General features: G+C 31.5%; 27 protein-coding genes and 2 pseudogenes across 44 annotated transcripts in view; 15 read left to right on the top strand and 14 right to left on the bottom strand.

The window, feature by feature from the left end:
* The window catches only part of LOC113860022 (putative receptor-like protein kinase At3g47110), a 3322-nt gene extending 945 nt beyond the window's left edge, over positions 1-2377 (top strand). The window contains exons 1-2 of the mRNA XM_027492653.1: positions 1-1750; positions 1956-2377. The exon at positions 1-1750 is cut by the window's left edge and continues 945 nt beyond it. Of these exons, the coding sequence (XP_027348454.1) occupies positions 1-1750; positions 1956-2377 (2172 nt within the window). The remainder of the gene's footprint in view (positions 1751-1955) is intronic.
* A 5305-nt stretch (positions 2378-7682) lies between these two features.
* LOC113858981 (subtilisin-like protease SBT2.3) lies at positions 7683-13481 on the bottom strand. The gene is made up of 10 exons (XM_027491795.1): positions 13226-13481; positions 12735-12897; positions 12175-12572; positions 11571-11666; positions 10848-10920; positions 10356-10638; positions 9201-9532; positions 8741-9011; positions 8278-8559; positions 7683-8092 (listed from the first exon to the last, which is right to left on the bottom strand). Exons 1-10 carry the CDS (start codon positions 13459-13461, stop codon positions 7683-7685), a joined length of 2544 nt encoding a protein of 847 aa, XP_027347596.1. The 5' UTR covers positions 13462-13481.
* Positions 13482-15896: 2415 nt separating this feature from the next.
* LOC113860024 (gamma-soluble NSF attachment protein-like) lies at positions 15897-24899 on the top strand (the record flags this gene model as incomplete). The annotated part of the gene is made up of 9 exons (XM_027492654.1): positions 15897-15952; positions 16469-16536; positions 16678-16762; positions 16905-17063; positions 17510-17647; positions 23021-23099; positions 23795-23874; positions 24201-24330; positions 24795-24899. Coding segments are annotated over 9 exons (900 nt in total), but the record flags the coding sequence as incomplete, so codon positions are not given.
* Positions 24900-26756: 1857 nt separating this feature from the next.
* LOC113858870 (lysine-specific demethylase JMJ18-like) lies at positions 26757-35103 on the bottom strand. Its single transcript, XM_027491655.1, has 11 exons — positions 34868-35103; positions 33220-33291; positions 32973-33050; positions 32382-32876; positions 32064-32285; positions 31429-31590; positions 29844-30212; positions 28664-29714; positions 28462-28565; positions 27532-27729; positions 26757-27360 (listed from the first exon to the last, which is right to left on the bottom strand). Exons 2-11 carry the CDS (start codon positions 33262-33264, stop codon positions 26998-27000), a joined length of 3087 nt encoding a protein of 1028 aa, XP_027347456.1. The 5' UTR covers positions 33265-33291; positions 34868-35103; the 3' UTR covers positions 26757-26997.
* Positions 35104-46866: 11763 nt separating this feature from the next.
* Positions 46867-47749, bottom strand: LOC113860140 (CASP-like protein 1B1). Its single transcript, XM_027492804.1, has 3 exons — positions 47514-47749; positions 47306-47429; positions 46867-47091 (listed from the first exon to the last, which is right to left on the bottom strand). Exons 1-3 carry the CDS (start codon positions 47747-47749, stop codon positions 46867-46869), a joined length of 585 nt encoding a protein of 194 aa, XP_027348605.1.
* Positions 47750-49722: 1973 nt separating this feature from the next.
* LOC113857551 (protein LSD1) lies at positions 49723-56253 on the top strand. Its single transcript, XM_027489562.1, has 7 exons — positions 49723-50078; positions 50441-50554; positions 50795-50905; positions 53853-53965; positions 55344-55424; positions 55542-55613; positions 55725-56253. Exons 2-7 carry the CDS (start codon positions 50443-50445, stop codon positions 55764-55766), a joined length of 531 nt encoding a protein of 176 aa, XP_027345363.1. The 5' UTR covers positions 49723-50078; positions 50441-50442; the 3' UTR covers positions 55767-56253.
* A 1410-nt stretch (positions 56254-57663) lies between these two features.
* LOC113860025 (cationic amino acid transporter 1-like) lies at positions 57664-62193 on the bottom strand. The gene is made up of 2 exons (XM_027492655.1): positions 61791-62193; positions 57664-59060 (listed from the first exon to the last, which is right to left on the bottom strand). Exons 1-2 carry the CDS (start codon positions 62083-62085, stop codon positions 57664-57666), a joined length of 1692 nt encoding a protein of 563 aa, XP_027348456.1. The 5' UTR covers positions 62086-62193.
* Positions 62194-64616: 2423 nt separating this feature from the next.
* On the bottom strand, positions 64617-69795 carry LOC113860026 (cationic amino acid transporter 1-like). The gene is made up of 2 exons (XM_027492656.1): positions 69405-69795; positions 64617-66013 (listed from the first exon to the last, which is right to left on the bottom strand). Exons 1-2 carry the CDS (start codon positions 69697-69699, stop codon positions 64617-64619), a joined length of 1692 nt encoding a protein of 563 aa, XP_027348457.1. The 5' UTR covers positions 69700-69795.
* A 2878-nt stretch (positions 69796-72673) lies between these two features.
* On the top strand, positions 72674-82481 carry LOC113858614 (protein WHAT'S THIS FACTOR 9, mitochondrial). Of its 3 annotated transcripts, none has more exons than XM_027491324.1 (3): positions 72674-72684; positions 72817-72820; positions 80430-81787. In XM_027491324.1, the coding sequence occupies exon 3, from the start codon at positions 80501-80503 to the stop codon at positions 81779-81781; it is 1281 nt and encodes a 426-aa protein (XP_027347125.1). In that variant the 5' UTR covers positions 72674-72684; positions 72817-72820; positions 80430-80500; the 3' UTR covers positions 81782-81787. The 3 variants fall into 3 exon arrangements, with proteins under 3 accessions (XP_027347125.1, XP_027347127.1, XP_027347126.1); XM_027491326.1 differs by lacking the exons at positions 72674-72684; positions 72817-72820 and adding exons at positions 79927-80018; positions 80131-80183 and having other exon boundaries at positions 80410-82481; XM_027491325.1 differs by lacking the exons at positions 72674-72684; positions 72817-72820 and adding an exon at positions 80068-80183 and having other exon boundaries at positions 80533-81787.
* Positions 76003-78408, top strand: LOC113860027 (annotated as a pseudogene).
* Positions 82482-83584: 1103 nt separating the features above from the next.
* On the bottom strand, positions 83585-95667 carry LOC113857476 (DNA damage-binding protein 1a). 2 transcript variants are annotated; one of them, XM_027489416.1, is made up of 19 exons: positions 95271-95667; positions 95136-95184; positions 94945-95004; positions 94754-94845; positions 93255-93306; positions 93032-93094; positions 92864-92913; positions 91891-91966; positions 90653-90862; positions 90443-90549; positions 90162-90270; positions 88790-88990; positions 88437-88652; positions 87402-87512; positions 86169-86444; positions 85530-85804; positions 85047-85398; positions 84673-84957; positions 83585-84430 (listed from the first exon to the last, which is right to left on the bottom strand). In XM_027489416.1, the coding sequence occupies exons 1-19, from the start codon at positions 95372-95374 to the stop codon at positions 83849-83851; spliced, it is 3270 nt and encodes a 1089-aa protein (XP_027345217.1). In that variant the 5' UTR covers positions 95375-95667; the 3' UTR covers positions 83585-83848. The 2 variants fall into 2 exon arrangements, with proteins under 2 accessions (XP_027345217.1, XP_027345218.1); XM_027489417.1 differs by lacking the exon at positions 93032-93094 and having other exon boundaries at positions 83609-84430; positions 95271-95575.
* A 2288-nt stretch (positions 95668-97955) lies between these two features.
* Positions 97956-100842, bottom strand: LOC113860052 (glucan endo-1,3-beta-glucosidase 13). The gene is made up of 4 exons (XM_027492681.1): positions 100788-100842; positions 99140-99478; positions 98164-98194; positions 97956-98058 (listed from the first exon to the last, which is right to left on the bottom strand). Exons 1-4 carry the CDS (start codon positions 100840-100842, stop codon positions 97956-97958), a joined length of 528 nt encoding a protein of 175 aa, XP_027348482.1.
* Positions 100843-109065: 8223 nt separating this feature from the next.
* Positions 109066-110530, top strand: LOC113859188 (protein kinase PINOID-like). Its single transcript, XM_027492003.1, has 2 exons — positions 109066-109649; positions 109729-110530. The coding sequence occupies exons 1-2, from the start codon at positions 109066-109068 to the stop codon at positions 110528-110530; spliced, it is 1386 nt and encodes a 461-aa protein (XP_027347804.1).
* Positions 110531-113921: 3391 nt separating this feature from the next.
* Positions 113922-115879, bottom strand: LOC113860028. Its single transcript, XM_027492657.1, has 2 exons — positions 115811-115879; positions 113922-115043 (listed from the first exon to the last, which is right to left on the bottom strand). The coding sequence occupies exons 1-2, from the start codon at positions 115877-115879 to the stop codon at positions 113922-113924; spliced, it is 1191 nt and encodes a 396-aa protein (XP_027348458.1).
* Positions 115880-119190: 3311 nt separating this feature from the next.
* On the top strand, positions 119191-123891 carry LOC113858562 (SUN domain-containing protein 4-like). 2 transcript variants are annotated; one of them, XM_027491254.1, is made up of 5 exons: positions 119191-119398; positions 120089-120269; positions 121815-123127; positions 123238-123323; positions 123638-123881. In XM_027491254.1, exons 2-5 carry the CDS (start codon positions 120119-120121, stop codon positions 123879-123881), a joined length of 1794 nt encoding a protein of 597 aa, XP_027347055.1. In that variant the 5' UTR covers positions 119191-119398; positions 120089-120118. The 2 variants fall into 2 exon arrangements, with proteins under 2 accessions (XP_027347055.1, XP_027347054.1); XM_027491253.1 differs by lacking the exon at positions 119191-119398 and having other exon boundaries at positions 119965-120278; positions 123638-123891.
* Positions 123892-128166: 4275 nt separating this feature from the next.
* On the bottom strand, positions 128167-138273 carry LOC113858068 (hydroxypyruvate reductase). 8 transcript variants are annotated; one of them, XM_027490507.1, is made up of 13 exons: positions 138148-138261; positions 137969-138005; positions 137196-137249; positions 136271-136451; positions 135871-135995; positions 135647-135791; positions 135393-135520; positions 133978-134049; positions 133127-133229; positions 132907-133013; positions 132416-132457; positions 128614-128826; positions 128169-128438 (listed from the first exon to the last, which is right to left on the bottom strand). In XM_027490507.1, the coding sequence occupies exons 4-13, from the start codon at positions 136374-136376 to the stop codon at positions 128370-128372; spliced, it is 1110 nt and encodes a 369-aa protein (XP_027346308.1). In that variant the 5' UTR covers positions 136377-136451; positions 137196-137249; positions 137969-138005; positions 138148-138261; the 3' UTR covers positions 128169-128369. The 8 variants fall into 8 exon arrangements, with proteins under 8 accessions (XP_027346314.1, XP_027346308.1, XP_027346309.1 ...); XM_027490508.1 differs by having other exon boundaries at positions 128181-128438; positions 136271-136393; positions 137959-138005; positions 138148-138273; XM_027490510.1 differs by lacking the exon at positions 136271-136451 and having other exon boundaries at positions 128181-128438; positions 135871-135992; positions 138148-138273.
* A 2791-nt stretch (positions 138274-141064) lies between these two features.
* On the bottom strand, positions 141065-146637 carry LOC113858070 (polynucleotide 5'-hydroxyl-kinase NOL9-like). Of its 4 annotated transcripts, none has more exons than XM_027490515.1 (10): positions 146560-146637; positions 146356-146480; positions 144380-144647; positions 144257-144290; positions 143568-143737; positions 143238-143421; positions 142955-143135; positions 142517-142616; positions 141832-141959; positions 141065-141266 (listed from the first exon to the last, which is right to left on the bottom strand). In XM_027490515.1, the coding sequence occupies exons 3-10, from the start codon at positions 144639-144641 to the stop codon at positions 141213-141215; spliced, it is 1113 nt and encodes a 370-aa protein (XP_027346316.1). In that variant the 5' UTR covers positions 144642-144647; positions 146356-146480; positions 146560-146637; the 3' UTR covers positions 141065-141212. The 4 variants fall into 4 exon arrangements, 3 of the variants coding, with proteins under 3 accessions (XP_027346316.1, XP_027346315.1, XP_027346317.1); XM_027490514.1 differs by having other exon boundaries at positions 144380-144710; XM_027490516.1 differs by having other exon boundaries at positions 142955-143075; positions 144380-146480.
* Positions 146638-152559: 5922 nt separating this feature from the next.
* LOC113860029 lies at positions 152560-157453 on the top strand. Its single transcript, XM_027492658.1, has 6 exons — positions 152560-152630; positions 153165-153235; positions 154194-154299; positions 154945-155077; positions 155664-155777; positions 157397-157453. Exons 1-6 carry the CDS (start codon positions 152569-152571, stop codon positions 157451-157453), a joined length of 543 nt encoding a protein of 180 aa, XP_027348459.1. The 5' UTR covers positions 152560-152568.
* A 9416-nt stretch (positions 157454-166869) lies between these two features.
* Positions 166870-169267, top strand: LOC113858539 (cytochrome P450 71A1-like). Its single transcript, XM_027491232.1, has 2 exons — positions 166870-167840; positions 168587-169267. Exons 1-2 carry the CDS (start codon positions 166893-166895, stop codon positions 169211-169213), a joined length of 1575 nt encoding a protein of 524 aa, XP_027347033.1. The 5' UTR covers positions 166870-166892; the 3' UTR covers positions 169214-169267.
* An 11014-nt stretch (positions 169268-180281) lies between these two features.
* LOC113860031 (protein ACCELERATED CELL DEATH 6-like) lies at positions 180282-182089 on the top strand. The gene is made up of 3 exons (XM_027492659.1): positions 180282-180402; positions 180902-181281; positions 181451-182089. The coding sequence occupies exons 1-3, from the start codon at positions 180282-180284 to the stop codon at positions 182087-182089; spliced, it is 1140 nt and encodes a 379-aa protein (XP_027348460.1).
* Positions 182090-194687: 12598 nt separating this feature from the next.
* On the top strand, positions 194688-201050 carry LOC113857870. The gene is made up of 5 exons (XM_027490117.1): positions 194688-195018; positions 195567-195637; positions 197998-198103; positions 198894-199026; positions 200618-201050. Exons 1-5 carry the CDS (start codon positions 194942-194944, stop codon positions 200780-200782), a joined length of 552 nt encoding a protein of 183 aa, XP_027345918.1. The 5' UTR covers positions 194688-194941; the 3' UTR covers positions 200783-201050.
* Positions 201051-202038: 988 nt separating this feature from the next.
* Positions 202039-209488, bottom strand: LOC113857726 (mitochondrial import inner membrane translocase subunit TIM44-2). Its single transcript, XM_027489884.1, has 14 exons — positions 209342-209488; positions 209148-209248; positions 207570-207653; positions 207355-207430; positions 206611-206655; positions 206127-206531; positions 205978-206046; positions 205724-205788; positions 205492-205560; positions 205314-205386; positions 204826-204930; positions 202774-202845; positions 202604-202666; positions 202039-202451 (listed from the first exon to the last, which is right to left on the bottom strand). Exons 1-14 carry the CDS (start codon positions 209411-209413, stop codon positions 202320-202322), a joined length of 1431 nt encoding a protein of 476 aa, XP_027345685.1. The 5' UTR covers positions 209414-209488; the 3' UTR covers positions 202039-202319.
* Positions 209489-210979: 1491 nt separating this feature from the next.
* On the top strand, positions 210980-231458 carry LOC113860032 (DNA mismatch repair protein MLH1). Its single transcript, XM_027492660.1, has 17 exons — positions 210980-211316; positions 211400-211645; positions 211899-212033; positions 212143-212353; positions 212692-212840; positions 213559-213657; positions 213896-213925; positions 214975-215148; positions 215658-215727; positions 215827-215962; positions 216408-216502; positions 216589-216697; positions 218228-218393; positions 227540-227701; positions 228028-228193; positions 230419-230579; positions 231258-231458. The coding sequence occupies exons 1-17, from the start codon at positions 211077-211079 to the stop codon at positions 231300-231302; spliced, it is 2394 nt and encodes a 797-aa protein (XP_027348461.1). The 5' UTR covers positions 210980-211076; the 3' UTR covers positions 231303-231458.
* A 1484-nt stretch (positions 231459-232942) lies between these two features.
* Positions 232943-235078, bottom strand: LOC113858761 (E3 ubiquitin-protein ligase RNF170-like). Its single transcript, XM_027491508.1, has 4 exons — positions 234914-235078; positions 234538-234839; positions 233332-233383; positions 232943-233243 (listed from the first exon to the last, which is right to left on the bottom strand). The coding sequence occupies exons 1-4, from the start codon at positions 235005-235007 to the stop codon at positions 233131-233133; spliced, it is 561 nt and encodes a 186-aa protein (XP_027347309.1). The 5' UTR covers positions 235008-235078; the 3' UTR covers positions 232943-233130.
* An 11663-nt stretch (positions 235079-246741) lies between these two features.
* On the top strand, positions 246742-247799 carry LOC113860033. Its single transcript, XM_027492661.1, has 3 exons — positions 246742-246940; positions 247015-247126; positions 247211-247799. The coding sequence occupies exons 1-3, from the start codon at positions 246742-246744 to the stop codon at positions 247797-247799; spliced, it is 900 nt and encodes a 299-aa protein (XP_027348462.1).
* A 4502-nt stretch (positions 247800-252301) lies between these two features.
* Positions 252302-254881, bottom strand: LOC113860034 (annotated as a pseudogene).
* Positions 254882-264017: 9136 nt separating this feature from the next.
* Positions 264018-266704, top strand: LOC113860036 (lysine histidine transporter-like 5). Its single transcript, XM_027492662.1, has 8 exons — positions 264018-264065; positions 264430-264611; positions 264847-265230; positions 265545-265941; positions 266046-266151; positions 266260-266351; positions 266448-266516; positions 266606-266704. Exons 1-8 carry the CDS (start codon positions 264018-264020, stop codon positions 266702-266704), a joined length of 1377 nt encoding a protein of 458 aa, XP_027348463.1.
* Positions 266705-269161: 2457 nt separating this feature from the next.
* Positions 269162-274210, bottom strand: LOC113858197 (putative methyltransferase At1g22800, mitochondrial). Of its 4 annotated transcripts, XR_003503339.1 has the most exons (11): positions 273894-274149; positions 273750-273828; positions 273541-273673; positions 273382-273451; positions 272157-272221; positions 271996-272074; positions 271542-271629; positions 270946-271010; positions 270732-270821; positions 269919-270000; positions 269555-269600 (listed from the first exon to the last, which is right to left on the bottom strand). XR_003503339.1 is itself a non-coding variant. In XM_027490711.1 (10 exons), exons 1-10 carry the CDS (start codon positions 274104-274106, stop codon positions 269488-269490), a joined length of 996 nt encoding a protein of 331 aa, XP_027346512.1. In that variant the 5' UTR covers positions 274107-274210; the 3' UTR covers positions 269162-269487. The 4 variants fall into 4 exon arrangements, 3 of the variants coding, with proteins under 3 accessions (XP_027346512.1, XP_027346513.1, XP_027346514.1); XM_027490711.1 differs by lacking the exon at positions 269919-270000 and having other exon boundaries at positions 269162-269601; positions 273894-274210; XM_027490712.1 differs by lacking the exon at positions 269919-270000 and having other exon boundaries at positions 269162-269601; positions 273382-273430.
* A 3941-nt stretch (positions 274211-278151) lies between these two features.
* On the top strand, positions 278152-283502 carry LOC113860037. Its single transcript, XM_027492663.1, has 10 exons — positions 278152-278364; positions 278451-278489; positions 279057-279180; positions 279529-279590; positions 280288-280355; positions 280684-280733; positions 281102-281171; positions 281586-281709; positions 282679-282795; positions 283315-283502. Exons 1-10 carry the CDS (start codon positions 278152-278154, stop codon positions 283411-283413), a joined length of 966 nt encoding a protein of 321 aa, XP_027348464.1. The 3' UTR covers positions 283414-283502.
* Positions 283503-287575: the final 4073 nt, after the last annotated feature.

The following is a 287575-nucleotide window of genomic DNA, read 5'->3' on the forward strand; positions in this document are numbered from 1 at the left end:
ATGGCTTCCAACCTTTTGGAAGGAACAGTGCCACCTGGTTTGGGAAATCTACCATTTCTTCACATGTATAATATTGGTTATAATAGGATAGTGAGTTCAGGTGTGAGAGGCCTAGACTTCATTACTTCATTGACGAATAGCACCCACCTGAACTTCCTAGCAATTGATGGCAATATGCTGGAAGGTGTGATTCCTGAAACCATTGGCAATCTCTCCAAGGAACTCTCAAAATTATACATGGGAGAGAATCGTTTCAATGGAAGCATACCCTCCTCCATTGGTCGTCTTAATGGTTTGAGGTTGTTAAACTTAAGCTACAATTCAATCTCTGGAAAAATCCCACATGAGCTAGGCCAGTTAGAGCAATTGCAAGAGCTATGTCTGGCAGGAAATAAGATATCCGGAAGTATTCCAAATTCCCTTGGTAATCTTCTAAAGTTAAACCAAATTGATTTGTCAAGAAACCAACTTGTGGGGAGAATACCTATTAGTTTTGGAAATTTTCAAAACCTGCTCTACATGGACTTATCCAGCAACAAACTCAATGGAAGCATTCCAATTGAAATCCTCAATCTCCCAACTTTGAGCAGTGCTTTGAACTTGTCTATGAACTTTTTGAGTGGACAAATTCCCCAAGTTGGGAAATTGATTAGCGTTGCCTCCGTTGACCTTTCTAGCAACCAATTGTTTGGTGACATCCCTGGCTCATTCAGCAATTGTCTCAGCTTGGAAAAGTTGATTTTGGCCAGGAATCTGCTTTCGGGTCCCATTCCAAAGACTCTTGGAGATGTGAGAGGCTTGGAAACTTTGGACCTGTCCTCCAACCGACTCAGTGGATCCATTCCTGATGCACTTCAGAATCTACATATCCTTATGCTGTTAAACCTCTCTTACAATGATCTAGAAGGAATAATTCCAAGTGGTGGAGTTTTTAAAAATCTCTCAGCTGTCCATTTTGAAGGCAATAGGAAACTCTGCTTGCATTTTGCATGCGTGCCTCATGGCCAAGGAAGAACAAATGTAAAACTTTACATCATCATAGCCATAGTGGTAGCATTGATACTATGTCTCACAATTGGCTTCCTACTATATATAAAGAAGAGAAAAGTGAAGGTAACAACAGCTGCAGCATCTGAACAGCTAAAACCTCAAGTTCAAATGATCTCGTATGATGAGCTTCGGCTGGCAACGGAAGAGTTCGGCCAGGAAAATTTAATAGGAGTTGGGAGCTTTGGCTCAGTTTATAAAGGCCATCTAAGTCATGGAAATACTGTAGCAGTGAAAGTCCTTGACCCTCTGAGAACCGGTTCTTTGAACAGTTTCTTTGCAGAGTGTGAAGCTATGAGGAACGCAAGGCATCGAAATCTGGTTAAGCTGATCACATCATGCTCTAGTATTGACTTCAAAAACAATGATTTTCTGGCTCTGGTGTATGAGTACTTGTGTAATGGTAGCTTGGAAGACTGGATTAAGGGGAGGAGAAAGCACGAAAATGGAAATGGGTTGAGCCTTATGGAAAGACTGAATATAGCTATAGATGCTGCTTGTGCATTGGATTACCTGCACAATGACAGTGAAATTCCAATTGTGCACTGTGATTTGAAGCCTAGCAACATTCTACTGGATAAAGACATGACAGCAAAGGTTGGTGACTTTGGATTGGCTAGGTTGCTGATTCAAAGACCAAGTAATCAAGTTTCCATTAGCTCTACTCGTGTCCTTAGGGGTTCAATTGGTTACATACCTCCAGGTTAGCAAACAACTTGCAACTCATTTCTCCCTGCAATAATTTTTCTTATCATTAAAATATAAAATCCTTAATGCATACGTGATATATCTATATGTTTCTCTTTATGAACCTTTTAAATTTTATTATAAATTCTCAAACATTTGATAATTAGTATTGTTACTTCTCTTATGCTTTGGTTAACAATAAAAGTACTGGTACAATGTAGAGTATGGATGGGGAGAGAAACCATCAACATCTGGAGATGTATATAGTTTTGGCATAGTGTTACTAGAGCTCTTCACTGGGAAAAGCCCAACAGATGAGTACTTCACCGGAGGCCTAAGCATAAGAAGATGGGTGCAATCAGCATTCAAAGAGAAGAGTGTGCAAGTCATTGACCCTCAATTGCTATCCCTCATTTATAATGGTGACACAGCTATGGGACCAAATCTACAACTCCATTGGGTGGATGCAATTGTAGGAGTTGCCATATCCTGCACTGCAGAAAATCCAGATGACCGCATGGGCATTAGAGATGCTTTTCGCCAACTAAAAGCTGCTAAAGACTCCCTTTTGAAACTGTCTGATATCAAGAGTCCTACTGCTGCTGCCGCTACCAAGCGTTACTTCCTCGTTTCAGTAAAGTGAATTGTATGGAGAGTGATGCTTGGCACCGTGGATGATCCTTTCCAGCTATGTCTCACAAATGGAAAATGTTTCACGTACATCTATAATGGGATATATCTCTCCTTGAATTTTGAACAATAATTTTGAGATGCATGTAAAAGATATAAAAATAGAAATAATTATAGGAGAATGCTTAAGTATAATAAATACTTTTTGTATTGTTGTATAACTAAAATTAAAATTTGAAATTAATAATACATATCAACCTTTAATGTTAATTTTTATTATGCAAATTATTAAGGTAAACTTTCAATTTTAATTCGAGAACACCAAAAGTACTTATAATACTACATGTTGTTGCGTATGTATTAATCTTAAATGTTTAAATAATAAAACTATTTTCAAATAACGTAGAAGTGAAGTTGGGGATTGAAATATGACTAAAAATATATAATATAATAATACTTTTATTGTCCATAAAATGATCAAATATTTTACTTTTTTAGGCCAAAGAATCTCTAGTCATGTATAGAAGAAATCCTAACAAGTCGCAAATATGAAGCGTCACTCCCTTTAAAATCTTTAAAATTATATTTTAAAATACTAACAATTTTTGGAAAAACAAATTTTCTTATGAGTTTAATCTTAAAGACAATCAGAATCATTCAATCCTAACAATTTTTGCAATAAAACAATCAAAATCATTAAAATACTAACAATTTTTTGCAATAACGACAATCAGAATCATTCAATCTCATCTTGATGAATTTAATTCTATTATTATGGATCTGCAAAATATCGATATTAAAATCGATGATGAAGATAAAGTTGTTTTGTTGATTGTCTCTTTACCTTCTACTTACAAACACTTCAAAGAAATTATGTTGTATGGTAATAATGACACCTTATCCTTTGAAGATATTAAATCTAATTTATTGTCCAAAGAAAAATTTGATCTTGAAATTCATTCTGAGGACAAGGGTGAGGGTCTAAGTGTTAGAGGTAGAACTCTGATAAAAGGGAGTACTAGTCACAAAAAGAGTAGATCCAAATCTAGGGGATGAAAATCCAACGCTACTTGTCGTTATTGCAAAAAATATGGGCATGACATTTCTGATTGTTTTATCTTAAAGAAAAAAGAAGAAAATAAACAGAAGAAAGAAAAAGGTAAACAACCTGTTGAAGCTGCTAATATTGAGACTGATTCTGATGGAGATGTTATGGCATCTGTTGTCTCTTCTGACAAGAGAAGCAAAAATAAGTGGCTTCTTGACTCTGCATGCACATACCGCATGTGTGCTTATAGATATTTATTTATCACTTTTAAACCAGTTAATGATGGTATTGTCTTGATGACTAATGATACCCAATGCAAAGTTGAAGGAATAGGTACTATTCAGATTAAGGCTCATGATGGTGTTATTAAGACTCTTACTAATGTTTGCTTTATTCTTAAATTAAAGTGGAATCTCATCTCTCTTGGCACCCTTGAATCTCTTGGGTGCAAGTATTCATCTGAAGGTGGAGTCCTAAAGGTATCAAAAGGTGCCCTTGTTTTGTTGAAAGGTAACTGAGTTGGTACTTTATATTTCTTGCAAGGTTCTATTGTGACAGGTTCAGCAGCTGTATCTTCTTCTATACTTGATAATGATGTCACCAAATTATGGCACATGCGCCTGGGCCATATGAGTGAGAAAGGCATGCATCTTTTGAACAAGCAAGGTTTGCTTGGTAATCAAGGTATCGGTAAGTTGGAGTTTTGTGAATATTGTGTCTTTGGGAAATAGAAAAAAGTATGTTTCTCTACTGCAACTCATCGTACAAAGGATATTTTTGATTATATTCATTTTGACCTCTGGAGGCCTTCTAAAGTTCCTTCTTATGGAGGACGCCGTTATATGATGACTATTATTGATGATTTTTCTCTCAAAGTTTGGGTTTATTTTCTTAGGTATAAAAATGAGACCTTCCCCACTTTTAAGAAGTGGAAAGCTTTTGTTGAAACCTAGACAGGGAGAAAAGTCAAGAAGCTCAGAACGGATAATGGATTGGAGTTCTATGACGGTGACTTTATTGAGTTCTGCGCAAATCATGGAATTGTTAGACATAAAACCATTCTAAGAACACCCCAGCAAAATGGTGTTGCAGAACGAATGAACAAGACTCTACTTGAGAGAGCTCGTTGTATGCTCTCAAATGCTGGGTTATGGTATCGACGTGAATTTTGGGCCAAAGCAGTATCAATTGCTTGTTACTTGGTTAATCGTTCTCCACACTCATCACTTAATTTCAAAATTTCAGAAGAAATTTGGTCAGGTAATCCTGTTGATTATTCCAATTTGAGAATCTTTGGATGTTCTGCTTATGCACATGTCAATGATGGCAAATTAGCTCCAAGAGTTGTTAAGTGCATATTTCTTGGTTATGAATCTGAATCTAAAGGATATCGTTTATGGAATCCTAAGTCACAAAAATTAATTCTCAGTAGAGATGTAACTTTTAACGAGGATGCTTTATTATCTTCTGAAAAACAATCTTCTGTGATTTCTTCTACTAGTACTAATAATCTGCAGGGCTCCTAATGTTGATATTCCATCTTCTTCTATCAATGAGTCTAGCACTGATACATGTGGTGATGATGATGTTGATGAGATTACCACTTCTCCAATTCAGCCACAGGAAGAGGAGTATTCCATTGCCCAAGACAAACTAAGAAGGACGATTACTAAGCCAACTAGATATGCAAATTATGCTTGTGATGATAATTTAATTGCATATGCATTATCTGTTGCACAAGAAATAAATTATGACATTGAACCAACCAGCTATACTGAGGCTGTTTCTTGTGCTGATTCTTCAAAATGGCTAGTGGCTATGAATGAAGAAATTGAAAGTCTTCATAAGAATGGCACTTGGAGTTTAACAGAGCTTCCCAAAGGCAAACGACCTTTGAAATACAAATGGGTCTATAAGGAGAAAGACGACATTCCCAGGGTTAAAGATCCTAGATGCAAGGCACAATTGGTTGTTAAAGGCTTCAGCTAAAAGGAATGTATTAACTTTAATGAGATTTTCTCACCTGTTATTCGTCATACCTCTATACGTGTTTTGCTTGCTTTTGTTGCTTTATTTGACTTGGAATTGGAGCAACTTGATGTTAAGACAACTTTTCTGCATGGAGAGCTGGAAGAAGAAATTTATATGGAGCAACCTGAGGGATTTATTGTTCCTGGTAAGGAGCATCTTGTCTGCCGATTAAAGAAATCTTTATATGGACTCAAACAAGCTCCGAGACAATAGTACAAAAGGTTTGATTCCTTTATGATTGGGCAAGGTTATCGCAGAAGTTAATATGACGACTGTATTTATTTTCAAATACTTCCTGATGGATCTTACATATACTTGTTACTATATGTTGATGATATATTGATTGCATCACGTGACAAGTCTCTGATCAGGAAATTGAAAACTCAACTCAATAATAAGTTTGAGATGAAAGAATTGGGTGCAACTAAGAAGATTCTTGGTATGGAGATTTGCAGGGATCGTCAAGCTGGTAAATTGTTCCTATCTCAACAAAAATACGTTGAGAAAGTGTTTGACAGGTTTGTCTTGAAACAAAGAAAGACATTGAGCGTATGTCACGCGTTCCTTATGCTAGTGTTGTTGGCAGTCTTATGTATGCTATGGTATGCACTAGACCTAATTTAGCATATGCGGTTAGTATGGTGAGTTGGTATATACATAATCCTGGAAAGGATCATTGAAGTGCTATAAAATGGATTTTTCGGTATCTAAAAGGTAATTCTGATATTGGCTTGATATTTGATAGAAATCATGCAACAACTAAAGTTACAGGTTTTGTTGATTCGATAATGGTGGCGATCTTGACAAAAGAAGATCTCTTTCTACTTACATATTTACTCTCTATAATTGTGCTATTAGTTGGAAAGCTCAGCTTCAGTCACTTCCATCATTATTTACGACTGAAGCTGAATATGTTGCAACAACAGAAGGTGTGAAAGAGGCTCTTTGGCTTAAAGGTCTGATCAATGAACTTGGTCTTACACAGAATGTTCTTACTGTGTTTTGTGATAATCAAAGTGCTATTTACTTGACCAAGAATAACCGCTACCATGACAGGACAAAACATATTGATGTGATACATCATTTTATTCGAGAAATTGTTGCTAAGGGTGAAGTCGTGGTTGAGAAGATCCATACATTTGAGAATCCAGCTGATATGCTTACTAAGCCTCTTCCAAAGGCCAAGTTCCAGCATTGCTTGGACTTGGTTGGTCTCTATAGCACTTGAACGCCCTTCAGGGGTTTTAGCGGCGTTGAGCAATTTATTAAAACTAATCCAAGGTGGAGATTGTTAGTCAAAATGAAAAGGATGTCTCAGTTTTCAGCTTTGTCAACGAGGGCATAGGCGTCAGTGTAGGCATTGCTCCTTTGTCAAAATGCTACAGTAAGTTACTGTAGCAACATTAAAAAAAAAAATAACAAATCACTGTAACAAATTTTGCCTATAAAAGGCAATGAAGCAACGGAGGTTGATATACGATCATTCACGGATCAATTAACATTGAGAGAAAATTGAAAGTGTTATTTTGTAGTTCTTATTCCATTTTGAGAGAGTATTTATTGAGAGAAAAATAGAGAAATTTATTACTCTGTCTTCATAATTTTAGAGGACTTCTTGTACTCTCTCTTTACATAGTGAAATTATTTTGCTTATCGTTGTCCATAGATTTTTTCTCTGATTTGGAGTTTTTTCTCACGTTAAAATCTTGTCTCCATTATTCTCTTACTTTTCTTTATTTCCAATTAAATTCGATCCAATCTTCTGTATTGCGTTGATACCATAACAAAAATATTCAAGAATTCATAATTATCACTGATTACACAATGTCCCTGTTAACAACTTGGGCTGGGTGTAGTCTAGATGTATACCAGACAGTATAGATACGATGGAACCCATCTTACATATTTCTATCTGGTATACAAGACTAGACCACTTACTTACTGTAACATTATTTGTTATATATATGTAACTTTTTACATTATAACAAATGAAAAATTAGCTTAATACATTTTGTAACCCAATGAAAGAAAGACTAAATAAGGAAAACACAACAAAATCAAAATGAATTACAGTTACAGACGAAGAAAGTAAAGACACTAGGTGCATGTTTGGAAACGTTTAAATTTGAAGAAATAATTGCTTATTATGTAAAAGTTTTAGCAGGAAGTTAGCAAAAACAAGCTATTATTTCTTCAAAATAATCTAAGCGAAACATGCACTCTGTTAGTCATAGTCATGTTATGATATTTTAACAATGACTGACACAGGAATGTTGACAACATGACCTTGATGACCAAACAGGCCAATCCTTCCGAAGCTAGCAACAGAGCTATTGCTGGTTGCATTAAAGATCACAGACAAGACTTGTCTCTCTCCATTGGCAAGAAAGAAGTGGGTAGGAGACACTTTCATAGAGGTTCCATATGGAGAACTCCAACCAACATTGTAAGTTTCATTTCCAGCAATGTTTTGGATAGTTCTTTGCACTACTCTAGATTGGTTCAACGTTGCTATTGTGATTGAGGGCAAGTTCAGATCAGGTCCATATACAGTAGAATTATAACTCCAACAGTTTTCACCAGTGTAGTTTAGCACTGAAGGAGTTGAACCATTGATGGTACATAGGAATGACATATAATCACCATAACCTACACAGAAAAATATATGTAAACACACTTGAAATGTCAGAAATCAGGTTGGTTTATTAATCAAGCACAGCCACACACAGTTATTCAACTTAAACAGCAACTGTTGCTGAATTTTTAAGACATTAGACCTTTCATTGACATGATAAATATAATGATTCAAAAGGGAATTAATATAAGTTACTTACTAGAATCAAAAAGCAATCCCGGATTTAATGCTGCAGTAGCATTCACAAAACCACTTCCCATGTCAAAGGGAGTTGCTGGAGATAGGTTTAGGTCAAGGGAGGGATAAGATCGCTCAGCCATTATTGGCCTCCCATTGTTGTCATAGAGAGAAGCTGTGGTGGAAAGTGCAGACCCAATGCCTGCAGGACTGAAATCGGGAAACTTTTGCTTAATTAGTGCAGCAAGACCAGCAACATGAGGTGCAGCCATGCTTGTGCCAGACATCATAGCAAAATTCTCACCTATTGGAACAATGCACATGATATTCACACTTCACTATAGTTGATAAATAAAAAATTCCTAATGTAGGGTATAGATTATAATTTAGAAGATGTTATGTTTAACTCGGAACAGACCTAAAGAACAACTTAAACTTGTCTCTGTTTTATTTTCTAGTAAAAACCTGTTTATGTATTGACAAACCTAGAAATTCAATTGAATCAGTGGCAAGAGAACTCCAAGCAGCCCATATAAAATTTCCAGGAGCAACCAAATTGGGTTTCAAAATGTCAGCTTCATGTGGAAGACTGTCCTCTGGGTCTGGTCCTCTGGCAGAGTAATACATAACCTTTGGGGCAGCATTATTGTAGTTCTCTTGCAATCCACCACCAATGCTAGCTACGGCTCCAAATTTAACAATTTTACTTGAATCACCATCTATTTCCAGTGAAGAATTGTAGTATTGCAGTAATATCTGTCCAGTTGAAAACAAAGTGAATAGTTAGCAGCAGGGTCCACATCATGGTTTTTATGTAGACTAGATAGATGTTGTGACATTAGGTATTTAAAGAGAGAATCAAAGATGGCATACATATGCCGTACAATAAAATACAAGCATTAAAAAAAAGAAAGAGAAAGAATGCTTGTGCATTTAACAATGCACCTTGGAATCATTTGCTGATGGAATTATTATGCCAGGCATTTTCATTGGAACTGGGTTAATCTGATAACCCGTCACAAAAGGATCCATGGAGAAAACAATACCAACTGCACTAAGGTTCGTGGCTGTTTCTAAGGCCTGTTGGATGGTGGAAAGTCCAAGTACAAATCGGACTGAATAGCCACAGATCAGGAGGTTGCCCTGGACCAAATCCTGATTGAATTTACTTGCATCTTGACACTCACCAATATACATATCATCAGCAACTGTTGTGTCATTGCTCACAGCATGCCGTGCATGAATTAGTTTATACATCTTGTTCTCATATGTGCCAGCTGGGGAAAGTAATAAGAGAAAAATAGGGTAATGAATAAATTTCAATAGACATACTGATATAACAAATTATAATTGCACAGTCAGTTTTAGATCTTTGATTTCTTGTTCATGGTCAGGATTCATAGTCTAGTGAATGATATTTACTTGGTGTATTCTCAACCAAGTAACCAACAATACAAAAGAATACACAAGCATAGCTAAGCGTATACTCATGCATTGGAAGTACAGTAGGAGTACCCTTAGAATAATAGGGAAAATTGAAAAAAAAAATGGTATTCTCAGTGAAAGCATTGCCAAGTTAGGTGTTGTTAACTTAAACGCTCAAATGGTTAAGGATGTTCAAAGAATGGTTAATTGTTCCAAAATTAAAATATTTTTCCAAGGCTTATGTTTTGTAATTTTTCCAATATAATTTGCGCCAAGGTCATATCTACATCATTCACATAGAATGAATCATAACTCAGTAATTCTAGCAAGCCAAGATCATTCCAAAAGAATTTAGAATCTTCACCCTGCTCTATAATGCAGAAGTTTCTGGTTTTGCAGAGAAATATTTGCCAATCAGAACATGTTACACCAATAATCTCCTCACAATTTCAAAACTAATGACAAAGCGCAAACAAATTCCCAAATGATTTACTTTTTTTTCTGAATCTATCAATATTAAATGCTGAACGAAGTAGCCTCATTGACGCTCATAATTGAGAGAGTAATTCAAAGAGGGAATCCAATCATTTAAAAAATACATAATACACAACTCTGGACTGTTAGTCTAAAATAAGTCATGTATAGCTAACCGGGATTAGAGCAACAGAATTTTACGTGCAAGTCCAACTCCAGGTATGGTCACATTATTTCCAAGAAATAGAGAGTTGCTATAAACTCGATCATGAGAGGTGGCACCAACAGTAAAAATCCATGGACTGAAGGAGGACATGCTCATAGGTGCAGGTCCAGTATTACCAGCAGCTTGCACTACAAAAGTACCAGCTTTCACGGCTGAGAGCAATGCCATATCTATTGGATTGAAGAAAGTTGCTATACCAGAAGGACGCTTATTAGGAGTGATTGACAAGCATATTATGTCAACCCCATCCTGAGCTGCCTGTGAACAATTTATTACACTATCAGCTGAGCTGACCCCATCTAGTGAGATAAGGCTTGATTGTTGTATTAGCCTTACCAAAAATGCAAAATTGTGGATACAAATAAGTGGAAATATTTTGAAGAGAACACATGCAAGAAATTATCAGTAATTGCTGACATATAAATGGCATGTTTTGTACGATACTGTATGTTTATCTATGCATATACCTGGTCAATAGCTGCAACAACATCGGCAGCAAATCCTCCAAATCTCTTGTATAGTGCCTTGTAAATGGCTATGCTGCAAAAGATTGAAATGGAATGCTTTCAAATGTTATATAAATAAAATAAAAATGAATTATGCTCCCATGAATTATTAGAAATCCAAGCCAAGCTAGAACAGATACACTGTTTTTTCAAGAAAAATTACATACGTCGTTTCTGTAATCTTTCAAGCGCCAAATACATTACATTATACATAAATTGTTGGTTTCTAGAAAACCAAATTATGTGGAGATCACTTCCATGGAAATGAAATATTCCACATGCACAAAAACAGGTAAGTGCTAGAGTCCAAGGTAGAGAAATTAAGGGAAAGCATATCACACAACAAAAGGTAAAGTGATGAAATGATGGGTTAATGTACATAGAGAAAAGTACATTGACAAGATCTCCTTGGGCAGATAACTATTATGGTTCAGAAACTGCCTCTAACATTGAAGGAGTTTTCTTTCAGTTTTATTGTTGAAAACCATATAATTTTGAGGGATTTTTTTAACTGCTAAAATTCACCTTGCAAATCTTATTTACAGATATTGATAGTTAATTAATCACATAAATATGACTTCAAAACCAGAAGCAGAGACTTCTGACTTACTTGATTATACGTAGAACTAGGTATCCTAACAAAATGACACGTGAATTTTAACTTATAAGTTTGAAATTACTTACTGTGAACGAGGAGCCATCCCGCTAGCATTGCCAAAATTATGCCCAGCGACAACCACTGGAATTCCATGGTTTCCAGCTGCAACAGAAGCTGTGTGCCTGTATGTTTTAGATACATCAGGATGAACATTCGGTGGAAAAATAAGTAAGATGAATTTGTTTAGTTTCGTGATACATTTTGTTAAAATAACTATCATATATTGAACTTGTGAATGGAAGAAATTTGATTGATAGGACTTGACACGAATATATAAGTTCATTTTCAATTTTCAACCACCAGCTAAAATCATATTGGGCAATAGCAATTCCAAACCTTTTTCAACAATTTTTTATTACTATTTTAAAGTATTGCAGCTGAAAAGAACGGGAAAAAAACTAATTGTGTTCAAATTTCTGATTAACAAAAGCTAGGACTAATTCATCAATGTTCAAGTGGAGGGAAGTAAACAGAGAGATAATGAAGTAAAAGATTTTAGAAAGATGGATTTATTGGTATTCCCATTGCATCCAAATAGAAGATGATCAAAATGAGGGGAATGGACCAAATGGTCAATCATGATTAACAACAACTACATTCAAGACTCATATGGAAATGCCAAAAACTCACGTGCCATGGCCATCACCATCAAAGGGAGAAGAGTAGTCCTCAGTTGAATTAAATATTCCTCTGGTTATAGCAGATGCTGCAAAATGACGAGCCCCAACAAGCTTCCTATTGCAAGAACCAGATGGAAAATCCCGAGTAACCTCACAGATACCAGAAAAATGAGCAGGAATAGGGAATGGATGTTCAGATTTATCATCAGCAAAACTAGGATGCGTAGGATCAATGCCAGTGTCAATAAACCCAATAGTGATTCCTTCTCCTGCAGTTTCAAATCCACCTGCTTCCAACCAAGCTCCTTGTGGTAGACCCAAAAACTGTGGAGTATGAGTAGTTGCAGTTCTCACAGAAAAATCCAAAACCACATTGGACACTTCTCTTCTCCTTGATAGCTTCTCTGCCTTCAAGATTAAGTGATTTCGAAAAACCAAAGTCATGTTAGTTGAAGAGTTGAAGTTTATCAAATCTCAAATAGAAACACCAAAGTATGCACAAATGGAAACAAACACATATTTCTTTATAGAATAAGAGCATAATCAAGATGTTGAAAAGTAAAACCACACCTGCTGTTGGGTTACCAGCACAGCAAATCCATTAATCAAGTAATGATAGCTATAGAGTTTCAGATATTTCTCCCCTTTAAACACCTTCTTCAACAATGAATTATGGACTCGGGCAAAGTAAGAACCATGTGTCCTTTCTGTGTTTGTAACATTCTTATTATGTCTGAAAAAATCAAAAGACCATAAATTGGAGCAAAAATAAATAAGGAAGGCACTAAGTAACAAGAATTTAGAATGTCAAACAAGTATAACAATAATGATAAATTTTTCAAACAACTTGTCCATGGGCATGAGTTGTTTAGATACTAAGGCAATCATGTTAACAAACCTTTATAATCATAACACAAACACAAAACTTCAACAAGAAGCCTCAACCTAGATAAAGAAGAGCTTGAAAACTAAAAACGTGTGATACAAAGGACTGTAAAAACACAGCACACTTTCTGAAATGGCAAAACTTTAAAACAAAGGTAGTGAAAAAAAAGGGGTACCTTGGTTTGTGAAGTGTTGTTCTCCTCCCAGAAGAACCACCATGTCTGAAGCTCTTACCCATTCTGGTCAACTCATCCTGAAAGTGAGAAGCAGGAGCTTGTCGGAGAATAACAATGTACACAGCTGTAGTTGCATCATCTTGACACAAGGAAGGTATTAGAAGCATTCCCATGAAACACAACACAACCAAATGTGGCCAATACATGATGCCCATCTGGGCTTGGAATGCAAGCATGATCAAGAAACTGACAACAAATTTTCAGCATCACATATAGTCCATCCCCAAGTGCAAGACTTGACTTTTCTTGTGTATAAAAGTTAAGTAAATAGTGGAAAGCAGTGTGCTTTTTTTGCAGTTTCTTGTGAAGGCTGAAGTGGAAGTGTAAAATGAAGCCAACCCGGCACTGAAATAAAGCACGGTTCTGAATCACCTTTTGAGGTAGGTTCTGACAGTATTAATAGCTTAAGTATGGAGAATCTGAAACTATCTTGGGTGCTGTACATGTTAAAGTGTGATTTTTTACGTTTCTAAGAGATAAATGCATAATATGAATGCCTTTTCACTTGAATAGTGAATAAAATAGTTGAATATTTATCTTTATTTTAAGGTTACTGCGTTTATAAATTTTTTTATCATATTTTTAAACACACATTCTCACCTCTAACCTTACAAGAAAACAATTACATAATTTTTCCAGCTTCAAATTCATTGTATATTTGTGAGTTTCTTCTATTAATAACACAACACCAACTTGCATTATATGCAACAAACTCTTTTTTGGTAATATGACATTTCTCTCTTGTAAATTTATAATTTTAACACCCTATAAATGACTACTTATTTTTAATTAAATTCTACCAAAATTACTCTTACTAATATTTATGCATGGCATTCTTTATTCTGGTGCTTGTGCTGTCGTCTAGTTATGAATGCGGTCGTGCAATGGTGCTTGTGTTGTCGTTTTCCTAATTTAGTGAAGAGTGGAATATTGAATATTCGTATCGTATTGTATTTAAAAAAGGAAGCAGTGTGGGGCATGGGATGAAGGTGTTTTCTTCAACCTAACATATGAAAATTGAAAGCAGTGCGTTAATGGCTGTGCCCTCAAACAAAGAAAGTGGATGCATCATTCATGGTTCGGTGCCATGCACTGTCACTGCCTTTCCGCACATGTCATAGTGACACTGTTCTTCTAAATTTAAATTCCCTTTTTCGAATCTTTTTGCTTTGTTGATTAGCTCTAACAATGAGATCCACGCGTGCTTCAGATCACTTTTTCAACAAAATTTACACGTGAAATTATGGATTTTTTTTTACTTTAACTTAATTAAAGATTTATTTTAATACTATATATTAATATTTGGTATCATTTTTTATTACTTTAATTATTCAAATCATATTATAATTATAATTTAAAAAAATTTAATATATTTTTCTAAGTTCTTATATTTTAATACTTTTTTATTTTAGTATTTTTAAATAATTTTTTTAATTCTTATATTTTAATAAATTATTACTTTTAGTTCTTCCCGCTCATGTAATTTGATAAAAAAAAATTGAATATTTAACTGATCAAATCAGCTGTAAAAAATTATTAAAGTTTAAAAATTAAAAATATATTTAAACTTTGAAAAGATAATATTAAAAATATTTCCCCACTCGTCTCCCTTTTAACCAGATATTATGTTTGTTAAATCGCAACTTTGAAGCAGGATTGTCAGATTTTGATAAATTATTATAATAATGTGAAACATTTTAGCTTTAAAAAGAAAATAGTTGGCGTGCAATTATATTTTATCAATTTTCATATATTTCATAAATTATATCACTGCAATAAAAATAAAGGTATGCAAAGTGATAAAATATTGGTCACTAACAAAGTAGTGCCTGTATATTTTTTGATTCACTTAGAAATATTAAACTCACACTGACTAGTTTCTTGTCTCAGGATAGCACTTGTCAAAGTGATGGGCCATTATATATCATGCATGTTAAGGAACAATCCTTTCAAAATAGCTATTGAAGTGCATATTCTTATGGCAAGAGAACCAGATTCTACTGTCATCAGCAATTTGGCAGCTTTCGCTTTGAATGTATCCATAACAGAAGAAAAGCCTTTTTGGGGTGTGTGTGTGAGATTCTGCTCCTTCCAATCTCACGTATCAATCCCCATTTGAAGTTCCGAAAGTTCAGCATTCTACTTTTGGACCTTCAAATCACAATCCATGGATCCTTTGTTTAGTTTTTTTTTTTTATGATAATTAGTATCTATTTTTATATTATATACCTTAAATAATATTTAATGAAATAGAATATATAGACATACCACATCATATATGTTATATTAAATTAATTGTTGAAAAACATGACTAGATATATACCATTGACAGAAGTTATTTTTAAATTAACAAAATTAAAATATTGTAATTAAATAAAAATATATTTAAACTTGTATGCAAATGCAACTACAAAAACTCCAACAATCTTTAGAATTTCCTCATTTGTCTATGTAATGCGAATTTCTGATCTCATGCCGTATCCGTTCATCATACACAGTTCATTGGACGTAAAGTGTAGAACCAGGATCGCCATTTGCATTGCACTTAGTTTCTTCTGCAAAATATACAAAGCCAAAACCACCCTCTTAAGGCGTATTGTAGCCTTAACACCAACGACACGTCACCATGTCTGATCCCCACAAGTTGATAAGCAAAGCTGATAACTTGTGGGTTCATTTTTTCCGTCCTTTTTTTTTCTTCATCGCATTCATGTATGCATGCATAGAACAGTACTTAAAAGTATTTGGAAAATTGTTGATGACCCATTTTCGGCCTTTCTTTGATAAAACCAATTAAATTAAATAATCATAACATTAGTGTACGGGATGCCAGAATCTGGGAGACGACCATTACCATGAATGCAAAGGTTAATGCCATCGATGAGTCAACGTAAAACAAGATCCTGCATGCTGTGATTTTTTCATGTGGATTTCCATGTTCTGATCATACAAACGTGAAATATATGCATCATAGAATGTTTTTGGTTCCTGATGAGGTTGGTTTGCCTTAACTTCTATTAGTGTGATGTGATCCAACAATTGTTTACTTTTGTGTTGTGTCATGTGTCATGGATAATGGGGTGTGTTGTTAAAGCATTTAGAATGGTTATGTAGTCATCATTCTCAATGTGATCAAAATCCAGCTGTAGCTAATATTTACCTTTAGTTTCTTTTTGGCTTCAGAACAACGCTCAGTCTCACAAGGTGGAGTGTAGATTGGGGAGGTGCTACTGTACTTTATGAGCAAGCTGGTAAAAGTGTAAAACACTAGTGCATTTTTTAATTCTGGATTGCATATGCAAATAATTTAGCATCAAGTGTATCAAAACTAAATGAAAGTTTTATATAAAAAAAGCACGTGGATAAATCTACGAAGCTCTTATTTTCTGTAGCTAATGGGTTAAGAGTAGCCAAGAACTACGAGAGAGCAAAAGAAGCTTTTGAGAAAGCTTCTAAAGGACATGAGATGCTGTGTTCGTATCCTTATACCATTTTTTTATGGTCTTCTAGCTTTAAAGAGAATAAGCAAATGATCATCGTTGTTTGTTGTTGTTGTATTTTGTGTATTCTTCTATCATTTAAACCCTCTCTCTTCATTTGTCCTTGACAAGTAAACCAGACCTTGGGATGCAGCTAAGAACATGGAATCTGCCGCGGCTATGTCAAAAGAACTAAGCAATTGGAGAGAAGTTTGTGACTTGTATCGAAGGGCATCTGAATTGTACATTGAGTGTGGTAGATCACAACCTGCATCAGATGCTCTTGCAAAGGGAGCCCGGTAGCTGCATTTCATGTTTTATAACCATTATGATTATTATTATTTTAATCTTCAATGTTATATTGAAGTAACAAGCTATGCATTAACATCTGTCGAAATTCACAACGTGAAAACTCCAATTGTGTATTAGTAACTTCATAGGGATCAAATGAGTTACATTTCAGTATGCATACTGGGCAGTATTGCTGTATTCTTTAGTTTTTGCAATTATCTGATGAATTTTGCCTTTGCTGTTATGGAATTTGATGTCATCCAAAGATGTGCTAAAATTAGTACATCATGATGTTCCCTATACTTTAGTTCATTTGATCAAGATATGGTACTTGTGGAAACTGTATTAAACAAACAATAATGAATATACGTATTGAATCTTGATACATGATAATGTATTGGGAATTCAGTGACATAATTCTCTCTTTCTCTCTCAATACCTTTCCCCTATGCAGTGCTTTGGAAGATTCTATGCCTGACGAAGCTGTTAAGCTATATACTGATGCTTGTACGATTCTTGAAGAGGATGGAGGAGAACAAATGGCCTTTGATCTATATCGTGCCGCCACTAGTGTTTACATTAAACATGAGAAGTAAGTTTTGAAAATATTAAGACAATGTAGATTTCCATGGTATGTGTAGAATTGAAAATCGATAGGGGAGAAAAAATTGTCTGTATATTTCTCACACTTTTTGTCAAATAATACAATGATCTATTTATAAAATAAAAAACTTAAATTCTATTAATAGCCATAAACTACAATCAAAACTCATTATAACCATTTATCAAAAAAACATAATTGTTAACTCTTGATCTTTTATTCTAACAAAAAACTGCTGAATTAAAACCAATTAAAACCGACATTTAAGTTTATTCAACAAAACTCCCTTGTAAACTTAAATGCTTCTGCCATCCTTCATGCCAATCAATTTCTTGCAATTATCAAAAAGTACCGTCGATAGCGGTTTCGTGAAAATATCTGCGACTTGATCTCAACTTGCCACGTGCACTAATTCCGCATTTCCTTCCTTCACATGATCTCGAATGAAATGAAAGCGAATGTCAATGTGTTTGCTTCTCTAATGATTCACTGGATTCTTTGCCAACTCAATTGCTGATTTATTGTCAACTCGTATCACAGTCGCATCAATTTGTTGTTGCTCCAATTTGTCCAACAGATTTCTAAGTCATATTGCATGACATACACACCCAGATGCTGCCACATATTCAGCTTCACATGTTGAGAGCGTCACGATTGGTTGCTTCTTTGAAAGCCAAGTAAAAGTTGTGTTACTCATAAAGAACACATACCCTGATGTACTTTTCCGATCGTCTAAGTCTCCGCACCAATCACTATCAGAGTACCCAATTAACTTGTAATCTTCCTCTTTCGAATAGAATAACCCTAGTGATACCGTTCCTTGGATATACCTTAGAATTCGCTTCAACGCCTTCCAATGTGAATAAACTGGCTCCTCCATGAACCGACTTACAATGCCAACACTTAACGAAAGGTCTGGTCTGGTGCATGTGAGATAGCGAAGACTTCCCACCAAACTTCGATATTTGCTCGCATCAACTCTTTCTCCTTCATCGAATTTAGAGAGTTTTGCACCCGGTTCCATTGGTGTTGATACAGGATTGCAATGTGTCATCTTGTATTTTTTCAAAATCTCCTTTGCATATGTTTCCTGTGACACAAAAATTCCCGTCTCTTCTTGTCTTACCTCCAGACCAAGGAAAAACTTCATCAAGCCCAAATCTGTCATCTCGAATTCCCGTGCCATTGTGCTCTTAAACTCTTGTATCATTTTACCATTGTTCCCCATAAAAATGAGGTCATCAACATAAAGAGCAACAAATAACATATTACCTCCAATCTTCTTCACGTAAAGGGCATGTTCATAGGGACATTGTTCAAACCCGTTCTCTTTGAAGTATGTATCAATGCGAGAATTCCATGCCCGCGGTGCTTGCTTCAACCCGTAAAGTGCCTTCTTCAATTTCAGCACCTTCTTCTCTTCTCCTCTTTTCATGTACCCGGGTGGTTGTTCGATGTAGATTTCTTCTTCAAGCACTCCATTCAAGAATGCTGACTTGACATCCATTTGGAATATCGGCCAATTGAATTGAGCCGCTTGTGAAATGAGCAATCGGATTGTCTCCATTCTTGTAACAGGAGCAAATACTTCATCATAGTCAATTCCCTCCTTTTGCTTGTATCCCTTTGCAACAAGTCGCGCCTTGTACCGTTCTATCTCGCCTTGAGCATTCATTTTTCTCTTGAACACCCACTTCACACCAATGAGCTGACTTCTTTTCGGTAACTCCGTTAACTCCCATGTGTTGTTGCGGCCAATTGCTCTAATCTCCTCGTCCATGGCAGTTTGCCATTTCTTGTCTCGCACCGCCTCTTCAAAGCTTATATTCTCAGAATCTACCAAAAGACATACAATGTGTACCTCATTTGTCGAATCATACAAATCTTGCAAACTTCGCATTCTGGGTTGTTGCGGTTCATCTTCATCACTGGTTGTTTCAGGATTTGTCGGTGTGATTGTTGGTATAGCGGTTGATGATTCTCCATCTTCATTGATAACCTCCATTGAGTTACTCCAATCCCACTCATTTGCTTCATTAACTTGTACATCACGACTCACCACAACCTGCTTGCTTATTGGGTCTAGTAGCTTGTATCCTTTTGTTTTGTTGTCATACCCAATAAAAACATACCTTTTGCTTTTATCTTCAAGCTTCGTTCTTCGCTGATTCGGCACGTGTGCATAGGCCACACTACCAAATACTTTGAGATGAGAAACCGTTGGTTTTTGTCCACTCCATGCCTCTTGTGGTGTTTGATCATCTAGCTTCGCATGTGGACACCGATTTTGCACATAGATAGCGCATTGCACGGCTTCTGCCCAAAATTCTTTCGGCATCTTCTTGCTTTTAAGCATTGACCGAACCATATCAAGAACAGTCCGGTTCTTCCTCTCGGCCACACCGTTTTGTTGGGGAGAGTATGGTGCGGTTAGAAATCGCCTTATGCCTTGCACCTCACAATACTCCATGAAAGCTGTTGAAGTATACTCGCCACCTCTATCAGATCGTACCGATTTGATGTGTCTACCGATTGCTTTTTCCACCACCACTTTAAACTTTTTGAACACCTCGAATGCCTCGGATTTTTCTTTCAGAAAATAAACCCAAGTTTTTCGTGAGAAATCATCAATAAAAGAAATAAAATATCTCTTACCGCTAAAAGATTCAGGAGTGATTGGTCCACATATGTCGGTATGAATCAATTCGAGAGGTTCCTTAGTACGATATTCTGCCTTCTTTTGAAATAAAGTTCTCGCATGCTTGCTGAGCACACATTCTTCACAAAATTTGTTCTCATAGTCCATGTCCGGTAGCCCGTGCACCATGTTCTTCTTTGCCAACTTGTTTAGACCACCATAATGTAGGTGACCAAAACGGAGATACCACAGCAAAGCCTTGTCTTCTACGTTGACTCGCAGACATTTTTCTCGAACGCTTGTCAAATTCAGCTTAAACATGCGATTTCTCTCCATTTCAACTCGAGCAACCAAATGCCCGTGTTTATCTTTCAAGTGTAATATCTGGTCTTTCATAAATACCGAATAACCTTTCTCCATGAGTTGTCCCATACTCAAAATGTTGCTCTTGAGATCTGGTACGTAATATACATCTTGGATTAACCCAACCAAGCCATCCTTTTGTAAATAACAAACCGTACCTTGGCCTTTGACTTCAACCTTCGACGCATCTCCAAATGACACATGTCCAGTTTCAACCTTTTGTATCTCTTTGAATAGGTGCTTGTGCCCGCACATATGATTGCTTGCGCCCGTGTCAAGGTACCACACCGTGTTGTTATTGGTGTTGACTTCGTTATGTGCCATCAAGAGAAAACCTTCTTTTGCTTCCACATCTTCCGTGACTAAATTCGTTGTCTCTTCCACCTTTTTCTCGACCCGACATTCTTTCGCAAAATGCCCCACCTTTCCACAATTATAACACTTATCGGAGTTGCAATCCTTCGCATAGTGACCATATTTGCCACACTTGTAGCACTCGATGTTGGAATAATTGGATCGACTGCCTCTCCAACGACCACGTCCTCTTCCACGCCAATTTTGCTGGTTTGAATGTTCTTTCTTCTTGACCGCGACCTCTACCACCGCGACCATTTCCTCGACTTCCACGACCACGTCCTCTACTTCGAATGTTTTGAGAATAAAGTGTCTTCTCGTCTTTGATTGACGCCTTGGTTTGAAGTGCTTGTTCAAGTATCTCCTCCTTCTTCTTCTTCTTACGTTGTTCGTGTGCCTCGAGAGAACCAGCGAGCTCGTCGATCGTGAGCATTGATAGGTCTTTTGACTCTTCTATAGCACATACGACATTCTCAAAATTGTCAGTTAACGACCTCAAAATCTTCTCCACAACTCGTGCATCAGTTAAAACTTCTCCGTTTCGGTTGAGTTGGTTCACCACGGTTTGAACACGCGTGATGTAGTCAGAGACCCCTTCTGACTCTTTCATCTTCATGCTTTCCAACTCACCACGAAGAGTTTGAAGGCGGACTTGTTTAACCCGGTCAGCTCCTTTGTACACATTCGCCAAAATGTCCCACGCTTCTTTTGAAGTTGTTGCATTCGCAATCTTCTCAAAGCCCGACTCGTCAACAGCTCGAAACAACAAGTACAAAGCTGCCTTATCTTTCGATCGCGTTTCTTTCAACGCCTTGTGTTGAGCTGCCGAATATCCCGTGGTAGTTTCCGGTTCTTTGAAACCTTCTTCTACCACCTCCCAACCATCTTGAGACCCAAAAAGAGCTTTCATTTGAATGCTCCAATTCTCATAGTTCACCTTCGTTAGTCGAGGCAGTGGCACATTATTGGTCACACTCGCCATAGGCTCTTGATACCAAATTGTAGAATTGAAAATCGATAGGGGAGAAAAAATTGTCTGTATATTTCTCACACTTTTTGTCAAATAATACAATGATCTATTTATAAAATAAAAAACTTAAATTCTATTAATAGCCATAAACTACAATCAAAACCCATTATAACCATTTATCAAAAAAAACATAACTGCTAACTCTTGATCTTTTATTCTAACAAAAAACTGCTGAATTAAAACCAATTAAAACCGACATTTAAGTTTATTCAACAGTATGTAGAGTATACATGAAGTACAAGCTATCTTCCAATGTTTTACCATCGTTAGAGTTAATTTTGATTAATGTGATGTTGTTAGACATAATCAATGTGTCTGCGCTTGGTTGAATGCTTATTCATGTTTCTCCATTGATTTCATTTTATAAGTTGACATTTTTTTATCCTGATAAATGTACATAACATGGATGAATTTTATTATTCCCTTAAATGATGAGCAATGCTCTTGTTGTCTATTTTACTTGATCCATCGAGGCAATCATGCTTGATACTACATGTCCATATATGGCATTATCTTGAGGAAGAAAAATTTTCATCCTGATAGTTTAAGTTTACAGCCTTCAACGATTTGCAAGCAATAAGATGATGATTAAGGACCAAATTGTTGACTGTTTGTGTGCCGTGAAAGGAACCTCCAAACATAGAATTGGAGGCTTAATGGACTTTATGGGATAGATTGAGCCAAAAAAATTTTAAGCTTTAAACAAAACAATTTTACTGATTTGTATACAACAAAACAATTCTATCTGGTAATGGGTAACACAAAATATATCAGGCTAAGTAGTTCTAAGCTTATGTTTGATTTATTCTCTTGTGTCAACCTGTTAGGCAAGAACTGCTGCTTCTGGATGTGCAGTGTTTGGTTTATGACCGGGATATTAATACACTATTTTCCCAACTGCAAATTTTAATACTAATACATTCTTGCATACTGATTTACACATATCCTGTGGACCTGGGTGTGGTTCCATAATACACAGATATACAGATGCTGCATCTTTCCTTCTGAGATTGGGTTTAGCAGCTGACAAGTGTAATGCTACTAATAGCCAGTGCAAGGTTTGGAATTACTTTAATTTTCCATTCTGTATTTTGAGTACTCAACTCCTAAGGAATGAGTTTAAGTAGAATAGATGGTGAAACCTGTATGTTTGGTGTGTTAAGTTGAAGAATTTGTTTTCTTACAGTTTTTCTTGTTTTGAAAATTAGATTTGAATTAGCTATTTATGGGGGCATCACTCAGACAATTGTCTTTGAACTCATTTTGTTACAAAACTACTTCATCCGTAAATAAAAGTTATTCCTTCAATTTTGGGTGCAAAAAGAAATGACAGTGTAAATTGTATTGATAAGTCTAAAAAATACTCAACATGAAGTACCTTATTAATGATATCTGAATCAATAGTACTCCTTATCCTCTTACATGATTTAGATTAGATTCATTGACTGTAATATCAACTCAAACAAGACCTTAGTACCAAACCTTATATTTGTTTGTATCCATAGCAGCTGCAGTGACACAGCGTCCATCTTGGGTACTTGCATTCAGAGTGACTCGTTATATTTAAAATTTCCACTATCCAATCGGTTGGCATTTCTTCAATTAGTGCACAGCTGTTGCATCATTGTTATTCTAACACTTCAATGTTAAGAAAATATTTTTTGTTCCTACTTCAATGTACGTGTTAATGTGCTGGTACTTTCGGTTCTTTAATGGTGAAATCTATCTGAGTCACAGGCCTGTTCATATGTAGGCATATCTTGGTGCAATTATTGTCTACCTTTATGCTCAAGACTTTATGCAAGCAGAGAAGTGCTACAATGACTGCTCTCAGTAAGCTTCTGCCTCCTCCTTCTTCTGCTATTATGTGGCTGCAGAGTCTATCAACATGGGAATTGGATCAATATGGCACTTCTATGTGAATTGAACTCTCGTGTTTTTCCATGTTGTTGCTGTTGTTTTTGCTATTTATATTGCTATTGTTCTCTATTTTAGCTTGTTTCTTTAGAGCATCATAGCATAGCATGAATCTAATGGGTTCACTCCTTTATTCTATTTTATTTATCTAAGATTGACTGTTAGTAATTTTTATCTTATTCCATGAAATTAGTAATTGGAACTGATGAGTAAATGGGCATAAATGCTTGTCATGTCTCTAGGATTGATGCTTTTCTCAGAAGTGATCAGAACCGTTGTGCTAGCAAGCTTCTTGCTGCATTCAAGGATGGAGACCTTGAAGAAATCAAACGTATCACTCAATCCAGCACTATTTCGAATCTTGATCATGTGGTAAATGGTTTTTGTTTATATGTATATTTTCTTTTGAAGCAGCAATTAGCAAATAAAGCATACTGACTACAATTTAGCTATATAAAATTTGGTTTTTTTAATGTGTGCGCTAGGTTACATGTTAAAAGGCATTAGATACACCTTATTAAATGCCTTTGAATTATCATAAAATTATATATTTAATGTTTTATCCTCTTACATACTCTCTCGGATTCTACTAATCATTTTAATTAATAAAAAATGTTAATTTCACACTTTAGAGCTGAATTTAAGCCCCCTATGACAGTAAGTTCTAATTGACAAAAAAGTAATCAATACTTTTATAACTTCAATTTAATAAATATGTTCTTTCTAATATCAAATTAATTACTTTTAAATGCTTAAACTCGGTTTCTAAAAATTAAATTTGAAAAAAAAAAAAACACTTGATCAAATCATCAACCTTACTAGCAAAATGTATGCAGATTATTAGGCTAGCAAGAAAGTTGCCGACAGGTGATGTGAATGCATTGAAGGCTGAGACTGGCAAAGAGGAAGAACAACCACTGGATGAAAATGACCTGACCTGACCTGACACAGCCAAAATATATCTAGATATATATTTATTGAAAAGAAAAAGATTAGCAACCCCATTTCAATTTTTATGAATGTATTGATCAGTATATATTGGATTTTTGTATACAAACATTTCTATTATCTTGTAGCACTTTTGGTGGGTGAAGACATTTTCTATCGGCAATATGAAACGAGCGCTATTCTTACGTAAGATTTTATGATTAATAAAATATTTTAATTAAGTAAATTAAAATTTTCATAATTGTTTTAAAAATTTATTTTTTACATTTTACCTGTATTTTATAAAGCCCACACAATATACTTTCTAGTTTCACCAATGCCTCAATTTAATAAGGATAGTAAGATTTTATGTTCTTCTATTGTGTGACTTTTGACAATTTCATTGAGAGATTGATTTAATAATTATTTTAGCATAATAGTTTAAAATTATGATAATTATGACTTTTGAAATAGGTTGAGTTTGGGTAAATTTTTAGAAAATTTTTTGTAAAAAAATTAATATAAAAAATTAATAATTTTTTTCATAAATTAGAAATAAATTATCTCCTTAAAATTTAGAGAAGTTATATAAAAAATAAAAAAAATAAAGAAATATAAATTAATTTTAACATATAAAAAGAGTTTAATTCATTTTATTGCTTAATTTTTTACTTTTATAATTACTTATTAAAGAATCACTGAGATCTTAATCACTTACTATTGTTTTAGTACAATCTCAATTGAATTTAAGAAGTTGACATAACACTACATGCTTGAATGCTAAGCTTTTCTTTTTCTAATTACAAAGGAGGCTTAGTGCATGTTTGAATATGAATTAAAAGCTTATAAACTTAAGTTTAAATATATAAACGTGATTTGATTTGAAATTTATACTAATATGTTTGACAAATCTTTAATATAATTAACTTTATCTTTAAACTCACATTCAAGTTAACATAATAAATTATACCTTTTATGTTGGATTGAAAAAAAATTATATTACTTTTTAATACAAACTTTTAAGTAAAATTAATTGCATAAAATTAAATTTATTCAAACTCTAATTTATAGATACTCACTCAATTAGTCACTTAGGTATGTACAGCAATAAACATAGGTTAAAGCTAGGGAACAAGTATTAATCCCAAGTCAAGCAACCCTCAAAGCGACTTCGTGACAATTGACATCAACTAATAATCCAAAATTGCTAGACCTCTGAATCAAAATAATAGACCCCACATTTGGAAGATATACATACACAAGGAAATCCAAGAGTAGTAAAAGAAGGATAAAGAATTTATGGAAGTTTAGTTATTTCAGGGTTGAATAGACTATTTGTAGGGTGATTTCCGGCTAGTCTAGGGGTAGGAATTTTCATGTATAATAATAAAAGGGGACACGTCCTCTGTAGGGGCTCAGCTTTTAGGGGTGATGTGTATGGGTTTGCTAAACTATCATTGTAAAACTTGTATCCGCCATTTCAGTTGCAATAAAAAAAATGCTTTCTATTAGCATCATTGATACAAGATAGCAAACAAAAGTCAAGTATTCAGGGGCTGAACACAGTTGTTGAGTTGAGGATTATTAGTTGTAACTTGAAAGGAAGCTACATAGAGCTAGCTTACCTACAAATAGAAAACAGCACTTGGAGATTTAGGCACTCCTATGTGCTTTAAACTAATCTCAGATATTCAATATTCCGAGCAAGGAGCAGAGTATTCCAAATTTCAAACTCTCCATGTATTCTTCCCATTGATATCATCAATTATAACAGAAATATCTGTATTTCTGTTTATTCATACACAGAAATTTATAGAGTATGGAGATCGCTAAGGATGAAAGATCTAAAACTTAAATCCCACCAATAGTTGCAGGCTAAAAACTTTGTAAAGTAAAATATAAGTTCAAAAGGAAAGTTGGAATGGGTCAATGGCATTAGCACCTACAATGAGTCTCTGTCATTATCCATCTCTAAAATGTCATTGACACAGGGCAAGTACCAAAATCTTATCTTGGTTTTCACCCAGCATCCTCTTCAGTTTAATTGATATCTGAAAGAACAAACCTAACTAATGACTTGTTGGATAGATAACCAACTGGAGTCAGATTCCTTCATGCCCAAGCCTTCTGCATTTCCTCTATCAGAGTTACAAATGCCAATCTCCAGTTAGTGAATTGTGCATCAGAGCTGAATAACTTATGCATTGCACTCAGCTCATCAGGACTTGCCTTCTTTAAGAATCCTTGCAATATCAGTTTCATCTCTTCAAAAGAATCACAACTTCCTCTGATGCTATCTTGCTCCTTCTGTTTCAAACTGACACCAAAAATTTTGGTCTTGATGTTGCCTAGAGAGTTACTTGAACCATGACTGATCTTACGGTCACCAATGGCACTGCCAGAAGATTCGGAGACAATTTCTTTGCGCTTCCAATACTCTATGCTCTGATGATTGGGATCCTGAGCTTCAATGGCCTGGAAAAGATTTTCAGAATGGATAAGATCCATTAAACTAGTTCACCAAAACTGGTTAAGGACAAGATCCAAACCGTATGACTATAATTCTACATTAGAAAAGAAATACACCGATGATATCAATGTTAGCAAAACGAGTGAATATCTTAAAAATTCACGAGTACGGATTACCTGAATAATGGATGGTGAAAGGAATCCAAACATTTTATGACCGTTAATGTTTTGCATAAGTTCCACGGGTGGAAGTTCCAGTTCACCTAGACTACTTCGCCTCTTAATTTCATGTTTTAGTCTGTCAAGAACTGTTTCCCAGCACTTATCTGGTGAGGGGTTTGTGAAGACCTCACTTGGAAGTTCTTCCATAGTAACCTGAAATTTATTTTACAGTGTGAGAAAGAAATATAATTTAACTGAAAAAACATGTAAATGAAAATACCATAAAATTAAAAATAGTATAATAAGAAATCAATTATCACTTAGCTACATTAATATTATTTTAAGGTGTCAGATTCTATGAATTCAGACAACAATGCCAGTGCATATACTTCTCTGCTCAGCCACTGAGTTCACCAGAAAATATCCAAGGAAAAATGCAAAACAAGCAAGGAAAAAGACACCATGGGCATTTATCCCAACAATATATAATTAAAAAACTTAGCTTAGAAAGCTTAAGATAAAGGAAGATTTTATTAAAAATGGAGAAGAGTAAAACAGACAAAAAAAAAAAAAAGGAAAATATAATTGTTCAACTCCCTAATTCCCATGCAAGCTAGAAAAAAGAATCCCTTCCTCTACTAAAGCTAACATCAACTGAAATCCACATAAAAACCTATCCCACAAACACTGTTTGGATAAAAGACTTCTGAAAATATTTAGCATTGTATTTTAGCCTTCCCACTTGCACAAAGCATTACATGCCTTGGTGCCACAAGAGTAAGAGAAAGGATTGTGGAGAGATATCCTTGATTTTTGTGGATGTGTAAGTAAATAACATCGTACACCTTAACTCCTCCTATTTAGATTATTACATAGATAGATTGTGTACATCTAGAAACAGATATGATTTTAAGCTAAAAGCAAAAACAAAGTCAGGAATCATACCTGGAAAACAGGCCCAAGAAATCCAGCATCCAAGACTTCAGAAACATAGTTACAGATTCTTGCCGGATCAAGAATGCTAAAGAACTTAACCCGACTCTTGAATCCTACATTAATTTACCAAGATTAAAAGAAACATTAAATTCCAACAAAAATAATGGCAGGTATATAATCCAAGGCCAGAAAAGATCCTACTGCAGCATACCTTTTGGATATATTGCATGCTTGCTGCACCACAGCTTTCCATACACAATAGAACCAAAGCTTACAGGCTCAACAGATACACCAAACTTTTGGCTTAGGAAGCTTTGGTTTGTCAGAGATTTACTTGTATTGGAGGTTTCTACGTCTCGCATTTTAAATGCACTGTTGAGTTGCTCTCCTAAATCTGAATGCATTTTCATAGTCACCCCAAACAATTTACAGCCATCAAGTCTACAAGGATTTCGAACATCCCTTGAACATGAAGAAAAACCTTTCTCCGAGGCAGAAATACCACCAGGCACGGGATCCATGCTGTTGTCTTGTTCCTTTCTGGTCTCTGCATAGCACACTTTCTCCACATATGGAACACCTTCATTTCGATGGTTATCAGCAACATGTATAGAAGAATTTTCAGGTTCACCAGACATAACATCAATATTCAAATCCACAGAACCTCCCTGCTCCACCCCAACTGCATTGTTTCCATTTATATTATCCATAAGACACGCTGTAGTGCCATATGGTGCCCTAAAAGTTTCATGGTGAGACTCTGAGTGAACTAACTCTGAAGAAACACGGCTGTAAGAACCGGTAGGTAAATTTGAATTTGGATTCTCATTAGTTCCTGCATAAAAAGTTGAGCTTTGCCCTTCTTCGTAATTCCTTATTGGGCACATAGCTCTCTCCACATTTTGTCTATACATGCAAGCATCCTCGGCAGTAACAGAAACCATTCTAGTGTTTTTATTTGCCCACACTTTAATAGCATGCGAATTTCCTTCTAATGCTTCAACCAAAGTACTTAGCTCATACATGGTAAAACGAAACAGAACAAATCTTCTGTTCATTTCACAGGAGCAGAACAAATTTGAGTGTTTGAGACAAGAATAACTGTCAGGAGTGCACTTGCAACCAACAGCAGATAGGTGCAAGTCATAGAAGCAAGAGAAGCATTCTCTTTCTTCTGACGAATCAAAATTTTTTTTCATCTTCAGCATCTTTAAATGAGTTGGAAGACACTCAAGCCTCTCCTTTTCCATAGTTATCCTTGCCTGTCAAAAAATAAGGATAACAAAAAATTAAAAGAAATAATATAATGAAAAATAGATATATGGATAGCAACTAAAATTAAATAAAAAATGCCAACGATCACAGTGGAGAGAGCATGCAAGAATCATTACCTTAACTGCCTTGGTAAGAACCCCATCTTTTCCACAATAACTTCTCCATTTTAAATATTTTAGATCTTCTTTTCCATGAAGAGTTAGCTCTGCAAGGGCATGCACAGCTTCCTGAGCACATCCAAATAATAACTTGTCATGAGACAACGATGTCTTGCGGCCCTGCAAACTATAAAGCTCGGCAGCAATCTGGCCATGTTCAAACCAATCAAAAGGAGCCACATTCACAGCCTCTGCACAGTTAAAGCCACTATTGAAGCCACAATGGTATGCTCTTGGAAAGGTAATAACGAACTCCCCTGAATGCTGGACAGTGCGATAGATAGGCACGCCCTCGGATTTAAGAATTGAAGGAGATAACTGAGTCACCTGCTCAAAGATAAAAGCATAACCACTAAAATCATAATACAGTTCCCAAACTCTATCTACTACACAGAGAATACTAAAATATCTAACACTTGTATGAGAGATGAACAGATGTGCTAGAGGGTTCTGTAGATGAGATATGTGTGTGTGTCTGCGATCACTTCGGCAGAAATGGAATTTGTCAAAGTTCAGCATGCTACATGATGAGAGAAAGGTGATAAACGCACAAACATGCCATAAGTTCAACTTCAAAATCTTTCGATAGACTAGTGAGGAACTAAGGATAATTTGACAATGTGAAGGCTCCTCTAGAGATCTAAAGAGTTTAGAGACAACTAATTAAAACATGACAAGGTCGGAAACAAGTTCATAGCCCTAGTGCGTTACATAAGAGTACTACTGCGACAATAATAGTGCTGAAATTTATGTTCCATACAGAATTACATCACGCAGGACATTTGTCTATAGGAACCATTTAGTCATTTAAATTATGCTTGCTCTTAATCACCACTTTTTCCAAACATAATAGGAGCTTAATGGGTAGACTCTACTGAACTTTGATTCCTATGGAACGTCAAGGATCATCTCTTTTAAAAGTTGAAGTTATTAGGTGGAGACCAAATAATAGTTTTACATCTACAAGACGCCTATTCACACGAGCCATTGAGGCTTGAAATTCGGACAGCGCATAGGTCCATCATACCTAGTACTAAAATTTAACTTAATTATGAAGAATGGGGGCAGTAAGAATCAAACTCTTTATCACTTGATCATAATGGCTCAAATACAATGTCAAGGGTATCCCAACAGCTTATGTTGTTGAGTGGAGGACCCAGGGTAGTTTTTGATCCCCAGTGAGGAGAATAAAGGGAGAAAAAGAAAAACCTCTCTCTTACTCAAATTGAAGGACCTTACCTAACAACTCTATCATCCACTATATATGTATATACACATATATAAGTATCAAACACTACACTAATCAGAGTGCCACACCTTTAACTAACTAAATAAACATGAAGTGACACTTCGAATTCTGAACATATCACAATGTCATCATGGTTTTAGTTTCTTAACTTCCACAAGTGCATTCAGTGTTCCTAACGCATTGAGCATCAACTAGAACTATAATCTGTGTCCTTGAAATATCTATATGGATACAGCACAAAAGCAACCCAAACACTGAAATCAACGAGGGGAAGTACAATTTCGAGTATTATACCAATTCATTGAGTAAATGTGGTTGTTCCTGAAATAAATCAGGCAAGTGCTTTTTCATTGCATCTTCCAAAGCTGAAGCATGGCTTCCAGGTACTCCATACCAAACTTTGGGGTCACCCCAGTGCAGATAATTAAGTGAATAGAGGTGATGATCCTCAACATGCTGTCCCAAGAAGCAGGAAATGAGAACAATGAGTTAGTCTTTATAGGAAAGCATAAAGATATGAAGCAAGAGAAATGCAAAATTGAAGACATTATTACTTGTTTTATACGTCAATATTTTAAATGAACCAACATAAAGCAGTGGAACCTAAAATATTGTGAGTGCAAACATACTGAGGGTTCTATTACAAAGATGTGTTCAATAATTATGCAGTTGCTAGTGACCCGCTATCTAGTCCGATATTAGTTCTAGTTATTTACTATCTCCTTTGAATTTAATTAAATTATAATATTTTATAAAATAGACCAATGTTAAAAAATTCAACTCAAATTTCATGAAAAACAACTTTGTAACTCCACGGACAGACAAAGAAAGTGATTAGAAAGAAAATTAGTAATATTTTTTTTAGTTATACCTTAAACTTAGTCTCTTTCATAGATTTAGACTTACGAAAGTGTAATCACACTACTTACCCAGCAAAATGATGAAAAGCACATTCCAACATATAGCCATGGAACTAGAACTCCAGAGATATCACCTCCTTCAAAACATAATGCAGAGCCTGGAAGTCGTGCAAAGTTATTCAGATTCCAGCCAGATAGGGCGTACCTATCTGAATCAGTCCTAGTTAAGGATGATGTCTTAGGAAACCCACTTCCAAGTGCTCTAGTTTCCAAATCAGCTCCATAATACACCTAACAAAATAGAAGAGTAGTATATAAATTGTTTTCACAATTATGTGACAATAAGACCAACAATGTTATCATTTATCAATACACCTCAACTATTACCTCAACCTCATCAGTTGGTTGCTCTACTATTCGCCAGTATTCACCTTCAATTTCCTCCACAGAAGGCTCCCATCTATTGTGGTGATTATTATAACTAACTCTTCCATCCTCATTGGCATCATTCAACCCAAAATAGCTATGTTTAAAATGATTAGCATATTGCTGAAACTCTCTAAATGTGAAGTCTGACCCTGATTGGAATCCAAACTTCTCATCATCGTCAGAATTTGAATTGGCAGTTCTCCCCATTGAGCCCATCCTTGACTGCCTGCAACGTTTTCGTTTCCTTCCCCTACCTTTCTTTTTCATGGGCTCCCTGTTTTGAAGCAAGTCAACTTGCTGAACACGGGTGGGAAATTTTGCTTTCTCCCATAAATCTTTTTCCTTAAGAGGGCAAGGTGGAACCCAAGAAGCTGGAGGGACAATCCTACATATGCCATAACGTTCAGCTTGAGGGCGAATCTTAGCTATGTAACCAAGTGTGTCCTCAAACTCCTGATAAGAAGAGTACAAACAAAAAAAAGTTAATATAAAATACAATATTACCGCCACCCAAAGCTATAATGCTATGATAGTGATAATTACAAGTACCTCAATAGTAGGATAAAACACAGGTGATTCATCAATTATAGGCCGACATGCTGCAATTGGATTCCATCTGGCTGATATCTGCAACATGACAACAATATATAATTAATCATTGAAACTTTTAAATCATTTTTTCTTCTGAATATCCAAACGGATATTTATAGGAGATATGTTTGAAAGACTGAAATTAGTATTGACTTCATTGAGAATACCAAGACACATTCAAAGTACAATAGACCATACTAAATACCTCTCTTTGTGGCGGATCGCGAGGAGACACAAGTGCATTTTCCATTTCTGGATTACGCCTAAAAGGATTATCCTGCAAAGTATCACGTGTAAGAATGCTAAATTTGTTGACTCAATAAAAATAGACGTGGATAAACTTCAAAGTTTAGTAAAGTATAACACTAATATCATTACAGCCACAACATATCCAAAGGATTGATTCAAACATTGTAACAGCTTAATTTCAAAGAGATTGAACTGTAAGTAGATAAAAGTGTGAAGGAACAAAAATACACTCAACCACAAACTGCAATGTCATAAAAAAACAAACTAAAGAAATTGTCAACTATTTATGCAACAGCAAGTAGAAATCACGTGGAAATTCCGGAGCTTCTGGTAAAGACAGAATAGTGGCTCAACCATGCACTTAGGGCATCTAATCTTCTAAAACAAGTTATACAACTTTAATGCCCTTCATTTGCTTAATACTGATTAAGCATCAGCAGTTGATGGCATGAGACGGATCTTAAATTGATTGAAGCCACAAACAGAACCTCTTATTTGCATAAGTTTCCTCAAATAAATTTCCAACGTCAAATATCAAATGAATGTAACAGTAGCAATATTGACACGTCACAAATGCAAGGTTGGAGATAGCTCTTAGGTTTAAAAGATAACATGATGCGATCTTGTAGAAGCAAGATTTCAGCATGGCATGTAAAACCAAAACCAGTTTCATACTTTGGAATCATTCAGGTTACTTGCTTGATAATTGACTAAAAAACACTCCAAACCATAACTGAAAGATTCACTAAATATAAGTAAATAACATTTTTATAGCTTATAAATAAAACACGCTACCTCTTATTTTAATCTTTAATAAGATAGAGCATTACATTATATATTCTCAAGTTTCAAATGCATGCAATGTTCTTGAAATCTAATAATGTAATTCAGTACAAAAAGAGAAGCATCAAAAGATCAGGCGATCCAATGCCAGACATAAGACATTCCATAAAGCTAAATAAACTAGTCACCACCACCTGGGTGAGAAATTTTCAATTTACCAAACCACAAGTAAAAAAAGTAGTCATATATAACATGTAAAGGGCAACCTAAATTAAGGGTTTACAATTCCTGGGAAGAAGAAATTGGCACAGGAACTAAACCAGAAAGATTATATAACAATAGCTATGTCAACCAAAAGCATGATCACATTGTCTTAAACAGAAAGAAAGAAAGGAAAGATACACCGTTTTCAAATTCCATGAAAAAAAAAAGGATCTGCAATTTGCTGTGATCCATGAAAACAGAGGATAGAAAATTCAAACAGAGGAGCAGCACATGCATAAAAAGCTCTCTAGAAACAGACAAATAGCAAATTGCCAAGGTTTAAAACATCAAATAGAAATTCTGCAGCCAATTTCAACTGTTTCATTGAATGCAGAATGAAGTATAAACTCAATTGAAAAAGTTATCACTGTGCCTGCAACAAGAACAGAGACCATTGTAACTAACCTTATCACAGTCCCAATTAACCAAAGAGACATTCCACAAACAGTTTCTCACTTGTCTATCACCAAACTAACTCACCATAAACAAACCTTAAAAACTGCTAAAAACAAAAACAAAAAAGCAAAGGCAACAGCAAATGCAGAACACCAACGTACTCAATGTAGCAAAATTCTTCGTAAACAGTTCTGTTTCCACGTTCTGAATGTAAACACAGCAGTTGCGTACAGATGAATTAACCACGAAAATTCCTATACACATCAAAGAAAACCGAAATGCAAATTCAATTGCATGTATGGTGTATGTATATTATATCTATGTATGTACCAAACCCCAAAATTCTTTGTACAAATTGCAAAAGTGTAAAATTCTACAAAATTGGATTCTAATGCCCAAAATCAAATAGCTACTGAGGCACATAAGATAAATATAGAAACAATAGAATACAGTGGGCCGAAAATATTATGTAATGTACTATCACAGGCAGAATTAAACTAACCAGTTACCCGTGCATGAGTATTATCAGATTAAAAATTTATCTTCATTAATATGATGTGTCGATGTTCGAAACTTACAGATTAAAATTGATTAAGATTACAGTAATTTTAAATTTTGATTTATCCAAAAAATATCTTCAGTTAATACCGTGTAATGAAAAAGAATTTTAAAAGTATTCTTATTTAACATACTTTTCTGAAATAACTTTAAAAAAAAAAATTAAAATATAGAAGAAAACAATTATCAGATTTAATGGAATGAATGCGAGGTCCCAGGTGAAAACCCAACCGTGGCAGCGCATACACTAGAAGAGATTTTAATTCCATTTAATAATGATAATAACTTTTTGTACCAAACATTGACAATAATTATATTTTTTTCCTGAAAAAAGAAACCAGGTCTTTTATATCTATGACAAACAAAAGTGATCTGTTGATACTCAAAGTGGAGTGTGAAATAGGTGAAGAAAAAGAGAAATAAATAATAAACAATGTGTTAAAAATAAATATAAAGAATAAAATCACTTCATTTCATCTTTTATCATCAATTAAAATAGATTCTCAAAGCTAATCTTTATTATATAAATTATAAAAAAATAATTTAAATTTAAACTAAAAATAATATAAAAACAGGTAGAAACATAATAGCTAAATATTGTACAAAATATGACCACCTGAGGAGAAAATAAGGGGACACAATAGAAAGTGAATTGCTGTGTGCTATGACAGCGCTAAGATTCTCGACTGAAAGACGTGTAAGTGTACATGAATGCTTCTCCTCGTATAACACTATTTATAAATTTTGAAAACTCAATTACCCTACATCAAGATTCAGTTAGGGAAGTTTTCATTTTTCAATCAAGTTTTAATTATAAATAAATAAATAAATTTTAAAAGTTTTAAACAAACCCTAATTCTCATAAATAATCTAATTTGCAAATAAAACAAAAGCAGTTGTTATAACGCATGCAGGATTAACGGAAAGCGGTGAAAAAAAGAACTAACCAGGGAATGGATGACACGTTTTGTTAGCTTGCTTTGCTGGCGAGTCTCGCGTGCTTTCCACGTTGGCCTTCTTACCCGTCCACGTGAAATCAGCCCCTGCAACCGTGTCTTTTGCTTTGCCAGATAATTACAATCACACTCATCCATAAGGGTTTAAGCATATAATTTAACTCATTAATTATACAACTTTATCATTTTAGGTCAAATTAAAGTTGAGTTTACCACTAAGTACAACTCAACAATACTTCTTCAAATAATTATGAGAATATAAGACCGCAAGCCATGCATATTTGTGTAAGTTAATAGAAATAATCTCACATTTATTGAAAGTAAAAACGATAATAAATAATAGTGTCTATCTCACTTAAATCCATAATAATTAGTATTGATAAAGTTTTTTTTTTCTCAAATACTTGTTATTAAATTGAAAAGGGTTTGTAGGTTAGGTCAAACTATGGTTTCTCACCTTTCTCATATGCTAGAATTTGAATTTCTATTAACATTTCATGCTAATTATTCTTTTGCTAAAAAAATATCTTTAAAAAATATTTTGTAAATAAAAATAACCGAGTTAATCAAATTTTAAGAGTCAACGCTTAACCTAACTTTGTCGTATCCGCCTTTTAATAATATTATTATATAATTATCTAAATTTATCATTAATTATAGAGATAAGCATTCGGTCTAACCTCGTTATATCTGCCTTTTAATAATAATAATTATATATATATATATATGAATCAAAAGTAACCGAGTTAATAAATTTAATATATATGTGTAATTATCTAAATGTATCATTAATTATAGAAATAAGCACTCGATCTAACCTCGTTATATCCGCCTTTTTAAAGCATATTTATAAATCGATAATTTTTATAAACCTTGTTATCTCCGCCTCATAGCATATTTATGAATCAACAAATTTTATAAAACTTTGTTATCTTCGCCTCATAGCATATTTATGAATCGATGATTTTTATAAACCTCGTTATATCCGCCTTTTAAAAACATAGTTATGAATCGGCCAATTTTTGTAAATTTCATTATCTCTGTCTTCTATCATATTTATGAATCAACGATTTTATAAACCTCGTTATATTCGCCTTTTGATAACATATATATGAATCAGCCAATTTATATAAACCTCGTTATAGCCGCCTTTTGATAACATATCTATAAATCAGCCGATTTATATAAACCTCGTTATATCCGCCTTTTAATAGCATATTTATGAAGTAAAAGTAATCGAGTTAATGAAATTTAATGTTCCTATATATATTATTTAAATTATTCAGCTAAATACATCATTAATTTTAGGGATCGCCGCTTAACCCTAATTTTATATCTGCCTTTCGGTAGCATATTTGTAAATCAAAATGAATCGATAATTTATATAAGTCTTGTTATATTCGCCTTTCAATAACATATTTAGAATCGTCAATTTATATAAACCTCGTTATATCCGCCTTTTAATAATATATCTACGAATCGCCAATTTATATAAACTTGGTTATCTCCGCCGCCGCATGTTTATAGATCGAGAATGATTATACAATAAAACAACTCATTTTAAATTAATTTAAAAGACATGCAATAGAATTAAAAAAATCTATTTCAAATATATAAAATTCGATCTTTAGGGTAATTTTGGTAAATAATAATTTTAATTATCGTAAAATAAATTTTGGGCTCACCTTCTCACCTTAGCCTTGCATGTCTATCTTTTGGCAATCATTTTCAAAAGAAATTAAGGAAAAATCATGTAATCAAAAAAGTTGTCACCTTTTTGCTTTAGATCAACAATAAAACGATGTAAGATGAGTATGTCAATTTTTTCAAGTGAAAAATGAAAAAAAAAATTATTAAAGTAGTAGAGAAAAGTTATACCTTGCTCTTGCAGATCTATTGATCAGTAATGTTATCTCTGCTGGTAGATCTCGTAGCAGATGAAGATTCACTTCATGAAAAAAAAATAAAAATGATTAAACCTTTAAAATATAGTGATATATGAAAGGTAAAAATTCTAAAAAAGAGAAATTGAACCACAGAGAGGTATGGTAGAGAGTTTGCTTAAGACATGCCAAATATGTGTGATGTGAGATGTTAAAGAGTTGAGAAAGATTTTGAGGTAAAGTGAGAAGAAACAAACCTCACATGAATTTTATGAAATATGAGAGTAGGGTATGTTTTTCTTCTTGACTCCCACTGACTTTTATAAACTCCAAGAAGGGGTATGTTTGTCCAATTAACTTTCTTTTTATGGGCATTTTTGGTAATGACTAAAATCCTTATTTTAATGTAAAAATAATACTCCATAATAAATGTATTTTTTCGTTGTATATTAATTGTAAGTTTTTATTTTTAAATGAAAATATTTTTACAATTTATCTTGAATAACAACTACTTTAATAACTTGTGCAATGTACTGATGTTTTATTTTAGAATAAATATACACATAATTTAATAATTAAAAAATAATATTTTATATTTTATAAATAATTTTACCTATATAATAAAATTATTTTAACTATATTTTATAACTAAGAATTTGTATGCATTAAAATAATACTAAATTAAATATAATTCAATTTAAAATAATATTTTTATTATATAATTTTTTAGTTTAATATAATAATTAATATATATATTAATAACCATAAATTTAAGACATAAAACTCTTATAAGGTAAACTCTAAGTTTGAAAAAAATAGAAAAAATAATAATCTTTATAAATGTAAAGACAAGTATTTATGAAAAATATAAAAATTTATAGAAAGTAATAAGGCAAAGTTAAGTAACAAATTTAATCTTCAAATTTTAGAATCAAGTTAAAAAATTTATAAATAAAAAGTAAAATTATTATAGTAAAAAAATTCACACATTATTTTCATTTAATCTTAATAAAAATTGTATATATGATAAATTATGAAATTAAATAACTTTATTAATATTTAACTTTTCAAATAACAGACTCTCATTTATAATATAAAAATTAATTAATATATTAAGTGATGTCTTATTACATTTAGCATTTTATTTTCTAATTTAATTTAAAAAAATATTTTATAATTTGAACATTTTATAATTTAATTTTTTTATTTCTTTAATTTAGTCATATTTAATACAGTAAAATATTTATAATTAATTATAAAAATTCCATTTATCTGAACATAATTAAATTTAAAAGTAATCATTAAATATATCTTTACTTTTCAAAAAACAATTATAATTTAATAACGTAGCTAAAGTATATTTTAAAAAAATTCATTAATCAATCTCTAAATTGAAGTATTTTGAAGAGTTGGTTCTCTTTCTTGCCAATGTGAAATAATAAAATACTAAAATAATATACTTTAAATTATTTTTTAATTTAAATTTATTTGTGCATCATAAAAGAATCAATAGTTTTTATATAACTAGTGAGCTGACGTTGCATAAACGTAGAGAGAGAAGTTGACTGGCGGTGGCAATGGACAACGCTTCGCTACGTCACACTGGAAATCCTACGCCAATGTGAAAATAACATTTCTTTATATACTTTATTTTTACAAAATATGTTTTTATAATATAATTTTTATTTTTAGTTCCTAGTTGATATATTCTAATAAAAATTGATACTTAAAAATATTTTATAAAAGAGTAATATTAGCAACACACTTTTTAAAATATTTTTTTTATTATTGATTAAAACTTATTAAAAATTACAAAAATTATTTTTTAATATTTTTATTTTTTAATAAATTTTATTAAATAATAAATAAATAATATATGTCACAAAAGTGTGTTTTTAGCATTATTTTTATAAAATCATACTAACTATAAATATTTTAAAATCATAATTCATGAAAAAGTAAAAATTATTTCAAAAAAATTATAAGAGTTAAATTTAAATTGTATAATTTTTATAGAAATCTAACTTAAATCAAATTTAAACAAAATAAAGAAGGTTATGAACACAAGTATTTAATGCATTTTCATTATTAGTTATATTTTAAAAAAATATAAAATATAAAAGTAATATTAAATTAAAAATATTTTGAATAAAATATAATTAATAATTAAAAACGTATTAAATAATCAATTACTTACATTTCTGATATAAAATATAATCACCAAGGTGGCACTGTGTAGCGTTAGAGTTTGTCCATATGTGTCGCCACAGATACTCCTTCGTATGCTTTGCATGACTGACAAATGGATATTGTTGATGCCAATGCGTGTGATCACTCAGTAACTGTGGCCTTAAATATAATTAATAAGTCTTGTTTTCTTTAATACTAAATTAGTAAATCAAGGCAATTTATTAAAACATATTTATTTTGGCCGAATAAGATAAGTTCTTTGAAATGACCAGAGAAGTACATTCATTAACTCTTTAATATCATTTTTATACTTTTAACTTTAAGTTACGTGTAATTTTATTTTTTAATTTTAATTATTTGTTTTTAATTATTGTAATTTATTAATTATATAAATTAAAATTTTTACTTCAAAATTTTATTTAATAATTAGTAAAATACAATAAATAATAAAAATATCATTAATTTATAAAAAATTATAAAATATTGTATATAAAATAATTAAATAAATGAAAAGTATATTATATATTATATATTTTATTCAAAAATTTAATTTAAATATTTTTATATTTACTAATTTATATAAATAAATAATGTCACATTTTATTAATTATTAAATAAAATTTTACAGCGAAATTAATTTAAATAAATTAATTAATTAAAAAATAAATGTAAACATAGATTAAAATATAAAAAATTATACCGTTCCATAGATAAAATAGTTATAATATCGATTATTTATTAGGAATTAAAAAGCATATTAAAAGTGCCTTATAAATTATGGTGAAACTATTTTAATAATATTTTTAACAAAAATATTTAAATTGTATATCCGATCCTTTAAATAAATTATTTAGTTAATTTTTCTATATTTTATTTTCACTTTAGACATATAATAAAAAATGTTAATTTTAATTTATACAATTGAGTTTAAGTATTAAAAAATAGTAAATTCATATGAAAAATATTAATTGAACTAAATACATAAAATTATAATAAATTTTTTTAATAAAATTTTACTGTTATTGATTATTTAAATTTAATTATAAAAGAATGTAGTTTTTTTTAAATGATAAAATAGCAAAACGGCAAGAAATATAAAATCATTAAATAGCATGCGTATGCAAACAATAATCTCAATCAATTGCCTGTAGTGTATTTATTGAATTTAAAATATAATATTTAAGAGTAAAATAATGACGTATAATTAATGAGATGTTCCGTTTAGTTGACTTTTTCTTCATCATTTAATATTACAAAAGAAATAAATTAAATACTTAATACAAATTTTTAATGTACATATTTTAAGTGCATAATAAATAAATAATATTTTTATTTAAAAATTAATAACATACTGTTTTATATATGTTTTCTGATACGCTTTTATGATTTATTAATTGTTAGAATATCAAAATAAAATTTAAAAATAATTTACTAAATAAATACATTAGCTTTTTAAAAAATTAAATAATCACCGAAGAGTGTGTTAAAAGAGTATATTTTTAATAATTTTTTAGAAACTAATTATGGACATTTTTTATTATAAAAAGTTTATTTTTAAATACACTGGTTCTTAATATTATATTTTTTATTTATAAAATTTTTATTAATGAAATAGTTACTTATTAATTATATGAATGGTTATATTGTTCCTATAATTTTTCTAATAGGTGTTCAAGGATACATAATAAGTTTTTCTACATAGAAAGTGCTTGTTGAGAATAATTAAATATTATAAAATTCAATATATTAATAATATTAAATTTTATAATTTTAATAAATATTTTATTATTTATTGATCAAAACTTTAATGCGTGTCTAACAATTTATATATATTCAATTTTTAAAAATATACCCTTAAGCATGCATTAAAAAAATTGTTTACTAAAGGGCTTGACTAAGAAATTGAATATAGTAAATTTTTATTATAATTTATGTTGAATGGCATTGGAAATCATAAAGTACGTTTTTTAAAAACATTTTTATTTTTGAATTTTTAATTAAGTATCTTACATTGGTTGGTTATTAAAAATAATAAGATACCATAAGATTTAACATGTTAATAATATTAAATATTATCATTTTCAATAAAAACTTGCTTTCTTGTGATTTTTTAATATGTGCTATGTAACACTTTAAATTTAATTTTTAAAATAAATAAATTTTGTAATAAGTGAGAATAAATATAAATTTTCATTCAATTTGTTTTCAATACATAGTTTTAATAAAAAATTTTAAAATAATGATGAATTACAAGTTTAAATTAAATCAATGCTATGGACTAGTTTAAATACATCAGAATTTTTAAAATAAATTTTTAAATCCTATAACAATTTTATCTATCTCTTCACTGAGTCTGATGCTAATCGTCTTGGTTACCTGAAAAATAAATGTAAGAGTAAGTAGTCTACACTATCACACACACATACAAGCCTAGAGTCTCAACTTGCCCATTCTACATATTTTCTAACATAATTTAAATCATACATCAACAAGTACAATATACTAATTCTATCATTCCATTCTCACTCGCAAATAAGTGCACTCATTGCACCATCAAATAATCATCATACAACACCTATGTGTGCTTACTGTACGCTAGTCACGCTCACTGTGACACTGTAATCACAGATTCTTGATGCCCTTAACCTCAGGAACTTACTCAGTTTCACATCATGGATGATCGGCAGATAGCTCCCGCTCCATGGATACATGTGTGGTACTGAGCCTCCCAAGCAAAGGTGTTAGTTAGAGGCCAAGTCAGGAGGATAGTGTGTGGCCTGTGGTGCACTCACGCTTACTATTGGTGTCACTACCACCCTCTCTTCCCCAAGGTATTTCTACTGCTCCCATCTTCCACACCTCCGGTGTGTCACTAAACACCATTTATAGTTTTTCAACATTTCAAACACAACCACAATCACAACCGACATGTCATTTCTGCATATATTCAACCATTTCATATTGTTCATCATCAACAAATAGTATGCAATCACAAACAATTACCTACATTTTCAATCACATCCCTATATTCACTGTCACACATGGCACATATGCTCACATTCAATCACATTACATTCAAACACCTAAATTTCATAGAAATCTTACCACAATCAAGTCATTTCACCACACACATGTCCAATATTCATTTCATCATGCTCAATCAAGAGTCCTTTATCAAAACACGCCTATTCCTATATTCCATGTCAATCAGATTGTAACTCATAGCAAACACACGGATTCAAAACAAAATGAGATAGGGTAGAGTCTCCTCCCTTACCTCAAATCGAAGACCCACAACACTAATCAACAAAGAATGTGCTCCATACATGAACTTTTATCCTAAATATAGGGAAAACCTTATGAGAAATCGAGAAATTAAAGAAAGGGGATAAAAACTCGAAACCCTAACTCACAAACTTACCTCAAAACGCCTCAAACTTGATTTCAACCTTCAATCTAACTTCCCAACAGCTTTGGAGGCAATTTAATAGGTAATAATGGGTTGAGAATCGAAAGAACAGAGAGAGATCTCGAAGAGAAAAGTGAGAAATGAATTTTTCAAAATCTAAACCTCTCAAATACTCCTCTGATCGCGACATTCTCTCTACAGTGAGACATCCTCGTTGTAACGATATTCCTTCTCACTACAGCAAAAATATCAGAGAGAATTATACTCTGATTTCTGCAGAATCTTACTACAACAAGACTACACCTAGAAAATACCCTTTCTTTATTGCCCTCTTGCTATAACGAGAATGCAACAAAATCACCACTTTCTCCCAAGACCTTCTCGCTACAACGAGAACGCCATATATCCATGCCCTACACCCAAGATCTTCTCGCTACAGCGATAATGCCTCTGTAACACAAACTTAGCCTATTCTTCAATCAACAAAACCAATAACAGGTTAAATATCCTCATCCAATTCACATATATTCTCACACATGTATTCGCATCATCACACAATCAAACTTATATATCCATATCATTATATTCACATCTAACTCATCACACAATCAAATGTACATTCAAGCATCAATTCACACACACACACACACACACACACACACACACATATATATATATATATATATATATACATATATATTAATAATCAAACAACATTACAAAATTCAGAGCGTTATAGAACACGTGACATCCAGGCTCCAGGCGAGGGTGGAGAGTGATCATCGGTGCATTGTAGCATGGACAATGAGCGGCTCCTAGCAAGTTTCCAAGCGAGGACGGGGAGTAGTCGCCAATGCAATGTGGCAAGGACAATGAGCGACTCCTGACAGGCTTTCGACAGTAAGGGACATATGAATAAATCGAACTTATATCAGAATGAGAAGGATTCAGAGACTGTGTATATAGTTGAGGATAACTTAAAAGAATTGATTAAGACTATCTATACTAATAAAATGCATTTATTTTTTGGTGGCCTATCACTTAAGAACTCCAAAGTTAAGTGTGCTTAACTTGGGAAAATTATGGGATGGGTGACCTTCTAGGAAGAGTTTGAGTGAGGACAAAGCATACTAAAAAGTTTTGTGTTGGTCTATAGGGACAGTCATCAATCTTGAATAAGTTGAAGGGTTGTTACAATAATGGTATCAGGGTGCATTGTAGTACGGACAATGAGCGGCTCTTGGCAGGTTTCCAAGCGAGAGCAGGGAGTGATCGCTGGTGCAATGTAGCACGGACAAGGAGTAGCTCCTAGCAGGCTTTCAGCGATAAGGGACACATGAACAAATAGAACTTATACCAGAATGAGAATGATCTAGATATTGCGTATATAGTTGATGATAGCTTAAAAGAATTGATTATGACTACTTATACTAACAAAATGCATTTATTTTCTGGTGGCTTGTCACTTAAGAACTTCAAAGTCAAGCGTGCTTAACTTAGAGAAATTATGGGATGGGTGACCTTCTAAGAAGTTCCCAAGAAGTGTATGAGTGAGGACAAAACATACTGAAAAGTTTTGTATTAGTCTATAGGAACAGTCATCAATCCCGAATAAGTTGACGAGTTATTACAATAATGATATCAAAACAGGTCTTGCTCCCAGTAAGATGGTTCGAGGACGAACCAAGCAGAAGTTGGTGGGCATGTGACATCCATGCGCTAGGCAAAGGCAGTGAGTGATCATCGGTGCATTGTAGCACGGACAATGAGCGGGTCCTGGCAGGCTTTCAGGCGAGGGCAGGGAGTATTCGCTGGTGCAATGTGGCACGGGCAAGGAGAGACTCCTAGCAGGCTTTCGGCAGTAAGGGACATATGAATAAATTGAACTTCTACCAGAATGAGAATGATCTAGAGACTGTGTATATAGTTGAGAATAATTTAAAGAAATTGATTTGAACTACATATACTAACAAAATACATTTACTTTTTGATGGCCTATTACTTAAGAACTCCAAAGTCAAGTGTTTCTGAGAAGTGTGTGAATGAGGACAAAATACACTGAAAAATCTTGTGTTAGTCTATAGGGACAGTCATCAATCCCAAATAAGTTGTCGGACTGTTACATGCTATATGCATCTAGTACACATTAAAAAAAATAATGATTTTGTATTATGTATCTTCAAATACATATTTATTTAATATATAAATAATTAATTTAACAATTTAATACCATAAATATTTATAAAATATATTAAAAATTATTATATGTAATTAATTCTTTATAATATTGAAAAAAAAAATTTATATAAAAAATATGATGGTAATTAACTTTGATAAACAAATTTCATGACAAATAATTTAATTTTCTATTTTTTAAGTAGTTTTTTTTTAATTTTTTGGTCCAACTATTTTTATCATATATGTTTTTTGGAAAAAAAATTTGTAACGTTGTATTTTCTGATCAACTTTGTATCGTTTTTTTTTTTTTTGTCAAGAATTTGTAACGTTTTAAGTTGTGCAAGATAAAACAATTTGGTATGTTGGGCCTATATTTATTGACAACCCTTTATTTATGGGCTTTTGTTCATTGCTATTCGTTGATTATGTTGCCTAGCCGACACTCTGTTTTTGACATTTCTATTCTGGGGTGCCCCTCAATTGTTCAATTTAAAAATTTTTATTTAATATTACATAAAAAAATTAATAAATATATTTTTATTATAAATTGTATCATTATATATTATCAATTTATTATATTATATGATTTTTAATAAAAAAAAATTATATATGCTACTTTGTGTGTGTGTGTGTACATCTCCAGCTATTACTTTTATTTCTCTACATCTATTTACTTTTGAAAAATAATATATAAATTAACTTGCTACCATGAAATTACTATTTTTCTCTCATTTAAAATAAGCGAATAGGATGTTTGAGAATTAGGATGGCAAGGAGCTGCACTCAATCAAAGGAAGTATTACATGGCAGTTCAAAATTTGAGAAAATTTGAAGCTAACATGGACTCAGGAAAAACAAGTGTAAAATATAGGCTATAAAGATAAAATTCCATGTTAAATACATATATATATACATGCACTCAAACAGATTATATATAGAAAGCAGAAAATGTGCATGATTCTTCTTAGCATGAAGGAACTGCATAGTTAAATGCGATTTAGCTTGAGAAACTTGTTGATGGACATCACTGTAACAATAAGGAGGAGAATGATGCCAACAAAAGAGGCAACTAGGGCAGCAGCACCACGGTTGCAATAGGCTTCGAATTTGTCACATATCTTATCCCACCTTGCATGTGAATTTCCATTCCTTCCTAATTCTGCCATGAATGTTGCTGCACCATCTCCTGTTGCTGCCAGAGCCATAGTCATCTTCACACAAAAAGTATAGTCAAACAATTTTCAGAAATTATAGGATTAAAGTTGTTAATATACAAATGAGACCTATACATACATACATATATAAATTTAAATTCAGGAAAATTATGCAATTTCTCTGATTATACTAGGGATAAAGATGTTAATAGTAGTTTCTTAATGGAAAAGTGTGTAAAAGTGAAGGTGACTCAAATGATAGACTGAGTACCACGTCTAATATTGCAATCAATCCAAGACGGAGTCCTTTATAATCATATTGGGGTCCTAATATGTCCATTGTTATCACCGCCAAGTTGTAGAGACTGGCAATTGCATTGACTATCACAAAGAATCTGTCTCACCATATAAATTACACGTGAGTGTGAAAATGTTTAATATATAATATTGCAGAACTTAAATAAATTTATTGAACTAACATAAAAGCTGGGGTATGCTGAAACTTTGCAGTAAGAGTAATTGTTATTGGGGTGGTGCCAATGGTGGCAACTACCAAGCTTTTTGTTTGCTTGTTGAGTGCCATAACAAGTGTAGCAGATGCTGTGGCCAAAAATGCAACCACCCTCAGAGACAGAAGGGCCCAATCCTTCTTTGGCTTGGTATCAGGATCAGCATTGAAACCAAATTCTACCTTTTCTCCATTTCCTGAGGCCATTCTGTAAGTTTTTACTGGTTAATGCAAAGAGGGATGCGTTATTATAGGCAGCACAAAGCAAAATTGATCAACCATATTATTTGGAAAGTCTAAGAAGCCAAATGTGGGTTCTGTCTTTAGATTCCTAAGGTTGTCTAACCAACTAAACTCGGTTGTTGTTAATTGGTGAGAATTATGTAAGAATTTGAAACTTGGTCACTTTAATTTAGTTATGTGTTCTTTGGAAAAACATGTGTGTCAGATATAGAGATACGTAGACATACGCTGTGAACTCGAAGGGAATAGCTACATCTATTATTACTATTACGTTAGAAGTTTAAATTTTATTAACTTTAACTTTGCCTCGTTTAGCTTTGACATTGAGTAAAGGACAGGTTATGCTATTTTATTAATTTAGTATTGTGTTAAAGATAAAAACTTTGGTAATTAATTACTTTTTATTATGCTTATTTAGATACAGAAGACCGAAAGCACAATACAAAAATGTAAATTTATGATAAGAATATTTGTTTCCCTTTTTTATTGAACGCTGTTGGCATTGACGACTGTTTTAAACAAAATAAATATATAATCTTCAACAAAGAAGTCGTCACCCTCAGTGTGATAAGGTTAAAAATGATGGTGACTCTGAATTGCCCTCAAAAGGTTACTAACGCGTTAAATTTACTGCTTTCTCATTTTATTTAAAATTTTGTGAATGTTAGTCAACTATTTTTTCTATGTGCACTTGCTTCTATTAGTTTCTTTCATCTTATTTGAATTAATCATCTATGTCCTTTGATTTGTTCTGACGATATGTTATTGACATTTATGTTGTCGAATACATATATTAAATTATGATGTATATTCAAGACAAATAGTAATTTTATAATACTTTACGTAAACTTATGATATACATATATTTATTATATCTCATTGTATTTTAAAAAAGCTGTGATTATCACGTAAGTTACTAATATGGTTATCGGTATATTTGAATTTGAAGGGATGCTATATCAGTACCTTAATTGTATCATATATGAACTAAAATTAATTTTAATGGTGTTATAAATTTTATAATTATAAAAGAACCTTACAAAATTTAATATTAAATCAGATCTGTTGGTTCAACGGTAAATACCGTTTAAGATTTTTATTCAATATATATTTTGTATTTATTCTTAAAAATTTTGATATGTAAAATTAAAATAAATTATTAATTAGAAATTAAAAAAATAATATTAAGTAAAATATATAAGAATGAGATTAAAGATGATATAAGTTATAAATGTTATATTTCAATAGAAATATAATTATATAAGAAATGTTATGATTTTTTTTTATAATTTATCGTGATACATATATCTTAATATTTTATCTATAATTTATAGTTTTTTCAATAAATGTGGTGAAAATTGTAAAAAAATTATATTCCATGAAAAATAAATAATATTTTTAATTGCCTAATTATTATTTTAATATAAAATAAATATCTTAAATTACCTTTTTTAACCATTTAAATATAAACGTACTCTCATCATATAAATAAATAAATAAAATTACTAATAATTGATATTAAATTAAAATAAATTTTTGAAGCATAGTTTTCAATTTTCTTAAAAGTGTATAATATTAATTTGAAAATTAAAAATGATCTTAAATAGTAAGATATTTTTAATTTTTATCTTACTCATAAACTAAATTTATCTACACAGTATACATATATTTATTACTTATTGGTTCAAATAAAAGAATATCAATATCCCTTTAAATATAGAATTATTTTAGAAATTACTTTTTAATATACGCTAAAAAAATTAAATACACTTATCATTAATTTTTTTTTGTGGATTCACTTATCATTAATTTGATGATGTGAATTTGTTTCCATTTATGTAATAAAAAAAGAAGTTATTGTGTCCATTTATGGATTCATTCGATTATTTTTTTGATTTTACCATAAAATAAAATAAAGTTTTACGATCATTTAAATGAATAAATAAAAAAAAGGTAGACTAATAGTCGCTGAAGAAATTTCCGAAAGTGTGTGGGATGAGGAAGATGATGAGGAAATATTGGTAGCAGAAATTTCAAGAGAGAGAAAGAGAGAAAGAGAGAGAGAGAGGGTTGGATTGGTTTTCTTCTTCCTTTCCTAAAGAGAATCAAATCTCAATCCTCAACCCACAACCCACAGCATTATCATCTCATTCCACACATATCTTGAGATTTCTTCATTCCTCCCTCAATCTCTTTTCTTTTCCCCCCCTTTTTATCCTTGTTTTTTGCCAAACTTTTTTTTCGTTTGATTAGGTTGTCTGAATCGGTTGTTCGCAGGGTTCGAGAGCCACAGGTATCGTCGGATCCTCTCTTTTTTTTCTTTGTTTTAGTTTTCTGTTTTGGGTTTCTTTTCTTCTTTTATTTGAATCGCTTATTTGGGATTTAAAATATTCACAGATTGAACATATAAATGTCTGCAGAAAAGGTGCTAATGTTTTTTTATTTGGATCAAGCATTTTGATGCCCGGTTCCTGTTTGATGTTTGAATTCTGTGTGAGACCCTGTGCCCTGTGCATGACAAGGGCTGAAAGTTTTATAGGAATTACACTTATGTTTATTAAGTTTAGATTATTGATTCAATTATGGGGGACGCGTAGATGGTTGTATGGTTTCATTTTGGTTGAGTTTCCTGCTGATTAGCCTTTAACCTTGCAGGTATGCAGAGCCAACTAGTGTGTAATGGTTGTAGGAGCCTTCTGCTTTACCCAAGAGGGGCAACCAATGTTTGCTGTGCATTATGCAACACAATTACCTCTGTTCCTCCACCTGGTAATCTCATTGGCAGTTGTTATTGTCCTTAAACTTTTAAGGATTAGAGAAAGTTACATATCATATAATTGTGTCTCCCATCCTTATCTATTTCATACAAGCAAATTATTCAATTTTGAACACATGCGAGATGTTAAGCTAGAAACAAATCGTGCATGTGCTGTATTAAATAATTAAATGTAGTCAAACTTTATCTCAATGCTTATTCTGAGAATATTTACCATAATAATGTGCCTGCAGGGATGGAAATGTCTCAACTTTATTGTGGAGGTTGTAGGACATTGCTAATGTACACACGTGGAGCTACAAGTGTGAGATGTTCTTGCTGTCACACTGTAAACCTTGTTCCAGGTACTGCATATAAGTATTGTATGTTGCTAAACATGTGATGTGAGTGTAGGGGTTTTCTATTGATTTTGGTGGAACACATGTTAATTTTCCTGTTAACATAAATATTCTATTTATATTATGATATTTTGTTGGATTGTTTGGTGATTGAATATGGTTAATCATGATGGGGTTACCAAATCCTGTGTAGTGGTCGGGGGGGTGGGGTTGCATTAAGTTGATCCTTTCTTATTTCATTTCTGTCCTGGCTCTGTCCTTTTTTTTTTTTTTTTCAAAAAGAATTATTTGTATGTCGATAAGAGACTGTGAATGGGGGCATAGTGAAAGGTTTTGTTGTTGGACCTGAGGGAATGGAGGTTTCTCACCTTCAGTTCACAGATGATATTGCTCTTTTGGATGCATGGATCAGAATAACTTTTAGATGCGCTCACTTTTTACTATGCTTCTTTCTAAATGTGGTTTGGATGTTATTGATGTTTAGGCTAATGTTGTGAGTAATATAGTAGTGTTGGTCATTGACTGAAAAACCAAAAGTTAGGTAGTTGTTTGGTTCTGCAAATGTTTTTCCTTTTCCCCTCTTAATAACAAATATGCCACCTTATCAAAGTTTTGTATAAAAAATGGTGAACACAGTTGTTTCCTCTGTTTCTTGTAAAGATCTTTTAAAACAAGAAACAAAATGAAAATAAGATGATGTTTTTATAGTTAAAAATAACAGCATAAAATGAAAACACAAAATATTTCCTGAAACCAAATAGCCCTTAGGTTGTTTAGGTATTCTTTCTTGCAATGGGCCCTTGTTTTTATCTTAGCATTCCATTGTGGGAAACTCTGGTGATCCTTTGTTTTGGCATGCTACCATTTAAGAGGTTTGCTAACAGCTTGGCAATTAAAAAGAAAATTTATCTTTTTGGGGGGTGATGCTATCTTGATTCAATCTTCCTGGTCTAGTATCCCTCTTTATTTTCTCTCCCTCTTCAAAATTCCCTTAGGGTGGAAAATAAGATTGAAAAGATAATGTGCGATTTCTTTTGCATGGTATTGGAGATTGTAATAGAATCATCTGTTTATATGCGAGGTTGTTGAAAGGCTAAAATGGATGCGGGACTAGTCTTGGTAGTTTAGTTTCTAAGAACATTAGTGGCAACATGGTTATGGTGGTTTCCCTTGGAACTTGTTTCTCTTCAGTTTTGGATGATTTATAGTATCTATAGCATTCACAAGAGCAGCTGGTTTGGCAAGACCGCACAAAACAAGAGTTGCCTATGCAAGGCCTTGGAAGTTCATATTTCTTTGATGGAGTTCTGAGAGTTTTGCAATTTGTGACTCACTTTTTTGAGTTCAACTGTGATTTTTGATCGAATGTTCACGTTTTCTGGGCTGTGTGGCTGTGGTTTTATGCGAGATTTTGATGTCTGCCAGATTTAGTGTTGTCACTTCTTGAGTTCCTGTTATTTCATCTATTCCAAATTCCTTTGTTTTTATCCTGTCATTTACTCTGCTTGTTTTGTTTTATATTTATCACTCTCTGCTTCTTGTTTCTGCTATTTTTTTATATTAAAGATGGTATCTGGTGCTGGGTATTATATAATCTAATAGTTGTGAACTTCAAATTTTTATATGCACATATATATTCTTAAATATACTTTTACATAACAGGTAGAATCAAACATTTCGCATTATGATCTCACTTTTTACATTTCTACCTCCCCTGTCTGACCTAAACTAGGATATTTGATTTTAACAACCTTGATCAAAACCAAGACGTTTTTTGATCCTCTCCCACATTCTGGTTCTAACTTTACCTGTGTCTTAGAGTTTGAATCTGGAGTGTCTTCTTCCTTAGCCTTTTCTGCTAGGCTTGAATGAAGTTAAGAACAAGCAGATTTGATGTACAGAAAACCCAATGTATCTATCGCATTGGGATAGAGACCTGCCAACCTATTGGGTTCCTTGACAGAAATGAGATTTGGGTTTGCCAAAACGCTTTAAAAAATAGGTGGCAATTTGGCTCCAAAGCTGATGAAAGGATGTCGGTGAAGAGAAGCACAAATGAGACAGAAATGGAGAAAATAATGAGAATGAAGCCTCCAACAAGAAAAGTAGCAGAGTTTTATTTTGCAATTTTGTTAAAACATTTCTTTGTAACATATTTCTGTGTGAATTAATTTTCTAGCAGATCACACAGAAAATATGTTTCTGTATCAGAATTTCCTCCCTAAAAAAGATGATTATTTTGAAACAGAGTCTTCATCAATTCTTCCTTTGCAATGAATAATGAATATATTGATTTTTAGATTTATCCTTCATGTTTTTTGTTTACAGTCTTGAGAAGAACAATTTTAAAACATGATATATAAAAGACTTTATTTTGTTGTATTAATTGGCAAGCAGATGTTATGTCATTTATAGCCAAATTCTTGTTATTCTGGCACTGTGTTATATTTTGTTGAAAAATATATGCTTTCATAATCATTTTTTTGCCGTCAATTGTGTGTTCATATCTCTCATGTTAGAATGCATTTAGTGTTTGTGAGTCTTGATATTTAGCAAGTTCCTCTCAATACTAGTTTAGGACATAGTCTCCACTTTGTCTATTAAGAGCCTTTATATAGTAATGTCTTACTTATCCTATGTAACATATCTTTTCTTGAATAAGAAAACATTCCCATTCTTGTTCTAAATTATCTCTAGCTCTATCTCTGTTCTACTCTCTCCCTTCAACGTGGATGAATGCAATTCATTTTACTCTTTAGAGCTCTACACAAGGACCTTATATGCATAAAATGTTGAGTGCTTATGCAATGTTGCTTTAATTAGTTGTGGTTTTTCTTATCATTATGTCACTCGAATGATGAATTCCTTATTATATTTTAATAACTATGCTTATTATTCGATTAGTTGTTGTTTACTGACTATCTGTTGGTGGGCTTTGTATTGCATTATGAAGCACCTAATCAAGTTGCTCATGTCCATTGTGGGAACTGCCGGACTACACTCATGTATCCATATGGAGCTCCCTCAGTCAAATGTGCTGTTTGTCACTATATTACTAATATCACTGTAAGTTTGTATTGATAGAAATATGTTAATCTGTGTATTTACTTTTTATCCTCGAATGCTTTGAAGATTTTGATGTATGTTACTATTAACTTTATTTTTGCTTTTAAATTTTTTTGTCATGTTTTCCTTGGCCATCACTTAGAGGGATAAGGCTTGGTTGTTGTTTTTGTTGTTTTTCCTGGTCACTACTTTTCCCTCACTCAGAATCCTGTTAAGACTAGTTAAGTGCTAAAAATTTAGAATTGACAGGATTTGAAAAATGGGGAGTTGTATTGTTCACAAAAGGTGTTTCACAAGGTCTTTCTAACTGAATTCTATTTCTTTCATTGTTAATATCATAGAAACAAGATATCATCTGTACCCTTTCTCTATCTTCCTCTCCTGCACCATTTAGGAATTGTTGGGAGCTTGAAGAAGGAAAAGAACACAAAAGGAAAGGAAAATGATGGACATGAGAGATAGAAGTTTGACTTTCTTTCCATTGTTTTAACTTTTTAAAATTTAGAAGAAGGGATAACATGAATTCCCCATTTTTTAAACTCAAGTTGAATTTGGAGGGTTACTTGTCAACCCTCAGTTTTTGCCTTTTATTTATTTATTTTTAATAAACTCATAAATAAGGGTAAGATAGAAACCTTTACTGCCTTTTCCCTTTTGAGACCCCCCATTTTTCTCAATCCAAACATAGGATTAATGGCTCTGTTACTGAAATCAGTGCTTGGCCAGTGTTTAGAATTTCACCACAAGAGACTTAAATGTATAGCATCTGCTATTAGGTATCTCCGATGAAGGTCTTTGGCTGTTAAGTTGCTTCACGCAGTAAACTAGTTATTTAGTTTTCTTTATCATGTCAAAACTAGATATACCTTAAGAGAAATAAAGGAAATATAAAACAATTACATAACAAATTCAGTATTCAGCAGCGTGTAGGTATTTTTATTTTATAACTTAAAACCTGTGTTTTCTAATAGAATTACTTTCATAGATAATATATTATTTGGAAATACTTTGGTTTTCTGGTATTAGTGTTATTATTACCATCCATTTCTTTTTTATTCTTCATAACCATGGTCATTAAAGTAATCTCATGCCTGTTATCCAAGATTGGATCCATCCTAAAAAGTTGGATTCTATAAACTGACCTGTATGCCCAACCTTTAAGCTAACTTACTGGAATCTCATTCAACATTGGATGCATCTGTAAAGGGTTATGATATACTGAATATATATAATTATGAGATTGTCATTCCCTTCAGGCTTCTCAACTTCTGTTTCTTGCGATTATGATATATGCATTTATTTTATATGTTGAGTTTTTTCTGTTTTGATTTTTTAATATTGGTTTCTCGCTTTTGCTCCTCTTTCTTGTCTTCTCTAGATGAACAATGGAAGGCTTCCAATCCCTGTCCATAGGCCTAATGGGACGACCAACACTGGAACAGTACCTTCTACTTCCACAGTATGCTTTTAACTTCTTTTTTTTTTTTTTTAATTGTGATTATTCATAATAAGGATGTATTGGTGGTTGTTATGATATCTAATATTCATGCATATGATTCTATTTCACTACCTGCAGTCAATGACCCAATCTCAGAGTCAAACAGTAGTGGTAGAAAATCCAATGTCTGTTGATTCAAGTGGGAAATTGGTAATTGTTATTGCTCTTCATTAATAGTTTGGATACATTTTCTTCTGCATTTGACTAATTCTTGCTTTTGAGCGTAGTAAGATTCACTTAAAGGAATTTGATATGTCACAGGTGAGCAATGTCGTCGTTGGTGTTACAACGGATAAGAAATAATGGTGTCATATAAAAAAAGGTACAGTATACGACGCATTACCACAGTTGCTGTCACGGGAAGATATTGTTTGTGTATATGAATATATGATATTGCAGCCGGCAATGGTTTAATTGAAATGAATATTTTTCCAATATAAGGGTTGGACGGATATCATATGTGTATGTATATGAGGAGACAAGTCATGAAAAGGGCATAAAACCTGTTTTGTGTGATTGCCAGAGCTCAATGTGTTGTTTCCTTTGTATCCATACCCAAATCAATTGGTTGATTCAGATTATATGCTGACTTACAAGTCCTAGACTAGCACATGCTGTTATTTCTTTCATGACTTGTTAAGCTTGTGGTGTTTTTTTAGTGATTTGTTAGATACTTGTGTTGTAATATTTGATGATGTTGTGCAAGCATTGCATCATAAATGACCGGTCTGATAGATTTTTTACGAGTCATTTGAAAAATAAGGATAATACCGAGGGTGCTTTGAAAATTCTAGATCACCTCAATTATCTCATTCGGCTAAAACAAATAATAGAAAAAAAACTGCGGAAAAACATTTTCAGGAAAATGAACATTTGCCATTACTTGTTTATACCCTACACTCAAACTCAAACCCTACCCGCTGCGCTTGTTGATATTAAAACACGGTTTGGGTTATGTATCTTTCTAACTCAACGATTTTTAATGTGCGTTTAGTGGCATACAATACAATACAAAATTAATAAATAGTAACTATTTAAAAAGGTGCATTAAATTTTAAAATATTTTATATTCTTAATGAAAAACTTATTATATATAAATTTTTATTATATGTTATTGAATACATGTAAAAAAAAAGTTATTTTTTAATTAAATATAAAAAATATCAAATAAATGAGAATTAGAAAGCAAGAATAAGATCATTCAAATCGATCATTAATCCTATCTCTACTCACCACGCCAACACTATTCGGTGTCAGTCTGAGCAAATGGAAAAGGGGTGATTTCTAATCCCAGGCATGGGAAAAAAAAATCAGCAAAGGATGTCAGATTGAAGGGAAAACGATTTTGAATTAGGAAATAATATGATAATAAGGAAAACGTTAGATACCGGGTGCTGGAATGGGAATGCATCACCTTTGGATCCCGGGGTGATGCTAGAAATTTACTCACGTGGCAAAAGAGAAAAACTGAGTTGTCTCCAAAATAAATTCGAGGTGAATTGGTTGAGCAGCACCAATTCTTACACCATTCATTTAATTGAAATGGCCTGCATTGGTTTGAGTTTTAAGTCACTCAAATTCAGTCAGTCCCTTCAAATTTATACGTGTTTGGATTGATTTATTTTGGTTGATTAATGATTATTATTTTAAAAGTTAGGAAAAAATATTGTTCAATCTTATTTAAAATTTTTTAAATAATTTTTATTATTTTTTAAAAAGAAAATAACTTTCTTAATAAATATAAATTTTAAAACTCACGATTAAAAGTTATCAACGTTTATTTAATTAAATTTCATTTAATTTTCTATTTTATTGTTAATAATTAATTATTTTAAATACAAAACTAACTATCACATTAACTATAGTTTTAATAGGACAACTCTACAAGATGAAAACCAAAAACAACGAACTCCTTAAGTGGAACACATGCTATAAAAATTCATAATATATAAATCATGTATTAATTTCAGAACATGCATCTAAGAACTTTGAACTAGTTGTCTTGCGGAATACTGAACTTCAGCATCAACTTATATAGCATTTAAACCGTATATTTATTTTGGGCACGTTGCTAAATCCGCATGTACAATTTAGCATCACACACATGACAGATTCATTCACACACCCACAATTTGGAATAACTGTTAAGGAAATTATTTGTGGAAACCAATTTGCTAGTTATATGCTAACCATTTACATATTAATTATTCAAAACTTCTGTAAGAGGTACTTCCCCTTTTGCTCCATCTTCTACCCTGGTCCACTCCTTGTCAACTTCCAACGTAATACTTTTGCTCTCAAACTCTTTTGCCGTGTCATAAGAAGCATGTAACCCCAAGAACACATAGTATACCAAAAGAAACCCTGTCCACACCCCAAACCTGATAAATGAATCTTTATCAATAGACCCAAGAAGGAATATGTTAATGGCAATAGACAAAGAAGGAAGCCAAGGAACCAAAGGCACCCCCCAAAGTTTTGGCTTCTTTGCTTGTGGAACGCAAAGCCAAAGACCTGTAGTCCCTAAAAACCACAACGGCACAAAAATAGTATACCCAACCCAACCATCACTGTTTGCCCAATAAGCAGAAATGCCACATGAAGAACCAAGAATTAGCACAAGGCAGACAATGAGCTTCACTTGGTTCCCTTTTGTGGTTACCCCATTTGAATAGTAGCGACGCACAAGAAGCCCAACAGCCACAAGCATGAAGATAAAAAGAGTGGAAATTGACAAGAGGTTGGAGAGAATTTGAAGATCAGTGAAGAAAGAAATCACAGCAGTGGCAGCAAGCATTGAGATTGTGGCATTCACGGGTGTCCCAGTCCTCTCATCAACATGAGCAAACCAGGGAGGCATCATGTGGGTACGTGCAATGTGGGTTAGATAACGAGCTTGACCCACCGCACTCACCAACAACACAGTGGTCATTCCCTTCAATGCCCCCAATGCAATAATGTACTGAGCCCAACCCATTCCCACAGCACTAAATGCAACTGAGTATGGAGCATCTGTGTCAATCATTTTGTAGTTTTGCATGAGGCAAAGTGTTACCGCTAGCAAACAGTATGCCAAAGTTGTAATCACCATTGAACCCACAAGACCAATGGGAATGTCCTTAGCAGGGTTCTTTGTTTCTTCAGCCATAGTTGAGACGGCATCAAAGCCCACGTATGCAAAGAAAAGAACAGCTGAAGCTTTGAACACACCACGAATTCCGAAAGGGGCAAATTGGGTGTAGTTTTCGGTATTGGCCTTGGTGAGGCCAGCGATTATAATGAAGACAATGACAACTAAGTGGAAGATTGAGGCAATGTAATTGAAGATGGAGGAGCCTTTGGTGCTGTACACTGCAAGGACGGTGATGACTATTAGTACTCCAACGGATATGGGGTCAAGATGGCCATAGTCAGGGTTCATGTTGTGGACTATTATTCGAAAGTCATTAGGACTTTTGCCACAGAGGGTGGCAAAATAAGAGGTCCATGACCGAGCTACGGCAGCGCCACTTATTACATATTCAAGGAGGATGTTTCCAGCAGCTATGAAGGCTACAAAGTCTCCCAACTCTACTCTTAAGTATGCAAATGAACCACCTGCATAAAAAAGGAAAAAAATGTATGTACCAATATCAGAACTACGTTACCAATAATATAGGAAAAATGGTAAGTAACATATATTCTATGTTATTATATTTTTAAGTTAAAAAGAATATAGGGAAAATGTATATACCAGATGATAAAAAACTAATTCCTAAAAATGTTTATGTTTTCAAAAATTTCCTAAAGGTTGAATTCCGATATAGTAAAATACATGATTATTTACCTATACATGCCAATAAATAATTTAGCACACCAAAATATTGAATGATTTTATCGTAGAAGAGTCAATTTCTTAAGTTTTTTTACTAGAGTCAAACTTTACGTTTTGTTATTCTTTTTACATATTTTTTTTAATATTGACTACAATTTATTAAGAGTCGTGAGATTATACAAGTCTCATTCTCTGTTTTATGATTATTACACACGATTTTATAAAATTTAACTAACAATAAAATATGTTAGAGAGTATATTATTATTATTATTATTATAAGACAAGCCAAATGAAATTTAAATTAGTGAATACAATATATTTGTTAAAAGTGACTTCCAATTTTTAAATTACTTTTTAAGAATAATACACAATACTATTATTTTATTTTTAATTTTAAATATCTCCTCTTAAGTTATATTTTTTAAATTTTATCTTAATTATATAATCTATATTCTCAAGTTATTTTTTAACTTGTTTTTATTTTACAAATTTTAAAATATTACACACGTCACAGATTCTTGCATTCACATTACAAGTTTCATTCTCTGTTTCATGATTATTACACATGATTTTATAAAATTTAACTAACAATAAAATATGTTAGAGAGTATATTATTATTATTATTATAAGACAAGCCAAATGAAATTTAAATTGGTGACTACAATATATTTGTTAAAAGTGACTTGCAAATTTTAAATTACTTTTTAAGAATAATACACAATAATATTATTTTATTTTTAATTTTAAATATCTCCTTTTAAGTTAAATTTTTAAACTTGTTCTTATTTTACTAATTTTAAAATATTACACACCCCAAAGATTCTTGCATTCACATTATCCTTCACACGGACGTCCGTTTTGATTAGTCAAGGAAATGTTTTTTCTTCCCTCAACGTTAGAATGAAATAATAAAATATTTTTAAACTTCAAATAAACTTTTTTTTTAGGTTGTGTATTTAAGCATGCATACTAAAAATTTATATATAATAAATTTTAATTAAAATTATAAAAGATATATTAATAGTATTAAATACTAAACATTGAATAATAAAAATGATGATAATGTATTTTTGTGTACATATTAAAAAAAGCAATTTCGGGCAACCACGCTACCATTTAATAAAACAAGCAGCAAAAGAGGGTGCCGAAATCCTCGCTTGACTCCACACGTGACCTGAGTAATTTAGTTATATGTCTCTTTCGTACTTTTTTTTGGCGTTATTTTCTTTGGACTAAAAATTGTTATACATAAATTGTTAGATGGTAATTTTTAAAAATTTAATTTTTTAAAATTCTTTGTAGTATGTTTGTCTTTATTTATTAAACGGTATAATTTTAATGTAAAAAAAATGAGAAAGATATAAAGGGATGAAAAAAATGAGAAAAATAAAAAAATCATAATTATTCTATGAAAGTTGGTACACATCCTTTGCATGTGCACAACACAAGATTAATTTTATCTTTAATTTATTTATAAAAGCTATTCCATTAAAAGTGATCCATTATGTACCAATTTCAATCGTATGCAGACATTTTATACCTTGACTTTACTCTATAATATTTTCTATTGACTTTCTACTTTAAACCCTTTGAACGTTCAACTTATCTTTTTGCTTTTAGATATATATAAATTAATCGCGCGTGGTTAGTTAATATCTTCGTCCTTGAACTTGAGCTGAGAAGAATCCCGCTCAAACCGTAAGCAATTATTTACTGACAGACTACTATATAGCACACCAAAAGAGAAACAGTAATGATAGCAAGATCATCTAAGTCTTTTTTAGTAAGCTTTTGTTTGAAAGTGTGAAGAAAAAAAATATATGAAAATTAAAAGAAAAGAAAGGAATGAAAGTTAATATAAAATTTTTTAAGTTAGAAAAATTCAAAAATATGTAATTAGAAGAATTTTAAAGAGTTATAATTTTAAAAAAAACTCTTAAATAAGAATATTTATCATAGAAATCTTTCTTTCTCTCTTTTTTTTTTCAAAAAAAAAAATCCAGCTTTTAAATAAAGCTTTGTTAAGAAATTGCTAATAGGTGAAAGATGTGATGTGATGACTCATAAAAAAATTGCTAATAAGTGTTTTGTTAAGAAATTAAAAGTAATATTTTTATTTAAAACATAAAAGAAACATTCACTTATGCAGTTTTTAATATATTTAAAATAATTTTAATAAATTTTTTTGTAACTTAGAATACCGATTAACAAAACACATAATATAATAAAGAAAACAAAAAAATAATTTAAAATATTTGAACATCTTATTGATTTTATATAAAATATATTTTCGGCTGTAAGGACTTATAATTCAAAAGTCAACTGCAAATACTGCAGTTCTCAATCTCACCCTTAATCTTTTTAAAATTAAGTTTTTATAACTATTAGTAAAATATAATCACCATTGGATTATAACTGCATGTTATCAGTTTAGTGTTGAGTGTAGAGGATCTACTTCATGTCAGAGTCCAAGAGTGAAAATGAGTAAAATCCAGAGTGCAAGAAGCAAACCTGCAACGGGTATTTCAACGGCAAATTCTGTGTAGCAAAAGACTGAGAACAAAGCGGAAGCGCCCGAAACGACGTACGACAACACCACCGCGGGTCCCACCACCGTTCTGGCCTCCAGTCCGGTCAGCACGAATATGCCCGAACCGATTACCGCACCGATGCCGAACCACATCAGATCCCACCAATTCAGCGTCTTCTTCATTTCGTGGCTGCTCCGAGCCTTCATCTCCACCAGCTCCGTCTGGTCCTCCGATCGGGTTAGGACCCGATCCTTCAACCGCAATGGCGTCTCCATCAACGCTCTCGCATAGTTTCCCCAACTCTTAAACGACTCCTCCGGGAAGAAGTCGTTTCTTCGGAACGTGCATCCCCTCCGTCGTATTCCACCGTCGACGGCGCCGTCAGCTACCATCCTGCACATCAATGAAAACGCAATGAGTCAGCGATAGACGCGATTTTATAACGGAAACAGAAAACGACGCTGTGTGTTGCGTATTTCATCGCAAATTTTAAAAAGTGATGTGGACGGAGCAATTTGCACTTGTTTATTCGGAATCAAACCTGCTTCGTAGGATTTTTCTTCACTACGCACTGAAAAGTGGTTAACACTCTGAAGCACACCACAAGAATGTGATCATACCCGCGAGGCAAATGATATTTATTCTGTAAACCCTTGTTTTAGTCGTTACAATTGGTAAATTTTTATTTCATTTTTATACTATAAAAATTAATTGTTTTTATTTGACTTTTACTGGTATTTTGCATTAAAAACAACCTTTTAATATAAAATTAAAATTATCGATATCGATAATGTAAGAAAATAAAAAGAAGATATATTCGATATTTATATTTAGAGTGAAGACTTATGATTTGCATCATGGAGAAGTCGTTGACCAAAATAATAAAATTAACATTATTGAAGGAAAAAGAAAAAGCGTGTATTTATAAATTATATATGGAAAACTACACCGAGTAAAGACTTCTAATTTATTTATTTTTTCTAAATTTATTTGTCGTGATATATCGTTGCACTTCGTTGGGACTAATCTTTTCGAAAACGACAAGATTAGATTTTTTTTTTACAGCAACTCTGTTATTTAAATGATTAAAAATAATATATTATATTATATTTAGTTATTTTATATATTATATATATATAAATACATTTTAAAAAAATAAAATATATATGAAAGTTTTTATGTCCATAAATGACGTTATTCTAGTGGGCTTAACCCCCTTTTTTTTAATGTCATGCTCATACATTTTAAAAAATAAATACATACTTTTCGTTTTTTAATTAAAAAAGGAGAAGTATTGTCGGAATGAAGTAAACAGGCGAAGGTTGACAAAAGAAAAAAAGATAAAGAGACGAAGAAAGAGTGACGTGATGAAGACAGAGGACGGTCAAAGGTAACAAACAACGTGCTTTATGCCTTACGGAGGGTGAAATTATATATATAGCTCCAACTCATCTCAGTACTAATTACACTTAAAACGAAATCAAGTTAAATTAAAGATGAAGGTTTGAAATGAACACACTATGTTTGTTTGATTTTTAAAATGAGAGTAGTGGGAATGGAAATAGGATATTCACTCTTATGTTTGTTTGGTATCAATTATGAATATAGTATACTATAGGGCGACCTTAGACATTTTTGGTTGGAAGGAATAATTTTGATATTCATTTTCATGTCGGTAGGTATGAATTAGAAAACACGAATCATGATTCCAACATGGAATAATCGTTGAAAATTACAACAATGGCTTATACTTTAATACTTTGAACTTCTTCAAATTATCTAAACTTGATAAGAAAATTATTTTTTGACAATTATTTTGAATAATTGTATTTTTAAGATTGTTTTGTTGTTATTATGCTATGTGACTTCTCTTGTATTAAATATTTTTAATTTAAAATCTTAATTTAAGTTTTAAACATTGACTTCTATTTCATTTCATTTTACTTTACTTTAAAATTTAATTTTTTTAGTTTAGTGTTATTTAATATAATAAATTTAATTTTTTTATTTAAAAAATTAATTTAACGATGGTAATGTGTTGAAAACTGGAGTAAACCTGCCGGTCAGCCGATTCAACTGTAAATTAGTCACAAACCAGCAAACCTCGAGGTTTTATCTATATATTTGTCAATGTGCATGTTTCTCTATTGAAATTTATGCCGATCATCAAGGGATGAATCATTGAACCATGCGTCATTATCACTTCTGGTTGAAATTAAGACAAGTTCAGTTTTTAAAATATTATATTTCAATAATTGTCACAAAAAAGAAAAAAGTTACTAATTCTATTTCTTTCTTAATTGTCACAAACGTCTTAAGGGAAACCACAAGGAGAAGGTATCAGAAAATTAAGTTGTCACCCATCATTTTATCAAGTTTTCCGAAACCCATCATCTTTTTTAAATTTTACTTAATAATTCATTATTTAAAATATAAAATTAACTATATAACTACACTCGGTATTAATTTTTAATAGGGCTATTCTAAAACATAAAAGGCAAAAACATCAAACTCATTATGTGGAACACCTGCCATAAAATTTCACAATATATATATAAATAATGTATTAATTTTAGAACATAAACCTAAGAATTTTGAACTAATTGTCTTGCAGAATGTTGAACTTCAGCATCAACATATATAGCATTTAAATCTTATATAACGATTTTGGGCACTTTGCCAAATCCACATGTACAATTTAGCATCACAAAGTAACAAACGCATTCACACATCCACAACTTGGAATAATCGTAAACGAATTATTTGTAGAAACCAATTAGATAGTTCTATGCTACCCATTTACATATCAATTACTTGAAACTTCTGTAAGAGGAAGTTCCCCATTTCCCCCCTCTTCCACCTTGTTCCACTCCTTGTCAACCTCCACGGAACGTTTTTTGCTATCAAACTCTTTTGCTGTGTCATAAGAAGCATGTAATCCCAAGAGCACATAGTATACCAAGAGAAACCCAGTCCACACTCCAAACCTGATAAAAGAATCTTTATCAATAGCCCCAACAAGTAAAATGTTAAGGGCAATAGACAAAGAAGGTATCCATGGAACTAAGGGCACACCCCAAAGTTTTGGCTTCTTCGCTTGTGGAACACAAAGCCAAAGACCTCCCGTCCCTAAAAACCACAACGGAACAAAAATTGTATACCCAATCCAACCATCACTGTTTTCCCAATAGGCAGAAATGGCACATGAAGATCCAATAATTAGCACAAGGCATACAATGAGCTTCACTTGGTTCCCTTTTGTGGTTACCCCACTTGAATAGTAACGACGCACAAGAAGCCCAACAGACACAAGCATGAAGATGAAAAGAGTGGAAATTGACAAGAGGTTGGATAGAACCTTAAGATCAGTGAAGAAAGCAATCACGGAAGTTGCAACGAGCATTGAGAAATGGGCATTCATGGGTGTCCCAGTCCTCTCATCAACATGAGCAAACCAGGGAGGCACCATGTGGGTACGTGCGATGTGGGTTAGATAACGAGCTTGACCTACCACACTCACCAACAACACAGTGGTCATTCCCTTCAATGCACCCAAAGCAACAATGTAGCGAGCCCAATCCATTCCCGCAGCAGTAAACGCAACTGAAAATGGAGCATCTGTGTCAATGTTTTTGTAATTTTGCATGAGGCATATTGTCACTGCTAGCAAGCAATATGTCACAGTCGTAACCACCATTGAACCCACAAGACCAATGGGAATGTCCTTAGCAGGGTTCTTTGTTTCTTCAGCCATAGTTGAGACTGCATCAAAGCCAGCGTATGCAAAGAAAAGAACAGCTGAAGCTTTGAACACACCATGAACTCCGAATGGGGCAAATGGAGTGTAGTTTTCGCTCTTGGCCTTGGTGAGGCCAACGATTATAATGAAGGCAAGGACAACTAGGTGGAAGATTGAGGCAATGTAATTGAAGATGGAGGAGCTTTTGGTGCTGTACACTGCAAGGAGGGTGATGGCTATGAGGACTCCAATGGATATGGGGTCAAGATGGCCATAGTCAGGGTTCATGTTGTGGACTATTATTCGAAAGTCATTAGGATGTTTGTCACAGAGGGTGGCAAAATAAGAGGTCCATGACCGAGCTACGGCGGCTAAACCTATTACATATTCAAGGAGAATGTTTCCAGCAGCTATGAAAGCTACAAAGTCTCCCAATTCTACTCTTAGGTACGCAAATGAGCCACCTGCATAAGAAAGGATCGATAAAATGGTAAGTACCAGAATCAAAACTTAGTTGCTGATAACAGAAAAAATGCTAAAGTTAAGTGTAGAGTTTAGGATAACCAACTAGATTATTATTTTTATTCAAAACATAATTATTATCTTAAATATATTTTTTTTAATAAAAGCTAATTATTTTTAACTGTTTAAAATAATCCTTGACTGGGATTCATGAAATCACTAATAATATAAAAAAATATTAGTAACATATATACTAATAAATTTGTTTTTAAGATAAAAAGAATTTATTGAGTATTATTAGTATTATTTTTTATTAAAATTAAAATTTTATTTTTTATAATTTATATTCACACTTCAATGTTAATCTTAGATGTATTAATTATTAAAATAAAATTTTAATTTTGATTAAAAATAACAGTAAGAATATTACTTCAGTGCATTTGCATAGTATTCAATGTAATAAATCATTTATAGATCATATAAGTAGATAACTATGCACGTTACCACAGCAAATTCGGCTTATATTTAGTGTGATAAAGTAAATTTTAAAGGTCGGATTTCATTATTGTAAAATACACAATTGTTTACCTATACACGCCAATAAATAAATTTACCACATTAAAAAATTGAATGGTTTTACCATAAAAGAGTCAAACTATAAGTCTTTTTATTACAAAGCTAAACTTTAGTTTTTGACATTCTTTCTGTATGTTGTTTTTTAATATTGACTACAATTTATTAAGACCTGTGAGATTATCTAAGTCTCATTTTCTATTTCATGATTTTATAAATTTTAACAAATAATAAAATATATTAGAATATATTACTATAATATCTCTCAAAATAAGACATGACAAATGAACTTTAAATTGATGAATACAACATATTTATTAAAAGCAGCTTACAATTTTTAATTTACGTTTTAAGAATAATATGTATTGCTATCAGTTTATTTTTTAATTTAGCAGACATTATTTTTTGTAATTTTAAATGTCTCCTTCTAAGTCATATTTGTTAAATTCTGTCTTAATTACAACATCTATAATCTCAAATAATTTTTGAATTTGTTCTTAAAATATAACAAATTGTAAAATATCATACGTCACACTGTTTCATTTAATAGGTGTAGTATATTCTCCTGTAGTAGGCACGATTCTGTCTTCTGAGATACAGATCCTTGCGTGCACATTACCCTTCACACGTATGTTCGTGTGATTAGTTTAAGGAAGTATTTTTCAACGTTCGAATGAAATGGTAAAGGCTTTTTAATTCAAAATAACTGTTTTTTTATTATGTATTTAAGTAATTAAACAATAATATATATTAATAACATTAAATGCTAATTTTTAATAAATTATATTGCTTTAAGTGCACATTAAAAAAATAACACTTAAATAATGACACTATATACTTTCATTAATATGCCTAAATCCTTCACTCCATACTCTAGTTTTTTATTTTTCTGCTTGGTTGACTCCAAACGCTAGTTGACATCAGTAATTTAGGTACACGTCTCTTTCATTGTTTTTTAGGCATTTTTTTAAAAAAAATTTGGGCTAATAGACTCCACCACATTCTCAATATAAATAAAAGGAAAATCGTTATTATACATTTATGAAATAATGTGATAAAAGAAATGTTATAAAAATAAAAACTAAACACGTTGCACATAGTATTCTTCTTTTTCTTGTCTTTTTCTTTTTTCGCTTCTTTTTTATTCAATTTCTCTTCCACGTGTATTGAAACTAAACATAATATAAAATTTTATATTAAAATCAAAATTTTTAATTTTTCTGGTCGCTTATGTTTGTCTTTCTTTATTCAACTGTATAATTTTAATATAAAAGCATCTCATATTTTTGCATTTCTCTTTCCATCTTTATTTTTGATGTTTTTCTGATCACGAAATGTTGACATTCTCCTTTTAAAATAATAATAATAATAATAATAATAAGATATATACTGTAAATAAGATATATTCCAAATAAAAAGAGACAAACAAGAAATTGAGAAAAATATAAAGTGGATGTAAAAACTGAAAAAATAAAAAGATTATAATTATTTTATGAAAGTTGGTACGCATCTTTTCCATATGATTTTCTCTGTTATCTTTTTCGGACTTTTCCTGTCATTTTAACCGAGTATCTGAACATTCAGTTTTATGGTTTTATTGATATTAGGTTTCTTCCCAAGCTCAGTGATGAAAAGCATATATTAATTTTATCTAAAATTTATCTATCAATCTTCAATTTATTTGTAAGAGTTATTTCAGTAAAATTGATCCATCACAAAGGTCAACTCACGTTGCCTAACAGTTTCAATCTAAGTATGAAGACTTTTTACCTTGATGTTAGTCTCTAGAATTCCTGTTGACTTCTGCATAAGAATGCTTTTGTTGGTCTCTATATATTTTTTTTCCAACTTTTAATATTTTTAACTTTTCAGCTTATCTTTTTTATTTTATGTATAGTTTGTTCTTATAAATATTTTAAACAATTGATAGCTAAAGTGCATTAATTTTTAATAAATTACACCTACACAAAAATCGCACGTGAAAAAAAAACTTATATAATCCTAGTTAAAAGGTGCTGGCCATCACGTATGAATAAAGACGACTGTATAACTTTTTTAAAAAACATATATGTAAGAGGTGAAAAGTAAAATTAAAAAAAGTTGTGATAAATCATATAAAAATGCTAATTAATTTTCTAGTTAAAAATTTAAAATATTTTTTATTAAAAAATATAATTTTAACATATTTTTAAATAAAAAAGTATTTATTATTATTTTAACTAAGGACAATCAACCAAATTTATAATATAATAAAGAAGGAAAAATATATAAAAACATAAAAATAATTTAAAATATATGAATATCGCGAATGAATATTTATAAAATATATTTTCAGTTGCGATGTATTATATATTTCTCACAGTAAACTTAACACACTTGAGGATGTAGGGTCAAAACTTTTTTATATGAGAAAAAATTTAAAAAAATTACTAAAATATGCTGTTTTAAGAAAAATTATAAAAATATGAAATGTTTTCAAAAATTGTTACTGTGATCAAAATGTTTTATTATTTTTAAAGATCGCTACTGATTTTTTATATTTAAAATATTTTTATTAATTTTTCAAAAATTACCAACAATAATTTTTATTTTTATAATTTTTTGAAAAATTATCAGTAATAATTTTTAAATTTTAATAAATTTTCATTATTTTATAACTACTTACACCAAAAATTGTCAATATATTTTTTTTTATTTCTTATATAAAAAATTAATCCTACATATTTTATGTTTTTTTTTTTTTAACGACGTACGACACGAGGAGTGAACGGCCAGTGTAGGAGCGAAAGTGTGGAAAAGGTTGAGTGCAAGAGACGGAACCTGCAACGGGAATTTCAACGGCGAATTCGGTGTAGCAAAAGACTGAGAACAAAGCGGAGGCGCCCGAAACGACGTACGACAACACCACCGCGGGTCCCACCACCGTTCTGGCCTCCAGTCCGGTCAGCACAAATATGCCCGAACCTATCACCCCGCCGATGCCGAACCACATCAGATCCCACCAATTCAGTGTCTTCTTCATCTCGTGGCTGCTCCGAGCCTTCATCTCCACCAGCTCCGTCTGGTCCTCCGATCGGGTCAGGACCCGATCCTTCAGCCTCAACGGCGTCTCCATCACCGCTCTCGCGTAGTTTCCCCAACTCTTAAACGACTCCTCCGGGAAGAAGTCGTTTCTTCGGAACGTGCATCCCCTTCGTCGTATTCCGCCGTCAGCTACCATCCTGCTCATGATTGAAACGCAATGTGTCAGTGATAAACGCGGGTTTATAACGGAAACAGAAAACGACGCTGCTTTTAAGGTGTTGCGTATTTCGTCACAAAATTTCTGTTGTTTCTTAGGAATCAAACCTGTTTAGTAGGATTTTCTTTGGCTACTGAAAAGTGGTTAGTGATCCGATGCACACAACAATAATGTGATCATACCCGCGAAGCAAATGCTATTTATTGTGTAAACCTTTGTTTTAGTCATTATAATTGGTAATTTTTTATTCGATTTTTTTAATGTATATTTAAGGTATATGATAAAAATTTTAATAAAAAAATATTTTTTTATTAAATCTTATACTATTAATACATTTAATTTATTAATATTATGTGATTTTTAAAAAAAATACTATATATATTTTGTTTATTATATATTAACCTGAGATCATTTATTAAGTCAAAGCAATTTTATGTTAATTAATTTATGTGTCTGATAATTTTTATTTTTGTTTTTAACATTATGAAGTTTAATTGTGAATTAGAAATAAATTAAATATCATATTCTGAAATTAGAAATTAAGTAATAAATATTTTACAAAATTAAAGATTATTTAATTTATATAAATAATTTAAAATATTAAAATAAATATTTACTGGATACTTATTTATAGAGAAGACTGTTAATTTGCACGGTGGAGAAGTCGCTGAATAACAAAATTAACATTATTGAAAGAAAAAAGACACGGGGAATCAGAGAGAAATGTGTATTATATATGGAAAAGTAAACTTAGTAAAGTCTTCTGCTTGACTTCTTGTTACTTGCCCCAATTGAGATTGGGAGTGGGTATTATTTTATGAAATAATTTTGACTTTTAAAAAATAAATAATATTGATATCTAGTTAATTTTTTTTTTTATATTTTTATTATATGATATTATACATTATATTCATTTTTTACCCCCTTTGTGAAGATATCAAGATATCACTAAAATGTCTATTAATTATTTTTTCTTCGCGATAAGATAGACGAAGAAAGGGTCACGTGCAGGACATCTGGGGGACAGAAGAAAGTCAAAGGGTGACAAAAAATGTACTTTATGCTTCGTATGCAAATGTTGCAGTCATTTACTATAATTATATTTATTTTATGAATAAAACTTATCCAGTTCAAGAAATAGAATATGTAATCTTTATAATTTTAATTTAAAAGATAATTTCTTCATATATTCTTTTCTATTAAAATCGAATGTTTAAATTAACAAGCCTTTTATATACTGCATGCGTAATTTTAATTTACAAATAAATGTATAAATAACACTCTGTGCATTTATTTTTAAATTTAAATAGTATATTGTTATTAAATATTTTATTACACTAAATAAAATAAGAAAAATAAATTATTAAAATTAAGGCATGTTACCTTTGTTGATACGATATATTATTTGTCAGAATAAAACTAAAAATTTACATTAGTTATATTTATAATAACCTGTAATATTAATTTATTCAAAAAAATTTCTAATTTAATATAATATATCAAAATTTAAATTGTTAAATATTAATTTTAAAATATAAATTAAATATTTAATTTAAAAGAAGTTGTGTGATTTAATAGGGATGAAAATAATTCTTAAAAATAATTAATAAATAATGGAATATTGATGGATTGCTATAATGTTTTCCCCTCCTAAGTAAATTTGAGTGTATAGTATCTTCATTCTTATTCTTATGTTTGTTAGGTATGAATAGAGTACATTATAGGACGAAAGAATAATTTTGATATTCATTCTCATGTTCGTTAGGTTTGAATAGGAAACGCGAATAATGATTTCAACATGGAATTAATAATTGTTAAAAATTAACAGTCGATTATACTTTAATATTTTGGAGTATGTCAAAATGATCCAAACTTGATAAAAAAAATATATCTGTTTTCATATATTAAATGAATTTTTATTTTTAAATAAATAAAAATAACAATGGTTTTAAATAAGAGTATTTTTAAGAAGGTTTTTTTTACTCTTTCATGTTAAATTTAATCTTAATTTAAAATTTGACTTCTTATAATTTATATATTTAACTTTAAAAAGTTTATTTCATAGTTTATTCTCATTTAATAGTTTTCTTAACCTAAAGGAATATTTTTTTAAAAATTGGACTAAGTTAGCATATTTGACAAGATTTAATTATAATTATAGCTTGAAAAATATTGGAAGGAGTTGTGTCGATTGACACTTAAACATTCTCTCAATTTTTTATTTATCATTTACTAAATTTTAAGTTTTATATTTTATGCAAAGTGGTATATTTAAATTTGAATAAATTGAATTAATAAATTATAGTAAAATAAATAAAATATACTTTTATTCAAAACTTTTTAAAGCCCAGTAAGCGCGTATACACTTGACTAAACTAAATGATTTCTCTTCACTTCAAAAAAGTCAAAATTCACCATCATTGATTAGTTTTATTATTGTCTCATCATCGTCATCATCTATGGCGATGACTACTGCTAATAATAATATTAAAAGGGGAAACACATAAAAACTAAATAAGAGCGAGAAAAAACTAAAAAAACTGAATAAAAAAAGAAAAGAACAAGAATAAAAAAAAGTTATTAAAAAATTGAACCTTGCATTGTAATATTAAAACACTTTAATTTTTATCATTAATTCAAATTAAACACTAAGTATTCCCTACCAATGAACCACAAAGGTAAGTCCAGAGGTCATATTATAATGGGATCTATTTTCTCACCATTTATTGCAAGAAGTGAACATTCATTTTTATTTTTGCTTAAATGAAAATGAATTTATTTAAATAAAAACATAAAAAATGATAATTTTTTTATACAAAATTAACTTAAGCAAATTATTTTAACTTAAATGAATTTTGTGTATTTAAAGATATGGAGGTTGAGTATAAGAAAAAGAGAAGACTAAAAATAGATAGAGATAAAGAGATCGGGTGGTGGTCGGTGGAGAGAGAGAGAAGGGTGAAGAGTTGGATAAGAAGGAAAGAGAGAGAGATATGTATGGAGTAGGATGAGAGTGGGGAGAGGAAGAAAGGAGTTGAGCATGGAGTCCAGAAAAGAGAGAGTTGTGAGAAGAAAAGAAAAGTTAGATATAAAAAAATGAAGAATATTGAACATGAAAATTAAAAATGGTTGAATATGGAAGTTAAAAAAGTAGTGTTAGACATAAGGAGAAGATAAGATTAAGAGATAAGATGTAAAATTCGCTTAAGGAAGAATAATTTGTTTAAATAAAAAAAAATTTACTTAAACTAATTTTGTATTAATATATTTTTATTTAAACAAAAATGAAACAAACTAAAGAAAATTCAGATCCATTATAATGATAATATCAAAGAAGATATAATACTTAAAAAATTGAGATTTAATACATCACAACTCAATAATTAGGGATACCTAGTGAAACATCTTATTTGTCATGATGTTTCTTAACTTTGAGGAATTTGGTCCTTCATATCTAATTATTACTTATCTACAACAAAATCTTCTATGAAATTTATACATAATCAAATATTATTAAAAATTATAAAATTTAATATATTAATAATATTAAATGCTATAGTAGTATTGTTAGGATAAAAAAAGGAGAGAGTTATATGTTTGAATGGATTGAGTATGTGACAAAAGAAATTGAGAGGTGTATTTACTTGTTTGAATGGTCTTTTTAGTGAAAAAGAAAAAGAGGAAGTGAGGCCCACAATTTTTTTTCTCTCTTAACTTCAACTGTGATTTGAACACTAGAAATGGTTTTTTTTTTTTTTCAGTGTTAAATAATTTTTTTAAAAAAGGTACAATTATTTTAAAAATAAAGCTACACAAAATATATATTAAAAGTTCTAATTTTTTATATTAAATTTAATTTTATGATTGATTCGATTAAGTTCATAAGCCATAATAAAATTTAAATGATTTTTTGGGCATTTCCTACTATTATTGAGTTTTGAATTTCTTTTATTTAAATATAATAAATTAATGACAAATGCATATATCATATCATGCCATTTTCAATATAAATTTTTTAAACATTATAATATATTTTAATTAAATATTTTTTAAAATCATTAAAAATTATGTTAAATTACGTTTTAAAATAAAAATTGTAATTTATAATATTAAAATAAATTCATATTTATTGTTCGACATGTGAATCAAAACAAAAAAACTTTGTGATCGGTAATAATTTAATTTCATCAAATCTAATTTTTCTCAACTAAAACAAATAGAAAAGCTAGATTTCTAAACTTTCCTTAACCTCTTCATCATCAGATCTAAGTAACATGCTCTCTCCACCTCGTGAATGGCCACCCCAGTTGTCTGATCAGTTTCCCATACAATCCAATTGTTATTATAAAATAACATCTTAAACAGACAAATAAACACAGTTACATATACTGCATAATTGGCACCCACCCACACACAATATGAACACAATTACATAATATATATAATTGGCACCCAAAGTCAAAGCTTCTAAGAGACATTGTGAACATGAAATTGTCCTTTAATATCTGTGTAAATATTTCACGCCTCAGGAAATCGAGAGTAACACCTGAAACAATATTTCTATATTCACCGCTTTGTGTAACGCAGGGAATAATTAAGAATCCAAAATACGAAAGTAAGGATTGTGACACTATTTGAGAAAAACAAAATTTTCGAGAAAAATAACAAAAAAAGGGTTCAATATGGCGAGTTTCAATAAACACTGGTCAGAATCACGAAGACCAATCGATGCTTTCTTCAAGTTTGTCCTGCAACAGTGTAGATTATTCTTTCCCTTCTTTTCCACACACTGGTGATTCACGGTGAGTGAAGGATATAAATTAAAAGTTGAATTAAATGACAAAATTTAATTGAGGACTTAAAATATTGACCTTAACAATGACATGTATTAGTACACTTATCATTAATGAATTGGACTTGGTTAAGGTTCCAAAACCCTCTAATTGTAGGAAGTACCTAAACAAAAATACTATTTTATTGCTTTGTTTCTTGGACAATATTCATCCCATTGTAATGCTTGACGTTTTATCTCCACAATATCATAAGCCTTATTGTGATGTAAAATGGTAAGTATATAAATATTTTAGATTTTTAATTAAATTTCTATAGTTTAAAACTTCTACTAAATGATACTAAAATACACACATATATGTATACACACACAATAAGAAATGGTAAAAAAAAATAATTAAACTTACTTTTTTTCTCGGGGTTTGTATTATTATTGTTCAAGTATTTATATTTTTATGAAATTTTGATTCTATTGTTTAAAACAAAATATTTTAAATTTAGCATTTCTTATTTCCAATGATTATTTCGACAACTAAGAAGTTTTAAAAAATGAGAAACTAAAATTAAAATCTAAAAAAAGCAGGGACCAAAATTTTGAGCCTTGTTTCTTTAAAAAATCAGCTGTTTTTTGTTGTTATAGCAACCATTAAGAATTGCCTAGAAGTGTGCATCTCTAACAAAATGGAGCAAATATTCCATACAAACAAAAATATATACTAACATTATATGAAGTTAGTTGATGAAATTAGCAAAAATTTGGCTATAAATTGAAAGTGTACAATCTTAATAAAGAAGTTAGACAATTTATAGCAACTCTAGCTGTAGCCCAGGCAGGAGCCACCGTTATAAGAAGTTGAACCTCTAATGCCAGCCGTTTTTAGTTAGACACATACCCAACTCGTGGCTTATTATTGCATATATATAAAGCTCACCTTCTCTTCTTCCTTACTCAACCCATCCCCTCTCTCAGGGGTTTCCCCTACCTTTCAAGACTCCAACACTTTTTTTATCTATATCTATTATTTTAATATATTGACAATACTTAAATTATATATTTATACATCATCATATTTGTTTATATTATTTTCTTTCTCTGTATCAAATCAAAGATTTAAAAAAAAAAAAAAAACTTCGATATTCCCTACCATATTTCACCATAAACATTCAAAGAACATTTCTGTCAGATAACCGTGGTCTCTAACCTTTCAACCCTCTTTCACTCCCTTGTACATCTTCTTAATTTGCTGAACTTCACTCCTTTGCACATTTATTTGTCCTTAAGTAAGTAATTAGCTTAATACTTTTGGTTCCTTTGTAAAATAACTATATATATTGATATTAATGTTATATGGATGTTGTTGTTGATATGCACAGGCGACAAACAAAATGGAAAGTGGGAGCAACAACGAAGGACTAGCGCGGAGAAGGGGATGCACATTTGAAAGAAATGACTTCTACCCAGAAGAATCATTTAAGAGTTGGGGCAATTATGGAAAAGCGTTGAAAGAGACGCCATTGAGGTTGAAGAATAGAGTACTGACCCGATCGAAGGATGAGACAGAGGTGGTGGAGATGAAGGGACGAAGCAACTACGAAATGAAGAAGACACTAAACTCGTGGGATCTTATATGGTTTGGCATTGGTGCTGTTATTGGGTCAGGCATATTCGTCCTCACCGGCCTGGAGGCGCGTGAGACAGCAGGTCCTGCGGTTGTTTTGTCCTATGTTGTTTCTGGTGTCTCTGCCTTGCTCTCTGTCTTCTGCTACACCGAATTTGCCGTCGAAATTCCTGTTGCAGGTTCTGCATGCATGCATGCATGCATGTTTTGCCTAACTAATTTTTCATTTTACTTGCATATATGTGATCATCATTTTTCTATATTTGCCCTCTGTTTCGTTGATAGGAAAGAAAATGAGGAGTGGGAAAATTTTGAAATTTTGGTTCCAAGAGTCAATTTTTATCTCTTTTCTCCTTAATTAAATAAAAAAGTATTACATCATTATTTAAATTTTGAAAGAAAAATTTTAATAAGTATTTTGAGGATATTAATTAAGAATAAGTAATACTAATTTTTTTAAGAAAATGTTCACCATTAATAAGATTAATTTTAAGTAGTTAAAAAAATATTAATTTGTATATTGTATGTTTGATGTAATAAATATTTTTTATTTTAATAAAAAATATTAGTTTTACATGCTTAAAATTAATTTGAGACAATAATGTTTAACAAACTTAAGTTCTTAAAATAAGAATATTTCAATTTACTAATAATAATTTACGATAAAGTGTAACATTAAATTAATACTATATCGTGATTTGTAGTGAAAAAATTCTATATATTTACTCATTCAAAACTATTTGATATATAGTAATGTAATTATTGTTGTTGTGCAGGTGGGTCATTTGCGTACTTAAGAGTCGAATTGGGTGACTTTGTGGCTTTCATGGCGGCCGGAAACATCCTCCTTGAGTATATAATTGGTGGCGCTACCATATCGAGATCATGGACCTCTTACTTTGCCACATTATGCAACAAACACCCAGATGAGTTTCGCATAGTTATCCCTAACATGAATCCTAACTATAACCATCTTGACCCTATAGCTGTTGTGGCTCTCATAGCCATAGCTACTCTTGCAGTTCGTAGCACCAAAGCCTCTTCCATCTTTAACAACATTGCCACTATCTTTCACTTAATTGTGATTGTCTTCATTATCATCGCTGGATTCATCAAGGCCAACCCCGAAAATCTCACTACGTTTGCTCCTTTCGGTGTCCGTGGTGTGTTCAAAGCTTCAGCTGTTCTTTTCTTTGCTTACCTAGGCTTTGATGCAGTGTCAACTATGGCTGAAGAAACAAAGAACCCGGGTAGGGACATTCCCATTGGTCTTGTAGGCTCAATGATGATTACCACAGTGGTGTATTGCTTATTAGCAATAACATTATGCCTTATGCAATCCTACAAGGATATTGACGTAGATGCACCATTTTCTGTGGCGTTTAATGCCATGGGATGGAATTGGGCTAAGTATATTGTTGCATTGGGAGCATTGAAAGGAATGACAACTGTGTTGTTGGTGACTATAGTGGGTGAATCTCGTTATCTAACTCACATTGCACGTACCCATATGATGCCTCCTTGGTTTGGTCAAGTTGATGATAAGACTGGGACACCAATGAATGCTACAATATCAATGATTGCAGCTACAGCTATAATTGCTTTCTTCACAAACTTTCGTGTTCTTTCCAACCTCATGTCAATTTCCACTCTCCTTATCTTCATGCTTGTGGCGGTGGGAATTTTAGTGCGTCGCTATTATTCAACTGGAGTAACTACAAAAGAGAATCAAGTTAAGCTCATTGTGTGCATTGCACTAATTATGGGGTCTTCATGCGGTGTTTCTCTTTACCGGGCAGTGAGTGATGGTTGGATTGGATGGGCAATAGCAATGCCATTGTGGGCTTTAGCGACTGGCGGTCTTTGGCTTGGTGTTCCACAGGCAAAGCAACCAAAAGTTTGGGGGGTGCCTTTGGTTCCATGGCTACCTTCTTTATCTATTTTCATTAACATATTCCTTCTTGGGTCAATTGACGTAGACTCATTTATCAGGTTTGGGATTTGGACAGCGTTTCTCTTGATTTACTATGTTCTTGTTGGGCTACATGCCTCTTATGACACAGCCAAGAAGTTTGATGAATGCAAAAATAACACTGAAGAGGTTGATAATGTGTTGAACAATGTCGAAGAGGGAGAGCAAAGGGAATAGACTACATTTCTATTGAGAATGTAAACATTTTCATTGTACATGCCTGAAGAGTGACTTACTCTCACAATTACATATGTATGTGAGGATATACTCTAAGGCAACATAGTATCCTATGTATTATTGACAATGTATGACAAAAAATATTACCCACTACATGCCAAAATTATTACTTTGCTTATCACATGCTTAGGTTTTCTCTTTATTTCTTTTATCCAAAAACCTTCATGCTAAAAACTAGCTTTTGAGTATGTACCTCTACAAGCCTTTTTCCTTTTCTGGACAAAAGCAAGCTAATAATCATGAGGACAATGATGAATGCATGTCTAATTTTTAGGCGTAAATAAGAATAAAATAAATAATATAATAAATAATGTGATGAAAAAGAATAATAAGTTAAAAAAGAGATGTAAAGAAGGTATATAAATATTAGAATTGTGATGATTGAAATAAGCTTATGGCCCACTCTTCAATAAATTTAATAAAAATGGTTTAGTTAATAATTTTCGAAAAGGATGAGCAATAAACCTTCAATTATCAAAACATGCTTAACACAATCATGGGTGTACAGGACAGGTTTCTATTTATTCTTACCAATCCTAAATTGTGATTGTGAGAGGTATTTTTCAGGAAATGAATCTGACCCAGTCAAAGCCCAATAATATATGAAATAAGACTCGATCAACTTAAATTTTGACAAAACATATTAATTTAATATTATGTATAGCTAAATAAAAAATTTAACAAAATTAAAATTAAGATTACCTTATTATATACAATTCAAAATAAAGAATATTAATGGGAAAATCGATTCTTCTAGTAAACCAATCTGGCACTCCATTTAGCTACCAATGATGAACACATTTCAATTAACCAAAGGAATTTATTTTTCTTACTCAGCCCAAATCATGGCCTTGTTCTTGAGGTTTTTCTATTTGTCTTTTGGCTGGTTATCCACACTGCAAAATTTTGAGTAAATATTAGATTGGATAAAAATGACTCTTGGACAAAAAAATATACCAGAATAAAAACTTCAAATTTTAAAAAAATTACTAAATGTTTAAGTGAAGTTTTAATTTGATCTTTTAACTTTTTTTATTATTCAATTTAATTCTCTAAATTATATTTTGTATTAAAAATTCCTCTAATTTTGCTTTATCTTTTAATTTTTATTGATTCAGAGAAGGCTTTAGTATTTAATATTGATATGAGTAATTGTTAGATATTTATAACAAAAAAATGAATAGCTAGTAAAAAATATATTTTACGGACAATTAAATAAGTTTTAGTAATGATTTAAAATTTGTTGAATTGAAACTTTCTTTTAACATAAAAGATGAAAAGTATAGTTTATTAAACAAATAAGGATTATTTAGTTGGAATAATATTATTTCATTTATTATTCTAAAAATTTAATAAGACTTCCACCTTAATTTATTTTTTTTACTCTTAAATATTTATATAAGAAATTACATAAATATTTAAAATATAACAAATATTAAAATGAAGAACGTTTTAAAAATACAAAGGCTTATTTAAAAATACGAAGCGAGGCTGAAAAGAAGGGTCGTTCGAACTTCGAAGGTGAATCCTTGAAATCCAAAACAATCGCATCGCATAATGGCACGTTGATGGAGGTTCTGTCTCTCCTTCTCTCTCTGAGTACTGAGTTTACTGTGTTGATATTTTTAGTATAAAAAAAATCCACTTCATTTTCGTTTTAATTATTGTTTTCAATCGTTGATGCAGAGTAGAAATTGAACTTAATCAATGTTAAATCATTGCATGGGAAATCGAAGGAGGTAACACTGGAACCCTAGTTTCCATGAACCAACAGTGATGACCTTCACCCTAATAAGCCAATTACCTTTCCTTTTTTAACTTCTTCCGTCACAACAATAATAATCCTTTGAAACCCCTAATGATTTGCTTCAAAATTGCATTTTGCTTTTATTATATTAGTGAAATACTGGAATTTTTCCCTGTTACTTTGGTTAATTTTTCTTAAAGCCAAATTTATATATGCAGTAGCATTTCTCGGAGCAAAGTGTGGATTTTGTTAACTACGAGTGCAAGGGGTACCATTCTGTGCTAGTTATGCTATTAATGGTCATTTTTTATGATGTTTCCTTGGTTATTTGGTACTGCAAGAAATTGCAATTTTGTTCATGGCCTTCAACAAGGATACATTTACCAGCAGAAGTTTAGTCTGGTGAACATAAAGTTGAAATGGGTGAAAGACAGGACATTGGATGCGGTTGTTGCTGGTCAGAGGGATCTTAAGGCAGCTTGGATCCTTGGTTCGATCATTTATTCTTCTTCAGAGTGTTGCCTTCCAATATACCATCTTTCTCGCCATCGCGGCCAACTTGGTCTTCCCCATGACCTTAAGCTCTCTACCTTTATCAGAAGATATCCTAATGTTTTTGTTGAGTCCCATTTTCTTGATGGCGGAGGCTCTCCTGTCCCGTGTTTCAGCTTGAGTCCTGAAGCCTTGAAGCTCCATCATGAGGAAGTTAAAATCCTTCAGCAAAATCAGTTGGAACTCAGGGATAGGCTATGCAAGTTGCTTATGCTCACAAGAGATAGGGTCCTTCCACTACAAACCATTGACCAATTAAGATGGGACATGGGTTTACCATATGATTACCAGCATTCTTTTGTTCTGAATCACCCTGAAAAGTTCTCTTTTGTTCACCTCCCCGATGATCGCATTGGCTTGAAATTGTTGTTTTGGGATGACAAGCTTTCCATCTCGGAGTTACAGAAGAATACTTCTCTACAGCAAAATGAAGACGACATAAAAAATGGATCCTTAGCATTTCCAATTAGTTTCACAAGGGGTTTTGGTTTGAAAAGAAAATGCATGGAATGGTTGAAAGAGTGGCAGAAACTCCCCTATACATCACCTTACATCAATGCTTCTCATTTGGATCCTCGTACTGATGTATCTGAGAAGAGGATAGTTGGAGTCTTTCATGAGCTCCTTCACCTTACTCTTCATAAACAAACTGAGCGCAAGAATGTTAGCAACTTGCGTAGACCCTTGGCTCTACCCCAGAAGTTTACTAAAGTGTTTGAGCGTCATCCTGGTGTATTTTATATTTCCAAAAAGAATGATACCCAAACCGTTGTTCTAAGGGAGGCCTATAATGGCCAGGAACTCCTGCAGAATCATCCCCTTGTAAAAATTAGAGGGGAATTTGCAAGTCTACTGAAGAAAGGGCTACTGGATAGGAGTAAGGGTTTATACAAAAAAGGCACAGATACTAATTTGGTTGAGGGTCTGAGAAAGGAAGTTTGCATTGCTGAAAAAACTGACCAGCTTAGTTCTGAGGATGAATCAGATTCCATGTTTTCTGAATATGATTCAGATGGTCCTCTACAAAACCCTTGCTGATATATGTCAATGTGGTTTTGTTTTTTGTTTTTTTCGCTTAGCCATTATGTTAATATGATTTGGCTTAGTGAGATTCTTGAAATCTGGCCTAGATGGGATGCTTGCATTCATAATGTTCACCCACTTCTGCCACTTGTGAAGACCTGTCAGTAACCAAATATATCAGCAGTGCTATAATCAAAGCAAGGGAGAGCATTTGGTGTTCAGATTAGATGTAATATAATAACAAGTGTCCGTTCTCAATCGCGTTATTGGATGGATGGCATGGAAAAAATTGACACAGCCATAATTGAATTTTGCTGCAAGGTAATTTTGTGCTGAGCATCACAAAAACTTTATGGGAATTAATAATTTAAGTTAATGACTATGACTATATTCCTATCATTCAAGGACGAGAAGTGGTTTTGGTATGAATCTCATCATCAATTCGGCTGCGGTGAAACTAAGCTTTATGCCGCGACATGTGCCTAAGAGACTTACTTCTGTTATGAACAAGAGACCAAAAGGTCCTACCAAACCGAAGAAGCAAGCTGTCCTCGTCCAATAATCATTATATATCAATAGCAATAATGTTTATCTCGCACCCTGAGATGGGTGAAAAGGGGAGAGATATGTATTAGACGATGTAACGAAAAAAAAAAAGTGCCACATTTAATACTTCATTGACAAAGTTCACAAAAATGAAGTGTTTTTTTTTTTTAAATTAGCATATGTTATAGCATTCTTATTTAATATAGGTAGAAACATATTAACATGTTAGATTGTATTTAATATGGTGCACCATTTTTGCAAGAGTTAAGTAATAGATTTCAATTTATAAAGTAAAATGAATGGCAAAATTACACATTTAAAAACTAATTTGAATGTTATGTTGTTTAACTCTTTTAAAAAATATTAAACTTAATCTTTGAACGTGTGATTTATCATTTATTTTTAATCTTTGAAATATAATCCGTTAAATATGTGACATATTAACGTGTCTAAATATGTTAATTAAGAATGTTACAACATAAAATAAAATAAAAAAACTTTTTTGTCTCTAATAATACTTTATTAAAAATCTACACAAAAATATAATTGTTTTAATCACTTTCATGTCACAATATTTTTAATTAGCAATTTAACATAATTAAAAAATATTAACATATAATATCATTATAAAAATTAACTAATAAATTTTAATATAGAGACAAATATCTGACACACTACATATGTAAAGGGTAATTTTAATATTCTCTTTTTTGAAATCAAATTAAAGAATTCCCTAATTTTTTGTACCAATTTAAAATTTAAGTCAAACGATAGCATTTAAATTTAACTACTAATCAAAACTCAATGACATTTTAATTGACCAATTAAAACTCGATGACATCAATCTCTTGCAAAATACACTGCTATTGACACAACATATTGGACATTAAACAGAAATTAAACGACTAAATTTGATAAAAATAGAAGCTCAGAACCAAACAAAACAAACAAGATGAAACAAGAAATTTTACCCAAATTATTTGAAAAACGATTAGGTTTTTGAATTTAATAAAAACGATTACATTAACGTAATAATTAAATGGTACACTGACATCAAATTATTTGAAAATCAATTTGAATTTACCAAATTTTTATTGACCGAATGTGAGGATTTACCCTCTTTTTTCACATGTCAAACAGTAGAGTTTTAAATATTTAACAAAATTTCAAATATTAAGATTTATCCCTTAATATTGGACGTCAGATTCGACCAGATGATTTTCCTTTTCCCGCGATTCACTTGTTAACAGGACAGTCAACAGCAACGCATAACTGACAACTTGAAAACGAATATTAGGAAAATGGAAAAGCAAGAAAGTTTCAAATGGAAGCCCTGTTGGCTATTACACTGAACATGACAAGCATATTATACACCATTTGTGATCCATATAATGCAAACCATTCCCTAGTCTCAGCATAGTCGAAGGTACAAGCCGAGGAAAACAAATAGCACATAATGTTATTTTAACCCCTACCTACCACTCCCCACACCAAAAAAAATGTTGAGAAACGACGAATCTCCAAATGAGTATAGACTCAGTGCAACCTTGTCAACTCTTCTACTCTCTTGCATAACTCCTCTACTGACACATCCATTGCCTTGGAAATCTCGTCCATCTTAATGCGGTTGAGATCAAGAAATGATTCAATTAAATCCCCATCCAAAAAATTTCTGGCTTCAACAGTTTTCTTCTCGTTGTTAAACGACCTCCATTGCTCATGGCTGAGCCCTCCAACGCCTTTAATCACCTTCCTCAAGTTTGACTGAAGCTTCTCTAAGAAAACATACTGCTCATGAGGAAGAGAGGCAATTACCCCAATAACACCATTAATGGTGCCAAAAATAACAGTTGGAATCTGGCCCACATCAGAATCTGGCAAGCGCATAACAAGAGAGCCATGCCGGAACCGATTGATAAATTCTCCAAGGTGATACTCACCAACCACTTCAAGACGACCCCGTTCTTCATCAGTGGCACCTTCACTGTTTTTTCGAACAGTGAAGAGATTGAAACTATTTTCTGCACCTAGATATATATCATCATCAAGGATTTCCACAGCTGCCATCCAATTTGCATTGTAGTCACGAGCTCTCTCCTCAATAGCACCTTCTTCATGCTAATAATAAAGAACAGTGTATCATTCTAAAAGAAAATGCTCAATATACACTGAAAGTTGTCTATTCATTCAAAACGATGAGGAGTACAACAGTTTAAAATTTACCAATACTACACAGAAACTTTTTCATGTCTTTTAGGGAAGGGAGAAAATGAAATTAGAACGTTAAAAAAGGTTAACATTCAAGATGGTAAAATTTACTTGACAATAAACTTCTGCATTTAGACAATTCAGAGCCGTACCTTGTAGATTAGCAAGGAAATTGACTTCATCAGATCACCAACTACGATAAAATCTCCTCTAGTTTGTACATAAAGTGCTAGGATGTGTCCATGATGTCCACATTCCGACTGCAATTCATGGGTACCATCATCGCGAAGCACCCACTTGTACAGCTGAATTTTTTGATTAATAGCAGCAAGCAATTTACCGTTAAATGCATTCAAGCAGTAAACAGCTCCTTTTGTCTCCTTCTCAGCAATTAGCTGTAGCTTTCCATCTTCAACAGTAAAAACGAGAATTCTTCCCTACATGGTTTAAAATAGGCAAAGGAAGCAGGATATCAGAAGCTTTGACTAGAACAATACTGGAAAAATATACATATTTCTCAACTTGCCTTGGTTGGTTCATTTTCCTCTGGCAATACATATGCAGTTCCAACACAGTAATATACGTTATTGTCATCTGAGAAGGAGCAGCTAATTATAAAGCAACCATACTCGTAAGTGTCTAGAGGATAAGTTGATATGAACTCAAACGTCTGGTCATCCAGCAAGCGTACAAAGTGCATTTCAGATTCTTCAGCACTCGTTGGGTTGTATTTCAAACTACAAATAGCAAAAGTCCTGGATTGCTCCTGATGGCAGATTCGTCTTGCATGCTCCCCTAGTGGAATAGAGCGAATATGAAGTTTTTGTATGTCATCAATGGTGCCAATAGTAAGCTCACCTTCTTTTGCAATTGCCAAACTGTCGAAGTTAAGAATAGGGATGAGTACTGTTACCAGTAATGGATTTTGCAACAAAATGTACAAGACACAATAACAACAGATGGGGGTAAATCAATAATTATTGGAAGTAAAGCTAACAAAGAAATATACCTGTCTGGAAAAGCAGCAGAATTGAAAGGGCACATGTGACTCACTTCCTTCAGATTCACATTACTATAAAGTAACTTTTTGTTACTGCTATAAATCACAGTTGGCCGATCAGATGCAGCAAATACATGGGTAGTATTCTTGGATGAGAAAGTCCGTAGTGTAATAGGCTGTGTCCCAAGAGAGACCTTTTTCCTATCTGTTAACTCACCAGTACTTGTGTTCAACATAAAGTTTAAGAGATGGCCATCACCAAGGGCACATAGCAAGTAAGAGATCTGGAGAACAAAAATGAAAAAGATAATATATTTTAATAGAACTTTTCAAGCAAGGAAACCATTAATCTTGTGAGATTGGAAACTTAAAAATGTGTCACTTTAAACCTTGAACTACATTACAAAAAATATTAAACATGAACAGAATAATAGTAAAAAGATATTAACGTTCTGATCTAATATATCCCCTCAACTGCTAGAATATGTAATAGAAACCCAAAATCACTACTCCAAAAGTTGAACTTAAAATGTAAGAGATAAGAGTCCAAAATCATGATCACGCATTTCAGAAAAAAAATAATAAAGCAGAATTGAAATCATATAAAATAAAAGGCTCATTAAATAAGATAGCTCAACGAAAGCCTACCCCTTCAAAGGCACAAAGAAGAACAGATCGAGGTATTATCTCTCCTCCTAATTGCTCCTTAGTGATGAGATTCAGGTCAGGAAGAGAAAAAATTCTAACACTTATGTCTGTCCACATTCCAACGGCTGCTAGATGACTGTGATTTGGATTTTCACCAATGGGATTTATGTCCAGGCATGAAATCTCATACTCCAGTTGGGCATGCTTTACTTCCAGTAATACGCCATCCCCAATTTCAAGGTAAACCAAATGCCCTCCTCCTGTGGCCAACAGAACCTGTATCCAAGTGTAACAATATTACCAACTTGCTACAAACCCTATAATTTTTATCATAGTAAAAACTAGCAATGGAAATGTGCATAATGGAAAAGTAATGAAACAAATTGAAGCAAATTCATTTGAACAGCTACTTCTATAGAGCTTGATTGGATACCATACAGAAACAGAAATAATATTAAGGTAAGTTTTGAAGTTGCAGCCAAGCACAAAATTAAATTTCAGCTCCCAACATTAATTTGGCCAATGGCAAAAGAAAAAGCAATACTTCTAACAAAAATTAATTATAGTATTTCAATACCAATTTAGCAAAATTACTTTTGGGTGACCAATCACAAATATAAAACCTATACTTCCAAAAGTAATACTCCATAATTCACCCCATTCGTATATTACTTCCTAGTGAGTAGCTTGAAGTATGAGAGGATCTGGAATTCCATCCCCTTTAGAGCCTCCACACCTAACACACCCACTGAAACCCTCCACAGAATTGTCCCCTTCATGCTTACAGAAGCCATAAAGTAATTGTTCAAACAATCAACGACAGATAATGATTACTGATTCAACATTCCATTGGCTGTCTTTTGACTTTTTATCTCACGAGTTAACCACACATAGTGCCCGTTTGTATTACATTCTATATTATTTATCTCAGATTCTAAACACAATACCCTCCCCCCAAATACCACTAGCAGAAGTAGAACAGCTGCCCAATTCAAATTAAAAATTAGTGATAAGGAGCTGCTCATGGATGATCAACTTTCAACATCCTGACAGCTCATGTACATCAAAATATTCCCATGGAAAAGAGTGGGAGGGGAATGTGACAGATTCTGAAATTCTGCACCTGCTCAGAAATGCCACATTGATGAGGAAACTCATTGTAATTAGAAAACCACCATGCATATATAACCTACAATTTTAAAAGTTAACATTTATAAAGCATCCAAATCAAACCTGAGTAGCATTTGCAGTAGCTACATTTACTGAATAGCCAGATGGTGCATGCCATTCATTATGGAGCTCTCTAGTTGTGGAACTAACCAGTCTTACAGAGCTTGACGTGACCTGTAAGGTTAGTTTATTAGCTAATGACGTGGTTGACATAAGACAAAAAAAAAAAGGAAAAAAATGGAAGAGATATGAAGATTACTAAGATAAACTAAAAGGGAGCATGCAAGACTTAGCCTTCACAAGAAGCTTCAAGAATATTAACACACACATTAGGCATAATTTTAAATATTTACTTCTTTAAATTTCAATGGATTTTGATTCTTTTTGTTTGATTCAGATTATGACCTACCCATAATCTTTGTATTCTCCAAAGATTCTTAAAAAATCCTTATATTATTTACCAAACAGAGGAAATTTATTGAAAACAAAGAAAATAAGCAGCAGCACAGCTAAGCCTTATCCCATGGCTACATGAGTACAAGAAGAAGATATCTCCTTTAATAATGAAGAAATAATTTAAAAGAAACATGATAATAAAATGGACAATAAGATTTAATAAACTTGAAAAATGAACACAACAAAAATGCTGATGCATATAGTTTGAAGAAACCCCATGAACAAAACAAACACCATTATAATAGTAACTACTAAGACATCAATGCAGGGTGCATAGGTACAGATATGAAAATTATTATGTAGATGTCCAGAGGACTAAGCATGCCATATTTTTAAAAGAAAACAATTAAATGGTTTTTTTTAATACTGAAAGCGGCTATATATTTATAGCAATCAATATTTGATTAGTTGAGAAACAAGTTGAAAACTGGAGGGAAGTAACTCTATAGAAAATAATACAATAAATAGACAACCTAACAGCAAAATTTGATCATGAATCCATATATATGACACTTCTGCAGCTATGAATAGCTTCCTCAACATTTATTTTTCTTTAATTTAGGCCAGAGAGACATAGGTGTTAAATCAACAAGGAAAAGTTAAATAAAACCAATATGGTAGAAAATTGAAGGAAGAACCTACTTGTACAAGTTGATTATGCACTGCATCATGGCAAAATAATGTCTGCACTTGAGAACAGAATCCCTCAATCTCAGTTTCTTCCAGCTCATCCTCAAGATTCATTGCTAAGATTCTTGTTTCACTTATAAAACTCACAACTAGAAAAGTGTCAAAAGGATCATCTGTTGAGGATCTCAATGACCACATTCCTTTGATACCTTGAAGTTCTACTGACGCCTAGAACAAATAAATGTATAAAAAATTAATATTTTGAAAAGCATGTGTAGCTTGATAATAAGGATTTTTTTTTTCTTTTCCTTTTGATTGTCTCTTGGGTGCAGAGATTCCACATGGGTGAGAGAAGGGGAGCTGACCTGTTCATTAATCCCAATTCCATTACGAACCACACGAAGAGAACCATCCTTGTAAGCTCCAGAGCAAGTTACAACCTGACCTTGGCCTTGCCTTTCAAGGTCTACCACACAGAAGTCAACAATAGGCCCCAAATTAACATACCTTTCCAATGCTTCCACATAAGAACCTTTTGCATCAGGCTGTAGATTCAGTTTTATAAGCTGCATTTCACACACAAAAAATTGTCAATATATTATATGTTTGAATATGCAAGTAAAAGTAATCAGCTATGGACATGCCATCGTACACCTAAAAGTCTTCAAAGCAACATGAACAGAGCAAACAGTGAAGAAAAGTCCCCAGATATTGTACAAGCCACCTGATACAGATTCATCATCTACCTCCCTCTCTTATATTAGTTAAAAATTATTACTACCAAGAAACTTGATTAATTTGGTAAAGCAGCTAAGAGAAGGAAGCAACTCCCACTTGTATGGTCCTATTGACATGTTTTTACTTTATTATTTCATCTGCTCTCTTATGATGTTTGAATGTTGAATATTTATTATATTGGTTTTTCTAAAGCGGACAAACAACCAGAGCCAACATATATAGTAAATTTATATTAGAAATCACAAGATATATAATGCATTGATAACACTGAATGTAGTGATTTACAATAAAAACTTATTACTGATTTATTTCTTATTGTGTCCTTAGGAACAAAATATAAAAACAATTATTATGCTGTTAAATTATGTTTACCAGGATTTTTTTTTAATCAATACTCCCTCCAGTCCTTTTTATAAAAAACAAAATGGAACATTTTCTTGATCCTTATTATAAAAAACAAATGATAGATTCAAGATGCATTAATTGTTAAATTTCTTTTATACCCTTCTTTTATTAGTATCTAAATATACAAATTACTAACTACATCATTTAATATCATGGGTATTTTTGAAATAAAATTTATATTTATAGAAAACATAACATACTTAATTGTTTTCCTTAGTCTTGATGATTTAGTCTTTTGTTTCTTATAAAAAGAACCGAAGGGAGTATTTCATAAGTTTCTTCATCTTTACAGTGAGTTTACTTAAACTTGATTTTGACAACCTTACCATTTACTATATAAACAATACAATGCTCTCTAAGCTTTATTTAAAACAGTACTTTCAAGAGTTCCAATTCTCAAAACAATTAATATGCAATCAACCCCACATAAGGTACAGACTCCATTTCATACACAAACAGTGAAAAAAGCCATAGTCTCCATACTAGTTTTTAAAACTACAGCTAGGGAGAGTCAGGAATTTGGAAATAATTAACTTCACATATACATGAACTCAATGAAAATTTACAAACCAACTTTCAAGTTTATTACCCTACCTGTGAATCTCCATAACTTGAACCGATGTACACAAATGCATTATCAAGGTATGATATTGTAGATGCAATGGAAGTCTCTCCAAGGGGCTCAATTTTAAGTCCTGTAACCCTACAAAATAATTGTACATGATAAACCTTAAGATTCAACAGTTAAAATACCAGTCCATTGGTTTTTCTTTTAGATAAAATACAGCCTATTTCTTTAATCAATATATCTATACCCGAGACGATAATAAATCTGTTAAGCCAAATTGAAAACAAGAGTACAATAGTTCACATACTTTTCTTTTTCATGGGTTATTACAAGTAGACTGAGCAACCCAGTATGGTCACCAAGTAAATATCTAGAACCATCGGGATCAACTCTTCCATAGGCTTTTGTAATTGACTGAAAAGCACATCACAAGGTATAATTAAGATTCCAATAGCTTGTTGCATAATTACATTTCGTTAAAATCAATAAATTCATAGCAAAAAATATTCTCACATACAGGTCTGATTGGGATAGCTTTGAAAGCATTAGCACTGCAGTAAACTATGGTTTCTTCTCCAATAATAAGCACACCACAAAGCGGTGGAGGAACTGGTATAAGTAAATCAGCCCCATTATCAAGATTATTCTGGGACCATGGACCCTCAACAAAATCTTTATCCTTCAGAGCAACCTCATATGTTTTAACATGACGAGCATCTTTGTTATCCTGTAATTGACAAAAACAAATATCAAAGCCATCAAATTAAAATTGCTATGCTAAAACAATTATTATTTTCAAATAAATATATTATATGAAGGAAATGAAAAAATATGCAGCAGGCATTTTTATAGACAATAAAATCATAGAAACATTGAATTGACATGCAATGCAAGACTATGAATATACCCAATCACAAACTTAAACTACAACAGTACAACAGGGTCAGAAACTGTCTTCAAAACTTAAAATTTTGTCTTGAACCTATGACAAAAACTGTCCATGAGAAGCTGACTCATTTCTTTAACTTCTAAAACACAAATTACATGTAAAAGTCGCCTACAAACTATGTTAAATTAGAAATTGAATTGTTTTGAAAAAACAAGGAAAGTATATGGTATAAAACTGATCCTATGCAAGGCGTACAGACATAGCTTTAAGACCAAATATAGATAGGTTTCTGTTAGTAAAAAATTGTGCAACACAAACTTAATTCCCTCCCATAATAAATTTCGTTGCAAAGACACATCCTTTCAGATGTAAACATTGTGCTCCAAATACACATGCCAAAGGACAGCTCAAACTACATACTGCCACAAGTTTTTCCTCCTTATATAGGGCTTCAGATTTCTACATAGATTAAGATCAGAGGAATTTCAGCCCATTTGAAGAACAGGTAAGAAAATATTCAGAACTGTTGTCCAGAGGACAGACTTAAGCATATTTCTAAATGGATAACTAAGAAGGAATTTCTCCCTGTTTAGAGAGGGAATAAGATGATTTTCAAGAATTCTCCCAAGAAGAGTTGAGAGCCCATGCTTTCTATTCATATTTCATGGTAGAAGTTAAATGCATAAAATCAAGATAGAGCAACAGATATTGTAACTACTTCACTCACCTTTTCAAACCAAAATAAAAGAGTGGAGGAAAGAAAAGCCACAAAATAAGATAACAGCTCAGGATCTATTCGATGAAGTATGAACTAATCAACTAAAAAGTAATAACCCCAAATTAATAAGAAGAATAGAATTAGAAACCTGGTAAAGAACCACAATAGTTGGCTTTGAACAACCATAAAGAAATTTGATATCCAAAACTTGGAGCTCCTCAAGCCTGAAAACAAATGCATCATAATTTTAATAAACTAAACTATATCAGGAAAAAGAAAACTGGGGAATTTTTAAAAACAATTAACAGCTCAACTGTTTAAGAGTGTCAAAGCGTCATTAACTGTTCCTAGATTAGAAAAAGTTAAAAACTATACCTTACCAATTATTCTGTTTTAGTAATTTTCTCAATGAAGCTAACGGACATCATCAAACATATTCAAGGTATATGCTTAAATCAGTTACATCAATGTCAACTCTAGCATTTGAAGAATTTAAGGAAATAATTTACATCCATATTTTATGAATGTTCTCTTAAATAATATAACAGCTAAAAGCTGAATAAAAACAAACTCACTAGCTCCTATGAGATGAGGGGAGCATAAATAAAGCTAGGGCTGTTTTCCCAGCAGTGTCATCATCCAAAGTAAAAATAGCAGGGACATGATGTAAAAGATATAAAGAAACTGAACTGTATAGACATCTGTTAATGCCCATGACTTCATTCCAACATGACATGCCACAGTTTTGCTAAACATCTAGCAAGTAAAATCCTGCTCAATAATATTACATCCTTTCCTTCACATTACTATTTCAGACTTCAATGATTGGTATGCACTGACCAACTGAGAGTGAGAACAGAGAAAATGAATCTTCCTTGTCGTTTAGCTACTAAAACTCAGCCAATTCCCTCATGGCTCTGTCGAAGAGCTAAACCCTCCAAAATAAGGTGAAAAACTGAAAATTGTATTCCATTTGGAATGGAATTTAAGTTACCCATAGTACCTATTGCATATTGACCTATGTAGCCAGGTTAGCAACACACCAACTGACCATCTACTGATCAATATATCCTACATACAAAGAATCCATGTGTAGACAACCAAAAGAATAATAGGATTACCTAATATTAAAGGCTTCCTTGAGCTGTCCTTTATTGTCAAAGGGAATAACCTGGAGGATCAATGAACAGTGAATTATTCAAAGAGGTTAACATGATACTGAAAACCAAAATGTATGGCTATTCTAATCTAACATCTTGCTGGTTAGTGAATAAGAAAAGGTTACATACTTTAAACAAGCCATCATACAAGTGAAGTCCAATCAACCTACAATCAGGATCAATAATGCCAATCTGCAGAAAGAGACTGGGTTAACCCGAAATGCGCTGAAATTGAACAATTTCATCTGGTCCTATACTAGATAAAGCATTGCTGCTGTTTAAAATATCAAAGTTGAACAAATCCAATCACAACCCACATTTATTAGTAGACACAGGTCAAAAATTTAAATACCTGACCATTATCTGTGGGACGTCCTATACGATCAGAAACATCCCCCATTGCCCTGAATGACATTGACACAAATAATTCAACAAATATACAATATTGCTCTTATAGGATTATCAGTTTATAATGTAGAGACATTGGAAAGCTTAGTTGTTTATTATGGCTTGCTATTTCATTTGCTTCCCTTTTTAGAAGGATTCCTTACCTTCAACCATATGTACTAATTCTTCTTCTAACAATTGATGTGACCTCTGATCAAAAAGATACATCTCAATTCTAGTTTGTCTCTTCAACAAGTTTAGTAATGAGCATAACATCTCGTTGTTCAGATAGAAAGAGAAACCTATGATTAACTTATACAGAAATTTCTAAACATGAAATCATTCAATTTCTTATTTTACCACATTTAACTCTACACACACACATGCATACACAAAAAAGTCTAACCATAAAAGGTACAACAAACCTTTTTTGAGGTGGGCATCCCATTCTTAATGAGTTACAATTCACAACCTAATTCAATATCCAAAGTTCTCCCCGGGTTCCAAATGTCCCAAACACAACCTATACAGATAATGGAGGCCATCTCAGAAACTATTTCAATCTTCATTATTCACTATAATCCCAGTTTGTACACTTAAGCCACTGAACTCAAAATGACAAAACCATCAACCTTGTACGCAAGGCTTACTCTAGGGAGGTTATATTTATGCAACTTACACAACAATTAGAAGTTTCCAGTTTAAAATAATCCTGGTTATGCCTTCCTATCTTCTAAGGGATACTAATTTTCTTGAATCCATTCTCAAAAACTAGCTCATAGAAGAGGATAGTTCAAATTTATAAAGAATATTCTAACCAATGTAAGATATCTTAATACATCTCTCTCACACCTAGGATTGGGCATTATTCAATGCATGAAATTCACTTTGTAGGTGCTCCAACATTCATTCAAACTAGATAAGTTTTAATATCATATTAGTAAAGTGGACCTAATTCACTCCTAATAGCTAGCTCAAAAAAGGAAGATTACCCAATTTATATTTTCTAAGAATATTCTGACCATAATCCTAACCAATATAAAACATCTTAGCACACCCACCCCATACACTCAGGATTAGATATTTGGTGCTTGAAATTTGTAGGACTAGACATCTGTGAGCGAGCAAACATTCAAACTGAATAGACTTTGATATCATATTAGAAATTGAATTTAATTTAGTTCCAAAAGTTAGCTTAAAAGAGAAAGGTTGTCCAAGTCTTATAAGGATTATCATAACCATGTTGTAGTCCTAACAAAGGGGGGATACATAATCTATCAAACTGAATTTTCTGGTCATACAGAAGAAAAATGCTGCTTTTAAGCAAAGCAACTCATAGTCACAAATCAAGAAATTATTTTCTTCTCATTCCCTTATCCAACGATGACAACTGAAATAGGATACAAAAGTTCCCAAACATGAGTTAGTACATTCGAAAAGAAAGTGTTGCTTTCTCAAACCTACCGTGTAACAAGCTCAGAAGTCTCGGGGTCCCATTGAAGAACACAGAACTTGTATCTTTCAGTTGCAATAAACAGATAATCCTGCGCCTCACCCTGTTGAGTCGAAAACAAACAAATTGAAGGATGAGTCTATGCAATAATTAAAACGACTTAAACAGCAACTGAAAATATGGATGCATTTAGCTTTCTCACATGAGGGCGGAAGAGTTCAAGCGTTGCAATTCTTCCATATATGGGCACGTCCAACATAGGCTGCAGAAAGAAATTAAAATTTATCTGATTCTATAAAGCATTCATCCAATAAGAAGTTGAAAGAGAACACATCGGATTAAACTCTAAAAAAAATAACAAGATGAAAGCGTAGTGAGAGAAGAGGGGGAGACCTGCAAGCCCTGAGGAGAAAGCAAATGAATCTCGATGCGGGTGCATTTGCTGGAAGAGAATTGAAGTAAAAGTGAATAAAATAGAAAGAAAAGGAATGGTTATGGGAACCCTAAGAAAAGAAAAAGAAAACGAACGCAATAATGAGATTGAGGTCTTGAGGACTGGTGAAATTGCCAACGCAGGAGTGGGTGACGTTGGTGGGTTTGTGAGCTGTGACCACATAGTTCCATATACTCATCCTTCTCTTCTCTTCTCTTCTTCTTCACTCACTCACTCACTCACTCACTCTACTCTCTATACGATTACAAATTCAAAGAGCCAAAAGGGTTTGGTTTATTCTCACTTGTTTCTCTCTCTCTCTCTCTCTCTCTCTCTCTCTCTCGTTCCCTTGTTAAGCGGCTCGGTGCTTTGCGCTTTCGCTCTTGCCCTCGTCGGTCATGTCCCAGGGAAAGCAAAGGTTATTTTCTTCCCTTTTTTTCCTTTTCCCTTTTCGTTTCCTCTCACCACCAAATTTTCGCACCAAAATTTTGTGTTTACTTTCTAACATCAAATTTTAAAATAATAATGATACTAAGTTTTTCCTATATTATATTAATTTTAAATTGTATAATGTTTAAAATTAAATAAAAACTTAAGTATTTTAATTTGAACAGTGAAATGAAATTGAAAAAAAAGTTAAAAAAATTAAAACTTAAAAAATTAGTATCAGGCAATCACTAGCCAGCTTAGCCTTTATAACATAAATGTAAATATTATTTTCATTGAGGGTAAATAGTTATAAAAATTTTTTCATTTTGGTTCTAAGGGTAAAGAGTTAATATTATTTTCATTAAGGCCGCAGAAACATGGGCTCTTTAGGATTTGGACCCTCCCATTGCCCCCAAGTTCCCTTTTGAACTTTTTGCTATCCATAAGACCAATATTCACAAAAATAAAATGTAATTTAGCTCACTTTTAAAGCGAGTTAATGAAAATATCAACTATTCATTCAGTAGGTTGATTTATTATATTAAAAAATAGTATCTTAATTAGAATCAACTTAAATGAAGGATTAATTTATTTAAAAAGCTTGATAAAATTTAATTTTATTAAATTTATTCTAAAACAGTAAATATAATTAGGATACATTTCAATCATTAATTTAGAGTGAAACGTGTATTTGTTATTAAAAATGTGATAATTGACCTTTTAATACTAAAATGAACAAGTATGTATTTAATAAAAGATTTTTAAAAATATTAGTAAATATTTAAAAAATTATTTAAAAAATAAGAGTATACAAATAATTATAGAAAAACTTGTGAAACTATTCCTATATCCTGTTTGTTTATTTAAAGTTAAAATGCGCTATTGATGCTTGATAAGTTTTATAAACTAAGTCAAATTGATTCGTACCAAGTTCCAAACATATTTGATTTGATTTCGACACATAAACGAAATTGGTTATTCAATCGAGTTCCAATCTAAATTTTATAACTATTGGTGAAAAAACACTCAAAAAGGGGAGCATATTTTTAAATTTAAATACATGTTTATGTGAAATGGGATTGAATTATAAAATCACTAAAACTAGAAAACTACAGTGAACAGGTAAAATTTACAGTACTTTTTACAATTTTACAATTAAGAGAGTTTAATATTCTTGTTTACACATGAAATAATTCTTATTGTTAATTTTAAATTAATAGATAATAGAGTTAGTAGTTTAGTTTAAAAAAATATTAATACTCTTCTATTTTTAAAATATAACAAAAGTCTCTAAAAAAATATAGAATACTCTCTCAAGTTTACAGTACTACAGCAAGCACCAAAATTAAAATTTTTTAGTAAACTTTTATAACATGATCGCAACATCTTAATATCTTTTTATTTTTTTCTAGTGTTATCATAATTAATTGGGATTCTTTCTCTCCCCATTTGTAGGAAAATTTGTCATTTATAATATTTTTGAGTTTTTGCAAAGATTAACGAAGGCCTATAAAAACCATGAATCACTTTTTTTAAGATTTTTCCCCCGAAGATATAAATGTCATCATGAAAGGTGTAAGAAATTAATTTAACTCGTTTGTGACTAGTCATGTACAGAGGAACCGGTGACTTTTAGCATACATGCACGGTTTGAGGGTTGGATCTAATAATCATCACTGTTGAAAGCTTCATCTAATCAACATCTTTTAACCCAGGAGTTAGTCCAATAGCCCATGTCTATGAAAACAATGTCCAAAACCAAAAATTATTGTTCCTCTTGTTTATCCCTTTAAATAAAAAATTGTAATTTCAAAAAGCAACACTATTTTATAATAATTTCAATTTTTTCAGTAAATAATACAACAATTTAAATATCATATAATGAGTTTTTTTTATATAAATTTTATATTCATAAATTTCACATGAAAACAGTTTTCACACTTTTAATTTATTGAAAATGAATAGACTAAATATATTTTCAATATTTTTATTTTTATAAAGCAAGACCCAAAAACAAACATCTTTAAAATCTTTAAATATATTAAAAGAATAGAAAATAAAAAAAAGTATACCACATATAAATATTGCCCAATGCCAATAACAACAAAGAAACAGGGTCATTAAAGCAGTAACAAGAGAGAAAGAATATTGAGAAGCAAGGGAAACGAAAGATTACAAATTAAACTGCAAAAAGAGATTATTTGCACAATTAGAGATTCTTGTCCTGGCCCAACATGAAAGCTAAGAATACCTTAGCAACAAAAACACAATTACAAAATGCTAACAAAGGTACATTCCCTAACCTTCCTCTGATTCTCTTTTCCTTTTGTCCACAACTTGCCCGACCATACTCACATCCAAAAGTATGAAAGCAGTAGCAGGGTAGCAAGTTTCGACCAGATCAAGCTTTGGTTATGCTTCCTCAATGAAGGTGGAGCAGAAGAACCTTCAGATCTGTCACATAAAAAATAATGTTATAATTGTGATTAAGTAAAATAAGAATACACAAGTTTCTTTCAATTTAGACAAACTAGTTATATGCCATGGTATCACACATACCCAGGTGAAGAATAGAGACATTTTCCATAACCTGAAGAGAAAAGAAACACACAAGTTTAGTATGAATTCTATTATTTCAAAGGGTCCTGTTAACCAATGAATTCCTTTAAGACATTAGTTAAAGAATTAATAATATTTGTTTTTTAATTGAAAATTACCCTCTCCAATACTTTTGATTCTGTAATTTTTGGTTAACATTTGCTTATTTCAAAATTCTTTTTTCGAAAGACTAAGATTACAATTCCACCTAGCTGGAATAAAAATTAGGGGAAGAAAATAGGCTGTCCACTACCCTGCACTTAATTTTCAGAAAGCATCCAATAAATAATGCGTGAAATGCACTCTACGACATTAGGAATATAATCCAAAGAATGTACCTAATTGATAATACCTTTCATATATACCAACACCAAACAATTGTTAATTCAAAAGTAAACCCTCTGATATTTTCTAAAAGAATATCACACTACAGCACCTCATATTACAAGCCAGTCAATTAATTTAAACTCAACAAAACTAATTCGAATAATGCAAAATGCCGAAAAGAAAGCACGCAAACAAAAGCAAATTAATGAAATTTATTGCTTAAGCACAAGTCTTTTCACCCCACCCTTCTCGAACAAAAAAGAATGGAAGATAAATGCCGAAAGTTCCAGATATCTTTTTACACAATGACCTACATTCGTCAACTAGCAAGAAATTCAGTACAACACAACTATTAATCATTGCACATTGCTTAAGCATCACTATGTTACTAAAAAGGGAAAGAATGCTACGTGTTACATAGATATCAATATCAAAAGCAAAAACGGGAGCGATGAAATTTCATAGACCCATGTGGCAAACTTTTTGTTGTGATCTTCACATAATGCATCCACATATTTTATAGTGGAGCTAAGGAATCTTTAGTAGTAATCTTTATATAAACTTCATGCAGTACAAAACATATTTGAATAACAATTTATATTTAACTTACTGGGATTACGTTTGGTCAAAGTAGCAGTTCCTCCAAAATTGCATGCAATATCAGAATTCCCATTTGTCTGATAATAGCTGTTGAAAGCAAAAGATGCATGAGATACAAGTGTGTCTGGTTCAAAACATGGTCCACCTTGTTGAATGGCTGTGCAATCTGCTGTTCCAAGTCCACAAGCCCAATCAAGAGCATTCTGCAAGTCAGCTTGAGAAACACCAGCAAGAGCTACACACCATGTTGTGCCATCAATGAATGTAGTGTTGCCTTCTGGTGGTGACAATGTTGTCACTGGAATTGCTGCATCTGATTTCTCTTGCACCACAATACCCCGTGCCATAGCTAAGTAATTTTTGCCAAAGACATATAGATGCAGGAAAAACAAAATTACTTAATATTAAATTTATAAGGATCTAGATAAAGAATCAATAAAGAAAATATTGTATTATAAAATATTAGGTTTTAGGTGCATTAGAAATCATAGTGAGAATGCATCACTAATGCTTTTTTAATATCATTCAAAAGTTTTATATTTTATGAAAACCTTGGGAGAGCGTCAATTAACTGTGATTCCACGATTGGGTAGAGTAGAATAAATTTTTGCACAGGGAAATTTAAACAATTTGGATGGGAAAGGACTGGCTTTCTTGCTTCTTGTTAACATCAATGTTTCCACTGTTTAATGAGTCAGAAAAGAGAAAATAATACATCTGATATGAACATTAAACACGACTTGTGTTTGTGCTACCTATGGTCCACCAATAAACAACACATGAAAAAGAACAAATGAATAAAAAAGCAAGTGGTATTGATCTTATCACTTTATATAGCCTGAGATATATAAAATGTAGATCATTTGGGGATTGTGGCAATGGCATGGAGGAAGTAAAGAATTTGAACCTCTCTTTTCCTTTTATGTCCCCTTTCAAACTTAAAAGTTGCCACAACTTGGTTGTGAAAAAAAAAAAAAAAACGGGGGGTTTAGAGCTAGAGGGTTTAAAGCGAAAATTAGAAACAAGGTTACAAGTAATACCTCAAGTGAGACACAGAAAACATTTCATCACAATAGGCATCAACGTGACTAAACAAAGGATTGAAATTTAAAAGAACCATATTTTCCCTTTGCCTGTTTACAAGACAACAAGGTGAAAAAGGAAGATTGAGTAGATTTAGAAGATTGTTATTTACTTCTCTCTCACTTGATAAGAAGAGTATAAGGAAGAACATTATGCATACTTCCTCTGGTTTGTGTAAGAGTGAAAGCCTATTCCTCTTTTGAGCTAAATATTGAAAATCAACATAAGTCACAGAATTTTTGCCTGCCCAGCAAACAAAAACTCATGATCCCCCGGCCAAGGAAAAAACACAAAATTTAATACTTAAATGACAAAAATAAAACAAAAAGAAAGAAAGAATGGAAGCAGAAGATTTAATGATCAGTTAGCAAGAGGCAGAAAATACTAAGATCTGTTGAAGTGAATAAGTTTAAAGAAAATGTGAACCTGAAAGTAACACATTGTACAGCAACAAACTCAAGAACTAGTCTAAAATGAAAAACAACTAAGAAAACCAAAGAAGAAAGAGTAAATAACAAGAAAAACAGCAAACGGAGACATAGCTTCCCATGAAGAGATAGGAGAAAAGGGCATACCCAGATAGCATTCCATAAAAACTAGGCACAGAAAAAACCACATTTTGTTTCTCATGGTTTGAGCTTGAAACAACCAACCCACTTGCTCCGAAGGTTATATGTATAACTTGATATTGCCACTTAGCACTAAGCACACTAATAACTGTGAATGAAGCTGAGGTATGTCAATGGAATCAGTAGTTACTTGAAGGAAGTTTTTATTTAATTTTTTTCTTTTTCGCTTTTTGTGAATTTAAAAATATTTAATAGAGAAGAACAATGCATTCTTCTGAAGGAAGTACTATCTTTGGCAGACTGCAGCAGTGGATTCATTTGAGCCTTTTCACGCTCACGCAGCTACAAAAGGCGGTAGTCTCTACCATGTAAAAGAAAGCTTCTTCCTCATCTTATTACTATTACTAGCAAAATGTTAATCAAACTATATGTTAAAAAAATATATAATATTTTATTAAACAAAAATAAAACTACACTTATTTTCTTTTCTTTGTTCCAACTTGATACTACTTATTAAGCTCAAACAATTCCTGTAAATTAATTTCAGGTTAAGAAACAATCTCTATAAAGTAATTTATCTAGTCAGTGGTTTATTTTTGCGTATACCAGTTAGTTTTGGCTTAGATTAAAATATACTTTTTCAAAAAATTTAAATATATTTTTATAAACTTTTAAAAATTCAAATTTTTTTAAAAATTAGATGCTTTTAATATTAATTAGTATTAGTTTATTATATCAATTAAAAAATAAATATATATTTTAAATTATTGAAATTTTGAAACATCAATTAACCTCCGTGTTTATTTTTATTAAATAAAACTGTTTTTAAGAGTTATTTTATATGAGAGTCTTTTCAGGATTATTTTTTCCTCGCAGCATCATGTAAATTTTTCTACATTCAACATTTATTTGTTTTAAGATTTTATCTTAATTTAATTTTTAAAATATTGCAAATTTTTTTAAAAAGAATTTATTTGTATTTAATATAATTTCTGTTTTAAAACTTACAATTAAATTTAAAATGATCTTATAATATATTTTCTATTTAAATATCGTTGTTTCATTATAATATAATTTATATGAGAAATTCAGTAGTTGAGATTGAATTTTAAGAAATAAATATTAAATTTAAGAAAAGACACGCAAAGATGGGTTGCAAATAAAAAAAAATTGAAGAAAAAGTTGTATAAATGGACGAGAACAGAAATACAGAATATGAAAGCCTGTAATTAATATAAATTACTTCCATTTCTTATTCAATATTCATTTGATCATAACGCTGAAAGTAAAACTAATTAAATCAAATTAATTATGCATAATCAACGGGAAATTAATTTAAAATAATACGGTGAGTATAAAAAATAATTTAATTACATATTTATGGTTTTATTTAAATAAAATATTGAATCTTACGAATAAAACAAATTGTGAATCTTAAAAGTTTAAACAATATTTTCTTTTCGTGAATGTGCATGTGATCATATTACCAAAAATTAATTACACTAAGATGAGCTGTTACCATACGGACTGGGCCGAAAGTTGCACAAAAATCGAAAGCCTCCAATGTCATATGCGAGACTCCAGCCCAAGAGAGGCCCATCTGATAAGAGAAGTTACTTTCCCATTCATTTCAAAGCCCAATGTGTAACGGGGACACAAAATGTCAACTCACCCGTTCTCATTGTTGACCAAAAATCAAAACACCGTTCTCGTTTTAACTTTTGGCATGTTCTTTCACTAAAAATGCATTAGCTCTTTTTTGGCAGTGTAGCATGTAATTACTGGGTTGGTATTTTATCCAAACATTATTGTATGTGTTTGATATTTCAGTTTTCTCTGCACCATTATTGTATTCTTATCATTAATTAAAAGAAAAAAAATCTTAAAAATCCATTTATGATCTCATATTGTTAATTCACAACCCTATTTATAAACTTTTATTCACATATCATCTTTATAGTGTGTGGTTGGAACATTAAAAAATTTTAAAATATAAATGTAATAAAAAATTATAATTAATAGCGCTAAAAGTAAACATTAATTTACAATATTTAAATATAAATTCAAACATCCTTATACTTTTACTCTGTATGTGTGTGATCATATTTACATCACATTTTTTAATCAACACATGTTAGTTTAAGTAAAACAAAATTGAGCTGCTTAAGTATACAAGTTTGGATTCAATTATGACAGTTATGTGTCTGAAAAAAAAAAAACTAATAAAGAAGAGTCCTTACCTTTAAATTTTGACTCAATTTATACAAAGTAATAAATCAAATATGTAGTATAATGCAAATGTAAAAGAATATACATTCATTCCAATTTTATGAAATAAAGTACGTTGCTACGTATGAAAGGGGTATTTAGCAGAAGTTAATAAATTTATTAAAATAAAATATTTTTATAATCATATTTATGATGTGAAATTTTTGTTATAAGTTAAAATTTATTAAATTTATGTTATTATTCAAACGCACCTCAAATAAGTTAAAATATATCTATCTTAATGCAATTAATTGCATCAAATTTCATAAATATTGAAAACAAGCTAAACGAGTTTCGAAGGTCTACAAAGTACACAAAAATAGCAGCAGTAAACAAAGGAGGTGTATTAACAATAGATACGGCATCTAATTGACTAACATCTTCTCCAAAATCTATGTTATAAAGACAGTTAAAGCCATTAAAACCGGTTGACTATATCGATCTGACCCAAGTTTAAAATTCTTCGATCGTTGCCGAAATTGTGACGTAGTATCACCTTACTAATCACATGATTAAATTTGGATTCTTCAAGTTTATTATCGTATATCATATGGTGAGACAAACTCTGTGGTTAGATGAACAACCACTGATAAACCAACTTTTATATTATAAAACCAAAAAAGGCATAGAAACAATGTAGAACAATTTGGGAACATACGGCGTGGACATCATATTATTATGGTACCGAGGGAGAGGAAACTGAGATTCCACATCCATTTTTCTATACCCGAGTTGTTTTTTATGCAGTCATTACGTTTATTGTTTGTTTCTAGATTTCGCAAATGTGCATACATAAAACTATAATCTAATTAAACAGTCTTATTGATAGTAATATATCACAGACAAGATAATACGTAAAGAACATGAAAGATGCTAGTTTTTTTTTTAATTATCTTAAGTTGGTGGCATGATGTCATTGGTCTTTAACTAATCTTAGTTTAATTCTACATCAAGGATGAGTTGCTGTCTAATGTGACACATTTTGTCCGATTGTCTGCCTATCAATAGAGCGGGAATATTGGTGGGTGTTTTCTTTCTCCCACAGACGTTGCTTCCTCCACTGTCCTTTGATTCTTGCACACAATTATATTTACAAAACCCTATTTGCTTATAATCACAATATTATTCTCCAAATTTTATATCTTTTCCCTTTACTCTTTTTCACTTTTTTAGTTTCTTTTGTTATCTTCTTTTATGAAAGAACAAATTGTATTCTTTATCAAGGAGGATACCAAATGAACCTTTGAAGATTAAAATGTGTTGGGTGCATCATCACAAATGTGTTACAGGAATCATATATAATAAGTGAAGTGATTATATCAAGTATACGTATTGTACGTATATAAATACATTATTTTTAATCAAATTGTCATGGAAATTTTCAGTATGCAAGACAAGTGGCCCCTTCACTTGTTCTTCATTTCATGCTAGCGATAGTCTCTTACGTACTCATTTGATAAATACTGAGAGGTTTTCATTTAATGAATCGGTATATTTAAATTTTAATATGAAAGGAATTTGTGCAAGATTTGTTTTTGTAGTAAGAAATTAATAATAATTGAGCATTAGAGTTGTGGTGTGTATGAATGTTCATATTAGGAAATTGTTTGAGGTATGTGTGAGAACGGATGTGAAATTAAAGAGACATACAAAATGTGGAAATAATATGAGATAGTTATAAGATAGAAGAGATTAAGAAATATTATATATATATAAGAACCAATTCATGTATACGTGACTGTGTGTAATGCTTATTATTTAATTATTGATATTTTAACAAGCGCGTTTAAAAGGAAATGCAAATGGTATTCTCCAATAGCAATATTACTCGTTTATGGGTTGAGGTTAATATTTTTAGTTCTTCTAAAATCATATTTATACTTAAAGATAGAAAATGAAAAGAAAAATAGTGAATAAATGTTTACATTATTCGAATGTCTAAAATTATAGTCTAAAAAAAGGCTATTGCCTGAAGAGTAGTGTTAAAATCAGATAATTGACGAATATGGTAAAGAGTATAAGACAATTAGTGAGTTTAAATTTGGTCCACAAATGTGTCTTTAGTGAGATGAGTGAGAATTTGGAGGCATTCACCATAATTGTGATTAGTTGATGGGTTTAGAATACAACACAATCCGATTTGTTATATTTTGTTTTGCTAAATCAGATTTATGGGTAGATATCATCCTATCTATCAGATTATCATCTTGTCGGCATTAGAGCATTGGTTTGTGTCATGGGTCAATTAATAATTGCTTCCTCTTATACTCTGTTTGGCAGTCCCATACATGTTTTCCTTTAAAAGCATTTATGACACATTCTTTTTTTGCTTCAAATCATTTTTTTAGTAAAGCTTTTTTTTTCGCAAGTTACGAGATTTTTATATTGGGATTGAGGTTTAATTTGAAAGTAAAAAGGGGGATAGGGATCGAATTTGACTATACTGAAAATAAGCTCATTAAATAGATAGTTTGATTAAAAGTGACCTATTACAAATGAGTTTATTCTAGATGGTTCTATCTAAACTTAATGTAAATATATACTTTATAAGTATGACTCACTTGAAAATAATACATGTTAATATATATTATTAATACATAAAATATTAGTATATACCTTCAATTTTATACTAACTATTCAACTTTTGTTAAAAATGTTATATTAAGAATATTATTTCAACGTTTAACAAAGTTTATTTGTTAATAAATAATACTTTTACAGCATCGAACAAAGGAAGATGATTAATCAAGAGGACATAGATTTTTAACTTCTTTATGAAATTAAATCTAGTATCTAATATTTTCCTTGGTTTTATTTTTTAATCAAATAATCATATTTTAATGCAAATATAATCGTCTCGAACAACATTTCAGCAAAAAATATAAAAATATTTTACACTAAAGAAAAGCTCATATCCTCTTTGTTTATCTTTTATGAACAAAGATAAACAAAAGTTGGAATTAAATCAATGTGCATGGAAGGGTGTTTGGTACGTGAGTGTATGAAAGTTTGGTTCATTGCGTTAGTATAGTGGTTCAAAATTTGTCATTGACCTGAAAAACAAACAAAACTTAATAAATGTGTGCATTTGGGTTTCCCTTTTGGGGAAAACGTTGGCCCCTCAATTCCACTTGATACACTTTTTGTTGTTCTTTCCCAATTCCCCTCCAAACAATGATGGGTCCCTTTGAACAATTTATTCTCAATCTACTTCATCAATAGTGAGGATGTGAGCATCAAATAATACAAATATCATTTACCCTTTTTAGGCTATTGTTCCTTTGGGTCCCTTTTATTACCCATCAACTTTTCCATCCCCTATCTGTTCTGCACTTAAATGTGTTTTGTAATCAGAAATATTTTATACCCAAAACAATCTTATTTCAGCTAAAAATATTAAATATTGAACACTTTTCATATTGGTTTTTTTAAGGCTGTATTTAAGTTATTTGAATTTAAAAAGAAAAAAAAATTGTGAAATAGCTATAAAATTCAACCTGCCCACGCCGACCTACTGCCTGCCTACTGTTACTTCATTACGTTTCTTATTATTACAATCTTAATAAATGATTGTTGTCAACATCAATATTACAATGTTTTTTATATAAAAAATAGTATTTTTATTTTTAATACATCTAATTTTTTTATATTAATCAGAATGAGTCAGTGAAAATTATGAATATTTAAACAAATATTAACTGAGCAGACATTAATTATTACGAGTGAAATTATAAAAACAAAAATATTTATTATATTTTTAAAGTAATAAAATTAAGTTAATTAAAAAAAATTATAAATGAAGGGGCGAAGTAACTCCAAATGAATAAATAAAGCATGGTGGGTGACGCTGAGCATTAATTGGCATTATCAGTATCACTGCTCCCTCTCTCTGGACCCAGTACGCTCACCCAGGTACTGCCTTTGCATGTTCATCTGTTGAAGAAAATGAAATATGGTTTTTACTTTTTTTAATACATCACTTTCATGTCACATCAAATGATAGTGTGGTTCGTTGCTCATGCTTCAACCAATATAGTTTCTATTTTTTAAAGATTATTCTTTTTTTTTTAAATCTCACGAACAATTTCTCAGAATTTGATATTTTTAATTATGTAAATAATAGCTTAATATGTGATTGAGGCGAAAAAAATTAAACAATAACACTCTGATCTCATTGAACTCAGGTAGCCCTTCAGATAATGAGAATAGTTTACATTTCAATATCAAATCTCAGAATTTTTTTATTTTAATTACTTATGATTTATGAAATAAATCTAATTTTTATATAGTCTTAATAATTGAAAGGAAATAGCATAAATAAAAATGAAGGTGTTTGTTCATGTGTTGAATTGAATCACGTTCAGCGTACGCTTTTTGAACGTATGAATCATGAAGAATACAAGACGTTGAATGACCTTCTTAAGGTTGCAGAAGGGTACAATCCAACTTATTTAAAGATGTTTTAGAGAAAACAACATCGTTATGGTTCATTTGTCCATGTAACTTGTATATGTTGTAGTCGTAAAATCAATTAAAATAGTTCTAATAAAAATTATGAATGAAAGATTTAATTAAGAAAATTAGTAATCATTTAAAAGCTATGGAAATAGGGTATGATTAGTGCCGTCTAAAATTCTTTTTTATCACGTTGTTGATGTTGACGCTCGATATTTTAAATGGCAGGGTGCACTCTAATGCGATCGAGATTAACTGATTAAAATTACTGTGTTTTTCACACTGTTATTGACCATCGATATTTTAAAATGCAGTGTGCAGTAAATCAAATGGCATGATTATGAGATAGCGTTTCGTAAGTACAAGTGCTATTCCCCTTCATTATTTTCTCTTCATAATGAGTAGACAGACTTTTTTGGCACAAAGACAAATTTTATGTATCAATGAAAAAATTCAATAATAAATTTCATGTATTGAAATAAGATATTGGGTATCGTAATTTGATCCATGGTCTAAACATATTGTGAGTGGGATGTTTAGCAACAAGTTTGGTTTTGAAAGGGGTGTAACGTAACGTTAGAGTCAGTTTCCGACAGAGGAAATTCTGGCAGAAGAAGATTCCCATGGCATGCAGTAGCTTGAAAAGGGTTACAGTCAGAAATAGGGGCCACTCCCACCATTTGGTCCTACTGCCGTTGACGCTCTTTTGGATTGTTACCAATCTTTCTCCAAACACATCACTTATTCTTTTCATTTATTTTAGAATAAAAACATCACACCATATTATCATTCCCTGTGTCTCTCTTTTCATTATCAGATAAGAAATTGAATTGAATATTTATTATCATATAGAAAATAAATTAATATTTTAAAAATATTATTTTTAAGCAGGATCATAGGATAGGTGGTTTTATTTATGGTCAAAAAATACTAGTACTACTGTATAGTGTTTGGTCAAAAATGGGGTTGACCGTTGCACGGTGAAGGGAAGTTTGGAAGGGGGCTTTTCCGTCATTGCAAGCAAAGACTGTCAAATCCTGCAAACCAAAAAAAGCTTCCCACAAGCTGCACCTGCACCCGCACCTGCACCCGCACACGCTCATTAGTGATTGCTCAGTAATTTGTCAAAGCTTAAGCTATGCTCCAAAGAAACCTCTGCCACGTCACAAACCCAACCCTTCCGCTCCTTAATTCGTCCCCATCCTCAGCCCTACCCCTACTCCTCACGTGCCAAAACCCCCCCTTCTCACGTGCCCCCACCCGTTTTACCTCCGTACGTCTCCACCATAAATACAACACAACCACCTTCCTCTGTTTCTCTCATTCTTACCTTAACACACGTCCTCTCTCCCTCTATCCCTAATTGCTCTGAAACTCAAAAGTACCACCAAAGTGTTTTTTTCTCTGTCAATTTTTTTGTGCTCCCAAAACCCTAACTACAGCAGTTACTTCCAAGTTCCTGCCCCTTCATAAAGCCTGCACTCCTCCGTATATTCAACCTTGTTTCATTCATTCTACGCATTCCAATTTCCGACTCTTTTTTTTTTTTGGCTGTTGTACCATGTTAGAGAGTGGGGGAGGTGAACGTGATTCTGAGGTGAGTTTGGAGACCGTGAATTCCACACTGCGAAGCTCCATGAGCAGTGAGAGCAATTGCAGCACCAGTTTCAGCCGTCTTTCCTTCGATCTCCTCCCCGCCTCACCGGAGAATCTCTCCCTCAAGCCTCATCGCTCCTCCGACTTCGCCTACACGGCCTTCCACCGCAAGAACGCTCTCACCTTCCGCGACTTCCAGCTCCTCCGCCGCATCGGCGCCGGCGACATCGGAACCGTCTATCTCTGCCGCCTCAGAAACGGCAACAACCAATTCGAGAACAGGAACGGAGAAGAAGAAGAAGACCCGTGCTGCTTGTACGCCATGAAGGTGGTGGACAAGGACGTAGTGGCATTGAAGAAAAAAGCGGAAAGAGCCGAAACGGAGAGAAAGATCCTGAAGATGCTGGACCACCCTTTTCTCCCTACGCTCTACGCTGAGTTCGAGGCTTCACATTTCTCTTGCATTGTGATGGAGTTTTGTTCCGGTGGGGACTTGCACTCCCTACGCCACAAGCACCCGCACAACCGTTTTCCTCTCTCTACCGCAAGGTAATTACTAATTTACAAGTTAGAACTAATCAAAACGACAACGTTTTCCTGTTCTCGTTATCTCACTCGCATTCTTCAGATTTTATGCAGCTGAGGTGCTGGTGGCGTTGGAGTACCTTCACATGCTGGGAATCATCTACAGGGATTTAAAGCCTGAAAACGTGTTAGTCAGATCGGACGGTCACATCATGCTTTCTGATTTCGATCTTTCTCTATGCTCACATGCAATCCCAGCTGTTGAATCCTCAGACTGCTTACAAGATCCATCCGCATTATCCTACACTCGCTCGCGTTCTTTTGCAACCCCATTCTCGTGCTTCCCCAACCGCCTCTTCCGGTCTCGCAAGGTCCAAACCCTCCAACCGAACCGGCTCTTCGTGGCCGAACCGGTCTCCGCCCGGTCATGTTCCTTTGTCGGGACCCACGAGTATGTCTCGCCGGAGGTCGCCGCCGGCCAATCCCATGGCAACGCCGTTGACTGGTGGTCGTTTGGGATATTTATCTACGAGCTTATATATGGTCGTACGCCGTATGCGAGCCCATCGAAGGAGGCTACGCTGCGCAACATCGTGAAGAAACCCCTGACGTTTCCCACGGCCACGCCTTCGAGCACTCTAGAACTCCACGCGCGGGACTTGATATCCGGCTTGCTGAACAAGGATCCGGCGCGTCGGCTTGGCTCGCAGCGCGGCGCCGCTGACGTCAAGAAACACCCATTCTTCAAAGGGCTCAACTTGGCGCTGATTCGCATGCTGACGCCGCCCGAAGTGCCGGGCTCGAGAAGGACAAAAACGTCGTCGTTGTACCATGTGAAGGGTGGCTACAACAATAATAGTAGTAGAAGACAGCAATCGACGGCGTCGTTTGATTTTTACTTTTGAAACAGCGACCATGGATGGTTTTTCGCCACGTGTTTAGTGTCGTATTTGTATATTGGAGCGGTCCTTTATTTATTTTTAAAATTTTCTCTTTTTAATATAGAATAATAAATATTTACACTGTTTTTATTAGCTTTATAAATTAAATGTCTACGAAAAACGAGAAGTGAAATAGTTGCAAGTTTAGATTAAAAGGGTGGTAAGTGGGATCATGTTGCCCCTTTTTGGTTGCCCTATGACGGAATCATCATAGATAGGTGCCTTTAAAAAGATGAGCTTGGGTTCCCTCTTCCCTCTTATAGAATGCTTACAGGATGCACCGTGGAAAAATGGCTGGACAATACTATATGCAGAAGATTCGTTGCTTAATTTCTTCTCCTCCTTCCCACTCACACTTGAGCGGTAAAAAAAAAATACTTAGGTATACGAATCCAACGTCAACTATCATTTATCTATTCCTTACGAAGACCTATAGTCAATATTCTGCCTAAATCGAAATTCTTCAGCTTAGCAATATGTATATAATATGAGATATCATTTGATTTTTAATCTAGCTTCTCAAACTGGAAATTTTTTTGAAGCGGCGAACCGTGAGAAAAGGGTTAACTTACAACTCATCATTTGACCCAATTAGAGAGTATATGATTATACTATAGTTCTTAACTTGCTTCTGCCTCGGCATGGGGAACAAAGTAAAAACAGCATAAAGAAACGTGCTAAGAAATATTTAGATAAAGAAATGTGACTTTATCTTTGCATTAATGAATAATAATTTGTTTTCTCACTCGTGGATATTATACCCAATATACATAGGATGTCAGTTGAATCAATATTTCCAGTGCTTAACGCGCGGATATGATGAAAACTTCCTAACTCGTATGAAAGTCATAAACATATGCAGATTGTATTTTAGATGCCATGTTGCTGTTTTTCTTTATTGGCAGTATAGCATCTAACTTGATTGAAAGAATGTTGAGAGCCATAATGTGCGATTCACGTAAAGAATTGTGAAACTTTAATGGGATATGTTTAAACATGTCGCAGGATGCAACGTGTAAATATCAATAATTTATATATGTACACCATCATTTACAACTTGTGCACGATGGGTACCTAAATTTTTATGAGCATGATGGACTCAATTAAGAATCGATCCCCCAGCTCATTAAAATTCTACGTTTTCCGCTTTAAAATGCTACTTTCAGCCTTTACAGATATGTTCATCCTATCAAGAACCGTCATATCAAATCTCATCCATAGAGTTTTAATTCCTTTTCTGTTTGCCCGCGCTTTAGAATGTCCAAAACAGTTTTCTCTCCTTTTACACCAGACAGATAACTTCACCATTATCACTTGCGTTTCTGGGAATCCCTTTCTGTCTGCTTCGAAAGTATTTTATCACTCATTGTAGAAAACCCGTGCTTGAATACCTAGTTGAAAGTTGGTTAAAATAGCTTTTTTCTATTTTTTTTATTTTTGTCTAGAAAGGGGTTCAGATAGTTATATATATCAACGACTTTGTAGCTAGATTAGTATTGGGTGTAATGTTTGATTATACCAAGGAGATGCTATACTATGTGCATGTATATGACTAGTTATATACACCTTCTAACCGGTACTCATTCAACCCCTTCACAAGAAAACTGCGTGTGGAAGATTTATGGGATCAGATCAAATACTAAAGTTTATATTTTTTTGGCTAACCTATTTTGTTAAACTCAGAACTTTCCTTCTTATTATTGAAAAGAAAACATTACATTGAATGGTTGAAATCATGGTCCTTCTAAAATTTAACTGCCTCTTGTTTACCTTGCTCGCATTTGGGGTTGTAAATCGTAACCTGACGTAGATAGGCATTTTTCTTATTCTATTCACAGCTCAAAAGTTGAGGGAGATACGCATTCATGTTGCTTAAAGGAATAGTTAAAATAATCTGACACGACGCCTTGAGAGAGTTTTGCTTGGCAAATATAGCATTTTTTTGGGCTTCAGTTAAAATTTAAATATTATGAATATAAATGAAAATATATCAATAATAGTAAAATGAATTTATATAAAAGCACTATCTGCATATGCTAAATGGGTTAATTAAGATTAGTTGACAGTGATGTTAATTAGAAGTTTTTTTTTTTTTATATTGCTAAAATGTTTTTAGAAAATACATTTGCCACAAAATTACTTGGTCAGAATAAAAATTTAAATAGAAGCTATAAATTGACCTCGTAACAATTGAATAATATAATTGATTCGGAAAAATCATTTTATTCTAATTATATCGTTTCTTCATCGAAATATTCTAAATTAACATAAATTAGAAGCTTCGAAAAGGCCTGGATGAATTACACAACTATTATTATAATTCAATCATTTCATCGTATCATAAAAAGAATTTATAAAAATCATTTAAATACTGAAAGCTTCCAAGTTTTATATCAATGTAAATTAATTCTCACTTGTTGAGAGATACACGTTTCGTGGATAAGGAGACACCGAGTTACACATTTTTGAAAGACTAGCATAGAGGACTAAACAGTGATATCCTATTTATGGTCTAACCGAGTGTTAATAATTTAGTATCCCTTTGTTGGGATTGTTTATATTTATTAGAAAAAAGTTAGAATAGAGGTTGATAACCCGTAACATGAAAAAGTATTGATGAACATAAACATAAAAAATCATCACCAATTTTGCCATGCATAACTATATGGTCTCACTGATTTTTATGTCAGTAATGAAAATGATGCTTAGACCAGAAGTGTTTGTGTTTCTGGGCATTACTCCAAGTCAATATTAGTTGGCTGTTAACTTCATGATCACGGATAGAATCAGTGAAATGAGGTTAAAACCAAACAAAACAGAGAATTATCCTAACTGAAGTTAAGCTTGTCGGGCTAGACATTTTTGATATCGTTACTTAAGGGTATATTTGTAGAAATTATCTGTTGTCAGAAAATCCAAGTTTCTTGTCTTATTTCAAAAGTATCACTGATCACTATCTAGCAGAAATTTAAATTTCCAATTTTCCTCAACCCAGAAGAACAGTCCAACTCCCAAAGCATGATCGTTCATTGGTATTAATATTATATGCCTCTCATCTTATAAAAGCATTTTCAAAGAAGAAAATCTATAAAGCTCATATAACACACATCCTTAGAATACCTATAGACGGAACTATAATCCTGAATCTTGCAACCACATTCCATGTGTACATCTGCTATCTGCATGCCTCTAGAAATACCAATCCACATGAGTCCTCTTACATATATAAATGAAAACTGACAGTTTTAGTCCAGGTTCGAGCAATGATGAACATAAGCAATTGAAAGCATCATAAAGGACAACTCATTAAACAATCCTAAAATCAAAAGCAAAGAGGGGAGAAGAAATGGCAAAACTAAAGCAAGCCATCTGCCAGTGAGCAATTAACAAAGTATCTCACTTTTGATTTGGCGTACGTGATAGCTGCTGTTAAGCTGGTAGACTCATCCTTTGCTCTAGCCAGTGTCTGCTTGCAAGCAGTCTCTTTATCACATATTGACCGAAACTTAGCTGCCACGGTCTTCTTTTCTGCTTCACATTCTTCCAATTCTCTCTCCACAGTTTCAATGACTTTTCTATTGCTATCTTTTTTCTCTTTAAGCATGCTAGACTGTTTAAAAATCTGCCTTGCCTCAAGTATCTCTTCCAGCCTCTGGCGAAGCCACTCAATGTTCACTTTCATATTCTTTATCTCATTTGCAAGTGCAATCATATTATGCAGGTCATCTTCTTTGATTTTATTGAAATCCTTGTCTTGCAATTCTGAGATTATATCACATATCATCTCCAATAACATGGAGCGGAATTTCTTTGTCAATACTGTACAATTCTTAAAAACATCTCCATGCTTACTGAGAATTTTTCTTAATACAGGCATGGATTCTGGTTTCACTTGGTATCCTTCAACCGTGTCCATTGGTGAGTTTTGTCCAACGGAATTAACCTCATCATCTTCATTATCCCACATATTAACCATTCCAGTTAGGTTGAAGCTGAAAGATGGGGATGGAAGCTCAACCATTGAAATAGAATTGCTTTTGTTCTTATTTGCTCTTTCCTTGAAGTTACTTGATGTTTGGAAATCTACTACCAAAGTCACTTGATGCTCAGGAGGGACACATTCTGCTGCAAATGTATTCTGTTGTACCCTTTGGATTGTACGATTAGCCATTGATTTCTCAACCTCACTCACTTCCTCCATTTCAGCTATGTCAACAGAGAAGTTCTCTGGAGGAACAGAATCTGCAACCTTTTCATGTCTGATTTCTGGTGCAAGGGTGGAAGGTTGAGCAACTTCTGTTGAATGGGATTCTAGTTGTAAAACAGAACATTCTTGATCATGGTAAGCCTGCACAGATGTCATTCTAGTTTCAATAAACCGCTTTGCTGATCTCAAAGAGGCGCGGCGACCAGAAATAGTAACAGAATCTGAAATGAAACGTTTTCTGGTTGAACGAGGGCACTCCCAAGAGTCTGACTGTACATTGAACATAAGCCAACAATTTGCAAATTAGAAATAAACCAATGATAAGGAAAAGAGGGGGAAAAAATAGAGAAAAAAACAGGTCACTGCACATCCTTTTATATGTTACTTACATTCACAAGAATGAAAAGTATGTTTGTATTTTGAGTACGATTCATATAGGTTTCCTTGAACCTTCATCTTCCCAATACATACATAATGTTTTTAAATGTGGATACAACACTAAATATTTGTGAAATTGCTGTGCAAAAAATGAGGATTCATATTGCTTCAACTCTCAAGATGACTGCAATGGTTTTTCCTTAACAAATAACATCAAGTCATCAACATATAGGGGCAGATCATGGTCAAAGTTTTATTGAATCAATCAAATATGGGGGTGATTAGCAATCCAAAATCCTAGTGAAGAGGTTTTATTCAAATCTTCAACTTTAATAAAACAATAGAGGAAAAAGATTAATGGGAATGACAAGAAAGTTACTTTCCAATTTCCGTGCGTGGAGGAGAAAAACCAACCTCCACCACCCCTACAAAGGACATTAAAGTCACTAAAAAAAATTAGAAGCTTTCTAGCACAATCATGTTCCCTTAAAACAAAATGAGAGAGGGAGACATTTGGTTTTGATCTCATGGTCTCCAATCCATGATGTTCCAAGTTCATGTCTTTCCCTTTTACTGCTATAAAAACGTCTCCTTTATGGTGCAAGGTACATGCATGCTCACAACATTGGTGAAATAAGAGAATGCGCGACATGGGTTACCTGGTTGTTGAGATTGGAGGGTGAATGAGAGTGAGAAGAATCCATAACCTGACCCTTCTTCCCCTTCATTCTTCTTTTTGCATGTTTAGTGTCACCGCCCTTGCTCTCAGATTGTTTCTTCAATTTTCAATACGAGAGAGTAAGAGAGAGGTGTGTGTGCTGTGTCGCGCACGGTATCAGTATTGAGTCCTATAGGATACACTGCCACTGCAGCGGGTTCTAATACACTTTCCATACCATGTTTGACCAACCATTTTTTCTTGGTTAAAATATAAATTTAATCTTTATAATTTACTTGGGCTTTTTTTTATATAATTATTATTCAATTATGGAAATATGATATTTTTAATAAAATTATAAAAATATGTTTTTTTTTTCAAAAATCGCTGTCAGTGAATTTTAGTTAAAAATGATCATCACGATTTTTGACTATTTTTTATACTTTTTAAATATTTTATTATTATATTCTTTTCAAAAATTGTTAGCAGACGATTCTTAAAATTCTATCACTTTTTATTTTTTATTTTTAAATTTTTGTAATTGCACCACAAAAATTGTTATTAGTAATTTTTAAACTTCACACTTTTGTAATTTTTTTAAAAAGAAAATCATATTTTAATATATATAATTTCTGAATACCATATATAAAAAAAAATCCTTATTTACTTAGCTTTCATAAGTTATTTTTATATTAAAAAGCTTAAGATTTAACTTTTATATGATTATTTTATTTTATTTTGTTATAATTTTAACAGTAAAAATTATTATTTAATTTTAACATTTTTATGATATTTTAACTTAAAATAAATTAGTAAAATATTTATATAAAAATTTAAATATAATTTATATATATATAATTAATTTATAAATAAATATTAACATGTATTTTATTTTTTATATTTTCTTTTTATTTAACAATTAAAGCGGTAGTTCAAACATTAATTCTTTGATATAAAATTAATCGTTACATTTTATAAAAAATAAAATTTAAATATATTTATCTATTAGTCTGATATTGAATAGCTTAAAAAAATTTATAAATAACTATTAATTAATTGATTAATAAACTATAAAACTTTATATTTTAAATTAAGTTTCTCATCTTATAGACTATGTAATATATTTTAAATATTTATTTTATTTTATTATTTAATATAATGTACAATTTTTTAAAAAGCTCGTGAATTTTATAATATCAAAAATGAAAAATATTGCACATTTTTTGACGTTGCAATGCTTTTATGAGATTATAATATATGGTATTCTAATGTAAAATTTAAAAAAGAAACATCTTTTCTTATAAATAGATGTTGGATCTTTAAAATAACATTCACTTTTGATATTTTATAAAAATAAACTCTTTATATATATATATAGAGACATAGACTCTATTTAAATATTGCATTTATATACACTTTTTTCTTTTCATTCTTTGCAAGGAAATTACTTTAATACAATTATCCTTACCTTATTGAATAAACAAATATTTATTATTTATATTTAGTATATACCTAACATTTATGGAAGAAAGACAACTAATATAACAAATCTTACTTTTTTGTCATTGTAAGTAAAAATTACAGAGATGCTTTTATCTGGATTATATTCATCTAACGATTTTTTAAGGTATTCTCAAGGCACATACAATAAGAATTTATGTATAATAAATTATTATTAAAAAGGATATAATATTTCTAAATTTAATATATTAATAATATTAAATATTATCACTTTCAATTAAAAGCTTACAATTTATGAATTTATTATTAATTGCTCTTAGTTTGACTTTAAAACCAGATTTACAAGAAGAGTTAGGTGTTTTAGGCAAAGATTAAATCCCTCAATAAATCCATTTTCTGAATGGGAATTCCAATATGATTCTCTAATCTTACTTTAACATTAGGTTAATAGTAATTATTAGCTAACATGAAATAATAATAAATGTATATAAAATTCCATAATTTATCACTAAATTCTAATCAAATGTCCTCTGCCTAACTAAAAAAATTAGATTATAAATAATAGTTAGATAAAATAAAGTAATATTTAAATAATAAAATAAAATGTCATTTTCGAATCTGAAATTGAGATTATCAATCAATATAATTTTTGATGTTGTAAAAATATTAAATAAATAAATAACTTAGACAGATATCCACTAATTGATTTGATTTAGAACATTATTTAATTATTTAATTTTTATTAATTAATTTAATCCTTAGGGTTTAAGATTAAATTTATTGATCTGCATCAAATTTAAAAATTAAATTGACTAATTATTACTAAAATTAAAGATAAAATTGCTTTTATGAGATTACATTAACTAATAATTGTGAAAGTAAAGAAGTGATATTTTATTTTTTTTATAATATCAAAAAATATTTTTTAATTTAAAAATTAAAATACCATAAAATTGAAATGACTATAAGTATATTTAAATATGATAAATAATATAAATATGTTTTTATCACCAAAATTATGACCTTTTTATTGGGTATTAATAAACCTTCATTTTTTTTTATTTTAGGTCATAAAAAAATCTTTGACAAGAGACGAAAAAATATATTTAAATTCTTAAAAAAAATGATATTGATATTTTATATGTAATAATTACATACGTATAAATATATATTGATTAACTCTGAATCCTGCTGAAGAATGGATCATGGATGGCACCATTCTTTCATATTCTTCTGAAGAGTTTTGAACTCATGGCTTTAACTCTACATCTTGTCCAAGAAAATCGCCATTCTTATTATAAAAACTGATCATTTGGATGATTTCGATTGGTTCTTGAATCTTCTCCTCCCCATCAAGCTGCATAAGCTTATCTTTATACCATACTTTCAGATGATTCACCATTTCTGTGATCTTGAATTCAAATCGATCATCTTACTAATAGCATTCATCTTTAGATTCTTTGTGTTTCGCTAACAATACTTAAAAAGACTGAGATCTCAAGTATATGTAATTATATCTTATTAAAAATCTAAAAAAATTAAAATGTTATAAAATATAGTTACTAAAAATATATTTAAATCAAACAAATAACGTAATTTTTTTGTCACTAAAATCATGACCTTTTTTTTTATTAATTAAGTTATATTTTTTTTAATTTTTTGGTCTTAAAAATTTATTTAACAAGAGACTAAAAAATGTATTTATTTTTTTAAAAAATATATTATTGATATTTTATTTTTTTAATAATTACACATGTATAAATATATTTATTAACAAGTTAAAATTTAATATCGGGAAGAAGTAAAATATATAAAATTTAATGATTAGAGGCGGTGAGTAATAGTAATACTGGTATATGTTAAAAGGGATTGTGCATTGAATTTGAAAGAGAAAATAATTAACCGTTTTCTTATAGTTTAAGCCTTAAGCAGCAGTAACGTTCCTCGTTACCATAGAAAGGAAAAGAGAGAGAATGATTTTGAATTTAAAAGACAAGACAACCTGGATGCAGTTTCCACGCGTTGTCTTGTCTTGTGTTCCTTCTTCTTCAAACCCCTTTTGCTTCCTTCACTCATCTCAATGATTCCCAATTGCACTTTGAAAGATCACTTCTTTTCAATCACAAAGGTCACAATTCAATCTTCCCTTCAACCCACATGTGATTTCTTGCATTTCACCTTGAATTCTAGCTTATTTTCACGACCCTTTGAGATTTTATGCCTTTTCTGATCTTCATAGGTCTCTTTTAGATGACCCTTTTCAGTGTAGCATTAGTAGATAGTGTTTGTTGTGTTGCTTCAGTTTGAATTGGGGTGATTTTTCTTGGTTGGGTCTTGTTTTTTGCTGATTGGGTATTTTGATTTGATGTCTGTATTGTCATTGTCGTTTTTGGTGGCAGGTTGTTCCATATTTCCCTCTAAAGTCTATTCTTTTGCTTTACTATCAAGATGGATTTGTTTGATGTTGAAAACTATCACTCCTTGTACTGGAGACATGAATTTTCCTTGGAGCTTCGCTTAGAATTGAACTTTTTCCTCTTTTGTTGGTGGGAATAGGGTATTTATATTTTATTGCATTCGTTCACTTTTATGATTTATAAAAAACTTTAATTTATATATCTGATATATAAATGTGTGTGCTTGCGTGTGATTGTGTCTGTGTGCGCGCCCTTGCATTGTTGTGATCCATCATAGGTTTTAGAGCCTTATTTTATTTATGGCACTTTGCTCAGTTCAAAAGTTAAATTGATGCATACCCTTTTACTCTTAGATCTTATTGAGCTTTGAATGAGGGAAAAAGGTGTGTTGCCTGTTGCAGGGGTGTTGAATTGAATTGGATTGATGTGCAATGCAGAGATCACGTAAGGCTCTTCTTGAAAGAAGAGCTACGGAGAAGGCTACAAGTGGGAGAAACTATCTGTATAAGGTTTCTCTGTCATTGGTTTTTGTTTTGTGGGGCCTAGTCTTCCTCTTCAGCTTATGGATAAGCCACAGCCATGGTTATGGAGGTATCTTTTGTTTTCTGTTGGCTTTGTTTTTAGCTGTTGAGGTATGCTTTGAATGAGATTCCTTCTCTGCTTGGCACTGTTGTTGCTTGTAGATTGCCATTATGAAATCATGGTTTGTGGTAGATGGCTACCTGGCCTTGTTTTGTCATTGAGCTGCAAGTTTTGCATCAGTTGGTCTCTGTGTTCTTTGCTGGTATAGATCTTGTAAATTGTAGATAATTTATTTCTTGTCTTAGAATACAGATATTGATCACTGTTATTCTTATGTTTGCAAATAATATCATTGCATTGAAAGCATTTTACTTTCAATTTATTTTCCTTATGTTTATTACTTTGTTAAAGAATTTCGTTAGGGGTTTACTTGTTGAATTTGGTCACAATGATCACTATTTTATGCCAAAATCCCTAAATAATTTCTTCCAGCAGTGTCTTTGATTATCAGAGGGCATGACATACTATGGGCTTTATTGGCTTAGATTTGTAGAAGACTAGGATTGGAAGGGGGAAAGCATATTGAGGTTGAAAAGAAAATTGAACCAATTGCTACTTCTTAAGTGACTGATCTAGAGATTAGAATTGTTGTTTAAATGAGGAATGGAGCTAAACAAATGCAAAAATAAGAATGAATGCCAGACGCCATAGTCCATTCCCACTTGGCATTTATTAAATGTAATTTCATAGAAAGTGGATAAACATAAAAACAATGCAATGGAAAGGCTACTATCATATTCAAGACTTGGCTATTAAATAGATTTAAATAATGGAAATTTCTAGAACTTATGCAATCCTCGCTCCCTTGTGAAATTTCAACTATGTTGATGAGGAGAAGAAGCCTTCCCATTGATATGTAAGTAGTTGAATAAAATCTGACAATTTCATTACAAGATTTATTTTACAAACACTTCCCTGGTTTAACAATACAAACAAACAGAGGTTCAGGTTTGCATATTACTGCATTATTTTTAAACAACTCAACAAAATCAACTCTAAAAAGAACCCTTCTTTACTGATAAATGGATTCATCTAACTAGTTGTGAGATTACAATATACAGAAATGTTGAAGACTTTAAAGTGAAAGAAATAGTTTAAAAGAATGATTTCTGCAAACCAAATTTCCTGGCCTAATTTGCATGCTTTACTTTGATTGTGTAATGAAAGGTAGAGGTCCAGAAATCTGGCTGCTGATTGCCCAGCCAACGATTAAGCTTATTCTGTCTGAGGCAATTGTGTACCTTGCTATTGGTGATGAAATGTTATCTTTAATGCTTTATTAATTTTAAGTTATGAATGCAAGATAAATGCATCCTTGTTTGCTATTCATGCTCGTATATCTACTATGCACATTTATTTTTTATCACATTTCTATCGAAAAGAAAATATATATCTCTTATTGCTACATTTACTTCATTCCCTCGCATGGATATTTGTTTCTTGATGACAAACATATATGGCATTGCTTTCAAAAACCAAGAGTCCCCTGTGGGTGCAGATATGTGTAACTTATTCTTATTTAGTCAGCTTATTGCCTACATGCAGATGGATCTGGAGAAGTTCCAGTTGGTATCTCAAATTGGAATGAAGATGAGCACAAACAATATCAAAACTCTGATTCGGCTCGTGAATATTTGACTAAAGAGGCTGATGCCTACATTACTTCTGGGACTTTTTGCTCTAATGGTGCCAAAACTGATGGTTTTATTGGTGAGTCACTTTCCAATGGAGAAAGCATAAACTATCTTGAACATGGTGATAAAGAAAATTTCATTTCTCCTAATATGGAGGAACATGAAATTAAGAGATCTGAATCTGTTCTGAAGCATGAAAATGATGTGCAAAAATATAATCGTTTTTCTCAGGCAATGCCTCTAGGTCTTGATGAATTCAAGAGCAAGGCTATTGGTTCCAAAATTAAATCAGGAGCTAGTCCATCTGGAAGTGTTATACATAGATTAGAGCCTGGTGGTGCAGAATACAATTATGCTTCAGCATCAAAGGGGGCAAAAGTGTTAGCTTCTAACAAAGAAGCAAAAGGTGCCTCTAATATTCTAGGCAGAAACAAAGACAAATATCTTCTAAATCCATGTTCTTCAGAAGAGAAATTTGTCATTATAGAACTTTCAGAAGAAACCTTGGTAAAAACAATAGCAATAGCTAATTTTGAGCACCATTCTTCCAATTTAAAAGATATTGAATTGCATGGCAGTTTGGTCTATCCAACAGATGCTTGGGTCTTCCTTGGAAATTTTACTGCCTCTAATGTGAAGCAGGCTCATCGGTTTGTTCTTCAGGAGCCAAAATGGGTGAGATATCTAAAGTTGAATCTTCAAAGCCACTATGGTTCAGAATTTTATTGCACATTGAGCACAGTTGAAGTTTATGGGGTCGATGCCATTGAGAGAATGCTGGAGGATTTGATATATGCTCAAGATAAGCCATTCACATCTGGGGAAGGCAACGGTGACAAGCGGGCAGCATCACTCTATCCTAACTCTGCCGAGGCTGATGATGTTCAGCAAAATACTTTTGAAGGGAGCAATTCTGACCCTTCTTCAGAAATCTCTTCTACATACCAAGAGGCTGTAAATGTAAATAGAAATGTTCCTGATCCAGTTGATGAAATCCGTCAACAAGTAGGCAGGATGCCGGGGGATACCGTTCTCAAGATTCTGATGCAGAAAGTTCGTTATCTCGACTTAAATTTATCTGTTTTGGAGCAGTATATGGAGGACTTGAATTCTAGATATGTCAATATTTTCAAAGCGTACAGCAAAGAAATAGGAGAAAAAGATATACTTCTACAGAAGATCAAAGAAGACATCCAGAGTTTCCTCGACCGACAGGATGTTATAGTATGTCAACTTAATTCCTGGATATTTTTGGCAATATTTTTGTCAATAATTACCAAACATGACTGTAATTTTACTTTTCATTCACTTAAAATGGTTTCTTGGCCTTGCAGATAAAAGATGTTAGTGATCTTGATTCTTGGAAGTCCCATTTTTCCGCGCAACTGGATCATGTACTAAGGGACAACGCTGTTTTAAGGTGAGAATTCACAAGCTCTTTGATTTTCACTATAAAGGGGTAGTTCATATTTAATAACTAGACTAATTTGAGAGGCCCTTCATAGCATAAACAGTGGATTAATTTCATGCATCTCCCTATCTTGGTCTTCCATATAGTCAACATCTAGTAGTGGAATAAGATTATTGTTGTTATTGTTTATCCTTTGATTTATAATTGCTTGTCAATAAATATGAAGGTCATTTTGTTTTCTTTAGCCATTAATGCTATTAAATTATACAGTGTATTTTTTAATTAATTATTTTGTCTTGTGATCTAATTTTTAAATAATGCAGGTCTGAGGTTGAAAAGATCCGGGAAAATCAAGTATCTTTGGAGAACAAAGGTGTAGTTGTGTTTATTGTGTGTGTTATTTTTTCATTGCTTGCTATATTACGGCTATCTTTGGATGTATTTATGAGGATATGTGGAGTACTAATTTTTGATAAAACAAATAACTCTGGGAAATTTTGCAAAGGTTGCTCTTCCTGGTTTCTATTGTTGAGTTGTAATATTGTTATCATCATATTGACTTTATGATAATCCATTTTGAGCTAAGGTGTCATCATTTCCAGCTGCATTATTCTTTTGAGCCTTTTTAGGTGGAGAATCAATTCTTGCATTTTCTAATGCAAAACACACGTTTCAACAAAAATATGTGATTCAAATTAATATACTTACACTTCTCAAAAATATTAAATAGTTCAAAATTAATTTCATCAAAATTAGTTACTATGTTGGTTCATTCATTATATTCATTCAATTTGTTTTGCAATCTTTTGAAGCTTTATTTCATGTTCATTTAATAAATTTTATATACAAAGCTTTCGTTTATAAAAGCAGGGAAAAGAAAGTGCTCACACGTAATAAGCCTCCGAAATTTTGGGATTAAATTTTAATAGAAATAATACCTTAATAAAAATTCATTGGATTAAATTTAAGGCAAAATTTTTATTTCTAATAAGTATTCACTGATTTCATAATTTTTTAAAATAAAAAAATAGATTGATTTAAACTTGATATGTTAATCTTTTAGTTGCTTTTATAAACACTATATAACTTAAATTAAAAATAAAATATTAACTACCCTTCCTTCCTCTTCCAAATTTAACTCTGAAATATAACTTAAATTTAATTCTAAATAATCTTTTACTTTGGATTTTTTATTCTCTCTCAAATTTCAACCGTATCAGATTCATGATCTTTTTTAACTGTTTTTAATTAAAAGTTTAATTTTTGTCTTAATTCTGAGATAATTGTATTTTTTTTTCATTTTTAAATCTTTCATATATCTAAATCAATTATACATTATTTATTTGAATTACTTGTGCACATTTATGATTATAATTAAATTTTTTTCTTTTAATTGATTTTTTTTTCAAAATTTTCTAGAAGACTCAAAATATTTATTATAATAGAATAATGTATGTTAAAGTTAATTTATTTCAGTTTCTCGCGTGTTTTTAATTATTTCAGTAAACCTTTGAATTAGTAGAACCTCCATGAACTAGCTCCATATTTTTTTTTTTGGCAAAATTATTTTTTCTGTTCTTCATCATGTTTGGATTAATGAAGAGTTAACGGGAACTTTTTTTGTTATGGGAAGATGTACAAGTCTCCTTTGCCTCCAATTTCAATTGAATGATATTTTTTGAAATAAAATATAAGTTAATAAGTGATTGGAGGAGAGTTTCTATTGAAATTAAATCAAGCATACATGCACGACAAGTTTTTATTGACAAAAAATAATTCTTTCTTGATGATTAGAAGACTTTTTCATCTTTCATCTAATGTGTAGAAAAATTAATTGCTGATAAATAGGAGTGAATACTTTTATTATTATATGTAGTAAATGTTTGCCTATAAAAGACATGCATTGTAACATACTAGTGTAATGTGAATTATTAAATGAAATTTTAAGATATTATTTTTCTTTATTTCTTAATTTTGCTGTGCATGAGAGAGTTTATAATACTTATCTGATATCGGTGACTTTCATTGTTTATTATTATTTATATTTAAGAAATTTTGATATAATTTTTTATTTTTTAACATGGTTATACAAGAAAAAAAAAGATTTTTTTTTAAACAAAAGTGTTTAAAATGAGAGTAATAATAGATACAAATTTATGACAAAGAAAGCAATTAATTAGAAAGAGTTCTTGGGGTTTTCCTTTCTCAATGCTCAGCTCCATATATCAATAACATATGCTTGCCCATTTAATAACTATCTCCGATCTTATGATATAACCTCTACAAATTTCATGTCCATACGATACATATGTTTCCACAACCTTTGGTTTGTTTCATTTGTTTCTATTTCCATCCCTATACACTTCAACCCTTTTGTCTCTTCATCCTCTTAATTTCTATCTTTTTCTCTAAATTCTTATGTCACCATTTTGAATGTTCCTTGATGACATCTTCAATAATTTAAGTTTCAATAATTTAAGTTATCAAATGTACCAAAAGATTAGATAATGCTTTGTTCACATATTCATCTAATAAAAAATCTAATGTTTTGGACGGATCATTGAAACAAAAAATAACAAAAGGTAAAAAGGCCTGCATTGTATAATAATAATAATTAATAATAATAATAATAATATTATTATTTAATCTTTTTATTAAATATTTACGTTATTCTTTTGCGGTGAATATCATAACTTTTCTCTGATTAAAATTTCGCTTTAATTTTTAAAATATATAAATTCTTTTAAATTATTTCCTTAAAATTATTTTAAATGTTAGTTCTTAATATTAACAATCAACAATTAATTTAGTCTTTATTGTTAAAAAAAGTTAAAATTGAGTAAAATGATTTATCATTGCAAAATAAATTTTGATATTACACAAAATAATATTATTTTAAGACACAAAATAATATCATTGATTGTTATGATTAATTGTTGATTGTTAATATTTTAAGATTAAATAATCTTAAACTATCATTTCATTTCTAACTTTTAAAATTTTTTGATAGTAAAATCTTTTCTTGTTTTTCTAATTCGTTTTTTTTTCATAACATCTTCTCTTTCTCTAGACACTACAAAATGGAATCTACTTGCCAACAATTCCGCCAAACCTCTCACAAACTACTCTAACATGTTATATTACACTTCTACGCAATAAAACACTAACTTCTCACTCCTATGTGCTCCCTTTAACTTATTCATCTTCACCTTCTTCTATTCTATTTCCACTTCCTCATTATTCCACACTGGAGTGAGAAGTTAGTGTTTTATTGTGGAAAAGTGTAATATTACATGTTAGAACAACTTGTGAAAAGTTTACCAGAAATTTTAGAAAGTGAATGCCATTGTTCTTGTGGCTAAAAGAACGAAAGAAGACCCAAAAAAGAAGATGAAGCAAAAGAAGAGGAAGAGACCTTATTTTCTGAAAATCTCAAAAGTTAGGAATCAAATGAACTATTTTCTAAATATCCCCAAGTTAAAGAAGTATCAAAATTTATTTTTCTTTTTCTTTTTTAAAAGTAGTTTCTATACTTCCTAGATACGTATCAGAGTATCGAAGCATATATATATCCGATACCGATACCCGATGAAAAATGGAGTATCAGTGTTATAGGTGTGATGAGATACACAATATTTTCACACTGCAACACAAGCGGGATCAAGGAAGCTTCAAATTTGAGCTGCAAAGCATAAGAAAAAGCTCAAGAACAATTTCACATAAAGGTAATTGTTGATTCCTTGATGGATTACTCAATGTATATGATGAACTTGTTACTGCAGTCATTTGTTGATTTGATCTAATACTTACTGCAAAAGAAGCTCATATTGAATGAAACAATAGTGCAACTCACAGAATATTTCTCGAAATCATACACTAGCTTGTTTTCCTTTCAATCATGCTCCAACTCCCATAACTTATCCTTCATTAGGCCAAGTCAATGGAGCGAATCAATGAAACCTATGGTAATCACAAATCAAATAGCAAGACCACAATTATTGAGGTGGCACTCGAGACAATTTAGGCCACAGTGGATGCTCCAGCTGTGTCCACGGTCATGGAGGGAGGTTTGATCTGTAGAATTGAGTTACATCAACAACCTTTGCAAAGATCCATTACATTCCAATTCCAATACACTTTTCTCTCCAAAACTTTAAAATAGCCAAAGCCCCTCATCAGTCCTATTCTTTATTCCCTAAAATCTCAATCCCTTGAACGAAAATGTTATGCTTTCTTCTCTTCCTTTTGGATTATTCCCCCTTCATCCCCAAAACAAATCAACAACCTCTAAGTGTCTTCCTTCTAAGATCTCTCCTACTACCATCTCAATTTCAACCAATCCCTTTCCCACTCCAAGCTGTAATAGCTATCAAGTCAAATGACTTGCGGAAGAAGACTTTTGGGCATGCATATGATCAAACGAAAACCAAGCCTACCTTCGATTGCTTATTGAGAATACGTCTTTGCTCCTTTATGCTACTATTTGAGCTCATCTTTTGCAGGAAGAAGAGGAAGAGAATGGCGGGGGGAAGGAGGAAATAGAAGAACTAAAGTGAAAAAAAAAAGGGTTAGAAAACCAAAGGTATAATTTTGCTTTAAAAATGTGAAATACAATATGTATAGTCAAATCCATATATTTTTAACATTACAGTGTGTTTTTGACCATATGATATATATGTAAACATCCCCGAAAGATGGTCAAATTAAGCATCCTCAAACTTAGTCAGATGCCTAATCACATAAACAAGTTAATGGGACGAACATCATGTAGTGATGTTAGTTTTATGATCACCAAAAATATGGTGGCTATAAATATATGTTTTAGAAATAAAAGATTGATAAAATATTATTTGTAACATACTCTTTATTTAGTTTCCACAACCCATTGCTGAAGAACAATTAGTTCCCTGTGAAAAAAATTCCCTACACATAATTGTTGCCTCATCTCAATTTTCATTGTATAATGTTAATGAAAGTGTTTCAGCACAGCAGAAAAATTGATCTTAAATTAAAAGTTAGAAGTAGAAGATATAGCAATGAACTTTTTGCACTAATTCAATTAACTAATTCTATCCCTGTCAAAGGAAGCTTGGCATGAAGTTGAAGAACGACATCACCAACAACCTGCAGTCAACAACAGGCAATGAAAAATATCAAATTTCACAGTGCAAAGTTTTTTTGCCCCTCCATCTCTCTCTTAATCAAGAATTCAATAAATTGATGGGTAGAATATGATTTCAAAAAAATACTAAGGTAAACAAGCAATTTAAGCACAGTGGACATAGATAGCCACACGCACCTTAGCCATGGCTCTATAAGAATGCTCTGTAACGCCTGCAACATGAGGAGTCATGATAACATTCTTAAATTTGAAAATCTGATCACAAGGGTCAAATGGCTCACTCCAAGCTACGTCAGTGCCGAACCCTCCTAAATGACTTGATTCAAGGTGGCTGACAAGAGCCTCGTAGTCTACAAGACCGCCTCTAGCAACATTCACCAAAAGGGCACCCTGAAATATATAATTGTATAATAACACATAAATTAAAAGTTTCACCTGACAAGCAAATTAAACCAAATGATATTTATTTATATTAATGTTATTTTTCTTGTATTCTATTTTTATAGTACAAATTGATGAACTGTCACTAGGAAAACATAATAATAGATTTGCAATTACTTCACATCAACATAAAATGGTAGAAACAACCAGAGAAAGCCACTCGTCGTATATGATAGGTCCCTTTCCAAAAATAATCATGATCTATTATAATATCTTCCATTACTTAAGCATATGTGAACTATGTGAACTAATTATTCATTTTTGCAATGATATCAACCAAAGATACGACCTCTCAAGTTAGTATTTGTCGCCCTTCTCTCAACCAGAAGACAATTTTGTTTCAATCCACATCAATCATATCCTTTCGACATATGTGCCATCATCAGATATCACTATTGCATTGAAAAGTTGATCATCATTAAAATATTCTCCCTTGTTTGGTGATCACTTCAAGGGGGTCATGTCCTCCATTAAAAAGCTTAAGGCTACTAATTGTTGTTCCGTATAAAATAGCCATATTGCATCCAGTTGTAAACCCTCAATTTATAAATAAGAGAGAACATAATAAAGGGAAAGTAAATACGTAGATCCAAGTAAATAGGAAACTACTAGATTCAAGGAAAATAAAAAATCAGAATAATAATAATAATTGTTAAAATTTAGAGATCACAATAAGCTGATTCCTCAAATATCGCCACCATGAAATATCCAGTCAAAGACACTTATTCCGAATTTTCAACTCTCTAAAGCCAGTTTGGTTGTGGATGAGGATGCCATATGCACACAAAAGTTTAAGTTGGTAATTATATTTAGGGAATCATGCCAACCTCATCTCTAGTTTTGTTAGCATTGTGCTACAAATTCTCAGATCTCTAGGTACCTCTTCAGCAAAAATTGACATCACAAACAGATAGTGCAACTACCTCATCTTCAGTGGGGAAGATTAATTTTATACCCGTATAAAACCCTAGCAATGGTGCTCTCAATCTGCTACAATTCACAGCAGTTCTCAGTCTCTAGTATTTAACTAACTTTGCTTCACAGCTATAATGTGAATCATGTAAGAATAGGATAAATACTGGAAAATTGTGCCTAATGTGGTGCATGTTAGAAATTTATATTATACAGTAAATAAGCCAGTAATAGAAAGCAATGCAAGTAATATATTCAAGCACAATAAATAGTAGTTAATACAGAACTCATAACTCTCTCCCTTAAGTTGGAACATTGCCTGACTTGTTACATGATAGTTTAACTACTGTTATTATGTACCTCTGAGGATGTCAAGTTTCTGCTCCACAGTTCTAATATGTCCTATAGATACAACTACCAGATGAATATTCTCTTTAATTAAACAGTAGTAGATTTCTACATGCTTTGTCCTTTCATGCAATACTGAGTTAAGGCAATGCAAATGGCCACGTGATTGTCATACCACATCTTTATAAGTAGAGTAGGCATGTTGTGTCATATCACATCTTGATAGGTAAAGAAATCTTGAATCCAATCTCATGAAGTAAATGATACACACATAACAATTCACAAGAAGTTCGAGTTATTGTTCAATATTCAAAAGCTTGACCTTGCTACTACTTTTCATATTTACACTTTTCCAAGAAGTCAAATTACCTCCAAAGAACATGGAACAACCAGAGGTTGATTTTCAATCCATAGGACAACTAGTCAATTGGCATTAAATTATCTAATTATCCATGTTCATTGTCTATATAAAGAATCTCATGTCCTAAGACTCCTTTCTTATCTTAGGTTAAGTAAAATTGGATCCCAATGGGAATATCAAGAGGATGACATGAACTAACGAAGCTTAAAAGAAAAGAAAGGTCAGCACATGTCTCTATATGGTAATTCAATACATCAATTAGTCTGTACCACTCGAGATAATTGTAATTCTCAATCACTACAATTGAGTTTTACATTTGAAACCGTCAAAGTAGTAGAAGGTCTATTTCCCAACATACCAATGCTAGACAGGAAGAGACCATGGACATATTTCAGTAGTTTCTACGAGTACCCTTTTTGCTTCTGGTCCAGGACAGAGTTTAGGTGGCCTTGGTTCTTCATGTGAAATTTAGTTTGAACGAAGCTCAAGCTATGAAATGCTAGAGGTGTCACTACTAGTTAACTTTTGAGTTATCAACATAGACCACAATGACAATATACGCACCCTACAATTTCTGATAACAGACAATGTGATCATAGTTGCGTCATTTTTTTGTCAACAATACTCTGACAGATGTGACAACTAAAGATGCATGGATTGGGAAGATGTGGCCATATGATTTAGAGGACTTTGGATCCTCAAGTTGATGATAATAGTACACAAACACCATAAAGGAACCATGGAAATAACTTCACTCACTTTTTTGAAGGTTAGATGATTTATCATTGATCTACACAAAGATGCAGGATCTCAGTTGTACAAACTAAAAGGAAGAGTCACTAAATGAATGTTACAACTTACAGGCCATTTAAACAACTGTTTGAGGAGTTAAACAGTTTCTATACCTATCACTTTTGATGTTAAGATGATGGAACACATTATACAACAAGAACAATTGATTGTTATGAGCTTCTAATTGGATTTATGAGTTGATTCAAGTGTTGCCTAGTCTAAAATTTTGACGGGTTTTGATAATTTGATCACCTCATCCAGGTTGCTCAAAAGCTTTCTAGATCCAATTTTATGACTTCTACTAAAGCATCTCTTTTGGTGAGTTCAATTTTCAGGGAGACAGTTCTAAATCTCATGGTACTAATTCATGAATCACCAACAATTTGACATACAAAAGCTTAAAACATTCACTTCCAATAATCTTATTGTTATGAACCGAAAACAGAAATAGGTAAAAGAAAAATAAAGGTTTTATTGAATTGAATAAATTGATAGAAAAAGGTGAGAGATCTCTCCTCCAAGAGGTTCCTTTTAACAAAGGATTTCTCCTTTTACAAAGGGCAAATGCTCAATTTACAAATGATACGATCCAGATGCCCTTTCCCTTAAATCTTTTACCTCAAATTTGAGTGTGCCCTTTTCTTATTTATCTACCTCAAAAAACCCCTCTAACTTCCAGTCCCCTTCCACAAACTAATAGCAATAACTACTCCAACTTTCCTTTTCCTCTCTCCTAACTCATAACTCTAATATTGTTAAAGAATAGTTATTAGTTTATTTGTGTGTGCATATATATATATATATATGAGTTAGGATCTATATAAGACACTATTATATTATATCCTACTCTTATGGATTACTAAAAGATCATAAAGTAACTTACAGTTCATTGAATTGTGTAAGTTAGGGACTCAAAAATAAAGTATAATAATTTCTACAGAAAAGATTATTCGAGAGAAATAGATAAAGAATGTACGAAGGGTTATTGCAGGATTCCAATCACAAGGAGAGTATCTCCTTCTGAGGACCACCTCTGTCCATACATCTTGTACATAGATTATGATCTTATTTAACAGAAAAAGAAATACGTAAATCTGAAAAATTCAACTGAGATGGTAAACAAACCTTTTTCATAGAACAGATGAACTTATTGTTTATAATATCAGCCTGAAAAAAATTATATCCAAGTCAGCAAGTATGTAAACAAAAAGTTCATTCATATTACGCTTAGCTCATGGCATGCATTTAAAAGCATAAAAAATGGTAGAGCTACATATCATTCAAGCTTATAAGCACAAACAAATTCATCGTACTAATCAACTTTAGACTTTAAATCAGTTCATCAGTCACTACCAATGAAAAATAAAATAAGAATCCCCGTAAAAAGATAACATGTGTTTCTAAATTAACAAAAGCAGAAAAAATAATGGGTAAAAAATAAGTGAGATGCTCTTTTACCAATTGGTCTAAATGTTGCATCAACCATCTACCATAATTTTAAAACCATTAGTTTTTCAATAACTAGTTAAAAAAATTTTTGGATTCAAACTAAACGTAATCAAAGAAACAAAAGAACTACAAAATCAAACAAAATGAAGGATTGGAAAAGGTTCAACCGTTTCATTGTTTAATCTTATGCAGCAAACAACAATGTCAGCTTTCCTTGCAAAGTCATATATATCTTCATGACTGCCCTTCACATCAACAAGATTGTCAACATCATCTTCAACAGCAATAAACAACATGTTAAGAAATAGAAGAACTAAGTTCATTAATTAGAAATAATCCACAACAACTGAGAAGGAATACGTTGACTTATTTTGATATTGTGCTTACCATATGAAGCCCAACTTCGCTTAGTAGCAATAACTTTGACACCAAATGGTTGCAATCGCTTTGCTAAATCGATTCCAATATTCCCAAAGCCCAAAATAAATATCTACATCATCATTAAAACTTAGTTTTTCACAATCAGTATATTCAATTATTGCAAACACATTGCGCATGTAAAAATAAAAATGGGATGAAAACAGAAGTAAAACAAGAAAATCTACTATTCAAAATGATTATATAGCCCTATTTATGTGTAAAACAGATAAAATAGGTATGAAACTATGACAACGATGGGAATATGAATAACAAAATGGTACCTCCCACATTATTTATTTTATTTAATTAGAAATAAAGTATAAAATCAACATTTAAGTAATGCTCCAAGGAGGGTTCTAGAAAGAACTTTGACCTAAAACTGAAGTTTAAATTTACTAACATAAATTTCAGAGCCTTTATTAGTATAGCAAAGAAACATTTGAATGGTAGATCACTCTAATCATTTGTTTAACTCAACACAATTTAAAAATAAATAAAATTTATTCAATCAATTTTAGACTCCCAAAAATAACTATCTACATACATGTTATTCATGCTACTTTTTAAGCTCCTTAAGCCACATGTCAAATATATTTCTTAGTCATCTATCCCCTCTGTCCTCCATTAAAAGTACAAATCATTGATTTCATTTAGCTAAAATAGGTTGAGATCCAATTTAATCAATGTATGTAACTATCCTCGAATCTAAGCATCTAACCATTATGAAAAACAATGTTGCATAACATAGGGATTAAGAACAAAAGGTGGCAAAGCATACAGAGTATTATTTGTTTCCTAAGAAGAATCAATACACTCACAGTTTTCCCAAATAAAGTTTCAGTAATTGGCTCGCCAAGCTTCTTCTGTTGTATGGAAATTTGCAGTTCATTCTGCAAGATCAATTTTTTATTCAAATACTAAACATGTAATGCAAATATTAGGATGTAAAAATTCATACAGTACATAAAATAAGCAAAGCACAAACAGGAAACAAAGAAGAGAAATAAATGCAAAAATTCATGTGGTTTAACCTTCTTTGAGCTAAAGGCCTCATCCATGGGCAAAACTTATGAAACCCAGATACTCCAAATTTGTCAAAATATCAATGTCAGACACACAATCAATACCAATATGCCTACAATACATTCAGATACATATCCAAAAAAGGATCCCAGTTTTTTTTTTTTTTTTTAAATAATTTGGTGGTGTGATATGATTGAAATATGATTGAGAATTTGAGATACGACTTATAACAGTCAGTTACGGCTAGGGCTTATGGACAACATGAGTCTCATCTTTCACACTCAGCAGAGCTTCTGAGTCTTGCAAAAGTGGTGTGTTTCTAGTGCAGTGGCAGCAGTTTGTTGTTGATCTTTCTCACAAAATCACTTGGTGCTTTCTATGTGTTGTAAAGTCACATTTTTACTCTGGTGATGGTGGCGGCTGGCAACTCAGCATTCAGTCCTGTTATAGATTGCATAGCAAGACACGTATAACTGCACAAGCCTTTCATGTTGATATTGCTTTGTCTTTCAAGTGCTTCTAATCTAGAGTTCACAATCTTCCCACAATTGAAGCATTATCTTCCTCTTATTTGGGTATTTTACTACAACTATAGTAATTTGTTGAAGCTTTTATTATTATTATTTTTTCTATACATTTTATCGCAACCTAGCAAAAACTTGAAGTCATGTTAACATATCTAGGCCGTATCTTATCATAAATTTTCAAGAATCTCCCATATCCCCATATCGTATTGTACCTGTGTCAAACTAGGTTTCTAGGCTTCATAGAGAAAACAGAGAAAATTCAATGTGATCAATGAAGATTACAAGAAGCTGCCAATTGCTCAACAATGGCTAATACAATAAAAGCATAGGTTTTGCATACCTAGGCTTGAGGATTTGTTAGATAATGTGGTAGGATTTGGTTTTCACAAGCTTCCCCTTTAATGGTAAAAAGTGAGTTTTACAAATTGACTTGCGTAATGGTTACCATCAAATCTGATAAAGCTTTGGTGATGATTGAAATGCTACTTTTAAAACTAAAGATAACTTGTACAGTGGGTTAGTTATGTCATTTCGTTTGTTTAATGCTCCTGGTCTTGTTGTGCAGGTCTTGACATATCTGTTGTGCCCCTTTCTAGATAAGTTCAAGTTTATTTTGATCATATCTAATCCACCTCATATAAAAGAAATAACATTTTTTATTTTTAAATCTGAAGAAGCCATACTTGCTTTCGAAGGAGACCCAACATTAGGTATATGGCCATTTCAGCACATGAAGCTGAATTTCCTGTAATATCACTTGGGATCCTAGCAACCTTGATTCCATGCTTTGTTGCAGCATCAACATCAACACCTTGGAGGAGAAGTCATAATTTATCAATTTAAAATCAAAATGAAGTTTATCAAAAAAATTTAAAAGCAAAATTAATTATATAATAAATGATTCGTGAAATTCCTCAACTGACAAAAATTAGTGTACCTTCCAGCCCAACGCCATACTGCAATATAAGTTGCATTTGAAGTGCATGTGAAATGATGTCAGCATTTAGCCTCATGTTTTTCACAATGCAAACATGATAGTTAGCGATAACATTTGCTACATCTTCTAAAGGGAGAACATCAACCTAAAATGCAAAATCAATCTAAATTAATTGAACAATTTCCCTCATTGCATTGCAAATTATAGATTTGATCAGATTGTACCTTGATAAATGAATGATTTTGCAAATACTGTGTCGTATATTCATGAGAAGCAGGGAAATGAGGTCCACAAAATAAAACATGGGTGATTTGTTTCTCAATGTCTGTATTACACTCCATGAGACCTGCTGCAACGTTGAATAAGAAAGAGTTAAGAGTTAGAAGAATGAAAAATAAGGATTTGTCTAAGTTACTCCAGGGGTAAATGACCTTATCCTAAGTGAACTAATAAAGTTAAGACACTATATTGAAAATTGTATCAACTTTTTATTTAACACTTTATAGGCAAAATCTCATTAATTCAACTAGGATGGGGTTCTTTACCCCCAATAATCCCACGAGGTAATTTAGACAAATCCTGAAAAACAACTAAACACAAAGTTTCACTCAGCATTGTAGATACCATGCTTTTTGGAGAACCTTGTAGTTATGAGTGTTCTGGTGCCAAGATGATGGTCATAATATGTCTGTGACCTTCGTGCCAATAACAATCGCAGCCCTCTCAACATACTCCCTCTCGCTTTTCCTTTTATTATTTTTGAATTTTGACTTAGGCCAAAAACAAAACGCAAAGCAATTTTGTTCTGTTTATTTTTTAAATAATGGTCAACTCAAGAAACCTTCCTCAAAACATATAAGAATTGCATATTTTATAAAATATTTTACTTTTAATATACTTTTCATTTAATGTCATTATCATTTTTTAGAAAAGTTACATACCATTCAAAAATAGTATAAATTTAAAATATTAATTTTTTAACTATACCAATAATGAATGTCTCACGAAAGTTTTTATTTTTACTTTTAAATCAAATTGAATTAAAGTTCTCTATCTAAAGAGATTAAGACATTTTAGTGAAGTGCAAGCTGTCCTTTATGCAACTTTCTGTCTTTATCCTTTTAAGGTCAATGAAATTATGCATTTCCATTTAAAAATTTTAAGTACCCATTGTGATAACATGTCAAGATCCTAATAGCAAGGTATGGGACTTGAGTCTAACTTTAGAAGGGATTCTAGTGTGGAGTTTATAGGACTCCAACTACAATGGTTAGCTTTTGTGGTGTGATTCTCCTAAGGTTCTTATCATAACACCTTAGAAATTTAACCAAATGGCTGTCCATCATCAAATGATAAATATGAGATACGACAAATTTTAGCAGAAAAGTAAGCAGATTTCAATTGAAAATATCATAAACAATGGTTGCTTGAATTTATGTTCTAAATTTGAAGCTTAAACCAGCAGACCAAAATGTAGTACTTTAGGCCTGGGAAATTACACTTAAAACTGCAAAATACATTAACAAAAATAATAGCTTAAGAGAGTTACCCCAATGCAAGAGTAACTCTTGAGAATTAGAATGAGAGTGGCCTCTTCAATTAGCTGCAGAAATTCCAAGTTGAACTCTAGAATTAGTTTCGATAAGATCAATCTTAGTGGTATTGCAAATATAAACTTTGTAGATATATAAGAAACAACCATTTGGTACACATCCAGAAGGAAACTGAATATTGCAAATTTTATCAGTTTTTGATGTTCAAAAGCTTGATTTCCTTCCATGGGGTGTGTGATCCACACAAAGAGGAAAGATATATGTCAACATCAGGACTCAAAAGCTACTTCAACTTAACAGTGAAACTAGTCTAGTACATGCAACTAATGTTATGGAAGATAGAAAAAAAAGGACCATTCTATTATTGAATAATGATAATTACATACACAAATCTGAATTCCCCTCCCAAAGGTTTCCCTTTCAACAAAGAGTTCCCCTTTTACAATTAACAACTGTGCTCAACACTCTATTTTCTCAAACTAAAAAATCTGAATCTCCAACCCTTCTACTATTTAAGCTAATTCCAAATATCACCACCAAACTAATTCTATAACTACTTTGTAACTAACTTTACAACTCCTAACTTCTAGGATCCTATCAGAAAAGTCAGAGAACTTTTATATAATGAACAGATGAATGCTGCTAGGCACGTATCCCTCTTATTTAGAGAGACCAATCCATGAGTAAAGATGATGCATGATTTCAATTCAAATAAAAATTAGATTATGCAGATAACAAAATAGCAAAAACGAAACTCACGTGACTTAACTGATAGCAATCTCGCTAGTCAGTAGCGAACACTTGTCCTGTGAAGAAGCAATGCGGATATTGTGGATAAGTGATTCAAATCAAAAGTTATAAAAAAAAAAAAATCACTACACAAAAAATAATGATAATGAAATAAAGAACAAATAGAGGTAGATCCACAACCAAAAGACGAAAACTAACCAAAAAACGAGGATACACGACTACTTCAGATCAACCCTAGGTGTGTTGGTTCGAATTTTCAAAATTTCGTATTTGCTCTGCGTTGAAGTGAAATAATTACCACATTTTCTTGTCCTTATCGTACATGTGATTTTACCTCATCTTCTAGATTTACTTAAAATGGGGGCACAAACACACGTTGATATATTAAGCGTTTATATAATATTATAGTAAATGAATAATCGTTTGTTAAGAATTAAGGGAGCATTTCATGTCCTTTTCGATGTTTGTTAAGAATTAATGTAAAATTAATATTTATATTTTATTATAAAATTAGGTTCACTAGTGGTTGCAAAATGCAAATGGCTTGATTTATCCATGGAAGCCACAAATGGAGATGAGGTCAACCAATAGACGATGATTAATTACAAAAGCTGCAGAGCTTGATAGCATTGGAAGAAGAGCTCGTTCGGAATTGAAGAAACCAAGTATAAATGATTTACATTTCTTCGTCATCTTTGCAACTAGTGAGAATGGAGTTAACATTCATATAGCAACTAAAATATATATATTTTTTAAAACATGAAGATTGATTTAATTATAAGGATATTTTAATTAATTATATATTTTTAAAATAGAGGATACCAAACTTATTTGAAAAAAATGCCTGTATTATAATTTTATTTTATTTTCATAATATATTTGATTCTTGGCTAATAAAAAAATTTATTTTATATTTTTATCTTTTATTTTACCTTTTAACAAATAAATAAAATGTCAGTGATGATATTTTTATTATATTATTTTTCACTCTAAAATTAAGTATTGTTATTTTTTATTTTTATGTTATAAAATTAATTCATATTTAAACAATTAGAAAAAAGAAAATGAAACTAATATCTCCTCATTTCACCTTTTGAAAGAGGGAGGGGCATTTCCTTTTAAATAGTGAACTTTTCATGTCATCTACATATATTATTAAAAATTTAATTTAATTTAGGTTACGTAAAATTTAAAAGTTTTATAAATTTTCTTAATATTAAAAATTTCATCTAGTTAGTTTAGGCTTATCTAATATAATACATTAGTCATCATTAATAAAATATTGTTTTTTTAATTTATTAAATTTTTAAAAATCATGAAATATTCTTTTAATTTTTATTAAATTATTTTAATAATATATAATTTTAATTATTTAAATTAAATTATTTTCACGTACTCTACACATATTATTTAAATTTTTCATTAAATTATTTTCATTTACTCTGCATATACTGTTAAAATTAATTTAATTTAATTTAGGTTACATAAAGTTAAATAACTTTTTAATTTTTCTGAATTTTTGTACATAATTCTTACTAATAAAACAAAATATAATTAAGTTATTTTTTGAAAGGATAAAATATGTTATTAAGCCCATAAAGTTATTTCGTGTATGATATGGATATATACAAACATGAATTCAAAAACCATTTATTAAAATACATGCATTCGAAACTTCTTATTTTAAAAATCTAAAAGATCAGTTCGATTATTGGAATATCATTTTAATAATGATTTATTATATTTTCATAATAGTATTTTCAAAATAAAACATATCATTTTAGTTTTATGTTGAAAGGCATCTTAATTATAGAAAAAAAAAGATTATAAATATTTAGAATTTATCGTTGTTATTATTTTGTAGAAGTATTTAACAACTATATAAGTGGTTTTTAATTGCTAACCAACTTTAAGTCAATAATAAATAGTATTAAATAAAGTGAAATGCAATTTGAATCAAATTTATAGTTTAATGTTATTTTTATATTTTTCAAGATATATAATATACCCTATGAATTAAGCTCTTGAGCTAGGAGTTCTCCTGAGTCTCTTGGTAGAGAAGGTCGAGGGAGTTAAAAGATTTAGAATATGAATTTGTAACATTCTATTATCGACACCTAAAAATAGAAAGTTAACTAATTAAGTCCAAGTAGTCATTAATTGACAATTGAAGAGATAGTATTAGTAGGGCAATAGTCATTAATAATCTAATAGGTAATTATTGACAATTAGCTTAGTTTGGGTGCGTGTAGCAATTAATCTACAATCGATCGAGAGACAATAAGATGTTAGTCAAAGACGGTCTTTTCAATTGTGATTGTATCAATAACCAAAGAAGATGAAACTTCTCTAATAAACATGGGACAAACAAATATATTCTTAAGTTTTATAAAAAAAAGTTAAATAATAAACTTATTCTCAATTGAATAATCTGATAAGGTACAGTCAAGGATAAGATGAGAAATCATAATCCTAAGAATTTGGACAGATATTAATAATTATATAGATTTGTCTATGTAAAGGATATATAATAAGAATTATTATTTTAAGAATGTAGAAATTAAAACTTTGATGCATGGTCAAAATTAAAAATCTGTATTATCATTTAAATAAAATTTAACCATCAATGTTATTTTAAAAAAAAGAAAAAAGTTTGAGCTCCCCCCATCTTAAAAATGTTACGCCCCTTGTCAGCAAAGAACCTTAAATTTACAACCATACTCTTCAAATTACATTGGCTAGACTTGGCCACCACACAATATCTTTTCAACTATTTTGCATTTTTATGATTAGTCAGAAAGTAATGGAAGCATCAATCAATCATAACAAATAATGCAAAGCCCAAGCTTGAAAGGGATTAAAATAAGTCATCCTGAGCATAATTTCAATGCAACAGTGCCACAAAAATAGCTATATATAAATAACCAAAAGAAAAAAAAAAACATTTCCCACCTTTTCTTCCCTAAAGATTTGGATTAATAGCTCGTAAGTTTATATTTTAAGAAAAATTTCAGTAAAAAAGCAAAACAGCTACAAGTCAACCAAATTTTGTCATTCTCATTTAATTAAAGAAACAAATCTACATCATATTTTTTTTTCCTACAATTTTGTTGGATTTTCAAAAATAGGAAAAAGAAATACTCTTAGGCATATGAAAATTATAATCTGTGCTTCTTCCATGGGAAAGGAAGCTTCTATAATGAGTTGACCACTGCCTTGTTAATCTGATGCTATAACGGTTCTCTTCACCAACACAAGAACAACTAGCTTGTATTCAAAGTATTCGCTGACATGTAAGGTGATATGCATCCCTGAACCTGTCAGGAAGTCATTTTATTTTAATGAGAAGAAACATGAATCATGACATTATGAACCATAAATAATTTTTAGCACACCCCACCTTGCTAGTCCCAATGCAACTGAGGTCAAAATAAATATTTCCTAACTCTCTCTCTCTCTCTCATTTTCCCTCTCAAGAATTTTCAGTGTTCCTCACTTTATAATAGCAATTTGGGCCAACTCTTGCTCCCAGACTCACAACACCTATGGTCACACCTTACTAGCTAAAAGCACTAATCTAAGGCGGCTACACCTTGTTTATTTCATCCCGGGATAAGCCAACTACCTAGGGCCAGCTCCACCTAATGGGCAACCATTTCCTCTAAAATCTCTAGATCTAGAGACGACTTCACCAGGTTGGTAGTCCTTGCCTCTCGCAAAAGTAGCCATTTCCTCATCGATAGAAGAAATAGTTCATAGAACACAGAACACATTCTAACAACAACAAAAGAATGCAGTTTGGTTTAGCTTTTAACATATTATCTTCCGTCTCTATTAGATTCTGTTAAGAAGAAAGCAAAAGAATGTAAAACAATCGCTTGCCTGCAATAAACAAGCAGGAATTTGGATATAACCCTGTAGCAAGAGGTTGACTTTTTCCAGATAACTATGTGGCACAGGTGTAATGACATAGAGCACACCTTTGACTGTGTCAATACCCCTCACAATCCCTGAAACATGAAAAATCAAGATTTCAACAATGAATATACTTAGAATTATTGAAATGCATAATAACTAGAACAGTGGAAGGTTGTATGATTTGTGCCCATCAGGAATGTCACTTCTCTTATTTTTTATCTTTTATTTACATATGCAGAGATCCCTTAAGATATACTACACTTCTGAGATGAAATTGCAAATCAAATCTAAAAGACACTGATAAACTTGTTACAATCAACAGACATATGATAATGAAGTTACACCACAAATGCACATTCCTTCACAGTATATTTGTGTCATATTGCTACCAAAAGTTTGAATTATTGGTCTCATGTTCAATAATTTAATTTATCTTTTAATCAGAATTATAGTGTCCCTTTTTTCTTTACAAGGCATTCGAAGTGTTCTAGACTTGCAAAATACAGAATCGGGAACTTTGAGCTAGTTTGCAACCCTTTTTAAATCTGAAATTTCAATTTTGCAGAACTATTTCAGTACAATGACCCACTGTTTCAGATCAAGGCACAATGAGAAATTTCAGAATTCAGAAGTTAGTCAAATTACCTACCAAGACCAAAACACCAAGGTAAATTTTCAGGTCCTTCAGAATCAACTGCTAAGCCAACAATGGTAGCATTCAAACTGTAAAATATTTCGGAGGTTGGGACCTACAAAAATATGGGTAGACCATAAAAAAATGTTCACCTCACCTATATATAAATAAAATATTGTTGAAATTCCTAACAAGAAAACAATATATTAAATATTTAGACTCATAGTAAAAAGATTTAAAAATCAAATGGGATTGGAATCAAAATGAACCAAATGCATGAAAACTGAACATATAAAGGGCAACTCAGTCACAAGAATCCACTGTTATGATGCTTGGGAAGGGTTAGATATATACAACTTTATCTTCTGAACCATCAGGTCACAATGTAGCAACTTTACTGTTGCACCGAGGCATGATACAGAATCATAGGTAATAAGTAAAATTTGGACCTGCCTCACAATGAAGATGTCGAAATTTTATGCTTGCAATGGGAACTTCATATGGACGGTGAGAGGCCAAGGCATGTGCAAGTTCCTTGATAGTAGAAATATTTGAATCACTAGAAAAACATTGCCTGAAATAAGCCATTATTCGTAAATCACGCAGGACACGTGCATCCTTCTGAACAAGCACCCTGGGGAAACAAAAATAGGAATATTCTATGATACTTGAAGCATAAAAAATGGAAAGAAAAAGACCAAACTAGCAGCTGAAATTTCAATCAAAATAAGCTTACGATCTATTTAAAGAGTCCTGACGAGCTGAATTTATCTCAATTAAGTTAACTGTTCCATCATGTTCCCCATCTAACCAGAATTCTCCAGCTGGTAAATTCTTATTTTCAGAGGATATGCTTATCTTAACAACATGTGTCGGACAAATATATTTCAATATGTCCACTAATACATCATATCCAACACCTGAAATACAAAAGAAAAGAAATTATTGAACAAGTACCATACTAGATGATATATAGATATCATCCTAGGAAAAAAGTGGTTTAGCAAAAGTACAAATGCTGGATTAAAAATATCAGATTAATAATTGAAAAAATAAGTGAGCTTACCTTTCACCCAGCCAGGAGTATTCACGATAAGAGGCAACTCAATCCTGCAAGGATTTTCTCCCTTGCCAGAGGTGCAATACTCCTTACGGTAATAGTCATATATGGCAAATACATAACTTAAATATGTTGATGGATCTCTCTTAGAAGAAACATCACCAAAGAAAAGACACCTGTTACAAAATGACAGATAGTGAGTCAAGCATGTTCATCTCATGTTCAATCAAACAATACATGAATTGGCTGACACTTACATTACTTAATATATAAATCCAATTTAGTGTCTATAAGAAACTTCACAACAATGAAAATAAGCCCCCCAGCCCCCACCACTTCATCACCCCCAAAAGAAAAAAGAAAGAGAGAAGAATGTCAGGGACCTTTGACTCTCGCAACATATTCAGAAAAAGGAACAACCACCTACTGAACAAAATCAAATGAAGAAAAAATACATGCAATACAATACACCTCCCCAGTAGAAATCATCTTGACCTAACAAACAAATGAAAAATACAATGTGGCTAAGCTTTGCATGGTCCAGTATATAATATATGTGGCCACTGAATAGATGATATATGCTATCAAAAGGCAGCAATGTTGTCAAAAATTTCAAATTTAAAGCAACAATACAAAAACCAAATAAATACAAATTCAGTTCCCAAATTATTGAGAGATAATATAGTACTCCATACCTCTCCGGTGTTTTCAGGCATGGAACTGTCAAATCTAAAACAATTGAAAAAAAAAATGAATAACTTTAAAATAAATTATAAATATTTTTACACAAAAAATAAGATAGGGATTCACCAACCTACCTGGAGTTACTTTATGAACAATGGTTAGTGACAGAAAAGCAGGAGGAGTAAACTCAGGTTGGCCAACATCAGTATCCAGATAAGCTACTTCGGTGTATTTGTTCAAAAGAACATTTAGGAGATGGCGAGAGAAGGTTGTCTTTCCACAATTCTTGGCACCACATATAAGAGCAATAGGAGGCATTGAGCTGTACATGATGGACTCAGTGGCCTTCATCCATTGCTCTGGGATGTATATGTCCGGTGAAGGGGAAGAAGCCATCTCTTTCTGTAAAATCACAAAACAGCTTTTCTTGATTAAACAGCCTCTTTATTGATGAGTCACGCAAATCTGCAAACAGTTTCATGCAATCAACAGCTGAGCTGATAAGTGAATCTGTTTGATTCAGTTTGTCAAGGTTTGGGCTTATACACACCTGGATTGAATTGGATTCGCAAATTTGTGAGTTTATTTTATTTTTCTTTATTTTGGGGACATTTCAAATTGTACAAGAAACTAACTGAACCACCCCACCCATGCATTAGATTCAGGCTTTCTTAGGCCTTAGCCTAACGTGTTACCTGTTAGAGGCTTTTTCTAAAGGCTTGGCCTGACCTGTATAAAAATTAGGCCTTACCTAAAAACCTATTTAAAGATATAACTGGTTAAATGGTGACATTAAAAAAATAAATACGTTTAACGAATGAAATGGGCCAACGTAACCAGTTATTAATGATCCAGATTACAGAATTTACCATGCAGATTGGATTTGGTTCTTGTTTAGACCATTGAGACCAGGTTTTTTGAGCAGCCCTAGACTATATGAATCCTAACAGCTAACACTTAAAGCAGTATATGATCAAGAAAATCCATATCATGGAGAAAGTTTAACCAAGATGCAGCAAGGGAACAATTTGATCAAATCCATGTTTATTTTATCAGATTTCACGATCAAACATAAGGGTAAGGAAGAATCAAAGAAAAACAAAGAGCATGATTGGGGCAATCAGAAAACCATGGACAACCCAGTTTTATCATGATGTGAATTGTCATAACAGGTCAACTACCTCTACATACTTTCTTATTACCATAAGCAGTTCGCATATCAGGTCTCTATTACTGATAAGGAATCATCCATAAAAGGGGACTTTAATTAAGAAAGTTTAGAGTTTTGTGGTTTAAGCTTATTCAAACATTCCTGGAAGATTCCTTACCACGGAATCTGAATATCCCAAAGAATCAACTAATTATTGTAATATAAAAACAAAACACTTCCCATCTCATATATGTCAAATGGATTATATATAAACATTTGAGTTAATGCACTCATTTATCAAATTCTAGTATTCCACTTACTACTATTTCCATATCTTAAACACCAGAAGGGTTTAAAGAGAAAATTGGTTCCAAACCTCTCATCAAGCTCTTGATGAACATTTTTCAATCTATAAGTCAGAGGGTAAAATGGAAAGGATTGTGAACTTAGAGGGGAAATTTTTAGCCACAAGCTAACTAGAAATTGTGTGGTAGAAATTTTAACTTCAATTATTAAAATTCCCATCTCAAAAACACATGTAACAAGGTCTTGGTTCATCCAAAATTCCAAAAAAATACAAAATGAATGAATTTCAAGCATGCACAACTGAGTAGGATGGATTTCAAGATTCCCACATTAACGTCCTAACCTTACCATCACAAATGCCAACTACCCCTATTATCTTTTCTATCACTAAATTTTTCTCTACCTCCTGTTTCCAATAGGATTCAAACACAAATTGCAGTATACCCAAAAATAAAAATGAAAATTTGTCTAAGCATGCTAAATAAAAGCCAGTTGAAACAGCAGTAAACATTCAGAACATATGAACGGAGTCCTAGAGGTCCCTGTCTTTCACTTCTACAGCTACTTTCAAATGCATCAGTAATATCAAGACCCACTTTTCTACTTAATCGTGCTTTAGTCTATTAACCAAATAAAATAGGAAAATCATTGTACCTAATGCAATGAAAAAACTTCGCCTCAGGAGTACTTGAAGTTTACTGCTAATCTGCGACGATCCTCTCAAATGGAAGCGTCGTGAAGTGTCTCCTCAAAGAATAAAGATGAAAATGCAAAGAGGTCTGAGTAAAAACAAAAGCATCAAAGAGAGTGTCAACCGATGCTTAGCACGCATAAGAGAAAACAATTAGTGAAAAGTACATTATACGTCTCTGCCCCCAAAAGCAAAGTTTCTGTAGTGATTCAATTAGTGAAGAATGGTACCTTCTTCTTCTTCTTGAAGTGTTAGAATCGTGGAGAGCGAAGGTGCAGGGAGCGCTGGTAGAGCACCAGAGGGAGAGCAACTCATGTGAGAAAAAGGGTTTTTAATTTTTTCCGTTAAATTGTCGATTGACGTTTAAAAATTCGCTTAATTACATTTTTGTCCTGTATCTATAGTACTCGTTCTAATAACAGCTTTTTAAAAAATTATTCGTACTTAATCTTATACCTATGTAGATATAAATATTAATCTCCATATTCATATTCTTTGTGTATCTGCCCATACTTAAACCCATTAATTATGCTTGTTTTAAAAAAAATATTTAAAAAAAAATATACTTATAACTTCTCATAGATATTATAATAATATAAAAATTTAATATGTAATTATCAAACAAAATACAAATATAGATAAAAAAATAAATATTTAAAGATTACAAGTGCTAAATATATCTTAATATAATAATTTTTTAAACTAAAATTTTTAAAAATCATAAGCGAAATTAAACATTCAAGTTATTTGTTGACAATAACCTTGTCTTGTGTGAGATTTGCACAATGGATGGCCTCTCAAGTAGGATCATTTGGTGACCTCTTATGACAATATTGACAACTAGCTCTAATGGTTCATGATTGCTACAATAGGTTTGAATGAGACAAACATTGAGAATAAAAGTAGGGTTAGGATAAAGAAATTCAAGTGACACATAACACTTTTTTCTTTAACTTTTGAATATGAAATTATAAGAAAAATAACGAATTTAATTAAAATAATATAATATAATTAATATATATATATATATATATATTAATAATAATATTTTAACCCATGTACTATACAAAAATATTTTGTAAAAAATAATTTTTTTTTAAAAATCATTTTAATGAATTATTTATAATGTATATGAATTTGAATAAAAGATAAATGGTCACAATAAAATTTTATAATAAAAAATTATATTTTTATCTAAAAAAATTAAAAAATAAGAATTAATAATATTTTTTATATTTTATATTTTTTTAAAAAACTTCTTTGAATGTAAATAAATAATAAGAATAATATTATTTAGATTCAATATATTATAGTTGTGTTTGTAATGCACATGTTGTAAAGAAAAATATTATTTTAAATTAAAATATAAAATATAAAAAATAAAATTTAAATATTATCAATAAATAATAAGCTTACAGTAATAGTAAGATATTGTAAAATTTATAAAATATTTATAATATGTTTATTATTTATTATTCACTTTATAATTTAAATATTAATATAATTTTATTAACTAAAATATTTGTGTAAAAAATATTTTATATGTGTGTCATATAGAAATATTTTAAAAAAAAAGTCAATCTCATATCAACTATGTAATAATTAAATTGTATTAGCCTAGTTAAATGATATAATATAGTAAATAATTTTTTTATTAAAAATATGAACTAAAATAATTTTTTTGATTTACTTTATTATTGAATCTATTTTTATATTAATCTTATATAACTTTACATAAGTAATATAATAATACAAAAATTTAATACATAATTGTAGAATAACGTTCAAGCATAAATTAAAATTTACATAAGTAGCGCGCACACACACACATATGCAAGTATGGGGCAGAGTGAGTACTTAAATACCCATACTGCACCTATCTGCCATCTCCGTTAAAATGTGCAGGTATTTACTCATACTGTATTTATGTAGCGGGTAAATATTTTACCCGTTGTGAGTACCCATTGCCATCCCTATATATCCTAATATTAGTGCAATTTTAGTTTCTCTAATTTTATTTCTTTCATTTAGTCTTTTCAGTAATTTAATTTTAATTATTTATATTTAGTTTATTCAATTTTTCAAATATACAATTTTAGTTTCTTTAATTTTAATTGCTTATTTTTAATTTTTAAAAAATTTAAATTAATTTATATTATTTTTAATTTCTTTAACTAATATAATTTTGTCAAATATTAACTTTGGTTCGACCATGTCAATTAAAATTACTAAAATAATAATTGGTAAAAAATAAAAAATATATTCTAATAACATATTTTATAAAAATTAAAATTAAAATTATATAGCTTTTATTGAAACTAAACAGTTAATTAAATATATATTTTTTTGTATTTGTAGAAAATGAGTGTTAACTATAGGAGGCTACTTTATAAGTTTCTTGTAGGTGGAATGAACTAAATGGTTGTGATTCCTTTTGTTGGGTAGATAATCCGATGCAGTCAAAAGAAATGACCCTATCAGCACACATTTCACTACTCTACAAACTACAATAAATGTTGAATCAAGTGTTAGAGAGGGAGAAGTGTCAACAAGCTAAATTTCACTTAGCAAGAAAGAACGCTGTTTTTTATGAGCCATATTGCTTCTGTCTTGGATTATTGGAGTTTTTCTCATCTTTTGGTTCTTAATGTACACCGTATACTGAGGTATAACACTTCTCCCTGACGGTGTTCCTGTGTATAGGCATAAAATGTTTCTTAGTCCAGCATTCATTATGCAAAAAAGTTGAACACTTAATAAACTAGAATTACATGTTATTCTGATCAATTGACTTTGAGGCCATTATTATTACTTTATAGGCATAATTAGATTTTAATCATTATCAATGATATTGTTTTGATTGAGTTTTAGCTTATTGGCCTCGTTGGGTTTAATTGCCAAATCTTTTATTTTCAATCACCTTAACCTTTTTGTTATCTACATATCATATGGGGAGCTACAAAATTCAGATTTGTGCGATCTTGATGTCCTTGAAAAGCTAAAATGAAGATCTACAACTTTGTATTTCATGAAGATCTCCTAATTTGTTAAATTCAAGAAGAAATTGGACCTCAAAGTTAAGCCACTGTTACTTGCGCATAAAACTGTCCATGGTGAGGGTTTTGTGCTTATAAGATGCTGAAATCTAAAATTCTGTATTAGTTGCGCGTGAAAATGCCTATGGTAAACCTTTTTACACCCATAAGGCACTGAAGCTTGGAAGATCTTTAGAAGCTATGCATAAAAATATCTTGTAGTCAAAGTTGTGAACAACACAATGACCAAAATGAAATGACAGGAGCAGAATCTATGTTCATGATTGAAGGTACTCTACATAATTGATTGTACAATATTACTAGTAATTTTTTCAATTGACAAAAAATGCACAAAGCTAGTCTAGTTATGTAATCATACAAAAATATAATGCAAAAACTATAGCACAAAATAGAATACATATTCATGACTGAGCATACAACAAAGTGGAAGAAGATTGACTAAAACGGCATAGGCAATGCATAAATTAGATTATATGTAATTGTTGACATCTCAGTTTGTTACATAACACATCAGTTGCATATATAAAAGTAGTTAGAAGGTACATAGAACTGTTACTGCAATATAACTCCAACATATATTCTCACATCATAGGTTATACACCTCTAAAAAAAATATTATATGGAAAATGTTATAACAATACACCTCTGTAAGGTTTTACCTCAAAAAGTGTAGAAAAATTAGAAAAGAATGTTCGATATTGATGTACAAATTGCAATGTCATTATATAGAACGAGAATAATTACAACAATGAATAGCTAATCCTAAAGTTTAGGAGATGAAATAGCTAATTATACAAGAACATTAATTGGACAGATACGAAACTAATTTACAAGGACAATTATAACTGATATACAGGAGCCAATACAGAAAATTGATTTCACAATAAACGATGAAATTGTGTGTAGGATAGCACCTTCGGAAATACATGAACAAGCTGATCATGACTTCTGGTATAAGCCGTGTGAATGATATAATTTTGAACTTGATGATGACAACTTCAATATGCTTTGTTTTTTCTTGAAACACTCCACTAGCTACAATATGCATGATGTTTGATTGTCACAAAAAAAGAGTCATAGGAATCAGTAAGAAGACTTTTGAGCCATATCATTTCGCATGCAGCGGATGCCATGGCATGATATTTAGCTTCGGCACTAGAACGAGCAAAAACATGTTTTGTACTATGCCAAGAGACAAGATTACCACCAACAAACATACAATAACCAGTGGTAGATTTTCGATCAAGAGCATTCCCAGCCCAATCAGAATCATTATAACCAAGGATCCGAGTGTGTCCATTCTTAGCTAAGAGAATCCCACGTCCAGTGGAACCCTTGAGATATAGTAAAATACACTTCACAATCCCCACATGAAAAAATGTCGGTGCATGCATAAACTGGCTTACAAGACTACTTGCATAAGTTATATCAGGCCGAGTAATAGTGAGATAAATAAGCTTGCCAACCAAACGTTGATAGTCATGAATAGGTTGTAAAGGTGCACTTATACTGTCAAGCTTCAGTTTGCTTATCCAGTGGCGTAGGAGTTGGCTTAGAGTTTATAATCTTAGCATCTTCAAGTAGGTCAAGAATGTACTTTTGTTGGTTAGAAAAGAGACCTTTACCAGAGGTTGCCATTTCAATCCCAAGAAAGTACTTCAAGTAACTGAGATTTTTTTATTGAAAACCGAGATTGCAGTGTACTTTTAATTTGAGAAATAACATGATCATTGTTCCCAGCAATAATAAGATCATCGACATAGATAAGAACTACCACTATTTCATTTGCAATAGTTCGAACAAATAAGGAGGAATCAATCACACTCCTTAAGAAACCAACTTCTTTAAGAACAACACTTAACTTTGCATGCCAAGCACGCAGGGATTGTTTCAAACCGTAGATTGATTTGTGGAGTCGACAAACAAAGGAAGGATCTAGCTTTGTGGATGCCATGGAGGTAATTTCATGTATACCTCTTCTTCAAAAAATCCATGGGTAAAAAAGCATTCTTTATGTCCATTTGTCTCGTTGATCATCCACAATTTACTGCCACTGAGAGCAAAACACGTACAATCTTTAGAGAGAAAAAGTGAGACATAAAGATTGGTTAAGTATGAGTTTTTATCTGTGGATTCTTTGGTAAAAAAAAAGTATCCTTATATAGATAATACAATAGTTGGATCTTCAATTGACTAATTCAACTATGTATAATTATATATCTACAATAATTAGTAAACCAACTGTTATTAACTGACGATGGTAAGCTAGATTGAGATTGGTATAATATATTTGGTATACGATAATATAATTAAACTATCAGAAATATAATATATTGGTGTGTTTCTTTTCAGAATTGTCAAAATGTAAAAATTGTCAAAATTTTTGTGTTTTTTAATAAATTATTTTTCATATATAAGATCAAGAATCAAATTCTAGTCAATATATACAGGAGATTCAACTGACTATCAACTATATCAACTTATTTTTACAAAAATGTTATCAACTTGTAGTATAAGTATGCTGCCTAATTATCAAGCATATGAAAAGACATACATTTAATTGACAATAATTTTATATAAAAGGTGAGATCAAAATAAAATTGAAAATAAATACGATGTACAAATGATATTTTTTTTTTTTTAAGAAAATAGAATTTCTTACCTCTTTTCCAACTAATTAAACATTTTTTAATTTAAAATATTTATTTTTACCTTTTATCCAACTAATAGGCAGCATATGGGATCCATGTGTTCAAATTAGTTGCGCGTGGAAGACTATAAGATGTCAATAACTAAACCTATTTTCTTTTAATATAATAGAGATCTAGCATCTCTTCTTTCTGCAAATTTGAAAATCATTCACACTTCCATTTAATCATCAAAATACAAGAAAAGATTCTGATAACTGTTTTCCATGATCAATTAATTACTATATTGATATTGGTGTGTTTCTTTTCAGAAATATAATTAGTTTTACAATTCAATTGTCCTTTCTATTTTTCCTTGGATTGGAGGAGTTGTGGTCTCTTGTGGTGAGAGAGAAACATTGATTCTCTTGTTTAGGAATATTTGATCTTGATTCAAAGTTAAAATTCAAAATTTTGTATTGTGAATAGGAAAATGGGCATAACCAATTGGTTCCAAGAGAAAGTCACTGATCCCCTTCTCTCCGTTGTTCGCAGGTATTCTTTGAACTTTTTCCACCTTTGATCTTCTATTATTGTTTATTTGTTGTGAATCATAGGACGTGATGTGATTTATATGTATTATTTTTATTTTGGTATTTCAACGCAGTGTATATATGACATATGATATGTTTTTTGATTCTAACACATTTCAAATGTCTAAATTTTATTAACTTGTTGAAGTTTTCTATTCATTTCAATTGTTCTCTAATTAAAATAAATTAGGACTTGAATTATAATTTCTTGAATATATCTATTTTCAAAAGAAATATTAGTAATTGACCTCTTATTGATACTTGGTTATGTACTTTAGATGTGACTTTTGTTCCTATAATTTAATTCTTTTTCTCTATCTTTTAGGAAGGCACATGAATATATATTTTTTGATACAAAACGAAATATCAAATACTTTTATGGAATAGAAATTGTCAAGTGTTTTGTTCAGAATTTTTTACCCATTTACTATTTGTTATGATAATTATGATTGCAAAGAGAAATGTGTAGTTGGATAATTTTGTTACTTTTTTTCAGAGGAGCTGATCCAAAGCAGTTAGCTTTCTCTGCTGCTCTTGGTATTACATTTGGAGTATTTCCTATATGTGGTATGCTATAATTAACACTCATGAAATTATGTTCTCATTTAGTTTAGAATCAAGTTTTACTCCAATGAATCAAATGATTTATTTTAGTTGCTAATTAACGATCTTCATTACAATGAGAGTTGTGAACTTGAAATTTTACTCTTATAATAAGGATCTTATTACTTGTAAGCATGCAAATTGAATAATATATTGTTGGTTATCCAACATTCATGCTCACTGCTTTACAAATTCCAATTGATTTAAAATGTGATACATTAGTTGCCAATAGAGCATTGTTATGCAGTACATAGAGCATCAATTATATATTTGAGTCCTAATTATAGATAAGAAAAATGACTTTAGATACGTGATTAGGTGAGTCATTTTCTAATTCATTAGGCATCTTAGAGAGGTGATGAGATTCAAGAGTTAGTAATAGAACCAATTAGAGAGAAACTTACTTGGACATAATATCGGTTACATAGTATAAAATAATGGTTAATTGTATTTTACTTTAATTAATTAAAATTATCAAGGGACTTGGTAAAGGAGGCAAGTGTGAGCAATTAATTCCTATTGATACATACGTTGATAATTTGACAATCAGCTACCATTATCATTAACTTAGTCAGGCTTAAGAGGTTGGCTTTTTTTTTTTTTCTCTCTCAAAATGAAAGTTACCAATGCACACAGTACTAACTTTCTTTGTAAAAAATTTTAAGGTAATTTCCAACAAAAATGTTAATTATCCATCTTCTAGCATGATTAGTTTATATAATTACTTATTTGTTATAATTTCTAAAACTATGGCATTCTGTTAGAGTTGTACGTAGCTCATAAAAAAAATACAAATTTAACTAATAATCTCAAAACTATATTTGATTTCAAGATTGAGAAGTAGTTATATATATATATATATATAAACCAATTCAATATGTTCTTCTATAATTTGTTAGACAAACTAACGTTTTTCAAATAGGAGTCACTGTACTCCTTTGTGGGATGGCTATTGCATTGCTTGGATCACTTTGCCATGCTCCAACTGTGATGCTTGGAAACTTTATTGCTACTCCAATAGAGTTGAGGTAACATGCATTCATTGCTATATTCACATGCCCAATTTTCTCCTATACTGTGTGAATCATTGTTCTCGTATTTTTATTTTTTATTTTGTTGATCATGTTATAATCAATACATTTTATACAAATATATTGTAAACAATTTTATCATTTTATTTTTTGTTAGAAAATTGTTTTTCATTCTTCAAATTTTCATGGAAAACATATATAACCAAAATTAGTTGCACCCTCAGAGGACAAATAAAGGCTGTAATGTTAAGTCAATCTAATGAACGATAGTCCAATTAAGAAAGCCTAAGAAAATTCATTGTTAAATATTAAAATATAATCTTTTCTAAAGTTTTATTGAAAATTTTGTTTTTGAAAAAAAACTAATGACGTCAATTAATCCATGTAACCAAGCCAATCAGTGTTGTATTATTTTGTATTTGCATTTGAAGACTTAAGATTTGAGGAAGATTAGACTATGTACATTGAGTAAATCATATTTAAAATGGAAAATGTTCACTTTTCGATGAAGGGTTCTTGATAGGAAATATTTTTGTATTAATTTATTTAAAAGAAATAAATGCATTGGAATCAGTATTGTTTTGGTTCATTATTTCTGAGCAATAGGGATATTGCTAATTTATGATTTATTTGGAATTTCAGTTTGGTTGTCCCCTTTTTACGCTTAGGTGAAGCTATTTTTGGTGGATCACATTTCCCTTTAACATCTGATGCTTTAAAGAAAGTTCTTACTGGTCAAGCGTCACGTGAAGTTATATTGAGTGTTGTCCATGCGGTAGGTGCCACCATGTCATGATATATTCTTCTGTATTTGTCTGATGAAGACTAATAGTTATATGTATATCAATACATCCATATCTTTCTTCTTCTTACAAATGTGCTATTTGAATTGGTTGAAGTTTTTCCTCAAATAGAAAAGTTACCTTAAAAATGGAGTGTTGACCTATTTCATAAGTTCAATAATAGTTAAACTAATAGCAGATAATTTTTTGTTTTTATATTCAAAATTTTACTAAATTGACTCAATAATGACTTTGCTAAATTGAATCATATTGGTATTTTGGTTTCTTGGGGGGTTCATATTAGCATTCCTAATCATAGGACATGATATAGGATTGAGATTTTGCCACTAAAAGAATGCATAAAATTTGGCTACTTCTAGTATCATGTGTCTAGCAAAATCCCACTGATTGCCTAAAAAATCCTAATCATTTTTAAAATCATGTCATATTATGTTTCACTAGCTTGCTTGAATTACTTTATTTTCTGAGTCAACACAAATTCTTTTATACTTGATTCATTTTTTCTTTCTCAATGTACAATGATCATTTCGAAATTACTAGTGTATCAAACTTTTGCAGTTAATAGGGTGGTTGGTCGCATCACCTTTTATTTTGGGAGTTCTATACGTAATGCTTTTGCCATGCTTCAAAATTCTGATTCGTAAATTCTCAAGTTCAGAAGGAAGGTTGAAGGTAAGGAATGATTGACAAAATTATTGCCAAGCCATAGTCGCAATATCTGGTCTGTGATAGTGAGCAGTCATTCGTAATATTTTTATTTTTATTTTTTCATGACAAAAGTTGTACACAATTAACAAATAATTGTCATTGTTTATCATCTTGAGGTTGATGTATCATGTTTTTAAAGTATATCATGTTATGTATTTAAATAGTATGTTGTTATTAGTCATGGAACAACTGAAGATAAGTAACACAAATTTCAATTTTTTCTGATATATATGTTGGATCGCAAGTGCCAAATTTCGTCAATATTTTTGCTTTCATGAAAATATAGCATAACATTCTTATTATAATGCTATACTCATGTGCTATACAGTCACTATTTTTGTTGTATAATTTCTCTTTCATCTACCTCAACTCTATTTTTCAAAAACTATTATACTGTAACATGTAGTAATGAGTAAGAAAAACCGAAATAATAATAATAATATAATAATAACATTCAGTAAAAATGAACTTTAGTAGATAGCCTTTATTATTTTATGAATATGTTTAATTATATGTATCACTCATACTTAACCTTTTCAAAATTATTATTTATTATTATTCAATATGACTTTAATTCAATTTTGTATTTATTTTTGTATAACGTGTTTTATATGATTTAACACTTACATTTTTCTTAATAATACGAAATACAATATGTATAGTTATATCCATATATTTTTAACATTACAGTGTATATGTTACAATATAATATGTAAGTAAACGTCTTTAATTTGTAAGATGGTCAAATAACATCCTAGATTAAATCATATATATGCCTAATCACGTACCCAAGTTAATGAGACACACATCAAGCTTCGTGATGTTAGTTTTATATATGATCAAAGGAAAAATGATAGTTATAGAAATATTTGTTCTTCTGAGTGTATATTGGTAAAATAGAATTAAAAGATTCGTAAAATATCATGTTGTAATATACTCTTTTGGTTTCCACAATCTATTGCTCAAGAACAATTGGTTACGGAAACATACCCAACACATATTGTTGTCTCATCTTAATTTCCTCGGAACAAAGTGTTTTCACACTTTTAGGAAGGTTTGATTTCAGAAAATATTTTTTCGCGTTTTTAAATATCTGTACGGAAAACATTGAAGATAACTTTGTTTTTGGTTTTACTATTCCCTGTACAAGTCTTTAAAAATAGAAAACATATAAAAGCAATGCCACAATTTTGTAATTAAAAGTAAAAAAAAAAAAAAAAAAAAAAAACAAAAACAAAAAATATTTCCAGAAACTAAACATGCCCTTAAAAAATTTATCTTAAATTATAGAAGTCAGGAAGTGGGGATATATGAATGAACTTTTCGCCCTAATTCAATTAACTAACTATATCCTTGTCAAAGAAAGCTCAGCATGAAGTTGGAGAATAATAGTACATAATAACTAACTCTAAATCATCTTACAGAATATTATTCAAGAAAAATATTAGATTTCACAGTACATAAGTTTCTTTGGTACTCTCTCTTAATCAAGAATTCAATAAATACATTGGTATAATATGATTTAGAAAAATACTGAAGTTCGTAAGCAATTTAAGTACAATGAATGCTCTTTGTGGATCCAGGCACTTCCGGAGGAAGAGGGAATAATAGCCACACGCACCTTAGACATGGATCTATAAGTATGCTTTATAATGCTTGCAACACGAGGAGTCATGATGACATTCTTAAATTTGAATATCCGATCTTCGAGGTTAATAACCCAGTCCAAGGAACATAAGTGCCAAACCCTCTTAATTGTCCTAAATTATGGTACCTAACTACATCCTCATAGTCTACAAGTTTGACTCAGCAACATTCATCAGAAGGGCACACTAAAATATATAATTGTATAATCACAAAGAAATTCATGAAAAGGTAGTGCAAAATGCATATATTAAAGCACGATAAACGTTGTAACATGAGTCATGATTCTCTCTCTCAAGCCAGATCATAGACATTACAATGCCTAACTTTGTTACAGGATATTTTACCTTATCCTAATTAAGTGATTCTGTGAGGATATTAATTTTATGCTCTATAGGTCTAATATATATATGTCCTATAGATACAAGCCCTTGTTGGATCTTCTCTTTAATGAAATGGTAGTTAATTTCTGCATGCTTTGTCCTTTCATGCAATATTGAGTTTGATGAAATGTGAATAAAAGCGTAACTACCACATCTTTACAAGTAGAGTACACTCTCATAACATTTCGCAAGAATCAAGGATAATATCTAGCATTCAAAATCTTAACCTTTCTATTGCATTTTGTTTCACTTTTTCAAGAGGTCAAATTGGCTCAACGAAGGTACAGTGACCTATATACACTAAATTAATATTGTCAAAATTTAAATCTTATAAAGAGCAAAATCATGTGATCTTTCGCATCTTTCCCTTATCCTACCATCTTAGTTGAAAATAGAATTAAAAATTAGTAAGATTGTGTAGAGTTTTTATCTGTCTCTTTAAGATCATAGGATTGATGATACGATCCAATCTAATCTTTATTAATGATCCAATTTTAAAAAACATATTTTTTTGGGCAATTTTAGACTTGATTTTAGACTTGTGTTTTCTTATTCTTGTGTGAAGATGACTCTTCCAATTACATTATAAAGTTTTCTCTCATTCAAATTGTGGGTTGGACTTCTTTTCTACATTTCAAAACAAGCTTCTTCTTTTCTGCACTAATCTTTTATTTTCTACAACATAGGTGTTCATGCATGCATTTTTTTTTTGTTTCTCTTCTTTTTGTCATAGGTTCTGTACTGTGGGTGCTCTCTTGATTTCTCTTCTTTTTGCCATTATTTCTGTAAGTCCCACATCGGTGGGAGTAAAGGGGATAGGACCCCTCCTTTGCTTATAAAAGGGCAAGGGGTCTTACTAATCAATCCATCCCAAAATCCTCTCTTTCCCTCTCATTTTGTATTACACCGAGCTTGTACTTGGTAGTAATAGTCTCCTATTTTGAGGAGTAAATTTTAGAGTGAGGAGTAGTGTAATTTTTCTTCTGTGATAATTTTATATTATCTTTATTGGCTCTTATTTTTCATCTTTTATTTTAGTTGTGTGTTATTATACTGATACTCTAGTCCTAACAGTGGTATCAGAGCCACTAGGTTATTTATATTATTCTGCTGTAGTGTACATTGGTATAGTGCTAGAGAAAATTCTCACTAGGTTATTTATATTATTTCGCTGTAGTGTACATTGGTATAGTGCTAGAGAAAATTCTTAGTATGCTCTGTGGTTGCAGTATTATCTGATCTGCCACATCAGAAAAGAATTATTCTTGTTACTGGATATACAATTTTGGTAGTGTAAAAGTGCAAATATAGTGTGTACTTATTCACAGTCTACCATTATTATTGTTCCAGTAGGTAGTACTATTCACAGTGAAAATTACATAAGTCGGTATAATTAAGAGAGAAATTATGGCAGCAAAATATGAGATAGAGAAATTTCATGGGAGTAATTTCTCCTTGTGGAAATTGAAGATAAGAGCAATCTTGAGGAAAGACAATTGTCTTGATGCAATTGAAGACAGACCTGCAGATATTTCAGAAGAAAAATGGAGAGAAATGAATAACAATGCTGTTGCCAATTTGCACTTAGCATTGGCTGATTCAGTGTTATCCAGTGTTACAGAGAAGAAGACTGCAAAGGAGATTTGGGACACACTGATCAAGTTGTACGAGGTCAAGTCACTTCACACCAGAATATTCTTGAAGAGGAAACTTTACACTCTTCGAATGAGTGAGTCCACATCAGTAACGGACCATATCAACAATTTGAATACACTATTTGCTCAGCTTACAGCCGCAGATTTCAACATAGTAGAAAATGAACGTGCGGAGCTTCTACTCCAGAGTTTACCAGATTCATATGATCAACTCATCATCAATATAACAAACAACAACATTATCGGTCATCTATCCTTTGATGTTGTTGTTGGAGCAGTTCTTGAAGAAGAATCCAAGAGAAAGAATAAGGAAGATAGACTGGAAAATTCTAAACAGGCAGAAGCATTGACGATGATGAGAGGAAGATCAATGGAACGTGGTTCCAGTGGGAGCCAGAATCATGGTAGATCAAAATCTCAGAGAAGGAAGAACCTCAAATGCTACAACTGTGGCAAGAGAGGGCACGTGAAGAAAGATTGTTGGAACAAGAAGAGTGGAGGAGGGAAGAATATTGAAGCATCAACCTCTCAAGGTTGTGTTGCAAGTACTTCAGATGATGGTGAAATCTTATATAGTGAAGCAGTAAAATCTAGAGGTGGAAGACAACTTCATGAATGTTGGATATTGGATTCAGGTGCAACCTGGCACATGACTCCATGTCGAGACTGGTTTTACAATTATGAACCTATCTCAGGAGGATCCGTGTTCATGGGAAATGATCATGCCCTAGAAATTGCTAGAATTGGTACTGTCAAATTAAAAATGCATAATGGTACTATTCGTACAATTCAAGGAGTACGACATGTGAAAGGCTTAAAAAAGAATCTATTGTCCATTGGGCAATTGGATGACCTCAATTGTAAGATCCATATTGAAGGTGGAATCTTGAAAGTGGTTAAAGGCAACTTGGTGGTGATGAAAGCAGAAAAGATCACAACCAATTTATACATGCTTTTGGGAGATACGTTGAAAGAAGCAGATGCATCAGTTGCAATTAGTCAAGAAGAAGAAACAATGATGTGGCATCGTAGACTTGGTCATATGTCAGAACGAGGCCTGAAAATTTTAGCAGAACGTAATCCCTTGCCCGGGCTCAAAATGGTAACCTTACCATTTTGTGAGCACTGTGTGACAAGTAAGTAGCATAGATTGAAGTTTGGCAACGTGACTACAAGAAGCAGACACATACTGGACTTGATTCATTCTGATGTATGGGAATCACCGGAAGTATCTATTGGAGGAGCAAAATATTTTGTATCATTTATTGATGATCACTCAAGGAGATTATGGGTGTATCCAATCAAAAAGAAGTCAGATGTGTTTCCAGTGTTCAAGGAATTCAAAGCACTAGTAGAACTTGAAACTGGGAAAAGAATTAAGTGCTTAAGGACAGACAATGGAGGAGAATATGTAGATGGTGATTTTCTGGTATTTTGCAAGCAAGAGGGTATTTCAAGGCAATTCACAGTGCCTTATACACCTCAGCAGAATGGTGTAGCAGAGCGGATGAACAGAACTCTTCTAGAAAGAACAAGAGCTATGCTAAGAACAGCAGGAGTGGCTAAATCATTCTGGGCAGAAGCAGTGAAAACTGCCTGTTATGTAATAAACCAATCACCATCAACAACAATTGGTTTGAAGACACCAATGGAGATATGGAATGGAAAGCCACCTAATTATTCTTCATTACATGTGTTTGGATGTCATGTGTACGTGATGTACAATTCCCAAGAAAGAACAAAACTGGATCCAAAATCCAGGAAATGTATATTCTTGGGTTATGCTGACAATGTTAAGGGGTATCGCTTGTGGGATCCCACTGCCTGCAAGGTTGTTGTTAGCAGAGATGTAGTCTTTGCAGAAAATGAACTGCAAAAGGAGCAGAAAGATGACAGTACTATCAAAGACACTACTTCAGTAGTGATAGAAAGGAAAGCTAAAGAAGATGACAACTCTGAAGCAGAACAAGAGCACGGAGAACAAGAATCAAATGATGCCAATGATGGAGAAACTCAACAAACAAGACGTGAGATAAGGAGACCATCTTGGCACTCAGACTATGTGATGACAAGCCACGATGCATATTGTCTTCTAACAGATGAAGGAGAACCATCAACCTTTCATGAGGCTTTGAGGAGTTCAGATGCTTCATTATGGATGACAGCAATGCAGGAAGAAAATGAGGCCTTACATAAAAACAAGACATGGAAACTTGTTGAACTTCCAAAAGATCGAAAAGCCATTGGTTGTAAATGGGTCTATAAAATCAAACGAGATGGTAATGATCAAGTGGAGCGGTATCGTGCAAGATTAGTGGTTAAAGGATATACTCAGAAAGAAGGCATTGATTTCAACGATATATTCTCTCCAGTTGTTCGATTAACCACAATCAGAATTGTTCTGGCAATGTGTGCTGCATTTGATTTACATCTTGAGCAACTTGATGTAAAGACTGCTTTTCTACATGGAGAACTTGAAGAGGAAATATATATGCTCCAACCAGAAGGTTTTGAAGAACAAGAAAAGGAAGACTTGGTTTGCAGGTTGACCAAATCTCTGTACGGTTTAAGGCGCCAAGGTGTTGGTACAAGATATTTGATTCCTTCATTATTAGCCTCAGATACAACAGACTGAGTTCAGACCATTGTACGTATTACAAGAGGTTTGGTGATAATGATTTCATCATTTTGTTGTTGTATGTGGATGACATGCTGGTGGTAGGCCCCAGCAAAGATCGAATTCAAGAATTGAAGGCACAATTAGCTAGGGAGTTTGATATGAAGGACTTAGGACCAGCAAACAAGATTTTAGGGATGCAAATACACCGAGACAGAAAAGATAGGAAGATTTGGCTCTCTCAAAAGAATTATCTTCGTAAAGTCTTGCGGCGCTTCAATATGCAAGACCGTAAGCCAATCTCTACCCCACTTCCTGTCAGTTATAAATTATCCTTAAGTATGTGTCCTAGCAATGAAGCGGAGAGGATGGAAATGTCTCGAGTGCCGTATGCATCAGCGGTGGGAAGCCTTATGTATGCCATGATTTGTACTAGACCAGACATTGCACAAGCAGTGGGAGCAGTCAGTAGGTACATGGCAGATCCTGGTAGAGAGCATTGGAATGTTGTAAAGAGGATCCTTAGATACATAAAAGAAACCTCTAATGTTGCATTATATTTTGAAGGATCAGAATTTATTGTGAAAGGCTATGTTGATTCAGATTTTGCAGGAGATCTGGATAAAAGGAAATTTACTACTGGTTATGTGTTTACACTTGCTGGAGGGGCAGTAAGCTGGTTATCTAAGTTGCAGACTGTTGTGGCTTTGTCTACTACAGAAGCTGAATACATGGCAGCTACTGAGGCATGCAAGGAAGCAATCTAGATTCAAAGGCTATTGGAGGAACTTGGGCACAAACAGCAGACTACAACTGTGTATTGTGACAGTCAAAGTGCTTTGCATATTGCAAAGAATCCAGTTTTTCATTCTAGAACAAAGCACATAGGTATACAATATCACTTTGTTCGTGAAGTAGTAGAGGAAGGTAGAGTGGATATGCAAAAGATTCACACCAAAGACAACATAGCAGACATAATGACAAAGCCAGTGAACAATGACAAGTTTACATGATGTCGATCCTTGTATGGCCTATTAGGAATATAAGCAACATATAATTGTAATATATTAGGAATGTGTGAAGATATAATTAACTTAATCATAATCTTCAAGTGGGAGAATTGTAAGTCCCACATCGGTGGGAGTAAAGGAGATAAGACCCCTCCTTTGCTTATAAAAGGGCAAGGGGTCTTACTAATCAATCCATCCCAAAATCCTCTCTTTCCCTCTCATTTTGTATTACACCGAGCTTGTACTTGGTAGTAATAGTCTCCTATTTTGAGGAGTAAATTTTAGAGTGAGAAGTAATGTAATTTTTCTTCTGTGATAATTTTATATTGTCTTTATTGGCTCTTATTTTTCATCTCTTATTTTAGTTGTGTGTTATTATACTGATACTCTGGTCCTAACAATTTCGTTGTTTTGTGAGTGTTCTCTAAGTGATTTATAGATTTTATGTTTTTCTGGAAAATTGTGGGTGTTCTCTTTGTGCTCTTCTACTATTTTAATTTGTGAGTCTTTCCGTTGTCTTTTATTTTGTTTTCTCTTATCTCTGCATGACTTTAAATATAAAGTTAGTGGTAGTGAGAAAGGGAAGAAGAATCAGTCAAGTGAAGTTGCAGGAAGTGAAATTGTTGGTGAAATTTTGAGATAAAAAAATAAACACCAATAATGTTGACTAAGAAATAATGTAACCTGAAATCATGATGTTTCTATTTTTAGAGATATTAAGAGAATTATATATAAATAATGTGAGAATAAATATATTATAGGAGTTTATCACTTCAAGCATCATTTGGCATGCAAAGCAAAATGTTAGAACTTGCATAACTGTCCTTAATAATGTTCAAAAATAAATGTGAGACATTGTTGTTAAATTACAAGAAAATTTAAAATTTTTTAAATTAAAATTAATTAAAATTATATATATTGAATGTAATTATAAATTATTAATTGTTGTAAGTTGTTATTATTTAAATGTTGTTTAATAGATAATTTAAAAAATATTTAAATAATTTTAAATTAGTAATTAGCTTTGATAAAAACTCTAATTAGGCAAAAAAAAAACTTCAAAGTTCTTCATTGTAATCCAAAAAACTTTGTAATTGAACTCATGTTGCATCCTAGTTAAGTTATTAATGAAAGCAATTAAATCTAAAAAAAGAAATGCACATTTAAGTCTTGAAGATACTGAGCACACTTTTCTTCTACTCTCGTCTTCGTTTTTTTTCTTTTTTTGTTATCCTTTAAAGATCAATTGTCACCAGCACCAATTTAGGAAAGATAGGTTAGCTTGTTAGGAATTAAACTCGAAAGTGAATCAACCAATCATACTCACTTTGACAAGAAGATGTTAACATGATAAAATTTTATTGTTATTATTTAAAAGAATTTAAAAATATTGAAAAAAATAACATAACTCCTAAATTAATTGGGGTCACCAGATATTAACTCCTGAACCGGATAAAATATAATCTATAGTTTCTCTGAATCGATTTTATTTTTTTTAAGTCAACTCTCCTAAAATTGATGATCAATCAGAATAGTTCACAAGTCATATTCTATCGAAATCACTCAAATTATAATCCAAATTATATATTGATTACACGTCTTTTTTATATGTTCCTCTAATTTAAAAAATACTATTTCAACAAGAAATGGCGACAAGGACTAATGATAATTTCAAATTGAGTCTCCACATCAGTGATAATTGTGTCAAAAACTAAAGTCTTCATTTTAAAAAATATATATCTAAAAAATCGTGTGGCCATCCATTATTCATTTATAATTATTTCTTGCCCGTTTTCATCGTTTTTGAAAACGCACGACTGTTAATAGAGTTAAAAAAATATTTAAACTGAAAATTTTATTATGCAGAAAAATAATATAACTTATTTCTAATTATAAGAAGAGAATAATAATACTTTCTTTTAATAATAGCAAACAACGAAGTTAAGAGAACTTACAGGAGACAACTTTACATTTTTATCTTTGCATTTTTTTTTCTATAAAAATAATACTTAGAAAATGGGATAATTTTAATTTTGATATTTAATTTTTTTATTTTGATTTTAATTGATTAAAACAAAGTTATTATTTCTCTAAAAAATGATACACTTAATAATTTTAATTAATTTTGTATACATTTGTACACTTTAAGACTAATCATTAGTAATTAATAATTATTCATTTTAATCTCTTAGATTTATCATTCATCAAAACTACAAGGTTATCTTATCTTAATCTTAGTAACAGATATTATTAATTAATTGACTTCTTATATAAAGGTTAAAGAATGCAAACTTTTAAAATAATGTGATTTATTAAAATTTTTGTAATAAAACAAAGATTACAAACTTTAATCTTGATCATTCATATACAATACAATTGTATAGAAAAAAAAATATCTATTTCATCTTTTATATTAAAAAAAAAAAAGCCATTGTCCTATTTACACACGTGTATCGTGTATTTTTTTTTTAATTTTGCTATCAATAAATCGGATATATTTAATAAATGTATGTATATTACTGTACCTTTTAACGGTAGAATTTGAATATTTTTAAATGGCTTAAATATGTTTTAAGTATTATATTTCAACAAAAAAAATTTAGTCTTTTTAATAAATTATTTTTGTTTTAATCTTTATTTTTTATGAATTATTGTTTTTAGTATTTTTAATTGATATAGTCTAATAAAAAATTTATATTTGGCAGTATTTTAATTGAACAAATGAGTAATATAAACTAAGAAAAATTACGAATAAAAAACATATTTAAACTTTTTTAATTTTTGTTAAACTTACCAGAAGTGTGTTTTATTAAGAAGGATCTATTTATGTTTTTATTGTACATTTTAATTAAAATTGTTAATGACTTTTCTTTATCTTAAAACAGAGACATCCTTCTCTCTGATCGTAACCTCTCCAGCAAAATAAAAATTGCACCATTCAGAAATCAAAATGTCACGTTTTAAATTGGACGAAAATATTTTATGATCATTAATAAATTGATGTCTTCTTCTTTATTTTTAAAGTTTTTTTAATTAATATATATGATATTGAATTTCTTTTTTCATATTCAAATGATAAAACTGTTAATTTGATGCCAATTATTTGAGGAGACCATTCAGTAATGAGTGAATCATATCATGTCAGGTAATTATCATACTTTTGAACAAATTGTACGACCGCACTTTGCACAGTCTACCACCCAATAATGCATTTTGAATAGTTACAAGTTGTTTATTTTTAATTTTTTAATATAAATTAATCAAATAAAGATAAAAATAAATAGAAAATAATAATTATTACTATTATTATTATTACTTGATTGTCGGACAATTCTTTTAAAAAGGATGTGATCATTAGAAATAAATAAACTTTGTTTCAATTTTTAAAAATTGTAAGTGTGAATTACTTTCTTTACTTGATTTTATAATTTTTAAAAAATTTACATCACAAATATCATTTATTTTAATTTGTGTAAAATAATAAAAAGGTAAAAAAAAATTAAAATAAATAATCTTTTGAAATTCAAAAAATAAAATAAAAATTTAAGATAAATAAATATATTTTCTGATGAATCCTATATATTGCTACATAGTACATACTTAAAATTGCTACATTACATTACATTACATGTATTACTTTTTCTCTTCCCTGCTTGTCTCTCTCCTCCTACTTTAACTTAAACTTAGTATGACTATGGCTATGCCTATAAATTGCTGAAGTGTGTGTGAGTGAGTGTGCCAATTGCAACTAAGTGTGGTTAGAGGAAAAAATGGCTTCTAAACAATGGCCACATGAGCAACTTGAACCATCTTTCTTTTCTTTTACCTTTCACCGATTTCTATTATGCTACCTTCTAATTACTATCATTGTTGTGTTGAAGCTAGCAAGGGCCAAAATCAAAGCCAATCTCAATCTACCTCCATCCCCTCCAAAGCTACCAATCATTGGCAATCTTCATCAACTAGGCACATTCCCATACCACTCCTTCAGAGCCCTCTCACACAAGTATGGTGCTCTTATGATGTTGAAGTTGGGGAAGACTCAAGCCATTGTGGTTTCATCTGCAGATGTGGCCAAGGAAATCGTGACAACTAATGACATAACATTCTCAGACAGACACAAAATCACAGCAGTGAAAACCATGTTGTATGGAGGTAATGACATTGGTTTTGGATCCTATGGAGAAAGGTGGAAACAAAAAAGAAAAATATGTGTCCTTGAGCTTTTGAACCACAAAAGGGTGCAATCATTTAGTCACATCAAAGAAAAAGAGGTAGCACAAATGGTTAACAAGATACATGAAGCAACCTTGAATGGTGCACCCTCTGTGAATCTAAGTGAGTTGCTCATCGAAACAGCAAACAATATCATATGTAAATGTGCTCTTGGACAGAATCACAATTTAGAAGACTGCTATATGAAGGTTAAAGAGATTTCAAGAAAGATGATGATTCTTCTTACAGTTAACACTTTGGGAGATCACTTTCCTTTCTTGGGTTGGGTTGATGTTCTCACAGGCAAAATTAAACAATTCAAGGCCACTTTTGGAGCATTGGATGCTTTATTTGATCAGGTGATTGCTGAGCACAAGAGGATGAAGAGGGAAACTGACAACCCCTCCACTGAGAAAGACTTTGTGGATATCCTCATCCAAGTTCAGGAGGGTGGCATGCCTGGCTTTGAGCTCACCAATGAAGACATTAAATCAATTCTATTGGTTTGCCTTCTTTCATTTTTAATCTCTCAAACACCTTAACTGGTTGATTTATTCTAATTTATTGTTTAATCTTAATAGAGTAAAGTAGGAAAATAAAAATGAAAGATTTTAATAGGAAAAAAAATATTTATTTGGTTCAAATAAATAAATAATCTACTACTATATATATTTTTAGGATTACCAAATAAATTATTAATTAAGGATAATTTTGTCTAATTAATCTAAAAAAAATTATCTTCTCCAAATCTACTTTTAGAGAAGAGTTGATATTGAGTAAGGAGAAATTTTAATTCTTTTTTCTCTTCCTAAAATTTTGAACTCAACATGGAAAATTATAAAACTATCTCTATTTTTTCTTCGTTTTACTCCAACTAAACGCTAAGTCACAATAATTTTAAAGTTAATATATAATTTAGTCTCTGCTGCAGCTGATGATAAAACTTTATTTTGATCCCAAAATTTTTTTTGTTGATATATATAAATTAAAATTATTTACACCATTTAGTAGTATAAGATTATTAGGGAGTTGAAATTTTCAAGAATTAATTCGTATAGAGATGTAAATTTTTAGAGACCAACAAAATGTAATCGTTATTTATGATGGGAGATTGCTAACTAACTCCCCATTGGAATTCAGGACAACCTAATACTAACTAGCCCTAAGTTGTTCTTAAAAAAGAAACGTGAAATTTTATATCTCAAACCAAAGGTGGAGTTCAATTTTATTTATTTATTTATTCTTTCAGGATATGTTTACAGCAGGAAGTGATCCAACCGCAACAACATTAGAATGGGCTATGGCAGAGCTCATGAGAAACTCATTGAAATTAGAGAAAGCCCAAGAAGAGGTGAGAAAATTTGTAGGGCATAAATCAAAAGTAGAAGAAAATGATATAAACCAAATGGACTACGTCAAATGTGTGGTCAAAGAAACTTTAAGGTTGCATCCACCAGCTCCATTCTTGATTCCTAGAGAGACATCATCTAATGTGAAGCTTAGAGGGTATGATATTCCAGCAAAAACAATGGTATATGTGAATGCATGGGCAATTCAAAGGGACCCTCAACTTTGGGAAAGGCCAGAAGAGTTCATTCCAGAGAGATATGATAGCAATCATGTTCCTTTCAAAGGCCAAGATCTCCATTTTATTCCATTTGGTTTTGGGAGAAGGGCATGCCCTGGAATGACATTTGGGCTTGCTTCTCTTGAGTATATTCTAGTCAACCTTCTCTGTTGGTTCAATTGGAAGCTGCCAGAAACTTATACATGTGGACAAGACATAGACATGAGTGAGACATATGGGCTCATTACTTCCAAAAAAGTCCCTCTTCATCTCAAACCAATTCCTTTGTCATCTCAAACCAATTTCTAGTTTATAACTTTAAAATGATTTACGTTATGAGTTTCCTTCTACTTTTGTGTGATGGGTGCAAGATGTGTTTGAAAATTACTGTTGTTTGTTAACCTAGAAAGATTATATATTTATTTATTTAAAATGTTATTTTGTGTAAAAGTGTATTGAATCAAGCTTGTTCAGATGTCTATCCATATTGAAGAGCATGCATTCTGTCGTATTAAAATGAATTTTATTTTATTTGTTCATAAGCATTGAATTCGGTCGAGTGAGTCACCATTAAATGGGCCCACGTAAATTCTATAAAAAGAAAAAGAAAAAAATGTGTCATGGAAAGTTACATAAAAAAAATCAGAATTGTGAGTGTGTCATGTGTTGATCTCTAGTGGTTCAAGGAAATCTTGCAGTATACCCGTTAAATTTATTAGTGGAAAATTTTATTGGATTAGGTCTAGTGGGTTTTTACCTATTTTTCCGTTAGAGTCTTCTTGTTTACTTTCTCTTATCAATTGCATAAAAACTATATTGAGCCAATTACAATCAAACAGTGGTAAAAAAAAATCTAGTTTATTTCCACGTGTTACTATTATATTTGATATTTTTTCTAACAAATTCACTAATCTGTATGGAGTTTTTTCAAGTAAAAGACATGTTATTTAGGGTTGTATTGGTAAGGCCCTACAATGTTAATTGAAAACAAACGATCTTATCTGAAAACAAGATAAAAAATTAGCAAAATCACGTATGATTCTGATCTTTCACCTTTCGTACGATCTACACTATGATCGGATCTTTGTTACACAAGTTTTTGGATCAAATTTTTGTAACCCAATTTTTAAAAACATGTTTTCAAGGAAGTTTTAGATCTGATTTTGGATTTATGTTCTCTTATTCTCATTCTCCTAGCCTGTGACTATGACTCTTCTAGCTAGCTCATAAAGTTTTTTCTCATCTTTTCTTTATTTTGAACTAGCCCCACTGCTTGTGAATTTGGGTTTGGTTTTTGTAACTTTGTGCTATTTTTATGTTCATTTTCTACAACTTCTGCTCTACATTTGAAAAATGAGCTTCCTCCTCTCATAACATTTCACAAGAATCAAGGATAATATCTAGCATTTAAAATCTTAACCTTTCTATTGCATTTTTTTTCACTTCTCCAAGAGGTCAAATTGGCTGAAGGAAGATACAACAACCTAAGATTGATTCCCAATCCATTATATATACACACTAAATTAATATTGTCAAAAGCTCAATCTTAATAGCAAAATCATGTGATCTTAAGATCTTTCCCTCACCTAAGATCTTAATTGAAAATAGGATAAAAAATCAGCAAAATCTCATAGGATTCTGATCTTTCTCCTCAAGATCGTAAGATCGACAATCTGATCTTTGATACATAGGTTTTTGGATCAAATTTTTGATTCGATTTTTAAAAACATGTTTTTAAGGAAGTTTTAGACTTATGTTCTTTTATTCTCGTGTGACGAAGACTCTTCCATCTTTTCTTTTTTTTTTTGAAATAACCTTTGTAACTGTTGTTTGTGTGTTGGGGTTTAGTTTTTGCAACTTCTGTTTGTACTATTTCTATGTTCATTTTCTGCAACTTCTGCTCTACATTTCAAAACGAGCTTCCTCTTCTCTGCATTAATCTTTTATTTTCTGCAACCTAGGTGTTCTTGCATGCGTTTTTTGTTTCTCGTCTTTTTGCCATAGGTTTTGTATAGTGGGTGTTCTCTTGATTTCTCTTCTTTTTGCCATTGCTTCGTTGTTTCGTGGGTGTTCTCTTGGTGATTTATGGGTGTTATGTTTTTCTAGTGCTTTGGTGCTATTTTAGTTTGTAGGTCTTCCTGTTGTCTTCTGTTTTGTTTTTTCTCACCTGTGCATGACTTCCAATACTATGAATGAATTTGGTGGTAGTGAAAAAGGGAAGAACATTCAATAAAGTGAAGTTGTAAGAAGTGGAGTTGTTGGTAAAATTTTGAGATAAAAAATTAAACACCAATTGCTGACCAAGAAATGATGACATGAAATCACAGTGTTTCTGTTTTTGAATATATTAGGAGAATTAAATATAAATAATGTGAGAATGAATATATTAGAGGAGTTTATCACTTCAAGCATCATTTGGCAGGTAAAGTAAAATGTTGGAGCTTGCATGACTGTTCGAAAGCAAATGTGGGTGAGAGAAGATGCATGTTTGATTGTGAGAGGTGTTTCCCTACATTGTTGTTAGATTGTAAGAAAACTCATAATAACAACAACAACAATAATAATAATAATAAACAGATAGTAAGAGCTTGGAGAGGTAATAGAAGGTGATGTTGGTGAATGTGAAAATGTAGAGAAAAGAAAAACACAAGGTGATGTTGAGACTCTAATAACTTTTTTCAAGAAAAAGAAAGTGATACCCAAGTTATAATCAATACCCTTTTTAAGTAAATTTGAGAGAGGATGCATGTTTAGACATTGCTTCATTTATCAAAGATAATGCAATATCTTTCGATTATGTGAAGAGATAGAATTGAAAAAGATGTGTGACTTGATTACTCGACGTGGTATTAGATTTAAGTTGTCATCCTACCACGAGATTCAAGTAAAATATTTGAAGAAAAAAGTTGATGAGACAAATATGATTTTAGAAGATCACAAAGCTTGCTAGAAACAAAAAATCAAATCCACATTAACGACTGATGAATGGATCGACAAAATAAAGAGGACCATACTTAATTTTTTTGGTAATAGTTATGCAAGAACAATGTTTTAAAGTTTATTGATGCATATAATATATAAAGTTGTTGAAGAAGTTGAAGAAGCAAATGTGATATAAATTGTGACGGACAATGCTACAAATTATAAGGCAGTAGGAGATATGTTAATGAAGAAGAGAAAAAAAACTTTATTAGGACATCTTGTGTTGCATATTGCATTGATCTTGTAGGATCTTCCCATCTAATTCAGCTTTCAAAGCATCCGCAGTTCCCATTGAATCAAAGTCTTGAATTGAACAGAGTCCTTAGGACTAGTCTTATATTTTTGTTACATTGGTTTACTCAAAGTATGTATTTAATTAGACTTATAAAAATTCTACATGCTATATGTAGAGTTTTGTCAAGATGGTTATTTTTTATATATATTTATTTTAATCTTACTTTTGTGTCAAGTATAATACTTTAGAGGCAAATTGCTATGGTGCCTATAAATTTTATAAGATATTTTATATTTTCTTAAATTAACTATTGTGATTTATTTATTATCTTAAAAATTAAAGAACATTTATGTTTTTCTCAAATAAACCACTAGCTTCTACTATCTTTTGTACATGTTTAATGTAAAATTAACTGGCATAAGTATTTTACATGTAAAATGATATAAAATTAACGGTTATAGAAATTATCTATTTGAGATTACTTTTTTTAAGTTTGACATAAAAATGTTTGTTATCGTTGAACTTGATTATTTATCTTAAAATATCATTGGAAGATCAGGAATTTTTCATAAAATTATTGAAATGCTAGATAGAATTGTTATTGTTGCGATCAAGGTTGTAACAGGAAACAAAATAAATGATTAGTAAAAAATGAAATAGGATAAAATAGAGATTGAAAGAGTTGCCACCAAGATTTTTAAAGAATTCTTAAAATTTAAAAAAATGATATGCTAAATTATATTTAAGTTTGAGAGTTTAATCATGCGTAAGAAAGATATTAGCATTCTATGATGTTCATGCAAATTGTTACCCTAAATTGTGCAAAAATTTAAATTTTATTTCATTATTAAATTATGATATTTTATTTACTAAACAAAATGAAAAAAATAAATTTAAAAATAATTAGGCTTGATGGATTTTGTTCCACATTCCTACATATCTTTTGATGCAATAAACATATAAGAGTTATGTAATTATAAAATAAAATCTTTTTTGAATAGGTGTACAATGAAAAAATTGAAAATTGTAAAATTTTAAGACATTTGTGAAAGATATATGAAAAATTAATTAAACCTTTTAAGGGTGTCCAAAATGTATTTTATATAATTTTTTTTTGGAGATGAGGCAGACAATTTCTTTTTAACATTATATGATTCATGAACAATAAAGTAATCTATAAATCTCTCTCATTAATAGTAAATTGAAAGAATTTTTTTTTTAAATTTTGAAAAGGTGATAAGGAAGATTGAAACAAATTCTTTCGGAGGAGATACAAGATAAAAAAGTGATATATTTGTTTTTATAGAATAGAAACTTCACTCAACCACTATATAATTTTTTAATGATAAAGTAATTTATACATTAGTATGTTTAATTATTAAAATAGAAAAAATATTGAAAATAGTTTTTTTAAGGTTGATAAGAAAAATTGATAATAAAATCTTTTTTAAAAAGCATAATAAAATTAAAATAGAACTTTTGAACGCATTGAGAAATTATGGCTGGAGACATTTATTTTTATAAAATAGAAAATTATGATTAACAATTATATTATTTGTAAATAATAGAATAATTTATATATCATTGTCATTAACTATTATAAGAATTAGAAAAAAATATTATGCTCAAAAATAAAATTCTAGTATAATTCACAATCACATGCATATATAAGATACTAAATAGTGTATCTAAATTGTCATTTTTATAAATTGATACATGAAGAGTGCAAATAATTTATAGATAATATCTCTTTAAATTTTATTTAAAAAATGTTTTTTATCTGTTAAAAGTGCATGAGAACAATTTATACATACTATTTTATAATTTATGAATGATAAAGCAATATACACATCATTTTTGCAAATTAGTGCGTGAAGTAAAATAAATTTAATATAAACAATTGTTTTTTGAAAAAATTAATATTTTTAAAAGAAAAGAAAATATTTCTCATTTTGAAACAACAAGAAAATTTACATATTTGAGTTTGTGATATATAAATAATAGAGTAATTTATTCATCTCAATCAAGAGTGGTGCGTGCATGTTCTCTAATTTGTTTTGTAAGTTTGTAAAGTTGTTTATATTTAACGTGGTTAAAAGGAATGACTTGAAGAAAGAAACAAATTCAACACATTCAACTTATATTGATTTAGATATCAAACTAATTTAGTGCTTATATAAAATGAAACTCGTAAGGATGCTTCATAACCACACCTTCTCCCACTTAGAATATTCAGTGGATTCAATGTCTTACAAACAAATTAATTAACCAATTTGTGTATAATTACAACCAAGGAAAGTTAAATATGATATCTATAACTTCTATGTACAATATATTGTTATTTTAAATCAATATAGGAACTTGCTTTCAAATTATCCTAATTTTATTATAGTAACTTGGGCATATTTGCTAGGTAAAACATCAATTTGACATGTAAGTTATAGTTCACCATAGGACTTTTGGGGAGCTAGTGAAAACAATCTCTACTGCTAGGCAATTAATACACTAAAATTTCAATATGGCGTCCAATCAATTTTTTATTTCTTGTATAGGAAAACTTTAAGATATCTCTTCAATTGGTAGCCAACATCAAAAGATTCTATGTTTAACTTAAAAACCTAAATTAAAATTAGCCACGACACATTTAATCTCCAATCAAGAAATGTGTAGAAATTCATTAAATCACAAAAATAGGTATTAATTCCGATTATCAAATACACATTGAATCATATTTTGTCTGTACTTTGTATATTATCAAGATTTAATTGGTTCAACCCCAATCTCAAAGGAATATAAAACAAAAATAAGAAACAACGATTAAAATTGAGAGCATTATTCATGAACATCCAATTTCTTGGACATTTTCTTAGATTTTTCTTCTGTTTTAAGCATTGAATGATTTGACTATAGATATTGGGTTGACTCGGTTTTTTCGGACTCGGCTAATCCAAATCAATTGACATAGATTCTTGCAAATAAACATATATCAAATTTGTTAAAACAAAATTCAGAAAGCAGAAAATGTAGGGGAATAAGGGATTATTCAAGAACCATCAAGCATTTAAGGAAAAATAGACCACATGAACCAAAGAATGAATCAATCATTTAAGGACCAATGCATTATAGAAAATTGTGACATAAGGTATACATCATGCTTTGATGTTGCCCATACCAAATTCCTCAACTGCATAATCATTTAAAAATAAAAGATGCCAATCAACCCCCACAACAGCAAGATCCTATCTTTTCAAAGGCCATACCATCACAATCACTGCTCGAGATTTTCATCCTATGAACAGATCATGCTACTTTGACAAAATATCAATCATACATTGCAGCTTTGCAGACCTCACAAAGCTCTCTCTACTATTGCCAGTGTTGTATATTCTGGTGATCTATAGACCAGTAATCAAGTACTTTTACACACACCCTAAACCCTATATTGTAGACTATCTGCCTTTTTCTTTTTGTTAATATTGAATCCGTTCAAAGATTTTTAAGGGATTTCTTGTGTGTCCTTTCTGAGGTCTGGAAGGAACAAAGGCTCTACATTGTTTAAATTGAAACTTTGGGAAACCAAAATGAAACTATTTTGAAACTAGGGGAACAAAAAGCGCAAGTGAGTTGTTGTCAAGCACACCCCATTGTCAAAAGCTCATGCTTTGTTGTCATTTCAAATCCAAGAGGCTTCGTCGAAGGGGAGTGTGGAATTCATAAAAGCCCTTTCTAAACTTCACTTATAAGTTTGAACATTTGGTTTGGTATTTCTTTTGCACTATTAAGCTGTTTGTAACTTTTTATTTATTACTAGAATAAGCAGAACCAATATGCAGCAAAATGTCTTAGTGTACACTTAAATTTGAAACATGACAGAAACCCAAGTAGAGAGAGGTTACCTGAAAGTGAAGAGTAGTTGACTTTACTGATCTTGAATTTTTCCTAAAGTCATAAAATGAGTATCCCTTTGTAGTATTTTTACAATCCAGAGAAGAGACAAGTCAAAATGGTGTTATGCTCCTAAAAAATGGCATGATTGAAGAAAATTTTTCTCTAAAATATCAAAGAGAAAAAGGATCAATTGTTACCTTCCCGGACTTGTCCCCTGAAAAGGGGATATTTTCACAATTCTTGTATTGCTCTAGCCTGAGCAGCTGTAGTGTCCACCACCTTACCACTCTGTACCAAAACTACAATATTACTCCTACAATTATAATGATTACTAACGGAAAATGTAAAACAGATTCCGTTAGTAATCATTCATCAACGTCAGACTCTACACCACCTCTTCCCTATTAATAGATTCCGTTAATCACGACGGCTCTGCATTTTCCATTTTAAGGCTATGTTACTCATCAGTCTTCACACCCACTCACATAAACTAGTATCTTTTGAACCCTCTCCACCCCTGGTTTCTCTCTGCGCTTCCATTATCTCTTCCAAACCCTAAAATCAAAAGTTTAGAGCTTTCAAAAGGTACATTCTTTCTGCACTTCTTGCTCTGTTTTCAGTGCGCTTTCCTTCCCTCTTCTTCTTTTTCATTCTTGCATGTGCTGTGCATTTTATTCTCCTAGTTTCTCCTTTATCCCGGTGTTCTTTATGGTCTTTGCTGGCACGTTGGTTTCATTTTAAATTCTGGGTGCATTTCCAAGTTATAAAAAGGGTGATAATTTGTATTTTTATGCTTGTTGTCTATTGTGTATAATATAGGGCACAAAAGTTTTTCCCTTTAACAAATGTTCCTTGGGTGTGCTACAATGTGTTGAAAATTATTGCATGCTCTTCTGATTGTTATTCACTGTAATTTCTTGAAAATCATTTTAACAGTGATGTTGTATCTGCATTATCTTTTTGTTTGCAATTTTCTGCTATTATTCTGTTTTGCTTAGTGTCCCAATCGTTGGTATTGTGCATTTTTTTCTATGTTTATACAGTCTTTCTTTTATATAGAATTTAAAAATTCTGGATATCCATTATTGCCTCATTTAAATACAAATTTTGCAAGTTTTTGGGTCATTATTTATTTCACTCTACATTATGTTGTTTTTGTGTCATCCATCTAAAAAAAATTATTTTGTAAATTTTTTGCACAATTTCTATATCATTTTGTGCATTTTGGTGTATTTTGTTAAGTGCTTTTTTTTATAAAACTCTCTCTTGAATTTGTTAATGTGCTCCTTGAAATTCTTATTTATTTCAATATTTTTATGTGAGCATTCAATTTTTTTTAAAGGAATTTTACATTGTAACGAACAGCATACACAATGCATAGTTTTTTAAATGAATTATTAATTATTATAATTCAGTAAATTATTAAATGAATTACTATAACTAATAATTTTTATATGAATTATTAATTATTATAATTCAAAAAATTGTTAAATGAATGGTTATAGTTAATAAAATTTTAATTGAATTATTATAATTCAAAAATTTATTAAATGAATCATAATAATTAATAATTTTTTAAATGAATTATTAATTATTATGATTCAGCAAATTATTAAACGAATTACTATAACTATTAACTTTTTAAATGAATTATTAATTATTATAATTAAAAAAATCATTAAATGAATTTTTATAGTTAGCAACTTGTTGAATGAATTATTAATTATTATAATTCAAAAATTTATTAAATGAATCATAATAATTAATGATTTTTTAAATGAATTATGAATTATTATGATTCAGAAAATTATTAAATGAATTACTATAACTATTAACTTTTTAAATGAAATATTAATTATTATAATTCAAAAAATTATTAAATGAATTTTTATAGTTAGCTACTTGTTAAATGAATTATTAATTATTATAATTCAGCAAATTATTAAATGAATTACTATAACTATCAACTTTGAAATGAATTATTAATTATTATAATTCAAAAATTTATTCAATGAATCATAATAATTAATAATTTTTTAAATGAATTATTAATTATTATCATTCAAAAAATTATTAAATGAATTACTATAACTAATAATTTATTAAATGAATTATTAATTATTGTAGTTTTATTTCTAAATATGTAAGTAATTTCTTTCCTTTTATATTTCTAAACAAATATGACTTTGAATTTTGATTTCACGGTTGTGTTCATGCGTGTGTGTCTATATATATATATATATGGACAAACACTCTTAGTTATACACAATTACCTCTGCTTCATTCTTTAGGTATATATGCACAAGGCTCTGAAGTTTGTTTCAATATCTGCGTGTTTTGTTTTTTCTTGTAGGTTATATAATCTGTTTGAACGCTGTGTGTTTGTATTCTTAGTCTTAGTACACCCACAATATTTTAATTTTTAATATTCTTGTATCTGAGTTTATTATTTGCTTTTATTACTGTTTCTGTATTATATACTAGTCCGAAAAACCGTTTGAAAATATTGACATTCTATTTACCATACCTTGGTTGATTTTTATTTGAATTTTAAATTGTCTTATATTAATTAGAGTATTTTAGAACTTCAGTTTTAAAAGTGAAGTTATATTCTGCACTTTATTCTCTAACATAGTGCATTGGTGTGGACATCTTCTCGTCCTTCAGAGTTTGATTCATACATGTATTAATAATTTGAAAAATCAAACACTACTAGAAAAGCGCTGATTACATATGATTTTTTATCCGTATATATTACAGATGAATTTTTGATTTTTTTTTTTTAAAATTTCTGAAAAATCTATCTACAAATTTGTCTGTAATACAGATGGATAAAAATCTGTCTGTAATATTTGTCTGTAGTTTACCTGCTATTTGGCGTGAAATAATATAGACAGGAATTACAGATAGATTTTTTTGTCTGTAATTTGAAAAAGGGAGAAAAATTTGGAGCGAAAGTTACAGACGAATTTTTTCGTATGTAAATATTGCCCCTTTTAACAGACTTTTCATGTGGTAATTTACAAACGGATTTTTTCGTCTGTAAATAGACTTGACGAATTTATAAAAAAATTCGTCTGTAACTGAATCTTTAAAACCGTTTCATTAAACTATTTACAGACAAATTTTTCTGTCTGTAATGTCTGAAACCCATAAATTCGCGCCTCCTCCTTCCACTTTCTCATTTTTCATAAATCTCTCACTCCTTTCTCTATCTCTCTCAAGAAGCTTCAGTTTTTTGGCCTTTGCGAGTGATTGAAGCACCCATTTGAAAGATAATTTGCATCATTGTGTTTCTGGTATGATACTCTAACTTTTAATCGGTTTAGTTTTTTTATTTTTGATATATTTTAGAGACTTAAAATTTCTAAGATAGAGTTGTAGGATTGAAGATTGTATGACTAGGGGAAGGGTGTAGAGGTCCTTCTTCGAACCTGATTATTGTGTGCTGTTGGATTGTTTGTGTTTACGGAGATTGTAGAATATGCATGTTGTGGAGTTATAAGGGAATGTGTTCTAGAACGATTTATGATTGTAATGTGTATGCTTTTGATGCATTGATTAATAGATTATTACATAATATATAGATTATATATAAAGAAAATTTAGATTTTTGAATTAAGTACTTGTAAACAAATATAGGAAAATATCCATATATTATGGGAGATTCTGCCAAAATTTACATTAGAAATTTATTATATTAAGTGTAAACAAATATAGGAAAATATTCATATATTAGAGGAGATTCTGCTAAAATTTACATTAGAAATTTATTGTATTAAGTGTAAACAAATATAAGAAAGTATTTGAGATTCTACCAAAATTTACATTAGAAATTTGTTGTATTAAGTGTAAATAAATATAGGAAAATATTCATATATTAGGAGAAATTCTGCCAAAATTTTTCTAGATGTTTACTTCTTCCTTTGTAATGAAATTTTAATTTGACATTTTATAAATAATTTTTAATTTTAATTATATAATTTTGTAGTTTTTATTATGTTTATAAAAAAATGAATCAATTTTTTTGAAATTTCATAAATGAATTACAGATGAATTTTTCTGTCTGTAATACAGATAGATTTTTCTGTTTATAAATTATAGACAAATTTTTCTGTCTATAAATTATACCAATGATGACAGACTGTTTGTAAATGATTTTTTTAGCAGTATATTGATGTAAATATTTTCTCATTTCCACCAGCAACATAATTTGTTTGTAAATTCATATTAAATTAAGGCATATTCTTAACCGGTTATTATTTGTAAAATATGACAGATCTTTTAAATATTATCTTGAACAAAATGCCAAACTGGATTCATCCACGGGATACAGAAGGAAGGACTGCTCTTCATTATGCAGCATCAGTAGGTTATGAAAAAGGAGTTGATTGTTTGTTAAAGAATTGTGCTTCATGAAGCAAAAATTATAATCTAATTCTTAATATGACAAGTGATAAAGAAATACTGAGATCAGTATTAGAGTTATTCGAAACAGTTGAAGTTGATGAGTCCATGACTGGGTGCTTTTTATGATTGATAAAAGAGACACACAAAGAGAAAACTCCTCCTATCACCCTTTCAGATCTTTCACGTAAGCTGTTTTCAATGAAACAACAGTTACTCTAAAGTGGTTAGGAGTAGGGGCCTCTCTAGTTAATAATCAAATGGATCAAACCTACCTACTATGGTTTAACCTAATAATAATAACCATACAACCAATACAACCATATCTGCTGATAAGCTTAATAACAATAATTATTTATAATATGAGCTTAATAATTTTGACATCTAATTAATTTAGATTTAAACAAAATTTACAGCATAAATTAATTTATGTTAGTCCACTCATAAAATATCCAACACTTCATGTTCTATGGAGAGGGATAAAGATGGATTTTTCCCACTGCATTTGGCTTCTTATGCTGCCCACGTTGAAGTAGTCCAGCAATTGTTGAAACAAGAATACTCCCTAGAACCTACGGAGACGCTTGACAAGGATGGCCGGAATATTCTTCATCTCGCAGTTGAAGGTGGAAAGTTTAGAATGGTAAGACACATCTTACAATCCACTGACACAGAGGTTTCAAATATGATAAATGGACAGGATGCGAATGGGAACACTCCCTTGCACTTGGCTACTCTGCACTGCCTTTCAAAAATTGTGCATGCCTTAACATGGGATAAAAGGGTGAATCTCAATTTAGTTAATAAAAGATATCAAACAGCACTCGCTGCCTTTAAGCCATCTCCAAATCCATCCTTTCGACAGGCAAGTAACATTTCTTTCTTGCAGTACATAATTTTTAATGCAATTTAACATGATTTTTAATAAAAATCTTTTATCTTTAATTCTTTGAGCAATGGCATGGGCACTCGTTAACATGGCCTTTATTATTGTTTATTTTATGTGTTTTTAACACACGTGTATGCATTTGCAGCAACTAACACGGTCAGCTTTAATGTCTGCTGGCATGCAGTCCAAGAACTCAATATTATCATCACCCATTAAGATCCCTCCGCCAGGTGAAAAGAACATGCGAAAATGCAACAACGATTCCAGAAGCATGGAACCATACAAGGACAGAATTAACACTCTTATGTTGGTTTCAACCCTTATAGTTACGACAGCATTTTCTGCGACTGTGCCCGGTGGAACTAATAGCTCTGATCCAGGACAAGGCATGGCTCTAATGCTAAATCGCATATGGTTCAAATTATTCATCTTTTGCAATACAGTGTCAATGTATGGTGCCTTCATTGTTACTATCATACTCATTTGGGCCCAACTTGGAGATATAACTTTGGCACTTCTTGCCCTTAAAGTGGCAAGTACTCTTCTGGGAATCACTGTTGCAACACTGTGTCTAGCATTTTTGGCTGCTGTGCACTTGGTTATTAGTGATCTCAGTTGGCTAGCCACTTCTTCCTTAGTCTTAGGTTTGCTATTCATTTTCTTGTTGTTGCTGTTGTACATTCTCCTTTGGTTTCCCTCATCATCAAGGAACCCAGTAGTCAGATATATCTCCTACTATCCCTTTTTGTTGCTGGCATCAGTGGTTGAACCTGATGAAGATTAACTCGATGGTTTCACATGCTTAAAAGCATTTTCCCATTTCTCTCTAATATTCAATTATTTCAAGGGTTGAAGTTTGAATTTATTTACTTTTAATTTGCAAAGCGTTTGGATGTTTTGCTTTACCATTTACTGTGCTACTCGAAGCATGTGTGCTTTCACGGGAGGTGAATCATTTTCACGATCAATTAAAATAAAGAGAGAGTGCACTTAAAAAAAAATTAATTTTTAAAATCAATAACTTTATACAAAGACATTAAACGCTCTATCTATGCAATTATATCTAATATAACAACTCCATATGTTCAACAAATCATTCTTTCATATTTCAAGAAGGTTAAATAATAAATTTATAAAAATTGATATTATTAATAAAGATAAAAGATCTCACCCGTCAATTTATTTTTAAATATAACTAACGGCTATGACATACTAACTCTTTTGAACAAGTCTGTGGACAAGTCTTTGAAAAAGGAGAAAAATAATTTAAAAGGTCAATAGAATTTCTCTACAAGTTAAAATTAATTTATACTTTTCTATTTTTTATAAACTATTCTCATTTAATTTCTCTAAAATTTAAATATATAAGCTATTTTTAACTTATAAAAAAAATTATTTATTTTTTATATTATTTTTCTTCGCTTGTAAAGACATGTCCACAAGTTCACTCAAACAAGAACAAGGCCTGAATAACTAACTCACCTTGGCATGAACTACAAGTTAAATGAGAAAAGCTTTTTAAAAATAAAAGTTATTTCTAAATCATGACAGCTATAGAGGTATGCTGCATCAATTTGATATGCACATAGCGGTCATAGCCATATAGCATACCACATTCTGGTTTAATTGTTAGCATGTTTCATACTTACACGTTTTGATTATGCACATACCGTTGGGTGATTTCAATTATACACTGCATACTCCGATGCTTACGTTTTTTATTATGCTTAACAACGTCATATGATCTATGTAGTAGATTTTGCCTCGTGAGATAAGGCTTCGTTGATGTTATATACTCGGTTACTTACATCCAACGCTTGCGTGCATTGATCAGTGGAGGAATTTGTTATGTTATGACCAGAGTACCAGTATAATAACACACAACTAAAATAAGAGATGAAAAATAAGAGTCAATAAAGACAATATAAAATTATCACAAAAAAAAAATTACACTACTCCTCACTCTAAAATTTACTCCTCAAAATAGGAGACTATTACTACCGAGTACAAGATCTCAGTGTAATACAAAGATGAGAGAGAGAGAGGAGATTTTGGAATGATATGTTAAGGGGACCATAAGCCTATATTTATAAGGAAGAGGGGTCTTCTCAATTGAAACTCCCACCGATGTGGGACTAACAATTCTCCCACTTGAAGATTATGATTAAGCTAATCATATCTTCACACACATTACTAATATATATATTACAATTACATGTTGCTTATATTCCTAATAGGCCATACAAGAATCGACACCATGTAAACTTGTCATTGTTCACTGGCTTTGTCATTATGTCTGCTATGTTGTCTTTGGTGTGAATCTTTTGCATATTCACTCTACCTTCCTCTACTACTTCACGAACAAAGTGGTATTGTATACCTATGTGCTTTGTTCTGGAATGAAAAGATGGATTCTTTGCAATATGCAAAGCACTTTGACTGTCACAATACACAGTAATAGTCTGCTGTTTGTGCCCAAGTTCCTCCAATAGCCTTTAAATCCAGATTGCTCCCTTGCATGCCTCAGTAGTTGCCATGTATTCAGCTTCTGTAGTAGACAAAGCCACAACAGTCTGCAACTTAGATAACCAGCTTACTGTTCCTCCAGCAAGTGTAAACACATAACCAGTAATAGATTTCCTTTTATACAGATCTCCTGCAAAATCTGAATCAACATAGCCTTTCACAATAAATTCTGATCCTTCAAAACATAATGCAACAGTAGAGGTTCCTTTTATGTATCTAAAAATCCTCTTTACAACATTCCAATGCTCTCTACCAGGATCTGCCATGTACCTACTGACTACGCCCACTGCTTGTGCAATGTCTGGTCTAGTACAAATCATGGCATACATAAGGCTTCCCACCGCTGATGCATACGGTACTCGAGACATTTCCATTCTCTCTGCTTCATTGCTAGGACACATACTTGAGGATAATTTATAACTGACAGGAAGTGGGATAGAGATTGGCTTACAGTCTTGCATATTGAAGCGCCGCAAGACTTTACAAAGATAATTCCTTTGAGAGAGCCAAATCTTCTTATATTTTCTGTCTCGGTGTATTTGCATTCCTAAAATCTTGTTTGCTGGTCCCAAGTCCTTCATATCAAATTTCCTAGCTAATTGTGCCTTTAATTCTTGGATTCGATCTTTGCTGGGACCTACCACCAGCATGTCATCCACATACAACAACAAAATGATGAAATCATTATCACCAAATCTCTTGTAATACGTATAATGGTTTGAACTCGGTCTGTTGTATCTGAGGCTAACAATGAAGGAATCAAATCTCTTGTACCAACACCTTGGCGCCTGTTTTAAACCGTACAGAGATTTGGTCAACCTGCAAACCAAGTCTTCCTTTCCTTGTTCTTCAAAACTTTCTGGTTGGAGCATATATATTTCCTCTTCAAGTTCACCATGAAGGAAAGCAGTCTTTACATCTAATTGTTCAAGATGTAAATCAAACGCAGCACACATAGCCAACACTATTATGATAGTGGTAAGTCTAACCACTGGAGAAAATATTTCATTGAAATCAATGCCTTCTTTCTGAGCAAATCCTTTAATCACCAGTCTTGCACGATATCGCTCCACTTGATCATTGCCATCACGTTTGATCTTGTAAACCCATTTGTTTCCAATGGCTTTTCGACCTTTTGGAAGTGTTACAAGTTTTCATGTCTTGTTTCTATGTAAGGCTTCCATTTCTTCCTGCATTGCTGCCATCCACAGAGAAGCATCTGAATTGCTCACAGCCTCTTGAAAGGTTGATGGTTCTCCTTCATCTGTTAGAAGACAATATGCATCGTGGCTTGCCATCACATAGTCTGAGTACCAGGATGGTCTCCTTATCTCACGTCTTGTTTGTTGAGTTTCTCCATCATTGGCATCATTTGATTCTTGTTCTCCGTGCTCTTCTTCTGCTTCAGAGTTGTCATCTTATTTAGCCTTCCTTTCTATCACTATTGAAGTAGTGTCTTTGGTAATACTGTCATCTTTCTGCTCCTTTTGCAGTTCATTTTCTGCAAAGACTACATCTCTGCTAACAACAACCTTGCGGGCAGTGGGATCCCACAAGCGATACCCCTTAACATTGTCAGCATAACCCAAGAATATACATTTCCTGGATTTTGGATCCAGTTTTGTTCTTTCTTGGGAATTGTACATCACGTACACAGGACATCCAAACACATGTAATGAAGAATAATTAGGTGGCTTTCCATTCCATATCTCCATTGGTGTCTTCAAACCAATTGTTGTTGATGGTGATCGGTTTATTACATAACAGGCAGTTTTCACTGCTTCTCCCCAGAAAGATTTAGCCACTCCTGCTGTTCTTAGCATAGCTCTTGTTCTTTCTAGAAGAGTTCTGTTCATCCGCTCTGCTACACCATTCTGCTGAGGTGTATAAGGTACTGTGAATTGCCTTGAAATACCCTCTTGCTTGCAAAATGCCAGAAAATCACCATCTACATATTCTTCTCTATTGTCTGTCCTTAAGCACTTAATTCTTTTCCTAGTTTCAAGTTCTACTAGTGCTTTGAATTCCTTGAACACTGGAAACACATATGACTTCTTCTTGATTGGGTACACCCATAATCTCCTTGAGTGATCATCAATAAATGATACAAAATATTTTGCTCCTCCAATAGATACTTCTGGTGATTCCCATACATCAGAATGAATCAAGTCCAGTATGTGTCTGCTTCTTGTAGTCACGTTGCCAAACTTCAATTTATGCTGCTTACTTGTCACACAATGCTCACAAAATGGTAAGGTTACCATTTTGAGCCCGGGCAAGAGATTACGTTCAGCTAGAATTTTCAGGCCTCGTTCTGACATATGACCAAGTCTACGATGCCACATCATTATTTTTTCTTCTTGACTAATTGCAACTGATGCATCTGCTTCTTTCAACGTATCTCTCAAAAGCATGTATAAATTGGTTGTGATCTTTTCTGCTTTCATTACCACCAAGTTGCCTTTAACCACTTTCAAGATTCCACCTTCAATGTGGATCTTGCAATTTAGGTCATCCAATTGCCCAACGGACAATAAATTCTTTTTCAAGCCCTTCACATGTCGTACCCCTTGAATTGTTTGAACAGTACCATCATGCATTTTCAATTTGACAGTACCAATTCCAGCAATTTCTAGGGCATGATCATTTTCCATGAACACGGATCCTCCCGAGATAGGTTCATAATTGTAAAACCAGTCTCGACATGGAGTCATGTGCCAGGTTGCACCTGAATCCAATATCCAACATTCATGAAGTTGTCTTCCAACTCTAGATTTTACTGCTTCACTATATAAGATTTTACCATCATCTGAGGTACTTGCAACACAACCTTGAGAGGTTGATGCTTCAATATTCTTCCCTCCTTCACTCTTCTTGTTCCAACAATCTTTCTTCACGTGCCCTCTCTTGCCACAGTTGTAGCATTTAAGGTTCTTCTTTCTCTGAGATTTTGATCTACCATGATTCTGGCTCCCACTGGAACCACGTTCCATTGATCTTCCTCTCATCATCGTCAATGCTTCTGCCTGTTTAGAATTTTCAAGTCTATCTTTTTTATTCTTTCGCCTGGATTCTTCTTCAAGAACTGCTCCAACAACATCATCAAAGGATAGACGACCGATAATGTTGTTGTTTGTTATATTGATGATGAGTTGATCATATGAATCTGGTAAACTCTGGAGTAGCAGCTCCGCACGTTCATTTTCTACTATGTTAAAATTTGTAACTGTAAGCTGAGCAAACAGCGTATTCAGATTGTTGATGTGGTCCGTTACTGATGTGGACTCACTCATTCGAAGAGTGTAGAGTTTTCTCTTCAAGAATATTCTGGTGTGAAGTGACTTGACCTCGTACAACTTGATCAGTGTGTCCCAAATCTCCTTTGCAGTCTTCTTCTCTGCAACACTGGATAACACTGAATCAGCCAATGCTAAGTACAAATTAGCAACAACATTGTTATCCATTTCTCTCCATTTTTCTTCTGAAATATCTGCAGGTCTGCCTTCAATTGCATCAAGACAATTGTCTTTCCTCAAAATTGCTCTTATCTTCAATTTCCACAAAGAAAAATTACTCCCATGAAATTTCTCTATCTCATATTTTGCTGCCATAATTTCTCTCTTAATTATACCGACTTATGTAATTTTCACTATGAATAGTACTACATACTGGAATAATAATAATGGTAGACTGTGAATAAGTACACACTATATATGCACTTTTATACTACCAAAATTGTATATTCAGTAACAAGAATAATTCTTTTCTGATGTGGCAGATCAGATAATACTGCAACCACAGAGCATACTAAGAATTTTCTCTAGCACTATACCAATGTACACTACAGGAGAATAATATAAACAACCTAGTAGCTCTGATACCAATGTTATAACCAGAATACCAGTATAATAACACACAACTAAAATAAGACATGAAAAATAAGAGAAAATAAAGACAATATAAAATTATCACAGAAAAAAAAAATTACACTACTCTTCACTCTAAAATTTACTCCTCAAAATAGGAGACTATTACTACCAAGTATAAGATCTCAGTGTAATACAAAGATGAGAAGGAGAAAAGATTTTAGAATGATATGTTAAGGGGACCATAAGCCTATATTTATAAGGAAGAGGGATCCTCCCAATTGAAACTCCCACCGATGTGGGATTAACAGAATTTCCAAATTAACACTTAGAATAGAAGACTTTTGGAGTATGTTTGATTTCTGTTTCTATTTTTAAAACGGAAATCAAACATGAATTGAAAAACTAAGTAGGTATTCAAATTGAATATTTTTAACAGCAACTACCCCTTGTTTTCTGATACAATGCTTTTGAGCAGGTAACGAGTGTTGGATTTAATCAAGAGTCCCTTTCATTTATAAATCCAACTTCTGTGGCCAGCATTAGTGATTGTCAATTATAGAACATGTTTTGATGTAACTAAAAGCGCTTATCGCTGAACTAAAAGCTTGAACTATTAATAGAGGTGCAACTCTTGACACAACACCCTACATAAGATGTAGTCCTTTTTTCCATGAACATTTTTATGTTTTCAAATGAAATGCACTCCTGCTTGAATCTTGCTTGCACAACTTTTCCCTTCATTTTGAAAATATTGATATTCAAAGGATTGGACTCTAGAATAAAATCATTTGTCTTTTCCTATCGTATATTTTTTTTCCTTTCCCTCTTATTGTCCCGTTACAATCTGAACAATATCTATTCATGCAAAGTATTATTCTGATATTAACAGCAAGCACTCCATATTTTCTCCTTGGCAGCAGAGCATTCTGTCTAGCAAAGTATATTCTTTTAAATTCGGAACTAATAACCAATTCCTAATACAAATTAGCATAAGTAGATCATGTGGCACCAGCCACTTGTATTAATGTGAATTCCTTCCTCTTCAATGTCCTCTATTCAGTTGTGCTTAAAAGTGGAAATTTAATCTATTTATTCACTAACCATCCAATTCACTCATATATGAGTCTAACCACACCATCCAATTATTAAAAAGTTATGTGTTGCATTGAATTACCATTTATTATTAGATGAATAATGAAGTATCTAATTTATTTTGTAATTCAAAGTCAATTGAACAGGCATAGATGTCACGGCTCATTGGGAAATTTTCTTCGAGTGAATTCAAGCACAGGTTTTTAATAGCGCTTACAGATTACAAATGCATCAACGGAAACAACTGCTGTGTGTTTCACACCATCAATCCCTTCTTATTTACTGTACACCAATTTCTTCCAGTTTTCATGGAGAAGACAAGATACAATTAATTTACACAAAGTCAATGCAGAATAATTAACAAATAAATGGTTTTAGTTTCAACCTTAAATTCTAATTCTTTTAAAATATAGGGCCAACATATATTACAGAGTCTAGACCATCAAACGCAGATTAAAAGCAATCCAAGGACAACATAATGTATCACTCTCCCTCCCTTTGGACCTTTCCCTAGCAAAGTCATCAAAAAAATCCTTGTAGCCTCCTGAGGTTTCTCCAATAACATCATCATCAAGACTGGGTTTGTACATGTTACCATATCCAAATCTCACTTTCAGCATGTCAATTTCAGCTCGAGTTACAATAGCTCCGTTGAGAGAATCTTCATCCGTTCCAAGGCCAAGAATAGAATCTCTTACAACCTGTTAGGTTGATAAAAGTCAACAAAACATTGGAACCAGTTGCTCCTTTGAGTATTTTCAAAATTAAAATTGCACATTTATAGTATATAATCTCTGACTTTGATGTCAAATTGGTCACCCAGATCAACCAATTTAGTGTCCAAGTTTGATATTGTTGGAGAACAACTTAAATCTAATAAATGATATGAATTTAAAAATAATAAATATATAATTATTAATAATAAGCATTCTACTATATTAAAATAAAGCATTCAAATTTAAATTTAAATTTAAATTAATAAAATTAATGCATGATATACAAAAATCATTCTTAAAAGCACTTTCATTAAAAAAATTTCTTAATTTTCATTAATAAATTAATACTCATATTTTATGCATAAAAGGCGACTATAACCGTTGGTTGATCTAATTTAAAATATTCAATTTTATTCGCATCCACGTCTAAGATTGCTCGCGTAAATGTTAGGCATAAGACTCGTGACAAAGTTAGCTCCTTGCATAATTAATTAATCATGTTCATGTTGAACATGCTGTACTTGCAACTGCACATACACAAACATAGAGATTTATTCAACTTTTAAAACAAAAGAGAGGCATGTGTTCATTTGAAACTCTAGATAATATATTTCAGCAGATATTAACATTATAATCACAAATTATTTATCAATAAAAATATTGATACCAAATTATTTTTTATTTTTTTGTAAAAATAGATAAATATAAATATAAAATATAGTAATATCATTTATATATTTAAAATTTATGACCCTCTCCTCTTAATATTAAACATCTAAATAAGAAAAAAGTTTAACATCTTTCCCCTTTCCTTCCCCTCCCCTCCTTCCTCTTTCCCTTTCCCCTTCAAACCCTTCTCTTCTCTCCCTAATCAAATTGGCATCTTTGTCAAAGACATCAGTCCTTAACTAAGCTTCACTCACATTTTTATTAGTTTAAGACTTTAAGTAATATAAGTTAATTTTACAATTTAAGATATTTTGTTTTACATTGTATTTTGAATAGATTAAATTTCAAATTTAAAATAGAATCGATGACAAATTTTTAAAATTAACAAAATATCTTAAACTGCACAATTAAGTTATATTGCTTCACTCTAAATTAACAAAAATGTGAGTGAAGCAGCACCAATTGTAATGCCTCAAATTTTATAATATTAATTATTATATATGTGTGTGTAAATGGATGTTGAAATGTGCACTTGAGTGCATGATGAGTTTGATGAGGATGTATGTGTGTTTGAATCATGTGGTGACGATGTGTATAAATGCATATGGATAAATATGCGAGTATAAAGTATATAGGTTGGGAATATTTGGTCTGGTTGATTGGGAATTTGGCTAAGTGTGGGGGCTGCAGGGTGTTCTCGCTGTAATGAAAAGGTCTTGGGCAAAGAGCATGAAACTGTGTCGTTCTCGCTGTAGCGAGAAGGCAACAGTGGATGGTGCATTTCTGGATGCAGTCTCGCTGTAGCGAGATTCTGCAGAAACCAGAGTGTAGTTTCTTCTGAGATATTTGCTGTAGCGATAGAGGGTGTCGTTGTAGCGAGAGTGTCGCAACCAGAGGGGTATTTGAAGGGTTAGGGTTCGAGGGAATGAGTTATTTTACATTTCCCTTCCCTTCCTTCTCCTGTGATTCCCTCAATTGCAAACTCTATTTCACCGATTAAATTACCTCTAAAGCTGTTTAGGAGTAAGATTGAAGGTTGAAAGCAAGTTTGGAGGTAAGTTTTAATGGTTAGGGTTTTGGTTTATCTATTTTCTCGGTTCTCATGGGATTCTTCTGTGTATTTAGGACAAAATTCGTGTGGGGAGCACTTTCTTGGTTGATTTCGTGTGTGAGTCTTCAATTTGAGGTAAGGGGGACTCTATCCTATCTCATTGTGTTTGAATACCATGTAAATTGCTATGCATTGTCATGTGAATGGTCTGGAATGTATGTGTTTGATAGAATTAATATTGAATAGAGTATAGTGTAATGAATGTTGAACAGTGTGTATGATGGAATAAATTGATGAATGTGGATTATGTTGAAAATGTTGTGTGTATGGAATTGTTGTGCGTTAAATGTAACGCAAATAAATGTGGGCATCTGTGCCGTGTGCTATGAATGAATGTGGGCCTATATGCCGTGTGCAAATATGACTAGTGTATGTGGCTCAAATGTGTGTGAAAGGGCATGTTACATGCGGTTGTAAATATGCTATGAATGGTTCAGCGATACACTAGAAGTGTGGAAGATGAGGACGATAGAAATACCTTGGGGAAGAGAGAGTGGTGGTGACACTAACAGTGAGCGTGGGTGCACCATAAGCCACACACTCTCCTTTTGACTAACACTTTTGCCGAGCGACTCGTGACCGCACACGTGATATCCGTGAGGCGGGGTAACCGACGACTATCCATGGTGTGAAATTGTGATCACAGTGGCACAGTGAGCATAACTACGTACAGTAATTGCACGTGTGTGTGTGTGTGAAATGTTGTTGGTGCAGTGAGCGCACCGATTGTGAATTGATTTGAAATGCTTGAAAGTGTTGATTATGATTGTTTATAATTGAGTAGAAAATGTTAGAAAACATGTGAATTGTGCAAGGTGAGTCTCTATATTAGTGTATGTTGGATAGTGTAGAGTACTTACCCTTACATTTATTTTTTAGGTAATCAAAACGATCAACACCGGACTCAGTGAAGAAGTAGATGACACTGCTATAGGGCTTAGATTTATTTTAAAAATATGATGTACTTGAATTAGTTCTGTAGCAGTTACTCAATCTGAATTTATAAACTTTTATTATTTTGAAATACTTTGATAAAACTCTGTGTGGGAATGTATATTTTAAATGAAAATTTTCTTATTCCTATTTTGTGAAATTTATTATTTTAAAATTAAATTTACCGTGTTATACCAATGTCGTGTGTAACTACACCAATTTGATCGATGTCTTATGCAAAAATAATACATTACTAGATAAGGGAATCAAGTTTGTGAACTAAGAGATAATGATTGTTAAATTAAGTATTATATACACACTAAATTTGAAATAATAATAATTGATAAAGATTGAAAGTTGATTGATTAATATTAATTAAGAATGCACATATGTTATACACATTAAATTTGAATATAACAAAATTATCATAAATTATTAATTATTAAATCTATTTTTCTTCACTCTTAGTTTGATTTAAGTGATTAATTAAGCATTAATTATATTAGAAAAAATTCTTATTATAAATATCACACGAACTATTCATTTAATCCAGATTACTCAATCAAACATTTCTTGATCCTAATTTAATTTTATTTTAATCAATTGAATTTCATTTGTTTTACACAATAAATCTAACATACAAAATTAAGCATGGCTATAAATAAAAATTATTGTTAATTATGTTTTAAAAGAAATAATGAAATTCAAATATCATAAATTATGTACATTACAAAAATTAATAACATAATTGAGAATAAGAAATGAAATATATTTAAATTTGATTAAGAACAAAACATTAAATTTTAATTATTAAACATTGAGAAATTAATCCTCAAGTGTTTAGTCTTCCATGTCTACAAAAACTAATACTAAAAATTGAAATTCGAAATCCTTAATTTAGTCTACTTTAATTAATGCAAATTCAAATCATAATAAATTTTTAATAGACTAAATTAGACCCAATAAAATTGTAATTTTTTTCTACAAAATTATCTATCAAATTAAAATCTAAGAAAAAAGTTTTTCAATAAAACATGAATTACCTCATAATTAGACCTTTAACTCAAAATATTATCAAAACAATAGATATAAGTTATGTTAAAAAGTTAAAATAAAAATATTTTTTATCTTTCAAATTTAATCAAATTCTCCTTAATAAATACAACTAATTTGAAGTAATTAAAAACTAAAATGATGTAATTAAAAGTTAACAAATTTAACAAATTTTTGTACATAACTTAATAAGATATGAGATTGACAAATTTAACAAATTTAAAAGTTATTACCAAATAGATTAATTTTATAAAATTTGTACAAATATAAAATTAATAAGGATTTCATTGTATTATTTTATTTTAATAAATATTATATTTTAAATAGTATATTATAAATTATGTAAAATTTAATATATATCACAAAAAGAATATAAAATAAGTTAACAATTAAATGATATTTATTTTATAAAAGTTGAACCTCTTTTCGTAAATGCTAAATAAGAAATTCAACTAACTATCAGCTACGTTGGCTTTCTTTTTACAGCGAGATGGTCAACTTCTGGGATAAGTTACTTCGTTATCAAGTTTACAAAAGGACATAAATTTAATTAGCAACGATTTTGTGTATAAAAAGTGATTTCAACTTATAAAAATGAGTATTATGAATGGATGAAAAGTTTATTTAAATACTTTTTTATTTTAAACAGAAAATTTTTAGGCTTTTTTATTTAAATAATATTTTTTTAAAAATAAATTATCAAATTATAACGTTTTTAAAATTATTTTTCAGTCTGAAGTAATTTTAGTCACGTGTAGTGAGTTTTACCATAATTATTGGTGAAACTTTTATTTTTAAATTTTAAAAAATAAATTTCGCCACTAAAAATAAAAAATTCATAATTTTTTAATATTTTAAAATAAGTTTTGTCACAAAAAATATGAAACTTATAAAATTTTTACATGTGTCAAACTATTATAATTTTATAATTAAAAAAATATTTATTTAAAAAATAAAAAAAGTTTCGCAAGATGAATGGCGAAACTGTTTAAAAAAAAAAATTAATGTTGTAGAGTGGAGCTTCTAGCGTAAGGGTCTAAGGAAATACAAAGGTAGATGAATGAGATAGCTTTCTTTTATCTTCCAATGTCTGAGTTTGAAGAGGGCAGTCTTTTATATCAATTAGAAGACAAATTAAGGTAAATGTAATGCTTCAAGCTGTATTGATTTCTTGTTGAAACTTCATCTGTTATTTCCCTGCGCCAGATGAAGTTTCGCCAATAATTTTACAAGTTTTATATTTTTTTGACAAAATTTATTTTTTAAAATTTAAAAATAAAATATTTACCAATAATTATGGTGAAACTCATGTGATTTGATAATTTGTTTTTTAAAAAATATTATTTAAATAAAAAAGCCAAATTTTTACCTCTTATCCAAATAATAAATGGAATCCATGCGTCCAGATGGGTTGCACGTGGAGGGGTATAAGCCTAAACCTCTTTTTTTCTCGAGATAGAATAGATATCTGAGACGTTTTTCTTTGCAATTCATTCACACTTGCAATTGCAATAATCAAAATCCTACAAAAGATTTACAATTAATTTTTTTTATTTTACTTGGATTGGATGAGCTAGGGTTTCTTGTGGCAAGAGAGTAACCCTGATTCTCTTGTTTGGGAAGATTTGATATCATTTCGAAATCAAAATTGGAAACTCTGTACGAAGATGGCCACTGGGAAAATCAGAATAACCAATTGGCTCCAAAAGAAGATCACTGATCCCCTCCTCTCCATTGTTCGCAGGTACTCTTCAATTTAACCTTTTTCACCTCTGATATATTATTCATTTGTTGTCAATCATTGCTGGCCGTTATTGCTGGCCGTTATGCGATTCATGTGCGGTTTCTTTTTTTTTTTCTAATTTGATTTTCCAATCCAATGGTTATATATGATTATATGATATGTTTCTGGATTCTAATACGTTTCAAATGTCTGAATTTTGTAAAATGTTAAATTTTTTTCTTCACTTCAATTATTCCCTGATTAGAACAAATTAGGACTTGAACTTTAATTTCCTGCACATGTTTTTTTTTTTAAATTTTATGACTGATCTATTGATGTTTGGTTGTGTTAAGACAAGCTTGTTTATCTGTAATTTTATTCTTTTTCTTTATCTTTTGTAAAGCCATGTGAATATGTATTTTATGTTGAAGAATGAAATATCAAATATTTTTAGGGAACCGAAATTGTCAAGTTTTTCATTTGGAAAATATTTATCTATTTATTATTTGTGATGACAATTAGGCTTCTGAAGACTGCTGTAGTTAGATAATTTTGGTGCTTTTTTTCAGAGGAGCTGAGCCAAAGCAGTTGGCTTTCTCTGCTGCTCTTGGTATTACACTGGGAGTATTTCCCATATGTGGTATGTTGTAGTTAACCCACCTTGAAGTATTTATGTTGAAATAAACTTTTACTCAATGAAAACGGGGATTTATTTATTTTAGTGAACAGTCTTCATCATGTTGAGAGTTGTGAACTTGGAATTTTACTATTAGAACTGGGATCTTATTACTTGTAGGTTTGTAATTAATGAAGATACTGTTGGTTGTCCAACATTCTTGGTTTGTCACTTTACAAATTTCAATTGATTTAATATGCGATATACTAGTAAAGAGGGTAGACCACTTTTCCCTGTAAAATACCCATTTAGTCCCTCAAATTGTAATTGTCAATCATTTTAGTCCCTAATTTTCCAAAAATCTCATTTTAATGCTTGACATTATAAAATGACATTCATTTTAGTCCTTTTTGATATAAAACAACAACAAAACATGAAGAAAAAAATAACTTATATGAGTGATTTTTAAAACATTAAGGACTAAAGAGAAATTTTTATGAAGTTAAGGACTAAATTGGTCGACATTTATAATTTTAAGGACTAAAATAGGCATATATTCATTTTCCCATACATGTATTTGAGTGGAATGAAGTGTTGAAGAAATTGTGAACAGTTCTGAATTTTAAAATATTCTTTTTTTAAGACAAATGTCAAGTGTTATTTACATAAAGCATCAATTATATACTGTAAACAAGAAAAATGACTTCTGACATGTGATTAGGTAGTTATTTTCTAATCCAGTAGGCATCAGAGAGGAGATGGCATTCAATATTTAGCTATAGAACTAACTAAGGAGAAACTTCATTCTACATCAACATTTGAATTAGTGACAAATAAAAGGGGAAATAGCCAACTTGGTCAGCAACATGGAATATTTGATTCTTGGGACTGGAAGTCAGCATAATTTCAATTGACAGGTGGAGACTAGATATTCATCATGAAGAGCCATTTGGTTCATAAATACCTTTCCTTAACAAGTGCATTAGTGATTCTGATTAATCAAAATAAAATAATTATTTGTATATATCATGCCAACCAATATATAATATCCCAGTGTATTAATCAAACTGAGAAGAAATCAATAAATTGTTAATATAATTTGACCAAATATAACATGTTAATGACCATTGATGTTGACAACAAAGCATAGTAGTCAATCCCAGATAGCGACGCGGAGCGACTAACCTCAAAAACGCTATAGCGGAGATATCAGTAGCGAGATGACCACTATTCTGAAGTTTTAATGCACACACATACATGCTGAAAAATATAAAATTAATATACAAATTTGGAACAAAACAAAAAAAGAAAACTCAAATTAGAGAAGGAAATAAATAACAAAAAGCAAAGGGTGCAGGAGCAGCCATTGCTTTTACTTGAAGCTTTGAAATTTGAAACAGAACAAAGTAGGGGAATCAAAACAGAGAAAGAAATAGAAAAAACAGAGAGAAAAGAGAAGAAATGAAAGGAGAAATGAGAGGAGAGCTGAGGAGAAGTTGAATGGTGAGTTGAGGGGTTACGGTCTGCGAGAGGGAGGGAGAAGATTCAGAAAATAAAAGGGGGCTGAAATCCCAATATTGCTCCCCCTTAAAAGCCCCCAATATTAAAAAAACAAAAGGCATATTCAGAATTTTTAAACAGAACAGAATAGCGGCCGCTATAGCCACGATTTCCGGCCGTTATTCGCGGCGCGACAGCCGCGACATTGAACCGCGACGCTACAGGGTTGCCATAGCAGAACTGCGCTGCTCCGCTCTGCTACGCCGCAATAGCGGCCGCTATGGCCGCTATTGATAACTATGCAACAAAGACAACACAAAGTTGTGTCTTGCTGTTACTACATACGAGCTTTTGTTTGCAGCATCATCGAAAAGAGATTGGACATTATATTGGTTAACGTAATATAAAATAATGGTTAATTTTACTTTAGTTATTTGAAATGATCAGTGCACTTGGTAAAGGAGGCATTTTGTATGTTGATAATTTGAGAATCAACTACCATTGTCATTAATTTGGTTGGGTTTAGCAGGTTAGTCTTTTTCCTAAAATGAAAATTACCTACTAGGCTACTACTGATTTTCTGTCAGAATATTTTAAAATGTTTTCCAACTAAAATCTTAATTGTTCATCTTTTAGTATAATCAATTTATAAAGTTATAATTTCTAAATATGCACTTCCGTTAACCCTTGGGATGCAGCTCATGGAAAATGCAGATTTGACTAAATCTCAAAACCATATCTGATTTCAAGATTGAGAAGCAGCTACATATTAAATTAAATTAAACTGATTCAATATGCTGTTAAGTAGATGTCATAGAAAGTACAATAACATGAAATGTTGCAATTCTTCTATAATTGGCTACAAGCTAATGTTTTTCAAATAGGGGTCACGGTATTCCTATGCGGGATGGCCATTGCATTGCTTGGATCATTTTGCCATGCTCCAACTGTGATGCTTGCAAACTTTATTGCTACTCCAATAGAGTTGAGGTAATATGCATTCATTGCTATCTTTTCATGTCCATTTTTCATCTTTATATGTAAATTATTGCTCTTGTATTTTGTTGATCATGTTACAATCAAGATATTTTAAGCAAATATATTGCAAACAACTTAGTGAGTATAAATTTTGTCAGAAGGGTTTTTTTCTCTTGAATATTTCATGGAAAACATATATTTTCAAATCTATATGTTCCCTATGAGGTATAAAGGCTCTAATGATAAGTCAATCTAATGGTAAATAGTTCAATTAGGCAAACCTAAGAAAACTCAATGATAAACCTACTAAAAACATCATGTTCTCATGTTCTCATGTTCTATTGAAAATTGTTTTTGATAGAGGCCAATGGCATCATTTGATTCATGTAACGACGCTTACCTTTTGAAATGCCACATAGCTAATTTTGCATCCTAGGACTTGAGAGTTAAGGAAGATAGCACTATATACATGGTGTAAAACATATTTTATATGGAAAAATGTTGACTTTCAGAGAAAGGGTTCTTAATAAGAAATATATTTTGTATTAAAATTGTATTGTGAAGAAATAAATGCATTGGAAACCCTTAAAAACAATGGAACAACACAGACTTATTAAATTATGCTCATATGTCTTTTCCTGCCCCCACATCATCATGTGCTGGACATGTAGGTTCTTTCTTTTATTCCCAAATCAGTGATGTTTTGTTTCATGATCAATTGTTATATATATGTATTTCTGTATTGATTTATTCTCATGAGTTACATTGATATTGCTAATTTAAGATTTATTCGGTATTTCAGTCTTGTTGTACCATTTTTACGCTTTGGGGAAGTTATTTCTGGTGGATCTCATTTCCCTTTAACATCTGATGCTATAAAGAAAGTTCTTATTGGTCAAGCTTCACGTGAAGTCATATTAAGTGTTGCCCATGCGGTAGGTTTCACCATAACATAATAGATTTGTGTATTTGTCCGATTATCAATTGATAGTTCTGTTTATATAGATACATATGTAAAAACTAAATCAATACATCCATTTCTTCTTTTTGCAAAATTTCCATTTTTCATTAGTTGAAGTTTGGCCACTAGCTTTTTCTCTACTTTTCTTAGATTGGAGGATGGCATTAAAACGGTACATTAACCTATTTCACAACTTCTTTATTATAAGTAGTTAATCAGATAGCAGTGACTTTCTTATTTTTTAATTCGAAATTTTAGTAAATTGCCTCAACAATGACTCTGCTAGATTGACTCATGATACACATCTTTTTAGTTGTATATTTTTCTCTAACACAAGAGACAGAGTATATCCTCATCTAATTTGGAACTTGATCCTGAATTTTGTAAACTAATTATATGTTATGCTTTTCATTTTTGCATCTAATTTATTGTACCTTCAGTCTTTTGTACTTCGATGTACATAAGATATATACACCAAGTACATTGGTTTGTTTGTTTGTTGCTTTCTTGAATTCTTCGGATGACAGAGGAGTTGAGGAAACACAGGATAGGTGGTGGAGAGTTTGGGACTCTGGGCACACTGAGAAAGGAGTTAGCTAGGTTTTTGTTTCATTGTCAATGGGTGTTCAAGTGGAATCAAGATGTGCTATGGTTGGTCATTTTGGATTTTCTTAGTAAACAATATTATAATTCACTTTTCATACTGAAAATTTGTAGGCATACTGAAGTTGCGATGCAGGCAACAAAAGGCACAACTTTGAAATCATTATCATCTATTTTGGTTTACTTTGATCTCAGGCTGGTTGTAATAGTCTGAAAATCTTATGAATTATAATTGTGTAGGGTTAGGATTATAAAGATGTTATATTAGATAAATTAAATTTTACTTCCTGGTGGTTTTATTGCGTGGGTTTTTCTGATGAGAAGTGTAGTTTCCTTTTGTAGGATTGGGCATTTCATTATATGCTTATACAAGTATTATTTTGTGTTTTAAATGTTACGAATTAGTTGGCAAGAACAATGTTAGTAATTTTCAATGACTACAAACTATTGACCTATATTGGCCACTTATCATTGACAATTTAGGGATTAATCAAGGTGAGAATAAATGGTGTGGTTACATGTTAGCAGAATCCTTTGGTAGCTTGGAAATATAATGATAATCGTTTACAATGAAATACAATGTTAAGATGTTCGTAACACCATCGAACAGTTTCATTCTGAAATCAAAGCTCATCTATATTACAGAACCTAATGGATCTACTTTACCTCTGGTAGATGGTTGTTTGGGTTTATAATAACATTATTAATCAAGTATGATGTATAGGATTGAGGTGTTGTCACTTAAGGAATGCATAAAATCTTGCTGCTTTTGGTTTCATGGCTATCAAAATTGTACCGATGTCTCAAATTTATGCTTAATAATTTCTAAAATTATGTCGTATTTTGTTTCACTAGCTTGCTTGAATTACGTCATTTTTCTAGTTCACACAAATGCTTTTATTCTTGATTCATTTTGTCTGATGATCCCTTTTGAAAATTACTAATTTATCAAACTTTTGCAGTTAATAGGGTGGCTGGTTGCATCACCTTTTATTTTGGGAGCTCTATATATAGTACTTTTACCATGCTTCAAAATTCTGGTTCATAAATTCTCTAGTGTTCCTTCAAGTCCAAAGAAGGCCCTCCATCCACACTCCGAAGGAAAGACGAAGGTAAGGAATGTTTGATAAAATAGTAGATAACGAGGTCATAGTCACAAAATCTCGTTGGTGAGTGATAAGTCATTTGTTCATATGTTTGTCATGATACAAATTGTACTTAATTAACAAAGACTTGTCATTGTTTATAATGTTGAGATTAACTTATAAAAGATACAGGCCATCGAGTCCATTCCGTGCCAGGGTTTCTTATACATTATATATTTTACATTTAAACACGTTACCCAATTTGTACTCGTTAATATCCCATGCAATATATTTTACACTTTCAACACACCTATTTTGAAGCAAATCCTCTTTTTCTTTAGGACTATGCAAATCATAGCAAGATGTTGAATTAAAAGGATACAAACTCTAGAATGCAAAAAATTATGTATATTCACATGAAATTCAACTAAACAATAAAAGACAACGTAGACAAAATTTACGGGCATACAGATTAATAAGCTTTTGATTTTGACATTCTATCAAACAATTTGTGGCAAAATTGAAGTCACAGACAAATTACATGAATAGGAAATCGAATTATACCGGGTCCATTGGAGTCGATCAATTAAATTTTAGAAAAATGAACTCCGGACTTATCCCATGATTGACTTGAAATAAGGGTACAATTGCAAAGTTTTGTTTGTAAAGTGAAATACAAATAGGATAAAACAAATTTTGCTAGAAAAATGAACTTCAAGAATATTTTCTCATTAAATGTCTCAGCAAACTAGTTTTTTCTTTCCGTAAAGAACAGAACAGTTTTAAAGAATACCTAGGTAGGTATTTGGGTTTTCTGGAAGTCAAGTGAGTCAACATGTAAAGTGAGAGAGCCTTCAATCATAGTTCTTTTATATCAACAGCAAATAAATTCTCACTTTACACACCTTGTTTTAGAATAGCTCAATCCCCTAATTACTCTATCACGTTATTCTCAAGTTTTGAGGACATGTTTGAATGCATCTTAGTTTTGGTTTGAAAAGTTGTTTTTAAAAAAAAATTAAGAACTGTTTAAGTGATTAAAAAAGAATATTTAATCATCAATCGTTCAGTGTCTAGTTCAATTGCAGACACATCAATCTGCAGGAATTAGGTGTATATTATTTTGAAAAGATTATTTTTATAAGCTTTATAAAAACAATTAAAATAAACAATTATTTTGTTTAAAACTAGTTTCTAAACTTGCACCGTACTATATACCTTAGGAAAGATTTGAGAAGGGCACAAAGCTTTTGTTGAGCAAAGAAAAAAATTGTCCACCGCACTTAAAGACTTAATGGGGGGAAAACGGACGATAGTATTTATTATGAACAAACAACTCGTCCTCCCTATATTAACAATTTGCCACTTCTGGCTTGAGAGCAGAGTAAAAATGTCGCCTACCACATCTAACATACATCAATGAACTCAAAAGTACACATTATTTTTCTAATTAGTATTAAAATAAATAATGTATCACCGGAATAAAAACTCGGCCCCAGGAGATTAAATCCGTAAATATAGTATATAGAATATTAAGGGTCAATTATACAAATCCCTGAAAAGGCAATCGTGTGAAACACTAGATGAGGGCTTGGCAGCCTTGCTGTTGCATCTCTCTGAGTCTCCACATTAGGTAAATACCCTCTTCTCCACGATCTTCTTGATCCATTTGTTGTAAAGCCCAAAAATAGACTACAATGTGGATTGTATCCTGGCAGAAAAAAACAAACAACATTATAACCTAATTTTAGTTGTACAAATAATTAGAATCAGATAAGCAAGGTGCATTCACTTTATGAAAACTAAATGAATTTGCACATTGTAGCTATTGAAATATGTAAACCGCTAAGAAACAGCATTCACCTTGCCTCCTTCAGTAATTGACCCATTCCTATCACGTACACAATAGATTTGCTGTGTTTGAAACTGAATATTCATTGAACAAAACCATTTGGGTAAGTTTTCATTTCAAACTGCAGAAAAATAAATTTTGTAAATTAGCAATGAACTACAAGAAGTAATAACTTCCATACCATTACAATAATTACTGGAGATGAACCCATCATCTTGGTCTCTCTTACATCCACCTCGGATACATGGAGAATCTACATGGAGAGTTAAATATTTAACAAAATTATGCATCCTAATATGTACAAGCACCATAATCAAGCTTTGCCGTAGAAATAATTGTGCAAGAGTCACAAGAGGTTGTCATACTGGCTTAATTAAGATAAATTAAGAAAAAAAAACAATTGCATCATTTATGACTACAACTATAATCCAGCCTTCTAAAATCTGCCATTTATATTTCATTTGCACAATTAACTCCCACAAGTTGGCTTGAAAATCCATTCGAAAGCAAAGTTAAGTGGGGACTTTAATGGACATGGCTGTGAAGCAAGACAATTTGCAACAGCACATGGTGGTTTTGGAGAGTTAAATGAGAAAAGACGATCTATCCTTGATTTCTTAATATCTTATGATTTTAAGATTATGAACACTTTGAAATTGGTGGTGGAATGAAAGTGTGCAAGAAAATATTAGAGAGAAGATGATGTGTTTTAAAACTTTGCATACATGTAATAACGTTGAAAATTGCATAAGGTATCAGAAGGCAAGAAAAGTTGTGAAAAGCAATGAGTGAAACATGTTCTAAGCATGGTAGTTAGTATTGCACAATTCGTGATTTGGTATATGCGATTCGATGCAGTTCTGAAACTGAAAGATACAAATCGCAGCTTGAATCGCCTGAATCGCACGGATTAGTGCTGAATCGGGATTCTTGAGCACGGCACATGACCTGGTTCAGTTGTATTGCTGCTTCCTCTGCATCAGTGTCAGGGGAGGGGTACTGAGTTCTCTTTTCTACCTCTATTTCTTCGGTCATAAATATTATGATTCACAATACGATTCGATTCACGATTCATAAAATAGATCTTCTAATTCACAATTTGCATCTCGATTTAAGTACCATTGTTCTTAGACTTTTGAAGGGTGCTATCAAGATCTTGGAAGAAAGTATGGGGAAAGGAGGATTTATGAACTTGCCAAAAATTAAAAAAAAAAGAAAATTTAAAGATTTGAACCAAATTAGATGCATTAAGGATGAAGAGGGAAAAGTTTTAGTTTCAAACCAAGATATCAAAGACCAATGAGAGGAATATTTTTATAAACTTTTTAATGTAGAACAAAGAGCAAGTAACTCTCCCTCTCTTGTTCTGTTATTTGCAATCAATCAAGAAATACAATCTTTCTTCCATTTTCTCTATTTTTTAATTTAGGTTCCTAACAAATTGGTTCTACCTACTATTCTGATTAGACATAGGTATGGAATCAAGGGTTGGAACTTCAGAAATGAGGTTGGAATCGATGAACTCCAAAATGTTGGACATTCAAAAGTAATGGGGCTGCATTGGTCAGGATTAAGTAATTCATGTTTCAATGGGTGGAGGGAATGGATTTTGAGTAGGGCAAGGAGTCTCTGCAGTTGAAAGTAAATGAGAGGGTAGAACAAGAAGACAAATTATAAACAAACAATGAGGATAAGGGGCATTGGGTGCAGGCAGGATTACCCAATTTTGATGGTTATGAGCCATTTGGATGGATTGCAACAACCAAGTATTATCTCATTGGATGAGGTCAGCTACATGGATCATATGATACAATTGAATTTGGTTAACTAATTATAGAAAATAACTACATCCCCACTCTATGTTTAGCTACAGCTATTAACTAATTATATTATATCTTCTGTACATGGAACCCATGTTATCAGTGTTATGTTTACCAAGTTGATCAAGATCAAGTCTTGGTTCAACTATCAAGGAAATTTGACTTATATCACTTTATGAACTTTATTTCTTCACATAACTACATCAAATCTACTGCAAGAACTCAACAAGTTTAGTTAAGATGAAAACACTTTTCTGTGTGTGTAAAAAAGGGGGGGGGGGGGGGGAGGGGGAGCGGTAAATAACATCAAACACTTCAACATGTTCAATATGTGAAATGGTGCTATATCAATTTCAAATTCAAAACAAAAAACATAACGGAAAGCATTAAAAAGATTCAAAAAGTTATTTCACCTTATTATCAAAGAATATACCATGACTTTGGTAAGCATTATGCTCTGCCTTACAACGTTCAATCAGCTCAGGGCTACAATACTTCTTTAGTGTTTCAACATCTCCCTGTATATAATTAAAAAGCAATTCATAAATAACATAAGCACCAAACCAGTCAACAATATATTTGGAGCAAAACTTGGACATAGTGCTTTATCCATTGCTATCAAATTTTGTATTCAACAAGCTATAAAAATAACAATGTTTAACAACTCATCATAATTCAACTTCCACTTCATTAGCCAACTTTTACTGTTTCAACTAATGATTGCAACTGCACTCTTCAAATCTACGAGATCCAAATGCTCAAAACGCCATTTCATGTTAATAGGTGAAGCATTATACCTAAGTATTGCCCATAGACATGTGCCTAATTCAAAGAAATGACAATATTATTGCACATAAAAGAGAACACATTTTCATCATTCCTGTTTAAACTTAGGACAAACCTTGATGTAAGCATTAAGCACAGGTTTTATTGCCTCCTGTACTTCCCCTACAAACTCGGGTAATGAAAAATAACTGACTCATTTAAGAAAAAAAAAAGAAAAAGAAAAAAGATGTTAGCAATTAAAATAATAACAAAATGTTAAGAGTGCGATAAAAACAAAAGGCATGAGAGCCTACGGATCCCGTTGACGTATTTCCTTGTAAGAAATTGCAGCATCTGTCTCTTGAAACATACTATCATTAATGCTGTAAAAAATGTGTGGTAAATTAGCTCTTAAACTTGCATCATATAATACCACTATTTAGACTATAACCAAGATAAATATTGCAGCATGCATTACAGTTGGTAATTGAGTAATTCTAAATTTTAAGAACAAGAATGAGTGTAAAGAGAAACTCAAAGATATACTCCTGTATTTTATGAATAATGGGGTTGTCACTGGTTTCATATCTTTCCCGCAAGTCCTCTACTATCTGTCAATTTCAATAGATATGTAAAATACCAAGCAACCAAAAGATGATTCAGAAGTTAAATGGGCAACATATTTTCTCTAACAACAAAACAATCATGAATTATGACAGATGATAGGCCACTAATATTTATGAATGCAAGTGAGGCATGTTGCACATGCATAATTAGAGAACCTCAGTAGTAGAACATACCTCCTGTCCCTTTGTCTTCACAGGGTCACTATACTTAAGGAATCGCTTGGATACGGGATGGCCTTTCACCTATATGAAAATGCAGAGAAGATAACTCAATGGGGAGGTTTTCTAGACTTTCAATTACAAAATAACTACAATTAAGTTACCTTTTCTCTGAAATCATCAAACTTCTTACTCCACCAAGATTGTTTAGATGGCATAACAACAAGTTCTGTTCTTGTACTTGTTTCACTGCTTGATGTGAAAGAAGCACGCTTTCTCTTAGTCGGGGTACTACTTAACTCCTCTTTTACCATGTCATATCCTTTTTTGGTTATGTCAACTAACTTTGCATCCTTTAATTTTTGGAAGGCTGCAGAAACATTTGGAGATGAAATAGTTGATTTAAATTTTCCAAACAATGAATCCGCATCATTACTAGACCCAGGTTGCTGGCTTTGCTCTTCCTCACGAGTTTTCTGATTTCCTCCATTCGTATCAGCATCTTGTTTTGTTGAAGAATCAGTTGAACCTGAAGAATCCTGCTTTCCTATTCCAAAAGTTTCCTTCACCTAATTTAACATGAGCAACATCAATAACCTATCAATTGTCAATCACATTCACTAGCAGATTTGTAAATCATGAACTGACCTCCTCAGTTGCAGCTGAAATCTTCTCTTTTACATTGTAAGAAACCTGAAAAATGTATATTCACTAATTAAATTCCAGGAAACATGTCAGCTTATTCAAAATAGATGTATAGATCCCAAGTTCCCATCCAGAAGTTTAATAATGATTCCGTTTAGCTGCACAAACAAATAAGGGAAGAATGGCACACAGCTAAACCCAAAACCTTAAACCTAAATAGCAATCAATGGCACACAGCTCTTTACCCTGATAGGGTTCCATGGCAGAAAAGATAATAACAAGAGAGAGAGAGAAACTGAAATTTAAAATGGTTGTTTATTATACCCAATTCAATTGCACAGAGAGATCTCATTTATATAGAGACAAGGTAGCACAACTGTTACTATCAACAGCCTAACTAATAGAAACTCGTAACTAACATTAAACTATCATAAGATTAAATTATACATGTGCAAAATAGACTAAACTAAAAGAGAAATACCCTAATATATCCAATCAAGACAAGAAAACATTTTTATACTATTAAATTTGCATCTAGATTAGTGCAAGGTCACTTTAGATTTTTCTACAAAATACACATGCTCTCCAATGACTTTGTACTCTAGTTTTCCTTTGATGTATACCTCAGTTGTTTATTTAGCATTTTTTCCAACAAGACTATATAGCATCAGAAGTGAGATTTTTTTTCTGATAATTAATATCCACTAATGATACAGAGTAGAAATTGAAGATGACCTTTGATTATACCTTCTTCGCAGCAGCTTCAGCTTCTGTCCACACTTCATCCACTTGTTTGTACAGCTGCCCAGTTTTCTGCTTTGTTCTGCATTTTCCATTTAACCATTTCAGGTCCTCCATTGATGTGTTGAGCCAGGCCTTGACATACAATGGTATGCCTCAGCCTATTAACCAGTAACATAAAATTTTAATTTTTTGTCATGGTCACCACGTAGAAAGCTTACCTTCCTTTCAGCTCTTCTTTTACCCCTTTAAGCTCATCTGTTTTTTCCTTCAGCTCCTTGACAGACTGTTGGAATTCTTGGTTTCTGCAACATCAGAGACAAGGAATAACATTTGCTTGGCTTCTGGAGCTTGAAGCCTAAAGATGGCTCAGTTTGGATAAGCTTCTCTATAAGTACTTCTAGGAGAAGAAATAAGGAGGAAAAATAAAACAAACTTCTCCCAAAAGTTAAAATCAAATCATGTAGCTAAGCTTTTAGAGACGTTCAATGAGACAACTTCTAGAAAACGTGGGATGCATATGTTGATTTTATCTTGTAAGAGAAAATTGATTCATTATCTTGGTGAAATCTTGATAAGTTTTATCCAAAGTAGGTCCATGCCATTTATTATCTTGGTGCAATTTATGATGCCCAAAATAAGAATTCAAGTATTATAATTATATGGCCCTACTTTGGGTACTATGTGAAACATCAAGACGCAATACAATGTCCAGGTTCTGTTTTTCTTTAAATCAAGACACATGGAGTTCAAAGCTTGAGATTTATTGGTTAAAATTTGAGTTTGATAACTTGGCTCTGTTAATGTTCACATTTTCTAGAAGAACCTGTGAAATTCAGCTAATGTTTAAAGGTTACAATTTGCTGAACTATGTTGCTTGAACCCACAAATTATGGTGCTCAAGATATAACTTCTATAGTGCACCAAAAAAGCTCAATTTGGTGAATAACCAAAAGTTATGATCAATTTTTCTAAGACATGAGAGTTTTGGGCGGGTTTGTTGAAACACAAGAATGGCATTTCTTGCCTTTTTAGATTCAATCAAACATCTAAACTAAATTAACATCTTTCTTTCCTTTCCTAATATGTGAATAGTTGCTTAAGCTTATCAAAAACTAAAATACTGGATTATGATAAAAACACTGTATGTAACATCATAAAGACAAGAACTGCTGCGCTTTGGTAAATTATGCTAAAACTAAGCGTCTGTTTGGTAACGATTATAATCAAAGATTGTAACCTGTTTACAATATGAAAAAAAAAAGAAGTGGTTGAAATAGTTTCTGAAGAGAATGCAATCCTCATTTTTTTCATTTCTCCATAATACCCTTTACTGCAGCGAAAGAAAACAGGGTTGCTCTAGGGAACTATTCATCAGCTATAAGTGCTTATTGCCCTTTCAGGTAATTTTAGCGTATAAAAATTAATAGATTATGTTAAAATCTGTTTTTAATACCCGTATACAAGCATCAATTAGACTTTATCATAATAAAACTCCAAAATAAGTAAACATTGAAATAATCTCTAAAAATAATCCAACCCAAACACACTACATAAGAATAAATCTCGACTAGAGTCCTGCACAGGCTAGCACATTCTGGCAACTAAAAAACCTTATGCAGAAGAAAAGGTTTACATAATCTGCATTGATGAATTCTTTATAACAAACGGAACTAATCTAAGAACAAAGATCCACAAGCCGAGTGGATTCTAGTTAAGAAACTTGTGCATCATCACGTACATTCATAATCCTATTGCTATTATACATGCAACTCAATTAGAGAGAGAGAGTGAAATACCTAACAGCTTCGCCTTTAATCTTCTGAGAGAACTCATTGAAGACACTGTATCTACGCCTGTCCACCGAAACCCAAGACAACCTAGTACTCCTACTCCAGCCCTGTCGTCCATGGCAATAAATAAATGTCATTTTGAAATACAAAAAAGAATAAAAGAAAAACAGAGAGGGAGATAAATAAAAGAAAAAAGGAACCTGGTTGTGAGGAAGAAGAAGAAAAGATCGCTTGGAGAGTAAGAAATCACGAATGAGCTTTCTCGTTGCCATTTGGAAAACGAGTATCAAAAACTTTGGCTTGAAGAAGAAGAAAATAAGGAGGCTCCAATAAAGGCCTCACGCCTCGCGTAGCAGCTGCGAATAAATCATACCTATATAGTGTTTTGAGTTTGAGAAAGAGAACCACTATCACCGTCCTTTGTTTTGCATTTTTCTTTGCATTTTCAGGTTTGGGCTTAGGGTTCTCCACTCTCCCAAGCCCAACTACTCAACGTTGTCTTTCTTTCAAATTTCCTATTTTTTGTGCTACACACACACCCTAATAAATATTCTTATCATTTTTTTTATTACAATATTTTGTTTTAAAATAATTTCAAAAATTATATTTTAATAACATAATTGCAGTCTAGTCTGAGGATTGAATGGTGTACGGATCAGTTAAGATTTCGAACGGCAACAACGTGTTTTAAAACTTGCTTTCAAGTTCTTAAAACACTTTTATATTAACAACAAATACATCCAAAATTTATAATATAGTTTAATTTCTTGTCAAAATAAAAAAAAAAAAGCATTCTAAAAAGCTGATGCTCACAAAACATAGCATATTATATCATAGATAATTCAAGAATATTTAATCATTTTTTCCATGTAAGTTTGTTTCGTCTACATATTATAGGTAAAAAATTATAAAAATATAAAAAAAATTCTTACTTTATATTCTATTTTTCAACCATTTAATAATTTTTAAAAAATAAATTATAATATTAATATTTTGCATCAGAAATAACGAAAACAAATAAATAATCTAGAAAACATAAAAAAATATTTAGATTAAGTGAAAGAACTGAATGAAAAATTTTAATTGGATGATGATAAAATAAATATAAATATACAGAAAAATGTTTAACTTGATTTTCTTACCAATATTAAAATTTTTTGTCTTAAAAAATTAGTTTGTCCAAATTTTTTATCTTATATTTTTATTCTCATCTTTAATTTTCAACATGTTTAATTTTGAGTATTGGCATTTTAAGAAAAAACAAATTTAAAACTGAAAATAAGTTTTGGTTTATAATTTTTTTAAAACTAAAAATTGCATTAAATAGGATTTAATATACTCTTTTTTATATAAAAAAAAAAGAATTAATGTTGGCAATTATATGTACTATTGTACATCACCTTAATTTTTTTTTTATAAAATATGTTAACGCGTTATTCTTTTAATATACTATAACTTGTTAATATATGCTTTTTAACAAATAAATAATAATATTCTTACAAATCCCTTGCATATATTGTTCTAAAGTATTTCTAAAAAATACAGTAAATAAAAAGGGATTTTTAAAATGGAATTTAAAAATAACATATAGTACAAATATAAAATTTAAAAAATATAAAAAAATTTATTTGCAATTTTTAATAAAATTACTTAATTTTCTAAAATTCAAAAAATATAAATAAGGATTTTTAAGATGAACTAATTTTACTAAAAATTGTCTATATTTTTAATTTTTATAATTATCTTTAAAATTTTATATTTCGTTACATAATATTTTCAAATGTTATATCTAAACTAAATTCCTAGAAAATGAGTTGTTTCTCCCGTTTGTAAATTAAACCCGCGCAAAGAAAAGGGAGCGAAGTGGGGGAATTGCATGAACAAAATAAACTAAACTCACTTAGGAGTTAGGGGTAGCAGATTGAAGCGAAGGGCATGGAAGGGAGTGGGAGCGAGGAGGAACCCTTGTCCCGATTGGAGCCGCCGAAAATCCAGCGGCTGAGTGAGTCGGTGGTGAACCGAATCGCCGCCGGTGAGGTCATCCAACGCCCCGTCTCCGCCGTGAAGGAGCTCGTCGAGAACAGCCTCGACGCCGCCTCCTCCTCCGTCAACATCCTCGTCAAGGACGGCGGCCTCAAACTCATCCAAGTCTCCGACGACGGCCACGGAATCCGAGTCAGTTTGAAACAACTCACTTTCTTTCATCTCATTTCGTGTCACAATGTCTCATTTCTTGCTATGCTTGCGTTTTGATGCAGTTTGAGGACCTTCCCATACTGTGCGAGCGCCACACGACATCCAAATTGTCTGCGTTTGAAGACTTGCAGCGCATCAAGTCCATGGGGTTTCGTGGTGAGGCTCTCGCTAGCATGACATATGTCGCTCACGTTACGGTCACTACCATTACCCAAGGCCAATTCCACGGTTACAGGATTTCCTATAGAGATGGTGTCATGGAGCACCAACCAAGGCCATGTGCTGCTGTCAAAGGAACGCAGATAATGGTAGTTTGTTCAACTAATTGTTTTTTTCTTTTTATTGTAAATAGTTGTGTTTGTACTAATTATATCATCATTAAAGTTTGATATTGTTAATACTCTATGTATGTGCTAGCAATGACGATATTTTTGTTAATGTTTGATTAGGATCTTAATGTCCCTATTGCTAGATTTTCCAAACTGAACTGTTATATTCTTCTGAATAACCAATTGGAGTTATGATTATTATGAGTTGATGTACTTGTGCTCGCATTGTTAGGTTGAGAATCTATTCTATAACATGGCTGCACGGAGGAAGACGCTACAAAATTCTTCTGATGATTATTCAAAGATTGTAGACTTAGTAAGCCGGTTTGCTATTCATCATATGAATGTTGGATTCTCTTGCAGAAAGGTTGGTCTCTTGAGAATTAAAACTATTTTGCTACAATGGTTTTATGAGCTGCATTGTAAGTTACGTATACTATTTTTCATTGGATGCTTGGGACTTCTGTTGTGATCAGCATGGAGCTGTTAGGGCAGATGTTCACACAGTTGCCACACCTTCAAGGCTAGATGCCATCAAATCCGTCTATGGGGTCTCAGTTGCTCGCAATCTGATTGAAATTGAAGCTTCAGACAATGATCCATCTTCTTCAGTTTTTGAGATGCATGGTTACATGTCCAATGCAAATTATGCTGCGAAGAAAATCACTATGGTGCTTTTCATCAACGGTATACATTAACTGTATGAACGTGAACTATGATGTTATTTTTGCTAAATGAAGCATCTATCATTAATAGTTTATAATGCCATATGTTTTTGTTTTATGACATACTTTTCCCCCTGAATGCTCATAAAATATAAAAAAATGTTCTCTCTTTGTTTCTCATTTTGCGTCTCTGTCTTTTTATCTCACCTCATTGTGTGCTCTACATCCATGCAATGGTCTACATTCATTGTTCTCATGTCTCACAATAATCAAAGTGTTCTTTCATGAATAATTGTCTGTGTGTGTGTGTATATATAATTTGTAGATTCTCATTAAAATATTTTGATCTATGTTCTTCAGATAGACTGGTTGAATGGTCTGCATTGAAGAGAGCTATTGAAATTGTTTATGCAGCGACATTACCCAAGGCTTCTAAACCTTTTATATATATTTCAATTGTTTTACCACCAGAGAATATTGATGTCAATGTGCATCCAACAAAGAGAGAGGTACAAACCTAATTATTAATATACATGTGCATGTGATTCTTTGTCATTATTATTGCTAAAGTCATTGACTTATTGAAGGTAGGAAATTGGGGTTGAAGTGTCTTAGATTATGGTCATATTTTTGGCTATTTGGCTGTTGTAAACATCGCTCGTGAAATTAGTTTTGGGGTTGTATGGGTTCTAGATAAAATTGGTGAAAGAATAAATTAAGTTTCTTTTGGGTGAATTATTGATGATTTTTGTTAAGAAAATCAAATCTTGATGGTGTTACGAGCCAAGTATCTCAAAAGTTTAAGCTGTTAGCTGTTAGGTGAGGATATATAAATAAAACTAGCAAGGTGAGAGAGTGAGGAGAATGCTGAGCTGGCATGTTGGTTTAGGGGTGTAGGGAATATAGGGAATTTGGGAGAATAGTGGGAGTTAGTTATGCATTTTGCTTTTTGTTTTTGAGAGAGAAAATCTGTTTTCTCTTAGGAGCTTCTGCCTTCTGCTTTGGTTTGCTGTAAGAGCTCAGGCTCAATTATTTCCAGTTCATAATAAAATTCTTTCTTAGTTTTGTTTTAAAAACTCTATCAAAAGTTCTCCCCCTAGTAACTAATACCATTATATCCTACTATGTAGTTAGCATTTTTCAGCATTTTGTTCAAATTTTAAAACTATATGGACTAATATTTCCTTCTCTGTTGTTGAAAAACAAATTTTTTTTTTTGGCATACAGGTTAGCCTTTTAAATCAGGAAATCATCATTGAGAAGATACAGTCAGTGGTTGAATCAGCATTGAGGAGTTCCAATGAGGCACGGACATTTCATGAACAAGTACATTTACAACATAATACTCAATGCTTAATGTTTTTAGCCTATGGTTTAAGTACTGGGTAATTTTGAGTATATATTTTTGCTCCTTCAATTGAATTCATAGATAGGAAAAGTTGGTGACAGTGTGTTGTTTTAGAAAATTGATGGTGAATGAATTTTTCTATGTGCAAATTGACTGCTGAGAGAGATGAGACAAACAAGGGCATAGGATGAATCTGTGTCTCAATGCATAATAGAGCTAGTTATTTATATTGAGAGCACGATAAATACCCAATAAATACATTATCTACAATTTCCAAGAATGATGCTAATTATATGATTACTATATTTACATAATTTTCCTATTTACAGAAGTGCCATTTTTATATTATTTATGACATTGGCTTTTACAACTTTTTAATACCTTGTTTGTCCGAATAGTTAGTGAATTTGTTAAAGTCATGGTTGGAGTGGAGATTGCTACCACGTAGTCAATAAATGCAAATTCTGCCACACTTGCATTGGTGTGTGGGAGTGGACATCATTTGGTCTTAGAAGATCATTGCACCACATTTTTTAGGGGCATTGATCCTGGGTGGAATTGTGATTGTAGCATCTGCGACATTGACAGATACACATTTGTGGGAAGATGATTAAATCCACGAGGCTTCTTTTGATTATAACTCTTTAGATAGCAGGATTGAAAATATCTCACAATTATTACGATTTATTGTAATTATTTATCGTAATATCTTTGACATGGTAGTTAAAATTGCTATTTTACATGTAAGATTGTACGATTTCTCATGCCTCAGAGATCCCGATCACACTCTTTGACTCGTTTTGCTAGGATTGTAAGATTGTAGGATTGAACGATTTTCCTGATCATGCTCGAACTCATTTCTTTTGAAAAAGCCAACAAATCTCACCCAATTTTCATTGGCCCATTAGATTAAAGACTTTAACTCATTTATTTTGGTACTTTTCTTAACCCATTATATCCAAGATTGACTACTATGATATGGATCACACAACACCATTTTGTTCGATCAAAAACAAAAAAATAAATGACTTTCTGTTTTTTCTCCTTCATTTTAGTAATCTAACTTGCTGTCATTATCCTAATTCTGATTCCCTTCATCATTTTCAGTTTTGTACCATCTGTATTCTGGACACAAGTCATTTTTCATGATTTCAAAATACTTGAGATTTCGAGGATCCAAGTTCCCAGATCATTGTCAGAATCAGAGTTGTTTGATCTACTGATTTTTTATCTCACAATCTTGATCATTGCTGGAATTTTACTGTTCCATAACTGGGAATTCCATTTACTGTCAGTCTGACTCGGTCATTCCTAATTCACCTGTCTTATTACCTTCTTCAGGACAAATCAGCCTACCTTTAGAAATAGAAAGAGCTAAAAATCTAGAATTCTTTAAGATAATCACAACATTCCTATCCATGTTCCCCTGGCTTGGTGTGGGAGGCCTTGATCAGGGATGCACCAGGTTTGTAGGTCTGCAACAGTCCAAGCTGGATTGTTGAGCTGTGCCCGGCCAAAGTCAGCTTCTCGCAATATAGAAATGGTTTTCAAGGTTCTTGGATCTCCATAGCTCAAATTTATATTTTTCCAAGCCTTTAGCAATTTACATAAATCCTGCATATGGTCAAGTCGAGTACCACTCTGTAAAACATTTCTTTGTTTTACATATAATTGGGTTGATTCTTTCTTTAAATGATACTGTACTTTACTAGAAGTGTTTTTTTTTAAAGGATTTGCTCAAATATCTGAAACAAGGCTTCTTGTATCTTGTCCTCAACTTTTATTATGTTTTGTTACTCACATTTCATGAATATATGTTGTATCATGTTTTAATATTTCTAAAATATCTCTTCATTTTTAAGAATTGAACAATTCCTGCAAATTGAATGCCGATTCTGCTTTGTTTTGATGTTTTATTATATAATAGTCACTTAATACCTGCATTTTCTTGCTTATTTTTTTCTCATGCTTGTGGCAGACAGCTGGGCAAGCTTCATTATCTCGAATTAATATAAGCAAGGAGGTTAACCTCAGCCCTATGCCAACAGGTATGGGAAGTTTTCTTGTCTTTTAACACGTGTCGTTTGTTTGTTTTTGGCTTGTATTCTCATTTTGTTTGTTTTATCTTACAACTTTTATGATGATAGCTTCAAGATCACTAAAAGTGCCAGTACATAAGTTGGTTAGAACAGATTCATTAGATCCGGCAGGAAGATTACATGCCTATGCACAAATTAAGTCTCAGAGACATCTTGAAAAGATTTCTAGTTTGAATGCAGTGAGGTGGTACCCATTTACTTCTTGTACATTTTTGTATCAAACAAGCATATACTCATATTTTAAGTCAACTTCAGTAAGTAAAAATTTCATAGTTATTTCAGCATGTTTAGTTCCTTCAATCCTGTTATCCTTATTTGTAATGAACTTGATGCTTATGAATATATCTTATTTAGGGGAGATATATTATACGCAGAACCTGCATATTTGCTTTTAATAATTAGGACTCTATCTGTATAATTTCTGAATCATTTTCTTGTATTCCTTCATTTCCCTGTTCCTATGTAAATTGTGTTCTTCATATACTCAATAGTACTGAGGATTGCCTTAAGCAAGTGAGAAATCTTCTTATTTCTTTTCAACTATATATGGCTGTTAGAACTATGCAAGTGTTAATCACCTTTTAATGATTGAAATATATGTATTGCTAATTTGCTTTGTCCCTGGCCAGGTCTTCAATTAGACAAAGAAGGAACCCAAAAGATTCTACAGAACTTACTAGTGTTCAAGAACTTCTTGATGAGATCAATAGAAACTGTGACCCTGGTACGATTCTAGACTTCTAATAATGATGACTGTTCTGTGACGTAGGTTGACTTGGAAAACATTTCCTACTGACATATACCCTGTAGGCATGATGGACATTGTAAGGCATAGCACATATATTGGAATGGCAGATGAAGTTTTCGCTTTGCTTCAGCATAATACTCGTCTTTATCTTGCAAATGTTGTACACTTGAGGTAGAGAATTTGTTTTTGTTAGTTTGTTATGGAATCTTTTAACACATAAGTGTTATAAGAAGTCATAATGTTTGAAAAGCATATGAATATTAAAACTGGATATGTGATTGGGATTGGATTACTAATTTTGCATTTAGATTTGACCATTTTGTGGTTTACAGTCAGCTAATTAATATGGTTAGGAGGAAGAGATGGTGCAGAAATTTGTCATAAAAACCTGCCTATAAACTGTTTTTGTCAATCCATTTTAGAAATGCGACTTAAGGAGGAATTTGAGTTCTTGAAAAGTATAATATCTTTTCTTACATATGATGTTTATGGTTGGGCCGTCAAAATAATAGAGATTAATCAGTTTCAAATTTCAAATATGTGTCTTGTGTACATGATATGAATGTACATTCTTGAGTCATCACTTTGTCTTAATGAATTTTTCCTTAAGAAAAGGAAAAGTGCACTTAGTTTCTCTGAACTCTGGACAATTTGCAAATTGCTACCATGAACTTTAAAAACAAATCATATCTTGAACTTTTTAAGATTGAAACCATAGTCACTAATCTTTGCTTGAATTCAAGAAAGGAATAACTTCATATTCACTTTGGAGTGTACTTGATTCATGTAAACACAATTCCTATGAAGATTCTTACTTGTGTCCCTTGCTACTACAAAAATTGAAGTCACCCAACAAATTTTTGATATGTTTGGTTTGTGAGGGGAACTCAAGTTTCACACTATTCTCTGCCTCAAGATGTTGAGAAATAAGACCGCCTGTTTCACAAATTGTAAATAGAATCTCCAATTGTGCAAAAAGTTTTTCTTGGCTTGTGTCTACCCCTCTTCACAATGCCAAAAATCATGTGACCAACTCTCTGTATTGGTGTCTTTAGTGACATTCTTTACACATGTCCAAATTACATTAACCAATTTTTTCATCTCCTCAATAGATCCACACAATATTTTTCTGTATGTAATTATTTTGTATCATGTCCTTTATGGTGTGGATACACATTCATTTTCCCTTGAGCATACAATAACAACTCCCACTAGGTGAGGTTGGTCACATGGATCGCATGAAGCCATTGAACTGGGTAAAAAAACCATCTTTTCAGAAATCTGGTTAATGAAAAGGTTTTTTTTAAGAACTTCGTCTAAGGCTTTTTTAGGTCTCCCTTTCTCCCTTTTTATCAAACTAAGAGTCATGCAATTCATTCTCCTTACCGGTGCCTCTAAAGGTCTTCTCTACACATAATCAAACCACCTTACAAGCATACATTACAAAAATTGTTTCCTGTTAAGTAATAATTAATTTAATTTCATAAGAAAATAGAATCTTAAACCATTCTCGTGCTGGTCTAATCAATTAGGAGAATTAATTTTTCAAAGCAATAGAAATTATTAAATTAAACTTTGGGGGATGTTACCCTGTTCATTGCTCAGGTGTAGGCCCAAAGGACTCTTTCATCTTGGAGCATGTTAGAGATATAAAATTATTTAGGCTTTTTTTCTAAAAGCATATCCTTATTTCATCTGCAGCAAAGAGCTTATGTATCAACAAGTTCTGAGTCGCTTTGGTCATTTCAATGCCATTCAGCTAAGTGATCCAGTCCCTTTGAAAGACTTGATTATATTGGCACTGAAGGAAGAAGATGCAGATTCAGAATGTAATAATGAGGATGGCTTAAAAGAGAAGATTGCAGAAGTAATCTCCCTCCGGCTTAAAATTACTGCTAGTTTTATGATTTTTATATCTTCGATAGTTGTAGCTTTTGTTTAATCTGAGTTTAGGGGAAGTTATTCTTTGATTTTTTTATGTTATGAAGATTAATTGTAAAGAAATTGAGAAGCTTGTTTGCATTTGGTTTGGTTGAAAAGTCATGGATATCATGGTAGTTAAAATTGCGATTTTACAGGTAAGATTGTACAATTTTATGATTTTCTCATGCATCAGCAATCACGATCACACACTCTGATTTATTTTGCTAGAATTGGTAGGATTGTAAGATCTCACAAGATCGATCGTAGAATCGAACAATTTTTCCAAACCTACTCAAACTCATTTCTTTTGAAAAAAACCAACAAATTTGACCCATTTTTAATTGGCCTAAGACTAAAGACTTCAACTCATTATTTTGGCACTTTTCTTCACCTTTTTTTTGCTCTTATGCACACAAGTTCTAGACCCCTTCTTGGTTTTTTTACTGCTGAGTTTGGCCCTATTCACTTCAGTTCTTTTGCTTCTAGGTTGAATACTTGGTTCATTTTCTTGTGAGTTCAACTACTCCTTGCTTTGGTTCAGTTGCTACACTATTTTGGACCCTAGATTCAAGTTTCTGATCTCTGCTAGGTTAGACTCTTTTAATCTGTTTAGTTATTTATAAGTCTATGGAGTGGGAAAGGAGCTTCTAGGGAGGGTAATGAGAGTTTAGGTGCTGCTAGAGTTGGAAGTAGCCAGGATAATGCTGTTGGTGGAAGTGACCCTTATTTTCATACAAAAGTTCTTTTCCTTAAACTCCTTTGATGTATTTTAGAAATTGAATTAACTCATCCCAATTTTGTTCACAACAGGAGTTAAAAGAAATTGACTTATCGCACTGATTGCAAAAGAAATATCTGGATGAGTGACAGTGAGATGGTTTAGCTTCTCAACAAGCTTCTATACTTTTCTTGATCAGAAAAAAGGCTTTGAATTAGGATCTATAGGAGTGTCTATAGGCTTAGAACTCACTAATCTTGCTTTCTCTTGAAAATCCAATGCGTACTTCCTTTTAAAAAAATCACAATGTCATTCTTAGATTGTGTCATCTCTATTCTCACAAAGTATTGAAGTTTGTTAAGATCTTTTGTTTGAATATGGTGACATAAATGTTGCTTTATCTGCATAATACCATGGTGAACACTATCAGTAATAGCATTGACATAAATAATCAAATAAATGTATCCAAAGACATAATAGCCATGGAAAATTGAGTGATCAACTTCTTTTTGTGTCATTGCAAATTCTTAGACTATAATACCGAAGTGACTAAACTGTGTCCTATGAGATTATTTAAGGCCGTTCAAGAGTTTTCATAGATGAACGATTAATTTGGAAGACTTTCCCTGAGCAACAAATCCAAGAGGTTCTATATATACTTTTCCTATGAGATCACCATGGAGAAAGACACTTTTTATATTAAGCTGATAAATGGGTTAGTAACGAATTGCAACCATGGATAAGAATAGATGGATGGAGGCCATTTTAGCTTAGGAGAGAACGTATCACCATAATCTAAATCTAAATCCTAAGTATAGCCTTTGGCAGCTATACAAGCCTTAAGACGATAAATATGGCGATCAGGGTTAAACTTCACAGTGTAAATCCATTTGCATCAAGCAATAGACTTTCTCCAAGGAAGAGAAACAAAGTCCCAAGTACCATTGCTCTAAAGTGCACACATCTTATCGACCATGACTTGTTGTCAACCGGGATGGAAAAGAGCATCATTTGTACATCTCGGAATAGAAACATAAAACAATGAGGAAAGACAAGTATAATGGAAAAGAGATAAATGATGATATGTTAAAGCAATGTATGAGGAGAGGGATTACAAAAGAGCATATACCTTTTCGAAAAGCAATAGAGTATATAACTGGAGATGAAATTGGTAGCCTAGAATCAAGGACTCATGGGTAGGAGAAGTAGAGTGAGAGATATTGGTGAAGGAATCACCAGTATACGCAACAAAGGCAGTGGAATTAAAGGTCTGATGCTCCTTATACCATCGAAGAAAGTTAGTATAGGTGGTAGGAGGATCAGAAGTTGAAAGCACAATTGAAATCGTAAGAGCAAATGAAGCTGCCTAGGACATGGGACAATGTAGAAGCAAGATCATGATCATGATTGTGAGATCGCACGATCTTGTGATCTTCGTGAGCCTTAGTGATCTTAATTTGCAAGTAGGAGTGAAGCCATCTAGGATTGCATGGAATTGTTATCTTTTCCTGTAAGATCATGGGATCTATATCAGATCTGATCCTTGTGTTCAGGTCAAATATAATGACCCGGTTAAAAAATAATTCATTTCCCATTAATTTTTGACCTGCTTATATACTATTGGAACCCTAGTCTTATGCGGCAACCACTTTGATAGGCGTAAGCCACCTTTAGTGAAGATCTATCAGAGGAAGCCCAAGAATAGGACAGCAGCCGTGGATTTGAATTTGTCAAACATAACTGTATTGGTATAACGGTATTTTTGTTTCATGTACTATAAATGGTTAGTTAGAAAGGGAGGGAAGGCATCTTGGGAGAAATTAGATGTTGTAAGGAGAGGCTAGAACTCTCGAAATTCCAGAGAATATTCAGAGAAGACTTAATAAAAATTCTATTCTTTGTTCAGTACTTATCAATTTGGTATCAGAGCTCCATCCGGAAGCTGTGGTATCGGTATCGTATATGAGTAAAAGAACTACAAGAATGGAGTCAAGAATCGAATGATTGGAGCAATATATGGAAGCTTGGAATCGCGAGCGTGAAGAGGATCGAAATTGAGAAGAAGAACGATTCTGACGACTGGAGGCGTTGGTGGAATCCTTGGTTCATCGTTCTGGAGAAGACGCGAGAAATGAGGCAGCGCGTCGGACGGAGGAAGAAACAGTGCGACGAGCAGATGACACTCGGTCGGATGCGGCAGGAGGGGGGCGACCTGTCGGAGCGAGTGAACGATGGAAAAAGATGAAAATTCCGGTGTATGAGAGAGAAGAATATGTGTTTGGGTGGGTTAATAAATTGGAACGCTATTTTCGTTTGCAAGGGGCCGAGGAGGGTGAGAAACTTCAGGCGGTCATGGTAGCTCTTGAAGGTAAAGCTCTAAGTTGGTTTCAATGGTGGGAGTCATGTCATCCGCAACAAAATTGGGAAGAGTTTAAAGAAGCTATTATAGGTAGATTTCAGCTTGCCATGGTACATAGCCCTTTCACGGCTCTATTGGCTTTAAGGCAAGAAGGTACAGTGGAGGAATTCGTTTCTCAATTCGAAAAGTTCGCAGGTATGCTGAAGGGAGTCGGAGAGGAACATTTGATGGATATATTTGTCAATGGCTTGAAAGAAGAAATTGGAGCAAAAGTGAAATTGTATGAACCTCTGGATCTGACATCAATGATGAAGGAAACTTTGATGATCGATCAAAAGAATGCAGCAGTAATGAAGAATGGAGTGGGAGCCGTAGGGAAGCAGGGGAGCCAATATAGACCGTCCTCTTTCTCCCGTACGGTGACGGTGGATACAGGCCAGAATCGGGGAGTGGGAGGAACAAATGCTGAAGTTGTTTCAGCTGCATCGTCGGCTGGCAGTAATGGAAGTGGGTCAGGATTTAGAAGACGGGGAAGTGATTTCAAAAGGCTGTCTAATGTGGAAATGCAAGAAAAAATAAGAAAGGGGGAGTGTTTTAGGTGTGATGAAAAATATGGGCCAAATCACATCTGTAAAAATAAACAATTAAGAGTGATGTTGTTGGAGGAGAAGGAGGGTATGAACGGGAGTGAGGAGGACAATTCAGAAGGTGAGGAGAAAGGGGCAGAGTTCAAACAATTATCTTTGAATAGTATTGCTGGATTCTCCTCCAAGAGATCCCTTAAGGTGTGGGGTGAGCTGGGTCAGGAGAGAGTGATAGTGTTAATTGACTGTGGGGCTACCCATAATTTCATTTCCCATGAATTGGTTCGTAGAGCTCATTTACCCGTTTAAAATACACCTTCCTATGTGGTAGAGGTTGGTGATGGGCATAAGGTTCGGTGTAAAGGTAAATGTGCTAAGGTTGCCATGACGATATAAGGGGTACCTATCAAACAAGACTTTTATTTGTTTGAATTAGGGGAAGTAGAGATGGTTTTGGGGCTGGAATGGTTGGCTGGGTTAGGAGAAATCAGAGCAAATTTTGAACAATTAACGTTGAAAACAAGGATGGAAGGGCAGCTGGTCACCTTGAAGGGGGAACTGGAATTAACTAAACGCAACACTTCACTGAACTCTATGATTAAGACTATACAGCAAGAAGGGGAAGGTTTTTTGTTGGAGTGTCGGTTGATTCAGCAGTTTGTGGAACCTACAGCAGAGTTACCTCCAGAGTTAACTGCAGTTTTACATCAATATGCTGTGCTGTTCGAGGTTCCAAAGACATTACCTCCGACAAGGAATCAGGATCATGCCATACATCTTAAGGAGGGAGCTGTTATTCCCAACATCCGGCCCTATAGGTACCCTCATTACCAAAAGACTGAAATTGAGAAGATGGTTGGTGAGATGCTAGTAGCTGGAATTATTAGACCGAGTTTGAGTCCCTATGCTAGTCCTATTATTTTGGTGAAAAAAAAAAAGATGGAAATTGGAGGTTTTGTGTGGACTATAGGGCCCTTAACAAGGTGACTATACCTAATAAATTCCCTATTCCCGTTATTGATGAATTGCTGGATGAATTGGGTAATGCAGAAATTTTTTCAAAGCTGGATTTAAGATCCGGTTATCACCAAATCAGAATGAGAAAGGAGGATATTGAAAAGACAGCCTTTAGAACTCATGAGGGGCACTATGAGTTTGTAGTCATGCCTTTTGGGCTCACAAATGCTCCATCAACCTTTCAAGCTTTGATGAATGAAGTGCTGAGACCATTATTGAGGAAGTATGTGTTGGTATTTTTCGATGATATTCCAATCTATAGCAGGAATGTCGAGGAGCATGCACAACATTTGGCTACAGTATTGGAAATTCTACAGCAAAATGAGTTAAAGGTGAATGGAAAAAAATGCATTGTGGGCCAAGCAACTTTGGAATACTTGGGCCATGTTATTTCAGCGGGCACTGTAGCGGCTGATCCAAACAAAATAGAATCTATGTGGCTTTGGCCCCAGCCTAAAGATGTGAAGAGCTTGCGGGGATTCTTAGGTTTAACGGGATACTATAGGCGGTTTGTGCAGCAATATGGTCTCATTGCTAGAGCATTGACTCAGCTATTAAAGAAGGATAGTGTTTTGTGGAGTGAGGAAGCTCAAGTGGCGTTTAATAGACTCAAGCAAGCCATGACCTTACTGCCCATGTTGGTTGTTCCAGATTTTTCTAAAATATTTGTTTTAGAAACGGATGCTTCAGGAACAGGTTTTGGTGCGGTTTTGCTTCAAGATGGGAAGCCACTTGCTTTTTGGAGCACTGCCCGGTCAGAAAGAAATAAAAAAAAGTCTGTGTATGAGAGGGAGTTGATGGCAGTAGTTAAAGTTGTGCAAAAGTGGCGACATTATTTGCTGGGAAGTCATTTCATTATAAGGACTGACCAAAAAAGTTTGAAATTTCTCACTGAGCAACGATTGTGGGCAGAAGAACAGTTCCGTTGGATTTCGAAGTTATTTGGGTATGATTTTGAAGTGCAGTATAAACCAGGCAAAGATAACACAGCAGCTGATGCTATGTCACGACGGAGCTCTTATTTTTCAATCTCGGTTATAAAGATGTCTGATTTGGAGGAATGGCTAGAGGAGATTCAACAAGATACTAAGTTGAAGGGAATCATACAGGACTTACTACTGAACCCAGCTTCTCATGAAGGGTATGTTCTGAAAGATCAGAAACTGTTCTATAAGAACAGTTTGGTGTTGCCTAAATCTTCTGCAAAAATTCTCATTATTTTAAAGAAATTTCACTCTTCGTTGATTGGAGGGCGCACTAGTTATTTTAGAACATTCAAGCGAATTGCCAATGTAGTTTATTGGGAAGGTATGAGAAGTGATATAAAGGAGTTTGTGGCTGCCTGTGATGTGTGTCAGAAAAATAAGTATTCTACACTAACCCCAGCTGGATTATTACAACCATTGCCAATCCCCACAGTGGTATGGAAAGATATATCCATGGATTTTGTAGGGGGGGCTGCCAAAATCCAAAGGGAAGGACACAATTCTAGTCGTGGTGGATAGACTAACGAAGTACGCCCATTTCTTGCCGCTGAGTCATCCCTACACTGCTGGAGATGTGGCAGCCATTTTTGTACAAGAAATTGTGAAGTTACATGGTTTCCCGAGTTCTATTGTCACGGATAGGGATATGGTTTTTATGAGTAATTTTTGGAGAAATTTGTTCTGGGCAGTGGGTACCTAGCTGAAATTCAGCTCCGTCTACCACCTACAATCGGATGGTCAAACGGAAGTGGTTAATAGAAGTGTGGAAGTTTACTTGAAGTGTTTAACGGGGACAAGACCCAAAAACTGGAGTTTGTATTTGGCTTGGGCTGAATTTTGGTTCAACACTAACTATAACGCATCTAGCAAGATGACTCCCTTTTGAGCCTTATATGGGATTGACCCTCCTACGCTTTTAAGAGGGGCTGGGATTCCCTCTCGAATGGAAGAAGTGAATCAGCTGCTGCAAAGCCGTGATGAGCTGTTGGGAGAATTAAGGGAAAATCTTCTTAAAGACCAAGATGTGATGCGGGTACATGCTAATAAACATAGGAGAAATGTGGAGCTACAGGAGGGTGATTGGGTATTTTTGAAACTTCAACCTTATCGACGAAGGTCTTTGGCTAAGAGAGTGAATGAAAAATTGAGTTCTCGCTTTTATGGACCATTCAAGGTGTTGTCTAAAATAGGAAAGGTGGCATACAAGTTGGAATTGCCTCCAACTAGCAGGATTCATCCGGTGTTTCATGTTTCGTTGTTAAAAAAAATGGTGGGTCCGTTAGTTCAGTCACAGCCACTTCCGGAAATGTTGTCTGAAGATCAGGAATTACGAGTTTCTCCAGAAGAAGTTTTGGAGGCTAGAGAAGCTACTGCGGGTGATGTGGAAGTTTTGGTACAATGGCAAGGCCTTCCTGCTTGCGAGAACAGCTGGGAATCTGCGACGAGGATGCAAGAGGGATTTCCTTCTTTCCACCTTGAGGACAAGGTGAATCTTTTGGCGCCAGGTATTGATAGGCGTAAGCCACCTTTAGTGAAGGTCTATCAGAGGAAGCCTAAGAATAGGACAGCAGTCGTGGATTTGAATTTGTCAAACATAACTGTATTAGTATAACGATATGTTTGTTTCATGTACTATAAATGGTTAGTTAGAAAGGGAGGGAAGACATCTTGGGAGAAATTAGATGTTGTAAGGAGAGGCTGGAACTCTCGAAATTCCAGAGAATATTCAGAGAAGACTTAATAAAAATTTTATTCTTTGTTCAGTACTTATCACACTTCCTGCATCTTCTCTCTGTTTTGAAACCATTTTTTGTGATCTCTGTGTGTGGGTGCTTCAATCTTCGTGTTCGTGTTGCATTGTGTGCTTCTGTGTGGGCGGTTCAGGTGACTTGGTTTGTGCTGTGTGTGGCCTGCTCTGTTTTGCTTTGCTTTATGCTCTTTGTTTTGCTGCTGTTTCAGTTTGTGGGGACTTTGTCCTGTTTCAGTCTTGCTGCGACTTCCATTTTTCTACTCCTTGCTCTGTCTTGCGACTCTTGAGTCTTCCATTTGTGCTAGTTTAACTAATTATGCATTATATTGGATCTTAAGTCTATGACTTTTAAGTTTTTGTTTAACTAAATTATGTGATTTAGAGGTTAATTTCTGTATTTATGTTATTTTCTATGCTTATATATATATGTTCAAATATAGTTTTACATGTTTGATAGGATTCTTACGATCTAACTTCCGATTTTATGATTTACGATATTTTACCCCCCTCCCGATCCTAAGTAGGAACCTTGTCTTGACAACATTGATGTGAATAATGTCAAAAATACGAAACAATGGCTATAGGAAGCAAAAACAAGAAAACTGTTATGAAACTTAAGCTTAACTCACTCCCAAAAGCTAGCTCATAGGAGGAGGACTACCCTAGCCTTTGTAAGAAGTATTTTTGCTTTATTCTTAACTAATGTGAGACATCTTAACACTTTCTCCTCATGCTCAGGACTGGACATCTGGTGTGTGAAATTTGCAGAACTGGACATCTTTGAGTAGTCTAACATTCAAACTGAATAAGCTCTGATACCATGTTAAGAAATTTAAGCCTAACTCACTCTCAAAAGCAAGCTCATAGGAGAATAACTATCCTAACCCTTGTAAGGAGCATTCTAGCTCTATTACTAACCAATGTGGGACATCTTAACAAAAATCAACCACAGATCTAGAAGGAGAAGGGAATGGTGACACTTTCAACACTAATGGTGGTCAAAGAAACGGCTGCACATGACAACAATAGCGGTGCAGATTTGATGCTTTGTAGTTTTGTAACATATGAGGGCGCGTCTAAAGCTTTGATTGACGAGGGTCCAGCTGTATTAGGTGGCACACAGAGAGGCAGTTCAGATTGCTTGGTTGTAGGCCAGAAAGGTTTTCAAAAGAGTGGCCTGGCGGTGAACAGTAGCAGAGAAGACCGGAAACTAGAGATGAAATTGGTTTCTGGTAAAAAAATTTCACCAATGGGCAGTGGGTCCACTGAAGATGTACATATTTAAGTTAATCTCTTGTTAGACTCTAGATACCATGTTGAAAAGAGAAAAGTGAGAGAACTTGTAGATGAATCCGAGTGTCTCAACTACACAATAGAGCATATATTTATATTGTTAACAGTAATAATTGCAAAATATTTATGGAATATTCAATTACATAATTAATATAATTACAAAAATAAACTTTTCTATTACTATAATTACATATATTTAACAGCTTCATAGGATTCCGCTGGTTCTATAAGATTTTCAATTAGAGTGAAGAACTTAAAGTAATGCAATTTTCGTTTGGTCAATGTGAGAAATTTAGCTTCTTGTACATGCTTATTTTCCCTTGACAGTTTCCTTTTGAGTCTTCCTTTTTGACATTTATGGGTATTTCTTTTGCTATCGCCAGATGAACACAGAACTGCTGAAAGAAAAGGCTGAAATGCTGGATGAGTATTTTGGCATTCATATTGATGAACATGGAAACATCTCTAGACTTCCTCTGATACTTGACCAGTACACTCCTGACATGGATCGTGTCCCTGAGTTTACTCTTTGTCTGGGCAATGATGTTAGTTATAAATTCTTTGTTCTTTCTCTGCTGCGGAAATGTCTCTGTGATATCTTTTTCTGCATATATTTTACTCATTGGTAATATTGTCACCTGTTTTTGTGTTGCCTGAATTCAGTTTATGTGCTAATTTGATTAATACAGTCATAACGTGTGCAGATTTTGCATATCTTGATTACACTTTGTGAGCAAGTGCCATCTTGTTTATCCATCTTTTTTTTTTTTTTTTGGCGCTTTACATATTGAATGATTCACCTAGTGGGATAAGGCTTTGTTGTTATTATTGTTGTACATGTTGGAGGATTGTGATTTGCATTTTATGATAGGTTGATTGGGAAGATGAAAAGAATTGCATTCAAGCAATTTCAGCTGCTCTAGGAAATTTCTATGCTATGCATCCACTGATGTTGCCCAATCCATCTGGTGAGGGCTTACTATTTTACAAGAAGAGAAAACTGATGGAAAGCTATGCTGGAGAGAATCCTACTGATGGTACTGGTATGGACTTAATGCTTGATTGCTTGTTACTTTCTGGATCCTTCACACCCACACATGTACTCATACTCATCACTGTAATGTGCTCACTTCTAATGTAAAGAAAAATAAAAATCTGCCCAATGAAGTTTGTAGGGTGACCAAATGAATGAAGTTTTTAAATTATTGTTGTTAAGATTTGGGAACCAGTCTCACATGGCTACTGTCAAATTCATTTGCTTCCTTTATTATTGTTAAGGTTTTCAAATTATTGTGCTATATAACAGTACTTTGCTTCCTCTCTTGACCTCATAATTTCATCTGTCTCTTGCTCTTGCATAAAAGTTAGTTTCCTCTTGATGTGGCTAATCTAGAGGTTATAAAGGATAAGGTAATCCTCATCTTATGAGATAGCTTTTGAGGTTAAGTTAAGCCAATCTCAAATTCAAGAGACACTATGCTTACTAGTAGAATTCAGTGTGAAGAGATGCAGTACATATATAGGAGCCTCGGTCTATATCGATGATTCTTATACCCTATACACTGCTCTCTTTGGACAGCCATCTGGGCATCTAAGATTGAGCAGCTATGCTGCTTTTTTATTTTACCAAAAAAGAAGTTAGGAACACAGTATGATTGCTCTTCTTTTCAACCTAGACGCCAATGTTGTATCACTGAACCTACCAAACCGTAGGTGGTTGTTTCAAAACATTCAGTATCTCTTGTTCAGACTTTTCTCCTACTTTTTCACAATTTTTTTGGGAATAGTTATTTATTATGCACGTGCAAGGAAAGTTGTTATTGCCAATGGCTTTTTATTTTTTCCTACTTTCACTATTTATTTTTGACATGATTATGATAATTCTTTTAGAATAATTATGCTTATTAAATTTCAGAGGTTTGAATAAGGATGTTGTAATGACGTGAATTCTTTTTCCTTTGACTACTGGAGGATGGTTTACATTTTCCAGCTCGGTGGCCTATATTCATGTAAAATTTGATGAGATAATATATTTTTTTTAAGAGAACTTAAAAAATCTTACCCCAGATATTTAATCATTGTTTTGACATGTTTATTATATATCAAATTCAGTGAGAAATTTGAGTGTGTAATGACTTAAGCATGCAATGTCAGCTGGGAACCTTGGTTGTTGATAATGGAGGCAATGTCAATCCAAGTCAACTAGCAGTTCCAAATGACTAGTTTGTGGTTTTCATATTAGCAAGGGCTTCCATGATTAAATAGTTTGGGTGATTGTTTTTCGTAAAGTAAAATGAAGGAGAGGACATTTGGGTCTTATGAGGAGTAACAGTATGTAATATGTGCTAAATGTTCAATGCTCTATTTTATATAGCCCCAGATCCTTTTGGATGCGAGACTAATGCTTCCTTAGGGTACTTTGGCTGCCTATTATGACTCAACCACGTGAGAGCCCAACCCAAAAAATATTAGTCCATTACATGGAGTCTCATGACTTAAGTAGTAAAGTACCACATTGAGCTTCTTATTATACTCAATGTGGGACACATAACATTATACTCAACCCTATGGGTGGCACTTTCCATAGCTTAACTCTTACCAAAAGTACCAGCGGTTATGACTTTAGTACATAAGGAAAACCCAACTCAAAAGGCTAGTCCATTAGCTAAGAGAACTCCACGATCTAAATACCACATTAAGTTTCTTATTCTACTCAATGTAGGACTCATAACCCTGGCCTTCCTGACGAGTGTTCCCCTGGGTTTAAACTATTGTTGTAATTGTAATCATAGAGATCCCTCAACAGCTGAGCTTAAAATAGTCCAATCTTTGTGCAACAATAGAGTATATCATGATTCACTTATTCATGGATTAGAATTTAAGGGACACATGATGCTACTTTGGGCTGATCATTTTGGAGTAGAAATAGCCATGCTTCTTACTTTTAGTTCAACCATGTATTCAGCCAATTGCATATATTTTTGCTTGAAGTACACCATGTTATTTTAATGTTCACCTTGATTCAACCAAAAATCCAACTTGATTCCAACTTCTTTTACCATGTCAAGAGGGGTGTTAATATGTTATGACCACGTAAACTTATTGGCTCTCCATTGGGAAAACTATATGGATATTGTTACTAAGAAAAAAATGTCATTAGGATTGTGCCATATAATAAACTTGAATTTGAATGTTGTTCTTCTATTTAAGCTTTTGCTGGATGTTCTTAAGTTTCAAAGTGCACTAAGTGAGTTGTCTTCAGGGAGTGATGTACTCGACAATAAAGTTGAACAAGAACTGCTTTCTGAAGCTGAGACAGCATGGACCCAGCGTGAATGGTCAATACAACATGTGCTTATTCCTTCCATGAGACTATTTTTCAAACCACCTGTTTGGATGGCTACTGATGGAACCTTTGTTCAGGTAATATATTTTTCTGATTATTCCCTTTCAAATTTAGTAATGTTTTAACAAAATATATATTTTTTTCATATTAAGTGATATTTCAAAATTGCAATGAATTTTTTATTCCAATTATGTCCAAAATAAATAATGAATGAAATTATTTGAGACGTGTGAGTCAATTTTAAATAATAAATAAAAAGGATAATTTAGTGAGATTATCTTTTTAATTAAGTTATTTATTACTTTTCTTAATACTTGTGAAAAACGTTTTATGTCAATCAATTTGAAATAAAGGGAGTATTATATATTGATAGCCCTTGGGAGCTTACCTTCCTTTCCGTGCAAATCTTCTCGTCCATATTTTCTCTCCATTATGTATGCCAAAGTCCTCGCTGCATTATTTGCTCAACTGTATATGATCTCTCTTTCTGGTTGCGCAAAGGAGGTCATAAGAATGGGTGAGGGGAGGCAAAGTGTAGGCTAAATGCGAGCCTTTAACCTTATTGCTGATCTAATCATTTTTCTTAACCTATCCGTGGCATGAGCCAATAGCTAAAAATTACTGATTCATTATCTTGGTAAAGTGGGGAGGTTAAACATATAATTTAATCTAGAGAAGGTAAAAGTTTTGCTAGTACCAATCTTTTTTTTTTTTTTCTCATTTTCATTTTCTCCTTTCTTTTAAACTTTTTACAGGTCGCTGCCCTGGAGAAACTGTACAAGATTTTTGAAAGATGCTAGGCAACCATATGAATTTTGTGAAGTTAATGACATAAGAATTGCGTGGTTCTGGGCTTTTTGCTTTGGAATTAATTGTGCTCCATGCTGCATCTTGTATTGTTCTTGTAAACATGTATCTAGATGATTCAGGTGTGTTTGGAGGATTTTTTTTTTGGTGCGGTGATGTCAATTTGGTTTGTGAAAAATGTTTTCAAATGTATAAACATACATTATTTCTATGATGTAAATATTCTTGAGAAAATTTTTGAATTGTAGATTGTTACTTTCATGACATTATTGTCATGAACTCTATCTTGCAATTGTCAATCATCACATGGTTAGTCCAAGGTTTAAGATAAATTAGAAGGATTATGTTAGGCTTCAGCAGTCAGCGTACAATTTTTAAATTTATTTATTTTTGTCATGGATTAACTATAAAGTTGTACTATTGCTTACAAGTATCGCATACCATGAGTTCAGCTCAAGATGTCAAGGATTCTCATATTTGTGTAAATACACCAATTGATCCCTGAAAGCGGTACTTCGTTTACTTATGACTTTTGAAAGTTTTGCTTTGTATAATTTCATTATGGAATGTGTTAATTTATTCGCATTTTAGTCCTTAGAGAGAATTAATTGGTTCTTAAAAGTGTTGAAATGTACAATTTAGTCTCTGAATATGTTAATTTTGCTTACATTTTACTTTCATTCTATGCATTTTTGTGAGGAAAAGACCAAGATATGAGTAAATTAACACATCCGCAGACGAAATTATATACAAGTACAATTTTTAAGGACCAAAGATAAAATAACACTTTTAGGGATCAAATTATATATATATATATATATATATTGCTCACATTTTACTGGACAAGTGAGTATAACATATGATAGCATGATTCATTGATTGGAACACCTAGTCAAACTTCGAATTCTAAATTTACTTCAGATGGCTAGGCGAGCTGTCCATGCATTAGAAGAATAAGAAAGCATAATACAATCCTTGAACCTACCAAATTGTGAATAAATTATGCATGAATTTTTCCTTTATTTTTTTAGTCAATAGATATCTTTTATTAAATATAAATATAAATAAAACTTGGAATTTATACGAGACAATAATATATAACAATTGTAGAAAAATACAACTATCTTTATTTATCCTTTTGCTGAATAGAAAGCTTTATGATAAGGGATGCTCCTCTTATTTCAAATAGAATTTAGAGAGATTAAGTAATACCAATGTGAAAACCCAGGTATCATTATAAAATGACGCAGTTGTCATAATCAGAAGGTAAAGTCAACTAATCCCATGTTATATGCACGGAATGCCAGCAGCCAGCAGCTGCCCAAATTCTCACAAGAGATGAACAATTAATTTAAGAAAAATAAAATAAAATGGCTTCGTGCGAATGACAAAAAGGGCATATTAGCAAGCCATAATGAAGGAAGAGAAGGCTTAAAAAGTGAAAATGCTCACGGGTCAGGGGAAATGCTGGTGTTCTATCAGTGGACCCTTTTCTATTCATATTCTTAGATTGAATACACAGCTGGGTTTCCAAGTTCAAATCGTGTGATTCTTTATCATGACAATATGACTAGGTGCCTCAGCAGCATGTATGTTTTGAGAAATTTGTTTTTTAATAGTTGTTTTAAGGCGCTTCACAAAATTTTATAAATTTTAAGAGTTTTTTCATTGACGGTTTGCAGTATACTACTAATTTCCATCACTAAATTCACATTTTGAAAATGAACGTCTATCGGTCTATGTACATTGTACAAAACAAAGTATGTCAATTTTGAAGATGAAAGCATAATGGTATATCAGGTACTTGAGCATCATCTCAGTTTAGGAACCCCCATGACGGAGGTAAAGTACTGATCTATAAAGGGCAGCAACATGCAGAAAGAAGATGAGCACAATTAGGAGATCATCCAAGAGACCAACTATTCCTAATATTCCTACAAGAAAGACAAAAAGACTTACTTAAGATATTAAAATTATACATTCAAAGAAATGTAAAAATCTGAGAAGCACTATACCACCTACCTTCAGGAATGATGTCAATAGGACTGAAGACATATATAGCACTTATTATCATCTGTATAAAAGGAGACTGTGAATACCAACGCTCATAGATGCACCAATATCTTATATGACCCTTTTCTTTATATACTAATATAAAAGAGTAAATTCATCAAGATAAAAAGAAGAAATTACAATAAATTTGGCATTTAAAAGTATCCTAATGTAAAAGAAAAACACAAGCAGCAAAGAAAAAAGAAAACTTCCCCATCCCTGTCCCTGCCCCGTGCTCTGCAGTAGTATCTCTAAAAGACATCATCTAACATATACTTTACGCTGTTTGTTTACACTAAAACAGCAATAGGCACCAACGAAATTGCAGCATTTCAACTCATTTCATAAGTTTGGTTGAAGTGAAATGCATGAGTGAAATTTTTAAATTTCAGTGGGACCCACATAAAATAATTTCAGCTTTATCATCACCGTGAAATGGAGTGTGAATGAGTTAATTGATGTAAGGGTAAAATAGTCTTTACTTATTAACATTCAATCTATCCTATTTATTTCATTCTTATTACTAATTACTATCAAACCAAACACTACATTATTTCATTTCGATTTCGTTCATCTCTATTTCACTCTTTCATCAAGAGCATTAGTGTATTCGGGTAAACACCTTAGTTAAGACTTACTCAATAAGCTCTTATCACAAGGGGGTATATAGTATAATTTTGATCATGAAACTTACATCTAAAAAGAGCTTATCCTGATAAGTTATGTTACAAGCTTATAGATATAAACTAAAAAAAAACTTATGTGAACCATAAGTTATTTTCACAAGTTTTAACAAATGCTCCTTTATTGCAAAATAAAAACCATGTGCCTAAATCAGCTGTTGTTAAAGAGTCACACACAAACCAAATGAAACAAAGATTTGCACATTGGCCTCAAATTCTAAATATGTATAAAGATCATCAAAGTAAATAATGAATAATTGAGAGCAAGGAGCAAGCTAGTGCACAAAAAAAGAGCTAAACATTGTAGAAAGAGGATTACGCTATGATTATGAAACAAGGAAAAGAATTCGGAACCTCCCATGTTGTTGATTACTAGGATCAAAGAAGGGGCATCTTCGTTTGATAAAAGTTGTGTCTTTGTCTCTCAAACATTAAGAACATAAACATAAGAGAATGTAAATAGAAGGGAAAAGGAGGGTAAAAAAGAACTAACAGCGACATAGACACGAGCACGGATAACGAGAGGAAGGGATCTACGAGGGTCAGAGAATTCCCGAAGCAATCTTCGCAACAGAAAAGGAAGATCTTGAATTCGCTGAAGGAGACCCGTTGGGTTTCCACCAAAGAAACGATTGTAAGTGTGAATCTTAGAGAGAATCTGAGCCACTTCAGGATCGTCACGTTGTCTCAAGGAATCATCGTTTGGAACCAAAAGAGTAATTGGACGCCGACACAGAGGGCATTTGCATGGTTGAACCCCCGATCCATGCTGCCACACAAGCACTATGCAATTCCCTGTTTCTCAATTTGTTCATTGTAAGTATTTTGAAAATCGAAACATTGATTTTTATGAAAATGAGAAAACGCACCACAAAACCAGTGGGAACAATTGGCTTGGCAGGGAATGTGAAAGTTTCCATGACACACTGAACACAGATCGTTCGCCGGAGGACCCGACTCCATTTACTCACTCTTTCATTCACTCTCTTTCCTCCTTGCTGTTCACTATCACTTCTTCAATCAACTCTCTCTTCCCCTTTATGTTAAACCTTTCCATTAAAAAAAATATCACTTTTATTTAATTCAAATATCTTAACATTTTCCCAACACCAAGCGATTTCTAAGGAAATAATAGTTGTATTTAAATAAATTTCTAAAAATGTTTTGTAATATAGTCCTTTTTACTATTGTTTAAAATTATTCTTATTGATTTTTGAGAAAGTATTTAAGACTAAATCATCTATTAAAAATTAAATAAAAACTTTATTTTTTTTGTTAGCAATATTTTAAAATTAAATCGGTCATTAAAATAATAAAGACACTAACTTAATTCATTAGTTAAATCATAATTGAACTGAAAATAATAATAATAATAATAATAATAATAATATATTTTCAAAATTGTATAATATAATAATTTTTTTTTATAAAAGAATAAAGGAACCTAACATTTTAAATCAGCACAAAAATATCATATTTCATGTCCTACAAAAAAAAATTAAATAAATAATTTATATATACATATTATGCATTTAAGTTTATTTATTTATTTAAAAAGAACTTTTGACTAAGAAATTTTAAACAAATTAATAGTAAAGAAAAAATCATTGGAATAAAAGAACCAATTTTGCTTTATTTTACTATACCAATTTTTATTTAGTTTTAACCAATTTTAATTACCTCTTGCTGATGTTTTATTCCATTGAAAAATTTAGCATCTCCCAATTTAACCAATCAAACCAATATATGAGTCAAATTATAATTTGTTCACATAATAGAAGAGTTTCCTATTTGTCATTTCAAGAACATAGAGGAAACTTAAAATTGAGAGCCTTGAAACATAGTTTTAGTAAATCTAACATTAATTTCTTCCATTAACACTAGTAGGAATTCCATTGCTTCTTTATGTCACTCACGTCATCACAATGGCCTGTGATGATCTGGAAGGGCATATCACCATTTTTCAAGCATGTGAAGTTTATCTCTTACTATAACTTTCTCTTTAATGTTGGTTATTATGAGAATGGACTGGGTCATTTGTCGCGAGCACATGGCCTAGCCTATTTAAGGTTTAACTGAACTCGACTCGTTTATTAAAAAGATCATGCTTAAACTTTTAAAAAGATATATTTGAATAAAGTTAGGCTTAAGATTAAATAGGTCTGACTTACTACACAAAACTAGAGTATAAACTTAAGCCTATGACTTGAAATTTTTAGACTTGACCTAGCCATTTTAGAAGTATGATATGCCCTAATAGCCTATTTAACATTAAGGCTTTCAAATAATACTAACAATTTAAATTTAACGAGCTAATAGGCCAATGATCTAATAACCAACGAGCTAGCAAGGTGAAAAGCCTATTATTAATAAAATAAAAAATATATGATAAGTAATTATATTTAAATATTGTATTTAGCAAAAAAAAAAAACATAAATAGCTTCTTAGATATCATATATCAATCCCCAGTAACAAAAAAGATGGAAAGAGGGAAAGTGGTACGGCGACAACTTTTGTTTTTAGTTTATACAATTATGACTTTAAAGAATTATATTAGGGTTAAGAAATTGAAATATATTTTAATTAAAAAGACTAGAATAGGAATTAGAAAAAATGAATTCTAATAATGAATTGAGATATTTTAGAAATTAAATAAAGTTTTAATTGATAGTTTTTTTATATGATAAATTTTAATTTTAGTACTCTAATAATATAATTATAATTATTATATTATAATAGAGTAAATACTAAATTATGTTATATATACTAATATGTACAAAATTTTAATTATTTTTTTACAGTAAATTTTAATTAGTACTCTAATAGTATAATTATAATTATTATATTATTAAAGTATAAATATTAAACTATATTATACATTACATATTTTATATATATATATAATATTTTTATGGACAATTATATTTATATTAAATTGTTACAAATAAATAAAAAAATTTAAATTATAAAATAATATAATTATTTAATTGGATTGGCCTAAGAGGCCTAAAAGGTTTTTTTTTTAAAGCATAAGCTTCACTTCTTTATTTAAATAAGTCTTTTCAAAAGTCTAAGCTTGACCTTCTTAATAAAAGAGACATGTTGAGTTAGGCCTTAAATAGGTTAGGCCATAGGCCTCGACGAGTGACTGACCTATTCCTATCCTGAATCATCAGTGCCCCAATTTCACAATTCATAGCTTTTCTTCAATGTTGATGCTTGACAGTTTCATGGTAACTACATGGTTTGATTTGACAAAGACATAAGATAATGGCGATGAGAAGAAAAGATGCAATTGTCAATGAGAAAGGCTTGGATCGGATATAAACATGTTGAAGATGATTGAGCAAATTTCTGGAAAAGGAGATCATACTAGTAATCAACAAGATAGGTGGGTGGATGGTCTGGTTGATCGTCATAGAGGATGTTGTTCATGGGGAGATGGCACGTCTAAGGAGGGAGATGAGGTTGTCGAAGGACTAGGTTGTTGTTTAGGAGAAATAGGAATTTTTAGGTTAGGAGATAAAGGCGAGAAAGGATTTGATAAATTTGAGGAGGTGTGACGTCCATGTTGAGTCAGGATAATGAGGATAAGTGGGAATGGTTTGGGCTAAGGGTGGTGCATATAGTAGATTCTGTCAACATATAGGTTTATGGAAAAGGGTGGTGGTTTGGAAAAAGGAAACTGCATCTCATGAAATATGACATTTCTGGAAATAAAAAACTTGTCTAGTGTTTACATCTAGTATCACATACCCTTTTACATTATTTTAAAAACCTAAATACGCCCCTTTGCAAGATCTAGCTTAAAATTTGTGATGATGATTATCTATTGATGCAAACCAGATGCAACAAAAAACCTTGAGCATAGAGAAATCTAGTTTCTATTTATAAAGACGATCAAAAGGTGTTTTATTTAAAATAATGGGAGAGAGAATGCAATTGATTAAGAAAACAACATGTTTGGCAGCATAGGACAAAAAATTATCAGGAATATTTGATTAGAACATAAGGGCCCTAGCAACATTTAGAATATGTTGATGTTTCTTTCAATTCCTCTATTTTGTTGAGGAGTATAAACACAACTTGTTTAATGAATTATTCCTTTTGAAGAGAAAAAGTCTCTTAGGAAAAATTCAAGCCCATTATCAGATCGGATACACTTGATTATGGTTTCAAATTAATTTTTGACCAAGGCCACAAATTTTGTATATTTGATTTTATTTCTGCCTTGATTTTAACAAGACAATCCAAGTGTATTGACTATAATTATCAAGGATGGTTAAAAAATATTTATGACCATGAATCAAGGTCTTAGAGAAAGGTCCCCAAATATCCATGTAAATTAAATCAAATATTTAGAGCCTCAATTTGTACTAAAAGAATTAGGTATTTTTTTTTGTTTTGTTAAATAGCAAACATCACACATTTCATTAAAATGTTTAGAAATAAAGAGGTATTGATCATGTAAAATATTAAGATGGTTTCCTGACAAATGTCCTAATCTAAAATGCCAAAGGTTGGAGCTGATAATGTTGATGTTGTTGGCAATGCAATGTAGGTTGGAAGATGGTTGTTATTCTTTGTCAATTACCAAATGATATAGCCCTACTTTAGTCTAGCTGAACAGATCATCTTCGATGTGTTGACTTGTTGGATTTCACAAGAATATTTAGAGAAGGTTATGACATACTGAAATGTGGAAATTAATTTTGAAATAGACAAAAGAATGAAAGTGAAATAAGGAACATATAACACGATATGTATCACAAAATCGGGTGAGAAATAAACGTTGCCAGAAATTTTGGCTTTAACAATCGAGCCATTAGGTAAGCTAATGTTAACAAGTTTAATATTTGAATATATGTGAAAATAATGCAATGAACAAACAATGTGGTTTGTGACTCCAAAGTCAATAATCCATGGTGCAGTATGTGATTTTGTTGTATTAAGTATGTGTGTGTGTGTGTGTGTGTGAGGTGCAAATAGAAAAAATGAAGGGGGCACCAAACATAGGATCAGAAAAGAAATTTAGATTAGAGGGGGAAAGGTTGGCCTGAACAGGCTTGTCATCTAGGGTCGCACCAATAGATCCAAGAGTTTGTTAGAGAAGAGCCATCAATTGTTGATATTGTGCTTGTATGATGTTTAGCCCAAGTCCATGCGCATAAGCTTCCTTGTGGTCATCTCTTTCATGTGCTAGGGTTCTATTCCCTTTAGCAGCAACGTTGTTCATAGTGCCTCCAGAACCAAAAGGTTGATTCTTGTTGTTGGGGCGTGGTTGGCCTGGGTACTTGGGATGACCGGGAGGATAGCCATATTTTCCATAGCAAACATCCATTGTGTGTCTGAAGCGTTCGCAATGGTTGCATTTTGGGGCAGAGGTGTCATTCTTTTGATAATAAATATCGACTGTGTGTCTGAGGCACCCGCATTGGTCGCACTTCTGCCTTAATATGGTGGTTTTGGCCCCACTTGATAGTGAAGCACCACGGATTTTGACGGAGACAACATTGACAAAGGGATTGACATCAAGGAAGTAGACACTGTATGTTGTCTCTCATGTTGAATGATCATAGAGAAGAGACAAATTGTAAAGGGAAGAGGATCGGCAAGAAGAATCTACGATCTCAACATGGAAAAATGTTTGTGGAACCCTTTGAGAAACCAAATGATGAAGTCTTGTTGGTGAAAAGCTTTGACTGAGCAAGAGCAAGGAACCGGGGGATGAAAGTTATGTAGTTCCTACCAAAGGGATTTGAGGTTGGTGTAGTAATCAGTAACAAAGTTGGTTCCCTGTTTCAGGGAGTAAATTTCCTCCTACAACTCAGCCACAAGAAGTAAGTCTCCCTGAGAGAAGCATTCCCTGAGATCACTCTAGATATCAACAGCATTTTCAAAGAAAATGACGCTTTGAACAATAGAGGGTGATAGCGAATTCAAAAGTCAAGACATGAGAAGAGTGTTGCATCAGTCCCAATAAGGATATAGAAGATCAATGGTTAAGGGTTTAGGGATGGATCCTATGAGAAACCTATCTTGTTTTTGGAAATGATGGTCATATAAACAGACCTAGACCATGACTGGTAGTTGTTTGTAGAAAGAGCAGGAGTGACAATCACAAAGGAGGGACTTTCACTAGAGTGAATATGATAGGGATTAGATGAATTTTGGCTTGGATCAATAAACAAAAGAGGTGGAGAAGGAGGCGTGTTACCCTTAGCACCTGAAGAATCTAGATTATTTGTGGCCATGAAACCTTAGAAGCTCTAATACCATAAAACATAAACAGAGAAAAGAATAAAGGTGAAAACTTTCTCATATATTTTTGTGTTCAATGATTACAATATATATAGAATATACAGCCTAAAGAATGTCCTAAGAGGATAAAAAGGAATAAAAATAAAAAAGCATATTCTTATACTGTTTACAGCTCATATTTTAAAATGTTCATTCTATATAAATTTATACAAATTAAAAAAAATGTATGCTGGTATTCTTGTAACATCCTTAATTAATAAGAAAATAATTTTGGAGTTAATAAAGAAAAATTTAATGAAACTCATTTGCGAGTCAAATATAATATGTGGAAATTTCAAAACATTTCACAATGCTTTACTCAACTCATAAATATTTAAACGACAAGTAATGGAAATAGACAAATTTAAAAAGGAGATGTGAAATAACATTAATATACATTGTTCTAATGAGTCTACATGAGGTTGACATTAGCAAGATATAAATCAAAATTCATTAGGACTCATCTATATCATTTACAAAATACAAAATATAACAAGTCCTAATGAGCAGTCTATCAACCAAGACACTAAAAATGATACTAATAGTCTCTATGCCATCTTTCTACCTAGATCAAGATCATCATCTGATCCAATATAGAGATCTTTGAAGTCTGTAGTGGCTTCCACACCCGAAATTTGCTCAAAGGTGACTCAAGTCAGTCTTCTAAGAAAGTCATAATCGTGATAAGTGAACATGTATATCACAGCTGACAGAGTTCTAATCGTGCCTTGATAAAGGTACATAGATAGGGTATGGTGGATCGTATCATTACAAGAAAATCTGAAGGCATACTATAGTATAATTCCATTTTCATCATAATAATATTCGTAGGTATATCATCCACGTGCACAACAAACTTAAAATGACAACTTCTCTTATATTCATTAAATATATAATTTAACCTACATTGTACAGAACTATCTATAAGTCTTACTCTCTCTCTCTCTCTCTCTAGGCATTGTCATCCTGGTTTCCTGAAAAGTTATGTAAGGATGAGTCTCTATTCTCATTACCAAGCATACATCCACAATTAAGTCACACAATAAGAGCAAAGACAATACAACAATCAACCATGCCACAAAATCATATTCATATACATGCAACAATTATTAATTATTTATTTTATTACATTTCCTTTCTACTAATACTCAGAGTTTTCATTTCACACTTTGACTACCCTTGAGAGTCCTTGAGGTCTTCCTTAGTATAGATAGTTGCTGGATAGCCGCAGCTACACAGATACAATGTGTGTCAACCTGACCTTTTTTAACAAAAGCATGGTCAGGAGTTTAAGTCAAGAAATAAATGTGAGACTTGCGGTGCTTGATCGCAAGTGTCGCACTCGGACAAATTAATAAAAATTGAATTGCATAAAACTAATGTAGTAAGAGGTGCAATCCGAGTCGTCTCCCAATGATGATAATGTTATATGATTATGAATTTAGAGGGGGTTTGATTTATGAAATAGCACTAATTAGAATGAAAAGTTAACAAGAATTTAAAACTCTAATCCAAGAATTTAGAAGAACTATGACCACTCTATCACCGGATTCCATAAAGATGCATCAACCAACAAATTAGTGATTAGCATTAAATTCAAATGAAACCTCAATTCAAATTAAGCATTCACACGAGAACCCTCATGCATTCGATTAACACACAATTCGCTCAAAGTTCAGAAACCTCTAGAACCTAATCGATTTGTGTTAATTTAATTCACCAATGTCATTAATTACAGATATTAACCGAATAATATGTAATCAAACAACTACACAATTATCAATCCAAACGAAGAACTTCAATTTGAAATCATAATTAGCAAAAGGAGAAAGAAGGAAGAGATGAAACCGAATTTGTTGTTGAATAAATTGCGAAGCCGATCCTCAAGAGTGTCTTAGCCCTTTTTCAATCCTTGGACTAGATGAAAGTCTAAGCCTCCATTAATGGAGGAAAACAAAAGGTAAACAAAAGAAAAGAAGAAGAAAACAAAAATCCTAAAACATAAACCTAATCTAACCTAAAAACTGAAAAACTCAAAACTTACTTGCCGTCATTCAAAATTGTTGTCCTCATTTAAATACAGGCTCTCAAGGGTCAAAACGTAAAACCTAATTAATAATTATTCAATTACATTAATCTTCTTCTTAATAGTTGTCTCTAGACTCCTTATTTGTTCAAATTCGAATTCTGGAGGGAAAGTTGTGCTTGAAATTCTGCTCAGTATCTTGATGAATTTGAGAAGATATTACGTGGTATTTTTGGCAATGAAGATCTTTCCATTTCGATTTCTAAAATGAAGATAAATTGTAGCCTTGGATGTTAGCTTCAAAACGCAACTGGAATTGGCTTAAACAGACATCTATAGAATGAGATATGGCCCAAATACTGCACCAATGTCAGAAACTACTAGTGCAGCATTCTGGATTTTTCCAGACCCAGATTCAGCTTCTTATCATCAGAATTGGTTTCTGACCTCTACATAGGAATTGTGCGCCTTTCTCTCAGTTTTCCTACAAACTAATAATCATAATGAAATGAGTTCTACAACTCAAGATATGGCCCAGAGACCAAAACAGTATCAGAATTTGCCTAATGCTGAAAAAATTAAATAAAGCCCAAATAAAATTCAAATATCATAAATGATCAAATTCAAACTAATTAGGCACAAAAGAGGATTAATGAGCTAGGAATGAGAGAAAATAAAGTTATAAAAATCCAATTGATCAGTGCTCTTACTCTTAGTTGTTATGCGCAAATCAAGAAGAGAAACTACCACCTTCATTTCTCTAAAATTTCTCATATCGCCTCTATCTTTTACACTCTTAGTGTATCTTTGAACTATCCACACTTGTTCTTATCATTTCCTTTCCCGTTCCATTTTTTCCTTCTCAATTCATTTCTTTTTTCATATTTCTCATCAAAACCTAACTTGACATTTCTATCTTAATATTTTGTTCACCCTTTCCTCTCTTTCTTTTATTCAAGTTCATTATCTATATCACATACCAATCAAACATTGTCGAAGGTTGGTCACCCCAAAATTGAATCCAACACATACATGCAAATAAATATGCTCAATAGATATCATTCACATTATCAAACACATGAAAACATGTTTCAATCCAACATATCTTCACAATCATGCATCACACTACAAACCCTTTCATGAATACAAATATAACAAGTTTTTAGTAATAAGATAGACCTCCCCTACCTTGAAAGCGAAGTTTAGTAAAGGGATCTTGTTTAAAAGCCTAGGTTCTTCCTAAATATCACAAGAAATCCTATTTAGAGGCGAAAAACAAGAAAATAACCAAGGGATTAGAGAACCAAGCTTTAAGAACTTACCATAGAGTAAGAAAAGTGAATTTCCAAGCTTGGATCGGAGAAAGATTGGGGATTTTTAAGGATTTTTTGAATAAAAGGAGGAGAGAGGTTAGAGGAAATGAAGAGGGATAGTAACTTGGATTATAATCCAAGTTTCTCAACTTGAAAATCTTTAAATAAATCGTAAACCCTAAACCCTCAGCTCGCGACATTCTTGCTACAACGAGCTGTTTCTCGCTACAGCGAGAGCTTCTCGATACAACTAGCTCTTTTCTTGCTGCAGAGGAAAAAGTAGACATATTTTTCCTTTTCTGATTTTCATCGTAGCTAAAACGAGAGAATCATCGCTACAGTGAGTGGGCTTCAAAGAGTCTGATTATGAACAACTTCTCTCGCTACAGCTAAACACATCTCACTACAGCGAGAGATCATGCATTATACTCCACTAAGTCTCATAAAAACTTATTAAGTTTCAAAGATATCCACAAAAATGAAAACCATATTGAAACAACAAATAAAGGAAAAGAAGAATAATGTATATAACAAAAATTATATCAAATAAAAAATGTGTGTTAGAAAAATTATCTTCTTTTTCTTTTGATTTATATTACACATATGTAAATATAATTGAAGCACACGTTATTGCAAACCAGAAGTTTATAAATGATGATAATTTATTTATTTGGCATGAACGGTTAGGCTATCCTGAATCAATCATGATACAAAAAATAATTGAAAATTCATGTGGACATTTATTTAAGAGCAAACACATTCTTCAATCTAATAATTTCTCATGTGTTCCTTGTTCCCAAGGAAAATTAATTAGTCAACCATCACCAGCTAAAATTGAAAATAAATCTATCATATTTTTAGAACGTATACAAAGTGATACTTGTGAACCAATACACCCATCATGTGGACTATTTAGATATTTTATGATTTTAATTGATGTGTCAAATATATGGTCACGTGTTTATTTGTTGTTAACTTGCAACCTGGCGTTTGCAATATAACATGCATACATAATTTCTTTAGAAGCTCATTTTCCTGATTATCCAATTAAGAAAAAAAAATGCATTGATAATGCTGGTGAATTTACATCTTGAGCTTTTAATGAATATTGTATGTCTATTGGAATTGATATTGAGTATCCTGTAGCACATGTGCATACTCAAAATGGACTTGCTGAATCATTAATCAAGCATTTAAATTTAATTGCAAGATGATTACTAAGTAGATCAAATCTTCCAATTTCTACTTGAAAACATGCAATCTTGCATGCTGCAATGGTTAGAGATGAAAAGCACAAGAAAATATAATCACAAAAAAACCTATTTAAAGGTGAAAAATAAGTAAAAGGTTTAAGAGGGATCTTGTTCAAAAGCCTGGGTTTTTCTTAAATATCACAAGAAATCCTATTTACAGGTGAAAAACAAGAGAATCATCGCTACAACGAGAGCTTATCGCTACAACGAGAGAATCATCGTTATAGCTTCAGAGAGTCTGATTATGGATGACTTCTCTGGCTACAGCTAGACACATCTCACTACAGCGAGAGATCCTGCAATTCACACACCTAAAATTCTCTTAATTTCAAACAACATACATTAACAATCATCACAAAATACAAAATTAATAAATAAAAAAAATATGAGTGTTACAATACTACTATATTATATGGCATTTTGACTTCAATCATGTGCTTCTATTAATGATGTGATGGATACTGTGAAACTGGCCCATCCCATCATTCTTTACTTCAGTATTTTCACACGAATAGTCTCATGTATGGTACACTAGTGTACCGGCTTCTTGTTAGCAAGAACAATGGCATGTTTGTTGAGTAAAGCGACACTTTCCAATTTCTATGTCCCTAGACCAGATAACATTATCATTCACATTTTATAAATTCAACATTCTGCAATACATTTTTACTTAGTTTTTCAATCAATAATAATACGGGTCTTATTTAAATTTGTAAACATTGATTAGTTTTTACTAAGTTCACAAATTATTTCTAAATTCATGAATTTTGTAAGTATAAAGTATCATATGTTTATAATTTTTTATAATAATTTTACATTAAGTTTTTTTTAAAACATAAAATTTTATTTACATGAATCATTTTAAACATTTTAATAATAACAAATGACTGGATTGATTAATCCATTATTTTATTATTAGTATGAATGAATTGATTTGATTTGCTAGAAGACTTGCACCTGCTTACACCCGACAAAAAAATGTATCGTTCATACTATTATTTTTTTGTATGGTGAATTTATAGGGTCATTTTTTTCATTATGGTTTTTCTAAAATAAAATTACAAAAATATGCTATTTTTTACAAAATTACATAAATATGGTGTATATAAAAATATCAATGGCAATTTTACAGCACAAAAAGACAAAATTTGATAAAGTAAAGTCGCCATTGGCGAGTTTACTTTATTATAAAAGTAAATATGACTGGTAAAAATCACCAGTGGCGATTTATATTGTTGGAAAAGTATTCACTTTTTTAAACTCGCAAATGACGACCTTTGACCAATGTAAATTTTCAAAAAAATGTTATAAAATGTCATTGGCGATTTTGATTTGCTGAGGCTATAAATACTAGAATTTTCATTCATTGCAATTCGTCCCTACAACCATTTGAAGTTCTTAGAGAGTGTGTGTGAAGCTTATGTGTTTATGAAAAGAAAAAATGAGTGTGTTTGTTATAATTTATTTTAACGGTGAGATTATACCAAATACGAGTAAAGGTAAGTCATTTGCATGCGAAAAACCAACATGTGTGTATATTCTATATAATGTAGCATTTGAAGATTTAAAGTGTTGGCTTTGTCAATATGTTCATGAAGTTTCGTTTCCAAAAATAGTGGAAAGTGTTATGTATTGATGTCCAGTGTTGATATTTGGCAGTTTTATGCAATATCATTCGATTCCAATAACCAACGATGATGACGTTCAACAAATGTTTCAGATACACCAACAAAGTCATCATTCAAGTGGTACGATTGAGTTGTATGTTATTTTCAAAAGTAATGAGGTTCAAGAAGAATTTGTCATGCTACTAGAGAACAATAGTGAAAGTGATGACTATGACTTTGAAGGAGATGAGGAAAGCGATGAGGATCTTGATGATGATGCTGATGAACAGGAGCCCCATATGGGTGGGCAACATCCTTTTGGCGAGCCACCCTTCATGCGTGAATTAGATCTTGATGCTATGAATGCTTCTGAGTTTCCAGAATATGCAAACTTAGGTATGTGAATTTTGTAATTATATTGGTGAGATTAATTTTAGTTTTGTTAATTAATTTATGTTCGCTATTAGTAGGTAACACAGAGATAGATGATGAACTGTATGTTGGAAGACAATTCAATGACAAAGAAGTTGTTATAAAAACAGTAAAGCATTACAGTATATCAAAAGGAGTGGACTACAAAGTGTTAGAGTCAGAACCAAATACTTTTTATTGCAAATGTGTAAGATATGGCTTAGATTGCAGTTGGCTTTTTTGAGCTAGTTTCAGGAAGAATGGGTATTTTTGGAAAATCCAAAAATATAATGGTCCACACACTTGTACTGTTGGAATCATTTCTCAAGATCACAGAAAGTTAGATACAGACACAATTGCAGAATGTATAAAGCTAATGGTAAAATTTGATCCTTCTTTTAAAATCAAAGTAGTAATTGGGGAAATCCAGTCTCGATTTGGATACATGATAAGTTATCGAAAAACTTGGTTGGCCAAACAAAAGGCAATTGAAAAAGTATTTGGTCAGTGGGAAGCCTCATTTGAAGCTTTGCCGCAATGGTGCATAGCAATGTGTGATGCTGTTCGAGGATCTATTGTGAAATTAGATGCTACAGAGGATTATCGCAATGGTGAAATGGTTTCCAATGTTCAAATACTACGACAAGTGTTTTGGAGTTTTGGTCATTGCATTAGAGCATTTCAAGATTGCAAGCCACTTGTGCAGGTTGATGGGACTCATTTATATGGAAAATACAAGGGAGTTTTATTAGTGGTTGTTGCACAAGATGAAAATCAGAATATATTGCAATTGCATTTGCTATTGTTGAGAGTGAGACAACAGATGGTTGGAGTTTTTTCCTAGAAAATTTATGAAAATATATTGTTACCAACGATGGTGTTGACATAATTTCTGATTGTCATGAGTCAATTATAGCAGCAATAAGAAGAAGCAATGGCCAGTGAGAACCTCCAAGAGCATTCCACATGTATTGTATTAAGCACATTGCTGCAAATTTCTTGCTAAGATTCAAGGCTCCTAACTTGCATAAACTTGTTGTTCGTATGGGTAATTAACCTCAAAGTTTGGAGCCAGATTGCTTTGGGAAGGTGAAACTGAATCTATCACAAAATCATATGTTAAAATAAATCCATGAGAAAATCCACTGGTACTACTGCAATCAACTGACCTTCGACCTCTTGCCTGCCTACTTGTTCCACCACATCCAACATCTACCCTACCTGTAAACATACGTTCTTGTTGTGGTTGTGGTGATTGTTTATCCCATTAAAAAGGTTGTCACTCATTCCTTTCAGGTGACCAATAATACTCTTGATTTGGTTGTACAGAAGCTGATGGAATATCTTGTGGATGGACAGGTGATGCATCCATAGAAATGTCATCATGCTCAGAAAATAATGGCTCCATAGTCAACAATTGTTGTTGAGGTGCTAGGTCTTGCATCTGTGGGGATAACCATAGCTAATCCATTGCATACAATGTGTACCATGCCCAATATTCATTAGAAGAATAGAAATTATGAGGCTTGACTCCTTCTAAAATACGTTCATGTCATGCTCTCACATTGTCACCCACTCATGATGTATGACTGTCTAATCCTTTGGTTCTTTTGCTTCACATGGGTCTCTGTTATAGACTCCTTCAAGTTGTTGGGGTTGAAGAGGAATAGCCTGAGCATATCCAAATTGACGCATCACACAGTCGGTTACATGTCACTCTATAACTTCAAAATATATAAGAGGACTAACAGTTGACCACACTTGTTGTTCATGCTCACTTCATCTGGAGTTATTGCATAAATTTTATCATCCACATATGGTGTCCACAAAAACTGCAATATACAAAATTCAGTAGTGTTAATTCCTATTAAGAAAGGTTTGTATAGATATCATGATGTAACGTAATAATAAGATTTAGTAAAACTCTTTACCTTATTAACCTCCATTTGATCCAATGCTAATCTAATATTCTGAAGACTCTTAAACAGAGTATTTGCTTGATATCTAAAGTGTCTCTATCTAAGAACAAGTAAAAATATTATTGGTTGTCCTGGAATTGGAGCCAGCCATGGGAGGCGATGGCATGCCCACACTTGCAAAAGTATCAAGAAGCCACAAATTTCTTTAGCATCATGTCTAGAAGCACGATCCAATCCTCTATAAAGAGAAGCCAAACATGCTAATCCCCAACTGTATTTGCCAAACCACGAAATTACTTTTATTTAGCATCAAAATATGTCCCAACAAGGAAAGAATATACCCACGAACTTGTTGTTATAACCTAATGTCAAAATTCAAAGGAAGCCAACCAAAGTGTTGTGGTAGCCACTTTAATCTAATTTCTGATCCGTCAATGTTGTTTGAATCAGGTCGACCTCCTATTAAATTTTCACACATATCTTGTACTATAACAGTAAAAGGATTTGTAGAACCAATCATTGTTGCACCGTTGATCTTAAGTCCAAGTAACATATAAATATCTTGTAATGTAATTGTGCATTCTCCAACAACTAGGTGAAATGTATGTGTTTCAGGCCTCCAACGTTCCACAAGTGCATTTACAAGTGAACCGTTTATTTGCATTTGACAAAGTTGAGAAATTTGATTAAAGCCAGTATGCTGTAAAATTTTCATAATTTCTATCCTTAGAGGCATTATAAACAAGTGACAAGAGCATAACAATCTTATTATTTGTTATAAATAAAATAAAAAATATTATTGAAATACATTATCTATATTAAATAACTCCTAAAAATATTTATAAATTATAATTATTTAAAATGCAATAAATAATTATTAGGAAATATAGTAATTACTTGTTATTAATTATTTTAAATTAACTCTAAGATTTTATTAAAATATTTTATGCATGCAAATAATTTTTGACTAATTAATTTATTTATTATAAATTTCCCAAACTCATTCTATAGAAAATTTAAACATATTTAATAAATTTGAAACAAATTTATAATAATTTTTATTTAAATTATAATTATTTAAAATGCAATAAATAATTATTAAAAAATGTAGTAATTACTTGTTATTAATTATTTTAAATTAACTCTAAGATTTTACTAAAATATTTTATGCATGTAAATACTTTTTGCTAAGTAATTTATTTATTATAAATTGCTCTAACTCATTCCAGAGAAAATTTAAAAATATTTAATAAATTTGAAACAAATTTAAAATAATTAATATTTAAATTATAATTATTTAAATACAATAAATAATTATTAGAAGACATAGTAATTACTTGTTATTAATTATTTTAAATTATCTCTCAGATTTTATTAAAATATTTTATGCATGCAAATTATTAATTAATATTTAATTTATTTATTATAAATTATTCTAACTCATTCTATATAAAACTGAAACATATTTAATAAATTTGAAAAAAATTCAAAATAATTACTATTTAAATTATAATTATTTAAAATACAACAAATAATTATTGAGAAATATAGTAATTACTTATTATTAATTATTTTAAATTAAATTTCAAATTTTATTAAAATATTTTATGCATGCAAATAATTAATTACTAATTATAAATTACCCTAACTCATTCTATATAAAACTTAACTAATTTATTATTAAATTAATCTAACTAATTTTACAGAAAAATTACCTTATAATATAATATATAAAAATTCTTAAAATTAACATAATACATTAAATAATTATTACTAAGTTAACCTAATTAATTTTACAGAAAAATCAACGGTTGTATCTTTCATCATTTTTTTTTCAAATTCTTTTTTTTTTTTCAAATTTCCTACTATCTCTCTCACACCCTTCTTCTTCTTCACCAGACCTTCTTCTTCTTCTTCTTTAGCAAAAAAATTCTTCTTTTCCAATTCACAATACCCCTCTCGCGCATGAAGCATTAGTTCAGGCATATATAAAGAGAATAAATCGCTAATAACGATTTTAATGGTCTTCATTGCTACCGTTATCCGTAACGCGTGATGAATGAAGTCAAAACTTGTCAATGGCGATTTCACAATGTTCAAAGCTCAGTCTTGCCATGTTCCTGTGCATTGCAGTGTTTGCTGTTGCATAAAAAGGCCCTCGGCAACTTTAGCCCTTGATCATGGTAAAAATTGCCATTTACGGTTTTACAAAAACTGAAAACTGCAGTTTACATCTCTATTATTATTTTGTTCAGATTAAAATTGCCATTGGCATTTTTGTGGAGACCAGAAATTACAGTATACATTCTGTTATAATACTGTTCATAATAAAATTGTCATTTATATTTTTTTCCATATTCTGATAATAATGCTAAAAAGACCATATTTCTGAACTTTTTCTCTTAATATACCATACTCAAATCACTTTTCCAAATTTATATTTAATTTTAAAAATACATATGATTTCAATTGTCAAATTGATATCTTATCTTATTTAGTAAATGAATGTATCTATTTATATGAATAATAGGTGACTTTCTTGATGATAAAAATATATAATATATATAAAATATGGTTAATTCCAAAAGATTAAGTGTCCATCTCTTTTTCTCTTAAAAAATTCACTCACATTTTATCAATTCAACATTTGCAGTACATTTTTCTTAGTTTTTCAATCAATAGTAATACGGGCCTTAATTATATTTGCAAACATTGATTAGTTTTTGCTAAGTTGGCACGTTATTTCGTCTTCATCATCTGCCATCAACAAGTTGGCACGTTATTTCTAAATTAATGAATTTTTTAAGTATTATATGACAATAATTTTTACGATAACAATTTTATATTTAATTTTTTTTAAGATATAAAATTTTATTTACATAAATCATTTCAAACATTTTAATAATAACAAATGACTTAATAAATTTGATTAGCCAATAATACTTTTCATTATCAATTTTTATTTCTACTGTAACTATAAAAATATTTATTTCACATGTGATGTACCTAAAATATTTTTATAAAAATAAATAAATAATAATAATATTAAAATATAAAATTTTTATAATTAATATTCAAATAAAATTATAAAATGATGTACTATAAAATTATTTATAAAATTATATAAATAAAAAATATTACTACGATTTAATAATTATGATTAACAAAATAAAAATTAAATAAATATGTAACTTAATTTGATAATAAATTATTATATTTTATTTAATAACAATAATTCATTTTAAATATTTAATATTATATAAATTTAATTTTTTTAATCTATGTTTTAAGTAATTTTATTTTTTATAAATATATAATAAAAAATATTATATAAAATAAATATTTTAATATATTATAATATTTTATTTAAAAATAGTTAACCTTCTCCTGTCCTGTAAACTTTACAAACGTTGGAGTTTTTAGTGAGTTAGACTAAATTAACTGTGAATGGTGGATTGTGAATGGTGGATTTGACATCTCTACCGTCAAATATGCCTCCCATGACCCTAAGGAGGGGCCAATCACCCCCACACATAACCGGTGCAGGTGGCAATAGAAGAGATGGTGGGTGTCCCTCAGGCAAAGACGGAATATTGTCCCCAAGTTCAGCTGCAAGCCGTTCAGCAACATCTAGTAGCCCATGGACTGATGCCGTAATGTAAGCAACAGGCAAGTGACCCACATTCTCCAAGATTTTAACCCGTTCTCGAACATCACCCATGTCAAGGCAACGTGAAACTGGCCCATCACATCATTCTTTACTTCCGCAATTTCCATCATCTTCGAAAGTTTCTCCATGTTACCAGTGATGAGATAAAGGAAAGACAGTCTCTCAAAATTTTTGGTCCTCTGATATGCATATTCCACTATACCAGCATTACCCCGGTGAAGAGCCTCGGCCCCTAAACGATACCAGTGATCTTTCTCATCAATTGCTCTAGCTGATGCAACTGCAATTTGAATGTCCCCGCTGTCTAAGGCCAAATTGAATCGATTTCTCTCATCATTCACAAAATGAAGGGCAACCTCAGGAAAGCCCTTTTGCTGGAGATAAGCAACCATAGCCTGTCCACAGAACTGCGAATTCTTGATCATGTTCATAACATGGTCATATCTTTTCTTCAACAAGGAAAGCTTAAAAATATATTCAGTTGCATCAATGGTCATGGTTTTGTTGTTCCCACTCCGATTCAAGTAGAAGATGGTGTTCCCAGAAACCTTAGTGATATAAATGGGAACATCCAGTGACTTTATTATCCCACTGTCTCCACTGGGAAGACAGTATTTGATGTGATTCAATGTCGTGTAGATAAAAACACTGTTGTCATCCCAAGCTCCACTTTTCACACGAATAGTCTCATGTAGAGTGCACTGGTGTACCAGCTTCTTATTAGCAAGAACAATGGCATGTTTGCTGAGCAAAGCGACACTTTCCATGTCACAGGACCAGATAACGTACTTGACGAGAGGAGTCTGAAGCTCACCAAGAACAATCTTCTGTTGAAGATCAAAAACAACCACCCTATCCTGTGACCTGCAAATCAAGTTGCCGGTTCCTGCATAGAATAGAGCATCAGTAACAACTGGAAGGGTACTTTTCTTAACAATCTCATTCTTGGTACTCTTCAAAAGGACATGGTTGCTACTCTTCTCAAGCACGGCAAATATATTCGGAGCCACAAAAACTGCAGATCTTCCAACACCCTTCTTTGCATCCTGCGAATCACCCGCCATCCAATACAGCTCATAGGACCCACCATCCACATCCGAACAAAGAAGAACCGCATTTTCACTTAGACTATAACTAAGTGTCCTACGACACTGATTAAGATTCAGAGAATCACGGCATCGAATGGGAATGGACCGCATCACACTTTTTGTCGAAAACTCATAGAACGTCAAAGACCGGTCCCTAGCAAAGAACAGAGAATCACCGCTCACCACAAATGCAGGCCTCTCCCTCTTCAACTTGAAGACAATCATTCCACTGTCATGACCAGCCGCAAGAAGATTCATCTCAGGATGCGCTGTGAGAATCCAAAACCGATCATGTTTCCTGCGGAAAGTCTGAATCCCAGTTCTCTTTGTAAAATCCCAAACCCGAATACTCTTATCCTCCGAGCTGGACACAATAACATTCTCTTTGGGATGGAAAAGGACACAAGACACACTGTTTGTGTGTCCCCTCAAAGTGTACACCTCCCATGCCTCCGTATCTGAAAACATACAACAACACAAGATACGTTGAACAGTGTCATTTTTATCTTAAAATTCTAAGATATCATTTTATTCATTTGATAATAATTTTAGAATTAAAACCAGAAGTAATTTTGATACCGTTCATCTGCCAGAGCTTGAGTTGGCCGTCATCGGCGGCGGAGACGATGAAACAGGGAAAGAGGTGAAAGGCGGCCCAATTGACGCCCCTGTCGTGGCCTTGGAGGACGTACTTGACGACAACGTCGGCGGAGCCAAACGGCGTGTCGTCGGAGGATGATTTCTTGGAGAGCACGGAGAAGTCCCAAACGCGGAGGGTCTGATCCAGTGAGGCAGAGAGCAGGAGATCCCTACAGCTGTGAAATAAGGAGCACATGACGTAGTGGTTGTGGCCAGTGAGAACGGAGATGCACGCGCACGATTTCCAGTTCCAGATGCGTACGGTTCGGTCATCGCTAGCACTTAGGATCCACGGTAAGAAGAGGTGGAATCGGACGGTGCGGATGCAATCGAGGTGTCCGAGGAGTGTGGAGAGGCAACGGCGGAGATTGTGGTTCCACACTTTGATTTTGCAGTCGTCGCCACCTGAGACGAAGAGGGGTTGGGATCTGGAGGGGTGGAAGTGGACCCCACGGACAGGACCCTCGTGTTCGTGGAATCGGTGGAGTGCTCCCATTCGGCAATCCCACAGTTGTATTACGCCGCTGTCAAGGCTCACTAGAATCCATGGCCTCTTTTCATGGAAACTCAGTCCCTTCACTCTGTTGCTCTTCGTCTCGAACCTTGTCATCGTCGCCATCATTTACAAGGAGCGCCTGTAATACCCTCTCTTTCCGGGTGTTTGACTAAATTTGAACATATAATATCTTAAAAGTTAACCTATCTTAATTTTAATAATTCGTTTTCAAAATTTTTTCCTTTAATATTAATAATCTTATATTTTAAATTTATTATTATTAATATAATATAATAAAATATACATATCATTACTAATATAAATAGTTTCTTAAATTTTTAAAATAGAAAAAGATAATTTTTAAAATATATATAGAAATATTTTGTGTTAGGAAAAATTTTCAATTTAAAATATAGAAATATTATAATGACATTTTAAATTTTTAAAATTTGTTATTATTAATTATATCAGATTTAAAAATAGAAAATATTCATTATTATGATTGGATTCTATATCATTTATTAAGATTTTAATATAAATTATTTTTAAATCTTGATTTTGTATCAATTAAAGATATATTTTTATTTAAAAAGTAAATAAATTTAAAGATGATTTTAATCTTAATTTTGGTTTAAACTTAAAATTTAAAATATATTAATAATAATATAAAATTAATTTTTTAATTCAATATTAACATAAATATGCGCTTCATGATCCAACATTCACTCACATTTTTTTAATTCAATATTTTGTGATGCAATTTTATTTAAGGAAAAATTGTCTCACTTAAATGAAAATGAATAAAATTTGTTTAAGTCTTAAATGAAAAAGATTTATTGAGAATCTCTTGCTTTTCTTGCCTAAGCAAGAAAAGAAAAAACTTTTAAGGTTAACTCACTTAAGTGAATATTTTTTTATTGTGCATTTTTAAAAATGTTTCAAACAGCTATTTCAAATGATTACATCGTTTCATCATATAATATTTATGTTTTATTTATTCTATATACATGTGTATTAAAAATAAAATCTTTAAATATAAAGAGACATCTAAAGGTATCCTCTTAGTGATAAAAAAAAAACACATATAAATATGAGCGCAGTTATATTGGTTTATATATCTTTAATATCATTAAAAGATAAGTGTTATGTGTATATATGCGAGTAATAAAAAATTTTCAATACAATTATTATTCTTCAAACATCTTTCTACCATTTGGCTTCTTCTTTTTTCTAATTGTAAAATTACTTTGAAACGAGGTGTTGAGGATAGAAGAAAAACTCTAGTTAATTTGACATGATTTGATGGATTTTTTATTATTATTTCTATATAAATATATCTTATTTTATAGACATAATAAAGATGTAAATAGATATTTTCTTGTGTTTGGAAAAAAAAAGATGTTTAAAATTAAAATGACTTGTTTGTTTGTTGTAACTTGAAATAAACCTTATGCCTAAAGAAAAGGAAGGCATAACAATTCATTCCCTGTAGAACCTGCAGGAATAAGAAGATTTAATTAAAAATATTGAGCAGATTTATCAAATTTGAATATCGAAGTAGTATATATAGTTATGATTCAATGAGTTAGGTATGGTAAACTTGCTTTTAACTTTATCAACTAATTGAATTAGGTAATAAAACTCTCAACTTGGCCTGTGTTTTTTTTTTCTTTTTTATTACCTGTTATTTTGTTTGTAAAAGAACATTAGTATAGTCAAGTGGGACAAATTGTCATTTTATGAGACATGAGTATTTTTATATCTTAAAAGGAGAAAAGTTGATTACAAAATAGAGTGGGGATACATTTATAGTTTGCATATTCTGGTAAAATTACCTATAAATTACTTAATTTGTTAATATTTCTTTCTTGCAGCTTAAGCATGGTATAGTTGCTTTCACCATGGGTGCTTTGTGAAGGTAAAGTATTTTATAATCGTGTATAAATTTATGTTCTTTTGAACTTCGCATAGTGATGAAAATCAAAGAATGTTAGTGTAACTCTAACTGGACAATGGTTAGAACTCAAAGAAATAGATGAAGCTAGTGAGTTTGGAACACTTAAAGAAAGTGTATTGATGCATGGGTATAAGTACTTGCCAATTTTCTATATATATATATATATATATATATATATATATATATATATATATATATAAAATGATGCGAAATCTTAAATTTGGCTAATGTCTGTGTGCGTGATTAAGGGAGTGAAACTCTAAAAGTATGTATAACTATTCAGAAGATAAATGTGTGCAAAATTTCACTTTCCTGTGAAGGAAGTCACAATGTTATTTTATAATTGTTGTGAGTGAAATATAGAAAGGACCTTGACTTCTAGGAGATTTAATAGAGTTGAGTGACTTATCAATAGCCCTATAAGTGTCTTAGGCCCTAGAACTCTGCCTAAGAGTCTCCACGTGATACTCCTTTATCCTAACTTTCTCCTTATGCTTATCTTGTTGGTTGAGTTATATCAGTCGTTAGAGGTTCGAGTACCTATCATACATGCGAAATGTAGGCTGGCTAGTTAAGTTCCCAACAACTTCCGAATAATAGAATTGTTATGGATCCATAGTTGCATAAGTATGAAAATGAAATTTTTGTTAAACAAAGAGTTATCATTTGCATGGATCATGCATCATATAATTAAACTTGTATTTTATTAGATTGTAAAAGTTATAGTTGTCTTAATGTGATGTATACTCATACTTACTTTATTTTTATTTTTTTAATCTTATTTACTTGGAAATATATCTCACTTCTTCTTTTTCTTGTTGCAATGTGTTGTGCTGTTGGATATCTTTTTTTAATTATTACAGAATTTGAGAATGACTTTTCTCCGTCTTTTTCTCCACGTTGAATTGGAATTTGAGAAGGATCTCACAAGCATTGATGAGATGAAGGAGGACCCTTCTGAAGAGTCTCAATTGCTATTTAGTTATTTCTTTTGTTGTCCGCTGCTAGAGGACTCCATTTGTTGAATGGTGGATGACTAGATACTTTATGTTTTATTTTGATAACTTGAGTGTAATGTACTTTGTTTTGACACTATGATGATTAGGGATTACATCTTTAAAACTCTTGAATAATTTGTTGTTATTTTTCATAATTATGGGATTTATCTATATTACTAGCTTTATGTTATCAATTATCCTTTGATTTTATTTTGGATGGAATTAAATAGGCAAGAAATTGATTCTTTAATGCATGTAGGAAATGAATGTGAACTATGTGAATTCGTGGTTACACATTAAGTGTACCATTATCTCTAAAAGAGTTTTAGTTGAAGTGATAACACACATGTTGCATTTCTTATTATAAGTAATTGCCTCATAAGCAGGTGAAAAATTTTGGAGTCCACTTGCATGATTATGCCAATACATGGTATGACTATATTATTCAAGTGATACTTACTAATATCATGCTTTTCAAAAGGTTTTAACTATGAATAAATGAAGAAAATAGAATCTCATGAGTAATTATTAGTAGTAAGAGCATGACATATATTTTTATGAATTGTTGCTTATCAGGTGCATGAAGAATCAAGATTCATGTCATGATCGCATGTCACTTTAAAATATATTAAAAGTAAGTTTCTCGATATTCAAGAATGATAGTAATATCCATAAACTAAGTTGAGTAATCATATGCACTCATGTTAAAAAAAAATCACATTTATTCAAAGACTCTTAATAGCAATTAGTATACATTACACATCAAGTTATCAAAATTAAAAGAATGGGAAGTAGTAAGATTGTCAATCTCGTTACAAATGTCTTATTGACAAATAAGTCATAAGAAATATATATATAACTTACGTTGTTTATCGTTCTTTCTAAGAAAGTGAAACTAATTTTTAAAACAAATTCCTTTAAAATTTTCAAATTTTAAATTAATAAACTAATTACATTTTTATGATAAAACTAGATTACTTTAAGTTTCTTATTGTATTGGAAATATATAGGAGCTCAAACTGTCAGACAATTTTTAAAAATAATTTTTTTCTCCCTCTAATATCAATTAATATTTCTAATATATAAATAAAAAAGTAATTTATATATATATAGCTAAATTATTGTTTTAGAATTAAATAAATATTTTTAAAATTATAATAAATTTAAACAAATAATTTGAGACAACTATTTTTAAACAATTATAAAGTACTAATTTCTTTTTTACACAACTTATTAGCCTATTTGTAATTTTAAATATCATTTTCAAAGTTTATCTAAAATTTTTTAAAATAAACTTGGCTAACGACTCATCTAATTTTTAAAAAATATTTTATTTCTAAAAAAATATCTTTTTTTGAATTTTTGCCATCGCAATGCAAACATTCCTTTCTTTATATTATGAATTATCTCCTCCTCATATTCTCCTTATTCACTTCTACTATTGGTACTTGCAAATTACAATTTAGGTTACTTTTAAGTTTGTCAATGTTACTTTTATAGTCAAAGATCTCTTCCATTAAAAAAAGCCATTGTTTTCCTCTTCTTTCACTCTTTCTAAATTCATCAACGACAACATTTTAAAAGTAAATTTTTTTTTCTCTTTTTTATTCTCCTTTTTTCTCTTTTCATCCACTTTTAAATATATATTAAAATAATTTTATTTATTTATTTTTATATTTCTATTCATTTCCTCATCCTCTATTCATATATTAAAAGAAAATACTCTCAAGCAACGTCTATTTTTATTTTTATTTTTTCTTTTCATTGTTCTTCTCGTAATATTTTTGTTTATTAATAAACTTTTTCTTCTTTTTATGATAAATAAAAATATATTGATTATTTATTTTTACTTTCATTTATTTTATTATAAAATTTTATTAATTTTATATTTCTTGATTATTTCTTTTTGAACAAAAAAAAATCCTAATATTTATGGTAAAGCTCTGACTTAATTATTCAATGTTATGTTCTTATATATGAATATTTTGGGTGTATTTTTTTAATGTATTTTGCCATTTATGTTCTTTGTATTTATGTTTTTTGTTTTCCTTTTTCTATGCATTCATACTTTTATACACAAAACTTTTGTTTCTGGATGTGTTCTATATAATTCTTCCATAAATATTATACTTTTTTCTTCTTTTTTCATCATTTTGTCATAAATTTGATTCATCTCTTATGAATTGGCATTTTTGTTTTTATTTTTACAGAAAGAGGACTATATGCATGGTTCAGTTTTTCCACCACAGATATAAGTGTTTTTTTTTTTCTTTTGTTTATTTTAATATAAAGTTTATTAATCTCCTATTTACTGATGATTTTTTTAAAATAAGGCCTAATATTTACGGTTCAAATCTTTGACTCAGGTATGACTTTTAACGTAAAGTTAATTATTTTTTTATTACGTGACCATTTTTGTTCTACGTATCTGTGCATTTATGCGTTCATACACGAATAACGAATTTATCTTTTTGTTTTGATATAACCTTTTTTTTGTGTTCTATATAATTTTCTTCCACAAAGATTAGACTTTTTTTTCTTCTTCTTTTATTCTATTTTTTAATATTAATTTTCTCTTTACTCAAGTTAATTTTCTCCTTACTCAATCATTAAATGTTATGTTCTGAAATACGCACATGGTTGTTATATTTATGAAAGTATTATACCATTTTATTATGCTATTTTTGTCCGTATTCTGATTTTTTTTCATATTTTTTATGTTCTGAATATTTTTGTTTACTTATGTTCTAAATGTTTTTTGTTTATATACCAAAATATTTTTTTTTTTTGCTGAGCAAAATAATTTTTTTTTGTATTTATATTTTCTGCACGGTGTCATGAAGTATGAGAATGATACATATATCTACGAAATCAAGATTTAGAAATTGGAAATTGATATTTGTTAGGAAGTTTTTATTTTTTTATAAATTTATGAATTGTCTTGATATGTTTTGCTATGAATTTGAAATTCAATATAAACCTCAATTTTTTATGCAAAATTATTTATTTTTAAAATTCTTCCCATACCAACCATATCTTATGCAAATATTCTGAAGGTATTTCGAAATTTTAGTTTATATATCAAAACTATGAGCATTATTGTTATCATTCATATAAGAGTTTAATTTTAATATATTTTTAATATTAAAATCATTATACTGTATAATTTTAAACTAATTATTTTAAATTAAAAATTATGATCAAATTATTTTATCCTGTAGGTGTATTTTAATTTAATTATTTTTATTTAATATCAATATTTTTATTATAAATTTAATATCATAGATTAAATTACATTCAAATATACTTCTTAAGTACATTAATGTTTTTTTTTTTTATGTTTTGCATCCATTTCATACAGTAGTAACACATATCCTCTTTATTGAAATTTTATTTTTATAATAAAAATATTATTTAACATATATTATGCATATTAATAATTATTTATTTTTTCTTTTATTATAAGTCTTACATTATTATTATTATTATTATTATTATTATTATCTTCCTGTGATGATAGTATCATAATAAATAAGAATATAAAATGAATTTAGTAATTAATATTTTTGCAAATAATTTTTATTTAAAATATTAATAATTGTTCTTATAAACATGGAAAGTAGTAGTTTTTCCTTAAATGTTGGACAGCAATATGGCCATAGCTAATAATATTTTCATCCATGAACATTTTGAAACATCAACTTTTGTGAAGAAATAAGCGTAAACTTGAAAATTACTCTAGCCTCACAATTGTAGAGACACCTATTGAATAAAACCTTAAAGTCAGTTTTTTTTTTTTTGGCTCAAATAATAAGAAAGATGGTAAACATTCTAGTTAATATGCCATAAGCAAAGTAGGTGTTGAGATTAAAGAAGCCATTACTTGACACTAATAAGTAAAAAATGTTTTAGGTTGCAACCTATCTGTTGCTTTCAAAAATTATCCAAATAATTAAAGAAATGACTATGTTGTCTTGTCTAATAAGAAAGCAGAATAAAAAATTGTTTCTTCCCCATCTCAAAAAAGGCTAAATTTTTAGGATAAAGAGAACTTAAGAATTATTTATTTTGAATTATTATTATTATTAAATGAAAAGTACTATTGTCTACAATGAGTTAGGAGAGTATTTTACTAAAATTTTCTGGTTGTCTTGACCTTTGAAGTTAAAAAAATCAAGTTAACACCTAAAAATTGGTTAGTTGTGGTTGGATTAGAAAGGAAAAATAATATTTCACTACTAATACATCTTACTATATAGTGAATTCAATAAGAAAAGTATTTAGAGGACAAGACTTAGAAATCTTGGAAATGTTACTAGAAGGTTTCTGATCGATTAGTGATTTGTCCACATAGGATAGACCGATACATTTTGCTGTTCTATGGGTTCTCACTCCCAAGGGAGTAACCACGTCCAAATGACCATTGATGATTTACTTTTACATTATGGTTTTAAAATCTTGATATTGATTGAACTTTTGTGATATAGGAGCATATTCTCAAGTGCCAAAGATTGGATGATATTAAGCTTTACCCATGGGATATTCATCTATAGACTTATTATTTGTTAAGCACCTAAATCTCTATCATTTGCTCCCGTAACTTCTCATCTTTTGGGAGTAACTATTGAGCAATTTTATTGTAGACTTAAAATATGGATATGAATACAAAAATTATAATATCGTCCAAATTGCACCTATTATTGCCCTTAGCCACATATATGCTATTGTTACTATTACAGTCATCATATCTATCATTTAAAAAAAAAAAGAGAGAAGTGTTATGATATAACATGTTTATAAGGCCATATTCTTGTTATATATCATTGTGATAGTGGCAACTCCTATTACTATTAATTTAAATGTTATCTTAATCATAACATGTGTTTGGATAAATAAATATATTTAATACTGAATCAATAAGTTTGGCCAAAGTTTCACATTATTTTTCAAGTTATTTAGTGGTTTATTTTAAGAAGTGTCCTTATATTTTCAATTAAAACTTCATTTTTCACGTAGATGGAATGAGTCGGTATATATATATATATATATATTAACCTTTGGTGAGTCAAATTTTGTGTAGCAATTTAAGAATTCACTAAATGGTACTAAATGAATATTTTTTATTTTTCAGTCTTTCTGTGAACAATTAAATTATAATTTCTTTACAAAATGTGTATATTATTCATTTAGCATCCGTATTTTTTTTCCCACCCTTTACAACTTTTAAAGCATATGACAAATGTTGAGCAACATGAAGAGAGGGGGTCGGATTATAACACAAGATGTAAGAAAAAAACACTACAAGAAATTAAAAAATGTGAAATATCAAGGTCATGTCAATTTATAAGCATTTATATTTTTTTATGATTTTAGGAAATATTTGTGTTAGTTTTTTTTTAAAAAGGAATTAGTATGTATTTTAACACTTAAAATTACGCTGTATATATGTTTATATATGCAGATAAAAAGTTGGTACAACTACGTATGTGTGTGTGCATGCAAGTAACTAATACGTTGCTATTTAATCTATTAATACGTGTATTCTCATTTCTTTAAAATTATTTTTGCATATATATTATTATACAAATAATTTCTTTAATTATTTTAAATATAATTCAATATATGTATGCACGAGTAATACCTGCTGTGTGTGTAGATAATTCCTTTCGATTACCCTAAAATATTATAAAAATTAAGAAATTAAGAGTTGATTTTTAATTTCTCATAATGAAATACTTATTTTATATTTAAAGGAAAACTAATGCTAAAGACCATTGTGGAGTAGTATTTATTTTTTATTTAAAAAAGAGAATGCGATTCTCATAATTTATGAATAAAAATAGTAATAATTAAAAAAACAATTAATGCTGGATCGGAGAAAAACTTTTGAACAATTCCAGAACCCACTTTTGGGGGAATAGGCTTGTAATAACTATCAAAGTGTTGAGAATGTCGTGTGCATTTCCCATATGTTCCTTTTCGACATCATTTCCTAGTTTTTAGGATCTTTTAGATTTTCAAAATCTTGAATATGACTATTTTTCCTTCCAAAGATAGAGTTCACTTTTCAACTATAATACTCCTACTTACTCGTTGGAACTCAAACAGTAAAACTCCTCAATTATCTAACACTTGTTTTGTGGTCATTTGACAATACACATATTTCTTTTTAAATTAATATAAAAATATATGAATTGCACATTAATTAAAATCCATTTATAATTCTATAAACTCGTGCTATTTAGATAACACAAAATGTATATGAATTTTAATACAACACTTAAAAAAAGAAAACATGAATCAGGAGGGAGTAAAATGTGGAAAGGAGCAGACAAATAAGGAGGTTAGAGAGAAAAATTGGGGTAGACTTAAGTAACAGATTCATATTTGTCCCACTCAGCATTATTCAAATCTCTTACTTCAAACCTGCTATTCCTTAAGCTTCGGAGGCCATGACTAATTCAGTACCTTATTAGGTTCTTTAAATACCTTAATACAGTAATATTAACCAACAGAAGAAAAGCTCACTTACTATTCTTCAATAACCTTGGTATTGAGAGGAGAGTCTGCAAGTAACCCTTTGACAAATGGTATATACAACTCACCATTCAATTCTTAATTAATTTTCTTTTGCTTCATTCATGCCATGTCTCTCAATGATTCACCAAGTTTTATAATGTTCAACATGATGTTATTTCTGGTTTCAGGAGAACCGTGGCAATGATGGAAATGAAACTAGGCCAACTAGTAATCAAGAAAAGCTGGAAAACTGGTTGCCCATCACTGCATCTAGAAAAGCAAAATGGTGGTATTCAACTTTCCACAATGTCACAGCCATGGTGGGTGCTGGCGTGCTAGGTTTGCCATATGCTATATCCCAGCTTGGATGGTATGTATAGAATGATACATAGAATTATATATAGATTATTATTTTAACAGATGCTTGATTTTACTATTTTTATTTTTTTGTTATTATAAAAATGTCACTTTTTTTATTTTCCAAATTTATATAAAACGGTAAAAATCAAATGAAAACAGAAACATTTTTTCAAATCAAACAGCTTCTTAAATTCATACTTCATTGGAAATTTTGACACGTGCCCTTATGTTTCATGGATTTACAGGATTCCAGGAATTGCAGCGATTGTAGTGTCATGGCTTGTGACATTTTATACGCTGTGGCTTCTTGTTGAAATGCATGAATTGGTTCCTGGGAAGAGATTTGATCGATATTATGAATTGGGAGAGCATGTTTTGGGGCCCAAATTAGGATTCTGGTTGGTGATGCCACAGCAATTGACGGTTCAGGTGGCTTCAACCATTGTGTATAGTGTCACTGGAGGGAAGTCACTGAAGAAGTTCTTTGATATTGCTGTTCCAGCTATGAGTGACATTAGGCAAACATATTATATTCTCTTCTTTGTGTGTTTGCAGATATTGCTTTCTCAAACCCCTAACTTCAATAAATTGAAAGCAGTTTCTTTGTTGGCTGCACTCATGTCTGTCTGGTAGGTTTTAATATATAGAAATACTACCTACTTTTTTATATATACTGGTTTCGGTTGATCAACCAGTACAGTTATAAAATTTTTGAAATAAGGATCGTTATTGATATGTATAATCCTTGATGTAACTTGATAAATTTTTGTTTTTAATTAGTATAGTAAAAATAAATAACATTATTTGATATATGTGAAATATTGCTTGCTAGCTAGCTAGAGCAAAATACACTAATTGTATATCTTGAATATGAATGTATAAAATATATAAATATATAATGTAACTATGTTATATGATCATGTCTGAATAACATACCTTGCAGCTATTCCATGGTGGCATTTGGCACTTCAATTGCGAGGGGGCTTGATCATCATCCTTCTCATTATGGAGTTCGATCCCGTACAGCTCCTGGGGTGACTTTTGATACTTTTAATGCACTTGGAACCATAGCATTTGCCTTTGCTGGACACAGCGTTGTTTTGGAGATTCAAGCTACATTACCCTCAACTGAAGAAAGACCTTCCAAAATGCCAATGTGGCGAGGTGTACTAGCTGCATACAACATAGTCATTGTTTGCTATCTTTCAGTTGCAACATCTGGCTTTTGGGCATTTGGAAATAGTGTAGAAGATGATGTTCTCATCTCACTTGAACAACCAAGTTGGCTTATTGCTGTTGCTAATTTAATGGTATTCGTTCATGTTCTAGGGAGCTATCAGGTACACATAAATTAAACTAATTAAGTCATTGTGAGTGTCACGAAAAAGTATTTCATATATATATATATACCTTAGTAACAATTTCTTTCTTTCTGTTAATCAAGGTTTTTGCTATGCCTGTTTTTGATACAATTGAATCAAATTTGGTGCAAAAGTTGAATTTTACTCCCAGTAGGTTTCTTCGCCTCTGGAATCGAAGCCTTTATGTTTGTAAGAACTGCATCAAATGACTTTTTTCAATTATTTACAAGTGCAAGCCTAAATAATTTGAATTATGCATACTAACCATGCTTTTTTTTTTTGTCAATTCCTTTGTAGGTTTGACAGGACTTGTTGCTATGTGCATTCCATTTTTTGGAGGATTGTTAGGGTTCTTTGGAGGACTTGCTTACTCATCAACATCCTATACTGTAATATTTAAAATTATTAACCTGTGCTTAAATCCTACAAGAATTAATTAATGGCTTTCTAGCAACTACTAAATTTCAAACATTAATTTGATGCAGATACCTTGCATATTATGGCTTGCGGCAAAAAAGCCTAAACGATGGAGTTTCCATTGGATTGCATCATGGGTACTTTCTATATTAAACATATCCAAAAAAGACTTTAATGTTTATGGCAGAGAACATATATCTAACTTATTTAATATTTTTTATTGCAGTTTAGCATCTTTATTGGCCTTTTAATAGCAATGCTTGCACCTATTGGAGGAATACGAACAATTATTCTTTCTGCCAAGTCTTACAAGATATTTTCCTGATAAGATTCATGTTTGTAGCGGTGTGTGACACAACACTTATTCCCTTTTTTCTAATTGTAGCTGTGTGAGACAACACATTTCTATAATTTTTTAGAAGACATTGCTATGAGCTTTTTTAATCTTACTAATTAATTTCGCAAAAATTTTTGGTTGCGAAATTATCTTTGTAAATAATTCTTTTCAGGATTTTATGTTGGCATTAGAGTAATACTGATTATGGAGAGGAAGACTACGTAGGGAAAACCTATTATATTTATGGTGTTTGAAGTAATAATATGTATGATTACATTTTTGCTTGTTATTCAAGCAAATAATGGTGGGATTTATCATCAAGGGTGAACCTGTTTTTCAGTAGTTAGTTATTTAATATTGTTAAAACTTTTTTTGTAATTTGTCAGCTAAGTTCAAGTGCTATTGCTGATTCGACTCTCAATTAATAAATTCGTTCCTGCTTTCTTTTATTTTTTAAAATCCTTCAATGTCATAATTTAAAAATGACACGCTCTAGAGAATGAGTTAATCTTTTGGCTTACTATCTCTAAAAGAATGATGCACGTTCTTCCTTTAAATTTTAAATTCAAATGCTTATGAGTTAGTTCAACAGATCTTTTATATAAATACTTTATATTTTCATATTTTATCTTAATTTAAATTTACATATATTTCTTATACGTTTTTTTTTTCCTAGTCTTATAGGTTAATATTTTTCTGTTAAATATTTAAAATTTTATGTTTTATAATTTTACCTTAAACAATAAATATTTATATTCATGTTTATAAGGAAAGAATAGTTACTTAATTAAAAAGAGAATGTTAGAAAAATTTAAGAAATTTTTATAAATTTTCGAACAATCAACTTAATGAGTTTCTTTGTTTTAGAAATTTTTTCTCTTACACTTTTTGTATTACTTCACAGTTAAAATTTTAATTTTTTAAAAAAATATGTTAGTTTTTAAAAAATTTATAAAAAAATATATTAATTTTAAAATTATTTTTTTAGAAAGAAAAATATTTAATTTTTTATTTATTAAAAAAGATAAAAAAAATATGAATAAAAAATAAAAAAACAATAATATTATTTATTAAACTTCTATCACTAGCTTCTTTCAATATTAAACATTCAAACTTAATTCTTCTTTTTCTCTTCTTCTTCTTTTAAATTTTTTTTCTTTCTTCTTTTAAACTCCTAAACAAAGTCAAACTTAATTCTCCTTTTCCTCTTCTTCTTCTTTTAAATTTTTTTCTCTCTTCTTTTAAACTCCTAAACAAAGTCAAACCCTTAAATAAACATAACTTTTAAAAATATATTAAAAAAAAAAAGACACTCATAATATCAAACTATTTTTTATTTTAAGGTTTATCTGTAAATCCATTGGCACATGGCACAGCGGGAAATTTATTTTGCGGGGGCCCAGGTTAAAGAGCATATAGTTTATATGTAAAATATAAATAAACGTTTTACTTTTAAAGTTGTATTTTTTTATGTTTTAAGAACAAAAATTAATTAATTAATTAGTTATTATATTTTCTTAAACTTTGTTTAGAGTTAGTTTTGAAAGAAAAAAGAAGAAAAAAAGACTTAGGACTTGTGTTTCTTTTTAAATATAATTTTTTATTTTTTAAAATAAATAACAGAAAAACTTATTTGTTAGTGTAAATTTTAAAATAATTTTTAAAAATAATTTTTAATTTTTAAAACTGAAAAACAGAATTACTATTTGCATGTTTTTGTTTTAATTTTCTGTTTCTCTTCAAAGTTTAATTAAAGATAGTTTTAAAAACTAAATTATAAAAAAAATTATTATTTTTTCTTAAAAATAGTTTTATAAAATTATTTTAAAATATAATTTTTAAAATTAAAAATCAAAACTAAATCAAACAAGCGCTTATATTTAATGATAGTGAAAAAATTTATAAATTCTCCTAAATTTGTGTTTTTAAATTCTTCAATTTAAAGATTTTTATTTAAAAAAATTTCGTCCTCCATTCTCTTCTTTTTTCTTATTCTTCAAATATTTTTTTTGGCTGACCACATCATATATAATCTTATTTAATTTGTAAAAATTTGTTTATAATTCTTTTCTCAATATAAACAGGCACGTCGTATGAGGAAAAAAAAAACCTTTCATCTTATTGTAAAATCTTATTTTTATAACTTTCATAACTTGTTTTTCTTCTCTTTTTCACTTGTCTTAACAAGCAACAGAATTTATAAATACGTTTAGATACGAAATTTAATCAAACACTCATTTAATAAATTATTTTTATAAGAGAGTTTAGATCATAAATTTGACTATTAAACTTATTATAGTAAATAGGAAAAAAAAACTTATCTTAATAAGTTGTATTAAAATTTTTTATTAAAATAAGCTAATTAAATCGTAAGAAATATTCTTTGTGCTCATATGCTCCTTATATACAAATATAAAATTTAAACAATAAAGGAATGGAATTACAGGAAAATAAAATTTCATAATGTTCAAACTCTAAATTCAGAATAAAAGTTCATAAAACATCAAAAGATGGATAACAAATTGTCTCATTTAGTTTCAAAGCAAACAATTTGGTAGCAAAATTGGGAATTTTACATGACGTAATTCTTGAGTGATACCGACCCATTCCCATGCTTGACCAAGAAGTAGCCAAAGTGAAATTTGAAGGGGAATAAAAACTGTTAGCTACGTACCATGGTACCCAACAAGCACCTACAGCAGATATGGGTACGGTAACAACTTAAGAGTACTCACGCATATAATGGCCTCAAAATCAAGGGGAAGGAACAATCAACTCTGGCTTCCAAAGTGATTCTGAATATCCTTGAAAGATATAGTGGCTGATCCCCTTCTTTTTGCTTTCTGTTGAGAAGGATGTTCCCTCCACCCCGTCATGTATATAACCTACAAAAGCAGAATGACCATATAACACCTACCTTTCATAATTAGTTGTACATTATGATTTCAACTGCTCCAAAAAGAAAATTATCGCATTGCCACTTTCAAAGGATTTAAGTTGGTTTGCCAAACAATTTGACAATTTTTAATATTATAACATTCCATCATTTTGTTGAAGCATAAAGAAAACGGAAGTATTGTGAATTTGTCATTTCTGAAAATGCAATATTTTCATGCAGTAGCCAACTTTCCTCACGGACATGTTTTTTCATGCCCCTAATCGAAGACCAAAAAGGAATATTACCCAGCCTACTCTGACTTACCCCCTCCACCTCTACCCTGGACCATCAGCTCAATCCACCACATACAACTTCAAGCATGTGTTTATCTTTTGTCTCATTAAACCTACATAAGTTAATAATATAATTAAGACTCGTATAAACCTCTTATGCATGTGGGGTAATGCATTACTTGGTCTAAAAGCAATTTGATCATGATAGGAAGAAGTTTCCTATCTCAGAAGTTAATATGTTTTGTTGATTGAAATTGTACAGCACAGAAAGGAAGAGCGTTAAGCTCCCAGATATGGAGGATCTCTCCTAACCCAAGCTCTAAAGCTTCAAAACGAGGTTAAACTGCATACATGCCCTCACATCAACCTCTCTTTTTTAACATCGGATTTCCCTCTTGTCTCTCCTCAATCCCACATGTCCCATCCTTCTAGCGAACTTACATTTTGCACACCAGCCTTAGATCCACTTGAATACACCTTTATGGCCTAAGTATTGGACCTACACAGTTATGAGTCCCCAATCCTATCAGATGTGTAATGCCTAATTTGTTGACATATATTGTATGTGATATGAATCATATTGATTAGGTTAGAGATATTAGACTGTTTCTACATGATTTTACTTGTATACTTGGTATATATATTTTACATATCAACATAATTTATAGAATATACATGCACACACACACACAAAAAAAAAAACGCAGCTGGACCTCAAAAGCATAAACCTCTGTCCTTGATGGTTCAGGGACCTATCTGGTTTGCTAAACACAATTAGAAAGAGACAGTTTTGATAAACACTACACTAATGGCTTTGTTATGACTGATGCTTTATTGTGATTACCTGGAAAGTAGCAGGTACAGTGCCATCTTCTGCAGAAAACATTGAATCATATATAGCAGCAGTTGCTAAGGCTGTATCCTTCTTTAGGATCTGTTCATTTATGCACAACTTTTTTACAAAGATGTAATGCAACATCCAAGGTTCAACATTTGATAAAAGGAAATTTTATTTACCAACTACCATCCATTAATATGAAATAAAAGAAATACTTTACACTGTTCATTTGAGAAAGAGCATTTGTTTCACCCATTGCACGAAGATGTTCTATAAGCTCCAGAGCTGCACTAAACAGAGACAAGAATTGCCATTAAAAATGTACCATAAGAGCTTATGAGGTAATTAAATTCATACATTATTCAAAAAACAAAAAACGACAACTTGAAATAATTCATATATTATAAAGCCATACAAGAAATGGAAAATGACAGTCACTATTCCTCTCTCGGTTTTTTGCCAGCCCTTCTTCATTCTCTTTTTTCTTTTAATCATTTTCTGTGAAAGAATTCAAATCTTCCTCACTCCTCCTGGTCAAGTGGAATTCTGTTCCCATAGTGAATTTTTCTTTTAGCCACCATATTGTCTATCAGTCTATGGGGTGGTCTAGTGTCTTATGGCCTTTACTTCCTACATGGAACAAGCCTATCAGTCAGCAATAAAAGTTACCATGCTCATATCTCATCAAGTAACTTCTTATTTGCATTTGATCATCTACCAGAACTGTGTAGCAAAAGTTTAGGAAGAACTCAATTCATTTAATTCATGTCATGCATGTGGAATAGTTCAATTATAAAACTAAATGAAAATTCTCACCACTTTCATATTTAACTATATACTCATCAACATCAACACCTGGAAGGGTGAAGCCTGCCCTGGTCAAAAGATTTCCAGCATCTCGAACCTGAAAATGGAGGGCAAAAGGTCTTCTCAGTTCCAGATATTTTATTTAGACAAAAACACACATTACAAGCATTAAAGTTACAACAAGCCAGATTAACCAACAGATCTTAAAGAAGTATGCAAGACTAATACTGCCATGATGGATATGTGACAGACAAACGTATTTGCTTCAAAATTAACCATCAACGATGGGGAGTTACTTTCAAATGAATTCATGCAATTCACGATTGCATTTCCAACAGACAATGATTAGTAACACAACCACATTATCCTATTCAAAAGAGAGTAAATAATTCATTTAAAATATAGGTGATCTTAACTGATAAATAAATAATTCACAAGATAATACTTTTGCAACAACACATGCCTGTGCCAAAGGTGATACTCGGGGACTGATCCCTCCTTCACGCTCCATTTGCGCCAGCGTACAAGCTATTCTGAGCTCCCTGGTAACACCCAGATATCATTAAAATGCTCCATCCATTTGTATACCAAATAAATTTCAAGGAATAAAAATAACATTTTCACTTTAATGTTTCTCCACCAAGAATAGCTGCTAAAAATAAGCCATCGGGCTTTAACGCCAATCTAGACTGCAAAACATAAAAAACAATTAAAAAAAAGCACCATCAGAATGATACTAAAACCCACAGTTAGATAAGGGCACATAAAATTTTTCTCTGTAATGACAAAAGAAAATACTCAACATTATTAAGAATCATAGATTCAGTTATCAGCCAAATTACACATAAATTACAGTCAGGCCCTTCACAGCTAACGATGCTTCCATTCTTCCCATGTTTATTTTTCTCTCTTGCTCTCTCTTAGAAATTTGGGGAGGGGGAGTTTTATTTCCCACATTGTAAAAAATGTTTTTTTCACTCTGAGATCTTGTTCTCTCTTCTTCTTTTTTTCTAATTAAAAGTTTTCTTTGAAAGTTTAGTTTTCAAATTATAAAATCCAGAGTGGCCACCCAGCTACAGTGCTGTACACTGGAGCACCTGAGAACTGCATAAACCTTCATAAATCTTTTGCCTTTTACATAACATAAATCTTAAGCATTTTAAATATCAGTATATTAATTCTTAAAATGCATTCAATAATGTTCTTGTCAATTTGGTAGCGCATTCACCTAGAAGTAATGTCTCTAAAAAACTGCACAAAATCAGCTGGTTGAACCAGTCAAACTGTGAACCAATTGTCTCCAGTTCAAATGTTATCCAGTTCAACCAGAAATCCAAGGTCTTGCCAGTTCAATCTTTGCTTTAATTTTCAAAACATACTTTGACTGAAGGTAGCTAGTAGTCGAACTGTGAACCAATTGTCTCCAGTTCGAACATTATCCAGTTCAACCAGAAATCCAATGCCTTGCCAGTTCAATCTTTGCTTTAATTTTCAAAACATACCTTGACTTGAAGGTAGCTAGTACTAACAATCCTTATCGCATAAGGGTGCTTAATGCTCTCAATGAAAAATGATACTTGACATAGAGTATTTGAAGACCCAAAAAAAAAAAAAAATTCTTCATATCACAATTTGCGCGTCCAATATTTTGGAATTATTCCACCAAACCCACCCGAAAAGAGGTAGATATCCAAACAAGAAACGCCATGTCCCATATACTTTTCGAAACATCACTTGATGTTCATTTACTTTTATGAACATTACTCTTTCTGGGACACCATTAGAAAACAACCAATTCAAACACAAGCAATTAAGCAAAGCCAGTAAACACATGCATAAAAGATTAAACCTGTATCATTGCTCCCGGCAAATCATTAGTCCAGTGTAGCCCCAAGCAACTAATAACCAAATCCACAGAGCTGCAACTTACAAATATTAAATCAATATCAAGTGCAAATTATGATTAAAATTAAATTAAACTAAACTAAAGCTGATTTGACTCCTGCACCTTTCTTTGATGGGTAAAAATTCTTCATCACCAACGAGATACACTGTCTCAATGTCATGATTGTTTGAGGCATTCTTACAAGCTTGAAGCATATCAAAGGAAGCATCCATCACAATAAGCTTCTCTATGGCACCTGAGATTAACAATTCCATTTTAATGTGGGTGCAATTAAGCTAAGCATGAAAGCGCGTGCAGAGCGAGATTGTTACCGCGATCGCGAATTGAGCGCGTGATGGTTTGCAATGAGCCTCCCAAACACAACGCCGTTGGAAAAGTCTTCTTGCAGTCCTAAGGAAAACAGAAATGTTGAGAATTTAGAAAGAAAATGGAAACAGAAGGGAACCAAACCGAACCTGCAAACGGTCCAAGAGGTTATCGGCGACAGTGTGCAGCAAAGGGTCGTGAGAAGGCATCAACCACGCAGCTCGATCGCGGTGTTTGCGTTTGAGTTGGCGATCGAATATGTTGACCTTCGTGTTGGAGTTGGAAGTGCAGAACAAAGCCAAAGAGATAGTACGAAGTGGCAATGAGAATGGGGTTTTGCGAAAGAGGGACAATCCTCTCATTTTCTTCGATCCTTATTCAGAATCAAAACTAGGACGAAGCAACCGAAAGTGTTCTCACTCCACTTACCACTACCATCGACTAGGAATTGCCCCAAAAATAATCTGCTATTTCAGATAGTCAAACGGAGCAAGCAAAGTGCAAAAATGTTTTTTCTCCTCAGTAAAATATTTTGTAAAAATATTAAGCTACTAAACGTGATATGATTTTGTGTTTAAAAAATTATAAAATATTTATTATTTTAAAGAAACTAATATTTTAATTATTTAATAAAAATTATTATTCAATTACTTTTTTTGGTTAAGTAGACTAGGAATTCAACAAGTGAAAGAGACTAATACATGCTAACATGTGGAGTTAACTTGCAAACTTTGCACAACAAACATAAACTATGAGTTTAAATTTTGACAAATAAATATAATGTTGAGAAGAAGGTAAACTTTCGCTTTAATCTAAAAAATATGCAACTTGATTAGAAACTTCATCGCTTTTCTGAAAAATCAATTTTTAACCTTGACAAAATTGATTTCTACCGTATCTCTTTCTTTATTTAATTCGTTTTAAACCTTCGTCAAAATTTTCGAGCTTAAGGCTTGGCTTTAATGATTCAGGTAATAAAACCAAAGATAAGCGTTTCCTCGTTTAGAAGAATATATTATACTAAAAGAAAAAAAGAGGATCAACTTGCCAACAACTTAAGCAAGCCTTCATGATTCTTAGGCAATGGAAAATAAAGTATTTGGTCACCATTGGGTATGCTTTGTGACAAAGTTCCTTTGTAGATATGTAAGACAGGCAATTGCAAGTTCGTGATTTATGATATGGAGGAGAGTAACATTGAGGACTTCTATGCTATCTTACCATAGATGTCACCATCTTGAAGATAGGGGTGCAAGTGGCTGAATGAGCTGACCCATTTAACTGTCTAAATTAGTCGACTAAGTTGGATTATATATCTATCGGCTTGATCAGTTGAGCTTTAAAAAAAAACAAATAAAATATACTATTTATTAGTAAATTTTAATTTTATTATTAATATAAACATATTATTTTAATATTTTTTATTTTTTTATTAATTTCAAATTGGCTAACTTGTTAACCTAATGATATGCTAACTCACTTTATATTATTTTTATTTTTTACTTGCTAACTCACTTTATCCTTTGAGATTGTATAGGCAAGTGGATGTTTGACTTCAATGGAAGTAATGGCATCATAGACAAAATTCATGCAAAATTGATGTAAAATCTTCATGGTGTTAGATTATACACATAAAAGAAGGATAAAAAAAAGTTTACTATTTTTTGGATTATTTAGAGGTTGTGAAAGTGCTTAAGAGGTCTACTTATTTTTATAAATATGGACCTATTTTAAGTTATATTCAAGATTATATACATAGACATCATAGCATCAAGGTTTAATACTTTCTAAGAATATTTAATTGCAATAGAGTTTATCTTACTAAATTTTCATTTTAGTCTTAAAGCAGTAAGTGTTGTAGTCTTTAAAATTTTAAAAATATTAAATTAGTCTATAACTTTTTTTTTATCATTTTAATTCTTCAAACTACACATCGTCAACATATAATAATATATTTTATCATACTAAGTGATATGTATGATTGATTATGTGACAAAAACAACATGATACATGGTGTGATATATTTTTATTTTATTTTAATCTCTTAAATTGTCATCTATTAAGCATTATAATTTATCGTTCTCAAAATATTTCATTTATTTATTATTTTTCTTTTTTAATACTATCATTGTCATAAACTACTATCATCAATCATTATTTGCATTTACATTCTTTGTTGACAACTTCAGTGCCATTGTCCAACACATTGAAATTTTTTATTTTAAAAATAAACATTGAAATGAATTTATTTAGCTAGTTTGAACTTCAATTTAAGTGAACTAAAGTGTGTATGGCAAAAATGGAATATAGAACTTACCCCAAGAACAAATTTGAAGCAAAGGATAGAGTTTTTAGTGAAATCAAGTCCTTAATAAAAGAGGGTATGTTACATTTGATTCCATTGAAAGAGTGATTCAAAATTTTGAGGTTATCAAGTACGGTAATAAAACTATGTATTATTCTCTTGAGTTTGTTATTAAAAAAAAAATCAATGTTAAAATAGATGTATCTTGGAAGAGAACCAGTGAAGTTGACGCAGTAAATGGTCAAAGTTTTAAGCTTAAGAGAATTGTTGAATGACAGCAGTTAAGTTATTAATAAAATGCAAATAAACAATGGTCAATTACGGTAGTTTAAGAAAAAATAAAGGAAAAAAATGATAGATAGATAAAATATTTTAAGAATTAATGATTAAAATGTTTAATGAGTAATAAATTGAAGATCTAAAATAAAACAAAAATATATATTACATTATATATTTTATTATTTTTGTCACACAATTAATCATACATGTCACTTAACATGACATATTAGTTATGTTATTTCAAAATAAAAGATAAAAGTAAAACATTAACATGTGACAATTTTAAAATTTTAAAAATTAAAATATTTCATACTTATTATCTTGGATACTAAAATAAAAGTTTAGTAAACATTTGTGCTTCTTTTGAGAGACTTTTCTTATAGCTTCAATCAAATTCCATTTAAAAGCTTGTTAGGTGCATTATATGTTAGAAGTTAGTTATTTCAATTTTTTTTATGTAACAAAATAGATTCATCCTAAAAAAATAAATAAATAAACAAAAAATTACAAAAGTAAGAAAGATGAAATTAAAATTTATTATATTTTAAAAAATTAAATAAAAAATTAAAATATTTTAAAATCACTCAATTATCAGAAAATCAATATTTCAATTATAAATGAAACTACATACACTAATAGAGATTTTTTTTCACAATTAATTATGAGTACTTTTAATATTAAAAAATGAATTATATATATTTTTTGTTATAATGATTTTATTTTTATTTATTTTTTAATTTTGTTGTGAATTTTAAAAGTAAAAATTTATTACTTAAATTTTCTTCATTTCTTTATATAAACATTGATTACATGTAAATACATATATTTACATTTATAAAATCTATCTTAACATTTTATATAAACTTTGAAATTTTCTACGAATATTTATTTATATATATAAATTTTTTATATATTCAACTTTTAAATATTTCAGAAAAATCTATATCTATAATTATAAAATTCATAAAGCTCAATATATTATTTACAATATTTATAGTTAAAATTTTCAACAACTAATCATCTTTAATTTTGTAAATAAATAAATAAATAAATATATATATATATATATATATATATATATATATATATATATCCTATGCTATAAATTGCAGAATGCATTGTTTATATTTTTTTCTTAAAATTTATGTTGTTCTTAAATATTATTTCTTATGATATTTTTCTAAACAATCTTATATGTATGTTTTAGTGTACGTGGGACATGTTTTAATTTCTTTTCTAACTTTTAATTTAAAGTTTACATTTAGGAGACTTATTTCTTAAAGTTATGATTGTAAATATATATGTTGATTATTGATATTTAATTTTTTTTTACACTATATGATAAAAAATTATTTAATTTTTAATTATTATAATTTTATCAAATTTTAATAATTTTGATACATATTATTTATAGTTATAGAGTTAAGTTAAATTTTCTTAAAAAGTATTATTTAAAATATTTTTTTATATCTATAATTATTTCTAAAAATGTAAAAAATATTCTTAATTATTGAGTTATATATATTAAAATAAAATACATGTACATTGCATAGATTATTAGCTAAAAATATTTAATAAAAACAAAACTAATAAAATTGAAGAGAAATTACAAGAAATGACTTTTTAATAAGACTAAATTGTTATTTATGAGATATGAGATAACATAAAAAAGGGACTTTTACCAAAAAAAATATATAAATTTTAAAATAAACTTCTAAAATAATAATTTTTTTCAAAATATTGTTAAAAAAGCCCAAAAAATTATGATATTTCTGGGATATGAGGAGTGGTGTGAAGGTTATTCCTTTGGGCGAAAACAAAACATGTCTGCTAACCATTCTCCCTGCACTACCAACAGCACTATTCCCCCATTGTTCTGCTCCCGATTCCTGCATACCCCGCATAACGTCCAATGCAGCAATAGAAATTGGGCTTCCAAGAGATTCAAACTCGTCGCAAAATCAAAATCAGATGCGCAACCATCTACACCCACATCCTTTCTCTCTTTTCTCTGTCCCTTACTCAAACTCTTTTCTGTACAGTAACTCACTTTTCTCTTTCCCTTCTTACATAATACCAAATTGTTTATTTTCTTACACACTACACTATATGCTTCTGGCAGGGCAGAGATCCTTCTCAACCTCGCAATTTTACTTTGGAGGTGATTTCTGAGGGGTTTTCTAATATCTCTTACTTTGCTGCGTGACATTATGTATAATTTCAGCTACAATATTCCTACTGCCTTTATCTGAAATACCACTTCGTCTAATATTGTTAAAATCCTTGTCCATTTTATCATATACGCATGCAGTAGAAGTGAAATAGAAGGCTTTTGAAATGTTTTATTTTTAGTTTAGGAACTTTTAACCGCTTCTGTGGTTAGTTAAGCATGAAGTAGTTAAGTAAACCACTCATTGTATAGGGACCAAAATCACACTTACTCTAAAGTATTGGGACCAAAAGTGCAATTAAGCCATAATTTTATTATTCCAAGATTCCTTTCTTCTCTCTCCCTCATTCCCTGCCGAGAAACCTATTATTTCAACATTATGCATTATTTTGTTACCTTTAAATGGAGGTATATTTTTATATAATTAAATTATTCTGTCCCTGTGGTTGAGCTGTGTGCCATGTTATTGAGCATGGAGACAAATATATACAAGGGATTCTTTATATTCTGCATGCACCTTATAACTGACTACCTTTAAGTTTCTATGATGAATGGTAGCTAGCAACATCTTCGTTGGCTAGCTTGTCTAGGTTTGCATGGGGAACAAAATCCATAGCTGAGAGTTCACTGAACAAAGAAATCACTTCAGATCTTCCTTTCAGATTGCAGCTTTTTGAATTTGGTATGCTTCTTCCACTTTAGATAGGTTTAGGATGAATCCTGATCATGCTCTTTGCTAATAATAGGCAAACATGTTTTTCTTCTTTGAATTAGTTATTGATGGTCAACATTCCAGAAGTTAATTTATTTTTTAACATATTACTATTGCTAAGCATTAGACTGGACCTCATTGTTAATACTACTATACCATGACTAAAGTAGTTTCTTATTCCAGTCCTCAACTGAATTTTCATGCGAAGGTTATCAAAAGTCTTGGTTTTGTTTTTGACCTCTTACATGTGACTGTTATTTTATCATTGAATTTTGTGATTGTCCCATCTTAAACCTTTCAGACATTGTTTGTCAACAGAGGCATGTCCCTTTTGTAGAAGGGTTCGGGAAGCTATGACTGAACTAGATCTTTCAGTAGAGGTTAGCTGTTGATGCTTCACGTACACTTACCACAACATACAATTCTTAATGTTCCCTTGACTGAGTTTCATCTGTTTCAACAGAGCACTATTTTTTCGGTGCGATTAAAATATGCTCCTAGATTTTTCAGGTCCACATTTACTGTAGTTGAATTGAATCTAATGAATTAGCTTTTGAACTATGTAATACTCACCCTATCAACTCCTGTTGGACCACTGGTATTCAAACAAATTCCAACTAGTACCAAAACCTTTTTGTTTGGGGGTTGGGGTGGGGGAGAAGATATCAGTATCTTTAAGTTAACAATTGGGAAAAAAGTCAATTTTATGTGCTAATATGATAATGATATAGTTTGGTCAACTTCATTTATTTCACCCAAAGAGTTTAAATGGAGGATGAAAATTACTGACTCTATAATTAAAATTTTGGACACCACACAAAATATTTGCTTAATTACAAGAAAATGAGTGTTGAATGACAGTATGGCACTCATTAGCTTGGATATTGATTTTGCTAAAACATAGATAATGTAGCTTGCTAAAGTAATAGGGAAAGGAGTTTTTTTTTTTTTTTGTATGAAAAGGCAGTTAATCTTAATTGATATACTTATTTGTGACATGAAATGATCTGAAATTGATTTATGGTTGACTTTGTCAATTAGTTCCCCTAATATTAATCCTGTTGTTGTTATCGATAGGTCTATCCTTGTCCTAAGGGTTCTGTAAGACACAGAGAGGTGGTCAGAAGAACTGGTGGCAAAGAGCAGTATGTAGTTCTTCATGATATATTGTTTCTTTTGATCTGTTAGTATTTTTATTTTCACAATATTGCATAATTTTGAAAATTTTAAAACAGTTTTTGGGGTATCATTTCTCAAAATTTTGTCAGTGCATTTCCTTATTGTATTATATATGAAGATTAATTCTTACTGACAAAGCAATTGCAATAGGATCTTTATTTTGATTTCTATTACATTTTTGTTGTGTATTTGCATTATGCAACATATTTAATACAAGTGAAATAGTTTCATGTTTTCCTTATCTTTCAAATATTCTTTTTACTTAACATATGCTGCCACGATTCTCTTTTACAGGTTTCCTTTCCTCATTGATCTATATAGTGGTATTTCTATGTATGAAAGTGGTAAGCAAGGAAGCTTTCTCCAAGCTCTCTCCCCAAATAGTTACTGATTTTCTTGTTTAGTGGCAATGACATGAATTACCTCCATTTTCATATTTGTTAACTGGTTTGGATTGATTCATGTTAAATGCTTATTCTGCTTCCTCACATTTTCTTACCTGAACATCCACTTTTTGTTTGTTTCAGTTGTGTTGGTAAATGCTTTCAACTAATTCAATTGCATCTGCTGGATGTTGCGTACAAATTTATTTTAATGAGTTTGTCTCTTAATTTACTAAATGCAATATGCAACCTTAACTCCAACCTCTAACCTAATCCTGAATCTCTGCTTCTTTTACTTTGACATTTCTATTCTTGGTGTCTTACTGTAGGTGATATTGTCAAATACTTGTTTGAGCAGTATGGAGAAGGCAGAAGTCCCTCGTCAGGACTTTTGGAGAGGTATTAGATACAAGTCTCTTTTTAGATGAGCACATAAAATATTATTAATCACATATTTTAGGGGAGGAACTTGGGTTCAATCTTCGACATACAAATTTGTTGCATTTATATACTAGGAGCAAAGAAACTATAATATTTTATTGTAATATTTTCATGAAAGCATATCAGCATGTAACTAAATTTTATAGGATGCTTGTGACACAAATAGTATGTTCCTCATCTTGGGGAAAATCTGAAAGTGATTTTTAAGGAGTAATGAAGCTTATATAAATTTTGGTTGAGTCTTGTGACATAGAATGCCACTAACCAAAGACTGTCTGTGCTAAGGGTTTTCCATATTCCATGGCTTTGATAAAAGGGAATTTTCAGTTTTTTTTTTTTTTTTTTTTATCTTGATAACCCATTCTTGTGCAGCACTGTTTTCACTGGATGGATGCCAACTATACTTCGAGCAGGTAGAGGAATGACACGGTGGGAACATTCCAGGCTTGACTCTCCTCCTGGAAAGTTGGAGCTCTTCTCATATGAAAATAATCCTGTAAGATAATGCTTTCTGTCTCTGATTTCTGTAGGAAATTCAAATTTGAGAGAACTTTGCTTTTTTGCCCAGCTATGAAGCCTACATACTTAGTATGACACAGATACGTAGATACAAGAAAAATTTGAAATTCAAGATATGATACAGCTTAAATACGTTAACATGAATTTAAAGAAATAGCATACTTTATACATATACAAAATATTTATAAAGAGATATTGATAATTCATTTATATTAATGTGTTATATTTAGATATCAATGATCACATTTTACAAAAAAAATATATGCGACCATATCTTTCCGTTGTCTAAGTAACTAAGTCAAAATATTTTTCTTACTATAAACACATAAAAAAATTACATACTTTACCCTTCTATTCAAGTTAGAATTGCACAAAAGAATTGTTAGTTCTATCCAAAAGAAATATAGAACTATCACAAAAAGGGCCTGTCTTTATACTATTTAATTTTCTCTAAGCCGTATTGGATGATTAGGAGCCATATCTAAGCTGTATCATATCAGGTTGGAAATTAATTTTTAAAAATAAATTAAATTATAGATACTTTTGAGATAAGTATCTGGATGTATTGGACACGTATCGGTATTGGATACGTGTCCGATACGGATACTTTGGCTGTTTTGAAGTATCTATGCTTCATAGCTGCTCAGCCTACTTTTAGTTTTCAGTTGGCCCAAATTGTGGTCTGAGAAGAGAATCAGTTATATTTGTGCTTGGTTTTCTTTCTTTAAATTCAATCTTTATTGAAAGAAGAGATTCATATAATGTGCTGGTGGAATTGTGCATTTCTGTTTAATGGAATTAATGTTAGGATCATAGAAGGAACTTGATTTGCTATACTTATGTTTTGCCCCTGCCGTTGGATTAATTTTCAAGTATATACTTCCTCTCTAAGTGATTGGATGTATTTCTCCTTCTAACTTCATAGATTTGATATTTCACCCTTTAGAATGCTCGAATAGTGCGTAAGGCATTATGCGAATTGGAACTTCCTTACATTCTTCAAAATGTAGGAGAAGGATCTCGTAGATTGAAGTTACTCTTGGATGCTTCTGGATCTAAAGAGGTTAGAATTTAGTGGGACATACAAAATTGCATAAAAGTTCAATTGAAATGAAATTTGTATGCTTCTAGATATGTTGGTTATTTATCCAGAGTTAGAATTTTGCTATGGGTTTGCTGCCATGTTAGGCTACACATATTAAATAGGATTTGGCTCCTCTAAAGCGAGTGATACACTTTAAAGGGGAAAAATGTGGATTTATGATCCATTGATAACAGAGATTTTGATAAAATATATGTACATTTATAACAAACTATTTAATTGTTAAAGTCTCCTTGTTATTCTCATCAATTTATATTTCCTTATTTTTTTCCCAAAAGTGCACCTCTCACATTAGAGGGGCCAAATTCTCCCAAGTAGGTAGGTTGTTATGTTTATAATAATAATAATGGATAATTATTAGCAAGTACAAAACACAAAAGAGTAGGAGGTGAATTTTTTATATCAGGATATCTCTTTTTGGATTATTTTCTGGTTTGTAAAAAAAGATCCTTGCATGAATAGAGAAGTTGTCCTGTACAGGTTCCTTACTTTATTGATCACAGCACTGGATTTCAGTCTGGGGACTACAAGACGATCTTATCTTATTTGTTCGAAACCTATTCTACAGCTATTTTATAATCTCCACTCTTGTAAATGAAAACTTCTGTGCTTTGAAATTACCACAAATACTTATTGTCATCTTATTCTATGATGAACAAAGCCCCTAAGTATACGCTAGAGAAAATTGTAGAGAACTAACGATATAAAATGTTAAGTACACTGAATCTGGTGAGATTGTTTTGAAGATGTTGGGATTCGTTTATTTTTGCCATATGGGCCAGTTAAACTTATTGGTGAATGACTCAGATCAATGGAACAGTATTGTACCAAAATGAAGGAAAGGTACGACAGCTTTTGTGTTCAGTATTCGGCAGAACTCTGTTCAACTTGTTTGTTTCTGTTATCATTAAATTTGGCGGTCTGTCTTATGAGGTTAAAATTGGGAAAATTACAAGTAGTGCTGTTTGTGGTTAAGGTATGTGTAATGAACAATTTGAATGTGTACTTTTCCTGATTCCTCCAAAAAGTGCTTCCACAAATATTGCAATAAAATTGGTTTCATATGGAAGTTCTTCCATTTATTCATATTGATCATGTATCGACTCTTGTTAAAATCATTATGCACTTGAATCATGTACATATGTTGCATAATCTTCATCTATTAGACTTGTATTTGTTTTCATCAGAACATAACACAAAACTTTGGGACTAACATTTTGATAGAAAAATGACTAAGATATGGAATAAATCGCTTCATTCAAAACCGAAATGACCTTATGAAATAGGCTTGCATTAATTTGACTTAATTAGATGCCCTTAAGTAATTTTCCTAGCCTTGTTAGTTTAAACAGCAGTGTAAAATAGAGATATAAACCAAAAGATTCAAGTAGGATGGATGAATAGAGGAGTGTTTATCTAAGATAAAAATGTTATGACGCAATTTTAAAGGATAATTTTATCGCACAATTATAAGACTTGATATTGTATGGAACTAAATGTTTTGCAATGAAGGGCAACAAGAGAATTAACTCGATGTTATAAAGATGATATTCTTGCGTTTGATGAATGGATATATTAGACAAGATAGAATTGGGAATGAATGTATAAGAGAAAAAATTGAGATAGTAACTGTTGTAGAAAAGATAGTAAAATTTTGTGTGTTAGTTAAGCATGTGTAGAAAAGACGTGTTGAAGCCCTGGTGAGAAGAGTAAATCACATGAAGGGTAGCTTAGTAATTATAGATATACAACATCCAAGAAAAACTAAAAGCAAAACAATTAAGAAGGATTTAGATTTCAACGGGTTTACATAGACATGATTAACAACAAAACATTATAAGCTAAGGTGTGTTAGGTATAAAGGGAGGAAGAGAGATGAAACATATATCTATAGCAATCTCTGAACAAATCTATTGACCGTAGCTGTGAAGCTCGGACAAGGGGATAGAATTTGTTAGCCAACTTTTTTTTTTCCCAATTTGATCAAAAGAGAAGAGAATGCAAAATGACTAAAATCTCAAATTGATTTTGAAAGATAAGAAATTTTTAATTTGGTCCCTGAAAAAAGAAATATTAAAATTAGGTTTTTAATATGTGATTGTCATTTTTTTTCCTAGTATTTGTCATATATTTTAGTCATGCTAGAATTCGTTGGTTAATATATGTTTTTAACTATGCTAATTAAGAACGTTATAACATAAAATGACTAAAAAAAATACTTTATTCATGTCCCTCGTATAATACTCATTAAAAATATGCAAAACAATAAAGTGTGTATTTTAGTCACTTTATGTTGAAACATTATTAAATTGACATAGTTTGAGGCACGATAGCATATCACATCTTTATCTTTATCTTAATCTATATAAAAGTAGATGAATTTTAAAAGAAAATTTATCATCACAATAGTATTAATATGTTATTTATTTTTGCAATAATAAATATTAATGATTTAATTCAAATCACTTAAATGCATTTATCTCTAATTTATAGTTTTAAATTTTAATATTAATAGCTTACTTTAAAATTTATTATTAAAAATTGATAATTGATACCTGATTAATATTCGAAAGGTGCAATGTTTAAGATATTTTTAAATTTTAATATTAATGTTTATTTTAAATTTTATTGATAGAATTAATATTGGAAATTGATAATTGATACTTTAAATTTTATTCTTGAAAATTGATAACTGGTATATGATTAATAAAGAATATTAAAATGAATGAATAAGAATTTTAATATTAATGATTTATTATTTTGAGGCAATTTTGAATTTTAATGTTAATAATTATTATTCTTATAATGTTTAAGGCAGTTTTAAATTTTAATACTAATGTTCTACAAACACAAAGTTTAAGGACCATAACCTTTGAAGAAAGTTATCATTAAGGAGTTAAATGTTTAATTTCCCTGAATTTGATGCATTAAGATATTCTTTGCAAACAATTTTTTTTTTTCCTTTTTTAAGTATATGTTTATGTTACTTTTTTATTTATTTTAAAGTTTAATTATAAAGTTATTTGTTGATATTTTAATATATCCTAATCGGAGTATTCTCTACCAATGTTGTGAGTGGACAAGTTTTTGAATATATAAATTTTAACTTTAAAATTCTTTTAAAAAAATTCTTAGTACATCTTAATTTAAGTCTTTCATTATCATTATGAAATGTATTTCTTTTATTAGTCAGATTATATTAGTGTGATTAATATATTTATCTATTTTTTTTAAAACTTTAATATTAACATATTAATCTATTTATTCTTACAAAGTTTAAGGCAATTTTAAATTTTAATATTAATGGTTTACTTTAAATTTTATTTTTGGAAACTGATAATTGATATATGATTAATGAGAAATAGTAGAATAAATGAATAAGAATTATTGGGTTTATATATTCGAAAGATTATGTATATTATATTTAAATCTGTTATGCATAATCAAATGAGAGCTATATGAATAGACGTAAAATATTTAATAAAGAGAAAAAAATATATTTTATTTAGTATGTGTATATATATATTAACATATTTATACGTTCTTTTTAACTTTAATATTAACATATTAATGCATTTATTCATACAAAGTTTAAGGCAATTTTAAATTTTAATAATAATGGTTTACTTTAAATTTTATTATTAGAAAACTAATAATTAACATCTGATTAATGAGAAATAATGGAATGAATAAATAAAAATTAGTGAATTTATATGTTTGAAAAGTCATGCAATAATGCAATGAATAAGAATTAATATTAATTTAGTGTGATTGACAACTAAAAATTAATACTTTACTTTTAAATTTTATTATTGAAAACTAATAATTACTATCTGATTAATGAGGAATAATAGAATGAATAAATAAGAATTAATTAGTTTATATATTTGAAAGGTCATACAACAGAATGAATAAGAATTAATATTAATTTAGTGTTTGTAACTTTAATATTAACATATTAATGCATTTATTCTCTCACATATGAGTGTCAATATATGTAATTATTTTATTATATCAATTACAATTTTGCAGGACATTGATAAAATGCATAAATTAGGTAATTTTAGATGATAACTTGAACACTTTTAATGTTAAATGTTTGAATTTTTCGATTAAACTTTTCCTAAATTTGTAACTTTTATAATTACTTGTATATTTGAGGAGAAGAATGCAAATGTAAGTATTTTGATTCATTTTTGATATATTTTAAAGTTGAAATCAGAAAGGAAACATCACCCAAAGTTGAGGAAATTTGGAAAATTAAGCAAGAGACACACAAAAGCATGAAGTTGAAGAAAAGAAAGATTTTTAAGGTTTTTCGCTGTAGTGAGTCATCCTTGCCGTAGCGAAAGGTGATAAGTTTAGAAGAGTGAATTTGTACTTCTCTTGCTATAGCGAAAATTTGTTGCTACAGCCATAGTGCCTTTCCTTGCTGTAGTAAGACCTATGTCACTGCAGCGAGAGACAAGCAAAATGACCTAATTTTGCCTCCATTCTCGCTACAGTAACAAGGTGTCACTGTAGCAAGAGAAGTTTTGTCTAGACCTAAAACTCAACTTTTGTGTTTCTAAAAGGGTTATTGTTCCATTCTTGTTATTAGAGAGAGAGTGGCGGAGAGCTGAGAGAAAAAGTGAGAATACTTATTTTTTTTTATGTTCTATACCGTTTATATCTCAATTCTTGTTACTATAGTTGCAATGAGTAGCTAAAACTCGTGCGAGATTGAATATAAATCTTTAAA

This window comes from Abrus precatorius, unplaced genomic scaffold (assembly GCF_003935025.1).
Source record: "Abrus precatorius isolate BTA unplaced genomic scaffold, Abrus_2018 Scaffold2, whole genome shotgun sequence".
Classification (NCBI taxonomy): Eukaryota; Viridiplantae; Streptophyta; class Magnoliopsida; order Fabales; family Fabaceae; genus Abrus; species Abrus precatorius.

What these genes read in the sequence shown, in the direction of transcription:
- LOC113858539 (XM_027491232.1), top strand. Translation starts at nt 166,893, where the DNA reads ATGGCTTCTAAACAATGGCCACATGAGCAACTTGAACCATCTTTCTTT. An exon ending in ACATTAAATCAATTCTATTG is followed by an intron (nt 167,841 to 168,586) that starts GTTTGCCTTCTT and finishes TTATTCTTTCAG; the next exon opens with GATATGTTTACAGCAGGAAG.
- LOC113860031 (XM_027492659.1), top strand. Translation starts at nt 180,282, where the DNA reads ATGACAGATCTTTTAAATATTATCTTGAACAAAATGCCAAACTGGATT. An exon ending in TTATGAAAAAGGAGTTGATT is followed by an intron (nt 180,403 to 180,901) that starts GTTTGTTAAAGA and finishes AGAGGGATAAAG; the next exon opens with ATGGATTTTTCCCACTGCAT. An exon ending in CAAATCCATCCTTTCGACAG is followed by an intron (nt 181,282 to 181,450) that starts GCAAGTAACATT and finishes ATGCATTTGCAG; the next exon opens with CAACTAACACGGTCAGCTTT.
- LOC113858068 (XM_027490505.1), bottom strand. Translation starts at nt 136,376, where the DNA reads ATGTTGAGAGGGCTGCGATTGTTATTGGCACGAAGGTCACAGACATAT. An exon ending in AAAATCATTCATTTATCAAG is followed by an intron (nt 135,792 to 135,870) that starts GTACAATCTGAT and finishes TTTGCATTTTAG; the next exon opens with GTTGATGTTCTCCCTTTAGA. An exon ending in TAAGATTAAACAATGAAACG is followed by an intron (nt 132,458 to 132,906) that starts GTTGAACCTTTT and finishes AATTTTTTTCAG; the next exon opens with GCTGATATTATAAACAATAA.
- LOC113860036 (XM_027492662.1), top strand. Translation starts at nt 264,018, where the DNA reads ATGAATCAGGAGGGAGTAAAATGTGGAAAGGAGCAGACAAATAAGGAG. An exon ending in GCTGCACTCATGTCTGTCTG is followed by an intron (nt 265,231 to 265,544) that starts GTAGGTTTTAAT and finishes CATACCTTGCAG; the next exon opens with CTATTCCATGGTGGCATTTG. An exon ending in ATGTTCTAGGGAGCTATCAG is followed by an intron (nt 265,942 to 266,045) that starts GTACACATAAAT and finishes CTGTTAATCAAG; the next exon opens with GTTTTTGCTATGCCTGTTTT.
- LOC113858614 (XM_027491324.1), top strand. Translation starts at nt 80,501, where the DNA reads ATGATGTTTCCTTGGTTATTTGGTACTGCAAGAAATTGCAATTTTGTT.
- LOC113860037 (XM_027492663.1), top strand. Translation starts at nt 278,152, where the DNA reads ATGTCTGCTAACCATTCTCCCTGCACTACCAACAGCACTATTCCCCCA. An exon ending in TATTTCTATGTATGAAAGTG is followed by an intron (nt 280,734 to 281,101) that starts GTAAGCAAGGAA and finishes GTCTTACTGTAG; the next exon opens with GTGATATTGTCAAATACTTG. An exon ending in TCGTCAGGACTTTTGGAGAG is followed by an intron (nt 281,172 to 281,585) that starts GTATTAGATACA and finishes ATTCTTGTGCAG; the next exon opens with CACTGTTTTCACTGGATGGA.
- LOC113860025 (XM_027492655.1), bottom strand. Translation starts at nt 62,085, where the DNA reads ATGGAGACGCCATTGCGGTTGAAGGATCGGGTCCTAACCCGATCGGAG. An exon ending in CGTTGAAATACCCGTTGCAG is followed by an intron (nt 59,061 to 61,790) that starts GTTTGCTTCTTG and finishes TTTTTTATGCAG; the next exon opens with GTGGTTCATTTGCATACTTA.
- LOC113858197 (XM_027490711.1), bottom strand. Translation starts at nt 274,106, where the DNA reads ATGAGAGGATTGTCCCTCTTTCGCAAAACCCCATTCTCATTGCCACTT. An exon ending in GCGCTCAATTCGCGATCGCG is followed by an intron (nt 273,674 to 273,749) that starts GTAACAATCTCG and finishes TGTTAATCTCAG; the next exon opens with GTGCCATAGAGAAGCTTATT. An exon ending in GAGTATCACCTTTGGCACAG is followed by an intron (nt 271,630 to 271,995) that starts GCATGTGTTGTT and finishes CTCCATTTTCAG; the next exon opens with GTTCGAGATGCTGGAAATCT.
- LOC113857726 (XM_027489884.1), bottom strand. Translation starts at nt 209,413, where the DNA reads ATGGCAACGAGAAAGCTCATTCGTGATTTCTTACTCTCCAAGCGATCT. An exon ending in AAAGAAGAGCTGAAAGGAAG is followed by an intron (nt 207,431 to 207,569) that starts GTAAGCTTTCTA and finishes TGGAAAATGCAG; the next exon opens with AACAAAGCAGAAAACTGGGC. An exon ending in TGAAGACAAAGGGACAGGAG is followed by an intron (nt 205,789 to 205,977) that starts GTATGTTCTACT and finishes TGAAATTGACAG; the next exon opens with ATAGTAGAGGACTTGCGGGA.
- LOC113857476 (XM_027489416.1), bottom strand. Translation starts at nt 95,374, where the DNA reads ATGAGTATATGGAACTATGTGGTCACAGCTCACAAACCCACCAACGTC. An exon ending in GACCTCAATCTCATTATTGC is followed by an intron (nt 95,185 to 95,270) that starts GTTCGTTTTCTT and finishes ATTCTCTTCCAG; the next exon opens with CAAATGCACCCGCATCGAGA. An exon ending in TGCATAATCAACTTGTACAA is followed by an intron (nt 87,513 to 88,436) that starts GTAGGTTCTTCC and finishes CTAACCTTACAG; the next exon opens with GTCACGTCAAGCTCTGTAAG.
- LOC113860029 (XM_027492658.1), top strand. Translation starts at nt 152,569, where the DNA reads ATGGGCATAACCAATTGGTTCCAAGAGAAAGTCACTGATCCCCTTCTC. An exon ending in GCTACTCCAATAGAGTTGAG is followed by an intron (nt 154,300 to 154,944) that starts GTAACATGCATT and finishes TTGGAATTTCAG; the next exon opens with TTTGGTTGTCCCCTTTTTAC. An exon ending in GTTCAGAAGGAAGGTTGAAG is followed by an intron (nt 155,778 to 157,396) that starts GTAAGGAATGAT and finishes TTGTGGATCCAG; the next exon opens with GCACTTCCGGAGGAAGAGGG.
- LOC113858981 (XM_027491795.1), bottom strand. Translation starts at nt 13,461, where the DNA reads ATGCTTGCATTCCAAGCCCAGATGGGCATCATGTATTGGCCACATTTG. An exon ending in TGCTGGTAACCCAACAGCAG is followed by an intron (nt 12,573 to 12,734) that starts GTGTGGTTTTAC and finishes TTAATCTTGAAG; the next exon opens with GCAGAGAAGCTATCAAGGAG. An exon ending in CATCAGCAAATGATTCCAAG is followed by an intron (nt 9,012 to 9,200) that starts GTGCATTGTTAA and finishes TCAACTGGACAG; the next exon opens with ATATTACTGCAATACTACAA.
- LOC113860140 (XM_027492804.1), bottom strand. Translation starts at nt 47,749, where the DNA reads ATGGCCTCAGGAAATGGAGAAAAGGTAGAATTTGGTTTCAATGCTGAT. An exon ending in CAGCATACCCCAGCTTTTAT is followed by an intron (nt 47,430 to 47,513) that starts GTTAGTTCAATA and finishes ATGGTGAGACAG; the next exon opens with ATTCTTTGTGATAGTCAATG. An exon ending in TGATTGCAATATTAGACGTG is followed by an intron (nt 47,092 to 47,305) that starts GTACTCAGTCTA and finishes TTTTGTGTGAAG; the next exon opens with ATGACTATGGCTCTGGCAGC.
- LOC113858070 (XM_027490515.1), bottom strand. Translation starts at nt 144,641, where the DNA reads ATGGCTTCTTCCCCTTCACCGGACATATACATCCCAGAGCAATGGATG. An exon ending in TACTCCTGGCTGGGTGAAAG is followed by an intron (nt 143,422 to 143,567) that starts GTAAGCTCACTT and finishes TTTGTATTTCAG; the next exon opens with GTGTTGGATATGATGTATTA. An exon ending in ACCTTGGTGTTTTGGTCTTG is followed by an intron (nt 141,960 to 142,516) that starts GTAGGTAATTTG and finishes TTCATGTTTCAG; the next exon opens with GGATTGTGAGGGGTATTGAC.
- LOC113858870 (XM_027491655.1), bottom strand. Translation starts at nt 33,264, where the DNA reads ATGGAAAATGCACTTGTGTCTCCTCGCGATCCGCCACAAAGAGAG. An exon ending in GCGATCCGCCACAAAGAGAG is followed by an intron (nt 33,051 to 33,219) that starts GTATTTAGTATG and finishes GTCATGTTGCAG; the next exon opens with ATATCAGCCAGATGGAATCC. An exon ending in TGTTTTATCCTACTATTGAG is followed by an intron (nt 32,877 to 32,972) that starts GTACTTGTAATT and finishes TCTTCTTATCAG; the next exon opens with GAGTTTGAGGACACACTTGG.
- LOC113858761 (XM_027491508.1), bottom strand. Translation starts at nt 235,007, where the DNA reads ATGGAGTCGGGTCCTCCGGCGAACGATCTGTGTTCAGTGTGTCATGGA. An exon ending in TTGTTCCCACTGGTTTTGTG is followed by an intron (nt 234,840 to 234,913) that starts GTGCGTTTTCTC and finishes ATTGAGAAACAG; the next exon opens with GGAATTGCATAGTGCTTGTG. An exon ending in TATTGACATCATTCCTGAAG is followed by an intron (nt 233,244 to 233,331) that starts GTAGGTGGTATA and finishes TCTTTCTTGTAG; the next exon opens with GAATATTAGGAATAGTTGGT.
- LOC113860033 (XM_027492661.1), top strand. Translation starts at nt 246,742, where the DNA reads ATGCTACTAGAGAACAATAGTGAAAGTGATGACTATGACTTTGAAGGA. An exon ending in TCCAGAATATGCAAACTTAG is followed by an intron (nt 246,941 to 247,014) that starts GTATGTGAATTT and finishes CGCTATTAGTAG; the next exon opens with GTAACACAGAGATAGATGAT. An exon ending in AAAGGAGTGGACTACAAAGT is followed by an intron (nt 247,127 to 247,210) that starts GTTAGAGTCAGA and finishes AGCTAGTTTCAG; the next exon opens with GAAGAATGGGTATTTTTGGA.
- LOC113857870 (XM_027490117.1), top strand. Translation starts at nt 194,942, where the DNA reads ATGGCCACTGGGAAAATCAGAATAACCAATTGGCTCCAAAAGAAGATC. An exon ending in GGGAGTATTTCCCATATGTG is followed by an intron (nt 195,638 to 197,997) that starts GTATGTTGTAGT and finishes TTTTTCAAATAG; the next exon opens with GGGTCACGGTATTCCTATGC. An exon ending in GCTACTCCAATAGAGTTGAG is followed by an intron (nt 198,104 to 198,893) that starts GTAATATGCATT and finishes TCGGTATTTCAG; the next exon opens with TCTTGTTGTACCATTTTTAC.
- LOC113858562 (XM_027491253.1), top strand. Translation starts at nt 120,119, where the DNA reads ATGCAGAGATCACGTAAGGCTCTTCTTGAAAGAAGAGCTACGGAGAAG. An exon ending in TCGACCGACAGGATGTTATA is followed by an intron (nt 123,128 to 123,237) that starts GTATGTCAACTT and finishes TTGGCCTTGCAG; the next exon opens with ATAAAAGATGTTAGTGATCT. An exon ending in AGGGACAACGCTGTTTTAAG is followed by an intron (nt 123,324 to 123,637) that starts GTGAGAATTCAC and finishes TAAATAATGCAG; the next exon opens with GTCTGAGGTTGAAAAGATCC.
- LOC113860026 (XM_027492656.1), bottom strand. Translation starts at nt 69,699, where the DNA reads ATGGAGACGCCGTTGAGGCTGAAGGATCGGGTCCTGACCCGATCGGAG. An exon ending in CGTTGAAATTCCCGTTGCAG is followed by an intron (nt 66,014 to 69,404) that starts GTTCCGTCTCTT and finishes TTTCTTATGCAG; the next exon opens with GTGGCTCATTTGCGTACCTA.
- LOC113859188 (XM_027492003.1), top strand. Translation starts at nt 109,066, where the DNA reads ATGTTAGAGAGTGGGGGAGGTGAACGTGATTCTGAGGTGAGTTTGGAG. An exon ending in TTTCCTCTCTCTACCGCAAG is followed by an intron (nt 109,650 to 109,728) that starts GTAATTACTAAT and finishes CGCATTCTTCAG; the next exon opens with ATTTTATGCAGCTGAGGTGC.
- LOC113860052 (XM_027492681.1), bottom strand. Translation starts at nt 100,842, where the DNA reads ATGAGAAACAAAATGTGGTTTTTTCTGTGCCTAGTTTTTATGGAATGC. An exon ending in TTTTATGGAATGCTATCTGG is followed by an intron (nt 99,479 to 100,787) that starts GTATGCCCTTTT and finishes AAAATTACTTAG; the next exon opens with CTATGGCACGGGGTATTGTG. An exon ending in TTTGACCAAACGTAATCCCA is followed by an intron (nt 98,195 to 99,139) that starts GTAAGTTAAATA and finishes TTTTCTCTTCAG; the next exon opens with GTTATGGAAAATGTCTCTAT.
- LOC113860028 (XM_027492657.1), bottom strand. Translation starts at nt 115,879, where the DNA reads ATGAAGGGGAAGAAGGGTCAGGTTATGGATTCTTCTCACTCTCATTCA. An exon ending in CCTCCAATCTCAACAACCAG is followed by an intron (nt 115,044 to 115,810) that starts GTAACCCATGTC and finishes TTCAATGTACAG; the next exon opens with TCAGACTCTTGGGAGTGCCC.
- LOC113860032 (XM_027492660.1), top strand. Translation starts at nt 211,077, where the DNA reads ATGGAAGGGAGTGGGAGCGAGGAGGAACCCTTGTCCCGATTGGAGCCG. An exon ending in TCAAAGGAACGCAGATAATG is followed by an intron (nt 211,646 to 211,898) that starts GTAGTTTGTTCA and finishes TCGCATTGTTAG; the next exon opens with GTTGAGAATCTATTCTATAA. An exon ending in TATGGTGCTTTTCATCAACG is followed by an intron (nt 212,354 to 212,691) that starts GTATACATTAAC and finishes TATGTTCTTCAG; the next exon opens with ATAGACTGGTTGAATGGTCT.
- LOC113857551 (XM_027489562.1), top strand. Translation starts at nt 50,443, where the DNA reads ATGCAGAGCCAACTAGTGTGTAATGGTTGTAGGAGCCTTCTGCTTTAC. An exon ending in ACTATATTACTAATATCACT is followed by an intron (nt 53,966 to 55,343) that starts GTAAGTTTGTAT and finishes TGTCTTCTCTAG; the next exon opens with ATGAACAATGGAAGGCTTCC. An exon ending in CAGTACCTTCTACTTCCACA is followed by an intron (nt 55,425 to 55,541) that starts GTATGCTTTTAA and finishes CACTACCTGCAG; the next exon opens with TCAATGACCCAATCTCAGAG.